Source organism: Crotalus tigris, unplaced genomic scaffold (genome assembly GCF_016545835.1).
Source record: "Crotalus tigris isolate CLP2741 ecotype Arizona unplaced genomic scaffold, ASM1654583v1 scf7180000017569.284425, whole genome shotgun sequence".
Classification (NCBI taxonomy): domain Eukaryota; kingdom Metazoa; phylum Chordata; class Lepidosauria; order Squamata; family Viperidae; genus Crotalus; species Crotalus tigris.
Window position 1 is genome coordinate 1 of NW_024096480.1, and position 257,500 is coordinate 257,500.

Sequence of the window (257,500 nt, forward strand, 5' to 3'; positions counted from 1 at the left end):
CTAGGGTGGTTGTAGTCGGGACTTGGGTCCTCGACTAGCTCTGTGTATGTTTGACCCCCTGTAGGATTTGGGGTAAGGTCAGGCCAACTTTGGGGATTGTGTGCCAGCTCTCTTGCGGGGAATGATTTGTTGGGATGCCCCCGGGTATCCTCCGTTGCTGGAGTGCTGTGTGATGTGTGTGGAAAGTGAGTATGCCCCCGGGGTGACTCCCTGGCTGGAGTAGGCGTGAGTGCCTGTTGTGTGGTAAGCTCCATGACTTTCTTTTCGGAGCAATTGCCGACTTGGGAGAGCCGTTTGTGGCTCCCTCCATGGCGATGGGCAGTAGCTCTTGCCCCTTTCCCTTGTGCTCCAAAGGGTCCCCTCCCCCCCTGGAAAGACCCAGGAGTTTCAGCAGAAAAGTCCCCCTAGAGCGGAGTTGGTCGATGTGCCGACGCAGACACGACCGTTGTCCGGGCAACATCGTAGAGAGCGGACCTGTGATCCTGGACACAGAAAGCGGGACCCCTGTATGACCGGCCCGTATTTCGAGGCCCCCCCAAAAACCGGGGCACCCACAATTAGTTGTCTAGGTGCCCTAGGATGTGAGGTAGATGAAGGCAGTCTGTCCGGATGCAACCGGTCAAGTTTAGTAGTAAGTTGACGCCCCCAGCGAAGTTCAGCTGGGCTTCTCCCTGTAGAAGTGGACGGTGTGGTGCGATAAGAAAGGAGAAAGTCAGCCAACCGGTGATGCCAGTCCCCGTAGGTGAGTCTTTTCAAGGCGTCCTTTGTGATGCGCACCATACGTTCAGCCATACCGTTGGTGGACGGGTGGAAGGGTGCAGACATGGCATGACGAATCATGTTAGCCTGTAAGAAAGCTTGGAATTTGGAGGAAGTAAATTGAGGGCCGTTGTCAGACACGATGACATCTGGGAGCCCGTGTGCAGCAAAAATCCCCCTCAGTACCTGAATAGTCTTTGCAGTGGTGGTGGATGAGACAGGTACAACCTCAAGCCATTTTGAATGGCTGTCACCAAGGACCAAGAAGAACTGGCCCTGAAAGGGCCCAGCGTAGTCAATGTGCACCCTAGACCATGGGGACTGTGTTTCCTCCCATCTATGCACAGGAGCTTGGGGCATCTCTGGGCGAGATCGTTGGCACAGGTGGCATGCGTGTACCTTAGCTTGAATATCTTTATCTAAACCAGGCCACCACAAGTGGCTTCGTGCAAGAGCCTTCATACGAACAATGCCAGGATGACCCTCGTGGAGGGATTCTAAGACCCTAGTCCTCATTGAGGTGGGACTGACAACTCTGTTTCCCCCAAAGGCGACAACCGCTGAGAAGGACAGTTTCGTTTTTTTGGAACCAGAAACTCTGAAACTCAGGACTGAGGGCAGTGCTCATGCCACCCCTGACAGGACCCAGAGCGGCACGTTAAAGTGTGTGATCTGTCCCGGGGTTTCAGCGGTAAAACATCCCTGCACTAAGAGGGAGCTCGGGCAAGCTTGGCTGATAGAATGTTGACAGCTGGCGCTGGGTTCAGCTTCTACTACTACTGGCAGAGGCAACCTACTGGGCCATCAGCATGGCCCATTTCTTTCCCAGGCTTGTGAGTAATGAAAAATCTTGCGCCAAGAAAATAGACCACCTAAGTACATATAAAACCTTCTAGGGGAAATGATGTGGGGAGTCTGCTTACGTGTGGTAAACAGTCCCAGCAGAGGCTTATGATCAGTGAAGACCGTGAAATGCCTGCCATATAGAAAATTGTGGAATTTTTTAATTCCAGCAACAACAGCCAGAGCCTCCCTGTCTATCTGAGCGTAGTTGCGCTCAGCAGAAGACAGTGTTCTGGAGTAGTATGCAATAGGAACCTGAGTTCCATCAGACCTGAGGTGACTCAGGACAGCTCCAACCCCGTAGGGGGATGCATCACAAGCGATGCACACAGGAAGAGACTCGTTGAAATGTGCAAGAACACGGTTAGAAGTGAGCAAGGCCTTGACTTCTTTAAAGCAAGCCTCATGTGCTTGTGACCACAGCCCCACAGCTTGTTTGTCTAGTAGCCTGTGAAGAGGCTCAGCTACACTAGCTTTATGTGGAAGAAAAGAATTGTAGAAATTCAGGAGGCCTAGGAAGGCCTGAAGTTCGGCCTTAGACTTTGGCCTGGGTGCTTCTAAAATAGCAGTTAGTTTGGATTCAGCAGGATGAATCCCAGCAGCATCAATTTTGAATCCCAGAAATTCAGTAGAAGGCACCCCAATCTGGCATTTGTCTTTTCTGAGCTTGAGGCCTGATTTCCTGAAGCTTAACAGGACAGCCCTAAGCCTTTCAGCTAGAATGTGTGTGGAGTCTCCTGCAATCAAGACATCGTCCAAAGTAGGGGCAGAACCCCTGCGTATAACTCGTAGTGTGTTTTCCATTACGCTTTGGAAAATCCCAGGAGCGACATTACTCCAAACTGTAGCCTTTTTACTTTAAAGGTCCCTGTGGGTCACAATGGTGAGTAGGCAGCATCTCATCAACAGGCCAGCAGCTGTTGATATGCTTGAGCTAGGTCAAGCTTTGCAAAAACACGCCCCCCTCTTGAGAGAGGCCAGGATGTGACTGACCACAGGACCAGGATAGGCATGTTGCTGCAATGCCTTATTGAGTGTGCATTTGTAATCAGCACAAATGCGAATTTCCCCATTTGCCTTTAGAGGCGTGACAATGGGGGTCTCCCACGGGCTGGAATCAACAGGTTCTAGGATTCCTTGTTGGATTAGTTTGTCTAATTCAGTGTCAATCTTACTTTTTAAAGCAAAAGGGACCCTTCTTGCTTTATTCCTAATGGGAGTGACAGTGGGGTCTAGCTTTAAGGACACAGGTGGTCCTTTGAATGTGCCCAGCTGGGGGCTGAAAACATCTGCAAATTCTTTGCAGACTTCCTGTAGGTCGAGTGTTTGTAAGCTGTTGAGTCCTGTGACGTGTATCCCCAGGGCCTCAAACCAATCGAGTCCTATGAGACTCGTTCGTTCACCCCCTACTACTAATAAGTCTAGTGGACCTTCAAAACTCTTGTATTGCACGTTAAGGGTGGCCTCCCCCTTAACACACACTCTTGAGTTCTGAAAATCTGTTAATACAATATCAGAAGGCCTTAACTTGGCCTTAGACCCACTTCTGGAACAAATCTTCCTAAATGTATGCAATGAAATGATGGACAGGGCAGACCCTGTGTCTAGTTCCATAGATAATGGAACCCCTTGTAGCTTCACGTTGAGTGACAGCTTTTTCTTCATGGGCTTGTGTGTGCCTGTTCTACAGATGCTTCTTCGCGAAGCGCAAAAACCTACCCTATTCTGGCTGGGGAATCTGGTACCTTTCAGGCGTTCTTCTTGGGGTTGTGCCTTTCGTCGGCTCAGACACACAGCTGCAATGTGCCCTTGTTTGCCGCATGCCCGGCAGGTAGCGGAGCGGAACTTGCAGTCGGTTCTTCTGTGGCGACCTCCACAGCCGATGCACTTGAGCGGAGCCGAAGAGCTTCCCTTCTGGTTTTCTTCCTTCGCGGGGTGTAGACGGTCGACTTCCTCGTCCGGATCCTCCTCGGAGTTTCGTCGGACGTCTTCCTGGTGCACGGACGCACCCTCTGCACTGTTTCTGATCGGCCGCATGTTTTTGATGGCGCCGCCTGCTGCTTCTTCTGCGGTGACTTCCCTTAAGGCGTCTTGGAAGGATAATTCTTCCTTTGCGAAAAGTCTCTGTTGTAGCTCGCGATGCCTTAACCCGCACACGAATCGGTCCCTCAGTCGTTCCTTGAGGTCCTTGAACTCGCAGGGCTTGGCGGCCTTCCGTAGCGCGGCGATGTATTCCTTGGCTGTTTCACCGGACCGTTGATCCCTCTGCTCGAAGGTGTGGCGCCATGAGATAACGGACACCTTGGGGTGGAAGTGCTCTTTCATCAGCTTCTTCAGGTCTGCGTAGCTTACAGACTCTACTGGAACAGGTGCTGCAAGGTTTTCTGCGATTTCGAAGGCGTCTTGGCCGCAAACGCAAAGCAGGGTGGCGGCCTTCAAGCTATCTTCCCTCACTTGGTTTGCCTTGAAGTAGTTCTCCATTCTGGATACGTAGGACTCCCACCGCTCTGGATGTGAGACGTCGAATTCCGAAAGCCTTCCGATTTTCGCCATCTTCGGATCTTCAGGAGACGGGTCTATCAGCCAGCCTACCCCCGAATGCGCACCGGATTGGCGGGCAGCTGCCGAGTCGACGCCGTTCCTCTTCCGCCGCTCAGGACTCCTTGGGTAAGCTTACACTTCTTCCTTTCCAGGTAGTGCAAGGCATCCCATCCTCGTCGCCAGTGTTGCGTCCTTGGCGGGAAAGCAGACACGAGAAGCAGCTGGAGTTCTCAGTTTCTTTTATTCAGCGTTCAGCTTACAGGAAGATGGCTTCAGCCTCGCCCAAACGCCTCGCAGCCTCTTATATAGGCAACTCCCGGGTAAAAGGGTTACTTTTCCCGCGCCAGCACCCGCGCATCCGCACGGCGCTGGCGACAGCCTGTCTGGTCCCGGACAGCTTTGCACCTGCCCGGGACTGCCTGCAAACGCCCGAGCCGTTTGCAAAGGCTCGGGACATAACAACAAGGATACAAGATTGTTTCTTTAATAAAAGGCTTAGGCCTATGGAAAGTTGGGGGTAGATATCTAGGTAGTCAGCTGAATGCCAGAATAAGCACCTGACATATCCACAAAAAAGACTTTTGTAATAGTCTTTTGTAATAGTCCAGATACCTTCAAAGAGTCATCAATATGCTGGAAAATTTGCATAAAAATACGACTCCTGGCCATGTCTATGGTACGAATAAAATACGAACACCAGGAGAATATAAATATAAAAATATACTTTACTAAAAGCTCCCAAGCTTTCGTTTGGAAACTCCAAACATCATCAGGGCTAAGGAGCCAGTAAACAATGATGACTTAAATGGGTTTGGTTGACATTTGCACCCGGCTCATGGACCGCGTCACCGGTCCCGGCCGGTTAATTGGTGTTCCAGATGTTTCTTTATTACTCTCCTTGCACTTCCTTCTATGGTTCTTCCGGATCATTCCTCCCACCATTCCATTACTAACATTCATCTCCTCCATCACCCCTTTATCCTTATTTCCTTCCATAGTACTGACCCTCATTTCCTTTTTGTTTTCATTTTCTACCCTGGGTGCATCCGTTTCTCCTCTATCAGTATTACAAGCCTCTCTGGGATCACAGACGCTCCCCCCACCCCACGTTTATTCCATCCAGGAATAAAATCAACAAACTGCTTAATAACCTTAAACGCAGTAAGAAAATCGAAGATGATACTCTAAAGAAGATACGCCCCCGCAACACGGCGCTCACAAGATTTTATGGGCTTCCAAAAATCCACAAGGAAGGCATCCCACTTCGCCCTATTGTATCATTTATAGGTACCCCTACATCGGGATTAGTGAAGTGGCTTAGCACTCATCTGGGCCACCTTGTGGAAGGCAGCCCCACAACAATCAATTCTGCAGAAGAATTCCTCAACAGAATTAAGACCCTTAGGGTGGAGGATGATGAGAGGATGGTACAGTTCGACGTTACCTCCCTCTTCACTTCCATCCCCCAGGACTTAGCCATTTCAGCCCTGGGAGAGCGCTTGAGGAACACAGAAGGGAGCCACCACCAGGACTCCCTTCAGACAGATGACCTCCTGCAATTAGTGGAAATATGTCTCACCACTTATTTCACCTTCCAGGGTACCATCTTCGAACAAGTTAAAGGGACACCTATGGGCTCCCCCATTTCTAGCACTATAGTGGAAATAGTACTCCAACAGCTAGAACACAGGGCTATAGCCTTATACCAACCCAAATTTTGGGTTCGGTACGTGGATGACATGTTTGCAATTGTTAAAAAACAACATGTAGCTACCTTTATGAGAACACTAAACTCGATCTGCTCCGACATCCAGTTTACAGTGGAGGAAGAAAAACAAGGTCACCTAGCCTTCCTGGATGTGTCAATATACTGCCAGCTGGATGGGATGTTACTTACAGGGGTGTTTCGTAAACCCACCCACACGGACAGAATACTCCACTATAGGAGCAACCACCCCATGTCTCATAAAGCTAGCTGCATTAAAGCATTGTTTAAGCGCGTGGATTCCCACTGCAGCACTGAGGAGTTTAAGAGGAAAGAAAGGCAATACCTTTTCTGGATTTGTCAATGCAATGGGTATCCTTTGAGGTTTATCAAACAGTACGGTCTTACACCCCAGTCCCGGAACAACCAAAAGAGAGAGGAACCATCATTGCAAAAAATGCGTGTCTCTTTACCATATATTAATAACGTCTCGGAAGCAACAGCCAGACTGCTGGCCCCCCATGGAATAGAAGTGGCCACAGACCCAATCAGACATTACGGTCCAAAGTCATTCGCCCCAAGGACCCACTCCTTGCCATGGATAGATCAGCAGTAATCTACAAAATCAATTGCAAGAACTGCAATGGCAATTATGTGGGTGAAACAGCTAAGTGTTTAAGATCTCGCCTGCATGAACATCAGTTAGCTATAAGAAGGGGCGAACAGCATTCTCAATTGTGGATGCATATGGCACAACATGGCCACCAGTTTGACTTTGTGAATATTCATGTTATGTCTGAGGATGCCACTAAGGGAGGCCAGCTACTGAAAGAGGCGTGGTATTCCAACAAATCGTCACATTGACTTACATCCAGCGCAACAAGCATTGAGGAAATGGGATTTTAAACACCATGCCAATCGTTATAAGCGGTCTGAACAATGCTTGTATAGCTGTAAATGTGATGGGATACCTGGCCTCCATCCTGAACAGATAGATGGAACTTTGGCTAACCCTTGACACTCCAGGGGCACCCCCGTTTCGCCCAATCAACACCAATACCATTCTAATGAACGTCTGGGGAGGCCACCACTGCTAAACACAAGTAATCATCCACCGATGGAAGACCTCCCCCTTCCCCAATATCACCACGATAAACCCCCACCCCTGGAACTTAACAACAACTATGGAGAGTGTAGAAGTTCCAGCATGAGGAGTTTACAGCCCAAAACTGTGAAGAACATCGACAAAGATCAAAAGAAAAAAGGGGGGGAGGAGAAGAACGAAAGCATAGCTCGATTGCGCAGGCATACGGTGAAAGGGAGAGACACGGTGTTCTGCCTAGACCCTCCGCAGACAAGAAATACCCCCACCAACGATCCAGCCCCCCCGGGATGAAAACTTTGAAATCCCCCCAAAAATGAGCACAAGAGAGGAGAGCGAGAACGCAGGGAATCAGAATGCAGAGATCCGGAAACCTGGCATCCGCCTGAATGCCGCTCTTACTAGCAATGGGGAAGAGCGTGTGATAGGGAGGAGGGGGGATGATGAATTGAGAGGCAGAGTAAGCACCCGATCATGCAGCAAACAAATGGAACGGTGGAGAACTGTCAACACGAAGATTGCCAGGATGGAGGAGGAGGGCATAGACCCCCAAACATGCAACACCTGTATGAAGTTTACTCATGACAGTGGAGGGGCGAGAAGAGAGGGTGTGGAGCAGGGATTGAGAAAAACATGGGGTGGGGGGAGCGTCTGTGATCCCAGAGAGGCTTGTAATACTGATAGAGGAGAAACGGATGCCCCCAGGGTGGAAAATGAAAACAAAAAGGAGATGAGGGTCAGTACTATGGAAGGAAATAAGGATAAAGGGGTGGTGGAGGAGATGAATGTTAGTAATGGAATGGTGGGAGGAATGATCCGGAAGAACCATAGAAGGAAGTGCAAGGAGAGTAATAAAGAAACATCTGGAACACCAATTAACCGGCCGGGACCGGTGACGCAGTCCATGAGCCAGGTGCAAATGTCAACCAAACCCATTTAAGTCATCATTGTTTACTGGCTCCTTAGCCCTGATGATGTTTGGAGTTTCCAAACGAAAGCTTGGGAGCTTTTAGTAAAGTATATTTTTATATTTATATTCTCCTGGTGTTCGTATTTTATTCGTACCATATATATATATATATATATATATATATATATATATATATATATATATATATATATATATATATATATGTTTTTCTGAGGTTTTCGCGGGTATTTGTATGTAGGTCTTTGGTTGTTCGGGTTTTCTCCCGCGTAAAATTGGAAGTGTCTTGGCGACGTTTCGACGAAGTCCCATTCGTCATCTTCAGGCTGGTGCTTTCAGCTTCGTGCCTCGAGGCACGAAGCTGAAAGCACCAGCCTGAAGATGACGAATGGGACTTCGTCGAAACGTCGCCAAGACACTTCCAATTTTACGTGGGAGAAAACCCGAACAACCAAAGACCTACATATATATATATATATATATATATATAATGATGGGCTGAATGGCCCCATATATATATAAGCCTTCAAATGTGTTTCAGACCTCTGCTTAGGGCCTTGAGAGCCATTTATGTTTGGAGGATATATATATAATCATATATATATAATATATATATATATATATATATATATATATATATATATATATATATATATATATACAAGAAGCCTTCAATGTGTTTCAGACCTCTGCTTGGCCTTGGAGAGCCATTTAGGAGACATAAAAAAAGCAATTTGGAGGTTGCGAGGAGGAATACAAATCCATAGCTAGGTTATAGCCTTTATTAGGACCAAGCAAAACATGACAACAAAAAAAGAGTTCCCTGGACCTTTTCTTCAGGCAATATACTTTTTAAAAAGTGGGGAGGAGTGGAGTAGAAGCAGGTAAATATATTTTCAAATGTATTTTTAAATAATGAAATGTATTTTTAAATAATTAAAATGACGCCAGAATTTTACTCATGAACTCAATGTACTGTTGTTGTCATTCAGATAAATGTAACTTGTGGGGACGAGAGAGACAGGCCAAAACATCTATATATGTTTCAGAAGGCTGAACATACTTTGGGGTAATTCCCTTTCTGTTTAGTATTGGATTGTTGTATCTGAATGTTCAGGAAAACCTAACTCTGATATCATGTTAGTAACCAAGCATTCAGTGCTCTATAGCCTACACTTATAATAACTTAAGCTAGCTGGGTGAGTATTGCCTACACGTTGATTTAGTTCATTTTCTATGCAATGACTGAGTCAAATAAAAGCATGCTTAACTTTAGAGGTCAAGCATTTTCAACATGAAAAGCCAGCTCTTGCATTCAGCTACATTACCAAGGCTACACAAATTGCCCCACTTTAGAATTGCCTGACTTTCTGTAATACTGTAATACCTTATTCTGGCGTTTGATCTCCATAAAGAAGCATGTTTTTGGTTTATATATACTGATATGATAACCTTGGTTTTTTAAATAACAATGTATTTTTTAAATTATCATTACTCTTTTACAAACCACTGTGAATAAATAATGCAAATATCGCATGTGATTTACTAAATATAACTATTACTGTACAATTTGTTTGTTTGTTTGTTTGTTTATATCTTCAAGTCAGTGTTTACTCCTGGGACATTCCTGGAGAAGTCCCTGTAGATTTCTTGTCAAGGTTTTTCAGAAGTGGCTTGCTATTGATTGCTTCTTGGAGCTGAAAGAAAGGGACTGGTCCAAAGTCACCCAGTTAACTTTCATGCCTAAGGTAGAATTAAAATTCACAGTTACCTGGTTTCTAGCTTTGTGCTTTAACCACTACACCACATTGGCTCTTAGGAGGTCAATCCATCAGAATAGAGCTGGAAGGGACCTTGAAGATCTTCTAGTCCAACCCTCTACTGAAGCAGGAAATCTTATACCCTTTCAAAGAGGTGGCTGTCCAGTTTTTTCTTAAAAACCTCCAATGATGAAGGACCCACAACTTCTGAAGGCAAGCTATTCCACCGGTTAATTCTCCTCACTGTTAGAAAGTCTCTCCTTAATTCCAGGTTGTTTCTCTCCTTAATTAGTTTCCATCCATTGTTTCTTGTCTTGCCTTCTGCTACTTTGGAAAATAGATTGTCCCCCTCTTCTTTGTGATAGCCCCTCAAATACTAGAATACTGCTGTTGTGTCCTGAGCCTGCAAAGGCAGGCTTGGGACATTGCAATGGTCCCGGGCAGTTGCAAGCTGCCCGGGACCAGACTGGCTGGTGCCTTTTTGCCCGGGGATGCTATTAAAGGATTCAGAGAGGCCTGCAAGCCTCAGAGCTGTGATGGAGAGAGAACTACTTAAAATAAAAGGGCTGTTGGAATTACAGAATGTGCTGTATTCATTTGCCGTTGTTTTGAGGACTCATCAACTGCTATCATGTCACCCCTAGTTCTTCTTTTCTCTAGACTAGCCCTGGTCATTCTTTTCTCTAGATTGGCCATACCCAATTCCTGCAACAATAAAAAAGGAATTTTGAATACTATTACCCAGATAACAAATTGCATTAAAAATATTTTTGCCTACTTTTTGGTTTTAGTCCAGGAAAACTCAGGATGTGAATTACTTTTTAAAGAAATTAACGAATTAATTATATAACCCAGTGTTATTTTAACATTGGCAGCTTGAAGACATATGGATTTCAAATCCCTGAATTCCCAAGTTAGCTTCTAGGGTAATGTAAGAACCAAACCAAAATCCTTCTTTTCACTATTGTGTTATGGGCCTAAATCATACACAGTTTGGTACTGTTGTTTTCCACTAAATGAAACACTTTCAGTAGATCTTGGGATCATGGTTTTCTCTCTTTCCATTCCTCACATTTCATATTTGTGTAGCTTTTGTACTAGCTAGTCTTGAGTTAAGAAGCTGATTCCTCAGGGGATCTTCCAGTAGGATTCTTTTAGCTTCTCTCTAAATCTCTGTAAACAAACCTGCTGCCTACTGTCCAACCAGTTAGGGGAGAATTAATAGATGACTTCTGTCACATTCTCCCATGAAGAAAAATATGTCTGTAGTCATGAGTGGACAAGAACAGTTTGCATTAAGAAAGAAATAATCGCCATGCATACATGCACCCATGCATATTGCGTAGACACAAGAAGACCTTTAAACAGCAGTAGCTACTGAATTCAATGAAAATTAATCCCTCAGTGAATCCTCTCAAAGATTTCTCCCTCTTTCCCTCTTTCTTCCCCCATTTTCCTTGGTAAAGAAGATTGCAGCCATGCTACCTCCATAGGTTTCATGCAGCACTGTGTCTTATTCTTTCTTTAGCTGGTTCATTCTTCGACTTCTTCTATCCTGGCCTGCCTGAATACAGTCAGCTTCTCTTCCTCTTGGTCATGATCATCCCACAGCTGAAACTCAAGGGCTTTTCAAACTGTATCCATATTGCCAACCAATCCAAATTTTTGAACTTCCAAAATTATTTATTCCTTCTCTTTTTCCTGCTTCTCTGTTCAGGCAAAATTCCACTACTCTTTTTTTCCCCCTGCTTATTTGTCTGGGTGTACCTATGTTGTTGTTCATCCATCGATTTCGATGAAGACCTTGACATCTTGTGGGTTATGGGCCATCAACGATGTGTCCGTAGGTGGCTAATAAGACTGATGTTAGCGCGGAATGTTCTGCCACATACTGAACAAAGAAATGTAGACACTGTTAATTCAGCATTTGCAGCTCTGGCTTTGCAGAGTGCTCGCTTTTCTTTTGCCAAGATTGTCCTTCTGTGTTCATATGTCTGGCAACCCCGGTACACCAAGGTGCGCCATGTCGGTCGATCATGTGCCAGAAGTTCCCAAGAGATGGTGTTAATATCCAGGGACTTAAGAGAAGCTTTTAACGTGTCTTTGTATCGCTTATTTTGTCTCCCGTGTGATCGCTTTCCTTGAGACAGCTCACCATAGAAGAGCTGTTTAGGGATGCGGTGATCTGGCATCCTTACAACATGGCCTGCCCAGCGCATCTGGGCTTTCATCAACAGAGTGTAAACTGATGATAGACCTGCTCTGGAGAGGACATCTGTGTCTGGTATCTTATCCTGCCACCGGATCCTCAGAATTCTACAAAGGCGAGTCATGTGGAAGTAGCTCAGTTGCCTAAAATGCCTCCTGTACACTGTCCAGGTCTCACTAGCATACAACAGGGTAGTTAGCACTGCTGCCTGGAAAACTTTAAGCTTGGTAGCAAGACTTATTCCACAGTGGTCCCATACATTAGTCCGCAATCTGCCAAATGCAGAACTTGCCTTGGCAATTCTACAGTTGACCTCGATGTCAATTGTCACTGCACGGGAGAGGGTACTACCAAGCTACGTAAATTGGTCCACTGCTTGCAGCTTTTGTCCCTTTACTGTGATGGTAGGCTCTTGATATTGGGCTTTTGAGCTGGCTGGTACGTCACTTCAGTTTTCTTTGTGTTGATGAAGAGGCCAAAGTTGTCACAAGTGGCTGTAAATTTGTCCATGCTGGCTTGCATTTCCTGCTCTGATCCTGCAGTAAGGGCACAGTCATCAGCAAAGAGGAGATCTGGTAGCACAGTCTCCTTTACCTTGGTGACAGCCTGAAGTCTTCTCAGGTTGAACAGTTTCCCATCAGTTCTGTACCTCAGATTAACTCCCACTGAGCTGTTCTGAAAGGCGTCTGACAGTATGGCTGAGAACATCACGCTGAACAGGGTTGGTGCCAGCATGCAGCCTTGCTTAATGCCATTAGTAACAGGGAAGGCCTCTGAGGCTCCACCATTACTCAGAACACGAGCCACCATGCCATCATGGAACTGTCGTACCATTAGAATAAACCTGTCAGGGCACCCAAACTTCGACGTAATGCACAATAGTCCTTCACGACTAACTGTGTCAAAAACCTTGGTGAGATCCACAAAGGTGGTGTATAGTTCACGATTCTGCTCCTGACATTTCTCCTGGAGCTGCCGAGCTGCAAATATCATGTCCACTGTGCCACGCTCTTTGCGGAAACCACACTGTGTCTCAGGTAGTATACCCTGTTCCAAATGGTCAATCAGGCAATTTAGCAACACTCGTGCAAAGATCTTGCCTGCAATGGAGAGAAGTGATATTCCTCTATAATTATCGCAGACTTGTCGATTTCATTTCCTCTTGTAGAGGTGCACAATGGATGCATCTTTCAGTTCCTGAGGAATGGAACCTTGTTTCCAGAAAGATCGAAACAACTGGGTAAGTTTTTCAACAAGTACAGCACCACCAGCCTTATAGACTTCCGCTGAGATTGCGTCAGATCCTGGCGCCTTACCACTGGAACATTGATTGATGGCCTGTGAGGTTTCAGCCTCTGATGGTAGGGCATCCAGGCTATAGTTCATATCTACCTGGGGTATCCTGTTAATTATCTCATTATTGATGGTGGATGGGCGGTTCAGCACAGAGTGGAAATGCTCGGCCCAACGCTGTAAAATCAGGGTCTTCTCAGTGATAAGACTTGCACCACTCGAATCCAGTAAAGGATGTGAAGTGACTTGCACCCAGATTCCTCTAGGTATATCTTTCCCAAATTCTGAGTTTTATTTCTTCCCTCTCTAATCTTTTGTACAACCTTCTCTCTCCTGGAGATCCTTGTGGACTCCATTGTATCTGCCAATGGTCCCTGAACTTTTCCCACAATTGATTAACATTCCATCCTGTTCCTTTGTTTCTGATTACTTTATCAATTGCAGATGAATACAGTCACACCCTTAGCACTTCAGTTAACTTATTTCTTTCTCCAAGTAAATCTCTTGATACTTTGCATCAGACTTACTTATTTCCCAGTGCTATTGCAACTTTCTGGATTACTTTTGTAGCAAAGTTTTCTTTTGTAATTTTCACAATCAGTTTCTAGACAGCCAAAGGAACAGCTGTATGTTGAAAAGATAATAACAATATGAATAATTCAAGCTTTGTTTCTACAAAACACTGTTCTCCAGTTCTGGGTGTCATGGGAAACTGTGTGGAGACATTTTTTTATGGAAGCACATATCTGTCACCTCATTCTTTAAAAATAAACAAGTACTATATATAAATCTTTGCAGCCAAGGATACTAGGAATGCTATACTTAACTTAGTCAATGAATCTCCAGAAAGATAGATCATTCTTTCCTCTCTGGCATTTTATTGAATTAGATGTAGGAATATAAAAATCTGCAGGAAATACACCTAAGTAACTTAGTGATCTGTATCATTTTCACAGCCTGTATTATTTGGCAAGTAACTAAGAGCATAGCTAAGGAAAGTTAGACTCTCCTGTCTAACTGTTCTTTGCAATAATACTTTCTGCTACAAACACAGTACTTTCATAGAGACAATTTTCCATTCTTTGCAAACTTCTGGCTCCAATACTTAGCATCTCTCTAATATGTTGAAATGATGACTAATAATAAAATGTAAAATAGGAGTCTACATAAGAATTAAAGTGCATAGTTCAATTATTTGTCATGCTCCACCCCCTCACAAAATCTTGGTTTCTTACATATATCCAAAGGATAAATGCTGACAACCTTCCCTTAAGCTCTCAGAACAAAGAAATATGTATATGTTACTTATGTCATGTTCCCATGCATATGTTACTTATGTAATGTTCACCATCCTTCTGGGAATTTTATAGTCATTATTTAGTATGCAGGACAAAGATTCCTGGCTTGATCTAAATCTTTTGGCCTTTAAAATGCATATATGGATTTGTTTGATTAATAGTGTGTGAATCATAAGTTTATATTTGTTATGTGGGTGTATTATTTGCAAAATTAATGTTCACCATAGAAAGAACTCCATAGATAGCAGCCACCTTAACTTAGATGTGAACTTGACTGACAGGTATGTTCAAATGCTTTTAAATGTTATTAAAAAGGCTTATGTTCATGTTAGTTGAACCAAAATTATTTGCTACACATATAAGTGTGCATGAGGACTCATTTAAAAGAACTGGTTTCATTCATAAAGCAAACAGGACATTCAGTTAGATTTAATACTTTCCTGAGATTTCTAAATTTTTGGACGGCATGAAAAAAACTAAAAACATACCCCTTCCTACTACTCCCTATCAGATTAAGCAATGCTATGCATAGTATAGAAAATGAGTAAGAAATGGTACCATTCACTATTTGATTTTGAATGTGTATTTATTCTATACACATGGAATAAATACGAAATAAGTACTGCTCCCATTCAGCCATCTAGAGGCTGACTAATATGTAATAGTCCACTGAATGGCAATACACTGGCAAAAATGAGTTGTTGTTTTTTATAAGATAATTATCTTCTTGGGATTTTTCAAGTAAAGAGCTATTTTTCCCCTTGTGGTGGAAGTTAGGTGAGAAGAGGGGAGGGAAGAGCAGAGGAGAGGAGTATGTTATCTGTATGGGTATCTGAAGTAGCAGAAACATAAGATTTTAAAAAAGCAAACCTAGATCTATGGTATCATAGGGAACTGAAAAATATCAAGGAGAGCCATTTGACAAAAGATAAAGCATGTGTCTCTCCCATAACTTAAACTAAACTGAAACTTTTCTATAGGCAATCTAAATAAATGCTGTTTTGAGAATTATTGTGAGAGACTGTCACAGTAGAGAAGAATCCAAGCGCTCAAGCATAATTGTAGTATTTTTAGTATATTCAGCTTACACTGTGCTACATGTCAAGATTAGGATACACAGCAATGTGCTGAGCAGAGCCCAGAGCTTCTAAAAATAAACCTCGCTTTATGCAATTGAAATTAAAACACAAGAGAAAGCTAGGTAAAGGGGGTGGTGGATTGCATAAGACTCTGATTCTTTCTTTACAGGTTTGGTCAGGGGAAAAAAGTTAACACTAAGAAAAGTTTCTCGTGCTTTGCAAGGCTAAAATAAAGGAGAAACCTAGAGCAGTCTTGAAGTAAAAATAGCATCTACATTTGTTGCAGAAATGATTGGCTTTAGCTTTCCAAATGCAAAACATGCCAGTCCCCTGTGTTTGGCACAGAGGCACGATAGTATGTGGGGAGGCTTTCATGCAAAACACATGTGTTTTCAATTGCTATCTGGAGCCAGACCAGTAGCTGTAACTTGGCCTGACAAAGCTTCATTGAAGTAAAAGACAGAGTGTGGTTTCAAAGCAGCTAGAGAAAGAAGGGGAATCTGTTCAGGAAATTCTTCGGGCTGGGCAGGGACTTGGCCACGGTTCTGCTGCTGGAAAATCTGACAGGGGCAGCTTCTGAACCCAGGGTAGGCCTGGCGCTCCTCTGAAAGCAACAGGGCACCTTCCCCTCTTGCCTTCTCTTTGGCATATCCCGGATTTTGTTTTGGGCTTTGGGCTTCCTGCCAGAAGAGGTAAGAGGCTTTTTGTTCTTTCTTAATACAGCTTTACTCGGCATTACTGCTCTTTTGTTTCACAAGATGAGGGACCCATCGGGGTGCTCACTTAATGGAGAAAGAAGTTGGAGCTCTACCACTACATTTGGAGAGGGATTGTCTGATTATCTTTCCAACTTCTACTGAAGTTCTTGCAGAGAGGGCGGGTGGGGGGGTGGCATTCTTTTTAAGTCGGCATGCATATTTGTCAAACCTTTCCCCCAGCAGTACATAATGCTGTTTTTAAAGTTTACACAGTGGTGTGTATGGATGAGCTAGAGAAAGTTGGACAGTTCTGCTTATTATATAGAATACGGGATCAGCTAGTATGTTTCAGAAATTGCTATCAGTGCAGCTACAATATTCAAATATAGCTACTTTACAAAGAGACCGTGAGGCAAAAGCTGAGTAGTTTGGAGCATTTTTAACTAAGCAGTACATTTGTAAATCAAAGACAATAATGCTACAATCCTATTTATTTTTCTGTGGTTACCCAGAATTGGGGCAAAATAATACAATTATTTATAATAGTATTGCAAGAAAGTTTCAGAGAAACTTTTTTTCCTCCAAGCCACTCCATTCAACACCACTGCTACTTTTCATTTCATGAGATGTTTTGCTAAATAAATATTTCCTGAACATATTAGTTTAAAAGTCGGGCTTCTCTCCTGCAAATAAAAAGGGAATATGTGTCTTGTTACCCCATGCTCTGGTTTTGGAGCATTAAAGTTTATTGCCTTTCCTCACCAGTGACCATTAAACCTTAGCTGCTATTTCTTTAAAAGTGGTTGCACAGCATGAAACAACTCTTTCATTTTTTGTTTGTCTAGGCTTAGACTACAGTAGCAGAAAAGTTTATTTTTCTTCTGCCCTGAGCATATCCCTTGCTCTAACTTGTCTTAAGAGGCAAAGCTGTATTAAAATAAAAAAAGCTGAATTAATAATATGTGGGCAGCAGAAGCCATATTTATGAATTAATTGGCAGCAGTTAAGTTGGGCTGTAGAACTATGTAACCTGTGCTGATATTAATACTGTAAGATATATGAGCAGAATGAAAATCCAGAATAGAGAGGTATAGGATAAGGGGTTTACAGTCAACTTTTAGACAGAATAGCAAAAATTACCATGGTACTAGATGAAGTTAAGAAATAAGTGGTCACTCTGGAATATAGTTTAAATCCTATTAAGCAATTATTATTAAGAAGTAGGTTAAAGGGAAATAATGTCTGTAGTAGATATAAATAAAGGCAGAATGTAGGTATATCTGATGGATTAATTTTAAATGAGAGGCATAGGGTCTAGATAATCAGACTATAAAATATATGGTGCTAGAGAAGACTCCTGAGAGTCCCCTGGACTGCGAGGCATTCAAACTGGTCAGTCCTACAAGAGATCAACCCCAACTGCTCTTTACAAGGCCAGATCCTGAAGTTGAAACTCAAGTACTTTGGCCACCTGATGAGAAGGAAGGACTCACTGGAGAAGAGTCTAATGCTGGGAAAGATTGAGGGCAATAGAAGAAGGGGACGACAGAGAATGAGGTGGCTGGATGGAGTCACTGAAGCAGTAGGAGTGAACTTAAATGGACTCCAGAAGATGGTAGAGGACAGGAAGGCCTGGAGGAACATTGTCCATGGGGCCATGATGGGTTGGACACGAGTTAGCAACTAACAACAAAATAAAATAAACTAAGCAAAATACATCAATCAAATCAAATGGAGGCAAAAGAATATCTATAGATTATGTAGAATTTATTTTTTTTCATGGTAAAGAAATTCAGATTTCAAGAAACCTGGCTGCTTTGATGGCTGGGCTGGATATTAAACAGGCCAAGAAATAACCCAAAATATAAGAAAAGAAAGCAATTTCAGGACAATGACTCTATATCTTTCTAGAAGGGTTTGCTAGTCCTAAATTTAATTCTATCATGCCAGATTAGACTTGTCCTGACTCTGCTGGTATGATTTTGCCTGGAGCCCTGGTTGTAGTATGTATGAGCCTGTTTCTTAGTCATAGTCATATTGAAGATGTGGTGTCATGAGTATTCTGCTACTGTTTAATGTTATTTATGTTGTTTCAAATTTTTGTTGGGTTTTTTATTACTCCTTTTTATTCCATTTTAATTATAGGTAGTCCTTAACTTACAACCACAATCGAGCCCCAAATTTATGTCACTAAGCGAGACAGTTGTTAAGTGAGTTTTGCCCCATTTTGTGACCAATCTTGCTATAGTTGTTAAATGAAACAGTGCAGTTGTTAAATTAGTAACACAGTTGTTAAGTGAATCTGGCTTTCCCATTGACTTTGCTTGTTAGAAGGTTGCAGAAGGGATCACATGACTGTAAGACACTGCAACCATTATAAATATGACCCAATGTCCAAATTTTGATCACGTGACCATGGGGATTCTGCAACGGTCCTAAGTGGGAAAAACGGTCATAAGTCACTTTTTTCAATTCCATTATACCTTTGAACGGTCACTAAATGAACTGTTGTAAGTTGAGGACTACTTGTATTAGTCACCCAAAATCATGTATATGAGATAGGCAGCCTTATAAATGTATTAAGCAGTTAAATAAATAAATATTTTCCCTTGGTTGTCTTTTCTGTAGGCTAAACTTATCCAGACTCTTATAGGATTTACTTTCCAGATTCCTTGCCATCTTGATAGTCCTCCGAACTCACTCTGGTTTGTCCTTTTTCAATTGTGGTGCCTCCCTCAAGTGGGATCTGAATAGAGAAGAGTAGAGTGGAACAAAAGCTTTCCAACATCTGGACTCTGTTCCACTTCCAACCTTATGAGTCTATGTGTGCAGAGCAAGGGGAGATGGCCATGGCTGAGATGAGAATTAATGTTCTGCTGGCCTCATTCCTAAAGAGGTATCTGGTGCCGTTTGGAGTCTTCCTAGCATTATATTACAGAACAGCGAACAACGTTTGTCACTGTATACATGGCAGAAAATCATACCCAGATCCATATCTATGATGTCACACTTACACTTGTCATAAACACGTTGGAGTGCACATTTGTGTTTACATATAAGAATGTAAAACATGAAAATACTTTTGTAGTGCATCAAATTCAAACATGCACATTTCTGTAGTGCACGTTAAAAACCAAAGGGGCAGAATCAAATTTAGTTTAATAACCTTAATTTTCTCTGTGAACAGACAGATCTCATGAATCAGAGGTATTGAACTACCCACAGTCAGTTTAACAATCAGTACACCCCATCTCACCCTATTTCTTTTTGGTGACCTCTGAAATGGTTTGTCACCAAACCTATTTTTATAGAACAATTTATAATGCTTTAAAGTCACTAAAAAGGTTGGGATTTTCTTTCTTTCTTTCTTTCTTTCTTTCTTTCTTTCTTTCTTTCTTTCTTTCTTTCTTTCTTTCTTTCTTTCTTTCTCTCCCCTCCTCCTCCTCCTGCTGCTTAAACAATAGATATACAGTATTTTGGATGTGACTCCACATGATATATACATATGAACTCTCCAGCACTTCCTTCTGAAAAACATCCTTCTATGGTTTGACTTCTTAATCCCTCCTCACTCCCTCGCTCCCTCTCTCCCTCTTTAGAGACATGCAAGGATATTCAGCAAATTTGGTGATAACTACAGTATTTCCAAAAGCAAATTGTATATTTTGTAGTTGTTTTTTTTGTTACTGTTGTTTTTAGCTTAAGAATCCCAGTTCTATCTACAGTAAGGAAAAAAATGATTTCAATATTATGGAACAGGAAATCAAAAAGAAAATAGAAGGTGATAAAAGAAGACCCAGAGAAATACTTTTTGAATTAAAAATAATAATTCTGAACTATAGAATCTGATGTTTCTTTCATTTCTGATATTTTTCAAATGTATTTAAATTATGGCAGAGATGAAATACAAACGTGAATATAAAGGTGAATACATTTGACTGTAGTCTGACTGTATATGTATTTTTTAAAATCAAAACTAAACAGTGCAGGGATGTCAAAATGTGTTATGAATTATGAAGTAGATAAAACTTCACTGACAATTAAGGTTATTTTTAGTACTGTATTTCAAATAATTAAACTGTTATGGAAACCTATACATACTTGGTGGTTGCTATTTGATACCAGAGGGACCTTCTTTAAATTCAGCAGAGCAGTTTTAAAACACCATGTGTTTTACTCCAAAATATCTTTCCAGAATAAAAAAAAAATACGAAGTGTAAATAAAATGCCCGTGAATAATTTTTAAACCAAGTGCCTTTTCATACAATATACCCAGAAGAGAAATCAAAACCAGTCAGAATATATGTTGTTTTCTTGCTGATTTCATTACAATCTGTCTTTTCAGGCAGCAAAAATACATAAAATTTGGAGCAACCCACTTAATATTATAATACAACTTTTAAAGGCATATTTTTAAACTTCACATTGCACTGTACTTTCCTGCAGTAAAATATTTCTGCATATGATCAAGAATGATGGGAAAACTCTTCTATATAGCACAACACATTTCTTTTATGATTTGGAATCTGCCTTATTATGTTGTAAAGGGTCTTATGTCTGCCTATAGCCGTTTTCATGAGAGGCTTTCCCATTAGAGGAAAAACAGAGTTTACTTATCTAGTCAAGATGGCCCATAAGCTGAATTTCACTCCCTTTGGAATTCAAGAATCTTATTTATGAAGCCTTATGTGCAGTTTAAAATATCTGTACGGTTAACTTCTTAAAATGAGAGAGGGAATTTTTCCAGTCCATTTGTTCTTGTCACATTTTTATCATTTTCATTTTGCATTAGCTTTTCATGCCCTACATCCCATCAAATTGTCATGTGATATTTCTGTAGGAGTAAACAAGATTCTTTCTGTGCCTATCACATTCTGATTACAACTCTAGGAGGAAAGTGGGAATCTCAACAACAACAAAAAATCTTGGTTTCCTTCCCACCCCCCAAATAATATAGATTCGGGTTTTTATTTGCTAAATAGTGGGGTATTATATTCTTTTTATTCTGTTTTTGTGTTTTCTCTTGTACATGTTCATATATTTTCTCCAATGAAGAAAACATTAAAAAAATAGGTATGTAAATAACATTCTGCCCATGCCTTTCATGAGAAAAATCTGTCTTACATTCTTTCCAGCTTTCTAATAGTGCCCTTGCACAAGTCAGGCAATTAGCACAACTCTTCCTAATCAAATAACCACCAATATTCCTTTTCACACCCCCAGGATCAGAAGACAGAACCCTACCAATTACGTTATATACAATTCGCCATCAGAATAAATCTTACCACTGTGGCCTTAGATGTTATAATAAGCTAGAAACAGTGAGATTTACTGCTAAAAGGTTAGAAGTAAAGTAACTGAGCAGAATAGACTTATTCCCAGTTAAGTGGGTAAAAGATTACAGCTTCAATCAGCCTCTCTGTGGCATCTTGCCATTTTCTTTCCTATTGCTTGGAGCAGACCTGAAGAAGCTGTCGTCCTGGCATTGGGCTGATTATAAATAAAGTTAGTGTTGCAGATTCTTTGCCTAAGTTGGTCATGGTATTTTCTTCTCTGTCTGGACTGTAGAAGAGGCAACAGAATTCAGACTGTTAATTTACTACCAACTATTTGAAACTTTCATTGTTCAGTTGTGACTGTATTGTTAGTATAGAACATGGGGATTGTACTTATTTACAATCTTAAGAACTAATTGCCTTCTGAAATCAGAGATAAAAAACAAACATAAGCTGTTCTATTTCATTTACATTTTGATTAAGTTAACTGATAGCCTAGGTGCTCATTAAGCATCTACAGACTGCTGCTTTTTGCTTAGAGTTCTGCTAATGAGCATTTGCCAGAGATATTTTCAGTTCAGTCTTCCACTTCTAGCACTCATGTAAGCAGCCTAATATTGTTCAGTAGAAGATCTGTCACCTCTCCCTGACACTACAGGTCCATAAACATTGTTATCTATATTTCCACATGTCATATTTCAAAAGAATAGAATGGGTGCTGTTTTAGATATTGGGGTTGATATGTTATGTTTAATTATCAGATGTTTCTGCAGTATTTTAATTTTACTTCTACCTCACTACAGCAGCCGAATGGATTCATTATTCTATTAAATGTTGCAGAACTGATATTTACTCACACAATAGGGTGTTCTTTATTCTCTTTGAAGTTCCTCATTCACTTTTCATCTGGAGCAAACTTTGAAGGTGTAAGGGGATTGCAGTCAGAAAAAAAAATAGGCTAAACACCATTAAGAAGATAGCAACATTGGGATCCATCCATTGCTTCCTGATGTGCAGCATGTTTCAGGCAGCAGCAGCAGTTACTTAAAGACAATATAGTGATGATGGCCCTATTGTCTTATGGGATTATTTCTTTCAATCGTAACATGTATTACTTTATTTAGTTTAACACTGGTAAATGATCTCTGCTGTGATAGGGAGAGCTAGCAGGTGAAATGCATGACATGTTCAAGTCTCAGTCAGAATTCAAGCAATTGCAATAGATGGTCCACTAAATTTTTGGTTAGGACTTTTCTATATGTGAAGTCCTTCGTTTTCTCTGAACTTGGTTGTTTTCTTGCAGACAGTTCATTATCAAACTAGGTAACATGATTAGTGCTAGAAAGGAGTCAGGTTTGCTCTCATTTTATATACTAGTGGCCTGCCTTCTCAGTGTTGGTGAGAGTGGTCTTGATAGTTCCTTGATTAGGATGTTATTTGTTATTAACTTATTTGTCAGAGTTTGGTAGTTCCTTGATTGGGATATTGTTTATTTTTTTGATTGATCTAGTGTAAATCTTGGTGTTAATTTCTATCCATGTGTTGTGAAATTAAGGAGTTTTCATCATGTCTTCTGATTGCTGGTTTGTGTTCATGGATGCCTGCTTGTCCCATAGAGTGGCTGTTATAGTCCTTACACTGTATGTTGTAGTAGATGATCCCTGTATTTTCTTCTGGGTCTGCTGGGTCTTTTGATTTACTTAGGATGTTTTGCAGGGCTTTAGTTGGTTTGAGTGGTGCAGTGATGCCATGTAGTTGTAATTGTTGCTAGTTTCTGAGATGTTTTTGATGTATAGCAGTATTATACTTTTCGCAGCTTGGCTTGTGCTTCATTGGGTTGAGTGAGCAAAGTTGCATGGGCATCCATTTTGTTGGAAGATGTTGTATAGATGATTTGTTTCCTTTTTATGATGTTCAGGGTTGCTGCAGTGTGTTTGTACTTGTCTAAGTAGTGTTCTTACACAGCTTATCTTGTGGGAGGTTGGATTGTTACTTTGATAATGTAGCACTTAGTTAGTGTGGATAGTTTTAAGACAGACTTGTGTTTCTAATTTACCATCATTGTCTTTGCTGATGAGAATATCCAGAAAGGGTATATCCAGGAAAGGGGAGCATGTTGTTGTTTTCTTTTTCTATTATGAACTGTATTCCTTTGAAGAAATTTTGTGTGTGTTCTACAGTTAGTTCTTGTTTTATGATGAAGGTATCATCTACATATCAGATCCATACTCTGGTTATGTGAGAGTGTTATAGATTCTAAGCAATGCATTTTGACTCCTGAAAGCAGTGATCCATTGGGGGTTCCTTTGATTTCTTGATATATTTGTCCATCAAACTGAAAGTATGTGGTTAGGCAAAAGCTGATGAGAACCACGATTCTGGTTCATTTCAACCTTAGTATATTTGGTTCCCTGAGGATGGGCTCCAGCACCAATCCAAAAGCTTGGAAAAATAAACCTCTGGTCCCGGTAACCAACTCAGATTGGATCCTGTTTGGTCGATTTTAGGACTAAGGATGTAAAGAGTGCTGTGACATTAAATAAGATCACAGTTTTATCTTCATTTATTGTCACATCTTTGATTTTTTGGAGGCACTATAGTGGGGAGTTGATGGAGGTTGATGGATGAGGGGATAGATGGGGAACTCATCAAATTTGCAGACGACACCAAGCTGGCAGGAATAGCCAACACTCCAGAAGACAGGCTTAGGATACAGGAGGATCTGGACAGACTTGAACACTGGGTGCTATCTAACAAAATGAAATTCAATGGTGAAAAAAGTAAGGTTCTACATTTAGGCAAGAAAAACCAAATGTATAGGTACAGTATAGGGGATACCTTGCTTAATAGTAGCAACTGTGAGAGGGACCTCAGAGTCCTAGTGAACAATCACCTAAATATGAGCCAGCAGTGTGCTGCAGCTGCCAAAAAAAGCCAACACAGTGCTAGGCTGCATTAACAGAGGGATAGAATCAAGATCACGCGAAGTATTAATACCACTCTACAATGCCTTGGTAAGGCCACACTTGGAATACTGCATCCAGTTTTGATCACCATGATGTAAAAAAGATGTTGAGACTCTAGAAAGAGTACAGAGAAGAGCAACAAAGATGATTAGGGGACTGGAGGTTAAAACATATAAGGAAAGGTTGATGGATTGGGTATGTCTAGTTTAATGAAGAGAAGGATGAGAGGGGATATGATAGCAATGTTCTAGTATCTCAGGGACTGCCACAGAGAAGAGGGAGTCAAGCTATTTTCCAAGGCGCCTGAAGGCAGGACAAGAAGCAATGGATGGAAACTAATCAAGAAGAGAAGCAACCTAGAACGAAGGAGAAACTTCCTGACAGAACAATTAACCAGTAGAACAACCTGCCTCCAGAAGTGGTGAATGCTCCAGCACTGGACGTTTTCAAGAAGAGACTGGACAACCATTTGTTTGAAATGGTATAGGGTTACCTGCCTGAGCAGGGGGTTGGACTTGATGACCTCCAACTTTATTATTATTATGGATCATCGCACAGTCAGCCAGATGTTCTATTATTATTATTATTATGGATCATCGCACAGTCAGCCAGATGTTCAGACTGGATTTGGCATTTTGTCTACCTATCGAGTCCTTACCCAGGACCTGGGTTAGGCAGATGTGGATGTTTGATGGTATTACAGATATCGTCGCAGGATGGAAGCAGTTCCTAATAAGGCCGACTTTTGCAATTGACTAATAGCGAATTTGTCAATGCCAATGGTGTTCAAGTGGTGCTCCAGTTGTTTTGGGATTGCACCCAAGGAGCCTATTACTATTGGTACTACCCTTGCTTGCTTTTGCCACAGTCTTTCTATTTCTATTTGTAGGTCTTTGTATTTGTTATCTTCTCCAGTTCTTTCTCGTCTATTCTGCTGTCTCCAGGCACTGCCACGTCCACTATCCAGACTTTTTTGTCTTTCTTATCGACAATTGTTAAGTCTGGGGTGTTATGTTGCAGGTGTTTGTCTGTTTGAATTCTGAAGTCCCAGAGCAGTTTAATTTTATCATTTTCTATGACTTTCTCTATTTTATGATTCCACCAGTTTTTGTTTACAGGCAAATGATATTTTTTGCAGATCTTCCAATGCACCATTGTTGCTACTTTGTCATGCCGCTGCTTGTAATCAGTTTGTGCAATCTTCTTGCAACAGCTTACCAAGTGGTCCACTGTTTCTTCAGCTTCTTTGCATAGGCGGCACTTACTGTCTGTTGCTGTCTTCTCAATTTTGACTTTGTATGCATTTGTCCTTAAGGCTTGGTCTTGTGCAGCCAGAATTAGTCCCTCGGTCTCTTTCTTCAATTTTCCTGCTCTTAGCCATTGCCAGGTTTTATTATTATCTGCTTTCACAGCTATTTTTTTCATGTATTGGCCATGTAGTGCTTTGTCTTCCCATGCCTCTATTCTGTTCTTCATTTGGTCTTTCTTGTAGGCCAGTTTGGTCTCTCCAGTAGTTAGTAAGCTTTCCTGATATACTAATTTCAGTGCATCTTCATCATTGTTCTCCAGATATTCTTCCAAAGCCATTTTTTCTTCTTCAACCATCTGATGTACTTGTAGCATTCCACGCCCACTATTTGCCTTGGTAGATAAAGTCTATCAATGTCACTGCGTGGATGAAGGGCATGATTCATTGTCATTATTTTTCTGGTCTGCCTATCCATTGCTTTAGTTCTGCTTGAGTCCAGTCCACTATTCCAGCTGTGTACCTAATGACTGGGATTGCCCAGGTGTTGATTGCCTTTATGGTATTTCCTCCATTGAGTTTGGATTTTAAGATCTTCTTCACTCTCTTCATGTATTCACCTCTAATCTTTTTCTTGACTTCAGTGTGCTTGACGTTGTCAGCTTGAAGGATACCCAAGTATTTGTAGTACTCTTCCTCATTCAGACTCTTAATGTTATTTTCGTGGGGCATCTTGATTCCTTCAGTTTTCACGACTTTTCCTTGTTTGATAGTAAGTGTGAGACATTTGTCCAAGCCAAACTCCATAACTATATCTTGGCTATATATACAGACAGTGTTGAGCAGCGATTCTATTTCAGATGATGTTTTTCCATACAGCTTCAGGTCATCCATATAAAGGAGATGGGATAGTCTGGCAGATGTTTTTGATGTTTGATAGCCATGTCCTGAGTTATTCAGTATTGTTGACAGAGGAAACAATGCAATAACAAATAGTAATGGTGATAATGAATCTCCTTGAAATATTCCTCTCTTGATATTAACCTCTCCCAGCCTCTCACCATTGATCTGCAACTGTGTCTTCCATTGTGCCATCGATCTTTGCACAAATTTTCTGATGTTTCTACTGACTCCTGTTATTTCTAGGCACTTTATTATCCAATCATGTGGCAGAGAGTCAAATGCCTTTTTGTAGTCAATCCATGCCACATTCAGGTTGGTCTTCCTTCTCTTGCAGTTTTCCAAGATCATTTTGTCTATTAGGAGTTGATCTTTTGTTCCTCTGCTATTGGGGCGGTTTCCTTTCTGCTCAGGTGGAAAGAGATTGTTTTCAACTAGATGCTGTTGCACTGCATCAGCTACTACACCAGTTAGTAATTTGAAAGTTGTTGGTAAGCAGGTAATTGGCCTGTAGTTACCTGGTGTTGCCCCTTTTGCTGGATTTTTCATTATTAGGTAGGTTTTCCCAGTTGTTAGCCACTTTTCAATTTCTCCTCCTTGTAGTATATTGTTGAACTGCTTGGCAATGAGTGGGTGTATAACAGTTAGATGTTTCAACCAAAACCCATGCAGTTCATCTTCACCTGGTGCTGACCAATTTTTGATTTTCTTTGCTCTTTTTTCTACCATTTTTGTTGTTATTACTAGTTCTTTCATTTCAACTTCTGTTTTATTTGCATCCACCTCTTTTAACCAAGCCGCATCCTTGTTGTATTTCTTTGGGTTATCCCATATCTGCTTCCAGAACTGCACTGTTTCTTCCTTGTCAGGTACTGACTGATTCCTTGCAGTTTCTCCATTGATGGATTGGTAGAAACGTTTCTGATTGGATTGAAATTGGAGGTTCTGCCTATAGTTTGCAATTCGAGCTTCATATCTACTGATTTTCCTGGCTATAGCTGTTATTTGTTGCTTTATTATTTCCAGTGCTTCCTTGATCTTCCTTGTTTCTAAGTGGTATTTCTTGATTAGGTATTCTTTGGTCTTCTTGTTCTTCAGCTTCTTTTCTTTCATCTGTTCTAGCTTGCTTGCATGTGATCTTAACTTGCTGATCTTATTTTCTAGTCTAACCTTCCATTTTTCTGGTGCACTGTTTGTTTGTTTTTCTTTTTGTTGATTTTGCATCCCAGGTATTCTGTTATAACTGCAGCTGTGCTGTACATTAGTTGGTTTGTTTCTTGCAGTGAATTGGTGCTTATACTTGATATTGCAGTATTTGCATCTTTTAATGCTTGTGCTAGCTGTTTCTTTGGAACAAGCTTCAATGCAGGTAGCCTTATTCTGTTGTTTTTGTGTTGTTCTAGATGCTCAGTTATTCTTTGTTTCAATTCTTTTATTTCTTTAGTTAGAGTGTTTTGTTCTTCCTGAGGTAGAGGTGCCTGGTTTCCAAATGAGAACAGTTGTATATTTCTATTGGATTCCTTCACTGCCAACTCCCCCTGGTTTGCCTCTACATTCTGAATTACTTCTGGTAAGGCTTTGATTTCTTTGCCCTGGGTAAACCTTTGCAGTTCATCCAATTCTGTTTCTGTGAATACTTTATTTCGTGTTATAAATCGGCGTTGATCTGCTAGTCTCTGTTCTGTTATTTCTGATTCTGGATGCTGTTCTTTCCAGAACTGGTGCATTCGTTTTAGATATCCTCTTCTTGTTGGACTTGATCTGTAGTAACAGATCATTATTTCTTTGTTTTCAATCACTGTGTATCTGCGACGGGTAAACATCTTTTCTTCCAGTAGTTCTGCAGCTGCTGGCCCTGGTTGCTCAGCCAACAGTCCTGAATCCTGTAACTCATTTTTCACCAGATATCCAGGAACTCCAATATCTAGTGCGGACCTTGTTAACCCAGGCGACGTCCGAGCCGGTATGGCATTCTGCAATTTACGTCTCACCATATTTTTTATGGGAGAGACACTCTTTGTCTGACTCCTCTGATGAGACCTGTCCAGTATGGTTGAACCTCTGGCATAGCTCTCATCTTCCTCAGAGTACACAAGCCCCACAACCATGTCAAGGTATTATTATTATTATTATTATTATTATTATTATTATTATTATTATTATTTTCCCTCTATGAGGTGTCCAAGTTTTTTTGCCAACTCTTTGAAGGTTGGGGTCTCGGATATCAATACAGTTGGACAGAGAGGCATGTATAGATTGTGTGTTTTGGGTGTCCATAAAAGCATGGGAGGACTGGTCCACCCTTGCTTTTCATTCTCCACTGATTATTCTTCTTAGTGATTTTCTCTTTCTTGGTAAGGTCACTGAGAGCTCTCTTGACCTGTCCTCCCACACTTCTAGGAACATAGTGAAAACACACAAACCAGACATACTCTCCATCCAACTGTGTCATTGCCAGTTGAGGGAACCTCAGCCAGTTACTCTCTCTCTCAGCCAGCCTTCAAAAGAAGCAGGCAATGCCAAACCACTTCCTCCCCAAAAAAACCCAACCCTTGCCAAGAAAACTTGAAAGTCCAGGCAGTTCAGATCAGTCCAGGCCATCACTGGAGGTCAACACCAAATTAAAGGCACACACATGCATTTAGGATTTCTGCCTATATGGCAGTTAAGGCAACTGAAAATATTTTAAAAAACCTTTAAAATCCCAAATTGAAGAGGCCTAGCCAGTAAAGAAGAAAGTGAATTCGTCCCCAAAGGAGGAAAGAGTAAAGACTGAGCATCATTCTATGTGAACTTAATAGCTTGGGAGCAATCTAGAAGGGGAAAAATAAGCAAACATATCATAAAATTTCTAGCTGTTTAAACATTTTGATATTTTTCTGTTTTGTTTCTTTTTAAGTAATGATTGTTCACTTTGTCAGTTATAATACAGCCATATATAGTAAAGTTATTGAAACAAATGACTTAATAGGGAATTTCTAGGGGAACTAGAAATAGCATCTGCAGTGCATCTTCATAAAGCTATCATAGAGAAGTTTCATATTTGTTTGCTTTGCTTCCCAGTCTATTGCAAAGCCCTGGTCGAACTTCCTAGTTATAGATTCAGCTATAAATCTTGACTGCCCAGACTAGATTATGCTTTATTATAGGCTCAGAGTGTTCATGATCTAAATGCTGTATTTGCACAGAAATTGTACCCCCTCACACACACACATACATACACACACAGAACTCAGAAATCAAGCTCTTTATATATGTCTACTCCAAACTTTAAAGCCTAGGCCTTCTTGCCTTTGTGAGTCGATGGATGTATGGCTGTTTTCTTTCTGATCTCAGGATAGGGGTCCATCTGCTCAATTTTCACATAAAGATTTCAACTAGCTTGAGCCCTTACTATAGTCCTTGTGTTTCCCGGTTGCTTCTGACCCAAATACAACTAGATCAAGCCTTTTTTTCATTGATCGGGATCAATCTCACATATATTTATTTATAAATCCATTCTCTTCTTTTTCTAGGTCAATACCTAAATTAAAAACTAAAAACTGTCAAACAACTGATAGGTAACATTTCCATGTTATTTTCCATAACATATTCTTTAACATATATTTTTCTTTAAAAAATAATTTTTCTTTTGCAAAAATATAATTACAAAATCCAGTGAGTAATGAAATCTGAGTAATGATTGCATACAAGCCCATTTTTAAAAAATTCTGGCAAGCGTGAATTGGGTCGATTCATTTTATCAATATGGACCAAATTAAATTGTACCCCATCTCCTCTTTAGATTTGTACTTTTTACATTTTAGCAAAAAGGAATAAGCAAGAAAGAACATGCCCACACCATTAATAATACCATTTTGACAATATATGTTTTTTTATCCTACATTTTTAAAAATTAGACTTCTGCAGCTCAGTAATGAAGAATCTGTACTTGCATTATAGTCACAAAGCCAAAAAGGGTATCTTATCTATGCAGGTATTTCCAAAATGCTTTATTTTATATTCAGTTGTAAGAAGCTATTTGTAGGACTTACATTGTTTCTCTCACCAGATCTTGGAGAGGACATATGCCAGGCACCATCTTGTTGGACTTACAAATTGGGTCTGCACTTAGAAAAGCATCTGGATGGTCCTGACCTTGTTAGCCTTTCACCCCTGTGATTAAGGTTATAGTATTAATCTTGGTCACTTAGAGATTTGTGGTGTGCTTATTGTTTTATCCTGGTATACTGCCAGTTGTGAGATCAGTAGCCATTTAAATCATTTAAATAAAGGAATACATAGTCTCAACATGTCCCACAGTTTATGCCTATGATATCTGGTTATATATTTTTTTCCAGATGCCTCAGGAACAGTATGCCCAGAGAAGCACCATGCAGAGCTCAGAAGGACCACATGTATACAAAGTGGGAATTTATGGTTGGAGGAAGAGGTGCCTCTATTTCTTTGTGCTACTTCTAATGATTTTAATCCTGGTGAATCTTGCTATGACCATCTGGATTCTCAAAGTTATGAATTTCACAATTGTAAGTAGATGATATTTTGCTTGAAAAGACTTGTACATAACAAATTTTCTTCAGGCTTTAATATTAGGGTATAACAGCTGTAATAGTAATTAACAATTTGGATCTCAAGAATGGTTAAAATGAGCTCAAGCATTAGACATAGGCTAGACTTGAGGTGGATCTACTTTCTCTCTTCTTAATTCACACAATGATCTGTACTTTAATTTTGGAGTTCTCCCTATAGCCAGTTTGGTCTAATGAAAGGATAGGCAACCTTGGCTCTTTTATGACTCGTGGACTTCAACTCCCAGAACATGGCTGGCTCAGGAGTTCTGGGAGTTGAAGTCCACGAGTCATAAAAGAGCCAAGGTTGCCTACCTCTGGTCTAGTGGTTAAGAGATCAGGGTAGAAACCAGGAAACTGCAACTTCTAGTTCTGCCTTAGGCATGAAAACTGGCTGTTGATTGTGGCCCAATCACTCACTCTCTCAGCCCTCACAGGGTTATGGTTATGGGGAAAATTGGAGGAAGAAGGAGAATTATGTTTGCCATCATGAGTTATTTATAAAAATAATAAAGGCAGGATTTAAAAAATCTAAAATAAAAACAGATAAAATAAATCTTAAGAGTTCCATTCAACACCTTGGACCACTACCTAAATGTTCCCTTGTGGGTCTGTCCTGTTCCATTGAACACTTTGAAGTTTAGGAGTTCCACACAATGCCTTGGAATGTTTTGGCTTTCTTAATTAGTAGCTTGGAGGCATAAATTTCCCTTCTCTTTCTTCCAAGGCAGCTCTTAGAGAATTTAACCAGAGAAATGGGGAATACCTCAAGCTTATAGGGCTCTCCTGAATTTATTCTGTTTCCCACTCTTTCACTCATTTGCATACATTCAGACTATACTCCTCCTTCTCACTTTAAAGTCGGTTGTGTGCAGAGATTAAAGAACCAGGTGAGGGTTAGGGTTTTGTTTTTATATTCTGAAAGTTGTATAAAGTTAGACATTACATTATTCTGCTTAAAATTCAGCAGTTGGTTATAACATGTTATAGCAATAGCACTTAGACTTATACACCACTTCAGAATGCTTTACAACCCTGTTTAAGCAATTTACAGAGTTAGCATATTGCCCCCAATAATCTGGGTCCTCATTTTACTGATTTCAGAAAAATGGAAAGCTGAGTCAACCTTGAGTCAGTCAGGATCGATTTCTTAGCAGTGGGCAGAGTTAGCCTGCAATATTGCATTCTAACTATTATGCCACCATGGCTCTTATAATTTCTTATACCAAGCCCTTTTGAAAGTTCTTTTAAAATCTTCTCCCTTTTATCTAAAGCAGTGATTCTCAACCTGTGGGTCAGGACCCCATTTGGGGTCAAATGACCATTTCACGGGGGTCGCCAAACAACGCAGTCTGCCATTTTTTTCCCCTTTTCCTTAGCTGTGCTACTCCCTTGTATTCTATTGGCTTTTGAAAGCCAATAGAATAGACTCTCTTGAATAGAGTCTAATTCTATTGGCTTTCAAAAGCCAATAGGAATTGTCCAGGCTGTCTCTGCCCTGCTGAGCCCACCAAAAGTCCCATTCTGCGAATGGTGCTGCACCAGTTGAGTAGTCCTCGACTTACGACCGGTTGAGTAGTCCTCGACTTACGACTGGTTGGGGGTCGCAGCATTAAAAAGGTTGAGAACCACTGATCTAAAGAATGAGCCGCTTCTCCCAGTTTTTGTCATGTGCCAACTTTATAAATGCCCCCTCAAATCATTAATGATGAAAATATTGTACAGCACAGGATGCAGAACGGAGTCCTGTGGAATTCTACCCAGTATTTCTCTCCATGTGAAGTTGGGGTGATTGGTGAGCACTCTTGCAGTGCAACAATTCAGCCAAATTTGAGTCCATCTAATGTTGAGATCATCTAGTCATATTTTGATGTTTGAGTAAGATAATATCATGAGGCACTCTGTCAAAGATTTTGTTGAGGTACAAGCCCAGCTTAGGAAATAAACATTTCCCCTAGATAGTTGATGACCTTTGAAAATTCTTGTTTATAAAAAATGAGACAGAACAAACAAACAAAAAACAATGCTAAGTTTTCATAGTTTACATTATTTTCAGTCCTAGTTGTCAGTATAATAAAAGGTACAGTTATCTATCTTCCTTGCTGGAGAGGAAAATTGCCAAATTTGTCTGTATAACAAAGCTTATCACAGAGAAAGAAGTTATCATTCATAAAAACGAACACTATCCTACACTGTTATTACGCAAGTGACCTAAAAGTTGGTGGATACATAATGAAAGAGAATACCACTGGGGCAGTGTGATTTCCTTTGTTATGTATTTAAGATTGAAAAACAGTCTTCACTATTCACTGTTCCTTGAGGAGAAAAGGAAAATAATAATAGTAATAGTAATAATAATAATAAAATTATTATTAAATTATTAAACTGCTCTGGGACTTCAGAATTCAAACAGACAAGCACCTGCAACATAACACCCCAGACTTAACAATTGTCGATAAGAAAGACAAAAAAGTCTGGATAGTGGACGTGGCAGTGCCTGGAGACAGCATAATAGAAGAGAAAGAACTGGAGAAGATAACAAAATACAAAGACCTACAAATAGAAATAGAAAGACTGTGGCAAAAGCAAGCAAGGGTAGTACCAATAGTAATAGGCTCCTTGGGTGCAATCCCAAAACAACTGGAGCACCACTTGAACACCATTGGCATTGACAAATTTGCCATCAGTCAATTGCAAAAGGCAGCCTTCCTAGGAACTGCTTCCATCCTATGACGATATCTGTAATACCATCAAACATCCACATCTGCCTATCCCAGGTCCTGGGTAAGGACTCGATAGGTAGAGAAAATGCCAAATCCAGTCTGAACATCTGGCTGACTGTGCGATGATTGATAATGATAATAATAATAATAAAAACTCTCAAGGAAAATTTCATGGATGGTGGGATGACTGAAAAACAAATTGTATGACAAATCTGTAAAGAAAGTTTTCATTGACTGTCTTATGAGACTAAAATGCAAGTGTGTGGTTTTTTTAATTTTATAGAAAACCTTCATGGGAATAGTTATATTAACATCTCCTTTTTCTTTCCATTTTCCATCCGAGTTCTAGTGAAAGCCATATCACTTTACTATATATGGTTGTATTATAAATGACAAAATGAACAATCATTACTTAAAAAGAAACAAAACAGAAAAATATCAAAATCTGTAAACAGCTAGAAATTTTATAATATGTTTGCTTATTTTCCCCTTCTAGACTTCACATATAGAAAAGTCCTAACCAAAAATTTAGTGGACCATTTACACCATTTCTGACAGATGGTAGTCCAATCTCTTCTTGAAAGCTTCCAGTGATGAAGCTTCTGAGGGCAATCTGTTCTGTTGGTTGATTGTTCTCACTGTCAGAATTTTTTTTATTTTTAGACTGAATCTCTTCTTGATCAGTTTCCATCCATTATTCCTTGTCTGGCCTTCAGGTGCTCTGGAAAATAGGTCGACCCCTCCTCTCTGTGACAGCTCTTCAAATATTGGAACACTGCTATCCTATCTCCCCTGGTCCTTCTCTTCACTAGACTAGCCATGCCCAGTTCCTGTAATTATTCTTCATATGTTTTAACTTCCAATCCTCTAATCATCTTTGTTGTTCTTCTCTGCACTTTTTCTAAAGTCTCAACATCTATCTTATAGTGTGGTGACCAAAACTGGTTGCAGTAAGGTGTGGCCTTACTAAGGCTTTATAGAGTGCTATTAGTATCTCATGTGAGGGGGGGAAATGAGATACCTAAGTAAGGACCAAAAGTTTTAAAAAAATGCCTCCAGTATATGCACACAACTGTTACATAGTCTGATGAAATGAGTGACTGACTTAAAAATAGTGGTCTGGGTATGGTCAATATTGAGTAGAATTTCAGAGTTTTGTGCTAATAGGTCTATAGTTGCTTTGGCTGCTTTAAACATATATATCCTTAACCAGTTTGGCGTGGTAGCACTATAAGTTGCTGATTCAGATAATAACCCACAAATCTGTATCATCTAGTTCTGCATTTTTTAGATCTCCTCAAACTTGACAAAACTCATTTACAACTGTGATTGTATAGACAATGTTTTTTTTCTAAAAAAAAAAAAAGGGTGCCAGAATTCACACACGTCATACAACCTGCCTTGCCTACCCTACAAGGATCCATCCAAAAAAGGTGCCGGAACTCCATTCTGGGCATTCTATGAGAAAAAAAGCCCTGTGTATAGAGATGTTCATTTGGCATATGTCAGTTTCATCTATCTAGGCTAACATTTGCCAAGTCAGATAGAATGCTGTCTAAGAACCTTTTAATTGGGAACTGAAACTTTCTATTGACAAACACAATTTGCAGCTGAGTTATACTACTCTTGCATGAGACCCCTGTGAAATCTGGGTCTTTTTTGACCAGTGAGCTCTGAAAACTCTAGTATCATGGGCACTACTATGGGTAGGTCCCAGAGATATTTGTCTCGTAATTGTAAAATGCATCAAATTGTAATGTTGTAGCCTATGCTTTTTTTCAGATATTTTTTTTTTTAAAAATGAGATATCCCAAAACCCAAGAGAGAGATTACATGAAGTTCAAAGTAAAATAAGTAGACCTTATGTGTTTGTGTGACATATACTTTCTTCTCATTTTGGATGCTTGGTTCAAAATTTGCAGTATGTAAAATTGAAAGTACTTGCCATAAGTTTCCTTTTTCAAATAACTTCTTGTGTATTATTCTTGTGTATTACTATTATAAGCTTTTGTTGCACCCTTGAGCTTTTCCCAGCAGAATGTTTGTTGTACTCATTAAAATACCATGAGCATTTACTGGGTATAATGAGCACTCATTGTAATTTAATGAGTGGCCCTGCTAGCCTGTGGTGCTGAACTCATACAGGTTTTGGGCGGGTAGCCTTAGGGATAGCACAAGAAAGCTAGGGTGGCTACATTCACAAGCATGTGCAACCTCACCTTCATCTAGAGTAGTTCCCACCCATTAATGGCTTCACCCCTCAGCTGGACATTCAAGAACATTTTTCAAGTTTGATCTATTCCTTGGACAAAGCTGCTGACATTACTCCCTGGCCATACAATGTTTGTGTACATTTTTGGAATAGGAGAGGGCTTGAATTTATGAATTATTGAATGTGCATCTTTTACTAGTAGATGGCACAATTTACAGAACAGTGTTCAGACCAGTATATAGGGGTGTCTATGGTCTTTGGGGTGGTAAAGTATATTACTTCATTGCTTCTTGGAATGCAGTTTTCTGCTCCTAAACATTTATTTTGATTAGTTTTTGTTTTTCAAGCTTTTCATGGTGACTATAGAATAAAATTAATAAAGGAGAATATTTGTAGCTCAGGATTGAAATGAGGGGTCCTTGGTGCTTTCTGAGCTTGCTTGTTTTCTTGCAGACATTTCATTACTCAAACTGGGTAACATGATCAGTGCTAATAATGAGTGGGGTTTGCTCCCAGTTTATATTCTAGTGGCTTTCCCTGGGGTGGTCTTTGATTAGGCTCTTTATTGTTGACTTGTTTGGCAGTTGCTTGATTAGATTATTGTTCACTTGATTGTTGGACTAATGTTAATCTATGCTCATTTGAGCGTTGATCGCTGGTGGGGTGGTGCTTGGGGTTTTTTGTTCCCTTTTCGGTTTGTTGATTGTCTCTTTTTCACAGTATCTAGATATTCTTTATGTCTATGTGTCTATTGATGGCTAATTTGTCATATATATGTGTGTTTGTGTGTGCGCCCACCCCATTGCCGGCAATGGCAAAAAAGTCACAATACGTTGCAACACGCCACGTGACGTTGCAAGTTTGACACCCCTGTTCTACATGAACTAATTCTCACACTTTCTTTGGCAATGTACTCTCCTCTAGTGAAAGGAAAGTATTCAGGAAATACGAAGAGTAACAGATGGCAGAGAATACGAAAGTGAGCAATGCAAGCATGCATCCAGTATTATGCATGTGTTGCTTGCACCAAGGAGAAAAATTGCAGAGTCTTTCCCTCAACTGTTCTTTACCATCTTTAACAAAGTGATAATTCCTCATCCCCATAGAAAAGAGGTGTTAAGGGAAGTAAATGGCTGAAATAAAGATTCAGTTATTGGCTAAGGCTTAACTTTCCATGACAAGGTTTGGCTTCTCAAAGTCTGGTCAATAGCTGCAATATCAATCTTCCTGAAAAGAGACAATGTTGGCAAACTGCTGCACTGTGGATAGTTCCTGAAGTGTTTTGGCTGTATCTTAACAACAGATCATGACCAAAAATTTTCTGAACATGGAACTCCAAATTCAGAGTTGAGTTTGAGATGTCATAAGAATCATTTAAAACCCTATTACTTAGATGCTTTGAGCATCTCACCGGTCCAAAATTTGACAGGGCTTTTATGCTAATACAACTTGATATCTTGCCATCAGCAGTTCTTGAGGGTAGATTCAGAAAACTCATTTGCAGGGGAAAAAAAAATCTCCTTTTGCAGTATGGGTCTTGTTAGCATTGGCCCACACCCTATTTTACTGTGACTGATAGATAAGTTCTATGAGCATCACCCGATATTGGACACAGACCGAATAACAATGATTATTGTAGTCACATTTGTGCTGATATGCCGTAGGTTGTTATCATTATTAACAGCAGACTAAGCCATTGGAATACATTTTACTGATAAGGTGTAATAGGTTCAGTGTAACATGTTTGGCACTTTGTATTACTATTCAGTATCTCTCCATAGACACTGATATGTGCAATTATATACTTTATTATTTCAGCAATGTTAGTGACCCCAATAAAAGGTGGATAATTTCTGTATAAAAATCCAGATATAGGATTACATGCTTTATAAAATGAATGCTAATTTGCACTATTTAAATGCCAACTATTATCATTACCTTGCTTTATTTTAGAGATAATTTTTAATTGGTTAGGAAAAGTTATTTTTAATATACTTATTCTCTCTTATGAAAAAGCTACCTGTTTCATTATAGTTTTGTAAGGACAATCATGGGATAATGTAGTAGGAAAGATGTGTTGGACATTAAATATTTAAAGTAATGAATTTTGTTTTAATTACTTTTTCATTAAAATTCTTCCTGAATAAAATCTAATCACCTAGGAGTATTTCTTCTTAATTGTATTTCCCTGGCCATCTTAAGCATAAACCAGTTTTTGTTCTAAATAGCAAATAATAGTAAAGTCTAGTCAAAGGGGAACCTAGCTGAGACTGGAAGTTCCACTTCCTTTTTTTAATAGGCAGAATGAATTGGCCTATCATTGTTTATTAACTTATTAACACGCACTGAAATATGAACCACCATACCTGCATCACTTTGTAATCAAATGTTCAGGCATTTTCCTTCTTTCTTTGAGAAACAATTTTGTAGGTTACTACTGGTAGAAATAGAGACTGTCAGCTGAACTTGTCATGCAAAAGCAACTAGATCCACTTGTGAAAAGTCTCAAGAGAAATTTTATTGCTAATCAACTATGTCACAAAAATCTTGCCAGACTGACTGCATTCTCTTGGGAACAGCGAGATAAGGTATCAAGGATTCTGGGGGAGATCAGATCTGTGCTACTTCCTGCAGGGCAAAGAGTCTAGATTGGGCCTCTCTTGACACCTCCTTTGAATGGATGAATGGATAGACAGACAGACAAAGAAAAGTTATGCAAAGCTCAGAAAGAAAGTAAGATATAGTAAGCCAAAGAAATTAAAGATAGGGGATAAGAAAAGTAAAGCAACTGTTACACTCAACTGTTCCCTATATCTCTATCTTTCTATTGTTATACACATTCATGTAACAATGCATACATTGGATATGCTTTACACTGGAAGAAGAGAACTCTTCCTAGAGATCTAACAGCTGTTTTATAACTGAAGGGTTGTTGTGTGAAGATGAGGCTAGTTGTTCAGAAATATTCTGAAATGTATGATAAGAACCAATGGGCTAAAACTTGCAAAAAGTAGATTTCAGTTGAAGATTGGACAAACTTATTCAATAATGGGATAGACTTCATAGGCAGATGGAGGGGCTTCCTCCAAGAAGTGTTTAAACAGAGGCTAGTGGCTATCTGTCAGATGTCCTACAGCAGCAAATTCCTATGCTACTTTTTCCAACTTTTCAGCCTAAGGTGCTTTTGTGCTTCTTCTAACATATCCAAGTGTAATTTCCATGTAACAAAGCCAGCAAAAGCATGCTCTTATTTATGTATTTTTTATATATATATTTTCAACAATCATTTATACCATATACTACTCACTCCCTTTCTGCCAGCATTTTTATCTCTTAGTATTCCTCAATTCTCACCTCTAGAAAACATTCTATCAAGATATATATTACAATTGTTTCATCCATTTTCTTTGCCAGTACATTCATTTTTAGATCTGTACTTTTTGTTGCATTGTACAAGCTATCTGACATTTACTGCAAATCATTTTAATTCTTATCAACTACACTTAAAAGAAAATATCCTTAACCAACAAACCTCTACCATAACCACATATTTTCTTTGTACACGTATCCATAAAAGTATTAAACAACAAAGAGGCATCACATGTTGATATTTTTCTCCCTGCTCTGTATTAAACCATTTATTTATATTTCTATCTTATACCTTTCTTAGTATTCTCAACAATCAACCTTCAACTCTGCACCCCTGTAAAATGTTCAGAAATTTAAGGCTATTTGCTTTATTATACATCTTCCACTTTTTCATAATTGAACCTACACTTTTATTTGCCATGTATATGAACTCCACTATCCAAAATTTCCCAAATATACAAAATAATAGTTCCTCTACATTTTTCAGATTCCCACTTTGAGTATTAAGGCCAGCTTTTAGAAACATCTTGGCAAACTGGAAGAGACTGGGAAAATAACAATGAGAATATTCAAGAGGCTAGGTTCTATAACAAGAGAGTGAAGAATCAGGAAAGATTTAGCCTTAAAAAAGAAAAGATTGAGATGGGAAATGAATTAGAGCAATCTTAGAAGGGAACTGATTCCCAGACAGATAATTGGCTTCTCTTCGCTAGATATTCTCAGGAATACATCAGGCAACCATCTATCAAGGTTGGCTTGATTTGGATTTCAATGCAAATGGACTTGTGAAATTGACTACTTCCAAGTAAATTGTTCTGTGAATTTAAGGTGATCAAGTGATCCAGAAAAGGCATTCCACTTTTATTTATTGTACTCAATAGTATCCCAGTAACCATTCATTCATTCATTCATTCATTCATTCATTCATTTTGTTTGTTTGTTTGTTTATTCTGCACTAGAACATTCTGTTTATTTGACAATGTTCCTCATTCCATTCTATACTAATAAGGACTTAAAGTAAAAGATAATCTTAATATTAGATTGCTGATATTGTACAGCATTTTAACATGTAAAATTAGTATGTTAATGTATACTAATTTTACATATTCAAATGCTGTACAATATCAGCAATGTGATATTAAGGTTATCTTTTACTTTAAGTCCTTATTAGTACAAGAGTCTACAATTAAATGTTTATTAAACATTGTATCCTTAAAAATTTTTTGCAGTTCTTAATTATATATCATATTGAACTTTTCCTTTTCTTTTTTGTCTTTTGCTCTTTATTGTATCTCTTAGTAATTTAAAATAATAGAAATTTCCATATTAACTAATTACTGCTTTTCCCAAATTAATTTCCACTCAAAGGCTACTCTGATAAAATTTTCAAATAATCACCAATAATCCTTTGCGTGTTTTATCCTGCCTCATAATAATATTAATCTTCTGAATATTATAACTAAAGAAAATTTCCTCTAAACCTCAGAAGCATGCCTTTTGGATATATAAGTTATTTCAGTATACATATACCATATATGCAAAGAATATTAGATTGAGTTATGCGTATTTAAATCTAAACATGAATTAAGTTATACTTTAAGATAATCTGAACCAGCACATGGCCTTTTGTATACATATATACACATACACACACAAATATGTCTGTTTGTGTGTGTAGAAAAATTAGATTTTCTTTAATGTATGTATAGCATACCAACCTATCAATAGAAGAAATGAATAGAATAAAAATAGAATAAATAGAATAAAAAATTAAAAGACAAAAGATAAAACTGTAGCCTTCTGTTCTACAATATGGAATGGAAGAGAGACAAGTATTAGTCAGAGTCAGACTTTATTTTTTATTTTTATTTTTATTTTTAAAATTTATAAGCCGCCCCACTCCCGAAGGACTCTGGGCGGCTAACAATAAAAAACACATAAAACATAACAAAACAACAATACAAAAACAATCATCCAGGGGTAAGGTTTTATAAACTCCAGGCCTGCCGGAAAAGCCAGGTCTTAAGTAGCTTACGGAAGACCAACAGGGTGGGAGCGGTTCTAATCTCCGGGGGGAGCTGATTCCAAAGCATGGGCGCCATCACAGAGAAGGCCCTCCTCCATGGCCCCGCCAAATGGCACTGCTTGGCCGACGGGGCCTGAAGGAGGCCCAGCCTGTGGGATCTAACCGGACGTAGGGAACTATGAGGTAGTAGACGGTCTCGCAAATAGCCTGGCCCTGAGCCATATAGGGCTTTAAAGGTAATGACCAACACCTTGAATTGGACCCAGAGACCAATAGGCAACCAGTGCAGCTCACGGAAGATAGGTATAACGTGGATGTATCGAGGAGCACCCACTATCACTCACGCGGCTGCATTCTGGACCAACTGTAGTCTCCGAATACTTTTCAAGGGTAGCCCCATGTAGAGCGCGTTGCAGTAGTCCAAATGTGAAGTGACAAGGGCGTGAGTGACAGTAAGGAGAGCCTCCCGTCCAGGTAGGGTCGCAACTGGTGCAACAGGCAAACTTGTGCAAAGGTCCTCCCAGCCACAGCCGTCAATTGATGTTCCAAATTCAGCTGTGGATCAAGGAGGACACCCAAGTTGTGAACCCGCTCTGAAGGGGGTATATTTTCCCCCGCAAGAGTCAACACTGGACAGTCGACATGAACCTTGGTAGGCAACATCCAAAGCCACTCGGTCTTGTCAGGATTGAGCCTAAGTCTGTTAACCCCCATCCAGACCCTCACGGCTCCCCATCACATCGGCCGCTTCACTGAGAGAGCTCGGGGAGGAGATATATAACTGGATATCATCAGCATACTGATGAAACCTCACCCCGTGCTGTCTGATGATCTCACCCAGCGGCTTCATATAAATGTTAAATAGGAAGGGAGAGAGGACCGACCCCTGTGGCACGCCGCATTCAAGGGGCCTTGGGGTTGACCTCTGCCCTCCCACCATTACCGATTGTGACCGGCCAGAGAGGTAGGAGGAGAACCACCATAAAACGGTGCCTCCCACTCCCACCCCTTTAAGTCGTCGCAAAAGGATACCATGATCGATGGTATCAAAAGCCACTGAGAGGTCAAGTAGCACCAAGACAGAGGAATAACCTCTGTCTCGGGCCCGCCAGAGATCATCCATCAGCGTGACCAAAGCGGTTTCTGTGATGAAGCCAGGCCTGAAGCCAGATTGAAAAGGGTCTAGATAATCTGCTTCATCCTATGACCGTCGGAGCTGGAGCGCCACCACTCTCTCTACAACCTTCCCCACAAAGGGGAGATTGGAGACTGGACAGAAGTTATTTAAATCAGCCGGGTCCAGGGTAGGCTTCTTGAGCAGGGGCCTCACAACCGCCTCCTTCAGGGATTGTGGAAAAGACCCCTCCCTCAACAAAGCGTTGATGAACACCTGGAGTCAGCTTCATGTCACCTCCTTGGCAGCCGAGACCAACCAGGAAGGACACGGGTCCAATAAACAAGTGGAGGCGCTCATTGCTCCCACCGCTCTGTCACATCCTCAGCGGTCACAGACTCAAATTCATCCCATAAAACTGAGCTAAGACCTGCCCCAGTCATCTCAAAAGGCCCTGCCCAATCGGAGTCTTGGTCTGTCCGAATCCGAGTGATTTTGTCTGATAAGAATTGCACAAATTCCTCCGCTCTACCCTGTATGGGCTCCCCAGCTTCCCGAACATTAAGTAGGGAACGGGTCACCCTAAACAGGGTGGCGGGGTGAGATTCTGCAGACTCAATAAGTGCGGAAAAATGCGAACATTTTGCCGCTCGTATCGCCACTAAATAAGTCCTAATATAGGCTCTTAGAAGTGTCCGGTCAGATTCGGAGTTACTAGCCCTCCAGCATCGCTCTAGACGTCTCTTATGATGCTTCATCTCCCGTAGCTCCTCGGTAAACCAAGGTGTCCTCCAGGATCCACAATCATGGAGAGGTCGCAAAGGCGCGATCCGGTCTAACGCCCCTGATGCCGCCTTATTCCAAGCAGCGACCAAGGACTCAGCCAGTTCGTGGAGGAGGGAATCAGGAAAACCCCCAAGCGCTATTTGGAACCCTTCCGGGTCCATTAAACGCCTGGGGCAGAACCACCTAATCGGTTCCACCTCCCTGCGGTGGGGGAGTAGGACCGAGAAATCTAACCTCAACAGGAAGTGATCCGACCATGACAAGGGAGAAGTGACTATACCCCTTAAATCGAAATCACGTCTCCACTGCCCCGAGAGGAATACCAAGTCGAGCGTGTGTCCTCCCTATGGGTCGGACCCTGAATTATCTGGGTCAGGTCCATGGTTGTCATGGAAGCCATGAACTCCTGAGCCACACCAGAGGATTCGCCAAGTGACGGCAAATTGAAATCCCCCAGCACCATAAGCCTGGGGAATTCCACCGCCAACCCGGCTACCCCCTCCAGCAGCTCAGGCAGGGCTGTTGTCACATAGCTGGGAGGCAGGTATGTCAACAACAAACCCGACTGAACCCTTGAATCCAACCTCAAGAGAAGGGACTCACACCCAACAACCTCTGGGGCTGGGATCCTGCGAGGTCTCAGGGATTCTCGGACAAGAATCGCCACTCCCCCACCCCTTCCCTGGAGTCGCGGTTGGTGCATTATCTGAAACCCGTCTGGGCACATCTCTGAGAGAGGAACACCTCCCTCTTGGCCCAGCCAGGTCTCAGTAATACATGCCAGGTCGGCCTCCTCATCCAGTATCAAATCCCGGATGAGGGGGGCTTTATTAATAACTGACCTGGCATTAAGAAGCAGCAACCTGAGGCCAAGGTCCTGAACATCCCCCTCTCCAGGTATTGGAGAAGAGTCCAAAGGGTCGGAACAGGTAATCACTCTAATGCAGCGAGTCCTTGTTCCCCAAAGATGGCCCACCCCTTGGCTCCCGCCATATCTACCTCTCCCTATGATAACCAGGATGTTCCAGCCCACCTCCACCCCCGAAAACTCCTCACCCACCCTGCAGGTCTCCCTCCCACCATCCCCCCCTCCCGACAGGCCACAGCTCACATTCAAATCGAGCTGGGAAGTACATCCACCCCCCCCCACTTCTGTTTACACACTCAGCAGAGGGGGCACCAGTTCTTGTTCCCAGCTCCATCACTCACACCCATACACACCCTAATACAATAAACTAAAAAAGGTTAAAAAACAATCATACAATCAGCATACACTAGCTAAAAGATTCTGAGAATCAAGGTCAAGAGTCACAAAGGGCCACCACCCCCCCCCTCGCAGCAGAAGCAGCAATGACAACGGGATGGTGCCAGCCAGGCCCCCCGTGGTGCGTGGCGGCCCCATTGGTCTTGCAAGGCCGGACCGACAAACATGGCCACACGATGAAAGGATATAGCCCGCCAGAGGCCACGAGGAGAGAAGGGCCTAGTGTTTCTCCTCCTCCCTCTACAGTCGTCCTCTGGCAGTGGCGGTCCTCCCGCAAGGTTCCAGCTGGGCGGTGCCAATGCGGCAATGGCGACTGGCTGGCTCATTTTACTCTGTAAAATGAGAAATAAACATTTGAGTACCTAGTCCCAAAATTATTTATTTGTTTGTTGTTTATTTTTTTATGAGACTTTATATGGCCACCCACTTACTGTCATTGACCACATAACCACTTTATATGGTTTTATTGTTTTTTGGTTTGCTGATTTATATTGTTTTTAATAATTTGTGAGCTGCCCAGAGTCTTCCGTGGAGATTAGCAGATATATAAATTTGATTAATACATTAAAATATATATATTACATGACTAGAACTTGGGTTTGGATAGTTATTTTTGATCTAAAATTCAGTTGTATTGCTCATACAACCAAATGAAAAGCATCCTAAAATGAATTACTCTCAACATAAAGGAAATTTCCCACACTCCTTTTGACTTATGGAATATGTAATGTTCTTGCAAGAAATTGTGTGTGTGTGTGTGTGTGTGTGTGTGTGTAAATATATAAATAAAATAAATATATCAAACAATGAGTGCTACTTTGTTTGTGTACATGTGTGTGTGTGTATGTATGTATGTGTAAGTATACACACACACACACACACACACACACACACACACACACACACCATAATGCTGATAGTTGCTAGAAGGAGAAGTAGGAGTAGAAGAAACAGCACTTCAGTTTTCATTTTCTACATTCTATCGTGTCACTTGAAACTTTTCTTAAGCAAACCACCATTGCTATGTAAATATGACAAAAGTGCTTATGTTGCAGCTGACAAAATGAATTTTGAAAAATGCCCTATGTAAATTCTCTTTATTCCTAGCTATAGCAACTTGTAGGAGTTGTTCTGAGAAGCTGAGAAAAAGTCTGTCTTTTAAGAGAAAAAATGTACAGTATCCCATGGCAACCATTGTCCAGTAAATCTTAGAAAGAACAGAAATGGCCACTGTAGGTAGAGCAAAATGTTACAATAGGCAAAAACAAATGATCACCGTAGGCAGCTCTTGTATCTCCCCATCTTCTCTTGAAAGACCTTTAAAGTACCCATACAAGGAACTATTGTACATAAAAGTAAAGGTGTCTTTGAGTCAAACTTTCCAACATCCATATGATGTTCCAGCAGCATGATAAAAATGGCTTGCTAGTGCCTTCTTCTCAGAAAATTCTTCCACTTTAGCCAACAACCTAGATTCCTGAGGTCATCCCAATTACCCATGCACAGTCAAGGCTCCAAAAAGGGATGGTTCTGCTTAGTATCTAAGATCAGCTAAGGTTGGCTATCTGCTGAGGCATTACAGTTACAAACCATTAGACTAAGAATTTGGTAGAAAATGTGAGACCAGGCCAAAAATACTCAGCTGATGCAGAAATACGAAGAGGGGTCAGGCAGGGATATATTCTGTCTCCACTGTTGTTCAATATCTACTCTGAGTCAATCTTCAACGAGGCATTGGAGAACATCGATGCTGACATCAAAGTAAATGGGATTTGGATCAACAATTTAAGATATGCTGATGATACAGTTCTGTTTGCCATGAAGACCTTCAGCTCCTCATCAATAGTCACAGAAATATCTGAAAAATACGGCTTGAAGCTTAACACCTCAAAAACCAGATCATGATCATCAGAAAACAACCTGTTAATTTACCACCAATAAATTCAGAAGGAATACCATTAGAAAAAGTTGAAAGGATCATGCACCTGGTTCTTATTTACATGAAAGCTGGGACATGACCACTGAAGTAAAAACAAAGATAGAGAAAGCTCGAACAGCATTCTTCAAAATGAAAAAGGTCTTCTGCAGTCACAACATAAACCTAAGATTGAAAATCAGGCTTGTCAGATGTTATATTTTTTCTATCCTGCTCTTTGGAGTAGAGAGTTGGTCTCTGACAGAAGGCTACTTGAAGAGACTAGAAGCATTTGAAATGTGGATTTACAGGTAGCTGTTACGTATAAACTGGGTTAACAAGATCAGAAATGAGGTGGTGATAAGCTGCCTGGGAAAGCCAAGAGAAATCATCAAAACAATTAAAAAACAAAAGTTAGAATATTTCGGACATGTGATGCGACACCCAAAAAAATATGGCATACTCCATTTAATCCTCCAATGAAAGATTGAAGGCAAATGAGGTCCAGGCAGAAGAAGAACATTATGGCTTCAAAATCTAAGGGACTGGTTTGGGCAAAACTCAGCAGCACTTTTTCATGCGGCTGCTGATAAAAACAAGATCGCCAACGTGATTGCCAACGTCTGATAACGGATATGGTACAAGAAAAAGAAGAATAATCTGGGTCTTTATAATGCTTTTCATGGCCTATTGTATACAATAATTTTCAGGTCCCTTAAAAAAGGTTGCTAAACATTTTTTTAAACAAAGCTATTTAAATCATTATTTTTTCAGAGAGGCATTTATCATTCCAGGAGTTAGACTTGCTATATGCAGGAATGCAGGAATTTAGAATACTAGCGAGTAGATTTCGTTGTCAAGGAGATATAGAATATGGGATTATACTACACTATGGGTATTTATATAGTATCTCCTTAGGGCATCCTGCATTGTGTAGAGCCTTCTATTTAACATGCAGCTATTTTCTCAGCTGGATTTTTTCCCCCTGTAATCTATAGTGATAGCCAAAGGCAAAAAATAGAATTTGGGATGTCATTCTTTCTGAATAAGATGGTTCTTTTGATCATTTCCCATTCCCTGCTATGCTATGCCATGCTTCTTTGGAGGAGAATATTATGGTAGAAGTAGAAAAAGCCAAAACCCTGACAAGGATGGACAGAAATTGATAAGAGAAATAATAGAGGAGATATACATTATAGAAAAATCACATTTCATGTCTTTGTGGTCTCTGTACAGATTTCCTTGTAAGAATTATACTATGAAGACACCTGTGTTAGTTTATATTTCTTACCATCTACAGTTATCAGTTTGAGGAAGATTCTTTTAGAGTAGCACAGGAAATCACAGCTTGATCCCTTTCCTTTCAAGATAGAGTTTCACACAAGTTCAAATCTCTTGAAAACCATTCTTGGCACTCTTTTGTTTCATCTGATTGCCAGATTAGCAGCATCTGGGGAAACAGCATTGTCACAACTCATTTCTAAAAAGAGAAAATCTTGTTATTCTCTACTTGTTTTTTCTGCATTTTTTTCAGTATATCTGTGGTACCTAGACCTTGCAAATGGTTTTGTCTTTCTGAAAAAAATCCCCAATGATGTTGGCCATAATTACTTTCCTTGTGTCTTCAAATACATAAAGGGTATCAGATGGAAGAGGCTGTAGATTTATTCTCCCAAGCTCCCAAGAGTAGGAGAAGAACCAATGAATGTAAGCTTTACAGAGGGCGATAACACAGGATAACAACAAGATAACGATAGCAATATGGTGACAATTAGGAATGTGCTGGTATTTGGATCTACAGTTGGAAAAGTTTGGGTCAGGCATGGCTGCACTTGCTTTGTCTTTTAATGAACTCCTTGAAGAAAGGACAGCCTTCCTGGATTTGCACTAGAGCTACACAGTTCTTAGAAAATAAATGAGAAAAAAAACTTCAGTGCCCTTTGACTACATTACAAAAGGTCAGTAGCTATGATACTATCCAGATTTCTAAGGGATGGTTGATGCTGGGGATTGGTACCTTGCAATTTCTCCCTCTCCCCTAATCACATACAGGGGAGAAACTATCAGCATTCCTACCCAGGATGTGAATACTGGATGGATGGAATGAACCTGAAGCAAAGAATGAAGGATTCTGGTTAAAATTAAAATTGTTTGTTTATGTATTTGTTCTTTTCTTTGTTTATCATACATGTAGATCCCCATATCATTCAAGTAACCCCTCCCAAATAAAACTAGAGCCCAAGGATAAACTATTAAAAACTAATCTCCAATAGTAGCAGTAGTATTTCTCCCATGATTCAAATACTTGGGGGAATAGTCAAATATTCAGTGTCTTGTTGTCAGAAATAAGTCTTCATCCTGGTTCATCCAAGCCGGGAATAAATAAACAACATGGCGACTGCTTTGGGAAGATGGTTACAGTTTATTGAAGAAACAGAAAGATGGTTCTTCAGGAAAGACCAGAGGAGAGAAGGGCTGAGCACATGGGCAAGGGGTTTTTATACCCTCTCTAGCCTTTTGTTTGGAAGTTTCCTGTTCCTGTGGCATGAACTTTGAGGCTATTTCCTGTGTCACGTATTCTGACCTGAGCTTAGGTGTGCCTCTCTGGTATACTTGATGGTAATGGGTTAGTCCTATTATGTCTCAAAAATCATATCCTGCTTCCCTGGGACTGGGCTAATGACTCCTAGAGTTTGGATGGGGTATGCAGATTTTAAGTCTCTTTGTCTACTTAGTTCTCTGGCTCCAACTTTCTGATGGTTTTACATTTGCATTTGTATAGGGCTGGCTGCTGCTTGGGGGCAAAGAGATTTGGAGCCAGGTTTGGTTTCTGCGTTTAAAAATCCTTTTGACGAAAAATATTTTTCTGCCTTTTTAGTATTTCCTTCTCTGGGCTAACTTCCCTCATTGTGAAAGGCTAACAGGGTTGGGACCATTAAGTCTGTTCCACAGTAGTGTTCTCCAACTCTCTTTGTCATTGGTACTTTTAATTTCACTGAGATATATTCTGTCTATACCATTTTTTTCAATTAAGAAATGATCTGATCATTTTTATTTATTTATTTATTTATTTATGAGACTTATATACCGCTTTAAGTGCAAGCACTCTCTAAGCGGTGTACACCAGTAAGCAATGTATGTATCTTTTACATTGCCCCCAACAATCTGGGTCCTCATTTTACCTACCCTAATATTAATACATCAACAATACATCAACCTTTCCCAGCTATGTGGTGTCCAAATTTGATGGATCAAGTATAGATGGGAAAATGTGTACCAATATGTGTATTAATGAAAAATGCCACAACAAACAAATTGTACAGTTTTACATGCAGTATATTATGAAAATTGCTTTCAAATATATATAGCAAAAGGGTATACAGTAATATATGTAGTCAGCAAAGTGTGCATAAAAATTCATTTCTATTTCGATGCAGACTTTTTTTTTAAAGGAAATTACAAAGTGAAGCAGGAAAAGATTTAACCAAGCATAAGCTTGAAAAAATTCAAAGACATTCAAACTGACAATTTCATCTATGCCAATTTAATTTGTATTTTAAATTTAAGATTTGTTTACACATTTAAGGAACTAAGTAAATATTTAGAATAAATAAGACTCTGCAGTTCAGTCTGAAGATAGTCATCTCAAGAGTACATAAAAAAGTAAGGACTGACAAAATTTCATGAATGTTGTCAAAAATTAATTAATCCAATCCCATGCCAGACAGAAGGAGAGATGTATAAGCTTATGCAGTGATTCAGCTTACAGTGATAAATGCTAAATTGGCAATCTTAATATAAACATAGCCTAGTAGGAAAAGAGACACCAGAATAATTTTTGCTTTATTTCCGAAAAAAAAACTTAAATTCCTGATTGTGCCAATGTGTTAAAATATCTGTTTTGGGACTCAAAGATTATATAGCAATGTGAAAGATGAATAGTACAAATAAATGTAAAAGTCAGTTTTCCCAATTCTGTCCATTAATAGATACTGTACATAATTGACTATGACAGAAACTAAATTATTAGGTTTCCAAGAAACATATCTGTTTATTTTTCATTTTTCCATTCTGTGCACTATATATGTCAGCATATACAGAAAAGAAGTTTATAAAGTTTGTAACATCCCATGATAATCTTCCCACATAATTTCACATTTCCACATGCACCAGAGCACCAAAGGTGAAATATGAACCAATTTCAGAATAAGACTGAGAGTTACCTTAATTCAAAGCAAATTCTCCTGATGAGCATGAAGAATAACTATAGAATCACAGCCTCAAAATGATTCAGATCTAATTATTAAGAATGGTGAGTATTATAAAGGAATATCTACATTGCAAAGAAACTAATAAGAGAATCATTTTATTACAGTAAAATGTGAATCGTACAATTGTACTCCAGTGTCTTCCCTACTAGCAACAATAGCATTTAATGAATTGCTTTTAATGTTTATATTTAAAAAGCTGTAGCCCATACACGAGACTGTCTGAATATGCTCGTCAGTATCAGGGATCACCTTCTGAACAGAGCCAATTTTTTAAAAAGTAGGATGGCCTTGTTTGCACTTGATGCTCACTCATCATGATAAGGTCTGCACATCACAGCATACCAAACCAACTGCATGATATCCTATTACTATATGTGAAGTAGTTCTGTACCCAAAGGACTCTTTTCTAAACCTTTATTTATTTATTTAAAAGATTTGTATGGCCTCCCATTTTAAACCCAACTCTGAGAAGCTGACGCAAACAGTGTGTACCGTGTTTCTAGGTCTAGATGGACAGACATCTCTTGCAGTATAAGGTAGAAGCCGTTATGCAGTAATACAGTCTTGCATCATGATGTTTGGGGCTTGCAGAATACAATCTTAATGAAGAAGCACTTCTAGAAAGCTGCCATCATGCTCATTAGAGTCAGTATGCACATTAGCCAGGGACAATAAATATAAAAGTTCCAGCTGTTGGAAGAGATTTCAAACCACAAAGGTAGCATGAACATGACAGCCATGAGCTAAACAGAATATCTATAGTCATCTTCAGTACACTGAAATGGATGATTACTTCCCAGAGCTGAAGAATATATTTCCTCATATACATTTAGGTTAGATCATGTAATAAAACTATTATGTCTGGATTGCAAAACTCTGACTGTCCATTAAATGGCAACCAAGAAATACAGAGAACTCTCTGCTTTCATCCAGCGTAGGTCAAACATGATAGCCCTATTATTTGGCTGAAACCATCAGATTTCAATAAATTTGATAACCTTCTCCTTCCACCATTAGTTAGGTAAACATACAAACATATGTTCATATGAACACATGAATTCAGATTTGCAGAAAAAAGATTATACTGAGGGAGAAGGCTTTGCAGTGTTTTTGTTTTAAATCTCTTAGCTGCTAGGAATATTTGCCCAAGCAGAAATGTGGAATATAGTGTAATCAATAAAATAAATAAATAATAGTTTACTCCCCCCCTTTTTTTTTGCTGTTGACTTAATCTTAATTCAAAGAAACCTGAAGAGTGTAGGAAAAGAATATAGAAACCCAGCCTCGTTACTTAGAACGGTAGCACTTGTAAAGTGAATTCAATTTTGTAGACAAATTGATAAGAAAGCAATTTTTGTGGAGTACCATACCATTAAGTCTCTTAGCTAGGGTTCTAATTAAGGGACCAGGTAATTATCAAATGTTAGTATAGAAACTGCCCCTTTATTGTGATTGAAGCCATTCTTGCATTGCAATTGCCACTTGAAATTTGGAATAAATTTCAACTTTCCCATTGTCATCTTTTTAGCTCACCTAAGAAGTGGAATTATATTTTAGCTTATGAAGTTTAAGTAGGTTTGCCTGAAATACTTTATTTTAAAAACTAATTATGACTTAAAATATTACCTCATATTTCAAAAGCAGATGCTTCTCTATTACATAATAGGCATTTCTTTATTTTTGTTTTTTTTTTAAAAATGCTGTTTCACAAAATGCAGTAGATTTTCTTTAATTCAAATGGTGCCACTCTATAGCAGAGGATAAGCACAGCCTTATTTCATTGTGTGTCAGAAAACTTTTGTTATATGAGCTAGGGAAATTAGATAAGACTTTATTTAAAAATCATTGCAAATTCAAAATAAGTCAATGTCATCTTTAAGGGGTTAGTGATTATGCTTATGCTGTAATAAGCCATTGAAGTCATTTGGTCATCTGCATATTATTTAAATTCTGAGCCCAGAATAACTGTTAAAAGCTACCATTGTTGCAGGATTACAGTGATTAAGATAAAACTTGTTACTAAGTTTGTAATAACTTGACATAATTAAAAGACTTATAATTAAATCAATGAAGTCAGAGGTGCTCCTAGTGACAAACTACAAGAAGGCAGATTCAGAATCCTGTATTGTAGTTGAAGAGACCTCAAATGTCGCCCTTATCTAAATATAGATAATGCCACACCAGTCATTCTTTTGAAGTTTCAGCCATACCCAGTTTTATTTTTTTCCCCTTATCATTGTAATAAGTGATAAGCTGACACAGCCTTATGGGTACAGGGCCAGTGTCAAATACTGGAAAACATTTTACATCTATTTTACATCCCATAGCCTGTTATGTATATGTCCTTCAATGTCCTAGCTTAAGCTGCTGCCTATAGAGGCTAGCTAGAACAATACTCTCCTTTCTGAAAGAGAAGGTAAAGAAGAGAATGGAAGATGAACACCAAAGTGGCAAAAAAGGGTCCCAAAGAGGGCAGGACAATGGCAGGAAAGCAGTGACGGTGGGATCAATGGTGTAGAAAAATGAGCAGGAAGCAGGGAGAGGAGCATCTGCAGAGAGAGAATCATTGGCTACAAAGGGTGGGCGTGACCAGCTGAATGATATAAGATATTAGATTAGATATTAGATAACCTTTATTGTCATTTTGCTTGCTCTCACAGTGTACACATACATAACACACATTTAAACATACTATATACAACATATGTATAGACCTACATCCATACATATAAGTAACTTATAACTATTAATCAACTATTAATGATAACTTGCCCCTTTGTGCATTCATGGAATGCTAACAAAAAGGGTCAGGGCCTTGATCGTTCAATTCTAGTCACCATGTTGAAGTCCATAATGATCGCTGCAAACATCCTTAGAAGGATGTAGGCCACATCCCATAAGGCACTTCACCCAGGATTCTTCAAAGGTCATTGGTTTTATCCCATCTTTGGTAATTATATTTAAATGAGGCCTTTAGAACCATGATCATAAAACCAAGTAAAAATATTTTTAAAGCTGAGAAATCAGATTGGTTTCACTATCTGTGATTTAGCTAAAGAGTACATTATGCAGTATAAGAATGAGTCAAGACTCTCTATGAAATTATCTTGAAAATACTTTAATAAACACTTGCAAAAATAGGAACTCTGTAAATGTAATTAAACATAATTTAGTCTTCAATTACCATGTTTCCTTACAAATCCTTTTTTAGCTGCACTGCTAGGTTTTCCAAGCTGTACTATTTATTTCCCAACTTGGAATGCCTTGATATTAACTTTGTTTTCATAGTTTATTTCAACTAAACATATTGGTGGTATGACACTTATTATATATAAAAATATGTATCCATGTAGGTAATTCCATATGAATTGCATTACAAATGTTTGTTTAGCCAGAAGCATGGGCTTTTTTGTTGAACTGATGCCAACTCTGCCTGGATGTTTCCTATCTCTCCATTACAAGTCCTGCCTGAGACTCATGAAAGCATTGAAAAATACATTTAAAAAGAAGCTGACATTCCTGGGAATGTTTAAACCCTTATTTTAGTAGGCTTGTGGTGCAAATTGACCACCAATATTTACTGTCTATTGCTTTAGGGTTGTCATCATTACCTTTATTTTACTCCTCTGAGGGCTGAGATAAAAAGAATTTACACTCCTTCTTGGTTTCCTTTCCATACCTTAAGAGATGTTAACTGAACTGGCAGTCAGACAGTTGAGGCAACTGTTCTGTCATCTCCCTAGACTTTGTACCCCTGCCATCTTTTCCTCCTCCCCTGCCAGATGTTTCAAAGGAATATGCTGTGATCTCTTCCCATGTACTGGAAAAAAAGGCTTAGATGATGGCTATGATGTATGAAAAACTTTAGAATTTTCTCAGAAATTCTGTGCCTGTAACCCTCGGCTGATGCACGTTAAGATGCACCTGACAAACACTATGAATCTATATCCTATTGCACTGCTAACTCAACCTTCACTTTCCCAAATAGCAAGTCGTCAGAAACACAGTGTGCCAAAATTATATTTTCCATTGAGAAGATTTGTGAGCATCTAGAATTCTGCAGGAAAGCAGACAACAAAAAGATGTTATCAACACTATACACATACGCATAGATGAACAGTAAGCTATATGTATCAGTAATCATCTACTGTTTCAAGGTGAAGAGGCCACAAGTGACTCATATCTGGAAAAATTGTTTGAAACTGGCGATGAAAGAAATTGGTGGTATTTTAAGCTTCTGCTTTTAAAAAGATGCTTTTGAATGCACAGTGAAATACTGTAGGTTTTATATTCACTTTCATTAGTACCTTTCATTTTAAAAAAGATAATATAAACTTTTAAATTTATTTTTTATTAAAATTTTATCAGTGTGTACTGTTCTTTATATCAGATGGGATTCTGACAGTGATATGTCTTATTGTAGACAAACTAATTAACTTTGCAAGTTTCAGACAATGTATACATTGTCATCTGTCACTCTACACACACAATGTATCTGCTGAAATGACAGCAGAGTAGTTATGTTTTCCTCCCACGGACCTGTTGCCACTGGACATGAGAGGCAATGGATCTTTTGCAGCTCAGTACACTGTACTTGCAGTCCCAGAAATATAGTCAACAGTGAACAGTGAACAGTGTTTTGCATACAGTGAGACAATATTAAGTGCCAGATTAAAGGAGAATATTGTTATGAAATGGAGTTAAAAGAGGTTAGGGTAGAACATCTAGTTTTCCAATTGTTCTGTCTTTCCCTTTCAAACAGATATAGCACATTGTAAGAACAGAACCCTACTGCCTAGAAATTAATCTTCAAAGCACAGTAGCTCAGCTATATGGAATCCACAGCTGTTTTGTCATCTTCTACGGCTCAAAATCCTAATAGCTAAACTTAAATATTGTAACATGCTTTATGTTTCATGCATGTATGTACAGATAATTTTAAACTCAGCAATATTTTAGGTAATATTGCTGTGACCAGGTTCATTTCAGTTTCTGCTATAGCATAATTTTATGGGAATATCCACATATACATATATTTCAGTATGACAGAATCATAGATCTTACTTTGGAAAAATATAAAAATCTTATGCCCTGGCTGCAATGAAAAGTTTATTCTGCTCAATGTTTCAGAATAAGATAGATGTCTAACACTGACTTTTCCAGGGTGTAAGTAAAATTGCTATTTATATATGCAATTTTAAGAAACATCAAATACATCCATGCAAACACAATAAATAATATCAATGTGTGACACTGTTACAGGTAATTGGGACCCTTTCCTTTAAAAAAAAAAAAAGGCATGGTGCAGAAGATGCATAGGCGGATCAGGTGGGAGACTCCACCTAGAAAAGGAACAGGCGCATGAGACTAGCCAAATCCTTTCCACAGGTTTTTTTTCTTTTGGAAATACAATTCTGAAATGTATGGGAGCCACAGCATTCCTATTAGGAATGGAATAAAGTGTCCCTTTCAATAGTGAAAGTTGTTGAAACCAGAAGAGAGTATTCTATTCTTCAGAATAGTGTTTCTCAACCGTGGCAACTTTAAGATGCTTGGACTTCAACTTTTTGAATTCCCCTTCTGAGTCTTCTGCTCCAGAAGATCCTGTGTCTAGCCTACAGCCATTCAGCATAGTGCCATTGTTAACAATGAAGTTAAATTAAACTACCTTTCTTTATTTTGCATTGAGTGAATGTTCTGATCCTTCAATTGAAAGAACAAAAAATACTGTTTTTTTCCACTCCGTCCTTCTTTAATCTGATTCAGTTTTTCATGCAGTTGGTTTGATATTACTGCAGAATAGTTGGGTTGTTGTTTCAGTTTCGTCCTTTTAATTTTCAGATCTATGACATTTTATCTAGTAGTTTTGTATCTCGGTGGTAGCCAAATATTTATGCACTTTCATGGAATCTTGTTAACTTTTAGATTTCACTAATAAATATGTATTAATGGTACATCGTCTTCATACATTTACATGACTAAAGTTTATGATAAATAAGCTTGTGATGATGGACAGTTCAGAAGCCAATAGTAATTTTAAAAAAAATCTTTATTAAAATATAAGTTGCCTGTGTTGTTCTCCGGTCTACATTTACTTTTGGAGACATTAAGTTTGAGGGATTTGGTCCTTTAGGACAATGAGATATGATTATCTGGGAGGTATCTGTCATTCATAACCTCAGGCTATTTTGGATTATTGAAAATGTGATTCCCCTTCACACAGATACATAAAAAGGAGAAGAAAGCTGAAACATTTGTTTGCTTTTTAGGTTAGTTCCATTCAGAATGAGAAATTGTGCTTCAGTCATATCAAAATGTTCACATTGCCTCTAGTCAAAGACCAATTATAAGTTGCCTAACTAGGCTAAATTTCTTTTGGTTTTAGATTCTTAATCATAAAATATTTTATAGTTAAAGCAGTATGTATGTATATAAAGGACATTTTGCTTGAAGGTTAATCAAATTTTAAATTTCTGAGTGCAAGAAAGCTGACTCCCATGGGTGATGTTTTGTTTCTTAAAAAAACAGGTGTCCTTTGTGAATAACTATATGTCAGGAAGAAAATATCAATTTGCCTGGTAAAAATGAATTTATTTATATCCTGCTTTCATTCTGAAGTTCAAAGCAGAATACATAACACTCCCTTCTTTATTTTCCCCATAACAATGATCCTGTAAGGTAGGTTGGGTTGAGAGAAAGTGATTTCTAGCTTGTTTTCTATTCCATTCCTTTTGGCTTGCCAAATGTAATTGTGCAATCTATTAATAAAAACCCTTAGGATTAATTATCTGGAATTACTTTAATGGCAGCTCCATATTTTATGTTAAAGATTATTTCATGTTTCTATGACTATTTCTGAACTTCTAGACTCTCATCTATTCATACTAATTCATTTTAATACTTTCTAGCTGACTTTATTTCTATAGATACAGGATTAGCTACATTATAAGTAATAGCCCATAAACCATAACTTCTTCCAAATGTATAAAGTCTGAATATGCTACTACTCAGTGTTTTAATAATATTTTCTCAGAAACAGTGAGTGTCTTTGTGTCATTTTGAATGAATGGTTTTGAATGAATACGAAAATAGTGGGACAATCTAAAATTAACTGTATAGCCAAAGGCATGAAGAACAAATCTGAAAATAAAGCCATTAATGCTAAAGCCATTAATCCTACTTTTTTTTTTTTCAAGGGAAAGGCTTCTTTCAAGGGTAGCTGTTACATCTGGATCATATCTCATGGGCTCATTTTATTACTGCTTTTATATGGGAAAAAAGTAATTCAATACACAACGCATTCAACAATGGTTTTCCTCAAGAAAACCTCAACTTCTTGGGTTTGAGTCAACTCCTTGGGACTTCATGGCCTTCCACTTTTGGGCTCAGTTGTGGTTATATGTCGAGGACTACCCATATAATAGTAGTAGAGGTAGTAGTATATAAATTTATTATAATCACCCTCTCCCTTGGACTCCAGACAACTAACAAAAGCAACCACTAAAACAAAGCATGACAAGGCTCCACAAATGCATTAAACCCAAAGTCAGGTTTTAAGGGCTTTTTTGAATCCCATGAAAGAGTTCACCAGATATACTTCTTGGAGGGGGCCATGACAGAGAAGGAGGGCTTCTTGTTAAGATATTTAAAATTTAATAGTTGGAGCAGTGAACAATGAGTAAGAACACCCAATTATAGCTTATTGGTTGAAGAGAGCTGGCCACTGCCTGCGGCAACGTAAGCTTTGTTTGGTTGCTGCTGGGAGTTTCCTTGTTTCCCACCCTTTTTGTGTGTGTACCTTGTGTGTGCTCTCTATGATTTACCTCATGATGTTCCTGCTGAGTTGATTTACCTGACAATGCTCCTGTTTGCCTATCTTAATTACTGTAAATATATTTAATTATATAAAACTGCCAGTTTGTTTCAGCATTTCTGACTCCATTTGGACACTGGCTGCTCTATTCCCTGACATTTCTTACATCCCAAAAGGTGGTAGCTTTTAGCAGAAGGTACCTGGAGCATACAGAATGTAATTGTAAATAAAAGCAGTTCAACTCAAGATTAATATCAACAACTTTTCTAGACACCATTAGCTTTGGCTTCACATTGTAGATCTGTAGCAAGAATGATGTATGGCTTCCATCTTAAATAGGATTATATTGATCATTTGATCAGTCTTTCTTTGCTATGGTTCTTTTGTATTAGAGTTAGAGACCTTATATTTTTCATTTGAATACTTTAATCAAGTGATACATATTCACTGAGTAAAACTTGCTAGCAATAGCTTTGGAACACCCTAAAGCAAACTTGTGAATATAATAGCAGGAATCAGCTGCAGGTTTTAATAAGTCCCCAGGTTCACAGGCATGATACATCTGAATATTAATTCCTGGGAGGACCTTTCTTAGGGACTGGTCACTGTAACAAGCCAAATATTTGACAGAATGAACTATGTGTATAATCCAGCAAGGAGACCCTTAATGTTTTTATATGTATATATGACTTTAAAAACTACTTTCCCTTGTAGTTATTAAATATTGTCCTAATGACAACAGGTCCAATGCTTTGAAAAAAATGTGACTGTAGTACTATGGAAAGCCTAAAGGCATATCAATAAATATTAAATTGTGTTCACTTGGCTAACAATACATATTTCATGATAATGACTATATGCTATCATGTTGGTGATAACTCTTAGTGACACGTGGATTTTCTCCAGGATAATCTGTTTCTGATCTGGTTCTTCAGGTCTTCTGAAAGGGAACCCTTGTTGCTGATCATCATCTTCTCTTTTCTTCCACCTTTGCCAGTATTTGAGCCTTCTCCAGAGAGCTGGGTCTTTGCATAATGAGTCCAATGCAGGATGATTTGAGCCTGGTCATTAGTGCATTGATTGAGAACTCTGGCTTGATTTATTTGATGATCCATTTGTTTGGTTTCCTGGTTGATGCAGAAAATGCATCAGAGTTTATTCATCTACAGCTGTAATTATCTTGTTTTGTTTAAAAACAATGGTTAGGGTAGAAAAATCTGGATCAGACAGTCATATTCATTTTCAGAATATAAATGAGACTTCTTATTTCATTTGGTTTTCCATTCTAAGGCACCCATGGCTATTAACACATGAAAACACAAACTAATATAAAACAATTAAAAGCAATTTTTAAAATGCATAAATAATACCTACAATCATAAGCAACCAACTCAAAATACCCAACTGAATAAGATGGTAAGAATCATGAATAAATGAATTCCATGGCTTGAAATTGTGGATACACAGGATACATGCAGTTTGTACATAATATAACAATCTTCACCAAATATTGATGGGAAATAAAAATATTGTATATCTGGAAGGAACCAGGTGGGAAAAGCTGTACCATTTTGACCCTATTTAGGCATCTGCCTGAAAGTGGGGAAGATATTTCTGGGGAGGAGAAAAGATCATGAAATTCTGTCCTGTCTCTCTCCAAATTATACATGGTCCCCATAGGAAATCTAAAAGAAAGCAGTACCCACAATCAGTTGAACCTATGCATAGTTCTCCAAAAGAGTTAGGACTTGAATAATGCAGTAGAAGCTGGGTTCAGTTCTCTCCCACTTTCACTTTTCCTACAGATTCTTTAAAATTATACAAGTTTATTAAGGATAGCAGCACAAAAGCACTGTCTTAATCTTAGCAGATCTGTACATCAAAACCCAAAGCTTGCTCTTCAAATTCCAGATTAATTTTATATATATATATATATATATATATATATATATATATATATATATATATATATATATCTTTGGTTGTTCGGGTTTTCTCCCGCGTAAAATTGGAAGTGTCTTGGCGACGTTTCGACGAAGTCCCATTCGTCATCTTCAGGCTGGTGTTTTCAGCTTCGTGCTTCAGCAAAAGCACGAAGCTGAAAAAAACCAGCCTGAAGATGACGAATGGGACTTCGTCGAAACGTCACCAAGACACTTCCAATTTTACGCGGGAGAAAACCCGAATACCCGCGAAAACCTCAGAAAATATATATATATATATATATATATATATATATATATATATATATATATATATAATTAATCTGGAATTTGAAGAGCAAGCTTTGGGCTTTGATGTACAGATCTGCTAAGATTAACATATATATATGTTTTCTGAGGTTTTCGCGGGTATTTGTATGTAGGTCTTTGTTCGGGTTTTCTCCCGTGTAAAATTGGAAGTGTCTTGAGAACGCCAGAAACAAACCCCTCCTCCCTCACATCCACACATGAAACAAACAGTGCATAACATCTTAGATAGGATCCTCACCAAAGCCGAAACCAATGTCCTTTCCAAAGGATTCAACTTTGCAGTCGCTTCCAAACACATCCCCACTGAAACCATTATATGTGGAGTTGAAACCAGCCTGACCAAAATCAACCCTGACGACGCTAACAGAATGAGATTTGAAATCACCAACATCCTCTGCACCACCAAGCCACCCAAAAGCAACTTACCCAAAGAGGAACAGACAGCACTATGTAACCTGAAAGAAGACACCAGCATAATAATCCTACCAGCAGACAAGGGCAACGCCACGGTGGTTATGAAGACATCTGACTACCAAACCAAATTAACCAACCTACTCCAAGACTCCACATACAAACCCCTAAACACAGATCCCACCACCTACCTGGAAAAAACCACCAGATCCAAAATAAAAGCCTCCCCCATTAGCAAAGAGATCCAGCAAAGAATCATTCCCAGAGAGAAATCACCCAGATGCTCCAAACTCTATGGTCTCCCCAAGATACACAAAGAAGGAACCCCACTCAGACCTATAGTCAGCTCCATAGGCTCACCCCTACAAAACCTAGCCAAATTTCTCACCAAACAACTACAGCCCTATGCAGAATCCATCACCTCACATGTAAAAAATTCATTCCAGTTTATAGAGATCATAAAGAAACAAAACTTACAGCCCAGCGACCTACTCGTGAGCTTCGATGTCATATCCCTCTTCACCCAAGTGCCTATCAAAGGAGCTTTGACAGCTATCCAAAAAAATATAACCCCCCCCCAAACACATCTTAGATCTGACCAACCACTGCCTATCCAACACATACTTCATCTATAATGGACAAAAATACAAACAAACAGAAGGAGCACCCATGGGATCACCCCTCTCACCTGTCATTGCCAACCTCTACATGGAACACTTTGAAACCCAAGCTCTAGAAAAATCGGATCACAAACCCAAACTCTGGCTCAGATACGTAGACGACACCTTCATAATCTGGCCACATGGGAAAGAAAAACTGGACAACTTCCTCACACACCTCAACAGCCTACACCCCAAAATACAGTTCACCATGGAAACAGAAGCTAACAACCAACTTCCCTTCCTGGATGTCTTAGTCTACAATAAATCCAATGGCTCCCTAGGACACACCATCTACCAGAAGAAAACACACACAAACCGCTATCTGCACGCTCTCTCACACCACCACCCAGCACAGATCAACTCCGTAGCCAAGACACTCATCTCCAGAACAAAATGCTTAGCTGACGAACAACACCTAAAAACCGAACTACACACTCTCACCAATGTACTAACATCCAATGGATTCCAAAGAAATAAGATTACAAACCTAATCAAAAAAGAAACCCCCACTAAAATCCAAGACAGAGAACAAGAAAATGGCAAAGCCCTCCTCCCATACATAAAAGGCACCACAGACAGAATCAGATTATTTCCATGGTGAACTGTATTTTGGGGTGTAGGCTGTTGAGGTGTGTGAGGAAGTTGTCCAGTTTTTCTTTCCCATGTGGCCAGATTATGAAGGTGTCGTCTATGTATCTGAGCCAGAGTTTGGGTTTGTGATCTGATTTTTCTAGAGGTTGATTTTGGTCAGGCTGGTTTCAACTCCACATATAATGGTTTCAGTGGGGATGTGTTTGGGAGCGACTGCAAAGTTAAATCCTATGGAAAGGACATTGGTTTCGGCTTTGGTGAGGATCCTATCTGAGATGTTATGCACTCTGCAGCCACCAAACGGATCCTGAAAAGAACAGAATTGGCCCTAATCAGAAATGAACTTCACACAAAAAGATTCCTCCTAGACCGAATTAACAAAGATCTCCTCACACTCCACCTCAAACTCAGTAACAAGATCCACCCCGCACTTTGGGACAAATCCAAACAACTCGCCGTCTGGAGAGCCGAAACACAGACCACCCTCAAGACAGATACACATACCAACAAACTTCAAAGACTGCAAGAACGCCAGAAACAAATCCCTCCTCCCTCACAGCCACACATGAAACAAACAGTGCATAACATCTCAGATAGGATCCTCACCAAAGCCAAAACCAATGTCCTTTCCAAGGGCACAACAAACCAGAAGCTTGATATGTCTTCTGCTTAAGTGGAATTCTTCTATTCACGATTCTTTAAGCCATTTATTCTCCCATTTTGGAAACATCTGTCAACAAAATAAAAAATAAGGGCGTAAAGAAGGAATAAGAGTTAGCATAAATGATAGATTCCTTGGTAGTCTCTGATCTTGGTGTTTACTTGCCACCCTGAGATACATATATTCTCTTGTATTGAAAAATAAGTTGCATTTTTCACATATCCAATGTTGTTTTCGTTGTCAATCATATATGAAATAATTGCTGGATTTGATGCAGTATTTGCCAAATTGCATACAAATCCCACTCTGAAGAGTAGGAAAAATTCATACAGAGAAAGCAGTTGTAGATCTTCACTAGTTCTCAACACAGTGGTTGAGACTGACATTATTTAAATAAATTACACATCTTGATTAAAGGAAAGGCATTATGGCCTTCTGTAATGTAGTTCAATAGCAATTTTCCTTTGAAGTAGCATTTTCCTAAGTTAAAAGCTGTTTTAGCTGTTGATTCATTTTTTTTTTAATTTCAGGACAAAATGCAGACACTGACAATATGTATATTATCATAGGAGGCTTTACTTTAGCAATCAGTGTCAACGTGATACGTCATACTGTTTTTAATTACACATAGTACAGACCAGTATGTGATTAGGAACTTAAAATGTTCTCTTAAAAATGGAATTGTTTCAACATTTAATAAATGTGAGGATTTGTCATGGAATGACAAATAAGTTGGCCAAGGTTTGGTTTTCATATTCTAAACAAAGCCCACAATCATGCATCCCACAAAAGCTAAATTATAGAAAATTGTCATATTCTCATTTGATATAAAGTACAGTTAAGTGGAAGATAGTATTAGTTGGTCAATTTGATAGATAGGTTTGAAAGTTCTGCAACTGTTCCATACCACTTTTTTATTTTACTTTTTACTCCCTTCTGCACTCCTTCTCCGTGTTATTATATGATATATTTTATATGTTATTATATGATTCATATTTTTAGGTAAGAAATAGGGAAGAGAAACAACAGGGACTATTGATACTGTAGCATAAGGATAGGAACTGAAAGTACTAAGTGTATCAGCGTCCCTATAATTTGTGAAAATTTTGAAATTTTAAAATATACATTGATTGGGGTTGGTTGGAGTTTAATTAATTGGGGTTTGATTGATTGGGGTTTCCACAAAGAAGAGGGAGACAATTTAATTCCAAAGAATCAGAGGTCAAGACAAGAAACAATGGATGGAAACTAATCAAGGAGAGAAGCAACCTGGAATTAAAAAGAAATTTCCTAATAGTGAGAACAATTAACCAGTGGAACACCTTGCCTTCAGAAGTTGTAGGTGCTTCATCACTGGGGTTTTTTAAAAAGAGATTGGACAGCCACTTGTCTGAAATGATAAAGTGTCTCTTGCTTGAGCAGGGGGGCTGGACTAGAAGACCTCCAGTGTCCCTTCAACTCTATTCTGAATTTGAATTTGAAAAATGTGTATTGAAAAGGTTCAACATAAGTCTTCACCATCCAGGACTGGAGCTATATCTCATATGTTTATTGAAAAGAGCTTTAAAGGCTCAATCTTCTTCATTATTTCATATTTTTACTACTGTATTATTGAATATTACTGTCAGTAGAATGTTCATTCACCCATACTTCCCACTAGAAGTTATCTATCTTGCTTTGAAACTACTGTAGCCTGATAGCTTTGTGTCTGTAAGACAGAAGATGATATGATTTATCACATCTACTGTCCATTAATTTAGCTGCCTAGAGTCACATTGATGAGATGAGTGGCCTATAAGCTTGGTACATAAATAAATTTAAAATAATGTGTAATGGTTCAAATAAGGGAGATGAAGCTGATGTTTAGGGAGCAACATTATGTATCTAGGCCTGCAAATTGTCTATATTCTTAGTCCTATTTTCTCAAGTTTTCTAATGTCTTTTGAAAATATTTTAAAGATGAGCTATGGTGTTGCAAAGTAGACTTCATGTAGCAACTGTAATTCTTCCAAAGAAATGCACATCCTTGTGATAGTAGTGACACCCATCTTCAGGAGATTGCATGAGTCAAACTTATCACTATAGAGGAACTGAAATATAAGGTATATCATGAAAATTAGTCCCACCATATATGAAGTTCCTATAATCCAAACTAGATTACTGGTACATCCAGCGTGTTATTATCTATAGCAGGTGTCCCCAACCCCCAGGCTGCAGCCCACTACTAGGCCTTGAGCCCTTCAGAACCGGGCTGCAAAAGTGGTGGACAAGCTTGCATGGATCCCCACTTATGAATAGTGGGCAAGCAGGGGCCTGCATGCTCTATTTACATGAGCAACGGGAGTGCTTGCCCATCAGTCGTGCAAATGGAGCTTTGTGCACACAGGTGCTTGCCTGCCACTCCCGCAGAGCCATTCCCTCTTCCATCTCTCCCGACCTGTCTGCAAGGCCAGAAAGATTGGGGAACTCTGACCTATAGATTTCAAACAAACAGGATTGTTTTTTAGTTATTTCTAAAAATAACAGAAATTAAATTCAAGAATGTTTGCATGCCAAGCTTATGCTACTTCCTTTTGTTATAAATAGTAGCAGAAATATGGATCAATATTTTCAGGAGTTTTTGTTTGAAGCAAACGTGATTATACATTTTCTTTGTTTGTACCGAATACTACTGTAAATGTTTTGAATTTAAGCCTAAATTTAAGCTTAATGTTATAAGCTATTCCACCAACTGTTCTGATCCTGCTCTAATTAAACTTTTACTTCAGTATTGCATTATCTGAAATTTAGAATTACGTCTGAACCCTGACTAAGCCTTCTTGAAACATACAATGGGATTGCCTCTGAGTAGCTATGCATAATGGAGCAATGTTCAGAGGATTGAAAAAATACTTTCCAACTGCTCATCTCTTTTGAATACTAAATTCAATTGATTTCAAAATTTAAAAAATCTGAAAAAATAACTTTAGTGTATGTTTTCTTGAAACTTTCAGTTGCCATCTTTCTTCAAAACACTAAATAAGATGTGAAATATGACCATACACACAGAAAATGGAAAAGTCCAAATCTGTACCATTCAGCCAATATCTATAAAAACGATATATTTTTCTTGACACCTGTGCTGTAAAAGGATTATCTCATTCAAACATGAAAGGGATGCTGTGTAATGCAATAAGCCTTCTACCGTACCAATTTTTTTCTTTGGTTTGATTTAATAATGATTATACTGTCTCTCCAAAAGGTACATGTAAAGGAAATGACTTATGAAAACTATATTTCTATGTAATTGACAATTGTTGTGATGATTTTGCAGTGATTAATCCAATTAATTTATTGTGCTTCTAGATGTGTTTTATACCACTACTATTGAATAATCAATAGGATTCGGACATCAGCGAATAAAAGTTCTCTGGGCAGAGAACAATATAAAAAAAGTCTAATAATTTCATTAAATAATCAAGTCAGCAATTAATAACCAATAATTTTAAATATCAGAGATAAAGAAAAATGAGAAATATTATGGAGGTACTATTATTTATGAAATGGCAGCATAAAAAGCAACAGAATAAGGCTTGGTACTATAAATCCAACCATGATAGGGAACATACAGAACATGGTTTCTGAAATTCTTTTTAACCTAAATATGGGCAGATGCAACATGTGCAGGAAGACATGGAAAGGCTGCACATATGCTTTCCCTGAGTATTAGCAGGGAGGGAAGCTAAGGCTGGAGCTGTCTAAAGGATGCATAGGAAGAATATTTTAGGATCTTTTTTCAATACCAGCCCCAGACCAATCTGAACTATTTTGGAATGATATCTCTGTTTTTTCTAGCTTCTCCACTATCTGGGAGACCACTATACATGGTCATTGAGAGAAACAGTCACATGGACATCTTTTTTTTAATTAATAATTTTTTATTTTTCCAAACTCTCCCCCGTACATATACCGTAATACTTATCAGATGTTAACATACATTCCCTCCACACTCACATACAAGATACTTTTAACAAAATGAAATAAATACGTACACATGACTTTTGGTGTTGGTCGCCCATTTCCCCTTTCACCGTATCCACACTCCTTCTTCACTACCTTCTTTCTCCCTTTCTTCTCTTCCCTACTTCCCTCTTCTTCCTCTCCTCTCCTTCACCACTCTCCTCCCCTTTCCTCTTCCTCCAACCTTCCTACTTCCTTCTCCCCTCCTTTATTCTTTTCTCTCTCCTCTCCTTTCTTCCCTCTCATCTTGAGATACAATTCAGGGGTAATGAGTCACATGGACATCTTGATTAACAATTAACAATGACTGATATTCTGGATCCAATTGTGATTAGAAGTTGAGGATTACCTGTAATATGTAAGAAAATGGTTGGTTCTCAGTTGTTTTCAGATCCTGACAACATACTTACTATGAAGCTAAGTGCATTTTTCAAAAATTGGAGAGCACAGTAGTATTTGCTTTCAAATAAACATGCTTAATATTGTATTAAATTTCACTTTTGGGAAACATATATCTCCTTCTGGGGTAAACTTAATTATTGAAATGAGTGACTTGTTTTGCAGAAATATATATTATAAAAACTCTATAAGGGATGTTTCACTCAAACATAGTAAAATGTAATCAAATATTGCAACTAAATATAATTTGCTTAGAAACAGTCCACTGAACAAAACAAGATAATTATGCAGAAATGAACAGGAGAGGGATGCATACTTTATTTCATTTATGTTATTTCTAAATTTTGCTCGCTGCCCATCTCTCCACATCTTACCTTTTAAATAATATTGCTGAAGTGTATCTCACTTCACTTTAGAAATCACAATTGCGGTTCACAATGAACAACTGTATTTTGTCATTTGAAACAGTATTGTTTTTCTTTAAAAAAAGTTTTTACAGCATTAACTTAAATCTTAAAGAACTGAACATTTTTATTATGCAGTTCCATGATATTAGAAGATTAATTCACTTTTAGATAAAATAACTGGGAGAAATAGTGCCTGAGGGAATACTTAACATTTTAATTGTGACATAAATATGCCATTGCCTTCCTAATTTAAGTAATGCATGTGAGCTTACATAATGTTGAAAGAATTGCATTCATAACATATTGCACCTGTTAGTAGTTTGAACTACAGGAACAGCACAGCTTGAATTACGATCTCTGTTGATAATGGTATATGCATTTGGATTAGAAAGTTGAACAGGCAGAAATGCGTGATCATTTGAAACATCATAAATAATACAAGAGACCAGTTTGGTGTAGTGGCTAAGGCATCAGGCTAGAAACCGGAAGACCGTGAGTTCTAGTCCCATCTTGGGTACAAAGGCGGCTGTAATTTTATGTTCTGCATTCCGTGTCTGTTTGGAGGGGATGTTTCAACCTGAATGAAAGTCAGGTTTTTGGACTGCTCAAACGATGTAATCTATACAAACTGGAAGAGGACTACAGGTTGGAGGATGGCAGCACTTGCTGTCTTATGACACTGGCCATACTGACTGTGCTGATCATGTTTATGAATTTTGTGGCATTTTTTTTATTGACTTTGGTCCTTTTCAAGGATCTATTGCTATTACTTGGGCTGCTCTGGAGAACCATTCAGCTTGCTTCTTGGAGGAATGGGCTGAGGAGTGGGCCAGACAATGGCTCACACTGGAAGATGGGCTGTTGTCATTCTTTTGCTGCACTTGGCATACCAACCATATTTTTAAACTCAGTAGTACTATAGAAATAGTCCATCTTTTGTTACATACACTTTCTTGTTAGATGTTGGCCTTTGGAGATAAAGGCAGTGGCTGGGTGGAGGAATTGCAGTAGAGTAGCAGATGACTGTACCTCTTCACTCCCCCATGGAATTTTTTTTTTCCTTCTCTCCTGTAACCTGAAGAGGAACAAACACTATCACTTTCATCTAATTGGTGAAGGACTGGCATGCTGGAAAGTTAGTTTCCCACAATTGCCTGGGGGAAACTCCTTTCTCTGGGAGAAACAGGGAGACAGCCCTCCACCAGCTGGTGGGATCAACAAGGGACATTTGTCTTTAGATGCTTGTGTGTATGTGTGTGTGTGTGTGTGACTGGGAGTGTCTTGATTCGTTCCTCTGAGTGAGAATAAAAGGATAAATAGGTAAGGTGAATTGGAGGGGAGCCCTCTGTCTGCTGGTGAGAAAAGCAGGAGAGGGATATCTGTGAATGCTTGGATATGAGAGTTTATTGTAATGGTGGTGATCTGGGGAGGAGGTTGGTGGATACTCTGGTGAGCTTGAGAGATGGTGAAACTACAGTGCCTTGGGGTGCCCAGCTTCTCCTAGTGATGGCTGGTGAAGAAAGTGGAAAGTTCAAAGTTTTGGGATATGAGGGGCCTAGATATGGGAATGGGGCTTTCATTGAATGGATGGGACAAGCCTTATGGTGGTGATGGGCATGGGGAGATGTGGTGGGAGACAAGACACAGGCCATTGGTTACCAGTTTCAGCTGGGTCCAGTTCAATCCAACATGTTGATTTTAACTTTAAAGCCCTTAATGGCATATTGCCCAGTTATCTGAATAATCCCCTCTTCCCAATTATAGCTGCCCATACAACCAGGTTTAGCAGAGATGGCATGGTGCAGGTCCCGTTTTTCAGAGAACTGTATTTAACCAGTCCCAGGGGATCAACCTTCTCTATCATGGTGCCCACCTTGGGGAATTTTTTCCCCCCAGAAGTCCTTTTAACATTTGCAAGTCCCTCAACAACTGATCAGACCATCAGACCTGGGAGTCCCAAGGACTGAACAGATCTTGCAATGGTTCACTTACTGTGATTAATATCACCCTGTCTTGCTTTTTATTGTTTTGATAGTTTTTAATAAGGAATGCTTTTATATATTTATTGCTTTTTGAAATACATGCTGTACACCACCCAGTGTCATTTGTTTGTGAAATGGGCAGCCATACAAAGTTGATAAATAAGTAAATGGTAATACAGGGAAGTGAACCACTAATTTGATAATATTTTACTTTCCATTGTTTCCAAAATCAGTCCCAATTAGTGCTAATGTAATCTTTTCTAATTTAAAGTTGATGGAATATCTGATTAATGAATTTATTTTTTATCTTCAAGAGATAAAAATACTGGTTGCATGGGAGACAGATATTGTTAGAGGATCATAATGTACTAAAGACAACATTGTAAACTCCATTTTAATGCATATGAATTTTCAACAAAATGATATAGACCAGCGGTTCTCAACCTGTGGGTCGGGACCCTATTTGGGGTCAAACGACCATTTCATGGGGGTCGCCAAACAATGCAGTCCGCCATTTTTTCCCCTTTTCCTTAGCTGTGCTACTCCCTTTTATTCTATTGGCTTTTGAAAGCCAATATAATAGACTCTCTTGAATACAGTCTAATTCTATTGGCTTTCAAAAGCCAATAGGAATTGTCCAGGCTGTCTCTGCCCTGCTGAGCCCGCCAAAAGCCCCAGTCTGCAAACAGTGCTGCAAGTTGTCTGCAGTGAAGGCGAACTGTCTGGAAGCTTCCACCCCTCCCTGCAGAGCAACTACTAAAAATGTAAGGGCCAGGGGTGGGAGGTGGGAGGCCGGTGGGCACAGGGAGGGTTGCTGGCGTGCGTGGGGCCCGGCGGGTGCCTTACCTCCCTTGGGCTGGGCCAGCTGGTGGCCCAGCTGGTGGTCGGCCTGCACCGTCTCTGCCGCTTGCCAGCTACGCCTCGGCTGGCGCAGGAGGCAGCACCACGCATGCGCGGTGCTCCCGGGCCGGAAAAGTCCTCAACTTACGACTGGTTGGGTAGTCCTCGACTTATGACCGGTTGGGTAGTCCTCGACTTATGACCGGTTGGGGGTCGCAGCATTAAAAAGGTTGAGAACCACTAATATAGACCCAGATTCCTGTTGCCATCCCAGCTAACCAGGTGTCATGAGACTATACAAGAGAATATTGCTGCTCTTCCTCTCTAACCAGCAATTCTTGGTAGTTTGCAATTCCCATGTTGAAGGAAATTATCATCCTCTCCCTGTTCATTTGTTTCCACCACTCCTGGGAATTATCTTTAGAAGCATTTTCAGCACAACACTGCAAATAAAAAGAGAAAACACATTAAGGCTACACTTCTTAGTGCTTATTGGCAAGGCTAGTTTTGTTTAGACATGCCCCAAGATCAACAAACTTTGTGTTTTTATCCTTAGAAGAAACTTGACAATTATTGCTTTATTTTAAATGTATTTCATGCAGTATTTCTTACTTCGTATAGTGCTTAGTTCATACAGTGCTATAGAGTCAAATTGAAGCTTTTAGTCCATTTCATCAATAAGTACATGTTCTATTTTGAACTTGAATCTGCTTGACTGAATAGCTACTTCTGAAGGTGAATAATAATGTTTCCATTCTTCAGCAAGCAAGAGATGATATTTATACTTGACATCTACAAGTTCCATTGACTTAAGGGGCTTTCTCTAATCATCTGTGCTCTGAATTATAAGAGTTTTTGCTATGGCTTGCTTTTAGTGACAAAAAATCTATTCAGCTGGTTCATTCTCTGGCTTGACTTTATTAGCTGATCATTCAAGTATTAAGGTACTTATGCTTCCGTAACTTCCTGGTACTAGTACTTAAGAATGCACCCAAGTATAAGTAAACATACTTTTATTTATAATTCTGATCAGACATTACCTAAGAACATTGGTAAAAAAAAAAAGAATGAACTAAAATGTAATAAGAGTCTACTTCATCAGCTTCAGTTTTATATTCCTATCCCACAAACCTGGCAAGTAGAACGATGGAAGCTAATGAATTCATCAGTAAGATTAAAGCATCTGTCTCTATCCTAAAGGGTCAATTCAAGGACTTAATTGGTTTAATGATTGGCAAGGAAAGCCAAATTAACCAACCTTAATGTTTTCCTGACCATTAGTCTATTGAGTTGATAGTGATGGGGAGCTAACATGCACTAGTGAACAGTAATGAAGCTGCTTGGATCAGTTCAGCATAGGGTTTTTTTTCAGGCTAATTAGATAGACAAAAATGTTAATTTAATCAGAGGAACATGTATTCATTAAAGAAGGTGTGTAAGACAGCTGATTGTAGAAGGAGAAAATTAGCTCAGTCAAGGGATAAAATACAGCTCTCTGAAAGAACTAAGTAGCACTCTTAGTTACATATGTATCTCGCACTTAATAAACTCATGCCTATATACACTAGTCCAAAATAATTGTATGGTGTTGTTTTTTCTTCAGTTCATGTAATTGGTTAATCTTGTGCATAAACCAGAAGTAAACTATTGAAGAAGCTGGTACTTTACTACCAAGGAAACATTGATACGGATGATGGCTAAATTCCAAATCGGGTTTTAATAACTTTTTTCCAGTATTATAGACTTCACATAATGGTTTAAAATATGATAATTGCTATCATGATAATTGCTATTGTGAGTGAAAACTGGATTTATTTGTTCTCTGATTCATTTATTTGTCATCTTGGCTGTCCTTGGTATTCCCAAGAACCTTCTGCAATAATAAATTTCAAAGGCATCAAAGGTCTTTCTATCCTACTTTTTCAAAATTAAACTTTAGCTTCTGTAGAGTGTCACAGGAAAGAACATTTTGTGCATGGTATTATATTTTTGCAGATGTAGACACGGAATGGCATATAAATATGGTTTTTCCAAAGCTTTAATTGCTACCCTAATAAATACTACTGTACAGCACATTCTTTGACTGCTGGTTAGTAATCTCTTAAAGAAGAACGTTTGAGTGGCGTCTCAAGATAAGGGAATTTGATCAAAAATAAGTACCTACCCAAATAAACTCTTAAAATGAGTTATCTGAAAAGGGCTGGTGGGCATCTGTACAAACATAGTCATAAACACACTCATTTTATTTATACTGACATCAAAATATGCACCATAAAGCAACACTTGAAAAACTTAAAAGAAGTTTGTGCTTGTACCGTGCACTTTGGTTTAGAAATAAGAAATGCTACCTAGATCTTTATTATAACAGGTGTGTGTGTGCAGGGCTGCATGACCATTTCTTTTCACTTTTTCTTTTCAATTAAAGTTGTTTTTATTTATCAGTAAAGCTACTTCTTGCTCATTTTGTTAGCAAGGAAGTAGAAAAGCTATCAATACTCTTTGATTGAGCATTAATATAAATAGGGAATAATTATTCATTTTTAATATCTTGGACAACCTTTTGTCAATAGACAGAGGAATAACATCTGATGTTTCTTGTCTACTTTAATATCATTGATCCAGAATTTAATAGGAAAAATATCTTTGTATTTTATATGTTTGTTTGTGATCTCTTTTTGGTATTCAGAAATCCCCAAATAATCCTTTTTTATAAGGGACATGATTCTGATATTAGTAGACAATGTTGTTATAGGAAATAATGGTTTTATACTATTTTGCCTCCATTTATGGAATTTGGGACAAGTTTATTTATAGCATTAAATAATTTATAAATAATGCAGGAATTGAATAGAGAGGAGGTAACTTGTTATGTTGTTGCTTAAGCCCTATCAAATTAGTAGGCATTACATATATTCAGTTCATAGCCCTATTAGCTTAGTGAATTAATTTAGTGAATAAAATCTTACTATCAGTACTGGGGAATATGGCAATGATACAGACAGGATTCATTTTAATAATGAATAATTTTACAGAACGAAATACTGCATTAGAATAGATTGCTCCATTATAAATAAAAAAATTCATTTGGGACGATCATAAGACCCTAGTAGCATGGAAAATATAGAATTCTTTATATTCATTTTATATTTATTAAATATAGAAATATAAAGTATTAACTATATAACTACAGTTTAATGCTATTTCCTAAAAACTTTTTGTTGCTAATTACCATGAATATTTTACTAGCTGTTGGGGACAATTTTCAAAGTGGGAAGCTAATGTGAAATTGATTAGAATTAATCATTTCAATTTTTTATTCTATCTTGATATATGCCAGTAGTTAAATGCTTTTACATATGTGTAAAGTGGTAATATATTTAACAGTCACAGTAATTTTGTCTAGTATATCGCATAGCACTGTGGTCTGACGTAGGAACAGTTTAAGATAGAATCCCGGTATCCATAATAATAATTAAAGAATAATATAAGAAATGTAATATAATATTTATACAGAAAGCAAAAGGGAAAGGATTATCTGAGCCATAAAATAAACTGCTTTATTTGTAGAGGTTCTGTTATAGATTGCCATTACAAATATATTTACTAGCTCTAAGTTAATTGCAAAATTAACTAGGAAGCATAATTTACACTTTCTTTTCTTCGTTTAAGAAATCGGTCTGCTGGATTTTGCACTAAAGCAAACAGTATAATGACCAAGGTTTCAAATAAAAGTTGAATCCAGCAGTGAGCTAAATATTCCAGCAAGGAGAGAAAAATATTAGCTGATTTTAAATCCACCTTAGGAAACAAAATTATGACAATAGTCTACAAACTAAAATGGAATTTATCCAAATCCTGTTGACTTTTATTCAAACACTAAAGATGAACATTGACTAGGAATATCCCAAAACTAATGAGTTTGTGAAAATAAGATTCTCCAAGTTGAAAATGGGTTTGGCCAGTTTAGCATTCTAATGTACTCATTGAATAAAGCAAAAGTTGACATGCAATTACTGCAAACATTACCAAGCATATGTTTATTGTCCTTATCCTCAAATACATTTTGAGCATACCATAATGCATTATTGTATACTCAAAATGTATTTGAGGATAAGGATTTTTTTAATATTTTGGTATTCTTTCAGCTGCATTAAAAACTATTTCCCTCTGTTTTCTTTTAAATCCTGGATATGACAATATTCAGTTAGTAATTTTACCCTCTAGATTAATTTTTGTCATCTGGTTCAGTGAGTAAGCAACAGGAACCAAAAATAAAACAATCAAAGCAAATATGTAAAAAAGAAGATAAACAGTTTCTGCTGAATCTGGTTCTTTCACAGAGACAAAAAGATAGATTTCATCTATACTTGATTATGATTTATGGCTCCATCTGCAAAAATTATTCAAATATGTCTTTGTATGAAGTCTAAACAGCTTCTGAAAATGCTATCTGGTAGTGTTTTTTTTTAAAAAAAATACTTGTAGATTTAGAAGTAGTGCATTACATGTAGTGTATTGTATTCTAAATATATTATAATGTACTTTAATTAAATGATGGATGTTTAAATGTAAAATAGGACTGAGTCAAAATAGGTTTTTTCATTACAAGAATACAACTTTCAGGTGGCTTGAAGAAACAAAAGTCTTGCAGACCAGCAGGTACATGTTCAGTTATATTTGACCAACAGCTATGTGGTCACGTTGTAAAAAAAATGACCCTGAAAATCATTATTGCTAATTATTCTCATGGAGAGAAAATAGAGGACAATAGAAGAATTCAAATTTCACAAAAAATCCAAATGATTGCACACAAGGAGCACCATCATGTGGGAGTACTCATAATTTTCCATTCATAAGCATACCATATTTTATTTTATTTCATTTTTCCCTTACTCCTGAAAGTCTATTATGAAGGGGAAAATGGAAAAGGCCTACAGTACTTTTCATAAGTACTCTCCAATTAGAAACATCCTGGTAAACATGGGTAATAATGGAACGAAAAAGATTTTCTTATCTAATATCTATCATCTAAGTTGGAAAAGTATATCTGATAATGCTGATTCTGTCAAAAGGCTACTATAGATATTATTGTCCTGCCTGAACAGGTTCAAGGTTAACAAATGAAACCATTAACTTTCCCTTTTATAATATTATACCATCAGAAATGGCATTCCAGTGTGTGTAACCTTTGCCATTTTTCTCACACTGTATATATTTCACACAACAGCAGAATGAATAAATTAGCTCCCTATGTCTTCTTTAATCACAGAGCAGTTACTTGGGTTTATAGAGTATGTTATGGCTCTAATTACTGTTTTAATGTAGTGCATACAAATGGCAAGGAAAGAATTATAATTCTAACACATTGTGTTTGCTTTCCATATTAATTGAAGTTTTATTCCATGTTGAAAATATAGTTGAATCATCTCTAGTAGAAGTAGTCTTATTTTTGTCTTCTCCAATGACTTGGATTCAACTTTTTCTATTTGTTGGAAAGTATTTTTTCCATAGAATTTTAGGAATTAATTGCACAATTTTAGGAATTAACCTAGCTTAAGTTCCCATAGCTGAGAAGTTAAAACAATGCTAGACGGAGAAGATTGTAAGATAATCATGATGGTTAAGAATATAAAATAATATGCAATCTCTACTATAGTCCTGAAATCAGTCCCTGTTTTCCCAAAAAATCCAAAGCAGGGTATCTTTCAATTCTTTTTCTCTTCATGTCTGCTACTAAATTTTGTGCAATACTGTGGGGGTGAGGATGGGGGGGCATCAAATAAGGAAAAGAATTTCACACACCTCTTATTGTGAACCTTTAACAGCATTTACTTGTATCATTATAAACTGTGTACAGAAGCATTAATAGTATGTACTTAATACACAGGTAAAATCGAAACTTTAAACTATGTTGAATAATTGAATGAACAATTAACCAAAGCAGATTTCTTCCACCCTTCCAAAATGTATTTATTCTCTATGTCTCTGCCAAGAGAGAGGGGGAGAAGAAACACACTGAAAGTCAGACCTTTTTCCTGTCATCTTCCTTCTCTTTCTTAGACCTACAAAGTGCTTCTCCTTCCATGTAAAACTTCTCAATCCTCATACTGCACCCTGACGTGGCTACCCACTGTTGTTCTGATACTTTCTCCAAAGCTTATTACTTTCTCCATCCTTTGTTCACAAATAGCCCTCCTGTAAGCAGAGGAGCAGATCCCTACCCTGCTATTTTCAAATGCACTTTCTTTTTCTTTCCCTTGCTTTCTTTTCTCCTCTGCCACACCAACTTTCATGATTTTATGTAAGTTTTGCAACAGCCTCTTTCTCTTCATCCTCCCAGTCTAGCTTCCTGTTCTTCATACTGTTCTCCCTCCTTTGCATGAATTCCAGGGATAATTCACCTGTAAGCTGAAGAAAGTCACCTGTCTCTTCCCAAAAGCTGCCTCCTATTTATCTACTGTCCATGTGTCTCTGAGACTCCTAAAATTAACAGTGTTTTTTTTTTCCTCCTGCACCTCAAAACCCCCTGGTTTCAATTAAAAAGAAGGAGACAAAATATACTAGTAACTTAAGATCTGATCAGTGGAAATATAAAAGCAATATTTATGAAGGGAGAACAAAAGCTTCCTGTTATCATAAGGCAAATATGAGGACTACCTGTATAATAAATCAAAATAAGAACTACACTATTAAAAATAGGGAAATTATGCTTCTCTTGATGTGGTTTAAAATGTATTTATCTTGTTTGCTGTATTATACTGCTGGGTCATATTCATTCGATACCACGAAAAGGTAAAATGTGCAAAGGGAAAATGGGTTATTAGAGGCTATATGCAATGCATGCTTGTAGACTGTCCATCTGTACATAAATTTAGAGTGCATAGCCTTAGGGTAGATGACACATGAGTAAGTAAGACATAAAGATGTAATGGAACTGGTAAAAGCTATCAGGATTCCTGAACTGCTTTCATCTCTTTCTCTTTTTGATCACAGATAGCAAACAACACTTGATTTATTTTTCAAAAAAACTTGAAGAATTATGGATCTACTACATTTCTTTAAACCCATATTATTTCTTTATTAAATAGGCAAGCATTTTCATCTGTATGTTAAAATTCCTTTTTATGCATGATATAAATATGCTCAGTAAAAATCCATATTTTCCATAATATATCCGGGACAGACAGACAAAGTAAACTTGGAGCTTTTAATTCCCCAAAGAGATTTCTTTCTTTAAAATGAGATCTTCATTTCGTCCTTGTTATTAATATATGCATTCTTGTTTCTATGGTGAGCATGGATGAAATGAATTAATGCTGTATTTTCCCTTTTCTGTGTTTGGCAAGAGAAAATGTTTTATTATTGGTTTACTGGTTTTCTTTCCCTTGTTTCATTTTTTTTACCTTTCTTTTATTAGAATGAAGTAATGTGATTTCTGGATCATTTCAAAGTAGTCTAACTATCTTAAACAAAGTTATGAGTGAATTTGACATATTTGGCATATAAGATGAAACAAAACAAAAACAAAGAATGAATCATCTAAACTGCATGGAATTGCATTGAATGTCTTCCCTAGATCAGTATTGCTCAGTCTTAGTGAGTGGGATATAACAGGATGTCGGGATTTCAACTCCAAAAATTCCCCAGCTTAAGAAGAGGAAAAGAAGAGTAAACCTCTTGCCAGTTAGCTTTCAGCAATCCTAGCTTATGCACAATACTATAAGCGTGCTTGGAGTTAAAATATCTTTGGGTTGTTCTAATGGTGCACTGATCAGACTCCTCAAACTCTTCAATGTTAAGAGAGAGAGAGCTGATGCATTACCTTGGATCAGTGTTTCTCAACCTTGACCGTTTTAAGGCATGTGGACTTCAACTCCCAGAATTCCACAGCCAGCATTGCTGGCTGTGGAATTCTGGGAGTTGAAGTCCACATGCCTTAAAACGGTCAAGGTTGAGAAACACTGCCTTGGATAGATTTCTACATCCCAACTCTGAGTTTACCTTTTCTCATATCAGTGCTTGCTGTTTGTGCCCATTGATCATTTTTTTTCTCTTCCACGTGTTTGATTTTGGATCACAGTAAATACATCAAATATTATATACACTTTTATGCTACTACTGTAAAAGCTTAGTTTATTATACCAAATATTCTACATTGTTTAGCTAACTGCTTTAAATGTTTTATTTTATTCATGTTATGCTACTGTGTTATAATGCATTGCCCTGATAGTCTTAACAGTTAATACTGTCAGTAAATACCATTCATACAATTAAACCTTAGTGTTAAAGTTTCACAGTTTTGCAGCTGTAAGGTTGATATTATTTTGTCTCTTAAATGTTAATTCCCATGACTTCATATAGCCTGCTAATGAATTTAAACTAAATTTCTTATGTCATAAAATCTCTGAGAAGTCGACTATATCATTTTGTCTGATATTTCTACTCTATTTTGTTTTGTTATTCTGCTTTGTTTTTCATATTGTATTACCGTATCTTGGTCTTTCTGATTTTAACATGCATTCTCAGGCCAATTCACCTCACAGGTTGTTATTTTGGAATGTTCTGGAAGAAGGAATATTAGCTATGTCTGCCACCTTGAATTATTTATGAAAATAATAAAGGTGGGATATAAATAATTTCAATAGCAAGTACAACTGTTATAATTTAATTTATAATTTAAAGTTACGGTTTTGCTGTTCTCTGTTAGTAATCCCTATAACTTTGTAATTAATATCTAATTTCATATATTAAATCCTTATTCTATGGATAGTTGTAATTCTATATATTTTATACCCATCTGCAACCAAAATAAAGATTGACTGATGGACCTAGCATCCCCTGATACTTCACCATTCTTTCCAACACCAAGAACCTTTAAACCAGTTCATACACAAACAATTAAACTGAAGGAGATGCAATACTACTTCTTACTGTTTTAGTCCTGCCTGTCAGTTTTATTTGTTTGTTTGTTTGCTTGTTTATCAAATTTATATAGCCACCCATCTCATCCAAGGTGATTTTTGGCGGTGCACAACAATAGATAAAAACCATGAATATAAAAATAGCAAATATAAATATAAAAGATCATCATAATAAATATCATGAAAAAATAGAAATCCCATACTTGAAGGAAATAAAAATGGCTTCCTCAACAATGGAGCACTCTAGATCAGTCTCCAGTTCCATGGGAGCGCCAGGACTGGACATATTTTAGAATATCAAAAGCCATGGAGCAAATCTAATTTCAGGGGGAGGGGGGAATATTCCATAAGGTGGGTTCCACAGCAGAGATGGAACATCTCCTAGAACCCAACAAATGTTGATTCCTAGCCAAAGATAACTGCAGCCTGCCTTATATGTGAGATCTGATGGTCCAAGATGACATAAACAGGAAAAAGCAGTCCCGCAAATAGCTCAGTCCCATGCCACAAACCAGCACATTGAATTGGATCTAGAAGCACACAGACAAGTCATCCAGTTCACAAAGCAGAGGCCTAACATGCATTGTTCTATGTGTGCATATAACTCTCCATGCCCTGTATTCTGAAGCTTCTGGAGTTGTTGGCAAGATCCTTAGAAATAGAACCTCAAGGGAGTAGGAACCACCAGTTAAACCATAAGAATTGTTTTAACCAGTGCTTGGTGTGACAGATGACAAGTTTTTTGATAATCTGCTTTACTGTCAAATTTAATGGCTAGAGAAAGGATTAGTCCTCAGCTTAACTTCAAAACTTTCTGTAGACTATCAGTTCAAATCTTTGTCAACAGCAATTCATTCTAATCTAGTTCACGTGAAAGGACATAAAAGAAGAAGGATGCAAAAGAAAAAACAATAATGGCCTTAGCATTCATTTACATGTAATCATCTATAGATTTCTAAGGAGATGTAGCCATCCACCAAAGAATGATGCTCAGCCTTGTGCTAAATTTTGCAAAGTAAAATAAAAAGCTATAGATTAAAGGGGGGCATAAAAGCATTCATTCTGGTCAATTGTTTTTCAGCACTTGAACATTATTTTTATTTCTATTTTTATTGTAGAATTCTGATGAGCATTTTAACTATATAGGATATTTGTAAGGTTGTTTGGGCAAAATGAGGTTATTAATAAGCAAAAAAAAGTGAGCCTTGCAGACAGAAAGAGAGTCATTCAGTGTGCAGAATACTTCATTTTTATAGCTTCTCTCCCAGATGACATCATTTACCTGATTTAAAGACATGAATTTAAGCTTGCTTGAAACAGTTTTCTCACAAAACCTAAGCCAAAAGATTGAATAGCAAAGCTTATGTAGTGTTTTCCCTAAGATTTTGTTTTTCTTTTTGCAATCTTGATTTTATGAAATCATAGTAATGATTTTCTATATTTCAGGATGGAATGGGAAACCTAAGGATTACAGAAAAAGGTTTAAAGCTAGAAGGAGATTCAGAATTCTTGAAACCTCTCTACGCCAAAGAAATCCGGTCCAGGACAGTAAGTCAGCCAGAATTTCTAAAAATATTTATTTCTTGATACCACTGAAAATATGTCACTACTATATCATGACTAATGCAGCTGCAATTTTGAACTCTAACCTGAAAATTTAGAATTTGCAGGTTGGATTTCAAAAAAGGTGAACACAAGAAAAGATGTCAGTATAATTACAATTAATTAGGGCTTATTAATGAAAATGCAGTATTTACAGCATCATGGATTATCCACCACAAGCCAAATTGGCAAGCAGGAAACTTCATGGCATCTACTTACAATGAGTTGCCTTTAGGGATCAGATTTTAGAGCCCCCTCCCCATTCTTCCTTCTATCCCTTGGACTGCTCACCCTGCTCTAGGGAAGAGTAACCAGAAGGAAACCTAGAAGCAAGGAGAAATTTCCTGGCAGTTAGAACAACTAATCAGTGAGATGGGACTTGCCTCCAGAAGTTGTGGGTGTTCCAAAACTGGAAGTTTTTAAATATAGATTTGCCAGCCATTTGTCAGACATGGTATAGGTTTAGCAGGGGGTTAGACTAGAAGACCTCCAAGGTCCCTTCCAACCCTGTAATTCTGTTAAATTCTGTTAAATCTTTTAAATACTGAAACTGGATGCTCTATTACTTAGCTTCTAAAGGAGAAGAAAGGACATTTAGGTGAACAATGGGGAAAGCCCGTAGAAAGGTACACAGTAGCACAAGTAATTTCCCTTATTATGTCATTTGGTAGTGAGGCATGAACCACATGGGAGGAGAAAGGAAATATCTATCAACTGATTAAGGTCAGAAAGAGGAGCTTGTTAGTTCACATCTCCTGCTTGGTAAGCAAGCAGCACACTGCTCAGGAAAGCAGCTTAAGAATAGCTAGCTTGTTGAAGCAATCTCTCTTCCCCTGTTAACTGAAAAAGTAGATCAATCACAGGACAACTAGCTTATAGTTAAGGTGACCAACTTTTTTACAATGAAAAGGAGGACACAAATAAATTGAAGAAAAAAATATCGTAGATAAAAGAAACATTTTATTCATTGCAACAATAATACAGAATACACTATAATATGATAAATGCATAATAAAAACATTTGTAACAATAACATTTTATATTGTAATTATGCTTACATGCTGTGCCCCCGATTGCAGCCGCCCCGCCAAGCATTACTGCCCCGCCATGTAGAGCAGATGCTGTGGCTCCCAAAGCACCAGCTGTGCTGGCTCCAGTCCCGGGGGGCAGCCCGCCATCAACACACCCCGCCTACAGCCGCCCTGCCAGCACCACTGCCCACCCTGAGCAGTCCCGTGTAGAGCAGGCCCTGCGGTTCCCAGAACATGGGGGGCAGCCAGCAACCGCCAGCCCTCACACCCTTGCCCACAGCAGCCTCGCCGTCCTTGCCTCTTGCACCCGCAGCCATTATTGTCCTATCAGGGCCGAAGAACAAGAGAAAGTTACCATGGCATTGCCGCTCCTGTCTCCTCCAGGTATCTTCGGGACTAACTAGGAGATAGTGTAGTTGGGTAGCAGGGAGGGATGCAAAGTTCCTGCCAATTCACCTTTGCTGCAGACAACTTACATGTGCAAAGTTTGCCGGCCGGGGGTTTGGCATGCTCAGCAGCAATTCCTATTGGCTTTTGAAAGCCAATAGGGGGAGTAGCACAGCTTATGCAAAGGTTGAAAAAAAACTATCAAAAAAAGGTGCTGGAGGACATGTAGGAGGACACTTTTCGAGGAAGGCCAGAACTCACAAAAGGAGGACTGTCCTCCCTAAAGGAGGACGGTTGGTCACCTTATTATAGTCAAATGTGAACTGAACATTAAGACCACTGCTGTAAAAGCAAGAAGTTATGAGAGTTATTATTTCATGTGGAAGAATTCCTCTGAGAGAAAGGGAGGGGGGGTTGGAACAGAAATGCTGATTATTCCATTTACGACAACTTTCCACGGCCAACGTGCCATGTTCAATTTGCCACAGGACAAGAGTTATACTAATATTGAAGAAATAGACAAACGGAATCATTAAAGAAAGGATATCAAAGAAGGGACAAAATGAAATGTGAATGACAAAAATTAAAATATTTTTTAACTATTTTATATAATTACATTGAATTGTCGAACTGTCCCATAGCAAGTTGTCCTGTAGCTAGTTGGCTGGGGCAAGTTGTCCCATTCTGTGCCAATGGTCCACTGGCCTTTTGCCCCAAGGCCCAGAAGCCAAAGCAGACTGTTCTGTTAATATGAAAAAAAAAACCTCCACCAGATTTAAACTGCTGCAGGAATGAACATTACACTGTTATATTGATAGCCAATGGCTAAAGCGACTCTGTTTGAATATACAGTCTCACTGTGTTCTAGGAAGCCTTTACTGAGTTCAAGTTAGATTCTGCAGGAGAAGGAAGAATGTGCAACATTATATATTAACAAATGGAACAGCCTTCATGGTTTACACCAGATTCCACAAGTCCAATGCCCCCTTCTATAATGCCAATTACATGCTGTGGCAGATTCAGAAGCAAGGGATATAATTATTTTGATTTGTCTTTTGTCTCTGGTAATAAATTGTTATACTCTCTCTAATCTTAGAGATTCTGTGTTGGCTAACATTAGAGAGGGAGATAAAAACCAGGCTGAGGAATTTCATATACTGTACGCTCCTTTTTGGTCATAGTTCATCAGATCTTAAGAAGTGAGAATCCCCTTCCTGGACATGCAATTGAGGGGATTTCTAAGGGGATGAATTTTGAAAAAAAATCCATATAAAGAATTACTTATTTGGTCAGGTACTGACTGGCAATTAAAATCTTTAGATGCATTAAGGCAAGAAAATATTTTACAGTCATGGTTCCAGTATTTACAAATAGAGGATAGGTGGACTTTAGATAAAAAAGTAGGAATAACATTAGGAGATGAAAATTTGGTAATTCAGATTAAAGATCAGAGTAAGGCTCACATAAAAAGAATTTATATTGCGTTAATAGAATTGGATTCGGAAACGGAATTGGTTAAAGATTGTATGGTTAAATGGGCTCAGAATCTCCAGGAACCGATTCCATTGGATTTATGGGAGATAATTTGGATTAGAAATGTTAAATTTACACAGGCTCAAAATTTAAGGGAAAATTTTTACAAAATGTTTTATAGTTGGCATTTGGATCCTAAAAAGTTGTCTTGTATGTATTCTAATTTACAGTCTAAATGTTGGAGATACGGTAGTTCTGATGCAACTTATTTTCATGTTTGGTGGACTTGTAAAAATATTAAGGCTTTTTGGATTATGATTTGGTGGAACATTCAAAAGATTTTTAAAAGGAAGATAAAGTTTACTCCTCAACTATTCTTACTAGGGATTTTTGAGGATCTTGATGTCAAAGAAACTATTTTAATGTTGAATCTAGTACCAGCAGCAAGGCTGTTGATAGGTCAAAATTGGAAGAGAAATTCGTTGCCTACTATAGAAGAATGGACACTTAAGGTTTCTAATTTAGCAGAAATGGCTAAAATTTCTGCTTATTTAAAGGATCATACACAAGAAAGACATATTATGGTATGGAGAAGATGGATAGATTATATTCAGATTAAATATGGAACTAAAAAGTTCCATTTGTTTTATGATTAAATTTTAAATAATAATTATTATTAATAGTATTTTATAATGGAAATTATTTAGTTTATTTACTGTTGTTATGATTCTTTATAATAATTGTTTTAAAATGGATTTGTTTATAATATTATGATATTAAGGTTTAAAGGGAGTTAAGGGTTAAGTATGAATTTAGTTATTGTATAATTTGTTAAATTTAATTAGATTTTGTTTAATATGTTTGTAATAACCCTGTAGTCGGCTCTGGGAAGTGGGGGGGTAGGGGGGTGGGGGTGGGGGGTTTTGTGGGTTTAAATTTTTTTGTTAATTGTCAATAAAACTTTTTCAATAAAAAAAAGAAGTGAGAATCCCCTTTAAAAAAAAAATCTTGTAAATATTTGCGTCATGCATCCTTTGGAAACTAGTTGCAGTTCCCTGAGAAAGTCTGCTTTCTCATTCCTCAAAAGGCAAAAGTATTGAGTATTGATTTTGTACAACTTTCAGAATTTTGATTCGACTTTGCTCCCCACAAGCCAACAACATTCCTTTTGATTATGAAGCTGCAGAGTTTCACGGAAAAAATTATTTGGAAATGCGTTATTATCCCTCACACATACAGACCCATTTCCAGCAAATCAGAGATGTTGTGGCATTTTGAGCTCAAACATTTTATATTTGAAAGGCTTTCATGTCAATATCTCAAGCTGTCGTGCTTAGGAGTAGTAGTTTGATATTAAGGACAACTCTAAGCAACTGCTTATTTAATTTATCATATTATATATGTTTAAATATATTTCCTTATTTGAGAAACAGTAAACATGGGTTTTTCTTGGTTCTTGTTAGCTGAGAGAGATGGACAATGGCTGCTCAGAATATCCTGAAAAATCATTAGTAAATAAGAATAAACTTTGAAGGACAGAGAATAAGGATTATATATAAAAATATTTAATTTCCAAACATTTGTAAAAAAAAGTGAAAATCTATTTAAACATAATAGATTGAATATTAATGACAGCTTTTAATATAATTTGTGCACCCCAAAACATCTAAGATGGTCTCATTTAACAATAGCCTTAACATGAATAGATTTTGATTTTCAAATGATACAAAGTGAGGTCATATTTCATACTTAATTTGGAGTATATTAATTTGCCTCCTATATTACATTGTGTTTGATTTAGTTACAAATAACTAATGAAAAATCCCTAATATGATTTGTTTAATATGTTCTGTGGGATATTCAATGTGATGTCTAATATAAATTTATTTCATAAGTGCAACATTTGCAAATTGGGTGTAAATTAACCCAAGTAACGGCAAACAATTAAAAAGAACAGTTAATAAAGAAATCTTCATATCTTATTATTTTTATGAATAAGAGAAAATCTTTGACCCATATAAATGATTTCACTTTAAAAAATTCAAAAGAAGTAACAATGGCTTTCATAGTTTTATAAATATATTTCTAAAGTTGTTAAATTGTACATTAATTGCAGTTAGTAAAAGAAACATTTCTTCTATGTTTTAATGTACATTTGATGCTTTGAAGGCTGTTTTTATCCTAGCTATAATCCCACTGGTTCTTTTAGCAAAAATCATTTATGTATCACTTCCAATATTTGATAACATAGTTTAATATTCCAAGCAGATAATAAAAACAAATTAGGGAGAAGCCACAATGTCTTTATTACATGGGGATTAAATGTGTTTTAGCCATGTTTTAAAGGGAAATGATAAATGAGTCAGGGTTTAGAGAAGCAAGCAAAGTATCCAAAACCCCCAGCTGAATATCTAGCACACTAAACATTCTTTTCAATGCCATTTGTGTGCATCTTGATGTCTTTAATTAAGAAATGAACTGGACCATGAAGCATTGCCTGAGTAAATGGAAGTGATTTGTGCTTCATCAAGAAACCACATTAGACATCTGTGTATTTTTTTTTGCCTGTACATCAATTACAGAGATTATTAAAAATCAGAAGGGTCATCTGTAGCCTGGATTCTTTGCAATTCCTGGTACATAACTGTCTTTATAAGTGTTATAATTTATTGTGGTCTAATGCACAAACCATCTGCTAGTTTTTAAAAATTGCATGAACAAAGTCTGAGTGAAAATTAATCTTAACATAATTTGTTAATTGTATGTTCCATGAAATTTTTATAATCTTGCATTTCCTCATATATATATGAACTGCCATGTGTAATAATGTTAGAATATATCCTTTTTAAGAAATAAGTTTCCATATTTGTTACAAAAATGTAAATATGTTCTGTCTTGAAACAGATCTATTTATGTTCTGATAAACTGCTGCAGTATCTTGCAAGATCCTTGATGTCTATTAATGAATTTTTAGTTGTTGTTTTTTCCTTTCTGCAGCATGCTAAATATTATTCAGTAATTTGGATCAGATAAATATCTAGATACACAAATTACATGATTAGAATCTGTAATAGGTGCTATCCTTTGTCAAATGAATAAATTATTATAGATGAGAACTTTGTGGCTTACATTTCTTTCTGATATAACTAAATAAGTCTACCAAGGTTTAGTTGCTAAGCACCCAACCACAGCAGGAATTTCCACTCTAATTTACTATGAGCGACTAGCTAGTACCCTTAGCTTTGCTTAACATATATTTACACAGTGAACATAACATTTCGGTCAAGCTAAAAGAAACAGGTAAACATCATAATCTAAAAAATCAGTCACCTTTCCAAGACTACATAAAGTGAAGACAGTTGTTTTCACAAACTCTGAGAGTGATTAAAAAATGTCAGAAGTAAATCCTTGCTTCCAGTGTTATGCAGGTCAGTAAACACTAGACCAAAATAAGTTCAGGTTTATCCTAGCATGTAGTAGATTTACTTGGAGGCTTCTTTCAAGAAAATGCATCACTACTTCTGAACAAATCTCCTGTATCAAAAATTGTTCAGGTGGACCATTTGTATTTATTTATTTATTTATCGTATTTCTATACTACCCATCTCACCTGAATGCCTTGGAACCTTCTTCCTGTATTTTGAGTTATCAAAACAAAAGCAAACAATATGTGTACAGTTCAGAGTAAATACAGTAGCAGCTGTATTATGTTCCTTTGGTTGCACACTAAGTTACAAATTTAGAAATTCAGCATGCAATCCTAATCCAGGTTGCAGTTATGTTAATACTGTTTTAATAGCATGGCTATCGTGTCTTATGATGCTCACACTGGCACAGTGGAAAGGAACTGATCACCATTTCTTCTTTGGAATCCCCCAAATTATACAAACCTGAGTCAGTTGTAAAGATGCCATGTGATAGGTATGCAAATTTTTGAAAGAGATGCTTTGGAAGTGTTTTACAAATCATCTCTTTGGGAGTCATTAAGGCAGCTTTTCAAGACTGACCAAAAGTGCTTCTGAAAGTGTTCCTGGCTTCCAAAGTTATGCATGGATATTGAGCAATTTCTGAAAATGGAAAAGAAATGCTTCTTATATGTTCCCACACATTCCAAATACTTTTCAAAGGATTTATTAATAGACCGGCAGTGTGGCTCCTGAATGGGCTACCCAACCTCATTTTGCCCCATGGCAACCCACATAATAAAGGCATTTCTATCATCTATATTGTCAGAAATGTACAAATACGGTTTGCCTAAAGTAAAGCATGGATAGTTCCTACAAAAGAAGTTGCATTCTGTTTCAATATAATTCCAAGGGAAAAAATCACAGAGACAGACAGACAGATAGTTGGATGCTGAGTTTTGTAAAATTGTGGAACATTTTATACTTTTCTTGCTAACTGGCAGATTTCATTCTACTCTGTGGATACATAATAAGAATCCATAGATATTTGTGTTTTCCCCACACCAGACTAAAGAAAAGTGGAACTTCATTTTCTTACCGTTCTGCATCTAGAGGACTGAGAAGTTGAGGAAGAGATAATTGTCTTCCTCTGAATAGGCTCAGTTCCATCCCATGAAGGATTTCAGAGAAAATCAGTCAATTTAATTTTGGAAAATGAATGCTTCTAAATCTGTTCAAATAATTTAGATGCACTTGTGGTATGCTTTTGCCAAACTGGTTTTGGAAATCTGAATTGAATTAATCCAGTTCAACAGTTTTATTAGAATATGCAAACATAACAATATTATTTTTCCAAATTGAATAAAAAATCTGAATCAATCAATGCCTGATTCTCACAGGCCTATTATTCACTTAATTAAGGTTAATCTCCTATTCTATGTTTCTCTTCATAACAATTCCTGCTTTTATTATTTCTTACACGCTTTACAAAAAATATAAAATAAAGCATTATTTCTAGGAAATAATTTTGCAAACTCACTTGTATAATGTTAAAATACATGTCAATGAAAAATCTTAATGTTGAATAGGTTTCATTATTCAGGTTATTATACTGCTTTATTTGTTCTTAGAGCAACACTCTCTTGAAATAAAAGAAAAGTATGCTTATTACTGAGCATTAAAATACTAATTTGAATAACAATGATATCCAGCAAGTCTAACTCTAAGATGTAGGATTGTAACTTTCTTAATAGAATAGAAATGAAGTTCAGTATTGTTTCTTCTATTTATTATTATTTCTAATAATATTAATATAGAATTCTCATTTGTTGAGGCCCATAGAAAAGATTTCAAAGCATTATAAATCTTCTGAATTCTGAATTCTTCTTCCCCCCCCCCACCGTAATTTTCTACAATTGTAATTTTCCAATCTGGGAGGAGGGAATCAAGCATGGAGATTGGTACAAAAAGGCAGACAGATAATTTGATATTTTATTGCTTTCTTTCAGTATTAGGACCCTTTCTCCATATGTAACAGTATATTGGCCAATCCTCTTATGGATTTATGATGACCCACATTCAGCACAGAAATTGATCCTGTTTCATTTAATGTAAAAGCAATACTAAATATTTACCTATACTGCCATATCAACTTTCTTTCCAAAATGCGTCCCCAACCTGGACATTAGATAGCTGTTTTCCTTGTGCTATCCCAAAGGTGCTTTTTCAAGAGGCAATTGGTCTTTTTTGTTTTACCTTGAAGATGTTTCACTTCTTATCCAAGAAGTCTCTTCAGCTCTGTCTGGATGATGGGGAATGGAAGGATTTATACTGGGGAAGCCAGCAGATAGGATTGCAAATGGGGATTAAATGATCATGGAGCACTTGGTAACCATTTGTACATGCAAACGCGATCACCCAGACTGTGATCATGTGACTGCAGGGGGTGGTACAATGTTTTATGATAGCCAGAAGTGCTTTATGGGCAGCAAAGCACACTCTCAGAGGCCATTGTAACTTCAGATGGTCATTAAACAACTGGTTATATATTGACAATAATTTTTTTAGCATTGGATTGCAGAGTGAAGTCTGCTGAGAAGATACTGAGTACTTAAAGCCATACTCTTTCTGAAATGTAAAACAGTTCAGTCAATGTGGGGCAAGGCAGTGGCTTGAAGTCACATTTATTATTTGTTGCTTTTTGGTTTTAGTGCACAAGATATTTGTATTTTAAAATGCTAGTAAATTCATAAAACATTCTACTCAGCTGCTAGTAATAAATGAATATTTTGCACAGCAATATTTAGCTACTTACTACTGAAACTTTATGAGGTGAGATATATCTCTGTTTCAAGGCAATAGTGTTAGTTCTCTTGCATTGTGGGAAGTTTTGAGATGCTTCTTTTAATATTTTTTTTGCCTCTGGCCAAATGTAAACAGCAAGATAAGGAATAGACAACCAGAAGAATAAACCAAGCAGAGACCATTAATGTGGCAGCTGTTTCTATTGCAGGAACTGTCAACTAAATACAACCATCAAAAATTGATACAAAATCCTTATTGACATTTGTATAGCGTAAGTGAAAGTTTTCAAGCAGAAACTACTAAATTTGATGCACATGTATATGCTTTCCAACTTTTTTTAATTTTAAAAATGCTAGCATGTACAAATATTGAAACTTAGTTCTGCTCCTCTGTTTGCAGTTTGCGGAAGTAAAAGCATTTTTATAGCAGGAGAATTTGTTCGGGTTTTTTAATTGTAATTTAATTAAAAATTACAACTAAAAAGAAAAAAAAACTTATACAAACAAAAGTTAAAGAATTAAAAAAAATAGAAAGGGCAAAAATAGGAAAAAATAGAAAAGAAAGAAAAAATAACAATACAGTAAAGAAAAAGAAAATAAATATCTAAATAAATGACTTTCCCCTTTATCACAAATATGACTTTTCTTAAGATACAACAAATGATCTCTTCTCCTCATATTCTTCATCATTCAGTCCTGATCAGCAAAACACCATTAAGGATGATCAGAGATAACATATCTATTATTAATTATTTTGGTCTTTTCCAAATAAACCCACAATGCTTACTTCTTTTATTTTTAATAATCTTGATTGTTAAACCCCTTTAAATAATGTCTCAGAACTCGATTCCTTTTAATTTCTTTTAATTTTTTTATTTTTTTCAGTGTCACAGAATGTGTGGGTGACCTTGGGGAACAGAGGGGAAAAGATGCTTCCAAGCAAACAATCAGGCAAGAGAATCAGGATCCTTCAAGGGCTTCACAAAGAAAGTTAGAAAGGACTCACCCTAATGCAGGCATGTCAAACTGCCGGCCTGCGGGCCAGATGCATCCTACTGAAACTGTGCCCAGCCCATTGCGGCAATGGGGAAAAAGTCGTGATATGTCACGTGAGGTCACATGACGTCACAAGTTTGACATGCCTGCCCTAATGGGACAAGCAATTAAAAGTGGCAGTGGGAAGCTTGTATTTTCAGATTAGCAAGGTTCTTTAAATGTAAGCTTGCAATAAAGTAAAATTGTCATGTTCCCTATCTGCTTTACCTGGGAGGGCTGACATACTTTCTCCCAAAATTCTTCAAAACTTTAACATGTTTCTTTTGTAAATCCAATATAGGAACAATATCCAGGTCACTCTTTTGGTTTGTTATTTGTATATTCCTTTTAATTATTGAGACATTAGCTGATTTCACTTGTATGTCCAGTGTAGCATCTTTTTCCATATTATTCTTGTAGCCTGCCATTTTTAAATCTATGTTCAGAGCAGTCTCTGTCTTCTTGGATAAAATTTATTCTTCTTTCCTAACATTTTTAGACATTATCTATTGAACATATAATTAACTTATGCATTCATTGTTCACAAATATCCTTTAATACATCTGATGTATTTTGCTCCATTCGGTATTAGTAAGTCAAATTTAAGTGTTCTTCTCCTTTAATTGTAATCTTTAGTTCCTTCTGGTTCCCTGTAGTGTCCAACCTTCAGATTCCTGATCATTTTTTAAAGAGAATTCAAAACAAAAATATTTTTCCATGGGAAGAATTCTGTGGCCAGGGGGACCTTTGCCCAGGTTCGCCTGGTGCACCAGTTGCGGCCTTATTTGGACCGGGAAGCTCTACTCATAGTCACTCATGCCCTTGTTACCTCAAGACTGGATTACTGTATTGCGCTCTACATTGGGCTACCCTTGAAGAGCATTCGGAGGCTGCAGTTGGTTCAGAATGCAGCCGCGAGAGCGATTGTGGGTGCACCAAGGTACACCCACGTGTCACCTATCCTCCGTGAGCTGCACTGGCTTCCTGTGGGTCTCTGGACGCAATTCAAGGTGTTGGTTATCACCTTTAAAGCCCTTCATGGCTTAGGACCAGGTTACTTACAGGACCGCATACTGCCGCATAGTTCCCATAGACCGGTGAGGTCCCACAGATTGGGCCTCCTTCAGGTCCCATCAGCCAGACAATGTCGGCTGGCGGGCCCTCGGGGAAGGGCTTTTTCTGTGATGGCTCTGACCTGGTGGAATCAACTTCCCCCCAAAATTCGAACTACTCCCACCTTGCCGGCCTTTAAGAAAGCCATTAAAACTCTCCTGTTCCGGCAGGCCTGGGGTTGATGTCCCCGGGGGGGGGGCGGGATACGATAGGACATGCTATATGAATGTACTTATTTATTGTTTTATTGTTATATTGTTTTAATTTTGTACGCCGCCCTGAGTCCCTAGGGATTGGGCGGCATATAAATTTTATTAATAAATAAATAATAAATAAATAATAATTAATTTTAAATCTTATTTCAAATCCATCTCAATCCTTAGTCCATTTGTAATTTTCCAAAATCAAGATTCTAAATACCATTTTGCTGTTTATTCCAAAATATATTTAAGTCCTTAAACTTTTATTTAAAACCTCTCTTGCTAAAGTTTGAAAGAAAAATCCATTGCTGTCAAACTATTGATCCAAAGATTCCTAATAGCTGAAAAGCAGCTAACAAGCAATTTCCAAAAATGATTAGAAAAGATGTTTCTGAAAGTGTCCTTTTGAAAGATGGTTTTAGCAAATTGATGGCTTTTCCATCAAACCTACCGAAGACTTAACAGTTTCCTTCAGAAAGGCAACTGTGTGGAGCACTTGTGGGTAATCTCAAGTCCACTCTTTGTCCAGAAAAATTACTTAGAGCCTATCTACTCACCAGCTATTCATTCTGCTCATCTTCAATTTATTATTTTTTCCTCAGAAGTCCAGAATTTGTTCAGTTTTTTTGTGTGTTTGGTTTGTTTTTGAAAGTCTAAACAATTACACCAAAACTGCTCTTTCATTCCTGTGTTCAAAATAAGCTCCCTCTTTTTCCACCACTAAATTTAATGAGAAATTTAATTTTCTCATTCTTAAAGATAAAGATATTACAGAAGAAGCATTTCAATCAGACTTTATTGTGCTTTAGATTAAGATAAGAAATTAACAAAACCCTTGGTAACTGTATTTTATTTTATTTATTAGTCTTTGGGAAGGACCTCTCCTTAAAAAGCTTACAAAAGGATAGAAAACATGCTGGTGATTAACATGCTGTTTAAAGTATGAGTTTGATGGAGAAAATATATATTTTTATATTAGTAATGGTAAACCTAATTAAATAGGTAAACTGCAATATCATTGAGGCTACCCATAGCATAATGAAAATAATTTCATTAAATCCTCCTAACATGTTGTAGGTTTCTTCAAATGGAAGGGTAATGGTTCATGACATTTGTAAGCTTTTTAATTTCATGCAATATGAGCAGCATAATCAGTACCTATTAATGTCCATCAACTGGTCCAAGTGGACTACCTGCCTTAGATTTGCCTATACATTCCCACTGGGTTCACCTGATTCTAAAATACAACATTTGTACCATTTCAAGGGTAAATACCTGTTAAACTATTGCAGAGCTATTTGGATGCAAATACATGCTTAAATGCCTAAAATCTGAAAGTTTGATGATAGGCCTTGCAATTTGTCATAGATTCTCTTTTAAGCAATATATTAATCTTCAATTCACCAAGTTCCTCAAAATTAAATATGAGAGGAAAGGAATTAAAAAGATAAATGATCATGTTTTCTGTCATTGGATTTTGATAGAATCAGCACTGTTAAAGTTCATCACCAACTAAGATGCATGGATGGAGAGGGCTAGCTTTTATGTCTGTGCAATGCATCATAGATTCATTCTGACAAAGTGATTCATGCTGTGAAGGCTGCATGATCCACTTCATCAAAGTGAAGACACTATCTGATTTGCTTCAATGATGTGTGTGTCCTTGAATTACTTAAACTAGTGTTGTGGAAGTAACTCCTCTCAGTCTTCTCCACCAGCACAGGACAAAGTATGTTCAGATTCAGTGGTTGTGAGCTTATTTATGTGGCATCTAAAGTGGCCTAACATGGAAGACCTTTACCATGTTCGCTAAAACGTGTGATACTGGAATAAGTGCCTCTGTCCTGTATCAGTGAGGATGGAAAGATTCCCCTTTTTGCAATTGTGGTGATGATGTGAAAGCTGTTAGCGACAGCAGTAGCACTTAGACTTACATACTGCCCCATAATGTTTTGCAATACTTTCTGGATGGTTTACAACGCAGCATATTGTTCCCAACAATCTAGGTCCTCATTTTACCAACCTCAGAAGGATGGAAGGCTGAGTCAACCTTGAGTCCCATCAGGTTCTGGGCAGAATTTGCCTGCAATACTGCATTTTAACCATTGTGTTACAGTGTTAAGCATATTGTGCAATATTGCCCACAACGTGCATTCTTTGGTTCTCTAGAACATCTTCATGAAGAAACACCAGAACCGATCACCTGGATAGCTGAATTGAACATCCAGTTATGAGGCCATTGCCATACCCCCTTAGAAGTTTTGTGTAGAATTACGTGGATTGTGTTTATATGTTTACTTCTCTTCTGTTATGTTCTAATCAAACACTAAATATAAGTGAAGATCCCATAAGAGACTTTATCTTTACCACATTCAGTAGACATACAGATGTCCCAAAGCATTTGCCAATATTGCCTACCTGCAAACACTTTGGCAGAAGTAGGAGGAGGGTCCTCTCAGTTCTCAGAGGCTTCCTTTGGACTGATCATCTTGAGAAGAGGTTATATCACTACAAAACAGAGTGAAGCACTTGTAAACAAGAAGACCACATTGTTTCACAATGAGACATTAAGTAGGTGCTTCTTTGGCAAAGTGAAGCCTGTCTTTGAAGCTTTTACACACCCCTACAAAGTCTGTGGGCAAAATACAAAATTGGGAGTTTAAAGGTTGCTGTAATCTGATTTACAAGAAGATTATAGCTGACCTGATGCATCCAAATATTCTTCTACTGAAGTTGCGGTAGATAACTTCCAGATTATTATATGCAGGAGCAATTTCCACTGCAGTTGTAAACGTATTTTATATACCATAATACGTTATCTAATGAAACCTATGAACCATAAACAGTAGTCTGACTTACTTGCTCTTATACTTTACATTTTGTTACAATTAGAAGCTTCTGCTGCAGTATCTGAAAGTCAGTGCGCTAAATTATTACATATTTTCTTTGCATACCAATTGAAATAACTGAACTTTTTTCACATTATCATAGAGCTAGAACGGGGGTGTCAGACTGTTGGTCCGCAGGCCAGATGCATCATGGCAAAACCACGCCCATCCCATTGCCGGCAATGGAAAAAAAGTCACAATGAATCGTAATACGTCACGTGACATTGCAAGTTTGACACCCCTGGTCTAATTCCTTGCTCACTTCAAATTTGAATAGTAGCATGTTGACTATAGATATTTGAATAGTAGCATGTTGACTATAGATATTTCCATTCTTTTATTTTTCCAGATATACTAACATTTAATATGTATAATTCTCCAAGCACACACCTGGAAATTCCCCAGTCAGGAAAATCATTGGAAACTCAGCCTCCACTGTATGGATCTACTAATGAATTGCTCAGAAACCCTTAGGTCAATTTTCCTAGAGTTGATCACCATTCACTATTTGGAAGTTTGTTTTATTGATATCAGTTGCTGACATATTGCTATCTTCTGTAAAAGAATCTTCTGTGTATCTTCCCCATGACAATCTTTGAAAGAGAATATAAAGAAAGATGGAAAAAGCTGAGGAGTTGTCAAAATGACCTGCTAAAATAGTAATGCTTTTGTTTTTCATTAAGTGTATTTGTTTTGGCTGAAGATTAAAAATATAATAAAGATTTATAAGCTTACATATACTAAATTATTTTGTTTTGCATATTATTTCTCATCTGATGTTGCACTGATTGGATTGAAAGAGGTCATTTAGGCCACTGAGTTCAATGTGCATTCAGTGCAAATATCCAAAACCATCCATGAAATGCCAGCTTCCTCTTGTATATAGCCACAAGGATAATCAATTACTTTGACAAATTGCTCTTACATCCTTCCACATTCTTTTCAAGGTGATGCATTCCAAGATCCTTGTTTGAAGTGCCCTGAAGTTGCAGAAAGATGCTCTAACTTACTATCAAAAATAACTTAATTTCTGAAAAAGGGCTTGTGACTAAAGCATTATCAGTAACTACTTTGTATCAGTAACTAATTCATTGATATATTAGTTAATACTCAAGTGAACATATGTTATCTCACTTATATCTCACATTGAAAATAAATACAACATACAAAAATGTCAGTAGGTCTTCCTCCCCATCCTCCTCTACTGTTAGCAAGAGGAAAAGTAAGAGTAGAATAACAACAGCCATCATGATGCAAGTCCTTTCTCTTTTCTGTGCAAATTGGGAGTTTTGATTTAATTGGGAAAGACTAATCAGGTGGAGTCTCCTTAGCAGATGACACCTGGGTAGATCATCACCAAGATTATGCAAAACATTCTAACAATAAAAATACCAAAGGAGACTTGTGAATAATGAATCAGAAAATTGTAGCCATTAAATCAACAATGGTATCAAAAATGGATTTTGCAACTGACAGGCCAAGAGAGTGATTGAAAAAAGGATGCTTCACTGGATCCACAAACGAAATTGTCTTGAGATTTTAAAATTTGAAAGGGAAATACAAATGACAACTAAGAAAGTGACCTGGACAATTTTTTTTCTATTGGATTTGTAAAAGAGGCTTGTTAAAGCTTTGATAGGATAAAAAAGAAATGAAATCAATTCCTACAGCCATAATTGAAAGAACTGTGAGAAGTAAAAGGAAGGAATATAAATATAATATTGGCTTATTTGATCAACATTAAAGAAGATATGTTGATATTTTTGGCAAATCTTTATGGACTTTCTGATGACACCAAGACTGAAAAGGGATGTTTTATGGATTTGTTGATAGATAAGAGAAGGGATATGGGATGAAGAGATGAATATTTGTAACTGGCTATTATACAATATTTAAAACCCTACATTGCATAGGATCAAATTATCTGTGAGATTGCCTTCTCCCAAGAATTTCTGACTGCCATATATGCTCCCATATGGAGGACCTACTCCAGATTCCATGTTTTAAATATTAACATTTCATGGGACCCAGAAAGGATTCCTTTCTGCTCTATTTCCCCAATACATAACAGGCCCAACTCTGTTCGCCTCTAGAAAAGACAATAACACCTAGCTTTTTTCCCAGGAATTTGTTTCTAGTTAAGTGGTGTCCTCTTTTAACTATTTTTATTGTTGTGTTTTGTTACCATTTTATATTTTATATAGATATAATATTACATGGTTTTTTGGATTAGTTTGTTTGTCTGTTGTATGCCTCTCAGAGCCATATTTGAGTTGGTGGCCCTATAAATCAATTATATAAATCAATCATAGCAATCTACTTTCATCTGTTGAGAATACAAGCATACAATACAGAACCTTCAGACCTTCAAATATTGTTTAATTATACTACAATTCCCAACAGTTCTCTTTATTGGCTATGTTAATCAAGGCTGTAGAACTGATCAGTAATTATCCAATAAAATATATTCCCTGAACAATTATTTCGTAAGTTTAGGTGGGATGTCTTCTATATTTTTGTTCTACAGTTATCATGGAGCATGCTGGCTTGGGTAGATGCAAGTTATACTAAAAATAGGGAGAGTGATGAACGAAACTGAAGTTCCAAAGAAAACTATAATCTTGACACATTGAATATTATGTTTGTATTCTTTTTGCAGAGATTTCTCTGAAACTTTTAAGCACTTGTTTATATTAAACTACTGATCTATGATTCCTTCTCTTTTTGGTAATAATCCGTTATGATTTTATTTCAGATTAGGACACCTAATATTGAATGGCCTCAAAACAAATGTTCTTTCCTAACTCACTTGCTCCCAGATATGTTTGCTGCATTGTCCATATCTTCAGAAATCAAAGAACAGGAATTTGGCACCATACAATGCAAAATTAAACAATTCTGTATGTATACAGGTTGCAAAGAAAGTCCCAGGTTCCTGCATGTGAATTTAGCCAATATTTTCTCATTTGTTTATCAAGTACCATCTGACTTGAATCTGACTGAAGCTTATTCTCATTGCTGTTCTAATCAAGCCAGTGTCTTCTGGATGAGTTAGGTGACCAATCTCAGTATTACAATCAGCAACTAGATCAAACTGGCTATTAGTGCTGGGAGGTATAAGACAACCCATGAGGAATGCACAAACTTCAGGAAGACTATTCTGTTACTGTTAGGCTAAATAATCTCCCTGCAAACTGCAGTTCCCTTCTTTCCAGTCTCAGCATCTTTTTCTTAAAAATTGTTCATGTGTGGTGGAAAATCTCTCTCACTGCCTGGAGTGATAAATAATGGTTGGAAACTGATAAAAGAGAGAAGCAACCTGGAATTAAGGAGAAACTTCCTGACAATGAGGACAATCAACCAGTGGAACAGCTTGCCCCCAGAAATCATGGTGCTCCATCACTGGAGATTTTTAAGAAGAGACTGGACAATCACCTGTCTGAGATGGTATAGTTTCTCCTGCTTGAGCAGGGGGCTGGACTAGAAGACCTCCAAGGTCCTTTCCAGCTCTATTTCTACTTCTACTTCTACTTCTATTCTATTCTATATACTGCAGGCTCCGTGGTTGTGTTCCACTTTCATAATTGGTTTGCTAGTTCTTTAACTGTTAATTTCATTGAGATTAGAAGTTAGAAATGGGCCTAAATTACTCCTGTTTAGGCTGATTGAAGTATTTCAATTGATTGGGTGAAAAACCTTGGAGACTTTCTTAAGTATTCAATGGACCACTCAAATCAACCTGAGGAAAATTGTCTTGAATAGGCAGTGTCCTTCATGCTTGCCTTTTAATATAAACTCAATGATCCCTGGCTAAAAATAACAGTCTGTTCAGCTGACAAGATCCTACAGTACCCCCTTTTAGCTATGCAGAATATCAATTACAGCTAGAGATTGGGGAACATGTTTTATGCACAAATGATAGCAGTAAGATACAAAACCTAATTAGATCTGGATAAAATTTGGAGACATGAGCTTGCATATAAATACCACTCTTCACAAATCCCTTTTGAAAATACATTTATGTGAGTTCATTCTGTTGTAGATTTCTACAGCCTATAGGAGTCAGGCTATCTCCACTTCTGTTCACATCGTTTGATCCAAATAATTCATCATCAGTTTATTTCTCTTTGTGGTAACTGTTTACTTGATTTTTTTTTTGGGGGGGGGGAGTGGATAATTTTCAGGATGCTGAATGAATGTAATGCATGTGCATCTTTTTCAAACAGCATAATTCCATAACAGCATTACTGGCTTCTTAAAAATGGGGATTTTCAAAACTGAAAAAGTTAAATACATGCCATATTTAGATAGTCTGCATACAGTGACTTCTGAGCAATTTGTATTGGTTGAGAATAGAACAGAATAGAACAGAATAGAATTCTTTATTGGCTATGAATGATTGGACACACTTTGAGAGTGGGCAACTAAATTTCATCTTTGATGTATGCCATTGTGCCCACAGTAAAAAAAATGACAATAAATCTTATCTTATCTTATCTTATCTTATCTTATCTTATCTTATCATCTTATCTACAAGGAATTTGTCTCCAGTGCATAAACTCACAGTGTACAAATAGAAGGAAGTTCTGTCTGCTTTTAATTTACTCACAAGTCCCTTTAAGATGCAGATGTGGAAGCGGCATCTTGCTTTGCTCCTGAAATTCAGGGCAAAGGCGTCCTGGAGTGCGGAGAAAGCCTCGGGTTCCGAGGGAACTCTCACCCTCCGACCTCCAAATAATTAAGGAGGTCTAGGGGAGCTCTATCTCTACCCGTGGAAAACTCTCCTCCCCCTCTTCTCCCGAGGGGGGAGGTTTTCAAGCCGCGGGACAGCTGATTTTCACCGTCTCTGCGCGCTTTTACACAATCACAGGACTGGCAGCCAGAAAAAAGCCGCCATCAGCGCAGCGTCACCACCAGAAGTGATTCTATGACTGATTATTATATCATTTGATATATTAGTTTGATGTTCTTTATATTTGATCTTAATCCTATTCTTTCACTGTACTTCTTGACTTCCTTTATTAGAACTTGCAGATCAATTGCATTTCCAACTACCAGAATGGTGACATCAAGCTCAAGGAGAGGTTATTAATGTTTCTTCCTCCAGTTTTAGATCATGTATATCTTCTTCCAGTCCAGCTTCCCTCAATATATAAGTAGGATACAGACTGAATAAATAAGGAAAGAGTGTACAACCTTGTCACATTCCTTTGCCAGTCTGGAGCCATCTATTTTGCCATGTTCTGTTCAGACTATAGCTTCCTGACCTGAGTACAAGCTTCATGGGAAGACACCAAATATTCTGGGATGTTCTCTAAGCATATTCTACAGCATGATCAGCACAATCAAAGGCCTTTCTATAATCAGTGAAACATATACTAACTACTTTTTGGTGTTCTTTTCTTTCCTCCTTCCCTTCCCTTCCCTTCCCTTTTCTTTTTCCTTTTCCTTTTCCTTTTCCTTTCCCAATTATCCAGCATGTAACAGCAATTATGACTCTTGCTCCTCAGCCTTTTCTAAAGCCAGCTTGAACATCTGTCACTTCCCTTTCCACACAGGGTTCTAATCTGTATTAGATGATCCCAAACATTATTTTGCTAGCATGTAAAAATGTAAAAAATGTAGATAAATGTAGATAAATGTAAGTTTCTTGTTAATTACAAGAAAAATAGCCACTCAATATTTTTCCTGTGTTCAAGGGATAAAATGACAAAATGAAGGCAAAGGATACTCTGTTTACTGTATGTAATGGAGTGTGTGGATGTCCTTGAGGGAGAAGGGGAAGAGATACTGCTTAGGAAACAATCAGACAAGAGGAGCAGGAGAAAGGAGCTTAGGAAGGACCCACCTAATTGTTCAGATGATTAAAAGTGACAGAGGGAGATTTGTACCTTCAGACGTGCAAGATTCTGTTAACATAGCCTTATAATAAAGTAAAATTAACTCCTTTAGCTGTGTTTCCTGTCTGGTTTACCTGGAAGGGCTGACAGTTCAGGCCAACAGATTTTTGGATTGGTGGGAGAGGTAAACAACTTGCTATACAAATATTGTTGGATCTTTCTGTTACCATTTGAGCCACATGCTGCTATCCTTAACCGAACCTGCAGGTAAAGTTTCAGAGTTTGCTCCCTGCAAGTAACTTTTTCTGAATGATGAACAGTCAATTCTTCATTCTTGGGAAATGAGGAATACCACTGGGATGATGTGTTCATTGCCTGTTGATCTGCAAGCTGAAGCCTTAAACTGCTGATTTGATTGTTATCTAAGTGAAGAGTTATTTGAGGCATTTTAAAAAAATTGGAGGCATTTGAAACTAATGATAGTACAGCATGTAAGATGGAGTAGTGCATTACAGACAGCTTTGAAAAATGTCACCGGAATTTAGATATTGCAAATCAAAACTGTTACCACATCTTTCTAGATCACTACTGAACCAGTGAAGAAAAATTCTGGATAACATTTTAACTCTGTCTTTAAGAAAGAGACAGTGGTTTTTAACAAAATCTTTAAAAATGGATGTGGGATATAATGGTCTCGTTTTAGTATGTTTCCATTATCTCTTCCATCCTATTCATAGGCTGTGATTCTTCTTCTTTTTTAAAGCATATTTATTTTAACAACACCCCCATGGTTTAGTTACATGAATATCATGCTAAAAGCTTCAAAATGTAGTCAAAACCTAATAAATATATGAGTAACTAAAAACAAATATATTCAAAATAACACTACTGTAATGTGTTCGTGATTGCATTAAGTTTAATTTAAACTTAGTACTCTGTATTGACTATCACATTGTTTTCTGTTAAAATTCTGATTTCTTTGCATTGCACTCATCATTGGTTAAATCTAAAACATTGTTCTAGCAGTGTGGCACAAGTTAAAGCAATTTTCATTACCATATTTCAATTGCTCTAAAAGTCTAGGAGGCCACTATATGATAGGGAAAAAGAGTTTTCTATTATTTCTTTGCTGTTATCTAATGGCTTTCCAGAATTCCATAGCTCAAACCTACCAACTTTAGTTTCCTTCTATTTGATTGATATTCTCTTGAATTCATATTCTTTTCAAATGTATTATTTTCTTTAATGAAACCAAACCAAACCAAACTAATAGATTTTCTTCATTGTTAATTAATATACTTTTTGATTAATTTTGTAACAGACCAGTACATTTTAAAAGCCACCTTTATTACTTCTTTCAAATTCAGAATAATTTGTACTCACTTAGCCTTTGAATTACATTTAAATTACTCCATCATAGACTTTAACCAGCTTTTTAAAAATAAAATAAAAAGGAAGATTGAATTAGTATTAAGTTGTAGGTAAACATACAACATAACAAAAATTGCTTTCCTCTTTTTTGTATTTTTTCTATAAATTACATCAAAGAAATATGCACAGCATAAAATATCTAATAAATGTTAAGAAGGATGAGCCTTGGTTACCTAGCTTACCATTTCTAACCATTTCTTACAGTGAAGCAAAAGACACTAAGTGGTACTTACTATATTGAGCCTAATAACCATCAATCAATTCTTTTTCTTTCTATTTGCAAAAATTAGCCTGTTTGGTTGAGTGGCTCATCCATTGTTAAGGAACAGCCCACATTCTACTGCTAGATTTGCTCCACCTTTCAAATATTGTTTTCTTCAATGTATCTCATGTGTTTTAATGAACTGAGTCTCTGGAACAGCTAATACGGGTACATGCCCAACCACACAATGTTACAATGAAACCATAGTGGAAAGCCTTAGTGAGAGGCTGGTACAAAAGCTAAAGAGGAATGTGATTTTTTAGAATTGTATTACAAGATTCCAGGTTCCAGTGAAGAAGTCAGTTTTATGAAAACGTCTGCTGAATACAGAGCAGAATGAGCAACAAAATGAGTGGATTTCTTTTACTAGAAACCTGGGGCAAAAGATGAAGAGAAAGAACCTGGCTGGATATAGGTGGGGGGAAAAAACATACATTGCATTCTGTTTCTAGGTAAGAAAGTTGTGGATGTTCTTTCAGAAATGGGTGTTTTGTGTGAGAGTGTGTTTATGTGTTTGGTAGGTGATGGAGTTTTTCTTCAATGGAATGAGTGAAGCCTCTTTCACAAAGAAAGCAAAATTACCATGTGTAAAAAGGATGTTTTGTTTGGTCAAGATGAAATTTGCCTTAGTGAAATAAATGTTCTCTTGGAACAGAAAATGATGGATTAAATAATTCTTCAGTGTTTTGGAGATCTGCTTTTTGTTTCTCGTTTGTTTATTTTGTTTTGCATTCAGTTTCTTCAGCAAGTTTTTATGTAGGCTCATTAGTTGATCTGATTTACTATTAATGTGGAAGGCAAAATTGTCAACAGTAAAGCAGTATTTCAATTTACACTCCAATAAATTAAAGGATATAAACAATCTATTATCATTACAACAAGATTCCTTCAATATAAAAAAAAGAAAATACAATTGTAGAGACTATCTGTAGCTTAGGGTTGAATTGCAGAGTCTTGGTGTTCTCTGAGTTTGGTTGTTTGCTTTCAAACATTTAATTATCTGACTAGGTAATATCATCAGTGCTAGTAAATGTGGAGTTTTCTCCCTATTTATATACAGTACCTTGCCCTGCCAGTGTTTATGAGGTAGTGGTTTTTCCTTGGTAGTTCCTTGATTAGGTTATTGTTTTCTGCAAATTACCAGATTATTAGTTATATATTTAAAACGATTCAATACCTCCATCAACCCAAAGACCAAAGAAGGTATAAAAGTCCATCATTCCCAGCTCCATTTTGTCAGCTTTCCCAGAACTGCATGCTGTTGCTGTTCTTCGATAAACTGAACCTTCTTTCCTAAGAAGCCTCCATTTTGTTTTTTCCTGGCTTGAACTGGGCCCTGAAGATTTTTCTTTCAACACAACCAAGCTCAGAAAATATCAAGGACTCTACAGGAATTATTTTTCCTAATTTAAATGTATAAAACATTCTGTTTCTGAGTCTGATGCAAATGTATTTGCCTTCTAAGAAATTGTAATTTAGGCTGTCCATATCTATCCCAGTCATCATATTGTGAGTACATTGCAGCCCTTTTGTGAAAGTATGAACAGTTAAAATCAATGAACAAGGTTAGAGCCTGTTGTTACACTCCAGTACAAGCATCCTTGTACTGGATGTACAATGTATCATGTGCCACTTGTACCGTGTGCCACTTCATCTTGCTCAAAGGCCTGCTGTGTTTGTGTTTCTCTGTTACTATACCTTTACTAGCAGAATGTGTGTGTTTGTTAAGTGTTCTGTAAAACATCCAGGTACAGGAAATCCTGTAGTTTTTCAGATGCTGGATTTCAAGCATACAATTATATCTGAATCACTCTGCAATTAATATTGTGTTTTGTAGCCATGCACTCCTTGTTCTGAAGTCCAAAACAATTTCCAAAAGCTAGAATGGTAAGGAATTTTCTAGCTGTTTCTAATTTGAAGAAAAAATGTTTTCTGCTTTTACTCTTGATATAAGTATGGGACCTATTTCATGTTCAAACTACATCATTAATTGTTCCATACTTTTTCACCTGAATTTCAGGAAAGCCATAGTCTTTTCTTGCCCATCTGAGAGAAAGTTCAGTTCTCTGATATGGCTAGTTTTGCTCATAGCTCTCCATGCTTGTATTTGTTTATCAGAAGAAAAAAGAACTAGCAAAAATTCATATAGTGTTTGCAAACAGTCAGCTGTTGCTGGTTGCTAAAAACAAATGTTGCACTCCTATGATGTGTCAACAATATCTTTACCCTTTAAAGTTAAAAGACTACAAAAATATTGTAGGGATCATAATTCAATCATACTTTTATTTGATATAAACATACTAGGATAATTGATTGTGATGTCATGCTGAGACAAAGTTCTGGTTCACACACTTCTTGAATGCTATGTAATTCACCCGTGAAAATACCAGTTGAATGAGCCAGATATACTACCAGCTGTTGATTCTCAATCATCATTATTATTGTACAAATAGTCAATCTTCCAAATACAGCAGGGCTTCATACAGTGAGAACATGCAGTATCCGTCCTGTTATGAACAACCATTTTTGCAGTCAGTTGCAGTCAATGTTGGGGGAGAAATCTCATTACTTTTTTTAAAAAAACCTGGGTGCTACAAATAAATACGAAAAACTCACTATCGCAAGATAAAAATATCCATAAGGTTTAGCACAAAGCACTGGATGTTAATGTCTTGTTACAAAGTATCAGCCTTGTTTGTTAGCTTGTTTTATAGCCTTTAATCATGTGAATTATGGAAATTAAGAGGCAGCATGAAAAATCTCTTTTCAGACAGTTGCAACTATTGCTCTTTCATCAGACAAACTGAGACTTCTGAAAATCACAAGAAGCAAAGGTCTGAATATATAAACTAAGCATCTCTAAAGGGGAAAGAATTAAGTGTTTCAAAATGTACTTTGGCTCCTCTATGGAATAGTTATTTTTAAACAGCATGATCCTATTTTTTGTTATAAATCAGTAATAAAAACTTCTTGTTAATAACCGAGATTGAAAGTCCACTGACTTTTTCAAAACAGCTCATCTAATTAAAGCAGAGAAGCAGAACGGGTCAGAATGGTTTCCAAATAGAATTTTTTCAAAGAGGAAAGCAGAACAAAAAACAAAAGTAAAAGAAAGTTACAGAATTCTCTCAGTATCAGAGGGTTTAAAATCAAAAGTTACTATGAGAAAAGATTTTTTTTTCATTGAGAAGACAGTTATGAGATACCAGAATTGTCAGAGTTTTTCTATGTTTATACATCACTCTAAATGGGGACATGTGGGAACAAATACCAATTCTGTTTGTAAAGGGCTGCCATATCTGGATTGTGAAGATTCAAGTGGTCACTGGACGATAGAAAAGAGATATATGGTTGCCTGAAGTTTTATAGCAGCAGATTGGGTAGCCCAAATTTGTCTAGCAATTGTTTTCAAATTCTCAGTTTGCAACTTCATTTTTGTTGAGGACCAAATGTGACTAATTATGGTTTAAAATGCCACAATCTGCCTGAATCACATCCTGGTTCATTCACACTATATGGAAGTGTCAAGAGCACCACTATAAAATGATGGTAATGAAACTGAGATTAGTCACCAATGACTATAGCACCAATTTAAAAGAAACTTAGGCAACTCATGACATTGAGACATTGTTTCAGAGATATTTCCTCACCAGATTCCTCAGTGCCTTCAACAATGGTAGAGCTTCTAATGTACTTGGAAAGTTCTTAAAAATTCATGGAGATGTTCAGAGATGTATCTGCCTTGAAAGTAGTCAAGCTTGAACTGTATAGCATAGTAGCACAGTCAAACATCAGCAATTGGCTGCAGAAAATGTTTTATAATATTTTGTATTATGTCATAAAATGCTTCATGATAATTTTATGTCACAAAATGTTTTATAAAATTCGCCAAATTTCAATTCCATGGGAGTCATGATGGCTCCCAGATTTTGGATGCATTCTGTAAGATGACTTATTTGAGGTACCTTGGTTGAAAAATATTTGCTCTTATCATTTTGCTCAGTTAAAGGTTACAGATAAAAGAATTTTAGTAGTACATAGATTCAGATACACTATTAATACACTACATTCCTTGGGTTGGAAGCTACTTTGCCATAGTAGCAACAATACAGAGTGTCAAAGAGGCTAGTTCAAACAACAATTATCTTAAACCATGATGAAATTAAAAATAACTTTGAAAACATAATCTATCTCCAAGTTAACTTCACAACAAAAAAACCTCTCTGAAAACAATAATAGAGAGGGAGGAGATAAAGCACACAATTTAACATAAATTAGAGGAAATAGATTTAAAGATGGAACTTAACACAAGGAAGTATGACTTAACTCAAGTGGGAAAAAATTGACAAGAAATATTGGACATGAAAAAGATAATTTATACTCTAAGATTAAAAAATAAATCTGAGAACAAGAAAAAAGATCTGACAAAGTGGATTGCATAGCTATCAAGAGTACCACAAGAATCAGAGAGACAAGAGAAACTAAGAGAGAAAGTAAGGAAAAGATCTTCAATGAATACAAAGGGGGGGGGATCTTTCCACAAAGACATTTTGCTTGATTTGCCTCTTATATCTACAACAACATCTAGAAGACTATGGGAAAACTGTTTGATTCAATGGAATATATTGATTAGGAAATATGTTTGGCAAAAGAAAAAGGCTAAAGTGCGAATTAAGAAATTAGATGATGGGATGTATCAGAGGAAATATTTACAAATTAAACATCTGTTTGAATATGGTTAAAGAAATAGAAAGATTTTGGATATAAATGAATTTTAGTTTAGAGGGATGAACTCCACAAGTAATATAGTATTTTTTTTTCTTTTTTTTAACTTTTTTTTTGATATGAGAAACATAAAAATGTTTGGGATGGTTAATATAAAGGACATCTAAAGATTAAACATATGTTTAATCAATGGTGGGATTCAGCCAGTTTGTACCAGTTCAGCAGAACCGGTAGCTAATTTTTTGTTGCCCAGGCCCAGAATGGACTTCCGGAAGTGGCATCCACATAGAGAACTGGTTGTTCACATATTTGAATCCCACCATTGTGTTTAATTATAGTTAAAAAGAATAGAAAAATCTTTATACTTAATTGTTACTTATCAAAATAATAAGAATTGTATTAATTCAAGATTGGTAAAGAGAATATTATTGGAAGAAGAGAAAATCAAGCAAAGCTACTATGTGGATTATAGGTTATAGAAACTAATCGTTAGTGATTGTTTTGCAAATATAAACCCAGACAATACGCTGTTTACCACATATTAAGGTGATTATGTTAAAAATCAGTAATATATATATATATATATATTTAAAAATAGAATGTTATTTATGAATCTTTACTTTTTTTCCCTTCAAGTTTATTTTGACTGAACAAGTTCATACCATTTTCTGGGCAACATGTTTAGGAGTGGTTTGCTATTGCCTTTCTTCCTTGGGCTTTTAAAAGTCACCAAGCTAGCTTTATGCTAAGGGAGGGCTAGAACACATGGTCTCCAGTTTCTAGCTTTAATCACTGTCCCAAACCCTCTTTTATCTGTTCTTCATCAACACTTTTCTTATAATTATACTAAAGGCTGATTATTATTTTTTTGCCATTACAATTGGCACTTGGCATTTCCTATTGTATCATCCTAGGTGTCTAAACAGTTTGGACTCGGCTTAATTACCTGTGCATTAAAGAAGTGAGCAGCCCACTAAGTCTTTTATATGGAGCCTTTCAGCCTCCAGAATCAGCTGTGAACTCCTGTAAATCTTTGTCATGTTCAGCAGCTGAGCTGTATCTGAATCTTACGAATTGTGATCTTTCTGTTTGAAATGTGGGTGGGCTGTTTTTTAATTGTCTTATTCAAATCCTAGTTTTTTAGGGCAAGCTAGCTCCACTCCATCTCTTTGACTATAGACTTTGTGCCAAAATAATATAATTTCACAGGTTTTGAATGCAACAAACAGTAGCTGCTTTGAAATGTGGATGGAATAGGCATAGAAAAATGTGTATTTTTTTAATGTGATGACAGTAGTAATGAATAATTTTGGGTCAAGTGATGACGGTATTTTTTTACATTTTTCTATTGGTTAGTCAGTTCAGCAATTGTGGATGATGATCTTATAAATCCACAAGCATCTGGAGATGATGCACTGCCCATCCCAGTATACTGTGCCCTAGGAATGATTGAAGATTAAAATATATGGCCCAGAGTTTAGCTTTAGTGGACGCTGCTCTGAAGTGAATCTCCCATAAGAAACTCTTTTGTTTATGTTGCATTGCCCTTGAAATGTACCTAAAAATACAGTTCTATACATAAGTGATAGAGAAGATTTTGAACATACCCTGATTTCATTTGCATGTAATTTTGATTTATTATTTTTTTTCAAAGTCTGGGCTTATTAATGTCAGCTATATATCTGAATTGTTTCATTGTCTTTATATCAAATGGTAATTGCAAACTGGTAATGTATCAGCCTTATGAACTATACCGTGATTCTTTGCTCACAGAAAATACTTCAAATTAATCCCTTAATAACAGTAATTAGGACCAGAATTTCCATTGCTAAGCGATGCAGTTGTCAGGACAGTAATTCCCGCAGTCAACATTGTTGTCCTTAAGTGAGGATTATGGATTGTTAAGTGAGGACCTCCTTGAAACTTTCTGCTCTTCTTCCAAGAACAACCAGCCAGATGTGCACAGCTGAATGCGGGAAGAGGGTGCTGCAGGTAGGCATGCACATTGAAGTATGAGGCCAGGCTTCTCAGGAAAAAAAGTGATAGGAGTGGGGATGACTTAAAGGACCGACTTCTGACTTCTCTTGCTGGTTTCTATGTTGACTTTGCTTCTGAAAAGACAGCAGGGAAGGTTGGGGAATCACATGACCATAGTCCCTGGAACTGTCATAAGTGTGAACCAGTTGCCAAGTGCCCAGATCATGATCACATGACCACAGGGGTACTGAAACAGCTGAACTTTGAGAATCATAAGTAACACTTGCTCAGAGCCACTGTCACTTCAAACCATCATTAACCAAGGACTATCTGTAATTCATAGCCCAGAATAAATTCAACCAGAAGGATAACAAGTGAAGTAAAGTTACCTCCCCCCAAATAAAACATGATGTTTATATTCTGAACTTTGTCTTTTTATTTGGTTTGAAAAGCAAAAGCAAAAGCTAGTTGCATGTAGCAGAACAAATATGCACCTAAACATGTCTCATTCAGAAAGCAAGTACTGCTTGTACAGAAGAACCATAGAAATTCAAATTCATTAATTCAGAGATACTCACTTGCTTCAATGCATGCATCATTTTTCATTATAAGAGGGTATTGCTACCAAACAGTTTATGTTGTGAACTGTAATGGTACTGATCGCTAATTGAACAATTCCTGGATTTAGTCATCCATCCTGCAAACCAAGAGCAGGAAAGATCCTGGCCTATTTATTTGAAAAGATATAAGATACTGGCATTAGATTTTTGATCGGGAACATGTAAAGTTGCTGCTAATTTCAACAGATGTGAGATATTGAGGGGAAGCTGGAAAAAAATTGGAAGAGCAGACATAAACAATCAGTAAATCAATTGCCAACCTCCCACCACTATCTAGAAACCTAAATCTTTAACTTCCCCCATCCCATCTTCAGCCACTGACTTTCCAAAACATTAGAAATTTTGACCCTCTAGAACCAGGGTGTCAAACTGTCGGTGTCAACGCTGCTAACATTGGATGTTCCCACTCTGACAACTGATGAAAATGCAGCCATTTTCTCTTCTCCTTTAACATGCTTTCTTGCTTTTAGGAATTAGGTGCAGCGGGGGGGGGGGGGGTTGAAAACTCAGCTAGCCATAATAATAATGCTGCCGTGGGAACCCAAGGACAAGCTGATAACATTTTGGCAGGCTGAGAAATTGAGGAAAAAGCCTGCACTTTAAGCTAATTGCAGAATGTGCTTTGTGACAGTTTATTGGGGGTGGGAATTGCACTTTGCTACTTTGTATCTGGGGGAAGAGAATTTAGTTTTTGGGTTCAACTATGTAGTGCCAATACTTTGTTTCCCGAATAAAATGTTCTTTAAGGAAGAATCTTGCCTCAAAGTTCTTTGATGGGTTTCATCTATCAGAACCATGACAGCTGGCCCATGGGCCGGATGTGTCATGGTGAAACCATGCCCACCACATTGCCAGTAATGGAAAAAAAGTCGTGATATGTCATGACACGTCACGTGACATTGCGAGTTTGACATCCCTGCTTTAGAGAATTTGAGACTACAGCAACAATAGTATCCATATGTCTAGACTGGGTTGAGGAGACATAGTTCTTTGCTCTTTTCTACAATATTCATATATTGTAGACATATTAATGTGTCACTTTTCTAAGACCAAGATACAACCCTGTCCATTTTTTATTTAATGATTTCTGGTGGCCTCACATGCAGATGGATTCTTAGGGCTGTATTTCTTTTTATCATGCCTATTGTCAAGGCATTGTGGTAAAACAGATTGAGCCCCTTCCATCTTAGGCTGGACCTTGAGATAAAATCTTATGGGATTTTATTACTCATCTGTCTGACTTGATCTCTTTACTAAGATGGATCAATTACTACCTATATGTGACTACTCTCTGCACGAGAAGCTGTCAAGCTCTTTTTAGTCAATGTCTTTCATTATAGGTATCTGATCAATCATATGATCTTGGATCATTGAGCCCAATTTATATTCCTTTTCTGGAAATCTTTCTTCTAGTTTTTTCATATGCAAATTCATTTATCATCCACAATCCCCTGAAGACATAGAGGGAGACAGAGAAAACCAACACAACCCTTTACCAATATTTATACTGCTGTGTCTTGTATCAACAGGTCAATTGGCTGGACTTTGTGCCCAGAATTTGCTTATAACTACCCTTTGCATGCCACAACTTATCCAGATGTTTTATAGCTGTTATTCATACCATTGATCTTCCAGATCCACCTTCCTAGAGGAACAGCAAGCAGCACAACTTCCTCTCAAGGAACAGCTGGACCTTGCCACAATGGCTCATAGATATATGACAGATGGCCATAGAAAAGAGTGCTTAAGTATTGCTATGTCGCTTCAACTAAGTTTTTTGCCATCTTCTTGCCCTTCAAGGAAGTTAGATTCAAAATTTATCAACCTGTTATCTTTATCCACACCAATTAGATGTCACCTTTTGTTTACGAGTGCCAACTTCAGTGAAGATCAATTTGGCCTTCCATTGATTTCTATTCTTTATTAACTATAGTTTATTAAAATAATGTTGCTCTGTAATACCACCCTCATTCCTTCCCCTTTTTTCCTGGCAGGAAGAATTTAAAGTAGAGTGTAATTTAGATTTTAAATAATGATGGGCCAATTTGGAATACTTAATTCAGTAGATTTATCCTGATAGATCTTGGGAAATTGCAACTAATATTCATGCATCCCGACCTGTGCATCTGTAGTAACCCTGTAAATGGAAACCCTTCAAACTGTCTTCATCTGGTTAATGGTTATTGATTCAGACTGAAATATAGTCCTTGTTCTTGTCCCTACTTCCATCTTAGTCTTCTTTCTTAGGCTAAAACATGGCTTTACAAGAGTCAGGCAGTCATGCCTGCTTTTTCTGTATCTTCCCAGTGGAATTTGGATTGAAAAGTCATCTACCTCCTCTCTGGATAAGAAATAGTTGACAGAATCTTCTTTTTCATCCCCTAGTTAACAGGGGTGGGGAACAAGAGAAGGGAGTTGTGTGAGAGTTTCTGGACAAGCCAGGACAGGAATGGAAGAGAAACTACACTTAAGCAATCTAAAGAAAATGGACAAATCAAATGACAGGTTACCTCAACGTAACTTAGCCCACATGGAGATAAACTTGTGAAGCAGTGTTACAGATTATTTAGAAACTCTGCTTTATGAATTTACTATTAATGAGGGCTTATGGATTTATTGTAAACGGGGATGGGAAATCCCTCTCACAGTTTCTAGGATTCTGTATTTGCTCCTAACTAGTTTAAAGAGATCATTCTGATAGTTTTTGCTTCCTTGATCTTAATCAGCTGTGTAAAGATTGAGAAGGCTAGGCTATCTTGGTAATGCCAAAATCAGGCAGTGGAAGCAGTCTCCATTTTTCACTATAAAATGTCCAGTAGGATAGTTTATATGCCGGTGAATCATGGCCCTACTTTTTCAATCAGTATGTCATTATTTCCTCATTTAAAGAAGTTATTACATAGTTATATACTTATTTGCAATAAATATGTGTCAGCATCATACTACATTTTGAACACAAGCATTTTAAAGATACATTAAAGAAAAAAGATATTAGGATTTAAAACAAATATTTTGGCTAACCCATATGAATTTTTTCCTTCAGTTTTGATGATTTTCATTTTGTTTCCAATGGAGAGTCAATCTGCAAGTAGCAGGGAAATTCTCTTGGACTATGACATAATGGAGTAACATTTGGTAACCATGTCCATGCCACAATTATATCTCTTAGGTTTGAATATCACTTTGTGTTTTTAAAGATGCACTTAAAAATTGCCAATCTGAGGCAAATCTCTTATATCCTGATAGCAGTTAGCAATTTATGTTGGCAAGTAGTCTAATTGACTTCATTTTTTAAGAAAAAAAAAGTGAAAAAAGGTGGTATAGGAAAAAAAGTAACTCGAAATGTACATGAAATGACAACAAAACAATGTAGTAGTAACCTTCAACATTCAATTAAATCTCTTTTATCCTTCTATCTGTTTAGATTTTCTTACCAATACCGGGCAAATCACTATAGACTATGCCTCAGACCAAACTTCAAAATGTAATTTGCCATCACATGGAAGCAAATCTATCCCTTAAAAGGAGTTGGTCATATTGTATAGTGCTGTACTTTTCCAGGCATTTTGTTGAGCAGCTGAAAAGAAGCCATGGAAAATTTTACCAAATAGTTATAAAACTGATCTAGGCATTTCCTCCCTGCTGGGTTAGGAAGAGGGTCAGAAAGTGCATTTTCTTATGGGAAGTGATGCCCACCTTATTAATTTATTTTTCTTGTGCTCCTATTGTAGGGCAACCCTCTGTACTTCCAGTCTGCTCAAAATGTTACAGTGAACATTCTCAATGAGGAGAGTAAAGTTCTTACACGTCTGGTAACAGGTAAGGCAAGGGAAATATCTGAGGAAGAGAAAAGGGGAACCAAAAGAGCATGATGATGTGGGCATTAGCCCTTGGAATAATCATCAGTAACATACCTCTATCAATACAAGCCATGACCCCAGCTTGCCCTTGCATTACTGAAGAAAGAAAAACCCTGCATGTGAACTAAAGAAGCAGGCATGTTCAGGACACAGAGAATTCCCAGATCTAGAAACTAATGCTCCCTTATTCGAGCAGGACTTCAGAATAGAATTCTCATTTCTGATTCCATTATAAATATTAATTAGTGAAGTGCCAGCTGTCTCAAGGATTTGAAACAGGCAGAAGACGATCCCTGAGTACTTTACATGTACCTGAAACAACTGGAACTTTCCTGATTAATATTCATAGCACAGAAGTCCTCCCGTGTTTAAACGATTTCTAAAAATCTTTTAAAATCCCTCGTGCGGATGAGTACCATTTAGGTTCACAAAATGCTACACTCAGTGTTTGACAGGGAAGTGGATGCTTCTGAAATTTCCCAGCAGACCTGTCACTTCTAAGCATGGCTAAGCTTTTATAGTAGAAGCAACAGCACTAAAGAATACAGCCCAGGATTGGGGGATGAGAACCATGCAACCACATATCATTCATTCTAGGTGAAATTGTTTTGTCTTCCAGAAAGCAGGTAAGTAATTCAATAAAGAGCCTTGGTCAGCACTTGCTTTGGTTATATGGTTGGTGACTCATCTGCTGTTGGCAGGCAAAACATGAAGAATTGCAGCAACAGCTGAATAATAGAAAATAATAAAAGGAATCACAAACACCACGGAAATATTGCTAATAGAAGACTTGTGCCATCTGCCAAAACTTCTGGAGTGTGAGATGTTCTCAAAAACGCAACTTTGCCTTTGAGAGTCATGAAAGGACATATTTAATCAAGAAAGGCAAAACAGGAAGCCACATCCAGTGTATTTGCATGCATATTTTGTAGCTATGCAATCATTCTTCAGCATAGTTGTTTTTAAAAATAAATGCATTCCAGTTTTGTAAATAAGAAAAAAAAATGTAAATAATGTAAGCATCCCCAATAGGAAGAAATTTGTATTTTGTTACTCTTTGTTTCTATCTCCTCAAAGATGGATGAGTTTGGTGGGGTCACACAGGGGACTTTGCCCAGTGTTTTCATAGCCAGACTCTTCTATTGTACTGGAGGACCCCCTCCCCGAAACACAATAGCTTTGTTTTGAGCTTTAGAAGCAGAAGTTCTCATTTTTCCATGCAACAGCTTCAAAGAAGAATTTCATCTGAAGTACTGACAAAACTCATTATCTTTTTCCAGCTTGGTACAGCCCTGTAACTATGTGCTCTGTGGGTTTTGTTAGATTTCAGTAGTTTGCTTTAAATGTTCCAATTTGAGATTCTGCATCTTGAAAAAAATAGAGATTGACGGGAATCAATAGTGTAGATATTTTATAAATCTGAAAACTTCAGGTATTTTCTGTTACATGGGGGAAAGGGTTTTGTTATAATTCCTTTAGATAAATTATAGACTGATATGAAAAAACATATATTTGAGTTTGTTAAACAGAATCAAGAATATTTATTTTAAGACAATTCTATGCCTGCCCATTAAAAACAATGCTAACTTAGAACTAAGTACAGCAATTTAAGTAAGACTAAAATTAAAGAGCTTTGCGGAGTAGTCATAGGAAAATAATTATATAATGGTGTCCATCTCTGTGGAGTGTAACGTTGGTTTGCACTGGGCTGTAAGTGGAAATTTTAAAAAGGATCATTTCTGAATTGACTCATTTCATTCTGTACCCTTCCTTTCTACCCATAGGATTTTCAAAGTAGCTAACAAGAAACAAGAAAATATAACCTAAAACTATTAGTATACCATTTTTAAAAATTACATGACTAATACTTTAAAAAGTTATCAACCAAAGCTAAAAGGCCAAGATAATTAAAAGATCAGAGATTTCTTTGGCAAAGGGTCAGGGTTAGAAGTGACACCATCACAAATAAAGAAAGCAGGAAGAACACCAAATGTATCCATGAGATTAGTCAATCCTATCATTTTTTTAACCCTTCTAATCAGTGTAATTATTTAGTTAACACTAATTAGTGTTAACCCTTTTAATCAAGCTAACCTAACAAGTGCATGAAAATATACAGAGTCCCTCCTCCTTCAGGCCACCAATTCTATTTAATGGAATACCAAATCTACAATATCCTTCTTTCGTTGATACACTTGAGATTTTTTGAGACAGATCCTTGCTTGCCAAAGTGGATGTGTGACCATCTTTCTCAGGAAAGAAGCTTAGTGCAGTCCAGTGTTGATATCAAGTTCATTTTAGATTGTCAACTAAGGCAGCAGTCCCTTTTTGGCATCAAGGAGGGGTTTCATGGAAGATAATTTTTCCATGGACTAGAGAGAGATGGTTCCAGTTTTGCTCTCTCACCCACTGCTCATCTCCAGCTTTGCAGCCCAGTTCCTAACAGAGTCCATGGCCCGGGAGGAGGGGGAAGCCCTGGACTAAGGGATCTGCAAGGGAAGGCTTGTTCAGAATCTCTACCTTTGTACCATTCAACTACTATAACCTGCCATGAAAGTGAGCAAACTATTAGCTAGTGCTTTGAACCATTAGGCCAGTCTGTCCTCACCTTTTAGACTTAGCTGCCTATTGTAAGAGATTTGATACAGTAGATGCTGTTGTGAAAGGACATACCAAAATATAAGCAGACAAAAATACGCACATGCAACACACACTCAGTGTTCTTAATATAATGCATAGCCAAGTTATTGCTGCTTGCTAGCAAATACTCATTTTATTTGAAGTAAAAGCTAGATTTATTAAGAAATAGACAGGATTGGAAAGCCCTGCTTCTGTCTAAGTTATATCTTGAAGAGAAAGATAAGAGGGAAGAAATTATCTTTATTTCTTAAACGTATAGACTCACTTAACTATAGGACAGGTAAAAGATGGGCACAGGGACAGTGTAAAAAATCTTCCCCTTATCAATAGACAAAGGCTCATACATGCAAAAAGACAAATATAGTCTTCAATAACTCTAGCACAGAGTAACCTAGCAGAAATTAATTCCTATCTCTTCCCTGAGAAGGATGGTCACATCCACTCTGAGAAGCAAGGATTTTTTTAAAAAAAATTCAAGTGTATCAATGAAAGAAGCATCTCTTCCATCAGAAAAGAAGTGATTAGTCTACTTATTTACATGTGCCTATGCAAATTTAAACATTCATTTAACAAAGTTTTCATAATAATATCTTTAGCTCTTAATTCTTGTTGCCTTTGTGAAAGGCAGTTACCTTTCAACCCTGTCACATTTGATTTGAATAGTATGTAATAATATTCAGCATTGTGGTACTATAGTACAGTACTATATAATCATATTAAGATTTTGAATGTGAGTTATTTAATTATTTCCTAGCCTTGATCTTTGACTTTAACTTGTAAAAATCAGTTCACAAATTATCCTGCAAGTGATGAACCACACAGAGTCTGTGATTACAGATTACTTTAAAAATTATAATAATAACGGTAATATAATATACTATAATAATGTCCTAACCTTGCTCTTTTGGGAAATAATGGGATAGCAATGTTAACTGGAATATGTGTCAGTGAGGTATATTTGCAACAATAGTTCAGTACATACTGTGGATTCCATTTTATTGAAGTAATGCCAAAATTAATCTAATTTCACTGTGGTAATCCAACACAAAATATATTAAAAGGATAAAAATACATTCATCTTTGGAAGTGCAAAATGCTAACCAAGTAATTATCAATGTTAATATAATTCAACTGTACTAAAAGAATTTAATTGAAAACTATATTTAGAATAGAAGTAACTTTTCCCTCACTCCTAAATCTGTGTAGGTGGACCATGTTGTTGTGCTTGAATGAATTTGTTTCCTAATTTATTCCTTGAACTACACAGCTATGTTTTGTGTCAAATACCTTGTACTCCTTATGTACTTCATTCATACTTCATTATAACTCAGCCTCCTTACATATTAATTGTTGACCAGAATTGTTGATATAAAGCCAGTGGTAGGATTCAGCCAGTTTGCACCAGTATGGCAGAACCGGTAGCTAATTTTTTGTTGCCCAGGCCCAGAATGGACTTCCAGAAGCAGCATCCACACAGAGAACCGGATGTTCACATATTTGAATCCCACCACTGTATAGGGCATATCTGTAGAAGGAGAAGCCTAACTTATGATCTGGATATTGTTACAGATCAATTTTTGCAAAATGTATTCAAAGAAAGGCATGCATTATAGCATGTTTAAATATGATTTTCCTCCTGATTAAAGGGCAGCAGTAGAACCTTAACAGGTATAGAAGTGATGCCCAACCTTATGTTGAATGAAGAGCAGCCTATGTTTTTTAGAAAATGGGAGCAGTCAGAAATTGTGTCAAAGAAATGGAGATTTGTGGAGAAGGGGTTTATTCAAAATAGATTTATTAGAAATATAGGAGGCTTTTTTGAGGCTTAGTTTTCTGTTAGGAGAAAAAAATAAACTGCTGTTGAAAATCATCCTTTTTGCTGTATTTCAAACCTTTATAGGACATATTTTTCTTTTCTTCAATATAAATTGAGCTCAGGCTAAATGACATTTTCTATAATGTTGAAAGAAAAATGAAAATATTTAAAATGTTCTGGTCAATTAAGTTTGGCTAAAATTTATTTGGCTAAAATGGTTGATGTTGAGAGAACTAGATGATAGATAGATAGATAGATAGATAGATAGATAGATAGATAGATAGATAGATAGATAGATAAACTTTCTTAAATAGAGCTCTGTTCAATATTTTCTCTTACTCAGAAATAAGGAAAAGAAATTACTTTAGCCAATTCCCACTGGAGCAACTCACACTCACTGAATGTGTTCTGTCACTGATTGATAAATTCATCAAATATGTTATGGAAGGTAATTCTGGGGATTGCAAAATGAATCTTCCTACCAATGGCATTCAGTAACAAGAGAATTTGTGCCTCTTATTAAATATTTACTTTAGTTAAGTGCATGAAATAGTTTACCTAAATCCAGTGAGAGAGGTACAGACAAGACATTTAAAATATCAGTGATAAATTCAGTTTTCTATATGGTAAGCCCTTGTTATGAAATGTATCGCAAGCTTCCTCTTTATAACCGAGTATGAATAGACTAAAACCATGTTTATTTATTCAACTTATTTTTTATTTCTTGTTTTTATTTATCTACGATTGTTTTCATGTTTTTGTAAGTCTCCTAGAGATGTGCAGGGGTGGATGGCATACGAGTATTGTAATAATTACACATATACTTTTCACCCTGAGTTTCTAAATGAGAATTTTATGCAAAGGAGATACAAGTTCTAGTCTTAATGGTATTGTCAGAGGTGAGCCATGTTACTCTATGGCATCTATAATATGCTGCAAAAATACAATACAAAAATAGATTCCAGGGTACTCAGTCAGTCTTTTTCAGATTATCTCTACGAGACATTTTTTCTTTTATGAGATACAGGGGAACCAGTGCTTCATTTACCAGAAATGTTGAAGCTCCTGATTTATAATTTCATGGATTTTTAGTTTGTAATGACAACTTGATAACATTTTTTGACAGTGTTCAAGTCAGTAACAAACAACAAAGTACTGATTTTTTTAAAGAATACAAATGCAAAATACATGCTTAACTAATTTAAAGTAACATACTGTAAATATAATAGAATATAGGTAGGCATGTTTATCAGTATTTCAAGGAACATAATTTATTCAGGTTTATTAGCATAACTTATTCAATGAAGCTCTGTTCATTATTCTCAATAAAGATTAGTTATGTATAATTTCCAGGTTTAGTTTAGTCATATAGACACTAAATTCTTTCTTTTCTTTAGGTCCCAAAGCAGTGGAAGCCTACAGCCAAAAATTTCAAGTGCTAACCACTTCAGGGAAATTATTATTTTCTGCAGATGATAATGAAGTGGTCGTTGGAGCAGAAAGGCTGAAAGTTTTAGGTAAACAATATTCATTTAAGCTTCTCTTATTATCAGCATATTGATTACTTTCAAAATAGTTTATGTATATGTTCTCTTTTACAGTGATTATGAAAGAATTTTCTCTCATGGCTTCGATAAAAATTGATCAGATGATTTTGCGATTTCGTGACATGTTCAGCTTTCTTTATTAAAGACTTTTAGGATAAGGATATGGGGAAATCAGTCAGGGTGATCATAATCTTGTTCATGGCATATATTCCGAAACAGTATTATGAAAGACAAACGTCTTTGCTTCTGATCTTTTCGCAAGCTGATGTGTGCAAGTAAGCCATGCCATTCCATCTAAACCCATTTCTAAATGTTTTTTATCCTTAAAGCTTAAAAATGAAATGGCATTCTGTCTTCAGTAATGGAAGTAGCAATGCTGCACATTCCAATCCAATATTCTGTATTAAAGCCAGTTGGTTTTGCCAGCATGTAAATTGCTTTAGAAGCTTGCAATTTATTTCATCTAGGTACACATCTAAGACTATTTAAATCACTTAAAATAATTTGGTTGTTCTGCTAAATCTTGGGGCAAAATGGTAGTTAAGCCCCTGTAGGCTGTTTTATTATTATTTAGAGTCTGTTTCTTAAATGCTTATGTTAAGCCCATTTCCATTTGTGATCCCCAAACCATAGTACTTTCTCACTTAGGCAGTAGAAAATAGCATCAACGGTTGCCATTAGGTGATAAAATAGAATTCTGTTTTATATAAATAGATGTCTGGTTATGAAATGGAATTTCCATTGTTTTTCTTCTTATCTATGTCTGCACATTCTTAAAATCCACTCTGGAGAATTGGAAGCCTTCTGGGCGATATTTAAAAGTATGAAGTCAGCTGCAGAATTCCACTTTCATTCAATTCGATTTCCACTTCCCACTCACAAAGTAATATTTTCAGTTTCTTCCCCTAATGTTTATAATGCAGGTATATTAGCAATCATATTTTTATGCTTTCAAATACCTTTCACAAAAAAGCCCAATTATGCATACTTTTGAAACTTCCAGAATCTCTTGTGAAATAATACAAATTGACAACAGCAACAAATACTTGTTTATTCTACTTTTGGTAAAGATTTTAACAATATTTGCATCAGCTGGTTTCACTCATGCCCCATAAACCAATAATTAGTTCCAGAGGGGGAATTATTATTTTAAGTATCTTTTCTAAGAGTTTTGTATAGATGTATATTTATTATTAAAAAGATTTATATTTTATAAACTTCAAAAAGCCAATAATCCAGGTTTTTTTAATCTATAGTTTCAGTGATGTGGTACTTGGGTTTGCAGCAAAATGTCCTCAACTTTTCTTTTTCTCTCTTAAAAGAGAGATCAAAGGAAAATGAGACAATGACATCAAAGCTGAGTTTATAACAGTTTTAATGCCCCCCTTGATATGTGTTATACTTATTTCTTACGTTGATTATAATCTAATTAGCTTAGAGTGGCATATGTCTACTAATAAGTTATTTCAGCATTGACAAATTCCAGGTTCCTCTAGTATCTCTTTTCTGCATGATCAGTCTTCAGATACTCTTGTTATTCCCTCACATGTCCTTGTTACAAAAATAAATAAATAAAAAACTATAATCTGGCAGGAAAGTTGTTTTGGAGAGGTCAAAGCAGCAATGATTGGGTACATATTCTATTTTTAATCTGGCTAATGATAATTATTTCTTTTCCTTTGTACTTGTTCAAAGCTTGATCTGAAATTTACTCTTTAAAGCAGTTCTGGGGCCTTCAAGTAATAAAAGTAATAAGTCTCTTTTTTTATTTGAATTCTTCACATCTTTTCCAGCATTAAAACTGATAGTTAGATTTTTTTTAAAAAAAGAAGGCATTAACTTATATTTTGTTTTGCAAACTACAGCCATGGTGAGCATAGAATATATTACAGTCTGTCCTTTTCATGAAGAAGAGGAGTGAGAGAAACATTTAAAGAGTAATTTATTTTTATTGGCATACTTTAAGACACTTGTCAGGCTCAAATTATCCTACCGTGAATATATTACATGAAGATCCAACTCTGGGTAGAAAGTTCTAGGAAGGAAATAGAAGAAGAGGATGACCTGAAAGTTGGATGGACTTAGTTGTAGTAGCACTGTGTGCATCATTGGAAGAACTGAAGGACCAGATTAGGGACTGATCATCATGAAGAAAATCTATACATGACAATGACTTGGTGGTACATAATCATCATTATAATCATTGAAGCATTTGTACATATGTAGATTGGAAGCCTTTTCTTACTGTCAACCACTTAGGTAATTATGTACATGTAATCCAGCATCAGCAACTTTTTCAGGACTCAGATATTGTCATGCTCAGCCCCATGATGAAAATCTTGTGAGCTGAAAGGCATTTGTATTGATGTTTAAATTTTTCAAGACCTCATGTAGGAAATCAGAAATTTCATAAGATCTGCAGTTCTTGAAATATTCTTCTTTTACTATGTTTAATTTGTAACTAACTTTGATGTGATTCTGGCAATGTTTAAGATAAAGATGAATGTTCTGGTACTACAAGGACCAGCACATTATAAGCTAGCTTAATAGTTCTTGATTGTAGTTCCCAAAATTTTCAGCTGTTAAATTCCTCATTACCTATTTTAATTTTGGTGCTTTAGGCAAAGCATGTATTTTATGACCAAGTTATAGACCAGGGGTCTTCAAACTTGGCCCTTTTATGACTTGTGGACTTCAACTCCCAGAATTCCTCAGCCAGCATGCTATAGACTTTCCCAAACTGTTGTTGGTAATGGTGGGGCAGCTCCTTTATGAAAATAGATGTCTTTGAATATTTGCCAGCATTGCATAGAATTTGGACAGTGGACCAAAAGGCAAGATTTTGAAGAGATCTTATGCCCTTCTCAGGCCAGACTTCATCTGTTACATATCCATTAAGTTTATTGAAATATCTAATTAAAATAAAAATTTTGATCCAAAATTTTAACTTGCTATATATTTATAAAAAGGTAGTAGAAGTTGATTAATTGATCACATACTTTAAAAGGATTTTTATTTTAAATTCTTTAATAAATGTTTACTATAAATTATTTTGTCTCAATGCAAATTTAGTTGCGTTTTAGACATGTTTGGAGATTCAGCCACTGTGGTTTAAATCACTTTTATATCAATAAATCATTGGTCTCAAGGTAGAGAAATAAATGTCTGTTTAAGAAAGTAATTATTGATCTGTCATTTTCTCAAAGAAAGAGAGATAAATTTACAAAATTAAATCTTTTATTGAATTGTACAGAGAGGGTTTTTCAAATACATGCCTGAAATGTTTAGGAATATATTGCTTAACTGTTGATGTGTCATCAAGTCAGTATCAACTCATAGTAACCACATAGATGTTTAAGGATATAGATATTGTGCTGGTGTTTTCTGCCCCATTGGTTAAGGGTGCAATGGCAACTCTAAGCTGTAGAAAAGTTTTCATAACTCTGTGCAGGTATTCCTGAGCAAGTATGTAAAATGAAACCCAGAGTTTTTAGTGGTCACTTAATTATACTTGTAAATCATTTTGTTGGTGATGTTGTTTTAGGATTATCCACTTATTTCTTTAAAAAAGAAACTGATTTATTTCTTCTATTGAAGCAACAACAGTTGTAGCTAAGTTATATTTTAATAAGAAAACACTGAAAATTAGTTTTGATGTTCATTAATTTGTTACTTTAATGAAAATTAAATATTAGAGCACTTATAAATAAAGGGTAATCATAAAACATTATTCTGTTAATTAGTCCTTTTTATACTACAGATTTAAATATGCCTTCTACATGCCACTTGGTCACTCATTACTAGTGTCATATTATTATCACTGCACAAAAGCATTTTAATGAAAGATAAAAAAAACTCCTTCTAATTTAAATTACTTTAAGAAAAGAAACTGCAATCAAATTAGCCTATAGGACAACAATAACAACAACTGACATGCAGTAATCATTGATTTCAAGCATAATGACATTGGAACCCTGATGAGAAGAATAAATATGCACATTGAGAAAGGTTGAAGTTTGATTATTGTGATGTTTGTCCAATCTGGCGTAATAAATCTCATAGCTGAAGAATCTGGTGTTGCTTCTTACTGAACATCAATTCTATATTAAGCAAATCTCACTTCAAACAGTGAGACTTTATCTAGAACTAGTGCAGTAAAACCAAAATTTATTTGTTCCATCAATTATTTTCTGATCCATTGATCCTGAATGATTAATGCCTTGGAACTTTATAATGCCTTGATACGACCATACCTGGAATACTGCATCCAGTTTTGGTTGCCATGATGTAACAAAGATGTTGAGATACTAGAAAAAGTGCAGAGAAGACCAGCAAAGATGATTAGGGAACTAGAGGCTAAAACATATAAACAATGGTTGCTGGAATTGGATATGTCTAGTTTAATGAAAAGAAGGACTAGGGGTGACATGATAGCAGTGTTCCAATATCTCAGAGGTTGCCACAAAGAAGAGGAAGTCAAGCTATTCTCCAAAGCACCTGAAGGCAGGACATAAAGCAATGGATGGAAACTAGTCATGGAAAGAAACAACCTGGAACTGAGGAGAAATTTCCTGACAGTTAGAATAATTCATCAATGAAACAACCTGCCTCCAGAAGTTGTGAATGCTCCAATACTAGAAGTTTTTAAGAAGAGATTGGAAAATCATTTGTCTGAAATGGTAGAGGGTTTCCTGCCTGAGCAGGACTAGAAGACCACCAAGGTCACTTCCAAGTCTTTATTCTGTTATTTGTTTGTTGGTAGAAAGAAAAGTGGGATTCTGATATTTTTAAAGAGCTACACAATATCCAAACTGTTGTGAAATATGTTATTGACAGGCCATTGCCACTATGGTAAGCCCCAGGCCAAAAGGGCTATTAGCATTTTGGAAGTGAACTTGTAGTAGTTAGATTTTACATTGCCCTATTTAATATTCTATGGCAATAGAAGATTGTCCATCTTCCTAACCTTTTAATTCTTTTGCAGAAAGATTAACCTGTGCTGTTTTGCAGATTCACTACAGCTTTTTTATATGCATGTCAAATGTATAGAGATAAAATGGATTAGGGCTAGTTAGCAATACACACCTGGAATTATTGCTTTTCTTCTCAGAAGCTAGGGAGAAAATACTTTTTTTGAAGAGAGCAACTGTTTTTTTCCCCTGTCATGGAGAAAATGGGATATTTGAATAACTTGCACAATTGGATACTTGCAGTTGCTAATGAGTTTGATTGCCAAAGGAGATATCTCATGTTATCTTATAGGAGGAATCTACTTCCTAATAATTCCTGGAAAAGAAGTGAAATATTGTTCTCCCACTTTTAAGATTCTGGTAAACTCAAAAGAAAGGGGAAAAAATCACTTTCCTGTCATTGGACTCCTTACAGCATTCCTTGTGTCTAATTCATGCTGAACAATAGTGGTCAAGTCCTGGGAGGGGGGCTAGAAGAGGAATAAACTGTTCTCAGAGATGTTACAGAATCAATACATTTTTTTATATATATTCTAGCCTTCCAACTTTCACATCATCTACTGGACAGGATTGTGCATTATATCAAAACCTACACCTACATAATAAGGAGATGGAAATACAAATTGGCTTTGAGTTGCTTGTATAGTGCAACTAACTAATACATTTAATGAAAGATGATTAAAAATAATTATACTCCACTAAAAAGACAAAATACTAGTTGGAATCAAATCAGTGTGGACAATTTTTAGAAATTGCAGGCTGATTTGGAATAAATACAATTTTCAGCACTTATTTGAGGCTCTAATGTTGCACCATTATACCCTGAATAATAAAATTTATTGAAATTATCTTGCCCATCCTTGTCTTTGAGATGACTGATGTTCTGTCTTATGGATTAAGAGAAGACTATTATGCACTGGGTAAAAGAGATTGTTAAAATGTGGTAAATATATCTTATGTCAACAGTGAAACTTTTTATTCACTATCAATCCATATTTGAGAATCCATACATATCTCAGCCATCATGAGATACAAATTAATAAGATGACAGTAGCTGCTGGTATTCTACATAGGAAACAATGGAATTGTTTCTACTAATAGTTTCTAGCTACTATGAGACTAGAAGTCTAGTAGTTAGAGGTTTGAATGTCAAAAGCAGGAGATACATGTTGGTGCCAAACATAACTGATTTTAGAATATTTCCCTGTTTATTAGCAAATAGCCTATAGATTTAAAAATATAACTCATGTTTTATACAAAAACATTGGATTAGTGTGTGTGTGTGTGTGTGTGTGTGTGTGTGTGTGTGTGTGTGTGTTTATTGGGCATTTGGACATACATAAAATAGCCTGCACCATTTAATTATACATAAACATCCATTTCAAACCTCATCTGAACAGATTTTGTTTTTCTGGAGTTAGGTAAAAATTGGTTTCTTTCAAACCAATGATAAAAATTTAAGTCAAAAGAGGTATATGGAGAGTATCCAAGGATAGTCATCATATTCGGATAATATTTTTAGCCAGGTATTAACCAGACTGAATCTTCTTATTAACAGTGCAGTCACACTAAATGTATCAGAACTCTTAATTTAGTAAGTATTCTCTCATTTTCTCCAAAACTTCCACTAGTTCTTTTATAAAAAATAGTAATAGAAAAATGTGGTTCTGCCTTTAGTGTTTTCTTATTGGTCAGGAAAACAAATCAAACTTATCGTCTATGTTCCCACCATTGATCTCCAACACCCCGATAAACCTGTTAAATACATAATTGAAAAATGACCAGTGTGATATTTGCATTTCTTTTTTCTGTGTTTGAAGAAAGATAAAATTGACCTTAGGATAGGACCAAACTGTTAATGGAAGACTTTCAGAAGTACCGAGTTCTGGGAAAGAAAGAGGCATAAATTTAATAATAAATAAAAATAAAAAATAAGAAGAAAAAAACCCATTTTGCTTTACTTGCAACAAAGAGAAAGTGGGACAGGCCTTCAAAATTCTCCGTTCCTACAATAAAGTACATTTCTGGAATTGCTGCTGTTTCTTTTTCTTGAACTTATCTTCAAGGGCTGATATCACCTAAATCAGGAAAGAAATCAAGAAAAGAAGTAGGTGGGATAGAAAAAAATGTTGATGTAGATGTCGGTGATCTTCAGAGAAATGGTCAATGAATCTATAGACTTATAACAAATATATAAAAAGGTTTCTATTCATGCTTCTTTCTATTCCGAAAGAAATTGAATGGAATCTCACTTCAGTTCTGCCCATACTGCATCTCCTGCCATTGCTAGTTCTAGCTGTGAGGCCGGGAGGAGATAAATTATGAATGCCACAATAGAAAGAGCTTAGAGAGCCTCTTCTAGAAGAATGTATAAAGTAATCTTGAGCCAGTCCCTGATTGTTGAACCATGGTATCTGGAAATTAATAGAAATTAGGCCAGATTAAATAATTTAGTGAGTTTTATGCATGTATATGAAAAATTATATGTATGTGTGGGCATATTTACATGAATGGATATATGTTTACAAAATGATGAGGAAAAAATAGAGAATTCTCTCCCATTATTGATTTCTTCATTATACTTTATACTAGTCAATAAAAGGTATTCTCTGGGTAATATGTACAATAAAGAACAGATAAAAACGAAGAGCAACTGAAATGTCATCAATGAAATTCTTATTAGATTCATGACAGAGAAGAATCACTATTTCTTTTAATTCACCTTGAATTAATATTTTTGCTATTATCAGTTGTAATGTGTGCTACTGGTTTTAGTTTAAATAAGTTAATGGTATATTATTTATCAATACCTCATAATCAGTTGTCATATACAGCAGCACTTTCAGGGGAGATAACCCCAAATTCTGCTTTTTAGCTGGAATAATAACTAGAAAAAGCATCTACCATCTTCATAAAGGCATTTGGCTCTCTTCAGGGTATCCTAGTCCCTCCCAGGTGGAATCATACCTCCAGAACTTCTTGGGTGGAAACACCTGCAGGACTACTATAAGGACTATTCTAGATATTTGTCAGATTAAGTAATTTAGATTCACCTGGAGTTTGAACACACCAAGTCCTAAAACACAGTGTAGGAGTCCTTGGAACTGTGAGTTTGGCCAACTGCATTTTGGACCCCTATCCCAAAGGCTGTTTTAAGTGTTTCTCATTATGCTCATATAACACCATTGCTCTGTGAGCTACAATTCACATTTGTATTCTAGCTGTGATTCAAGATACTGGTCATCCCCTATAAAGCCCTACATGGCATAGGCCAATGCTACTTATAGGACCACATCCCCGCTTCCATTATTTCTGCTCAGCCTATCAGAATTGCAGAGAAAGGATGCTTTGGGCTCCCCTTATCAAATAGTATAATCTTGCTGAAACCAGGGGTCATGGCTTCTCTGGCAAATCTGTTTTCTGGATGAACATCCCTCTGGAGAACTGCACAGCTCCATCTCACTTTCACAAGGTTTTGGACACTTTGCTGGTCCCCAAGGCATTTAGGCCAGAAAATTAGACAAGCTCTGCTATTAAGGTTGAATTTGGAGTTAGCAATTTGGAGTTTTAACCTTGACCATCATGGGTTTTATGATGTAATTGTTTTAAGTTGTGTACATCACCCAGAGCCAGGGTTATGAGATAGGCAGCCATATAATCATTTTAATTAAATTAATTATATATTGGTCAGCTAACTTAGTTTAAAGTGAAATTGGTTATTTTGAGTTTAATCAAGCACTTTATGTTTACAATATAGTAAAAATAAAAATAAAATACACTTGTGGATAATTATGATTTATAATTAAAATTTTACTTATAGCCTACCTTTCTGTCTAGAGGAAGGTAGAGATTAGACAAACTTCCAAAGGAATCAGCTCAAGGCAGATTTCAACCAAAAAAGAAAAAGAATAAGTAAAAGAAAGATCAGTAAACAGGTTTACAACCAGCTAGTGAAGGAAATGAGATCTTAGCACTCCTGGCACTATAGTCTTCCTTAAGTTTCCTTCTTCCTACCTCACTTGCTTACCTCTTTTATCAACAATTGTTTATTAAGTTAGGTTTCCTTCTGTCTTTTGGTTATCCACTCTACTATTGTAGTAAGGAAATTGTCAAGGAAATTAAATACTTTCATGGAATTCAGTGGCAAGGATTGGTTAGATCTGGGTGTCATTAACATGCTGATGGTATCTAACTCTGGAATTTATATAGATTCATGCAGATATTGAAGCTTCAAAAGTACTAAAATGGCTATGCTCCCTTTCATTGCATCCAGTTCCCATCACAGAAAATCCATGAAGCAGCCACAATCCTATATCCCATGTAACAGCTTAATTAAATTGGGTTCGGATAATCAACAGCTTCCATAGGGCAAGGCCCCCACCCAACTCTTTCACATGAAGGAAAGGTTTACTTAATAAAGATTTCACCACCTTTAGGCAAAGGGAAGCTTACTCCTCCAACAAGGAAATCCTAATTATCTCTTACAACTGTGAGCTCAGCATCCTCCTGCCTGATTAAATCAGCAGGGGGGCTGAAGATTCAGCAAAGAGATGGTAACTCTCCCCTCGCCTGACAACTTGGGTAAAAACTCGTATTTGATATTTTTCAAAATGTGATAGTTAAGTACATCAAGAACCACAGACATGCAGGTTCATAATTTGTGCAGTTAACCTTACCATTCTTATTTGTAAAATGTCTTTATCAATATATTTACAGGATTTATTTAAAAATGTAGTGACCAGAATATCTCATATGTAATATAATTCTGTAGGGCTTGTTTCTTATAAGTGTTCATAGAATTAAAGCTGATGGCTTTTAAGCTAATAGCATTCTTTCCGCTGATTTCCAAAAGCTGCTTCTTTGTGCAGCCTTACATCCCCAGGAGCTGGCATTCTTTCTAGAAGGTGAAGAAGAAATAATCTGCCTTGCCTTTTGGTGCTTTTTGGCTTAGTTTGGAAGGTGAATATGATGGTTTAATAATTCCATCTTTGTATAAATTTTCCTTATTGTCTCAGGGCTTTGCATCTCAGGGATTCTCACCAAGGTTTTGTAATGCATACTTAGGTGAGAGAAAAGGTATGTGTGTGTGGGGGGGGGTAGCAACACATCTCCATGGATATTTATCATGCACATCAAGCAACTAATAACTACCCTGTGCATTTGTTATTTATATAAAAGTATAGTCAGGATTTAATGTAAGTTTTATTGTTCAAGATCAAGAAATCTACTTACTTGGTTTCCTGTTTGAAGTGAAAAGCCGTACCTAAAGAATGCTTGTTTTCTATGCTTATGCTATTTACATTTTTGCTCATCTCAGTTATGAAAATCCATCTGCAAAAAGGAAACATAGTCACAATTTTGAAATATCTTGTATAAACCAATCTCCATGCTACATACAAACAAAAAGAACAAGTGCAAGAAGGGTACAAGGTAGATTCGTACACTATTTCAAGGTGGTGCACTTCTGAACACAATTGTTTTGGATAAAACTGAAAAAATGAAGTATCTCAACCAAGCTGAATGTTGAATGTTATTTCATTATCCCATCTTGCAAATAGATCATCTTACAATATGGAATTGGACAGAATAAGCATAGTTTCAGGACAATTGGTATGCTACCAACAAGTAGCAGCAGAGTCCAATTTTTTAAAACAATCAACAGATATAATAACTAAAAATTCTTCTGAATGTCATAGATATGTTGCCTTTGTGTCCCTTAGCTCTTAATTGTGCTTCCATTTACTTCTCCCTTCCCTATTTGCCTTATAAGGAAATAATAATAATAAAAAGTTGGAAGGGACCTTGGAGGTCATTTAGTCCAACCCCATGCTCAGGCAGAAAACCCTATACCATTTCAGGACAAATGGCTGTCCAGTTTCTTCTTAAAAACTTCCAGTGATGGGGCATTCACAACTTCTGGAGACAAGTCATACCAGTGATTAATTGTTCTAACTGTCAGAAAATTTCTCCTTAGTTCTAGGTTGGTTTTCTCCTTGATTAGTTTCCATCCATTGCTTCTTTTCCTGCCTTTCAGGTGCTTTGGAAAATAACTTGACTCCCTCTTCTTTGTGGCAGCCCCTGAAATATTGGAACACTGCTATCATGTACCCACTCGTCCTTCTCTTCATTAGACTAGACATACCCAGTTCCAGCAACCGTTCCTTATATGTTTTAGCCTCCAGTCCCCTAATCATCTTTGTTGCTCTTCTCTGTACTGTTTCTAGAGTCTCAACATCTTTTTTACATCGTAGTGACCAAAACTGGATGCAGTATTCCAAGTGTGGCCTTACCAAGGCATTGTAAAGTGGTATTAATACTTCACGGATCTTGATTTTATCCCTCTGTTAATGCAGCCTAGTACTGTGTTGGCTTTTCTTGGCAGCTGCAACACACTGCTGGCTCATATTTAAATGATTGTCCACTAGGACTCCAAGATCCCTCTCACAGTTACTACTATTGAGCAAGGTACCCCCTATACTACACCTGTACATTTGGTTTTTCTTGCCTAAATGTAGAACCTTACTTTTTTCACCATTGAATTTCATTTTGTTAGATAGCGCCCAGTGTTCAAGTCTGTCCAGATCCTCCTGTATCCTAAGCCTGTCTTCTGGAGTGTTGGCTATTCCTGCCAGCTTGGTGTCGTCTGCAAATTTGATGAGTTCCCCATCTATGCCCTCATCCAGATCGTTGATGAAGATGTTGAAGAGCACTGGGCCCAGAACAGAGCCCTGGGGCACCCCACTACATACTTCCCTCCATGTAGATGCGGCTCCATTGAGGACCACGTGCTGAGTACGGTCGGTCAGCCAGCTACGGATCCATCTGGTGGTGATGCTGTCTAACCTGCATTTTTCTATCTTCTCAAGTAGTAGGTTGTGATCTACTTTGTCAAATGCCTTACTGAAGTCCAAATAAATTATATCCACAGAATTCCTCTGGTCCACTAATTTTGTCACTTGGTCAAAGAATGCAATAAGATTTGTCTGGCATGATCTGTTTTTGACAAACCCATGTTGGCTTTTAGTAATGACTTTGTTTGCCTGTAGGTGTTCGCTGATTCGTTGTTTGATTATCTTTTCCAGAATCTTCCCAGGTATTGAGGTCAGGCTGATAGGTCTGTAATTTTCTGGGTCCTTTTTTTTCCTTTTTTGAAGATGGGAACTACATCAGCTCTTTTCCAGTCCTCTGGTAGTTCCCCAGTGCTCCAGGATCTTTGAAAAATATAGTTCAGTGGTTCTGAGATCACTTCTGCCAGTTCTGTAAGAATCCATCTGATCCTGGTGATTTGAACTCGTCTAGGCTGGACAGGTGTTCACTTACCATTTTCTTGCCTATGTTTACTTGTATTTCTATTTTGTTTTTTATGGCACTATTTTTGATAGGTTGGTCTGTTTTTTCCCTTTGTGTAAAGACAGATGCGAAAAACGAGTTAAATAGTTCTGCTTTCTCCCTGTTGCTTGTCACCTTCTTGCCACTTTCACCTACTAATGGACCAATCGTTTCCTTCACTTTTTTCTTGTTTTTTACATGTTGAAAGAAGCTTTTTTTGTTATTTTTGACTTTGGTTGCAAACCTTAGTTCATTTTGAGCCTTGGCTTTCCTCACTTCATCTTTGCAGGTTCAGGCTATTTGCTGATATTCTGACTTAGTTATGTGTCCCTCTCTCCACTTTCTATACTTGTCCTTTTTATCTTTTAATTGATCAGATAATTCTTTATGCAGTCATGCTGGTTTCTTTTGAGAGCTGTTATTTTTCCTCTTTGTTGGTATTGTGCTAGACTGGGTCTTTATTATCTCATTTTTCAAAATTTCCCAAGCCTCTTGAGTTGTTTTCCCCTGGAGGATTCTCATCCATGGAATCCTTCCCAAACCCTCTCTAAGTTTATTGAAATTAGCTCTCTTGAAGTCCAAGACTCTAGTTTGACTGTGTTCTATTGCTTGTGCTTTCATAATGTTGAATTCCAATATTGCATGATCACTTCCTCCCAAGGTTCCTATGGCTTCAACACCTTCTATCATTTCATCTCAGTTAGTGAGAATTAGATCCAAAATGGCTAATCCCCTAGTTCCCTTCTCTACTTTTTGGGAGACAAAGTTGTCTGCTAGGTTTGTCAGGAATCTGTTTGATCTTCCACTTGGTGCAGAGTTTGTCTCCCAGTTGATGTCAGGGTAGTTAAAGTCCCCCATTACTATTGTGATGTGCTTCCTACATACCTCAGTTAGCTGACTAGCAAAAAGTTCATCTATTTCCTGTGTTTGGTTGGGTGGCCTATAGTATACACCTATGGCAATGTCATTCCCCCCCCTTTTTTTATATTGACCCATATGCATTCAGGACAGTTTTCATCATTGTTGTGCTCTATTTCTGTAGAGATGTAGTTATTTCTTATATAGAGAGCAACTCTACCTCCTCTTTTATTTGGTCTGTTTGGCAGAAGATGAAGTGGTAGAAGATGATGTAGCTCCTAGAGAAAGCGATAAATTGGCAGTACGAGAGCAAATCATGCATTTATCTATACAAACACTTCTCATTTAACAACTACCTTGGTTAACAGCCATTTACAAATACAGGCAATCCCTGAGTTACTTCACACTCATTCGAAGTTACGTAATGAACACCCCCTATTACTTAGGAGCAAGTCCTGAAATTACAAATATTGCAGCACCATGGTAGTTGTTTGCCTTTATGAGTGACTGCAGTGGCTCTGCAACATTTACCCTGGTTATTGTCTCTCTCCCCACCCCCACCCTGGGTCTCCCTAGTCCTTCAATACTCACCCTGCAAAGATCAAGATCCTCCACTTTCTTGGCTGCTCCAGGCCTTCGGTGCATTCACAGAGAATGGAGAACTAAAGTAATGCAAGATTACACAAGATCTATGGGGCGAGATGTCATACTACTGATCTCATGTGATCTCATGGTACTTTAGGCCCTGTTCTCTGCAATAGAGAATAGAAGCGAAGCTGGGGGATGCTTCCACATGCCTCTTGAGGCTAGATCCAGGCTCTGGAGGCCTTTTCCAGGCCACTGCCACTTGGATCTGAGGCCACAGAATGCTTCTATGCCCCCCCTGTGGCCCAATCCAGGCTCTGGAGGCTTTTTTCAGGCCACTGGTGCCTGGATCTGAGGAAACTTACATAGCCCTTTGGTAGCCCGTTTTGGGTGGCAGCAGCCTGGAACAGGCCTCCGGAGCCCATATCAGGATACGGGAGGGTGCAAGCATTTTCTGGCCTCAGATCTGGGTAGCAACAGCTTGGAAAAGGCCTGCATTGGACCGCAGAAGCATCTACCAAGCTCAGATCCAGACAGCAGCAGGAACCACAGCAAGAGAGGAGGCAGATCTTTTCCAGGTGAATCCGGCACAGCAGGAAGGGAGGGGGAAACATGAGGTATCTTAGTGGGTCGGGGAGGCCTTGGGAGCTTGTTCCACCCCAGGCCCTCTATGGCCTTCCCCACCCTGAGATACCTCATGTGCAGTTAATGAGCCATGTGCAAGCAAGCAAGGGAGTGATCTCATTTGAGGTACAAGATTCACTCTACAAGTTTTCGAGTTATGAGTTGAATGGGCAGGCTTCATTACACTTGTAACTCGAGGGCTCCCTGTACAACAATAATAAATAATTTAAAAAATCATTCCAGCACTAGTATATGCATTTACAACCCAATTTCATGCACTTGACAACAAAAGCAATCAGTGTGAAACTGATTGAGGCCCAGTCAATTTCAGGAAGCAATGCAAACAGATTGAAGAGTTCTAATCAACTACCATATATTCCAGCGTATAAGACGACTTTTGAGAGCATCGAAACAGCCTCCAAACTCGGAGGTCGTCTTATACGCCGAGTCATCTTATACGCCGGAAATAAGGTAGGCATGCAACTCGGCATCGATCATCTTATACACCGGAAATACCAATAGTTTCTGGTGTATAAGACGACTTTCTAGGCATGCGACTCGGCATCGATCGTCTTGCGACTCGGCATCGATCGTCTTGCGACCTGGCATCGAACTCGGTGGTCGTCTTATACACTGGGTCACCCTATACGCCGGAATATACAGTAATTAAGTTCATAGAGGTGAGGTTGTTAACTTACAGTTAGCACTTTTTATGAAAGGGCTGTGCTATGGAGAACAGTAGCTCAGGAGAAGAAGGCTTATTTAAGCAATATTGTCTGCCCTGGAAGGGGACAAAAAAGGGGGGAAATGGGTCAGAAACAGGACATTGAATAAGATAACTTCATCTGAGATGACAGCAGCCAGTGATCTTCACAACATGCCTCTCTCTGTGTCACATGTTCACTTAACTATTTCACTTAACAACAAAGTCATGGGAACAGAATTCAGTCACTAAACTAGAAGAGGTTGTAATAAGAACTATCCACAGCAGCAGTTATTTTTTTTAGTATTTTTCTTGTCAGTTTCTAGGTTTATGTGGAAGAAGCCTCCCTGAAGACTGTAGGATTCCTATACTCAGGAGTCCCCATGGCAGTGACATTTATTTCTGTGTACTTTGAAAAACAGTGATTGTCCAATATTCCAGTAGTTTAGATTTTTGAGATTTTTTTCATAAAAGTAAACATTGCAAAGGAATCTTCAAAACAGATCCAATATAATGAATCTGAAAGTATCCTCACTGCTCAGTGCACTGGGTGGAACTTCTCATTGGGCAACACATACCATTAAAATGGAATTAAAAGAATTGGATCCAGTCTAAGTGAAATCATTAACTTAATTCCCATTGATTTCATTGAGCTTATCACATGACTAAATGCATCGGGATCAATTCAAAAGCAGATATTTATAAGAATTGCACTGCATAATTGCAAATAATATGTTTTTAAACTTATTAAGGCGGGTGGTAGGAGAAGTTTTGACATTAATTTCAAAGGCTCTGCTTTGTCTTCCAGTCTGTTTCTCATTTAATCAGTACCACAGTAGGACAAGCAGTAGCTGAATGAATAAATTTGTCCTCAGGCACCAAAAGCAGGACAAAGTGTGAAAAAAAAATAGTCCAAAGCAACTTCAAAAACAGGATGTCTTTATCTCTTTGCCTCTTCACAAGCACTTCCACATATAGATTTACAATAATAAGTAAATGGTGTTCATAATCATAACCTGCCTGCTCTGTAGCTTGCTAATATTGCAACAGAGACAGTGATCCTTGCCCTGACTTGCTTCAATATTATTAGTTTTCTGACAAATGTATCTCAACAAATGAAGGACAGTCAATGTTCTAGCAGTAATTGAATGGGCAATCCAATAAGGAACATACAGAATATTAAAAGTAGTCTCAGCTAACACCACTTTTGATTTATATTCCTTTGATCAAAACAAACTTCCAAATTACTTTTCAGTATAAGCCTCCCAGCTAATTTCTATCCAAATGAAATTAGTCCAGTCCAGTCCCTTCTCTCTTAAACACTGTTACAATGAAAACTGAGAGCTAGTGCTTAGTTTCTCACTGTTAAATTTAATTTTGCAGGGAACTGGCTTATCTTGATATGTCAGATTATAATTCCTGTCATTCTAAAAGTTGTAAAGCAATACATCTGGAAGCCGCCAGGTTTTATCAAATCACAAAGAGCAGATAAGTCACAAAATGGCTGTTGTCATGGTTGCTGTGGACAGTATAAAATACCCACTTAGCAGAAGTCAAAAAGCCACGATCAACCCACCTTTCCTTTAAATTGTTTTTAAAGGCAAACTTTAGAATACTAGCTATTATCTTCTAAAATTGCTTATGTGTCCATGATAAGACTCGAGATCATTCTTCTCATTGGGCAACACATAACTGCCAGAGGGATCTTAGAGTCCTACTGGTCAATCACTTAAATATGAAACAGCAATGGGTTGCAGCTGCCAAAAAAAACAACACAGTCCTAGGCTGCATTAACAAAGGAATCATGGGAAGTGTTAATACTACTTTATAGTGCCTTGGTAAGACCACACTTGGAATATTGCATCCAGTTTTGGTTTTCATGAAATTAAAAAAAAATGTTGAGAGTCTAGAAAGAGTACAGAGAAGAGCAGCAAAGATGATTAAGGGACTGCAGGCTAAAACATATAAAGAATGGTTGCAGGAATTGGGTATGTCTAGTCTAATGAAGAGAAGGATGAGGGGAGACATGATAGCTGTATTCCAATATCTCAGGGGTTGCCACAAAGAAGAGGGAATCAAGCTATTCTCCAAAGCACCTGAAAGGCAGGAAAAGAAGCAATGGATGGAAACTAATCAAGGAGAAAACCAACCTAGAACTAAGGAGAAATTTTCTGACAGTTAGAACAATTAATCACTGGTATGACTTGTCTCCAGAAGTTGTGAATGCCCCATCACTGGAAGTTTTTAAGAAGAAATTGAACAACCATTTGTCTGAAGACTTCCAAGGTCATTCCAACTCTGTTATTCTGTTATTTTTTATAAATAAAAGAAAAATATCATAATATATCTTGGAAATGCAAGTTGATTAAAGTGTGCTTCTTGGTAGAATATTACTAATAACTAAGGAAATGGGAGAAGAAATTTTAAAATGTGACAATGCTGATAAAAGGGTAATAAGTTGACTTAATATGTTATCTGTTCCAAGGAATGAATGTTTTTCGAAGGAAGTGAAAATGACTGCACGATGATACTTTGGTCCAGTTTGTTACAGGAAAATGATATTCGGGTAAATCAGAAGAAACAAAAGTCAGACACAATGGGAATGGAACATTTACATTATATGTATGGTAAAAGCATAAAAATAGGATCAGTGATGGATAGGTTCTTAATGATGTGGATTGAATTAGTTTTTTAAACTACTTCAAAAATTGTATTTCCTTAACAATGAATTTATTTCATTCCAAGATGGTACATGGTGAAGTAGCTTCATAAAGCAGGGAGTGAGATGGAGGCAGCCTCAGTAAAGATTTCTAAATATACATACAGAGATACAGTACAAGATCTTAGGGTAGATATTCCCATAGATATTTCTTTATCTTCTGAACATTTAACATCAAATATTGCAAGTAGGAGAAAAAAAAACTAGACTGCGGGATAAAAGACAGTTTAAATCTGCATGTAACCAATGAGCTTCGTCAAAAGAAACAGACGCCTGACATTTGCAAATCAGCTTTTAGAAGTGAAATGGCAGATCCAGATATAATGATATGTGAGATAGGAGGAAGACAGGAGGAAGAGCCACCCATCAGGCAACAAGTAAGAGGCAGCTGAGCCTGCAGAAAGAACAATGGCATGGCAAATTAGGACCTTCCTGGTTCCCTGGAAAGTAAAGGCAATGGAAGGAAACATGTACTTTCAGAATCTTGCAAGATTCTGTTAATGTGGCTTTACAGTGAAGGTATGCTTCTTATCTGATCTTATCTGACCTCACAAGGCTGACAGAAAGTTATACAATAGTTATGGTATTTAGTAGCATAACTATTAACTAACATGTTATATGAAGTTTTCTCTTCATATAACATGTGCCTTTCACAGAAGCAATTTGCTCATTGTAACTATAGTAACTAAGTTTATATGAGAATGGGCTGGGAGGAGTCGTTGTTTGTTTTGCAGATTAGCTTTCCCATTACACACCAATATAGGACTGGGGGGGGGAGCATTGGCCAAATCATTACAGTAACTCAAAACCCTTTAGACAGATAGTAGTGTCACATGCTTTATAAATTCCTGACTGAGTGTGTGGAATTAGGCTGTTGGGCAGAAAGCCAGCAGATGGACTCATCATTGATGCAATCATTTTAGAGAAGCATTAAATGGAACTTAAAATAAAGGTGAAATAGCTTTATGGATTTCCCACTCAAAGTATTTATGAACATTTGTTGCTGATATATAATATAGCATTAAAAGAAAGATTTAGTATAGTGAGGTTGTAATAAAATTCTTTTATAAATAATAAAAGAATAATTTATTGCCATTTAGAATAAGGATAAAATACACAGGTTGGTTGCTACTTGCTTTCTATATTTTACTGGGAACATAGAATTGTGAACCACAAAATCAATTGCTTAGCTTAAAGCAATACTTTAAAAACAAACGATAGGGTTACTTTTCCCCCTTGTTCACAATATAGTGAAAAATGTTTCTAATAGCAAAAGAAATAAGAGATATTGATTTATCAACAATCTGACGGTGTTTGCTTTGTGCTCGGTAAAGATGGAAGAGTGATAATGAAATGTTTTCTTGTTTTCTTTTATAGTTTACAGATATCTAGCTAAAAAATAAAATCTATATTGAATATCTTATGGCCTGCATAGCTGCTAAAGAATCCCTGAGTCATGGAACCTTATTTCTCATTCTCTCTGCCCATCCGCTTTGGCCCAGCAGAACAAGTGTGTCCCAAGCCCCTTTTATTAAAGACTCTCATACTGTGGGACCCAGGAAGCCCTCCTATTGTGTGGCATGATCCCCCTCTCCCCAGGACCAGGGTGATTGTGGGGGCCAGTGCTTTGCTCTGCTCAGTTTTATTTTACTGGCCTAAAAATGACATGACATGACAAAACAAGATAACATAAATAATCCTGATCTTCTTAAGATACTTAAATAAAGTTTCTCTGATGTGGGTGCTGCTTATTCCTGCAGAATCAGTTTCAGAAAATTTAATTTATGAATTTGCAGTTCAACCACTTAGGATGTGGTTGATAGAATTCCCTCAAGATTTTATCTTACTACGTATGTTTATGAATAAGAACATTTAACATGTATGTGTTCTTCAGTTCTTCAATCAGTTTTGCTCTTTGATGCCATCCTGGGCACGCACGCACAGTCCCTTTCTGTCCGTTTTCCTTCTACTGCCATAATTTCTTTTTAGACACTTTATTCTGATCTCCTCAATCTCTTTGTGAACTTTTTATTTCCCAATATAGTCTTCATTTCTTTGATTCTTCTGCTTTTCAAATATATTCATTCTTTTTTAGAGCTGGTTCCTCTTCTTCAGAAACCTCTAGAGGTGCTACCGTAACTTCAGTTTTCCATTTGATCACAGCTGAAGTTAAATTTCCTGAAGGCTCTATCCATCATGAAGATTCTTAGATTGCATTTAATTGTGAACGATAAAGCAGTTGGAATTGTAATAATTAGTTTGCCTTTTTACACAATATGTTTTATTTCTGGGTATTTATGAAATTTTTTTTAAACATGTTGTGACATTTGAGGTAGCTTCTATTCCTTTACTGGGAAATAAGCTCTATTTGGATTTGGTAGGTATTGCAATTGAATAGACGTAATCAGGTTGAAAGTGCAATTTTGAGACTGGAATTTCAATGTTATGCTATTAACACATGCTATTTGTGTTAATTATACAGATGGAGTAATTTAAAAAACAATAAACATTGGATTACTTGAAATAAATAAATACAATAGGCTCTGGTAATTAAATTATCAGATCTTACAAAGCTCTGTCCTGTCTCCTATTATCTTTAAATTGCATAGCATGATACCAATTGATACAAGATTTGGATAAGCCTACTGTTTGGGGGCTGAGATTCTCCAGATAATACTAAATGACAATTATACAGAAAACAATTTGCGGTCTCTAGAGGTCACACTAACTTTTACAGGCCTTTTGTGATAAAATGGAAGTTTGGAGCAAAAAACGTCAGTTGTATTGGCATCAGTGCAATTGGATCACAGTCTAGATGATTTAATGAACTGATGAACAGTAATGGTAGAGAATCACAGACATGACTTTAGAAGAGTATGTGATGGTTAGCAAAACAAAATTTAAGGCCAGGGAAAGAGAATATTAATAAAGTTTAAACTTAAACTGTTCCACTTTAACTTCCTTTGATACAAGAGAAGGGAGAAAGGGAATACAGCATCAGGCTTTCAAGATTCAGATTCTATGACTCATATCTATCAAGTATTTCTTGTGGAGTCTGTTTCCTGATTTGGTGTAGCTCTAAGAGCTGACATCAGTCTTGAAAAGCTAACTTTTTCTTATGTTCCCCAGTTTTCCTGGCCTTAAATCAGGAATCTGCAACCTGGACAACTTTAAGACTTGTGGACTTCAGCTCCCAGAATTCCTCAGACAGCCTTAAATTATGTTTTAGAATTATCACATTTCTTTTTTAAGGTCAACTCTGTGATTCTCCACAATAATAAAAGCAGCATGAGCAGAGACAGTGTTGTGTTTTTTGTTCCAGGAAATCAGTTTTCAACTTTTTTAAACCTATGATGTCATTCATCTAGTCCCATTGTGGCGAAACTATGGCATGCGTGCCACAGGTGGCACGCAGAGCCCTCTCTGTGGGCATGCACACCATCGCCCCAGTCCTACGCCTTCAGCATGGTTTTATAAAACCTTTTCACTTTAGGCTCTGCCACCTTGTGCAAAAAAAAAAAAAAAAAAGGTTCAATCAATCAATCAATTTCAACTTCAAGATCCCAAAGGTTGGAATTGATTGAAGTTTTTAGTCCCACCCAGTCTGCTGTTACCACTGCAGCCAGGCCCACCCAATAGGCCACACCCACCAAATGGGCCATGCCCACCCAGCACCTGATGATACATAAGTGGGTTTTGGGTTGCAGTTTGGGCACTCGGTCTCTAAAAGGTTCGCCATCACTGATCTAGCCATTGCAGCTAAGATGGTTTTGTTAATAGATAATACCTTGTACTACCTTCAACTAGTTCACCAACAGCAGCTGTTTCCAAACACAGATATCTTGGCTGCAATTATTCATGCACCAGTAATCTTTTTGATATATTATTATTGCATAGAGTTGCTCTTGAATGACTCTATTCAAATTCATTAGCAGGAATTCTGACTTGGGTTTCTTCTAAAATACCTTAAAATATTTCATACAAAAGAGAAGACCTTTTCTATGTGTTATCTGACTCTAGAATATCTAAGGAAATTCCATTGATGCAAATACTATGAATTTTTCACAATATTGCAATATTGCTGGCAAGGTAGGGCTGGCTGGTGAGACCTGTTCCTCACTAGAGGGAGGGGGCCCTTGGGGACATGTCAAAATGGAGCGTGTGGGTACAGTTTTCCTCATGCTCTGCAACTCCCTTTGTTTTCTCTCTACCCACAACACAGTGACAGAAAGTTCCAAGGGTCATCTAAGAAGGAGGAGGGAGAAGAAGGAGGAGGAGGCTCCAATGGTGTTCTCCTGAAGATCATGAGGGGAGGGAAAATGGCCCGAGCCTATATTGTATGTGGGAAGAAGAACACAATGGAGTGACTGGAATACCTGCTGGTGGGAAGGAGATTGGGGAGAAATTTTGATCTGTACTATTTCTTTCACAAATAAACCCACTGTGAATTTGGGTGTGGGTTATTAATAGCAGTTGGAGTAATTTTAGGTAAAAAAAGAGATTGGAAAAGGAAATATATTTTGTTTATACAATTTTTAAAAACAGATTGTGTACATGCACATGTCTATCAAAAATAAAACTCCTTCATTAGTGAATGAATTCCAAATCCCAAACCAAATTAGGCACATTTTGACAGATTTAGGAATTGTCCAGATCAAAGCAGAATATTTCCAAAGCATTCCAAGTCTAATGTTAACTCTTCATTAGTGATTCAGAATTTGGAAGGATACCAAGATACAAATACTGTCTGCAAAAGTGGATATTTCTCTTTCCCCAGTCATTCCCCACCTCTTATTCTTCAGAGTAAGGTAAACATCAGGGTGAGAATTGTACTTTCAAGATACTTAAAATATATATGTTTAAAAAAATTGCAAACCTGAGAGCAAATTTAAGATGAAAAAAATTAAAAACTGAAAGAAATTGAAGACTCATGTCCTCTTTTCCTCCCTAGTACTGTAAAAAGGAAATTATTTTTTATATTATATAGGACTGCAAAAATATTCATTATCCTGGTTCTGGATTTTTGGGGATTGTAGTATGTATGTTCTGGAAGGGAGTTATGACAACTGTAAAATATGTGTGTATGATTTGAATACCCTTCCTCTGCTAACAGTTTATAACAGCTATGCCTTGTGTTCTGTTTTGTGGTTTCAGGAGCAGAAGGCACAGTGTTCCCCAAATCTATAGAAACTCCTAATGTCAGGGCAGACCCCTTCAAGGAATTAAGGTAAATTCTGACATTTAGTTCTAATGTAAACTCAGAGGTACCTTGCTTGAATTGTGCATTCTGGCTGGTGATATTTCAAATCCTGAAGTAATTAAGAACTATGCAGTTGCATAGATGTCACTGAATAGCAGAAAACAGTTATACTTCAAGTAAATCTGAATTTTTAGAAGAGCATTGGCTCATGGAATTAAAACTCTTATTTTTGTGACTGGGTTTTTTTTTGGGGGGGGGGAGTTAGAAAGGTCTTTTTTTTTTTTTTGGTCAGTAATGATTGAGTATGGCCTCCAGATATCACAGAATGTCAACAAGGAGAAAAGTGGTACAGTGGTCAAATTACTTTCTATACAGATAAAATAACTTGGTACCTCTATATAGCCATGACAGCTATCAATAATCTGATTTATGTACTACTGGAAAAACATATACTGTATAAAAGATGAATAGGCAGGTCACAATCCACAAACCATTACATTTCTTTTTATTCAATTTTGCCTGCTTCCAAACTCTTAATGCAGCTGTGATAAGGATACCTGGCAATCACCTACCCAGCACTTTTAAGAAACAGGACTCTCAAATACAGAAGCTAAATTTATTCCCAGCAGCTGAAGCAGCTGAATTCCAACTATAGTAAATGACTGATCCAGAATTAATTCATGCCAGTCATTTGTTTCATCTCCCTTCCCCAAGCACAGGTTTTTTAAAAAAAAAAAAATAGGATGAATGTCCCTGAATGAAATAGATGAATAAAAGGTCAAGCATTGTTGATATAGGCTCACAACTATATTAAAGTGGTAGCTAGATGGTGACCTAGTGGTGAAGATCTCACCTGTGACTCGGAAGGTTGAGAGTTCAATCTTAGGTAGCAGCAGATGTTTCTCTCTCCTAAGGCACAAAGAAAAATGTTATGAACTTCTTGTGTGGTGTCAGGAAGGGCATCTGGCCAGCAAACGTTCAACTCCATCCAGTTGCCCCGATTCTACACCAAATTAAGGGATTATGGGGTTGTAAAAAGGGAGTTTTAACTAGATCAGTGCTTCTAAACCTCAGCAACTTGAAGATGTGTGGACTTCAGTTCCCAAGTCCACATGTCTTCAAGTTGGCAAGGTTGAGAAAGACTAAACAGTGACAGTAAGGCACAGAGTATTCATTACTATATCACTCCTTATATGAAGATTTTATTTAACAAAGAGACTCACAATATAACCAGGTGATATGCAAACCCTCTCCATCAATCTTCTCCAACCTGATACCTCCAATACACTGTATGTTGTACCAGTTCCCAGAAACCCAGCTGGAGCATCTGGAGATGAACCATACAAAACATTATAACTTCTTTACAAGGACTTGTGAATTACCTAAAAGCTGGCCGTTTTCAGACTTTATATAAACTGATAACACCAATAGCAAAATTCACGTGTGCACTATCATGTCTCACTGAACACTAATTCTCCCTTTGCATTGCACTCTTGTACCTTCACTGGATCAATGCTTGAAGCTCTTGTAATTCTTTGATTTGTATTGCTTGAGTCCTGAAATGCACATATATCAATATTTTTGGTTTCTTTCATCTTCTCCATCTTTGTTGCCTTTATTGATGCCTTGTGTATCATGCAGAAGAATAAGTTCCAGGTGATTACCTCACCATCACTCTCCACAGAAATTCTATAATCCCTGGATCATTGTTCTTTGCAAATGGGGGTCGCTTTTTAAAAAAATACAGACATTGTACTGTTCTTGCCTCTTAGCTATCATCAGAGATGCTGAAGGCACTGAATTAGAATTAGAATGAATGTGGAGCATTGTTTGTTATAAACCTTCAGAGTGAGTGTCATGGTTGTCATTTAACATAAAGGAAAAATAGCAGGTCTTATCCTGCTTTTCAGCTTATTTGACATGACTAACCATTGTCCTTTTCTTACTCCAACAAAATTGCTGCGCAGCATATGTTTATTGCTTGACTATTGAGAGGGAGAATAAAAGGATTGTGTCTAATTTGTCTCAATCAAGAAAGGAAGTAGAATAAAAAGATCACAAAGATTTCTAGCACCATAACATCATCAGAGTTTTTGCCAGTATATACTGAAAGGCAGCATGTATGCAACGAAGCACATAAGTTATTCGTTCCAATGAAGCTGGTGCCATCATTGCCTACTAATCATAATGGCTATATATTATCTCCAATATCAAAGGCAGTACGCCTCTCAATGCCAGCTGCTAGGGAATATGAGGAGAAGAATAATATGGAGGCATTTGTCTTACCATCTGTTAGTACAAGTATGTATAGATTCAGTTCAATAACCTCTGTGATCTGTGCTGAATTAAAGAAGAAACTAGGAGATGGAAAGTTATTCACAGACCCGCCTTTTTCACAGTAATTGTATCTAGTATGGTTACATGTTTATTATCCTGTTCCCATGATCAGTCCTTTTTAGATTTGGTCATATTACTTGGCATATATGAGCTAATCAGATTATTTTAAAAAAAACCCACCCAAATCTTTTTAGTTCATTTGTTATTATACCAAGTGCTGCTAATTCATATATTACAGGTACTCCCCAAATTTCAATTGCTAAGCAAGGCAGTTGTTAAGTGAATTTTGCCACATTTCGCAACGTTTTTTGCCAGACTTGTTAAGCAAATGACTGCAGTTGTTAAGTGAATCTGGCTCTCCCCCCCCTCAATAGACTTTGCTTATCGGAAGTCAGCTGGGAAGGTTACAAATGGTGATTACGTGACCCCGGGACAATGTAATTTAGAAACATTATATATAAATATAAATAAATAAATACATTCCAGTTGCCAAGCACCTGACTGTTGTTCATGGGACTGTGGGGAATGTTGCAACGGTCGTTAAATGTGAAAACCAGTCAAAGTTCACTTTTTCAGTGCTGTTGTAACTTCTAATAAACAAATGTGCTTGGCATATATTCCCAACAGTTAAAAAAAAAAACCTTCCTAAGCCCCAAACAGTGGTGGGATTCAGCCAGTTCGCACCAGTTCGGCAGAACTGGTAGCTAATTTTTTGTTGCCCAAGCCCAGAATGGACTTCCGGAAGTGGCATCCACACAGAGAACCGGTTGTTCACATATTTGAATCCCATCACTGGCCCCAAATACTGTTTTCAGTACCTTCTGTTCATTCACGTAAGTCAGGACAATAGTTATTATATTTCAGGATGACATGAATAAGTGGGGGGGGGATTCATGCCCATTCAAAAAGACCAGAAATTTTTTCACAACTGCTGTGAATAGCAGCAAAAGACTGTGTGTTGTAGGTTGAAAATGAATGCATCTGAAGTGCATCCTGCTTCTTAGCAGGAGACAGAAGCATAAAATAAAGGCAAGAAGAACAAAAATCATTTGATTCTAAGAGAGCTTTAAGTGAATAATTTCAGGTACAAGGGGAACTGGGAAAACTGAGATTTATTCACAGATAAACCTATTTCTGGAAAGGGAATCGCTACAACAGTTTTAAATCCATAGAGCTAAAAGAGAATTACTAAAAAGAAATCTCATCTTTAATGAAAGACTGTCACCTAACAAGAAACATTGCAAACCATCTCTGGCCTTTTTTGCTGCTTGTGACATTAGATTGTGGCTTTTGTGAGATAATTTATTTATTAATAGACTTATCAGTAATAGATATTAAAGACTCTAATATAACATTGCTGTCCCGGTGATTAATGCTGTTAATATTGGGTTTGGGGGATTATTTTGCCTTTCTGGGCAACAGTGCTACGAATGTGTTTTTAGGCAAGCAAGTAAATGAATGCATTCTCCTCCATCAGAGAGCCCAAAGCAAGTTAATATAGCAGACCTTCTATTCCTGTCATAGCAACTGATTGAAAAGCCTCTTTGCATCAGCCATGTAGCTACTTGCTAAAAGTAGGGATTCAAGTCAATGTTTAGTAAGAGTTCATGAAATTAATGTCCTGCCAATCGCCTCCTTACCACAACTACAACATTTTTATGCGTATCCTACAGTGTAGTGGTCTTTCTATGCTTCTATGATATTCAAAGAAAGACAAATAGGTTGGGAGAAGGGTAAGGCCCTCGAACTCTCACTGCTTCCATTTACATTTGTCATAATGTGGTTTCCTATACAGGTAGTTTTCAACTTATGATGACAATTGAGCCCAAAGTTTCTGTTGCTAAGTGAGGCAGTTATTAAGTGAATTTTGCTCCATTTTGTGATTTTTCTTGTCACGGTTGTTAAGTGAATCACTGCAATTGATAAGATAGTAACACGGGCGTTAAGTGAATCTGCCTTCCCTGTTGACTTTGCTTGGCAGAAAGTCACAAAAGGTGATCACGTGACCCTAGGACACTGCAATCATCATAAATATAAGTCAGTTGCCAAGTGTCTGATTTTGATCACATGACCATGGAGATGCTGTAAGTGTGAAAAATGATCATAAGTCACTCTTTTCAGTACTGTTATAACTTTGAACAGTAACTAAGTAAACTGTTGTAAGTCAAGGACTACCTGTAATGTGAAAAAGGAGATCCCCTTCTATACCATTGTGACACTGCTGTGTAGTCATCTATGAGTTTTCATCCCCAAGATTTTTGTTTTACATCCTGCTTAGCTAATCCTATATCTTTTCTTATGATAGAAATAGTCCAACCATTCTGTTAACTGTTCTACATCTGAAAATGTTATGTTCTTATGAGAGAGTCATAATTTAATCCTGAAGAATTAGAGATAATTTCATTTGCAGTCATTTCTATTCACATAATAATATCTAAATGTGTGTAAATACTTGGGATGGGGGTGGGGAATGAGAAACATTTCCAACTATTTTAACTGTCCTCTACAAACTTTGTCCAGGAAAAAGGGGGCTAGTAAATGCATTCCATTAAAATAATAAGAGCCAGTTCATATACCATGGCAGGCAAGTTCAGACTAGCGAAAATATTTAATACTTAATTACAAACTCATCTTTCCCTCAAGTGCACATGACCTTCTGGGGATGTAATTTTACAGGGACATCTGTGGGGAAAATAAGTGGGAAAGGTTCTCAGTTATTCATTGAGAACTCAGCATTCCAATAGGAAATTGTGGCATTTGTACATGAGAAACTTTTGTCACTCTACGACATGCTCCAAAATTCTTAAAGATATGGGTACAAGCTCTGTAGTGAGAATATTTAGAATGTAGTAAAACTTATGTGGCATAAAGATTTCACTTCCTTTGGGATGAACTCTTTTTTTCTTCCCTTCTTTTCTTTCTCTTTAACTCACAACTTACTTTAATTCCCATCTTTAATGTATATTTTAGATATTTTATGTATGTGTACACATGTTGGTCAAAAACCATAATAATAAAGGTTTACCTACCTATCTCTATGATAAAGAGTGGTCAGATACAGGAAATAACAAAAATATGTATGGATTCTGTCTCTTAAAAGATCTGGAGGCAGCACAGCCTATTAATATGATGCCCTAATTATTTAGGAATAAAGGAACAATTTCTCTAAAATATTACTGTATTGCACTCTATCTGGGGCTGGCCTTCAGAGCTACAGCTGATATAAAATGGGGTGGCCTAGACAGTGATAAATATGTCCCAATATACTCAGGTTCTATTTCTTTAGGAGCTCCAATTATTGCTGGCTTCCAGATGTGGTTCAAGGCACTTATTTTCACCTCAAGCCACTCAAAGGCTCTGGATCCATGAGAACACTTTCTTTGTATTCATCTGCTCACCAGTCAGGTTGAATAGGGTTAACTTTCTCCAGATCCCATTCTTATAAGAATGTCCATATGAATTAGTAGTGAATGCAGTTGATATAAATCCTGTTAAATGATCTCTGGAAGCAATTAGGTCAGTGATGGCGAACCTTTTAGAGACCGAGTGCAACCCAAAACCCATTTATGCATCGTCAGGTGCTGAGTGGGCGTGGCCCATTGGGTGGGCATGGCCCACTGGGTGGGCGTGGCTGCAGTGGTAACGACAGACTGGGTGGGACTAAAAAGTTCAATCAATCAATTCCAACTTTGCAAGATCTTTTTTTTTCCTGCAAGAAGTTGAAATTGACTGATTGATTCAACCTTTTTTTTTTTTGCTCATGGCGGTAGAGGCCTAAAGTGAAAAGGTTTTATAAAACCCAGCTGAAGCCCTAGGACTGGGGCAACGGCGCATGTGCCCACAGAGAGGGCTCTGAGTGCCACCTCTGGCACCCGTGCCATAGGTTCGCCACCACTGAATTAGGTAGTACCCACTGCCTAAAATTTCCAAACTAAGTTTATCTATGTGTTTCCCATCTTTATTATTTTTACAAATAACTCAATGCAGTGAGCATACCTAATACTCCTTTCTCCTCACATTTTCCCCACAATAACAGCCCTATAAGATGAGTTGGGCTGACAGAGAGTGACTGGCCAACTTGTCACCCACTTGGATTTCATGGCTAAGGCATGGTCTCTTGACTTTTTAGCCTGGCGTGTTAACCACTAGACCAGGGGTAGGCAACCTTGGCTCTTTTAGCTATGCTCACTCAGGAATTCTGGGAGTTGAAATCCATGAGTCATAAAAGAGCCATGGTTGCCTACCCTTGCACTAGACCAAGCTGGCTAGCAAAGGTATAGAGCAGTTTGTAACAGAAACATAGAACCTTCAAGTTGAAAAGCACCATTTAAGTCATTCTGCTCAGATCTCTAGATATAATTAGGATGAATGTAATCAGAGGCGTTACACTATTTTTAATCAAGGTGAAGTGCAAGATCTGTTTTCTTTAGATAAAGTTGTACTTTATGAACTACTGAGCTGATAAATGGCGTTGTTAGCTACTCCATTAATATAAGGTTCAATCTCAGTATAGGAGATTTTCTTAAGAAGGTAATGCTTCCAAGTATTTCAGAAGGACTATATATCCTCACATGCTTCTGGAATTCAACATTAGAGGGGCCTGAAGTTTTAACTTCCAAATAGGTTTGAAGTTCATCAGCATTACTCTTTTTTTTATTCACTACTGTCCTTTCTGTGTTTAGAAATCAAGTTTTGTCTGCCATGAAATGAGGAAAACCAATCGTTTCCTTTTTGCAATAAAATATTTCTAGCACAACATACATTGTTAGCTGAGAAATAATGTGCAATAGATGTGTTTTTGTGTTATAGTATTGTGTAGTATTTTTAATAAATATCTAAATTTCCAGTCACTATTGTAATCACACTTTCCTCTGAAGTATAGCAAGTTGTTGCAGCTAATAATGTTTCTAACAAAGCTGTAAAATAAATTATTACTCTTGTTCACATCAAATATATAACAGCCTACATTATGTCTGTATGTCTATCTATCTACTTCTATCATCTTTTTATGTCATAATTCAGAATTTTATCAGCTAATGCCAAGTAAAGATGATAAGATTGCATAGTCTAATTTCTCTTCAGATCATGTAAACCTCTTGCCTCTTTTAACTATAGGATTACAGATTCAAAGGAAAGTGTATTATGAAACTTGTTTGCTATTTGTATCACCTCTTGCAGAATATTGTTGTTGTTATTAATTGCGAAGTCGTGTCCGACCATCGCGACCCCATGGACAACGTTCCTCCAGGTCTTCCTGTCCTCTACCATCTTCTGGAGTCCATTTAAATTCACACCTACTGCTTCAGTGACTCGATCCAGCCATCTCATTCTCTGTCGTCCCCTTCTTCTATTGCCCTCAATCTTTACCAGCGTTAGGCCCTTCTCCAGTGAGTCCTTCCTTCTCATTAGGTGGCCAAAGTATTTGAGTTTCAACTTCAGGATCTGGCCTTCTAAAGAGCAGTCAGGGTTGATCTCTTCTAGGACTGACCGGTTTGAACGCCTTGCAGTCCAAGGGACTCGCAGGAGTCTTCTCCAGCACCATAGTTCAAAGGCCTCAATTCTTTTGTGCTCAGCCTTTCTTATGGTCCAACTTTCACAGCCATACATTGCAACTGGGAAAACCATGGCCTGGACTATACGCACTTTTGTTGGCAGGGTGATGTCTCTGCTTTTTAGAATGCTGTCTAGATTTGCCATAGCTTTCCTCCCCAGGAGCAAGCGTCTTTTAATTTCTTGGCTGCAGTCCCCATCTGAGGTGATCTTGGAGCCCAGAAAAATAAAATCTGTCACTACCTCCATTTCTTCCCCATCTATTTGCCAGGAATTGAGAGGGCCGGATGCCATGATTTTGGTTTTCTTAATGTTGAGTTTCAAGCCAACTTTTGTACTCTCCTTCTTCACCCACATCAAGAGGCTCTTTAGTTCCTCTTGCAGAATATTATGCAGTCCTTTTCTCTGAATTAGCCTATATTGGATACATGTTTATTCTAGGGGGCAAAATTTGATGTGTTCTTTCTACTTACAAATTTAGATATGACTCTAATGATTGATGATAAAGAATGAAAAAGGAATCAGTCTTGGAATATAACTTAGAAACATTTCATTAATAACTATTAGTTATGCTAGATCTGCATTTTCTGTTTGCCCCATCATTCTTATGGGCCACCCACCTTTTCCTGAGTACAGTTATGGATGACACTGACTTCAATCCATTCCCCACCCTTCATAAATGTAAACCCACCCAAGTTTTGAAATGTATCTCCAGTACTATTTTCTACCCTACCCTCTTAAGTCATAATCTTTTTTTATAACAAATTTTATTAAATGTACATTTTAAAAACAAAAATGGACATGATTCAACTTCCCTGGCTTCAACAGTGCTATTAGTATTACCTTATGTTACAGAAAGAAAAACAGAAACTTAAAATACCTTCTATAACAGGACAGAGTGTAACAGACTGTGTACAACATCTGTAAATTTTTTGATAAACCATCTTTCAATCATCAACGTTGTATTTACATATCATTCAGTTGTGTCCTAATATAGGTACTAATAAGAAGTCCTTATAATATCAACTAGTCAATCGATAATCATCTCAGCAATCCTCCTTATCTCTAACCAATGGTACAAATTTTTCCAAATTTCATAATACTCTGTTTCAGTTTTATTTTTAATCTCTAGAGTTAACCTGTCCATTTCAGCACAGGATAAAATTTTATTTATTATTTCTTCCAGTGGGGGTTTCCTTTCCTTTCCATTTTTGGGCATATGCCAATCTTGCTGTGGTTAAAATATGCAATAGTAAGTAAAAAGATGCTTTGCTGACTTTATCATTAATAATCCCTAATAAGAAGATTTCTGGTTTTAAATCAATTTTTTGTAATAATATTTCTTCCAGCCAATTTTTTATCTGATTCCAAAAATTTTGCACCTTTGAACATTCCCACCACATATGATAGTAAGTCCTTGGAAGCCTTCTACACTTCCAGCATGTCAGTGAGGTTTTTTTATCTATTTTTGCTAGCCTTGTAGGGGGAAGGTGCCATCTATAAAACATCTTGTATAAATTTTCTTTGTAGGAGGTGGCTAGTGTTAACCTCCTGTTTCTGTCCCATAATGATTGCCAATTATCTAGGTCACAGGTCGGCAACCTGCGGCTCCGGAGCCGCATGCGGCTCTTTGAGCCTTCCCCTGTGGCTCCCAGCCTCCTCTGCCTTTGCAGAGAGAGACAGAGACAGAGAGAGTCAATTGCGCTTCCCTGCTTCTCTCTCTCTCTCTCTCTCTCTCTCTCTCTCTCCCTGTGTGTGTGTGTGTGTGTGTGTGTGTGTGTGTGTGTGTGTGTGTATGCATAAAAGAGAGTGCACTCACATTGTTCTCTGAGGAGCTGAAAAGCTTTCTGGGCGGAGCTCCTCCCTTTGCTGCGTCTCTGCAGGAAACAGGAAGGGCAGGAGAGAGCTAGCTAGCCCAGCTAGGCTGACTCAGGAATTCTGGGAGTTGAAGTCCATGAGTCATAAAAGACACGAGGTTGCCTACCCCTGAGATTGTTGGAGAACAACTTGAAGCTTGCCAGGTGAGCAGCAGATGGGGGGGGGGAGAAAGAGAGAGAGAGAAAGAGAGAGAGAGAGAGAGGGAGGGGGAAAGAGAGAGAGGAAAGAGAGAGAAAGAAAGAGAGTAGGGGAAGAGGAGTGGCAGACCAAGGGCAGAGAGGGAGGGAGGGAGAGAGACACAGAGAGAGAGAGACCCTTTTGACATCTAAAATGAAGATAACACTGCATATATCCTTTTTTTACCTGTGTGTGTATGTAATTTTATCTCTTAAAGCATTCTCTCGGTGATCATTGTTTTAATAGTATGGATATTCCCAAGAGTCATATTTTTACTTTTATTTTTAATGTGTGTGTGTGTGTGTGTGTGTGTGTATACACACACACACATACACAAACACACTCTCTCTCTCTCTCTCTCTCTCTCTCACACACACACACACACACACACACACACCTATAATAAAGATAAAAAAGGATATATGCAGTGTTATCTTCATTTTAGATATCAAAAGGGTTTTGCGGCTCCCGGTGTTTTGTTTTTGGTGGGAAACGGGTTCAAGTGGCTCTTTGAGTGTTTTGGGTTGCCTACCCCTGATCTAGGTCAATACTATAACCAAAATTTTTACTTCAGATTAACATTGTTTCTTTTACCTGTTCGTCTAACAAATCTTGTTCTAATAGATATTGATATATCTTTTTTATCATTTGATCTTCTGTTCCTAGAAGGATTTTATCTAATTGTGTATGCTCTAATTTTATCCCTGGTTTTTTTTTTTTTTGTCTTTTCTGTATCGCAACTGTATTTGTAAGTATTTGTAAGTCATAATCTTGAGAAGAACCTTAAAAATCATTTCACCAATATTCTACCAATGCTTGAAATCATCTATTACAACATTCTATGAATCTTTATGCACATGCACTCTAGATCAGACATGTCACACTCGCTACGCCACATGACGTCGTGCAACGTATCGGAGCTTTTTCCCCATTACCAGCAATGGGGGGGTGGGCGCAGTTTCCTGGTGACGTGTCCATCCCACAGGCCGGCAGTTTGACACCCCTGCTCTAGATGGATAGATAGTTGAGAGAGAGGTTTTGATTTTGTCTTCAGCACTATTTTCTATCCTATTCTCTTAGGTCATAACCTATAATCATGATATAGATATTTTTATATATAAATGCTATATTGTGTGTTCCATACTAAGTCATCTAAATACTCTGGGAAAATATTCAGAAAATTTAGAAAATAACATATTAAACAAGCATAAAGTATAATGTAGTGTAATATATAGCTACTTTGCATTGCACCATGACCTTTGTAACTTAGTAGTCAAATAACTGTAGGTTGCATTATGTAGCATTTGCAGAATCATTAAATTAAATTATTTGGCTGATAATCCACTGTTGTTATGACAACAAATATCCAGCTCTAAATATTCCATCTGTTGACTGTAGCAGCAATCAATAGCTATTTCCTAACAGTGTGAAAACCTGCAAGAACTAAGTGTTATGTTGTAATACAGTGGGATTTTTCAACATTTCCAAGGACAGTGTTTTGCAAACTTAACAGTGTGAAATCCAAATCTTGCAACTGTGTCTACAGACTCTTTATCTTAGTATGAATTGTAGCTGTTTTGTCTGAGTCCTAAGTAGAGAGAGCCCTGTTCCTCTTGTCCCCACCCTACAGCTTAAAGTGATTTTATCTTTTAATAGCAGGTTGTGTTTTTCATATGTGCAAACCCATGCAGATTTAAACAATTGGCCCTTGAGCTAATTAGGTTTCTGTTAAAGAGAGCATTGTATTTCAGTAGAAGATAATATATGTAGCTCAGAGTTGAACTGTGGAGCCCTTGGTACTCTCTGAGCTTGGTTGCTTGCTTGCAGCCATTTCATTGCCAGACTAGATAATATCACTGGTGCTACTGAATGTAAGATTTACTCCCTGTTTATATACATTAGCTTGCTCTGCCAGTGTCTCTATTGTTATCAGGGCTACTCTTGTTTTGTCAAACTTTGAAGAGTATTGCAGATTTTTACTTCCAGAGCAGACAGAGAAGTTAGAAAAGATTAATTTTACAATATAACTCAGATTTAAAATCAATACCCATGAAATTATGACACAGCACTTTTTTTTAAAAAAATGTCCTTTTTAAAGTTCCTCTTTGATGTTTAGTGTCAGAAATGATTGAAATGTTCTTTTCGATTCTCTTGTCAATAACCTGGGAGAAGGACTTGAAATGTGAACTTTGTTCTGTGTATGGATATGTCTGCACACTAGAGTTCAGTTTTATTAAATTCTCAAATGTAAATTTCTTCGGGTGAGAAAATAATCTACATCAGAGTATCAAAAAGGTTAATATTGGGCAAGAAGATCAACTCCAATCAATCATACCACATTAACTGTACATAACAATCCTGAAAATAAAATGTACCATTGGTATCAGGCTTCATACTATGTTTGATTGTAAATTTTGACTCTGCACACAGTTATTTGGGAAGTGATATTACTCAGCATAATGCTGTCAGATGCTATTTGTTTAGATTAATCTTTTAATTTCAGACAAGAATGAAATCATATTTACCCTGAAGATTTGCCTACTATAGGATGAAGAAATCAGAACTTATGTAGTATCTTACTAAAGATAGATATCCTCTGTAGCAGACTTTACCTGCAGCAATTTCATGAACAAGTTAAAGCAAATTTAAGGGCTTTAAAGGGGTTTCAGGGTATGGCTGCCTCCCTTGAATTTTATTTGCTTTCCACATGTTCTGATTGAATTATATATTATTACATGACATGGAGTTCCTTGTCATGTAATAAAGAGTGGTTGCTGGAATTGGGTATGTCTAGTTTAATGAAGATAAAGACTAGGGGTGACATGGTAGCAGGATTCCAATATCTCAGGGGTTGCCACAAAGAAGAGGGAGTCAAGCTATTCTCCAAAGCACCTGAAGGCAGGACAAGAAGCAATGGATGGAAACTAATCAAAGATAGAAGCAACCTAGAACTAAGGAGAAATTTCCTGACAGTTAGAACAGTTAATCAGTGGAACAACTTGCCTCCAGAAGTTGTGAATGCTCCAACACTGGAGGTTTTTAAGAAGAGACTGGACAGCCATTTGTCTGAAATGGTATAGGGTTTCCTGCCTGAGCAGAAGGTTGGAGTAGAAGACCTCCAAGGTCCCTTCCATCTCTGTTATTCTATTCTATTCCTTTTTTTGTTTGTTGTTTGTTGTTATATACGATCTAAAGTCCTTAGATTTATATTCTAAGCATTTTCTTCCCATCTGCCTGAGTCAATGATTACTTGACTGTTCTGTTGATATTCTTGGAAGGCATGTTTCCATGTCTGACCTATTAGTTCTCTCTAGCTTCTAAGCTTTCCAAGAATATCAAAATAAAAAAAAATCAACCCACAAATTAAGCAAATAAAATACAAGAGAGGTACCCACAGTCTGAACGCTCTTTAAAATAAAACTACTGTAACTTGTTCATGAAATTGAGCACAGTGAGGTCTGGAGATGCTTCTGAAGAGAAGGTATGCCAGGGACCTAATTGGTCTCTCTCGACTAGGGATTGCTGGTTCCTACCTTGCCGGTTCTTTCCCTACAGTTAGCATATTCAAAAGTTAACTTCTAAATTATTTAATCACAATTTTTGTCACATTTCCAGGGGCTCAGCTGATTTCAGAAATCTCCAATTTGACAGACTGTGCTTTGCATTACCCAAGAAGAAACTTGTTTGCCACAACCTTGCAAAGACAGCCTTTTAAATTACGTATATCACCTAGGGATCCATGCAGCATATAAGGATGTCCACTGCTTTAAAAAATGTTCTTTATAGTACCAATAGTTAAATGAATATAGTTCTGACTTTGCCACATGTCTTATGCCAAAAGTAATAGTGAATAATATAGCATAACACTAGGTATTACTTTAATCTTGTTGGGAACAGACAGACAGACACACACACACATACACACACACACACACACACACACACAGAGAGAGAGAGAGAGAGAGAGAGAGAGAGAGAGAGAGAGATTTTATACATATTTGGGCAACAGGGTGTAACATACAGCATTCTAGATAACTCCTCCCCTGTTTCTTCCCTCCCTAACACAGCTGGCAAAAGTGAGACAGAGCCTGTGGCCTACAGGTTAATACAGCTGCCTAACATGCAGACAGCCCAGGTTCGAATCTCAGAAGGGTATGTCTGGTTGAAAAGAGCTAAAGAGTTCGAAATAGCTATTCCAGTTCTCCCTTAATTCTTTGCTAGCAATCCAAATTTTAGAAATGTATATAATGTCACAGTTGTGACTGCTGCCTGTGGATGGCTCTAGTTTGAGCTGATACAAGGCAAAAGATTTCTCTCCCCCATATTTGGGCAACAGGGTGTAACATAAAGCATTCTAGATAACTCTTCCCCTGTTTCTTCCCTCCGTAACACAGCTGGCAAAAGTGAGACAGAGCCTGTGGCCTAGAGGTTAATACAGCTGCCTAACATGCAGACAGCCCAGGTTCGAATCTCAGAAGGGTATGTCTGGTTGAAAAGAGCTAAAGAGTTCGAAATAGCTATTCCAGTTCTCCCTTAATTCTTTGCTATATTATCCTGAGCACCAGGATAATATTAAAACAAAAACTGTTTAATACAAAAGCTAAAGCTAAGCTTTCATCGGCCAACACTACCGACATCATCAGAGCACAATACAAGATTACTGGGAGTCCTTTTTATATTGCCGGATGGCTCTAAGCCTGGCTTCTCAATCTAGTCATCGGTCCGTCCATTCTCTCTACTTGGTTTGTTCTTAAAGGGCACGCGTCTCTTGCTGTGTTGGTATCTTCCGAGGTTACTATTTTCTTTTTCCTGGGCTCAGGAAATTACTATAACTCTGTTTTAAACAATTAATTAAATCTTGACCATGTCGAATCAAATTGTTATCTTTCCTTTATGTACCTATATTAAAAAAACATTTCAAGCAAATTCAACTTCAAACAAGTGTTTTTCCCAAAACTCATAATTTTTGGGAAATCAGTAATTCAAACATGATAAATCAAAAATTATTCATAGTTAGACCAATTTCAAATCTAGGGAAGATGGGGTTATATTCTAGAAAAAGATATTTTAATATCAGAGCATTTAACCTTAGATTTTAGTAAACTTCTGTATGTGATTGATATAGTTCCAACACAAATGTTTTGAATACTATATCAACTAATGTAATATAATTTCCCAGAAGTTTAAGTACAAGAACACATATTTAACCTAAAGCCACACTCAGTCTTTTATTAGGAAGATTAGGACAGCTCCCTGCTATTAGCATATGGAAATGCTGACATTGCAATACATTCGAAGGGCAGGAGAAACCATCTTGATTGAGTCTGTAAAAGCAGCAGTTGACAGCTGCATTTTACTTGTTGCTCCATCAACCAAACTAGCTGTTTGAAATACATGTAAAATATATCTGTGAGAGGTTTTGCTGGCACATAAAATAGTAAATTGATTTTCATTCCAACCATACAAAGACAGTGTGCCCTTGGATAAATAACTCCTACAGAAACACATTTCATGCAGTATCACAGGACTGAAGGGTAAAGTAGAAAATGCAGAGACAGAAATTTGATTATCATACTTGCTTGCTGAATGCAGTTGACTGGCTTGAAGAAAACCAAACCAAATAAATGCTGCAAATGAAACAAATTCATCTGAGGACAGAAAAAGAAGATGTTTTTTTTCAACATGATGAGGCATAAACTGGAGCGAGCATCTGTCAGAAGCACTAAATCATTTTTTCTAATTAAGGCCTCTCATAGGCAATTATCCTAATTTATTTGTTGAACCCAGCTCCTTGTTGAATCAAAATTAATAGACCAAAGAAAAACAAAACTTCAACCTTCTCTCCTGAAAAACTCTACCCTGCATATATGTAGGGGTTTTCTCATCTAAAATGTACACTGGAATCCTATAAGAGCTGTAAGTCTGCAGATAGTCAGGTTCCTGTCTGCAAACTGAAGTGATCCATGCCAGCAAAAGATATTTTACATGGAACTATGAATTATCTGCAGCAGGTTTTAATCATTTCTTCAATTAATTTTTATGCCAAAAAAATGGACATTTGTATGTCTTTCACAAGTGTCATCTATGAACATATCAAATCTTTTTATTAATGGGATTATCAGAATAGATTCAGAAATTGCTTCAAGGACTCACCAACAGATAGCAATAATCAACATGACATAAGCAGAAGAATCAGCAATATTTTATTCTAATTATATGTATCTTTATGTAGACAGAAATGGAAAGTGAATTCATTGTGTGGTCATTCATACCCTATGAATGATCACACAATCACACCTATTTTTAACTTATATTTTAATATAATGTAAAATTAATCTGGTGGTGAAAGGAAAGTCCGATTCTGTAAAGATTTTGTCTCCATAGGAACCTGGAATGTAAGATCCATGAATCAAGGCAAGCTAGACGTAATCAAAAAAGAGATGACAAGACTGAACATCGACATCTTAGGAATCAGCGAATTAAAATGGACAGGAATGGGTGAATTTAACTCAGATGACCATCAGATATACTACTGTGGGCAAGAATCCCTCAGAAGAAATGGAGCAGCTTTCATAGTCAATAAAAGAATAGGAAAAGCAATACTGGGATATAATCCCCAGAATGACAGAATGATCTCAGTTTGAATCCAAGGCAAACCATTCAATATCACAACAGTCCAAATCTATGCCCTACCACTGGTGCTGAAGAGGATGAAATTGACCGGTTCTATGAAGCCCTACAGCACCTTATAGAATTAACACCAAAAAATGATGTCCTTATCATCATGGGGGATTGGAATGCTAAGGTAGGAAACCAAAAGATAACCGGAATAACAGGCAAGTTTGGCCTTGGAGTACAAAATGAAGCAGGGCACAGGCTGATAGAATTTTGTCAAGAGAATACGATGGTCATAACAAACACTCTTTTCCAACAACTCAAGAGACGGCTCTACACATGGACATCACCAGACGATCAACATAGAAATCAGATTGACTATGTGCTCTGCAGCCAAAGATGGAGAAGCTCTATACAGTCAGTAAAAACAAGACCAGGAGCTGACTGTGGCTCAGATCATGAGCTTCTCGTTGCAAAATTTAGGCTTAAATTGAAAAAAGTAGGGAAAAGCACTAGGCCACTCAGGTATGAACTAAATCATATTCCTGGTGAATATACAGTAGAGGTGACAAATAGATTTAAGGAATTAGATCTGATAGACAGAGTGCCTGAAGAACTATGGATGGAAGTTCGCAACATTGTACAAGAGGTAGCAACTAAAACCATCCCAAAGAAAAAGAAATGCAAGAAAGCAAAATGGCTGTCTGAGGAAGCTTTGCAAATAGCTGAGGAAAGAAGGGAAGCGAAAGGCAAAGGAGAAAGAGAAAGATACACCCAATTGAATGCAGAATTCCAGAGAGTAGCTAGAAGAAATAAGAATGCCTTCTTAAATGAACAGTGCAAAGAAATAGAAGAAAACAACAGAATAGAGAGGACCAGAGATCTCTTCAAGAAAATTGGAGATATGAAGGGAACGTTTCATGCAAAGATGGGCATGATAAAGGACCAAAATGGCAGAGACCTAACAGAGGCAGAAGAGATTAAGAAGAGATGGCAAAACTACACAGAAGAACTATACAAGAATGAGCTTAACGTCCCAGATAATCACAATGAGATGGTCACTGACCTCGAACCAGACATCCTAGAATGTGAAGTGAAATGGGCCTTAGAAAATCTGAGCAACAACAAAGCTAGTGGAGGTGACAGTATTCCAGCTGAGCTATTCAAAATCTTAAAAGACGATGCAGTAAAAGTGCTACACTCAATTTGCCAGCAAATTTGGAAAACTCAACAGTGGCCACAGGATTGGAAAAGGTAAGTTTACATTCCAATTCCAAAGAAAGGCAATGCCAAAGAATGTTCAAACTATCGCACCATTGCACTCATTTCACATGCTAGTAAAGTTATGCTTAAAATCCTACAAGCTAGACTCCAGCAGTATGTGGATCGAGAACTACCAGAAGTACAGGCAGGATTTTGAAGAGGCAGAGGAACTAGAGATCAAATTGCCAACATACGCTGGATCATGGAGAAAGCTAGGGAGTTCCAGAAAAACATCTACTTCTGCTTCATTGACTATGCAAAAGCCTTTGATTGTGTGGATCACAACAAATTGTGGCAAGTTCTTAAAGAGATGGGAGTACCAGACCATCTCATTTGTCTCTTGAGAAACCTATATGCGGGTCAAGAAGCAACAGTGAGAACTGGACACGGAACCACTGATTGGTTCAAAATTGGGAAAGAAGTCCGTGTATACTGTCGCCCTGCCTATTTAACTTATATGCAGAGCACATCATGAGAAAGGCAGGGCTAGATGAAACAAAAGTTGGAATTAAGATTGCCGGGAGAAATATCAACAACCTAAGATATGCAGATGATACCACTCTAATGGCAGAAAGTGAAGAGGAACTAAAGAGCCTCTTGATGCGGGTGAAGAAGGAGAGTGCAAAAGTTGGCTTGAAACTCAACATTAAGAAAACCAAAATCATGGCATCCGGCCCTCTCAATTCCTGGCAAATAGATGGGGAAGAAATGGAGGTAGTGACAGATTTTATTTTTCTGGGCTCCAAGATCACCTCAGATGGGGACTGCAGCCAAGAAATTAAAAGACGCTTGCTCCTGGGGAGGAAAGCTATGGCAAATCTAGACAGCATACTAAAAAGCAGAGACATCACCCTGCCAACAAAAGTGCGTATAGTCCAGGCCATGGTTTTCCCAGTTGCAATGTATGGCTGTGAAAGTTGGACCATAAGAAAGGCTGAGCGCCAAAGAATTGAGGCCTTTGAACTATGGTGCTGGAGAAGACTCCTGCGAGTCCCTTGGACTGCAAGGCGTTCAAACCGGTCAGTCCTAGAAGAGATCAACCCTGACTGCTCTTTAGAAGGCCAGATCCTGAAGTTGAAACTCAAATACTTTGGCTACCTAATGAGAAGGAAGGACTCACTGGAGAAGGGCCTAATGCTGGGAAAGATTGAGGGCAATAGAAGAAAGGGACGACAGAGAATGCGATCGCTGGATGGAGTCACTGAAGCAGTAGGTGTGAACTTAAATGGACTCCAGAAGATGGTGGAGGACAGGAAGACCTGGAGGAACGTTGTCCATGAGGTTGCGATGGGTCAGACATGACTTCGTAATTAACAACAACAAAATTAATTACCTTTACAATGTTTTTCAGAAACTGAAAAGAGGGATAATTTGATCGTTCATAATGAAACATTTGTTTATTCTTTCAAATATACACTACATTCTTCCTATTTCAGCATTTTTTCATAAAGTTAAAAATAAAATTAAAAAATGCAGACCAGGGACTGAGTTAAAATGTGAAGAAAGGAAAATCCTTAAGTAATGAGATGCAATATTGCATGCAGCCATAGACGAGAGGCGGCTGTAAGCTGCCTTCTGTATTCAGAAAAGTCAAGGGAATTTGAAATAAAATCCACTAGTCTAGTTCTCTCCCATGAACCTCACAAGCATCCACTTATGCTCAAAATATTGAGGACAGAAAACAAAACATAACATTTTACAACACAGAGGATGAATTTTTCTTGTTATAGACATGAACCACTGCTTGCATTTAGAAACACTTGACTTAGTAAAAGTCAAGTCACACATAATGCCAAACTGAGAATATTTTTTCCATTATGGTTTAATTGTCCTACCTTTAATATAAGATTATTTTTTCTGAATAGAATGTGATCATCTAATATTTTTATGTATGATCTCAGAGTTTAAAGATTATCATTTCTTTATAAAGCTCTGTGACAGTCTCTGTAATATTTGTTCTATATTTTTTAACTTATGTCTTCTTAATAGTAAATAGTGTCACAATAGTTCCATTGGTTTGTTAATATATCTTATTCTATTTTACTTATTTTCTAGAAATAACTTTTTGAGTAGCTCCTAGCATATAGAGGGACAATCAGGCTTTTACTGATTTAATAACCATCCTCACAAAGATATTTCATAGCAAAAATTATGTTTCTTAAAAACAAGGCACTTAGCATAATAAACTGTCTCACAAAGCATGCAAATAATTAACAATAAATATTGAACTTATATAAAGCTGACTTGTAATGATTGTCTTATTATAAGCAAGAGAGATTCTCAACACATTTTCCTCTTATAAGAAGATATAATTTTTCTGTATAGCAGGATAACAAACAAAATCAGGATAATAAAGCCTCCTTTATAAAAAAAATTACATTTTGATAAATACATTTTGGGTTACCTTGTTTTCTTAGACATAATGTTTACTTGCACATATGGTTTCCTAATGTCATATCTGGCATGGCAGATTTGATTCAGTCTTGTTCATTTTGCAAATTAGTTGTTTTGTAACCAGCATTTTTACATTACCATTGACAGAATACAATCTATAAATTCCAGCAGTAAGAAACAATTACTGATTCACAATTATCCTATGAACATATACTGATGACTTCAGTAAATGACTTAAATCTGGTTTTATTGATTAACACCAGCATCCTAAATTGAACTCAGTAACATATTGGTAATCAATACAGCACCTGTAACATAGGTGCAATATTGCAAAGCTCTTAGTTGCTTGGATATGGGCGTTGTATTTTTGCATCACTCTAAAAAGGACCGCAATGGACTGAAGCTGGGCCAAACCTTTGCTGTCCACTGAATCAATTGTAATTGCAAGAGGAGCCATAGATCCAGGACAATCACAGATCTCATCCAGAGGGAAAATACAGATCAGCAGCAAAGATTTCTAGATAAATAACAACCCCAACTTGTTGTTGCAGGGAATTTAGCTTCATCTTTTTCATTGCTGTTAAAGGAAATTTAGCTTCACCTTTTTTCATTGCATTCAATCCATTATTATCCTCTGTACATCAGGACACTACATTCACTACAACTCCTGTTTTGCGCAGTATAAAGATATCCATATTTGGATATAACCTTTATATTGATGACACCTCACCATGACATTACCCAGAAGTTCCATACAGATGTTAAATAGTGTGTTGGAAAGAGCCAAATCTTTTTGGCTTATGCACTACCCCGTATAGGAGCTGTCTTGTTTTAGATTTCAGCCAGTGGTGGGATTCAGCCGGTTTGCACCACTTCAGCAGAACCAGTAGTAATTTTTTGTTGCCCAGGCACAGAATGGACTTCCAGAAACAGCATGCACACAGAGAACCAGTTGTTCACGTATTTGAATCCCACCATTGATTTCAGCCACACATACACATACAGTTTTTCAGGAGATTACTCTTTAGCTTTGAAGTAAAACTAATAAACAATGAGGCAAGAAAATGTAAACAAAACAAAGACTTGCTTACATAGTTTGTTTTAAGAAAGGAGCGTGCAAAATCAGTCCACGTTTCAAAGAGATAGGTCAAGGGTGTCATCCAGTTGAAAGATCAAAGGTTCTAGAGTAAAATCCACACACCAGTGTCATGCAAATACTGGTGGACAGACAGCCACAAGACATTCTCTTGTTTCTAGTCCAAGCTATTTTATTTATTTTTAATTAAATTTATATTTCTTATATAAACTTCAGTCTGCTGTCCCTAATCAGAAGACTTTACTTCTTTGTTTGGCAAGGAGCCTAATAGACCTTCATTGTTCTGCTCTCATCTCTACTCATTAGGCTGTTATTCTCCTTTGACTTTTCCAGCTGCTCAGATGATGCCTTTGTTTGATCACCTCGTGTGATTTTGGACTTTCTGAAATTGACAATTTCCACAGGCTCAGGTGGAACAACTTCTTCTGCACCAGATCCAGGGCCAGTGTGTCCTCAGCCTGGGCCATGACAGAAGCATGTTAACTGTTCAAACGAACACCCACCCATCTCTGTTGTTCGGAATTTCCCACTTAGAAAGGAGTAGAACAAATGTAGCAAAGTGACTTTCATAGGCAGTCCAGAAGGATACCATGGTCTGTGAATGGTGAATAATCTAACAGGACCAGGAGGGATCAAATGTCATGCATCCAAACTTTGCCATTCCTTTGAGATAGCTTAGGTCAGGAAACAACTCCACAATTCTGATTACAACTAAACTTTAATGATATAGAATATTATAACATAATCTTGAAAGCCTGATTGAATCTTCCCCTCGCTCATATTTTTTTTAACAAATTTTATTAATTTTTCCAATTTTAACAACCAAGTAATTAGGAAGTAGCGTGGTGATAGGGTAATCAATAATCCAATAACAGAATGATACATAGATATCTCAATTTACAACAATAAAAGTATTATATCACATTCATATTAGTACATTTCTAGCTAAAGTTCAGTCAATCTATACATTTATCAATAACATTTTAGTTATACATATCCAAATCCTGTTTTTAGGTTTTATTTAATTCCAATTATCATATTCTAATTTAGCCTTTTATAACCAATATTTATAATTCGGATAGATTTAGTTTCCCTCATTTAATTTAAACTAGTTCTCGTGACTAAAATACAAATATTATTCCAAGATTTAAATTCTTTCTTTATTCACCAATATATTCTATTTCCCATCCTAATAACTCCTCATATACTAACAACATATCTTTTATTATTACAAATCCATTTCCCTATAACCATTAAAACTATAATCTAATGGATTATTTTAATTTCCATTATAAATCTGAATCCTAGGTATTAAATCAATCAATATCTCTAAGATCAGTCAAAATCTCTCAAAGAAAAGCTGCTTAACCATCAAATGAGTTTTTAAATCTAACTCTAACTTTCTTTTTATGCCAGGCCGGTTTCCATACCAGTGCCCTTAAATCCTCCAATGTATCTCCCTTCATTCCCCCACATATTGTTTGAATCAAGGGAGAATATCCAATTATCAATTTTTCAAAGAAACTGGGCCCTTTGTAGTTATTAGGTTGTTGCCCTAATAGTTCAAATCTCCATATTTGGTTTAGAATGTTCAATTCAGTCTGGTCTTCTTCTTCTTTCTGAGTGAAGTAAAGAGTCATATCCAGTGTTGTAGTTGTTGTTTGGTCATCCAAGTTGTCTAAGTTCTCAATATGATATCTCTGTAGATCAGTTCCTGTTGCTTTTGGAGTTACAGGTGTTTTAGTTGAGATCAGTATCTGTTTGTCAAAGTTCTCCGTAAATTGTACTTGCTGTTGAGTAGAATTCTCTTTGATGTTAAGTTGTTCCTCTTCTATTGTTTTTGGGCTTGTAAATTGAACAGTTGGGGTCTGGGATTCAATCTGTAGTTTTGTGAAAACATCTTCAGCTTTCACTCAAGATTTTATTAGCTTGGTGGCTTCAAGGATTTTTTGAAGTATAAGTTTATAATTAAATTGTGGGTAGATTCCCTCCATTTCCATGGTGATTAGCGATAATCTTTTAGTGGAGGCTATGTTTAGTAAAGATCAGCCAATGTTCACCTCCATGCTTCCTAAAGCTATTTTCATCACCCAGCTGTTTCCAAATCTTATCTTTTTTGATGGTATGAAGGGCAAATCAAGAGAGTCAGCAGGCCTCACAAATGAGAAAAAAGAAAGAGAAGGAAAAAAATCAATTTTTGTGCCAGTTTTCACCACAAGATATCCCCCTTCGACCACAAAATCTTTTCCCAGACACCAGATAGTCTTTTATTTGATTTAAAAAGCAGAAAAAAGAGAATGTTTTCCAAAGTTAATAGTCAGAGAAATAATAAGTCTCAATAGTTAAATCTTTTAAAATCCCAAAAATATTCAAAGATCAAAAATCCAGTTATTTAGTTATTAAAATTACATTCTTTTCTTTCCTTCAACGTTTAAATTCCCAACTGTAGAAACGCCACTGCATTGAAAGTGGGCAAGAGATTTGAAAAGGCTTTCACAGGAAGGTAATTAGGGTAACAAAGAGGAAAGGAAGGGTCTCACCCGAATCCTCCACGATGCTTTGTTGTGTTTAGATGTTGGCTTTCGGCTGGTGCAACTCAATGAGCGGCCATGTTGATGGCTGCTCTTTTCTTCGGTCCTGAGGAGCTGCCTTGGATCAAACGGAGGGGCTGCCACCCCTCCGTGATCTAGCAAGGGTCCTCCCCAATGGTAGTTGCCCCTCCAGGGTGACTTTCGACCCTTTCCAGGGTCTCCTGAAGAAGGGAAACTGGACGGTGGGGAAAGCAGTCTCTCCATGCGTCTGCTGGCACCGCAATCCAGAACTGGAAGCCCCCTCTCTCTTATTGTAGGGATTTAGGGAGGAGTCAATCAGAGCTTCTTCTATGCTTTTGCTGTTTTCCAAGCTAAATATTCTTCTGTTATATAACAAACCATGCAAATTGCATCAACAATCAAATGAACCAAATTTGAAAAAGGTATAGTTTAGTTCTCAAAGATGTTATTCACAACTTGGAAAATAAAAGTTTCAAGCCCAAATACTTTGCAGCAGCAGAAGAACTAATGAGAGAATAAAGCAATTTCAATTTAGCAAGATTGCATGATAAGGTGCCAAATATCTGTCCAGCAAGTGTTGGAATTGTATCTTGTGGCTATGCTTATAATGATCTCCTTGCTAAATTACAGCCATTCAAATTGATCTGTTTGTGAAGATACCTGCTATACAGGTTCTTCATTGCATAATGGCAATTACAAGACAACTTAAGTTTTATCTAATTAAAATGGAGGAAAGGAGTAAAAGGATTCAGGAAGCATGGCTGTGAAATAAAGAAAAAAGAAAAGAAAACCTGTCCATCTGGCAACAGATTTTGTTTTTTTATCTAACACCTTGTCTAAACTACAAATAATGGACATTATAATAATATGTTGCTGTCCCAACTTTGAACCAAATAGATCTGGATCATACTAGAACTTATTTTATTAAAATGATATTGTCTTAATGGGTGGCAGCACTGAGGCTAAAAGGCTAAGCAGAATTGGACCTAGTTGATGCTTGGATGGGAGAAATTCTTTGAACTTGTAAGATAATTGGCAGATAAAAAAAACACAAATAGAAGAAGGCAGTTGTAAACCACTTCTATATTTCTACCAAGAAAAGTATATGAAGATAGCAGAAATGGAATTTCACTTAAAGAAAACTAATTTTTATTGTTATGGCAATGTAATGCTTTCTTGGGTAATTTTGCATCCATTTAGATATGCCATTTTCCAATAACACTGAAAATAATCATATTAATCTAACCAAGGAGTTAGTTTGATTGAATCATTTCCCACCAACCCTTACCAAAGCAAAGTATTGTATAATCATTAAAACTTCATTAGTTGGGTTTTTTCTATAATATCAGTCATACCGATTTAATGAATGACTTAAGTGAGCAAGTGTTTTTGCAGTATTTCATTCAAGTCCAAGTACTTCTTGTGAAGGCTGTGTTAACTATAACATGCCTTTCATGTGACCAATTGGCTTAAAATGACAAGGGGTTCCCTCATAATAGAATATTTTCCTACATTGAGCTGTTTTTAATTTGCATGTGATTGGTTCATTACTTTTACACCAAAGCAAATGTCCTCTGAAGGTTAGTCCAAAACTAAGAAACCATTTTACAGGATTAACATTAAAAGAAACAAAATTACAAAAGATTAATCCTAAAAAACACATTTGGACTTTGGAAATCAGAAATTGCAAAGTCACTTGATCAATTAAATAATTCATAAACTGGTATGACTGATGTTATAGTTTTTTTTCCTGGATGATAGACATAACAAGATTATTTTAGGGTATTTGATTCTATTTTTTCTCATGTAAACCATCCCATAACTTTTACCTTACTTAAGGAATAAATGAGACTAAAAAAAGAGAAAAAAAAAGAACAAGAGTAAAGAGGGATAAAAAGATAGTATACTACTGAAAGTCCATTTTTCCCCTAAGTTAATACATTTTATTTCCAAAATTTTTCATTCTTTTTGACCATAATTAAGAATATATTTAATCTTTAAATATTCCATTTAATAAATTTAGTCATCTGGTGTCTTATCTCTTATTCAAAACAGTTTTTTCAATCCATTGTAATTTTCTTAAAATCAATCACATTTAAATATCTAAAATATGTCCTTATATATAAGCCATTCCAATTATTTTATATTATATCAAGAAATAAGAGAAGAAAAGAGAAGAAAGAGGGAGTACTATGTTATTTGAGGGACTCCTCCCTCTTAAAGTAAAATTCATATCCAAAATCTTTCTATTACTTTAACCATATTCAAACAGGTGTTTCTTTTTTAGATATTCTCTCTGATAAGTCCCATCATCTATTTTCTTAATTTTCACTTTGGCCTTTTTCTTTTGCCCAATATCTTTAATCAATATATTCTGCTGAATCAAAGAATCTTTCCATATTCTTGTAGGTGTCACTGTAGATATAAAAAATAAGTCAAGTACAATATCTTTGTAAGAGGCATTTGCTCTTTCACGTTTGTTGAAAATATTTTTCTTTCTTTTTCTCTCTGTATCTCTTATCATTTTTTTGTCTCTCCAGTTATAGTGGTGTTCCTGACGTCTCTGCAATCCATTTTGACCAGTCTTTTTTCTTATCCTCAAATTTGTCTTGTGGTCTTAAAGTATAAGTTGCCTTTTCCAAAACCAATATTTCTTCTAATTTTTTTTCCACTTGGGTGAAATCATACTTCTTTGTTGTGTTAAGTTCCATCTTTGAGTCTCTATCCTCGAATTTGTGTTCAGTTATCTGTTTTATCTGCTCCTTCTCTATTGTTATTTACTGGGATATTTTTTGTTGTAAAGTTAAATTGGAGATGAATTGGTTTATGTTTTCAAAGTTATTCTGGATTTCTTTGTGATTTGAAGTCATTGTTGTTTGAATTAGTTGCAGCATCTCATATGTCACCTCTTGAAAGGTATTTATTTTTTCTTGATAAGTTCTTTCTGCAAGTCTCTGGTTTTCTATAGTGATCAAGAATCGAGGTTTTCTTTTCTCTGCAAATAGCTTTAGAATCACACGTTTTTTTGCTTCTTGGGAATTTTTTTTCCAGGAAAGTTAATAAGTAGGATAGAGAAAATCGATGATCTTATCCAGATTCAAACGTGCTGTTTATAATCAGCTTAAAATAGTGCTTTTTGACTTCAGTTGCTTGTAGCTTGGGCTAGAGTCTGAAGTTAGGCTAGCCTTTCTCCTGTTGGTTTCTAGAAGGCTTCTCCTGGACCGATCGGGTTGACCACCATCTCTCCGTCATCCGCAGGACTTTCTTCCTTCTTTGCCACCTCTTTGTGGTGGCTTCTGGCCCATTTAGGGTCCCCTAACAGGAAGAAATTCAGCCAAAGGGCATGGAGCCCTGAAATCCTTGGCTGCTGTACTACTTCGCAAAACCAGAAGTCCCTGCACAAGACCGGAAGTCCCCCAATGTAATTAACTTTGAGAAAATATTATTCAGTAAGAATGTCTTGAATATTGTGGGAAAAACAAATGTAAACAAGAACAGGATCTATGATGAGGCAACCAGAATGACTAGATAGAAAAGAAATATTATATTGATGTGATTATTATTTGTGGAAATATTAGAAAAAATTGTATATACAATTGTTATCTATCAAAACAATAAGAATTGTATTAACTTAAGGTTGGTAAAAGAGAACATTATGGGAAGAAGAGGAAATCAAGTAAAGCTATTATGTGGATTATAGATCATAGAAACCAATTGTTTTTTAAATGTAAACCCAGACAACACACTGTATACCAAACATTAAGGTGACCATGTTAAAAAATAATAAAATATATTATTTTTTAAAAAGAATACTTTAGGGGATTTTGGACAAAACAAGTCTTCTTAAAACTCTCCTTGATGATATCACAGAATTAAGATCTACAGCTGCTTTTCCTTTTTATACATTATGTATTACTGACACAGAAAGTAGGCTTAGTTAAGTCAATGAGACTTATATCCAGATAAATGGAACTGGATCTCAGTCATGGCATTTATTTTGATTTTACCATCTGCTGCAGAAAGGAACTTATTCATTTTTGTTTAAAATATTTAAGATGTTTTTAATAAAATAAAAAAAAAATCAAATACAACAGACATTAAATAATCACCAGTGAAGGAAGGGTAAAGATGAGAAAAACTGTACATTTTTAAAATGGTTTTTTTTAAAACCTGGGAGAAGAAAATTACCTTATTCCAGGAAGAGGAGACTCTATAATTAAATTGCTTCTTAGAGTTCCAAAGGACGGCTGTTTCTCTCAACATCACATTATTTTGTAACACAACAAAAAGGACATGATAATAGGATTGGAATAAATTTGAACTCATCTTGTTCAATACCCATCCTCATAAACAATACTTTTCTTTTCTCAAGGTCATCCAAACAAGAGTAGACATGGAAGACAGGGCCAGAAACAAGTGGAAGGGTGGCTGGAACACTTGACTATGAACTAAAATCTTTTTTTGGAATTCACCCAAAATCAAATGCTCATAACTTTCATTTCATTCCCTCCTCACAATGTTATATTCCTGTTATGCCTCCAAGAATACCAGAGCTTAAGATGATTTACAGAACCAGTGTATAAGCACTCATAATGGATTTACACTCATCTCTTTTGTAATGCATTCTTATCTACAAATATTGGATGTGGTGATCTCATTTCCTCAGGTTTGAAATGGCCATATGGGAATCATCTTATCTATGAGAGACGGTTGAATGAATATTCTCAGATGGGGAAAAGGTTTATATACTCTTCTTTATGTTATTTACATATTTTATTATTATGTAGATTGAGATATTTTCTAATTGAGCCTTTGACAGCTTTAAAGTCATGAAAACCATAAGTTACATATCTGTACCACAGAGCTTAGGCAAAAAAGATTAAGTATCACTTCAAGTGATGTTATCAGTTGAAATCTATTTTGGTGACTCCCAAGAAGTTCATCTCTAATTCTTCTCTCCAACCCAATATTTTTTTAGAGACAAAATGAGATACAATATTCTGTCCAATCTATAAAGTGTCTAAACTTTAAGTATTTAAATTTCTACTTTGCCCTGAATCAACAATCTCAGAAAATGTCCATCTTGAAAAAATAGAAATGTTGATTTAAAAAAAAAAGAAGAATGAATTTGGGAGATATCAAGCTGAGGGTTCATTTATCAAATAACTAGAAATAGATTTGAATCTTCATCTGTTTCAAGGATAAATGTGAATCTCTATTAAGCCATACTTGCAGTACTGGGTTAGGATTTTCTGCCAGGATTCTCATCATTCACCACTACACAGCCGGCAGATACACCACATCCCTTTTTCTTCACCTTCTGAATGGATACATTTGAATGAGAATGTTGTTTGTTATTTTATATATTAAAACTTTCCAAAATTCACACATTTCTTCTTAAACAGGATGGAAAAAAATGGACATTTAAAAAGAAATGAATGTGGAAAAACACAATTTACAAATGCATCCATCTATAAAGCAGTATAATCACCAACATGTTTCCACTGGTTCAAATAGTCACTCAGGAAGTTTATAGAATATTATAGCATGTTGAACACTGAATGTGGATACAATCTTATTTTACTACAACAACAAAGCTTTTCTCTTGTTCATTGACTACAGAACTGGACTTATTGAGTCAATATCTGCAATGCAAATAGGGGAAGATAGCAGGGATATGTACAAACCTCCTTCCCTTCCTTCCTTCCTTCCTTCCTTCCTTCCTTCCTTCCTTCCTTACTTACTTACTTACTTACTTACTTACTTACATACTTCATTTTAATCCACACCAAACAAAATGAAGTTAACAGTTATTAAATTATGTTTTATTTAAACACTTCACCTCTAAAATAAAAGGTATGATAACTGATTTGCCGAGAAGGTTTTTTTTTTAATAAGTCTTCTTGCAACAGATCAAATTTGTAAACTATTTTTAGCTTATTGGTAGCACTGCATCGCTGAAATGATTCAAATTGGTGATAGGATATTAAATTTCTTTATATAGCCACTAAAGGGGGGGCACAGTCAGAGATGGGTTAAATGCCATGTAGAAAATGAATTAATACAGCTTGTTTGAATAAGCTGTATTGGGAACAGTAGTCATAGGAAAATAGGACTGTGTCAAAGTCTGATGAATTAGTTCCTTTAGGAGGAATTACATATGGGATATAGGGGATTCAGAAGCATTTAGGGTGGAGTGCAAATAGGCAACATGCCAGAAGTAGCATCATACTCTTAAGTTCTTTTGTTTGTGGATGTGGCACACATACAAAAGGGACAGTTTTTTATTGCATTTGACACACAATCTCACTTCTGAAAACCACTGGAGATTTCTTACTATCCTATTTACTCCAGTGTCTGAAACCTAAACATCATTTTGTGGAGAAAAATGTATGAGTGCTAAGATTGCATTTGTGATATTTAACTTGTGGGCCTGGTTATCTTAATCATCTTTTTCTCTTTCCAGTGGATATATATATATTAGCCTTGTAATCCATGCAATTATAATGGTTGACAATATTATAAAAGCTCCTCATTCACAGGCAGTTGTATTAGACTTTACTGAGTAAAGTCCCAGAGCATTTTAACCTTTTCATTTTCTCTTACTTTTTCTATTTTGTGTCCCACCAGTTCTTGCTTGCAGGCAAATGGTATTTCTTACAGATATTCCAATGCACCATTGTTGCTACTTAGTCATGCCATCTGTAGTCAATCTGTGCAATCTTTTTAGAGCAGCTAACTAGGTGGTCCACTGTTTCTTCAGTTTCTTTGCAGAAGTGGTATTGCTTTCTATGACTCTCTTCTCAATTCTGGCTTTGTATGCACTATTATTAATATTACCATAATTTGTGTTATATTAACTCATAAATTTTATTGTAGTAATATTAACATCAATGTGATTCATCGCTCAGTCAGTCAGATGTTTAGACATTGGCATTTTTATCCACTTACCAAATCCTTCCCAAGGCTGATATTGCTGTTTGATACTGTTAAAGGTATCATCTTAGAATGTTAGCTGTTATTGTTTTGTTGTTATTATTATTATTCTATGATTCTAGTTCTGCTGAGTTATTTGTCTGGAATGATATAGGGATTCCTGCAAGAAAGGAATTGGGTTAGATGACCTCCAAGGTCCCTTCCAATTCTGTTATTCTATATTCTGTATTCAGATGAAATTTATGAAATTACTATAGTATCAGTATTTTTCAATTTTTCTTCAATAGTCTATTATTTCCGTATGGTTCCTGACATGTTCTTAGCCTCTATGGTAATTGTTAGATGCTCAGGATACTTTTAATTTGCAGAATCAGCGATGTTGTATAGTTTTGATCAGAATTCGGTTATTGTTGACACCAAAGATTGGTTACTTAAATTTTAAGAGTGTCTTAAAGAGACATATTCTGGCTCCATTTGTAGAGAGGTTAATTCTGTATACCATATCTCTTAGCTACTTCATAAACAAAAATCAAAAGTTTTTGCAGCCACATATATACATAGAGAAAAATATTAGAATTAATTTTAGTAAGTATATTCAAAATTATGCCCTAAATGCCAATTTCTCTTCTGGATTTGAGGAATCAAATCTTCAAAACTCAATCAATTTTGTTAAATAATGTATAACTTGATCTTTTTTAAATGTCTTATTAATGTCATTTTCTTCCATTAAAACAACAGTGTGCATTTCTGATTTTTTTTTTAAAAAAAAAATAAGGTACTGTCCTACCAAATAACATTTGCTGAGAGCCACAAAAAAAAGTTAACCACAGTGCGAAAACAGACATTTCAGTTAATTTCCATCTGTTTTTCACAAGTCTGTTATCCGAAATAATCTATGGATTTCAAATAAAACATTTGCCGTGGTGAGGTATTGGATATTTTTGTCGTATTATTAAAGTTAATTAAAAGAGAAGTCAAAGCCCCCAAAAAATCAAATGGTTAATGAAGACTTAAGTTAGTGGGATCATTATCAATTGATTCTACATAAATGAGCATGTCACAGTTGTCATTACCAAGTCAAGTCTTTAAAGTGCTCTTTGGAAATTGCTGTCAGGTTACAGGCAATTCATCACCCGAAGAGAGCTCTTCAGATTGAGTTAACATTTGCACACAACATAAACTCACTTCAGGAGGTACAGCATACAGGGATCTAGATTTAAATTCACTATAAATTAGCGTACTAGCCAGAAAATCTAATGTTATACGTTGCTGATGTATTATCCCAAAGGTGCATTTGCCAAAAGGCAGCTGGACTTTCTTGGTTTTTTTCTTTGAAAACATTTCACTTTTCATCCAAGAAGTTTCTTCAGTACAGCAGAACTGATGAAGCTTCTTGGATGAGAAGTGAAATGTTTTCAAAGGAAAAAAACCCAAGAAATTCCAGCTGCCTTTTAGAAAAGCACCTTTGGGACAATCATGACCTAGATGATTGAGAATCTCCATAGACATTTTGCCTTTTTGCTACAATCAGTATCTACATATTACCATAAATAACTAACATCACTTGGGTAATTGTGCTAGTTTACTTTGTGGCTTTTTGAATTACCAGTGCATTCTCCTTCCTTACAGAAAAACAGAAACATTTCAGAACTAGTCAAATGTCTGGTTCCTCTGTAGATTCTCTTGAACCAAAAGCTGCCTTTTCTGTCACAGGCATCTTCATTCTTTACATCAAGTATTATTTGTAAAATAAATAGGACACCCATTTTTAAACTGCAGAGCAATACTGTGTTCAGTGCCACTGTATTTTAATGTCAGTGCATTTGTTGATTCCATGTTGTCAATTATTTTGAAAAAAAGAGTTCTGTTTGAAATTGGTGTGTGTCTTGTTCACCATTTTCCATTTTAACATACTGTATGATGTAAATTTCAAGGAATCAGACAAACCCAGAAATAATTGTCTGAGGTAAATTGACATCATTTCTTCTATAGTTTTTCTTCAGCTATCTTTAAATATAACAAGCTGACCTTTTTTTCTAAAAGTACATACAATAAATTAGTATGGGGAATAATTTTAATCTCATTGGGTGAATGAAAGATTTTAAACATACAAAATGTACAAAACATCACAGGATTGCTAGAACTAACCCAGGAAGATTAAACTTTTTTTCTGTAAGTCATCATTTCTAGATGTGTTTGTTTTGCTTATTTTTTTCTAAAGCAGACCCAGATCCTCAGAAGAGAAGGGGAAAGAGAGACAAAACAAAGCATGTGTGTTACCGAAGATCTGGGTCACATAAAGTAGGGGTCCTCAACCCCCAGGCTGCAGCTGTTTACCGAGCCATGGCCTATTTGCAGCCAGGCCACAAGAATAGGTCAAGTTGTACGAGCAGCAGGCCAGCATGCATGCATACATGAGCAGCAGCCCATCCTTTGCCCAAATTAAGCTGCACATACGTGCACCCTGACCACTATTCACACAGCCCATTTGCCCTATCTCCCCTGCAGGGCTGCCAAGCCACAAAGGCCTAAAGCAACCAAATCATTCTGAAGATACAACAGTTTTATTAGGCATGCAAACAACGAAAGAAGTGTATATCAAGTTCCCACCAAAACATTGGTAGTTAGCAGAATCATGGCTTACATATCTTTGGGCTACAGTAATACATTTCAAAAACAAGACAAAAGCTCCCTGATTTACTGTTCAGGGAGCAGTTTGTGTAGTATGAGTGTAATCCATTTTCATCAGCAATTGTACATGTGGCAATTTAGGTTTCACCGTTCTAAGGATTTTTCCATATTCTTTAAAGCCATTATATTTTGCGGTTGGAGAAAACCTTGTAGGTCAGTTTGGGCAATCTCTGATTGGTGCAAAAAACCTGAAGCAAGAAGAAAGGAGACAGAACACCTCACTATTCAGAGATATTTCTTCCAAATGGTCTCCTAAAACCTGAGTCTGTTGGGTATGGTCCAGTTCTACAGGGCTATTCCTTCATGTGCAACCCTTCAGATATTGAGGTTTTCTGGGATCTACATGACTCAAATACCAGTTTAGTTTATTTCTGCAGGTTTTTCAATCTGAAGACTTGTTAGTTGTTTCTGAGTTATTTATCGTAGTATTACATATTATGATTTTGCTTATATATTATTGCTGGGTTTTCTCTTAGATTTTAAGTTTACAGTTGCTGACTGTTATGTTTTTAAGGTTATGGCTCCAATTAGTTAGGAATCAATGACTCTAAGAGCTCATTCTGAAGATATGCAGAAAGGGAAAGCAGAACCGAAGCAAACATTGTCAGATTATATTCTGAAAAACATACTGTGAAGGGCTTGAAGCCTTGGCAGGATGAGTTCATGAGGTAGGAGCTGAGCAGCTAAAGAGTAACCACAGACCATAAGAATAATGTCATACATTGTTCCAGCAGTGAAGGCTTTAATGCTTCTGTATTCAAGTCACAGTTGTTAATCTTTTAGTGCCAGTAAGAAATGCTTCTTACTAATAGAGGTGTGCAAATCTCCAGGTCATTTTGGAAATATTCCAAGCTTTGTTTTGTATTATGACTTTGAGATAACTTAAGCCCTTTCCCATTTCAAACATTTTAATCACTCCTTCACTGCTGTAGAAACCTAATTAGTCATAAGAAATTTTTCTCTTCAAGGGACCATTCTTATGCTTGGCAATCTTTTCTGATTTTGCATTTCCAGGCATCTGCACCTCGAAGTGTAGGGAGGTCTCTGCATCAAGCTTTGAAACATATCTCCACTCCCCAGCTATGGATCCCCAGTAGTTCTTCCCTTCAAAGATCCTCAAAAGCCTCACAAATACTATTCCTATCAGATTTGTGAGGCTTTCCCAAGAGGAAGAGTGCTGATATGGGCTCATGACATTGAAATTTATACCATGTTTAAGAAAACCATAAGTCTTTACAACTGTTGTGATTCTGTGCCGGCCTGTGCTCACAACAACTGAGTCTGAGGAATCTGAGGAGGAGGTGGAGGAGGCATTTGAAGTGCCATCAGGAACAGAGGGAGGCTCTGATGAATTACAGGACTCATAGTTTGATGCAGAACCTGGGCCCTCCAGTCGTGTTTCTGATGAAGCTCAGCTGTGTGAGGAGAATGAGTCAGACTCAGAAGAATCACATCTGATGGACTTGCTAATTGATGCACGCTCCCATCGTCAATTAGCAAGAGTAAATCAGCAGCAGTCAATGCAACTACTCCAGGGAAAAAGGAGAAGGCACTGAGAGGCAACGCCTTGGGACTGCTGTATAAAGAGAGGAGGTGTAGGCGGTGCTGGTTGCTGAAGGCAACTGTTTGCAAAGTGCTTCTTGGAATCCTGCTCTGTTCGTCTTGCTTATGACTTCTCATCTGTTTGCATCGTGTTTCCTTTGGACTTGAGTTTTGCTGTTTGTGTTTTGGACTATTTGACAGGTTTGTCAACCATATTAAAAGAGTTTTGTTTTGTTGCAAAGTCTCCAGCCTATTGCATCAGCAGGGGTTTGGTCCTTGTGCCTTTAACAAGGATGGCAATAGGCTGAGATAGAACAACAACATGCCAATTCCATCTTGAAATAAATAAGCAGGAAGCATGTTGCTGGAGATGTACTTAAAATATAACTACTTTATTATCTTTCAATAGGGAATTTCCAACTCACATCCTTTTTATCATCTTCTGTGATTCAGTTTTGATTGTTGAAGGCATTTCTCTACTGCTATTCACTATCAGGATCCCCAGAGCAACATTTATTGGATAATACAAAAAGCCACTGTTAAGATGCATTTATGTAGAATGCTTTTTCACTTCTGTATTCCTTCCCAGTCACTTTCTTCCAAACATATCTTATCTGTAAAACTCTCAGTTTCTACTATCTGCAGCCTTTGACTGTCCAAAAATGTTTCATAGGTACATACCAATCATATTATTCTTTTTCAGGACAAGCAGTGCAATGTAGAGTGTACATACTGTATAAATACTCTCTTTTATACATACTGTATAAAAGAGAGTATTTGGACATGGAAAGAGTTTTAATATCTGGTTTATACCAGCACCTTCTCTATGCATCTCCATGTCTTTGTGTACTTGCTTCCATCATGCCCATACATTGATTTGTGCACTGGCTTTTGTTTTTAATTTTTTTATCTTATTTTTCACATTTAACTTTCAAATCAAAATATTTATTAAAGTCATAGACCAGCACAAAAAAATTAAAATGCAAGCAATAACAAATAATGGATATGTAATGATTAACTAGAAGTATTTGAAATGTGGATTTACAGGCGGCTGTTACATATAATCTGGGTTGACAAGATCAGAAATCAGGAGGTGATAAGCCACCTGGGAAAGCCAATGGAAATCATCAAAACAATTAAAAAACAAAAATTAGAATATTTTAGACATGTGATGCGACACCCAGGAAAATATGGCATACTCCATTTAATCCTCCAGGGAAAGATTGGAGGCAAAAAAGGTCCAGGCAGAAAAAGAATATTGTGGCTTCAAAATCTAAGGGATTGGTTTGGACAAAACTCAGCAGCACTTTTTCGTGTGGCTGCTGATAAAAACAGGATCACCAACATGATCGCCAACATCCGATAATGGATATGGCACAAGAAGAAGAAGAAGAATGATTAACTTCTTCAACATACTGTACTATTTTTGCACCAGCCAAGTTATTCTTGACCTTCTCTCTTTCTTTTAATACATTCACTTCTGAAGCAACCCATTTCCACTGCATTCAACTTACTGTCATTTACTTCCTAATATGCCAAATTATTTTCATATAAGAAGTGGGGAGATGGATACTATTATCTACAGATGTTTTCATTTATTTCAACAAATATTTATTTCTTGCAGCAGAACATACTCTATCCACTAGCTCTTTGCCAGCATTTGCACACCATCTTTACTGATATAGCAAAGTGCAAAATTTGCTGTTTCTATACTTTTATTGCATCTTCCAGCAAAACAACTGGGCTGTGTTTATTATTGGTATAGAGATTGTAGAGAAACCAATTTAGAGTGTCAGGTAAAAAAATAAATATATAGTAATCACACTGCAGATCACCTTTGCAGAACTTTTACTGTTCTACACCTTTATTATTATTGATGTTCTAAAGTCAAGACTGATTTTTTTCCTTGTTTTCAAATGTTTTTCAAAAGTTGCTAATATACCTGCGACGTATTGCTTTTGAGGAGATAGTTTGCCATGCAACATTTGGTGCTTTTCTTGTGGTTGTTGTAAAAAAAATTGTTTATATTATATGCTGATTTCTCACCTTTTTCTCCAAGGTTGATGGGAGGACATGCAGATATCTCAAACCTTTTTTTCTGCAAAATCCTAGATTTTTCTACACTTGCAAATATCACATTCTTGTTTATGTGAGATGCCACTGGAAATTTGTGTCACACAAGGACCTAAATTCCAAAATAAAATGAATTCACAGAAAATATTCCAAGTCCTAGCTTTGTCCTAAAATCATACAGAGAGAGAAAAAGACAAAAACAATTCAAATTCTGTTTTTAATTCCATTGCTCCAGTATAATTTGAGGATGAATAGCAGTCAAGAAGAAGTCAACTCAGAAAACCTGATAGAGGTAATCCTTGTCTTACAACCATTCATTAAGTGACTGTTCAAAATTACAATGACACTGAAAAAGTGACTTATGACTATTTTTCACACTTATGACCATTGTAGCATCCCCATGGTCACCTGTAGTTAAAATTCAGGCACTTGGCAACTGGCAGGCATTTGCACTATCCTGGAGTTATATGTTCACCATTTGTAATCTTCCCAGGTGGTTTCCAATAAGCAAAGTCAATGGGGGAAGCTAGATTCACTTAAAAACTGCATGATTCACTTAACAACTACCGCGGTTTGCTTAATAACTGGGCATAAAATGTTGTAAAATGGGGCATAACTCATTTAACAACTATCTTGTTTAGCAATGGAATTGTATTCACAAGTCAAGGATTATCTACGTAGATCAATGGGTGTCCTTTCCCAAGGATATTCAGTCTATTTAGGTTTTGGTAGAAACAATCTGCCTCAAATTCTTATCCCTGTCAAGAACTTGCTTACTTTCCATGTGCTGAGTGAAAGCTACCCCCAATGAATGATGTTGGACTATATCACGGTTGTCAAACTCGATCGTGTCATGTGATGTATCATGACTTTTTTGCCTTTGTGGAGCTGGGGTGGATGTGGCCTGCACATGATGCATCTGGCCGGCAGGCTGCCAGTTTGACATCCCTGGCATATATAATATAAATAGCTATGTATATACTGTAGGTTACACTGCACATACCTTTTATATCCAAACACTCCCAGGCTGTTGCTCTTTTATACATTAATTTCAGTATATTAAACCCACTTACATGTTTCTGGTCTACATTTTAACAATGTACAGGGAGGCTTAAAATAATTTTTGATCCAAAATATCTAACTCATCATCAAGGGAGTTTACTTGATTCATCTGATTTTTTTGAGTTTTAATATCATCAAGATTCAGTGCTATAGTTTTAATTAAGCCATGTTTGCAATTATTGATCTCAGTGACTATCAGTGATGGAATTTTCATCCTTTCTATATCAGAAAGCCTAAGCCTTGAGCATTAAACCTGAGGTTTTTAAGGAGTTTAAATAGTATAAAAGATAGCATCTTTTCTTACCTGCATGTAAAAGGAGTTGTAGATCATTTCAAATAATAGGTCACAGGAACAGGTTCAGAATCTACTGCCTCAAACCTTGGATTTTGTTATGAATGTGCAGCATAATTGTTGGAAACTGCTTGGTGATTAAGGTTGTCATACAGAAGAACATGTCATACTAAATCCCTGGATTTATTGCAGAATACCAAGATAATAATGCATCTTTGTTTATATTTGTAATTAATACTGGGGAAGAAAGTAGACTGAAAAGCTTGTTTGAGCAAGATTTATCTGTTGAATGAGCTTACAATTGTATGTCACCATTCAAACAGTAATTGGTGCATTTCATTAGAACATAATTGAAAACAAGATTGATGTTAGTGCCACGCAATAAATGATCTTGATAAATATTTTATTGTGTGCCATGATATTGAGGGCATGTTTACAAAGAGGCTGATTATCTTGGTATTTTTATAAGGGTATATGCAGTTCATGAGCTGCAATGATTAAGAAAGGTCTGCTATCGTAATTAATATTTATTTCTTTTTATTAGCATCTCAAAAACTCTAAGCTCCAAGTCATCTTCATACTAAATAGGTCATTTTTCCTAAGTTGAGAAATAGATTATAATTATATTCCTTTCATGGTAGCTTGAGACAGCCAAACTGATTGATTGATTATTGGCCACCAAATCAGTGGCATCTCTTAGCAACTGCATGGATGTTCTCCATGTTGATCTGTAACTAACCTGATCTTTCAACACTCATATTCTTCCAGTTCTGCTTTCCTTAATATATATTCATAATATAGGTAAAATAAAATAAGGGAAAAACATATAGCCTTGTCTCATTTCTTTGCCAACTTGGAGCCAGTTTATTTCACCATGTTTTGCATCTAGATATTGCATTCTAGATGTGTATATAATCGTGATACAGATAATGAGTTGTTCTGGAATTCCCATTTCCTAAGTGTGTCTCCCAGTTTGACATGATTGACACAATCAGAGGTATTTCTATAATCAATAAAACATATACTAACTTATTTCAGTTATTCTTTAAGCTCCTCAATTATCCTTTGTGTATCACAATATTGTCTCATGCTCCTTGGCCTTTTCTAAAGCCAGTTTGAACATCAGGCATCTCTTTTTCCATGTAGAGTTCTATATAGATGGCCCTTACACCTGGGCTGTTCCCCCCCACTGCAAGTTTCTCCTACTGCCTTTGTGTGAAATATCAAGAGGAGAAGAAAATGGAAAACTTAACTCAAGTCAATTCATAGTGATGGGGTATTGTAATGTGTGAAATCTAATGCTATAATTTTGCTAATATAGAGACTTTTGATCTAGAGCAATGTTTCTCAACCTTGACAATTTTAAGGCATGTGGACTTCAACTCCCAGAATTCCACAGCCAGCAATGCTGGCAGACCTTCTTCTATTTTGAAATATCCTCTCTGGCAGCATCTGCACTTCGTTATACTTTGAAAACAGTTAAAATCAATATAGTTCTGCTGTGCCTTCAATCTTGGATAATTTGGGTAACTATCACAGGTAAAACTGATCATCTTTGTCTCTTTTGATTTCTCCCATTATTGAGTTTATACAGTGTTTAACTTTATATTTTGTTGTTAGCAGTTCAGAATCATTTAAAATTGGGACAGATTATAAATCCAGTCATATTAACTAATTAAAACTGATGGATTTTTTAAAGAATTATTACTAAGTTCATCATTAGCTGATCTATCATCAGTACAATTAGAAGCATGACCCAAATGCAGAAAGATTCAAATCATCTACATGCTTGTAATCCATCCAACTCCTATAAGTGGAATTACAAAATGTAGCTGTGGCGATAACCACAGTGATGCTAGCACTATTGCCTGCTTTTGTTGATCAATGCTGACCTACAAATATTGTTTATAAGGTGATTTTGGAATGCCCAGCCTCTTCAGCATTGTTTGACTTTTGCTATTTTTATCACTCTTTTTTCCAACTTTAAGGTGATGTCTACTTATGTTTCTATGGTCTTTCTGAAGGATATGGTTTCATGAGTACATACAGGCATTAGAATACAGATGAACCAAAATTAACTGTTTAAAAGTTGTGCTTTTTTAAAAAAAAAAACAGATTTCCTTGCAATTGTGCTCCAACATTTCCTTCCAAATTCAATGAATTCCTGAGTTATTACTTTAAGAACACACCAAGCCATAGAATATCTCTTTAGGTTGTTCCATATAGTTAGAATCCTCTTTAATGTAAGTTACAAAAATCCTTCATTGGTTTCACTGTTTTATCTGCCTTTGTGAGAAGAAGGTCAGCAGAATAAAGGGAAAATTTCATTTTGAATCTTAGCTGTATCGCTTGGCAACATCTTTCCCAACAATCTATCTATGCACTTTTGTCATAGGAAAATTTTATTGAATCCTCATAATCAAAACATGATGTTCAAGTATTAGAATGAAACTGTAATTATAGATGCATTTTTTAAATAAAAAGTATGTTGGTTAATTAACTTCTGATCAATGGTATTATTATTACCTTTGTTCTTGACTCCTCCTGGAGGGAAATAATTGTTTTTGGGACGATGAGACTTAAATATCAGAATTACAGAGTTATGGCAGTCTCGCCTAAAAGATCATTGATTTTAATAAAATAAAGATTGCATTCTGGAAGAAGTTGCTTAAACAAGGATTTGACTCTAGGCATTTGGATATAATTAGTTACCACTTAAGGAAAACCTGGTTGATAATAATTGCTAATGTTATGCTCAGTACAGAACGTTATAATGATTTAAAAAAAAACAAGAAAAAAATTATATCCATAAGAAATAGTTGCAGCCATGCATAGTGTAGATTCAGCTTAGGAAATAAATCATTGTAGGCAATATAGAAATAATCCTTCTTCCTTTGTTCAATGAATCAAAATAGTTTTGTGGGCTAAATAATATCAGGAAGGAAGGAAGGAAGGAAGGAAGGAAGGAAGGAAGGAAGGAAGGAAGGAAGGAAGGAAGGAAGGAAGGAAGGAAGGAATATTTAGAAGGGTTAACACAAAATTATCAATTATTTGGATGCACAAAATAGTTTACAAGAAAAGTTAAAACAAAAATACTACAAAAATTCATAATTCATAGCAGAAAACAGCATAACAATATTAATAGTTCTGTAGAAGTGCAGTTAAAAATCAGTGGAAACATGAAATTTTGGCTTTGAATTTCTATTTAAGTAGAAACAGAAACTCAGAAAAGTTTCAGAACTGGTAAATACGTTTTAATTAATCAGTTCCAATCAATACTAATTCCTATATTTTTAAATTAATCTCAGTTCCCAACTAATCTTAAAGGACACATTACATACACCAAAATAATCAACACATTGGCAATAATATTATAAACTACATTTTTGTTTTTAATTTTCTAGAATTAGCAGTGGCTATAGTGTAATGCTTAAGTATTTGACAAAATTGGAAGGCCCCCTCAGCCATACAAATTCAGTGGATGACTTTGGGCCAGTCACTTTCTCTCAATTCAATCTATCTCACAAAATTATTATTATGGAGATAAAGTAGAGAGAGATTCCCACATAAACTGTCTTAAGCTTCTAGAGGTTAGGCAGGACCAAAGTCTAATGAAGGCTTCTATGGGCGTGTTGGGACAAAGCTCCTACAGGTATGCCTCATTAGTTTGCAAATTTCTTAGCTGATAAAGTTATTCATATCAACTCAACTCTAGAGGCCAAATGAATAGTGATAAGTAAATGTGTGATAATCTGGTATTCTTTTGAGCCTGTTGAGCTGGAGGAAGTACATAGCAATAGCACTTAGACTTATATACCACTTCACAGTGCTTTACAGCGCACTCTCAGCAGTTTACAGAGTCAACATATTGCCCCAACAATCTGGGTCCTTATTTTACCGGCCTCGAAAGGATGGAAGGCTGAAGTCAACCTTGAGCCGGTGAGACTCAGACTGGCGAAATGCAAGCAGTCAGCAGTCAGCAGAAGTAGACTGCAATACTGCATCCTAACTACTGTGCCACCATGGCTCATAAGGTCATTAGTAGTTAGAATGCTACTATTTGAACACAGGCAAAGCATTAGCACTTGATATGAGAGATTAACAATTCATTAGAAGAGGACATAGTGCTATTAACCTTTAAAGAAGTAGTAGTATGCCTGAAGCCACCTTCCTAAATCCAGCTGTGTTTGATAAGTTATGCCCAGTTTCCAACTTCCCTTTTCTATGAATTAGTCATGACTACAGGGTTTGATCTCATAGCTGACCCTAATGATTTAAGAATGAGTTCTACAGAAATTCTTGGGTACTGCAAAATTCTTGAGAAGTTTCCAACATTTCAGAGATGATCCTTTGAAAACCTAACAACAAGAATAATAAGCAACATTTAGCATTTGACAGACATATAATAGGATTTGAAAATATTTGATACATTGCTATTATGACAGAAAATTAGTATTTTGAAATAAAAGCTGTCTAATTAAAACACATACTATAACTAAAATGTACATTACTTGTTGGGTAATTGAAGTAGAATTCACAATAATATGCAAATTCAATTTTTCTTGCAAAGGTTATTGTTTAAAATTATACATACTTGTGAAGATTCATTTCAGGTCTATGGTACTTAAGGAAGAACAAAAGCACCACTGTGTGTACCATTTAAAAATGGGAATATTGCAAAAATGATGATCTCAACTGTGTCCTCCTTTTGAAATGATTAATGAGGCTCCCTGTGATGCAGGAAATGAAAACTAGAAATCTGGATAAGTAATGATTGCTTCAAGAGAATGAATATCTCTGAAAGCACAGAACAACCTGATAGGTTGACCTCCAATAAATTACTCTAGGAATTTTCAAATTGAAAAAAGGAAAGTTTTGCTCTTTGTGGATGTGAGACTCTAGAGCTTAGTGACAATGCCAAGATATTTCTTTAGAATGTACTGTTTGCCATCTGACTATTTAAGATTATAATTTTTTAGAAACAAACATGAAAGAAAAGAGTATTTAAGCAAAGTATTTAGTATCACTCACGAAAACAGTCAAGAAAGAGTATAGCAAGGAAAATATCCAGTATGTTGATTTCCATAACTGAGTTCTGTACCAGCTCAAGCTTGCTGGCCTATGTTAACTGTTCTTCCTACTTTTTTTCTTCTCTTTTATTGAAATATATTTTAAGAAAACAAGAAAGTAAAAGGGGAAAAAACAGAGATTAGAATGTTAGGAAAAAGCAGAACGTATAAACAGGAAAACAATATGAGTAAAATATAGGTTGGAGCTAAATTTCGAGTGAGCTGTCAAATAGTTGGAAAGAGACTATTTTCCCAGTCTGACGATCTCAAAATTATCTTTTGGGGAAGTGTGTGTGTACAAACAATTGTCATTTTTTATATTTTAACTGTATGCCTCCCAGAGAAGTTGGGAGTTGAGAATCCCATAAATTCTATTAGTACTACTACGAATAGTAGTAATATCTCTTTCTAATAATAACTTATTATAGTTATTATTAGAATAACTATAAAGAAATTCTTGCCTTCCAATATAATCACAATAATTCATCTCTCTCACCTTGACAAATGCCCTTTATTTCTGGATATTTGTTAAGAGATACAGTAATAATTTGTGTGTATATGTATTATTGTGTAGTCTGTACAAGGTGGCATTCATCTGATTTTTTTCGATAGCATTAACAATCTACTGTTGGAAGAGAATATTTGCAGCTCATGGTTGAAGTCTCAGGTCCTTGTGCTCTCCGAGCTTGTTTTCTTGCAGACATTCCTGTACAGGAATTGTGGAATCTTACAAAAGTTTCACTGGCTTGTGTATTTATTATACTTAAGGCTCTTAAGGGAGGTTTATACCGTTTAGATGTTATATTAACTCGTGACCAATAGAGATATTGCACAATCAGTTCATCCTTACTGGGACTCTTCAGGGATAAGTAACCTCCATACTAAATATTTTATGTTCAGCACTTTAATGGGTTGGAGACTGGCATGGAGGATTCCTATGCCTGAAGAATCCTAATAAGGATGAAACGCAATTGTGTAGTGCCTCCCAGTGATCAGGAGTTAACCTATTATCAAAATAAAACCTTACTACACATCTACTATGGCATAAACTTTGAGTAGTTTGGAGCCCATTTCATCAGATGCTGTGAAGTATTATTTGATGAAAAGCAAGTTAGTTGACTTGTCACATGCTTGTATTTCCTGATAATTATTTTTAGCACTGTTGCTAATCCAGCAACTTTCCTTCGAGTCTGACCGGAAGAAAATTGTGTGTTAAAGGCCACAGTGAAAGCTTCAATATCCTTTCTAAGTGGATTTGATAAAAATAAAAAAGATCTAAAGATTTTTAAAGCACTGCTTTTAAATATTAACAGAAGGCGGCAAGTGTGGCTTGAAAATAGGCACATCAGTGCTTGCCACTATCTAATGTAAATCAGGGCTATAAATAACTATCTGTGGGTTTCATAGAACAGATGGTGCCATTCCTGACCTAGAGATATAGACGTTTTGTGCTAGTATCTTAATAAAGGCCAAATATTCTACATGATGTCAGCCTACATTCAAGACCGCTTTTGGTTTGCAGAAATAATTAAAAAAAAAACAAGAATAAAATGCAGGTACTTTTCATTCCTTTTGGAATGAAAACAAATCAAATCATTACCCAGTTAATAGCAGACCATCATTAGTGGGATCATATCTTATTTTCCCCTTTGGAGCCCTCCCTCAAAAAAAAAAAACTTTGGGAGAAAGCTAATGGCCCAGGACCTTTTTGAGAGTTCATTGACTTAAAGTATTTTTTTTCCCACTATAATATCTATCAGTGTAATTTTTATATTGTTTTTGTCCATTGAATTCAATGGCCAGTAAACATGTGTGGGAAAATGCAAAATACTGAAATCATTCCATATCAGTTATATATCAACTAATTAGCTAGTAGGATTATTGGATAACAGTAGCCACCATCGTATACTTCGTACAAACAAAAATTAAGACTAGTAGATTGAGCCCTAAAAATCCAGATGACTAGTAGTAGTTTTCTGTATCTTTTTGCTACCGATAAGTGGCCATTTTGATTTTTGTTACCAGATCTGGTAGATTTAGTTCTTATTCTTGAATGAAAAGTATTGATCTATCTGAACAAAGCCTGGATACTCTGTTCTACCCCCTCCTCTTAAAATTCAGCCCTGTAGGGGCTCTATTTCTGCTTTTCCAGTTTTGATTCAAGAGATTAAAGATAAAATAACATATTGAAAAAAGAACTTCTTAATTGCTTTTGTACCAGTAGGGAGAATACAAGGAGGCTATCATATGCATATAGAAGAGAGCTACATTGTTGGGGATTGTTACAAGTTCTGTGACCTATAATAGCAAAAAAAAAAAAAAGATATTTTATTTATTAAGAAAATCTATATGGCCACCCAATTCACATAAAAATATATTCATGTTTTTTATGCATGTGTAAAATTCACGATGTAGTATCTACATTACCAAGTTAAAGCAGTATATATTTGGAACACTTCATTCCTGGGTTGATTTTTTTCTTAAAAACCTTTCTCACACACTTTTTAGGTTCTTCCTTCTTGGCCTACATCTCCTACAAAAAAAAATAATAAGTGTCATGAATGCTTGCTATAGAAAGGTTTAGCTTGAATGGATGAAGAAAATATAACATCATCTCATTGAAATGCTACTAGTATGTCAAGAGCCGTGGTGGCGCAGTGGTTAGAATGAAGTATTACAGGCTAATTCTGCTGACTGCCAAGAGTTTGATCCTAACCGGCTCAAGGTTGATTCAGCCTCATAGCCTTCTGGGGTTGGTAAAATGAGGACCCAGATTGTTTGCGGCAATATGCTGACTCTGTAAAGCACTGTGAAGCAGTCTAAGTGCTAAGTGCTATTTCCAAACGAATGCATTTTCTTAGATTCAGCATCAATTCAGAGGAAACCTTTTCAAGTTGCAAACAAGTCTCCTCCTCCTCCTCAAAAACATAGATACTTATGTGAGCCCTTTTTGATATTACAGACTTGAGTCTCCGACACGCTCTTTGGTGATGGAGGCTCCCAAGGGAGTTTTGATCAATGCTGAGGCTGGCAACCTGGAAGCGACGTGCAGGACGGAGCTTAAGCTGCAATCCAAAGATGGTGAGGTACGGAGAAAGTTCAGTACACCTCAGAGCTGAGATCAGGACTCTGCTTTTGGTCTATTGTCAAGGCTGTCTAATTTGCAATGAGTACAGAACAGAGAGCTTGGCACATTTAGGCAATTTTCAGATTTAAAAAATAGGATGGTAATTCCATTTAGCACTGGAAATTCTCTTGGCAATTCCATTTAGCACTGCTTCTAAAAAGCAATATGGATAGCTAATGTATTAAAGTTCCTCATCAAGATGATGGAACTCATTGTACGCAAACTGTGCTTCTCCCATACAAAGTGGCAAGTTGATTAATTAGTGTTAACAGGCTGGGATAATAGCAATGATTATGGGAAACAGATTATGTAGCTGTAAAAATGAGTAGTACCACTAAATTCCCATTTTGTTTGACAGTTTAAAGTGAGTTTTTCTTGACCAGCATAATTACTCCTTTTGTATCATTTATGTTGTGGTGAGATAGGATTAACTCACCCTATTGATCTGTGAAGATTGGCAGTGTTTTTTTAATGGGTTAAACAAACTCTTTAGATCTTTGAAAATATTTAGGAATTTGCAGTGATAGTTCACAAATTGAATAACCCAGGCATTACCCAAAAATCGAAGTGTAGTAAGCCAAGGTAAATTTGTGGTTGCTTGGGTCTACCTCTCATTTTGCTCCATCAGTAACATGTAACCATGGAGATGGTGACCTATTCTCCTAAATTTGGTTTTCCACACTGATGATGGTAACAAAGACATTCCAATCTTCAGATCAAGAAAGAAGAACGATTAAGTCATTTCCACTTTTTGAAACAGCCTTTTTATAACCTGGAGGAACAGTGAAACAATTTTCAGGTCTCAGGGGAATGTTGAATGAATACTATATCTACAACTCACAGTACATTAGTGTGATCAGTAAGCAGTAGATGTACTCCTAGAAGAATTGGCAGTGCTGTGGTCAAAGCAATAATATCCTATATTAAGTTCATTGAAGTGTTTCATTAGCCGGAACCATGACATCTGTTTTGAATGAACATGTGTACAGGTTAAAAGTATCATACAGATGGAAGAATAAGCAAAAGTGCTGAATTCCCTTTTATCTCATAGACAAACAAGCAATTAACCTTGCTCAAAAATGCACAAGCTCCAAGTTGTTCTTTTTCCAGTGTTACTCATGAAAAAGCTGAATTGCACATTTGTTGTAATGGCACTGTTGTAATTGCACTGTTTTAAAACTGTCCACTTGCATGGTCCAAACAATTTCAACACTCCTCCTACCTCTTCAGTCTCTACAATCACTATTTGCCCAAAACTGTCAGCTCTCCCCCCCCCTCTTCTCCCCCCACTCTCTCTCTCTCCCTAATTAGCAACATATTTTTCTTTAATTGTTTTCCATTGGCCAACTTATTGCCAGCTGAAATACTTGCTCCTTTGCAATTTCAGATTCTCTTCTCTCTTTCTTGAGGAGGAGGAGGAGCACAATGCTACAAAACCAAAATCCTTTTGCTTTTTTTCTTCTTCCTTTCAACTTATTTTCAAATCAGCTTTATTTCAGTTTTTTTTTTTTTCAGAGAAAAGAAACTTCCCATGTTCCCTCTGACCATTTTTTCCTCTATAGGCTATTTTCTTGCCTTAGGACCATTTGCCTCACCAGGACCTTCATACGTACTGCTTACCTGTGGCTCTAACCCTCCAGATCTGAGTTTCCCTAACCTTCATCTCAGGCACACTGACTATAACAACAGTAGCATAACTTTGCTCTTTATCTGTATCTATTTATTAGAGCATATGCAAAGGGTCTGTTTCTCATAACAATAGGCGCAATAGCCTTCTAACATCTAGTTACAGACCCAGACCCCTAGCAGACAGATTTAATGTAGTCACAACTTTCTGGTAAACTCCAAACAGCTTCCATAAAGCTGTTACTTGCCATTCAAATAATAATTACTCCTAAAGATTATTGCAACTATCAAGTTGCACTTAATTTGTGAAATAAACATTGAAAGAATTCAAGCAAACCTAGAAACAGCCCCTTCTGATCTAGATGCCTTGGTCCGAGGAGCTGGAAATAGCTATAAATACAGTGGCCAAGAGAGCACCTGAAAACACTATACATTTTTAGAATCTCACTGAGCCCTAACACTGAAAATAGATACAAAACGTGAGTCTCAATAAAACCCAGTTCAAGGTAAATCCTATTTGCACTTATCATTTCGCCTGAATTCCCTCTTGTCTTCCCTTTCCGTTGCTTCTCTGTACACATTTTGAAAATGCATCATCAAAGCAGACACTCTTTAACTGGGAAATGATTGAGAGTGGTGTGTGCCAAATAGGATATCCTTAAAAAATTAAATATTAAAAGTTAATTTTGGTGAACTGCAACTGTAACTTTTCTTAAGAAGGCAATTAGTTTTAGGAATTCAAATAGTAGCTAATTTTTGCTATGATTGATTATTCTTAAAGGGCATTATATACCAGCACAATCATCTTCGATCCCAGTAACTGCACATTTTGTTGGTCACTTGTAATCTAATAATATTGCATTTTTCTAGCACTGAATATCTGCTTATGGAAAATTTAATTCACATATTTTATATATTTCAAATAATGGATTCCTGTGCATCATTAAACTGTCATAGAAAGAATAATAAAAAGATATCCAAGACCATAAATAATAATGTAGAAAGAGCAGAAAACTGTACATTGTTATAGCAATTATTAAGGGTTTCTAGCAGTGAAGATTTTTTTTATGTAAACAATTAAGTTACACTTTCACCATTTATAGAGAACAATATAGCCTGCATTTTCATTTAGACTTTCCAAACTAATATACAGACTGACATATTGAAATTTGTCCATTCTTACTTAACACACAGTGCATGAAAAGGCATAATCATGTTCCTGATCATGTGTCTGTGTTTATATTAGCCTAAATACCAATTCTTCACTTAATACATATGTATACTACAGAATGAAAAGCATAGTTAATTTACATCATGGGTTTTAAATCAAGAACCTGACCAAAAATAAAATTCCTGTTTTTTCTTCCTCCTTCCTCTCCTCCTCCTTCTCTTTCAGATAAAGTTGGAGGCTTCAAAAATCAAACTACCTAGATTGCCTCAGGGATCCTACTCCCCTTCTGGATCCAGTCAAAAAATCTATGAGCTCTGCGTATGCTCCAATGGGAAGCTGTTTCTGTCCCAGGCTGGATCTAGCTCCACCTGCCAGATAAATCCAAGTATCTGCCTTTGAAAGAGACTGTTTGCAGCAGGTTTCATGGCAAGACAGTTCAGCTACCACTTATTTTTGCTAGAACACAGAAAGCCTATCAAAGACTTGTGTGTATGTTTGGGGGGAGGGGACGTGTGCGTGCATGTGTGTGTGTGTGAATATATAAATATATAGATATATATAGATATAAGTATATATAGATATATATATCCTTTCCATAAAATGAGGTTTCAATACAAGAAATTCCAGGGTGACCCTCTTGGTGTAACATTTATCATTCCTGCATCAAAACGTAAGAACTTTGAGTGAATTGGATGCAGATCCTTTTCGGAATATTCAGATTGTTGAATGTATGTCTCCATTTGTCAAGGTTTTCAAGCCTCTCCAAATTTAATGGCTAGTTCACATGTAACAATTAATCCTCATAACTCTAAGGATAAATTCTATCATGACACAAGAGACTGTACCCATGTTTAATCTGCCATGTGTAAAGGCACTAAACTGCAATTGTGGCTTCCCCAGGTATCTGTGAAAGGGAGATAGAGAGATTACATTTATATGAAGCTGAACACAATTCCTATGTTGTTGGTTCTTCTATGGCCATTTAGATATCTGCATCTGTGGAGAAAGAATATTGTGTATAAAGACAACCTAAACATGAAACCAAAAAACAAAACTGAACTTATAGCAGCCCTCCTCTGATGACTCATGAAGGTAAGAAACCAAAAAGGAAGGTAGAATATATCCAAATTACAAGTAAAGGCTTTCAGTAAACAGAAGAACAGAACTAGTTTAAAACATATATAAAACAAACCAGTCTCGGAGCAGTTTACATAGTCAGCATATTGCCACCAACAATCTGGCGGAAGGATGGAAGGCTGAGTCAACCTTGAGCCAGTCAGGATCAAACTCCAGGCTGTGAGCAGAGTTAGCCTGCAATGCTGCATTCTAACCACTGCTCCACCACATATCATATCATCAGAAGAGGCTTCAAGATGGGCCTGGGAGTGGTGTCTTGGAGGCAAACCATCTGATCATTACAAACATTCCCTGCAAAAAAAAATTCCTAAAAATAACTCTAAAAAATAATGATTAAGGAACAATGGCAGCAGCAAAAAGAAAAACCTCTTTAATTGTACTGTTAAAACCAAAAGCCTAAAATGAATTACACTTCAGAAAGGGTGATAGGAAGCAGGTGAGTTGTGTTCTATCCACCACTACTCTGCACCTTCTATCATGGGAAAGGCACGTGATTCATGAAATTGATTCCTTAGCTGATCCCCAAATGCATTTTAATAATCTAGGAAACAGAACTGGTCTATACTTTCTGAGATTTAGGGGAACACATGAGTTATTGGTTACTTTTCTAACAAGCTTCAAACTTCAAGCCAGCTTTCAGGCTTTCTGATCTGGAGCACAACAAGAACGTCCTAGCAAGTCAGTTGAATTTAGTTTAGGTAACATTCTCACTGGTTTCAATAGTTTGGATTAAGCCATTTCTAAATATAATTAGGTGCTTCAAGTCATTGGTTAAAAAGACTTGAAGACACCAGTAAAGTGCACTTTTCATGGACAGTAAAACGTGTAGTTACAGATTACATTTGCAGTGCAATCCTAGACATTCTTACTCAGAAGTAAGGTCAAATATGCTCTATGAGGTTTACCTCCTCATAAAATATATTTAAGGGTGCAGCCTTAATTATGATATTAAGTCTTTAATGCATTGGCTAACTCAGTGGTTGTTGCAAAGTACATTTTGAGCTACTTAAATGCAAGGGGGTCACCCAGGATAATAATTGTATTGGGACACAACTATATACCATCTCTGTTAAAAGAGGGAGACTTGTGCCTATGCCTTAAGTCAATGCACTCAGCAAGGAGAAGCACATCAATATTTATCTTATTATTAAAACCATTTTATCTGATATTTTAGACTAAATGTTGGAAAGAATGGTGACTGCAGTGTTTGGAAGATGAATGCGGACTTATGAGGTAGACTTACTAAAACTGCCAAGGCTCAGAGGCACTGGTAACCTCAATCTTATTTTTGTCTGAGTAATGAACATCTAAATTTATACTGAAGGTACAACTTCAAATCATCAAATTGTGAACTGTGTTTTTGCTTTTGTTGTTCATTTCATACTGAATAATGATTCACTGTAAGACCCATTTCATTAAGGAACATTTGTCAAGATGCACAAGATGGTAAATGAGCTTAGTGCTGAAAAGGAAAATAGTCATATTGCAATGTGACGAGGTTTTATCTTTTCTTCTACCATCAATTTTACTGATAAGGAAAGAAACAATGAAATGAACTGCAGGTGTCTGGATATTTGCTTCTTTATTTCTGAAGGGCTTAACTTTCTGCTAGTTTAGTCTGTATGTTAATTTGGTTCCTGATCTTTAGTTTAGCTGTTAACTAAACTGACAGTAATGAAGAATGTTTATAGTGAGAGAAGAAATACAATAGCAAAAGGCAAACAAGTCATTCACAACAGCTATCAAATAGTCTTTAGCAGTGCTTTTTAAAAAAAAAATAATAAAAGGTGCCGGAACTCACACACGTCATACAACCCGACTTGCTTACCCTACAACGTTCCATCCAAAAAAGGTGCTGGAACTCTGTTCTGGGCGTTAGATTAGATGCCGAATTTAGTTAGTAATTTAAATTAGACTCCCCATAAACAAATGCTAATCACATAAACTAGACTGTAAAGTCCCTTAATTCAACCAACATAGCCATTAATGAACATTGGGTTAGAGAAGGCTGTCTTAAAATATGGGAGAAGTTTGCCATCCCAAAGCAACAAAAGCTCTCACTGAAAAAGATGGTTATTTGCTTCCTTTGCTAAACACTACTAGGCTTTAAGTTATTGTTCTTTTAAAATCATATGTAAGAAGGTGTGTTGATATTTGTAAAATTACATATAGTCATAGAAAACATTTCCTCTTTCTTTGCTCTTTCCCAGTCTAAGTTGTAGGAAGCTTAAATCTTCAAAGTATGATTTACGCAGTGTATAATTGTACATAAAATCCCAACAATAGTATGACTGTCATTTTTTTTAACAGCAATAGTGGTTGTAACAACACACCATGCTTTTACAATTAGCTTTCTTAAAGATGGCTCAGATACTTGCCTGCGTTGCTGGTAAATTTATCAAATCAGTCATCAGAAAGATGCCATACTCCAAACTATTCCAATTGTTGAAAAGTTAAATCAATAACTTTTCCCCATTGCACTCTATATTGTTTTTTTTTCAAAAGAAACAATTTCCAATAACAAACAAAATATGTTCGAAGTGTTAGGATTCAGTATTAAAATAAGTAATTGGTAATTTTTAGATATATAGGGATCAATTGTAATTATTGATCTATTTGTATACTCAGATTTTAATCAGTCACAAATACCTTCCATATAAAGTTAAGATTTGTACCAATGTCAGTGTTTTTAAATAAGGCATTATATATCAACAGTTTGGACACATACACAGTATGTTTTATGAATACTTTAAAAAACTGATATGTCTAACAAATGTTTATTATTTTAATACTGTATAACATTAGTTTCTAGATATTCCTCTATCTCTCCAATTCTAATTTTAAAAGATATTGCTACAGGCTTCTGTGGAAAGTAATTGCAAGAAGAAGAAAAAACCTCTTACTCTAAAGGGATTGTTGCTGACATATTACTTATATTATTATGTATTTATTACTTGTAATAATTACATATTATTACACCTCAAATTTTATTAATGATTGCTCCAGGAAAAAATGCCCAGTTTTACCATTTAATAACCATGGAGTTTGATGAACTCTACAGAAGTCTTGGTGGATTTATTTTACTTTATTGGCTTTATCTGATTATTTCAGTCCAAGAAAGGTTGGTATGCTATCTTCACTAGCATTTTTGTCCATTTTTCTCTCAATGGCCACTAGTATTCATTTTTGATTGACAGGATGAAGAAATATGAATGGTGGATTTCCACTGAAGTCAGGCTAAGAGAAGAATAGGCTGAAATGCTAGCTATGGGTATCCAAAGGCTTTTCTCAGTAAGGATTTAGTATCAGCAACTTTAGTTGATATTCTTCCATCCACATTAGTTAAATGTAAATGATTTCAAGCAGTTGCAATGTTATTCATTTTACATTACAGCTATTTCTTTTTGATATACTTAAAATTTCTTCTTGTTATATTTAGTATACCTGAACCAACCATAAACTCCATGGTTAAAGAAGATAGGCCTGCAGTATTTTCAGGGACAATTTAAAACAATTTCACGTCTGGGAAGTATGGTAAACATGGTTAATATCAATGGCCTGTACAGTAGTAACCTAATCCTATTAACTGGAAACAGTTTGCATTATTTTCTGATTTGGTTTGATTCAACAATCATTGTAATCTTGAAGTTGAAATGAAAAGTTATCATTTAGAAAATGGTCACAATGAAATAATATTCTTAAAAATAGAATACTATTTGGATGATGGTTATTTATAATTAAACTAATTATAAATTAAACCAATTATAAATTAATTAAATTAAATTAATTAAACCAAAGCTGCCACTTAATGAAAGATTTGCTATGAAAAGCTCCCAAAATATCAAGCATACACAAATTGCATACAGATACAGTTGCTAGTGATCATGTTGTTGGGTACAGTACAGTCATTGTTAATCTCATATAACATGTCAACTATCTATAAAATCATGGAACAACTTATCTTACAATAGTATATCCATACCTACATAAGCATAGGACTGGATACATGTAGCCTACATAAGATGACATTGAAATAAGATACTGTATGATAACAGTACAGAGGAAAGTGTGGACTTGTTCTGTGTCATCCCAGAGGTTAGGGCCAGTACCAGTGGACTGAGACTACAAGGAAAAAGATTCAGTTTAATAATGAGGAAGACTTTCCTGAGAGTAAGAGGCTGTCAACCAATGCAATAGATTGCCCATGCAGTGTTAAATTTCCCTTTGCCAGGAGTTTTTTAAAAAAAGAATGGCTAGTCACTGTCTAAAAAGTTTTAGCAGATCTTGTAACAAGCAGGATAGTTTTGCTCTGCCTGCTATTTGAAATCCCTCTAATTTGATAGTTACAAAGCAAGGATCAATAGTACCCATGGATACCCCAGTAAAGGGTGCTGAGAGTCCTTTCCTTCCATGAACACATTTTAAAGCATTTTGGTTTTTTTAAAAGTAATGAATAAAAATTGAGAAAAATCATGAGATAGCCAACTCTTCCAACATGTGTTCAACACACTGGTGCCCACCACGTGGGAAAGTTTTGAATTCTTGTCTAGAATTTTAAAATTCATGCATTCTCATGCACAAACTTTGGCTTCATATAAAGTTATTATTTCCTATTATTGCTTATTGTAGTACATTTCTGTTTGATCGATTACGTTATAAATGAGCACTAAAATCAAAATTAAGCAAGAGGCTTAATTTTGTATTATAGTATTATAGTTCCAATTGTTCTTTAATGCTGATGCTTCCCTAGTAGTAGAATTTAAAGACTCTGTGTATTTGGAGTCATTCTCTGGCAGACAAGTAGCCTATTAGGCCTATAACATCTCTCTTCAAGTCTTGGTTGCTTTCTAGAAATTTGCATAACTTGAAGCTTGCTCAGTTGGATGTATTTATTGAAGTTGGTCTTTGTGCTAATTACATAAAAAGCTGAATTACAGAATGGCAAATCAATTTTAGACTTACCTGTGGTTGAATATTTATATACAGTACCTTAATAGTTTCTACTTGTGGTTTTAATTCCTAAGATAAGGATTAAACTTCAGGTATAGCATTGGCATGTCTGACACTGAGTTGGAAGTAGCTTCAGTGTGACATGGAAACCCTAATTACAAAGCTCATAGACTTGCAAAATGTAAGAGTGCAACCCATTCTTGAACAGCCGGTAACAAAATCTATTTGGAATTTAAATCCATGTTTTTTTAATCCTACTTTCTGCATCAAATTGGAACAATCTACTCTGTCTTGCATTATAGCCGATCAAAAAATATCTATCACGTCTTCTCGCAATCTTCTCTTCTGCAGGCTAAACATACCAATCATTCCTCATCCTAGCCATTTTTTTCCTTTTTTTAAAAAAAAAATCTGCTCTTCCTGACAGTTCAAATCTTTTTTCACATATGTTGCGGTAAAACAAGTTGAAAAAGCTGTAGCTTGTATTCCTAATTAATATCATTTAAAAGGTAAATAACATACATAGATTTAAGGGGATTTTGAAATATTTCTGATGTGGAAGAAATTGAATGCTGTCAGCAAGCTTATAGTTTCACTTTGATAAAGTATATGTAAACCTCCAAAACGTCCCAAAAGTTGCCATTAATAGAAAATCACCAAAGGCATTGAAAGGCAGAGACAATAAAAGGACAAATTTAGGCTATATTCCTACATACGTTCATCTGTTGTCAAACTCACTAAAATAAATGGAATTTAGATCTAGGTAATTATTTATTAAGACTGCAGTGTTAAGCATATAGCTCTACTTGGTATGTCACATAGCTGCTTTTCCCCACCACCACCACCACAGAGAGCAAAGGCTATAGCACATCCATGCATATCCCCAATTCTAAATAGAATGCTGTGGAAAAATAGATTATGCTTCAAAGATCAAAGGCGCTATCAAATAACTCTTTCTCTGGTATGAATGGTATTCTTGGTAATTGTCTCTGCCTTTGGAATAGACATCAAAATGCTTGCATTTATTTTCAAACTGCAGAGTATCTGAACAAGGACCGTAGGTTGCTAAAAAAAAAAAATCTGCTAAGAAAAAAGAAAAACTACTTGCTCATTTAGGTTATTATGTTCATCTAATTACACTTCTTGTTTGATTCATGATGCAGTTATGCAGAAGTGCTTACAGGTAGCAGCATCTGGTGGTCTTGTCTGGCTCTCACATGTATTTGGTTAGTATATGGCTGGGGAATCCCCGGCATATATTCTAGATAAGGAAATTGAAAATTTTCTGGAAGAAGGCAGTGGCAAACTAGTGATATACAGTGGGGCAAAAAATAAGTATTTGGTCAATATCAAAAGTTCATCTCAATACTTTGTTATATATCCTTTGTTGGCAATGACAGAGGTCAAACGTTTTCTGTAAGTCTTCACAAGGTTGGCACACACTGTTGCTGGTATGTTGGCCCATTCCTCCATGCAGATCTCCTTTAGAGCAGTGATGTTTTGGGGCTGTCGCTGGGCAACACGGACTTTCAACTCCCTCCAAAGGTTTTCTATGGGCTTGAGATCTGGAGACTGGCTAGGCCACTCCAGGACCTTGAAATGCTTCTTACGAAGCCATTCCTTCATTGCCCGGGTGGTGTGTTTGGGATCATTGTCATGCTGAAAGACCCAGCCATGTTTCATCTTCAATGCCCTTACTGATGGAAGGAGGTTTGCACTCCAAATCTCACGATACATAGCCCCATTCATTCTTTCCTGTACACGGATCAGTCGTCCTGGTCCCTTTGCAGAGAAACAGCCCCAAAGCATGATGTTGCCACCCCCATGCTTCACAGTAGCTATGGTGTTCTTTGGATGCAACTTAGCATTCTCTCTCCTCCAAACATGATGAGTTGTGTTTCTACCAAACAGTTCTACTTTGGTTTCATCTGACCATATGATCCTCTTCTGGATCATCCAAATGCTCTCTAGCAAACTTCAGACGGGCCCGGACATGTACTGGCTTAAGCAGGGGGACACATCTGGCACTGCAGGATCTGAGTCCCTGGCACTGCAGGATCTGAGTGTGTTACTGATGGTTGCCTTTGTTACGTTGGTCCCAGCTCTCTGCAGGTCATTCACTAGATTCCCTTGTGTGGTTCTGGGATTTTTGCTTACCATTCTTGTGATCATGTTGACCCCACGGGGTGAGATCTTGCCCCAGATCAAGGGAGATTATCAGTGGTCTTGTATGTCTTCCATTTTCTAATTATTGCTCCCACAGTTGATTTCTTCACACCAAGCTGCTTGCCTATTGCAGATTCAGTCTTCCCAGCCTGGTGCAGGTCTACAATTTTGTTTCTGGTGTCCTTTGACAGCTCTTTGGTCTTCACCATAGTGGAGTTTGAAGTGTGACTGTTTGAGGTTGTGGACAGGTGTCTTTTATACTGATAACAAGTTCAAACAGGTGCCATTAATACAGATAATGACTGGAGGACAGAGGAGCCTCTTAAAGAAGAAGTTATAGGTCTGTGAGAGCCAGAAATCTTGCTTGTTTGTAGGTGACCAAATACTTATTTTCCACCATAATTTGCAAATAAATTCTTTCCAAATCAGACAATGTGATTGTCTGGATTTGTTTTCTCATTTTGTCTCTCATAGTTGAGGCCTACCTATGATGACAATTACAGGCCTCTCTCATCTTTTTAAGTGGAAGAACTTGCACAATTGGTGGCTGACTAAATACTTTTTTGCCCCACTGTACTTCTGCCAAGTAGCGTTGATGTATGTGCCTATGAAGTCATTCAATCCTGCCTTGAATAAGATTTTATCTATAAGTCAGCCAAATCAAGGTACTTCCACACCCCTGCCATTTCTTCTCCCCACTATCTCAAAAGAAGTTGGCAAATGTCCTATTATCATATTCTGTGAACTCAGAAATGCTGAAAACAAGCATTACTGTTCCAACAGAAGCTGCCATAAGTCCTGCACCACAAATTTAACTTATTCCTACTCCATCAAAAAAGAAATAAATTTAAAAATAAAGCAGCCTTTGCTTTGCAAATGGCTCATCCCTTGCCAGCAAACCCTTTTATAGAACCTGCTAGATGGAGGTCTGAGCCAAGAATTCCTTCTATGGAGAAACCATTGTCCTTCAAATCTCATAGAGGTCTAAAATTTCCTTCTAAAAATAATTTTCAACAAGTAAATTGGTTCAAGGTTCATAGGTTCATAGATATAGAGCCAATATGGAAGCATCTTGTACAGAAGTACTCTCAAGTATAACTTATGAAGCTTCCAATGCTATCTTTCTGAATGAAAATATTGCAGAATTGTTTATGGAGTACCTTGCTTTCTCCATAAGCTAAAGCTGCATTTAGCTAGACAAAATGGAAAAATGACTTTTAGCTAAGACATGTTTTCTGGACTTTAGCTTATAGGCTGCCCAGCATCATTCGGGAACCAGGTGGTACTTAAATCAAATGACTTACATTCATCATCATCACCATCATCACCACCATCATTTTAGCCATTGTCTATCCACTGCAGGATGAAGGCCTCTTTCAAATGTTTCCAACCTATATGGTCCTGAGATTTCTTTTGCCAATTGGGCCCGCAATATTTGCCTGCGGTTATGTATCAGTTAATTCCTCTTTATTTCTTTGCAGGGACATCCACGGTATGCGTGTTGCTGTTTGTGTGTGAACAAAAGTCATGATGGGGAACAATCAAAGCCCCACCTCTCTTCTATAAGCAATGAAATCACTCAATACACATCTTTGTGAATATCCCTACACTACCAAATACTTGAAATAAAGTTGGGCTACTTTAGGAAAAATCCATCCAATTTCTTTTTTAAAAAAAAAAAAAAATCATGCTGAAGCCCTACAAAAAGTTTCTTTATGGTGAATTGTAAGAATAAGTTTGCTGACTGCAATATGTCAGATCCCTTTTTATGTTATTACAGAAATTGTGTCTATATTCATGTTTGCATCTGCTTTCATTTTATACTAAAGACCTAATCATGGATAAGACCAAAAAAAAACCCAGACTTGTACTGGTAAATGCATTACTGCTGTCTAAAGCAGTGTTATTCCTGTAAGCTTTTACAAGATTTTTCTCTAGCAAAGCAGCACCGATAAGCAGTTTTCAATCTGAAAACAACAATGATACATATCATAAATAATTGTGTGGGACTTTTTTCATACAAGTCCACTGGTTTAAAAAGGGAGCACTGTCCTTGTGTCTCCTATTGTTTACACCACCATAATAAGTTTCAGAAAGACTTGAAGAACTGGGAAAAGCTGCAATTATCCCTCATGGGAAGAATTGCAGTGATAAAAATGAATATTCTACCCAAGTTTCTTTTTTTGTTTCAAATGTTACCAATTTTGAAAAATGAGATTAATTTAAATGAGTGGCAGAAGGGTCTCAATAAATTTATTTGGGCAGGGAAAAAACCAAGGGTTAAGTTCAAAATTATGCAAGACTTCCGTGAGAGGGGTGGACTCAAGGTACCAAATTTGAAATTATATTATGATGCGGTGGTTTTAACATTAATTAGTGACTGGGTAAATTTGACAAATTCTGAGATACTTTATCTAGAGGGATGGGATTTACTTTATGGGTGGCATGCCTATTTAATATTTAATAAAAAAATAGATTGGGCTTTTAAATCTCATATTTTAAGAATTTCTTTACTTAGGATTTGGAGAAAATATTATAAAAGTGATTTTAAAGTACCATTATGGGCTATACCTTGGCATGCGATAGAAGGAATAAAAAGAGGGGTTAAAATGGATATGGTGTCTTATAGACAGTTACTTAAATGGGATGGACAAAACTGGCAATTAAAATCACGGGAAGAATTAGTACAAGAAAATTTTACTTATTCTTGGTTCCAATATAGGCAACTACTAGATAGATGGAAGATGGATTGTAAGGTGGGTTTTCTTAGAGAAGATGAAAATCTTATTAAGCAACTGAAGGATCAAAGACAAACCCACATTAAGAGAATTTATGGGGTTTTAGTTGAATTGGACTCAGAAACGGAACTAATTAAAGATTGTATGATTAGATGGGCGCAGAACTTTGGTGAGCCAGTTTCATTGGACACTTGGGAAACTATTTGGGTGAGAAATGTCAAATTTACTCAAGCACAGAATTTAAGGGAGAATTTTTATAAAATGTTTTATAGATGGCACCTTGATCCACAAAAAATGTCTTATATGTACCCTGACGTGCAACCTAAATGCTGGAGATGTGGTTACAAGGAGGCTTCTTATTATCATATTTGGTGGTCATGCAGAGAGATAAAAGCATTTTGGATCAAAATATGGTGGAATATCCAGAGAATTTTTAGAAGGAGGGTAAAATTCACTCCGCAATTATTTTTGTTAGGTATTGGTACAGATTGTGATACAAAGGAGGTTGTATTGATGTTAAACTTGATCACAGCCGCGAGGCTGTTGGTTGGACAATATTGGAAGAAGGAATCTTTGCCTACATTGCAGGAATGTTTTTTTAAAGTAGCTTATTTGGCGGAAATGGCAAAGATTTCGGCTTTCTTAAAGCAACAAACGCAAGAGAAGTTTTTTGCTATCTGGGACAAATGGATAAAATTTATACAATTTAGATTGGGTATACAAAAATATTATATAGCCTTTTCATAAGTTTTATTTTTATATATATTATAGATATCTTTTTTATATATATAAATATAGAGTTTTTAATTTAATTTTTATTTTTTTTTTTATTATTTCTTAAGCCTATATTCTGCTCTGGGAAGCTCAGGGGGGGGGGGAAGGGAGGGTTTTTGGGAGGGGTGTGGGGTGGGGTTTTTTTTTTTTATATGTATTGTTTAATTTTTTTTTCTCTTTTGTATATGTTGTTTTTTGTTCTGTATTGTTCTTGTTTTTTTTGTAAAATTTATAAAACTTTTAATAAAAAAAAAAAAAAAAAAAAAAAAATAAGTTTCAGTTGAAGACTTCTTTGGTTCATTTTTATGTATGCTGATAATAAAATTAGTATTTGTGTTTTTGAGAGTAGACCCTTTATTTTGAACTGGATAATTATAGTTACCCATATTGATATAATAAATAATTAATGCTTAATGAGATAGCTATTAATGATATACCCAATTTTAGTCACAGACATCCAACTATTACCACAAACAGTATATTTTGCTTTGTACAGTTTCTTCCAGCCATGTTACAACAATCAAGCTAACATCAACATCAATGCAGCAGCAAGCTATTAATATGAGCACTGATATGTGGCAAAAAAGGGCAAAAAAGTGAGTTTTGAACAAAGGAATGATCCTATTTTTAGACAACTTTAATATAATCTTTGTATAAAACATAAGTTACTTTCTGCAACTGGATCTAAATTGTGGCTATGGATCGTGCTATAGAGTTTATGAGCACCATTTTTAGAAGAAAGAAAATATGATGCTGTAGTTACAAAAATATTGACAATGTTGCATATTATTTTATATGTTATTGTGAACAAAATGGAATGGTTTCCACTTCTTCCTGTTCTTCTGCATAACTGTACCAAGAAGGGGCAATCTGCATACCTTGAAGCCTTTACAGCAGCCCCAGGCCCAACTGTCTTGTCAAAACACAGGAAAGCTATAGCGTAAATTTTAAAATACCGGTAATATTAATGCAGCTCATCCAAAAATGTCCTGGCTCTATCCATGTAGATGGCTTACTCTATTTTGTATTAATTATACAATCTAAAAGCCTTTACCACATAAAATCTGAAATAAAAATCAGCCCTCCAGCCACCCTAAGATTGCCTGACCCTGATGTAAACCATAACTTGTTAACAAACTGTCAATATGGGTTTATAATTGAAAAGTATCAAAAATTATGATCGGCTCCTCTAACATTTTATTTTTCACCTCTGAACATTCATTATAATCACCATATCAATGACTAATCAGTTATATATATAGAAGGGAGTCTGCTTTGAAGGGAGCATCAACATTGAGCAATAAAGCTAACTTTTGCTCCTGCCCCATTCTTCCAACCAGTTTGCAGGGATGATGCAAAAACCTGGGCATGAGAATCAGTCCACTGATGGACTAAGAGAAATTAGGTGGCAAAATGTAAACCAACAAGCCAGCAGGAGATAAAGTTCAATTACTTCCATGTTTATTCATTCCAGCATAGCACCGCTGCTGTAATCAAAATTAAAATGCCCCCAGCTGCTACTGGGTGAGAAAAATGATTCCACCCCAAATATTCTATCATATCTATTTGAGTTCTAAGATTTGATAACTATCTTTTTTCTTACTGAGACAAAGAATATATAAAAGCCCATCACACTAAACCACCAAACTACAATGTGGCTGTGGCTGGTCACAAAAGGTGACATTTTGCTGTTGTTTACTTTTTAAGAAAACTAATGGGATTTGTCTGGTGTCCAGAATCATTCTTTTAAATAAGAATAGTGCTAAAGATTGGCCCTTTGCTTTGCCTCATCATAGTTTCAAGGGAGGGAGGGAGGAAGGACTGAGCTGGTGATCACCAAAGCAGGCATCCAAGGGCATATTGGTGTTTAGATTTGGCACAAGCCAACATAAAGCAAAAATGTGCTCATTTTTATTGCAATAAGTGAGCTAAACCTGTATTGAATCATGTATAGCCTACTTCTACATGCTAAATGCTAAAAGATAACTATAATAAAATCTAAATGCTCCAGTTCATTCTAAAAGAAACAAGTATGATTCTCTATTACCCTTAGTGGTAATAGTGGTCCTGAAAGAAAATCTAACTCTGTATACTCACTAATATTCAGCCTGATAATTTCAGTTCCAGTCAGGTTTATTCTTGATATCCATCCATGACAAAGATTAAGTATTAATACTAAAGAGGAATTCAATTGAACTCTTTAATGCTTTCCATGATTTATTTAAAAAGCAAATATAGACATATAGCGAGACAGACATAGACAGACAGGCTGACTGATTGACTGACTGACTGCAGAACATCTCTGTAAGACCTGTTGGTGCCTTTGTCAAGGCCTTTAATGAGCAGAGTGTTGAATCATTCTACCCTAGTATTGATTTGTCCATCACTGTGGGAAATAGCTGAGTAGCTTACAGCGCAACAATAGCTGCATTAGAATGATAGTGGGATGGGGAAAGAATATAAGCATTGTGTTATGCTTTATATGGAATTCTCTCTTATTTGCACGGCTTTTCATTTGTGTTCCTTACAACCACTACAATTGTGTTTAGCAGCATGTCATTTATTCGCATTGGCATATAATTTATATTTAAATTAAACAGCTTACTTGTTTTTTTTCTCCTTCAGTAATACTGCTTTTCATACATTCATGTGACTAATCTAAAATATTATAAACTCTTTAAAATTATATTGTACACATTTCATTTCAAAAAGTTGCCCTCAACTTCCTCCATTATGATTTCATATGGTTTCATCTTTACAATCCTCAACTTTGAGTTGAGGTTTTAGGATTTAAAACCGATCTGATGTTCAGCTTAATTTGATTGAAAGGACAAATTGTTCATTAGCTACATAATATTATTTGTGGTTTTTTTGCTTCAACCTTTCACATCTACAGAACCAATAGAAATTTCCCATTGGTTTGCGTGAATCATTCATTTAGTATTGACTTTTTATTCACAATTTTGCACTGATACCATTCATATGCAAACTACTATGATGGGAGAGGCTCAAATGTTCTTTTGAAGTGATATTTGAAATACTTTCAGACTCTTGGTTTAAATCCTAAAATTAGATCTGGTTCATATGTGGTTAACAAAGAACTTGGCTGAATCAAACCAAAGATCTATCTAGTTTAGCAACCTGTTTCCAATAGCAACTGGACCTTAGTGTTCTAGAAATTTTACAAGGCATAAAAGCACTCACAGATTGCCAGTCCCTAGTTGAACTTTGAGCTTTGTAACCTGTGGACAAAGGGATGTAGCATTAAGCTGAGATGTGTTTGTTTGTAAGTGTTTAAAAATAAATTGAATCCAGATTTAGTCATGCTTGGAATAGACACAATGAAATCACTAAACTGACTGATTCAGTTGAAATCAATGTAATTTAAATTACCCTACACTTACTTTTCTCTTTGATTCAGTTGTTTTGTTTTAAGCATGATTAAATCTGGATCAAACATCTTATTATTAGCTCGGATTGATTTATAGAGTTCACAGTTCATAATCCTATTGGGATTAGTAAATTACATAACATTAACTAGGGATTACAGATCAGTCATTTTCCTAATCATAAGTTACCCCTTATTTTATAGCTTGCCTTGTCTGGATAGCAGTGCTTAATGTATCACATAATTACTAGTGTTAAGAACAACTAAAACACTGTCTATTGAGCACTGAGAGCAGAATACATTCTCTGCTGGTTTAAGCAATGAAACTGTCAAAATCCTAACTGTTTATGAATGTAGCATTAAAACACCATCCCTATGCCATCAGAGTTTTTCATTTGTTATACTAAAATGTATTGTCTGACATCAAGGCCTTCATTATGTAAACCCAACAATTCTATATTATGTTTTGTTAATTGAGATGTTCACATTTTGTTTGGATTTTTATTTTTTATTCTTAATTTATGTATGTGTGTGATTGCGTGAGAAAAAAAATAAAGCTTTTTTATCAAGTAACATCAATCCTTGCACACTCTATGCAAAATTTTGTAAGCATTGCAATAATGCTATGATTACACAAGGAACTATTTTAACTTTATTACACTTTCTGTATAAAAGATTTGTATTTAAAATGGTTTCAACCTACAATCTTGTAAAATATATTAATAAAATAATAATTATTAAGAAAATGTGGCTCCATTTTTAATCATAATAAAAACAAATTGACATCAATATGTGATTATGGGATATGATATTTTCTCAGCTGCTGTGTATTTTAATTTTTGTATTGTTGCCATTGTTTTTACTTTATTTTAAATCTGTTTGCTGCCCAGAATCAGTGTTGAGATGAGCAGCCATACAAATTGAATAAATAAATAAATATATAAAATATTTTATGAAGAAGAATTGCTATAAATGGTCAATCTTTTCAAAAACATTTGCCCTGATCCAGAAGTTTTCCATGTTCACAAATGTACCAACATATTTGGGAAAGGGTAAATAACTATTCACTTCTATGTTTAAAAAACACTATGTATACAAACAAAATTATGGAGAAGTAAGTTAGCAGATGAGTCTCAATGCATTCTTAATGTTTCTATATATAAGATAAATTACTTATATATTAAAATGGTAAACAACCTCAATTCAACCCATTCTTTTTACTGCTTTGGATCTATGAATCCATGCTAATGAAGTTTTACATTAGCTTAAGATGCTAATGTGTCTGTCTTACCCAATCAGCAGTAAACATTCTACAGCTTTAAAAAAAAATAAAAAAAAGAATTGGCAACGGCTATGCTACAGAATTTCTTTCCAACATCAATTCTAGAGTCTGAACAGAGCTCTAGTATCTTCTACAGATAAAGTAGAAGGATGGTCTGATGTACTCCATATGTCAGGGATGAACAGTTGACTTCTTTTTCCACAAAATGATCAAAGTTAAGAGATTCCATTTCAATCAAGACTTGAGCATCCAAAAAGTAAGCTAATACGTTCAAACACCAAAAGGCAATGCTGCTTCTATGCCAGAAAGAAAGCTGTTGTGCTTGTTGAAATAATTCCTGTAGAAATGTTATACATACTCAAGCTGAATTCTAACTTTTCTGAAAATGATTGCATATGCTACTCTAATTCTCATTACAACAGGCCTAAACACATAATGAAGCAATGTTATACTGTCTTTCCCACTGTATTTTAACTGAGAACATCTTATGTACATAATATTATTTAAATGTCTATGCTGCGTTAATCCCGCCATCAGTTTATATATTTACACATATCACTATATGTAAAGTATAAAATGTTAAAATAAATAAAACAGAACCTTAACATTGTTCCCAAATCAGAAGGCAAAAGGGGTGTATAGGGCTATAAAATGTTTACCTTGAATTCTGAAATGAATAGTAAATTACTAAAACATGTTCTTAGCAACTACTGTACATCAATTTTGCATCTGACATTTCAGGAAGTGAGCTCCTGATGTATATCTGTTGAAATTATACCACATCAAGGCTGTGGCATAAAACCCAAAGTTCTTTGTTACTAGTTAAGCAGCTCTGTATTCCTTGGGTCCAAATCATTAAAAATATAATGCACAAAATAACCCTTATTGCGAACTGACACAAGCTGGGACTAACTAGTAACTTTGAACGATGTGTTTCCCAAAGTTAAAATGTTAATTTCTTATATATAAGTGCTGAATTTCCCAACACAGTAGAGATGGGAACAATTAAAGTGACAATGGTGTAATATCCAGGCCAGGGGTTGGAGAGAATTGCAGGCAGGCCCTCTTATTCTTGCTGACCAAGTCTTTGTATACTTCAGTATAGATTTTGGCAGCTTCAGCCACTGAAAGGGGCTTTTTTCCTTCCCTCTTTATTAATTAAAATATGAGTTTATAAACCAAACATGAAGACAAAAACAAAAACTGAATTGTAAGTTGCCTGTTTGTTACATTAAAATACAAGGAAGCTCTATTTTCCTTCTTTTCCAAAAAGAACTGTCCTGTCTTAATAGGACTATATTATGTTTACATTTGCAAATCAACAATTGTCAGCAATTGCCTGGTTCTTCCACCCCCAGAAACAGTTTTCATTCCTCCTTGCAAGGGCTTTGTTTTTATCTCACCAATACACACACTGGTGTAATTGCAAAATGCCAACTGCCTTGTGAAGCTGGAATGTGTTGGCACCATCTGCTCTTTCTCAGAAAAAGATGGTAGGGGTGAAATTTTCAAACATTCCTCAGATACATAATTTAGAAAACTATCATCTGGTGCAGTGATTTATCTGGCAAAAGCAAAATCTCGCTGATACTAAGATTAATGTCTTGAGGTTTGGCTGAGAAGCTGCAAATGTTTCCAGCCATCAACTATTTTCCCAGTGTTTGAACATTAACAGCTATCACTGACAGCCATGAGCATTGTCACATGACTTTTTTTTCCCACTCTGTAATCCCTGCAAATTGTCTTGAATCTGCCTTCATCACTACAGCTTTCAGAACTGGCAAGAGATACATGAACCAGTCAGCACTTATCTCTAGATTCTGCAAGGCTAGAAACAGCAAAAATCCTTTGCATCTTATACTCCATTCCAAAAGGAAAAAATATTTGTGCTCTGCTCCAAGCATACTTTCAAAACATACTAAACAAGCCACTTTAAAAAACAATATGTACAGATGGCGTACATGTTGCATGGAAAAGCCTATTGCTAGCTAATGATGTAATAACAGACTGGTAATTTTGCAACCAGTTCCCAAAGGTGCTTTTTCAAGACTTTCTTGTTTTTCTTTGAAGATGTTTCAATTCTTATCCAAAAACCTTCTTCAGCTCTGACTGGATGGGAGGATTTATATTCCTTGCAGACAGCTGGTCATTTGCCTTCTTTTAGAGAGTCATTGAGGCCACCTGGAGGCTTATCTGTGTCATCAGGGTCACCTGAGTAATGCAAATGGGTGTGGAGTCTTCTTGGAACTGCTGAAAGGACTGTGTTGTGGACTGGAGATAGATGATGTCTACCACACAATCCCTTTCAGAAGTTCCAATAAGACTTCACCCACTCAGGTGACATCGAGGACATAGGTAAATTCCATTCCCCACCATCTAGTCAGACCTGAAGAAGCTTCTTAGATGAGAAGCAAAACATCTTCAAAGGAAGTCCAATTGCCTCCTGAAAAACATCTTTGGGACAACCATGACTTAAATGACAGAAAATCTTCAGAGACATTTACAACCAGGTATTTGTATTTGTATTTATTCAACTACAATTGGACAATAATGGACCAAAGGAGGGGGACTGAATGGGGGAAATTAACCTGGGGGAGCAGCTCTGACACACTTTTCCCAGTCATTATGTCTATGGCTGTATGTTACCACAGTGACTGGAATTATGGGAGAGATGGGAGAGATACATTCTTAACAATGACTACAGATGGGCATTAAGGACATTAAAAGTTCCCTTAGTAGTAGAAGTATCAAAAGCTACTCACTTAACACCACCAATAAAAGAAGTGCCTTACCTTCCCTCTCAAGAAGTAGTCTCTTGTTTTATAATGCCTCGCTGCTTTATAATCAACTGCAGCAAAATCAAGAAGAAGAAGTATCTATAAAGGTTAAATCATGGCAACTGGACCAAAATTTGTTAATCTGAGAAGTTTCGTTACTCATCCAAGTAACTTCATCAGTCAATTTTTTAAAAAAAAAAATAGGCAGAGAGTTGTTTGAATGTGCTAACTCTTGTCACATCAACTGCAGGATTTCATAACATATTTCAATATGTTAATGAAGACTCAATTATTTAAGATGCCATGATTTAACCTTTTTAGATACTTTTGACCTGGATGATTGAGTCTCCATTCACATACAAGAAGAAGAAGGGGAGAATAGTCTTATTAATTTCATTCCAGGACCATTGCCTAAAGCAAGCATATTTGCAGGGGTGAAAGAAGAATCAGAAAGGTCAGACTAATACTGGCTGCATGAAAGGGATAATAGAAGGGAGTCTCACTGTATGCCGAATCTGAGGGTTTTGAGGTGGCCCCTTAAAGGACCAGCAACTAGAATGCCATGTTACCTGCAGCTCAGGGTAAAGCTATACTGTTTACCCTTTCAGAAAGCAGACTGGTCACAAACTCTGCAAAGTTGCTCTGGAGTGGGATGGCCATAGAAACTTGTTTTAGAAATAAATAAAACTAAACATATAGTTTATATGTTAGAGCAGAAGAATAGAATAGAATAGAATAGAATAGAATAGAATAGAATAGAATAGAATAGAATAGAATAGAATAAGAACCTTAGAGGTCCTCTAGTCCAGCCCCCTGCTCAAGCAGGAGAACCTATACCATTTCAGGCAAGTGATTGTCCAGCCTCTTCTTAAAAACCTCCAGTGATGGAGCGCCCACGATTTCTGAAGGCAAACAGTTCCACTGGTTAATTGTCCTCCCTGTTAGGAAGTTTCTCCTTAATTCTGGGTTGCTGGAATGATCCTGGTTCTGCAACTCATATACACTTAGGTTTTATAACTGAGGCAGACCTATATTTCAATTTTTTCTCCATACTCTATGTTCAACTGATCCCGGCAGAAACATAATCTGGAAGAGTACATAAGAACAGCAAGGAAATACAGATTTTCAAGAGCAAGAATATAGTTGCTATTTTCTAGTATACTTTTTTGGCATTCTGGCTTATATTCTAAGGCACGGGTCGGCAACCCGCGGCTCCGGAGCCGCATGCGGCTCTTTGAGCCACCTCCTGCGGCTCCGGAGCCTTCTCCGCCATTTTCATAGAGAGAGAGACAGACAGAGACAGAGAGGCACTTGTGCTTCCCTTCTCTCTATCTCTCTCTCTCTCACACACATGCAGATTTGCCCCTTGCTCCCGATTGGCCCTGCAGCCGGATGCCCTGCCCCCTGGTGGCCAGGAAGGGCCTTTCCGGGGCTGGCCCAGTCCGAGGTGCATGTGGCCAGAGAGCCGCGCGGGGAAGCCCCAGGATCGATGCTGGGAGCGGCCCAGCAGAGCCTCCGTTGAAAGGGCCAGCCCTCCCGCAAGCTGCGGCCCTAGTGGGCCAAGCAGGAGCAGACCCAGAGATGGAGGGTGAGTGGGGAGGAGGGAGGGGGCTTACCTGCACCAGGCGGAGGGGCAGCCGAGCCGGCCTCGTGTCTCCCTGGGCTGGGCAGCAGGCCTGGCGGGGCCAGCGGCCGGCAGGGGCATTGGTTCCTGCCCTTCCCCGGGCCAGGCGGTAGGCCCAGCGGGGGCAGCAGCCGGCGGGGGCATCGGTTCCTGCCCCTCCCCGGGCCGCTGAGCCAGCCTCGTGTCTTCCCGGGCTGGGCGGCAGTGGCGGCCGGCAGAGGCATTGGTTTTTGGCCATCCCCGGGCCGCTGAGCTGACCTCGCATTTTCCCGAGCTGGGCGGCAGGGGCATTGGTTTGTAGCCGTCCCCGGGGCGCTGAGCCTGCCTCGCGTCTCCCCGGGCTGGGTGGCAGTGGCGGCCGGCAGGGGCATTGGGTTTTGGCCGTCCCCGGGCCACTGAGCCAGCCTTGCATCTTCCCGGGCCGTGCGGCAGGCAGCGGGGGCATTGGTTTGTAGCCGTCCCCGGGCCGCTGAGCCAGCCTTGTTTTTTCCCGGGCCAGGCAGCAAGTGGCGGGGACATTTGTTTGTAGCCGTCCCCGGGGCACTGAGCCTGCCTCGCGTCTCCCCGGGCTGGGCGGCAGTGGCGGCCGGCAGGGGCATTGGATTTTGGCCGTCCCCGGGGCGCTGAGCCTGCCTCACGTCTCCCCGGGCTGGGCGGCAGTGCGGCCGACAGGGGCATTAGGTTTTGGCCGTCCCCGGGGCGCTGAGCCTGCCTTGTGTTTCCCCAGGCCAGGCAGCAAGCCCGGCGGGCAGTGGGGGCATCGGTTCCTGCTCGTCCCCGGGCCGCTGAGCTGGTCAAATCAACGGACGTGGAGGTACTGCAGCTGGCTTTTTGATTCGCCGCAGACCTCCATTGACTTCCATGGGGATTCTTGGCAATGAATGGGGCTGATTGAAATCGCTTCAAGAAGCAAGCTGCAGAGACACAGAGAGCTGCAAATGATCTCCACAGGAGATGCAGCAAGGGCAGGAGACGAGAAAGAGTCCGCTATGTCTGTGCACAAGCCCTGAAAGCTTTCTTCCTCCCCCTGCCTTTCTTGCTGGCCCTCTGATGTAAGCATCTGCTGGGTTTCCTCAACCTCCCCCCCCCATTTTATTTTAATCCCACCATCGCCTCCCTCTTTCGCAAAGTTGACATTCCTAGGACTCGTAGCTCGCTTCGCTCCTGGAGTCACTTGGCAAAGTTTGAAGGAGAGGCTGCCTGCTCCCACCTCCCACGGAGCAGAACTGCTGCTTCCTCACCTCCCAGCGAAAGAACCCCAGAGAGCTGGAAGGCGTCCTTTCTCCCACTTTCCGCTTCCCATCCTCCCTTTTCCAAGCACCCCTCCCAGAGCAAACCAGAAGCCTCAACTCCAGCCTCCTGCAGCAGGCTGAGATAGGCGAGCCCGAGCGACCGTCTTCTGCTGCCTCAGAACATTCACTGCAGCAGCTCTTTCTCTCCGTCGGCTTCCTCCTCCGCTCCCTGGAAACCTTCGCGCCAAAAGGCAGCAAGAAGAAAGTCCCAGAGAGGGAGAGCGCGCGGTGAGGGGAGAGCAGTCTTTTCCGAAGGGAAGAGAAGCCAGGACTGCAGAGCCGTTCATACCAGAGCTGGATGGGGGGCAGGGCAGGCGCACGTTTCGCCTTAAGCTCCTCTCTTCAATCAAGCCCTGTGTTCTGTGCGCATGCGCGTGCGCGCGCGCACATTTTGCGGCTCCCAGGATTTTTTTTTTGTGAGGGAAATGGATCCAAGTGGCTCTTTCACTGTTGCAGGTTGCTGACCCCTGTTCTAAGGTAACAGTTTATACTTCTTTTCTTTTTTTAAGCTAGAAGTTTCACTCAAGGATAGAAATTAAAAGATTTAAAGTTTTTGAAATCCCCATAAGCTTCATGAACATGACTCAAGTAACCACAGATGTTGCTATTACCTCATCAGTCGGTTCCCATTGTGTTCCCAGATTTTTAACAGTTGGTGAGCTGGTCCCCTCTTAGGGTAAATAATAAAGTGTAAGAGCCTGGTAGTTCACTCTTCCTCAGGCAGAATAGAAAAACAGTTGCTACCAAATCCTGGTAAAACTCAAACAGCTAGATTTTCCATTAACTTAAACGGTCCCACTGGGGAAGCTCACAGACAGGCACAATGTCTCTAACAGAGAACAATCTTGAAGCATAGCTTTTATGCTTAGGAATTATTGATTGAGCTCCCCCATGTATCTATTTAAAGAGTTATAAAGAGATCTATGATACTGTTTTTCCACTGTATGTTGTTTCCAAGGAACACTAACATTTAGTATTTACATTTTTTGGGTCACATGAAACAAGGAAAACTAAAATATCTAATAGCCATTATTAAACAGTAGTATTTTAACTACAGTTTCTTTCGTAGCGTCATATGATTATCTGGATTGGTTCCAAGGCAATATCAAGACATATGGCTTTGAATGAATGTTTTATGTGTCTCACCAAGCAAGGATAGATGCTAAGAGGTGTAGATGTTGGAGACATGGGTGAATTCATCACAGTCGATGGCATTGGTTATTACCTATTAGGTTTCTAATTTCTCCAACATGAATGTTCCTCTGCTGAAATGACATATCACTGAAAGGTAAGAAACATTCCTCCATTATATATGTACATTATGCAGGAAACATACTTTATTGCTACTTTAAAGGAAAGAAGTGACAACTCATATTTTATATCCATTGTTTCATCAGATGCCTCTAACCCAGTGAGGCAACTACTGTATTAAGCCAGACCTCTCCCTGTCCAATAGACACCAACCAGTAATTAAGGAAACATGCCTCATTGCCACACCTTTCCTTGATAGTAAATTAAACCTCTCCATTCACTGAATAGGAATTCTCCCCCTATTAAAAAGGCTTATTGTTTGGGATAAATGTAACTAAAGCAACTGAAGACAATGGGAGATTTGTACATTTTTTCACCTGGAAAAATTAAGATAATATTCACTGAGGAAGTAACTTGTGAGACATATTACTTTCAGTCGTGAGAACACTTTAAAAAAATATAGGACATTGAATTTCAGCCCTGGTTAACAAACTTCTCTCAGCAAATACAGATCTCCTTGACTTCTAACCAATATTTTTATTTTATTCTATTTTATTTTATTTTATAGCCATTTTCTGTTGCTTCAAGCCACAGTTTGTTTTGTAAAGTTGTGACACACACACACACACACACACAGAGAGAGAGAGAGAGAGAGAAAGTTGATTTTGCTAGACACCCAATAGTTAATAAGTTATATCATGGGACATTCATAAAATATTATCTTTCTGTTCATAGTGCTTCACCCCATTCCACTGGTTCTTCATCATACTTTAGTTACTCTTTCATTCATGCCAGTTGTTGTAAGTATGTTTTGATTGTCTATTTGTAAATAGATATGCCTATCTCTTTTTTTTAAGGCACTAAAATGGAGATTCACAATATCAGCATCCAAACAGCTTCTGCTCCTCCATACTGTTTTTAATCAAACATGCACCTTACAGTTGCTCCAGAGCTCCAGTTCAATAAACTGCCTCCCAGCCTAGTCTTTTTCTAAATTTCTCCAAGGTGTAACTAGCTCAAACTGTTTCTTTCAGACCTATCAGATTTGTGCTTAATGATATATAACAGCTAGACTAGATAAACTTTTCCTTGTCACACTCCAAATATAAGGTGAAGAAGGGCCTGTTATGCAGAATGAGACAATCTATAGGATTCCAAGATTACCAATGTTTGGGAATATTAATGGGAAGGTGAATCATTTAAGGAAGGAAGGCATTCTCACCTTTAAACATTGACCCAAATCCTAAAAGACAACAGAAATGGACCATAGTGGAGTTTGGATGGAACTAATAATGAGAGTGGGAGTTGGCAGGTCTTTAACTGTTACCCTCCATTCTGACAAAAAAAAAAGGGCTTGAAATATCATCCTTGCCAATTCAATAGTAAAGCTCTCAAAATCAGGAATCTGAGTTCTAATCTATTTCAGCTGTGCCCTATCCCTAATCTAGATCAGTGGTTCTCAACCTTTTTAATGCTGCGACCCCCAACTGGTCGTAAGTCGAGGACTACTCAACCAGTCGTAAGTCGAGGACTACTCAACTGGTACAGCACTGTTTGCAGAATGGGACTTTTGGCGGGCTCAGCAGGGCAGAGACAGCCTGGACAATTCCTATTGGCTTTTGAAAGCCAATAGAATTAGACTCTATTCAAGAGAGTCTATTCTATTGGCTTTCAAAAGCCAATAGAATAAAAGGGAGTAGCACAGCTAAGGAAAAGGGGGGGAAATGGCAGACTGCATTGTTTGGCAACCCCCGTGAAATGGTCGTTTGACCCCAAATGGGGTCCCGACCCACAGGTTGAGAACCACTGATCTAGATCATCCAGTCCAAAGCCAAATCTCACCACTGTAGCATAAAATTACATGCTTAAACCACTTTAGTCTATTCTTTAACATCTTCCTTTGCAAATTCAGCAATAATCATGGTATTTCTGCAATGAAACTATCAATGTATGGATTAATTGAGCAATCTTGAGCTTTCTTTAGTGCCCACCTTCCTTTATTGTTCCATTATAGTAAGATGGGTCAAATATTGCATATTAAATGAACTGCATAGAAATAAGAGTATAATAACTTTTGTTATTAATTAACAATCCCTTCAATTAAATCTTAATGGCACAGTGTACATATAATCTGAATTTTGAAACTAGTGTACCAGAAAATTAGATAAAGAACATATCTTTTCAACATCAGTATGTTTAAAAAGACAAAGAGTATGAAAGTCCAAATCCTGTTGTTGATTTGATTGTTGATAGGCATTAATTTCTGTCTTTAGCATTGACTGCAGCTTCTACAAGGCTGGTGCAATATCCCTTCACCATTCACAGTTTTCTTTTTTGCATGTTTATTGTTTCATCTGTCTGTACAAATAACTTCACAAACTCAGCAGGGAGAATTTCACTTTATTGGCGTTTAAAGCGTGGTTGGTAATATTAACCTTCCTGTCCTAGTGCTGCTTTCATCCTCTTTTCGTTTGGAATTCTGGGAGCAGAAAATCGTCCAGGTAGGGAAGGCAGAGTGAAGCCAATCAGGCATTCTGAATGTTTAAACATACCAATGAATCTTTATTTTTTTTTTTTTTTTTTTTTTTTTTTTTTTTATTGAAATTTTTCAAAAGTTTTACAAATAAAAATCCACCCCCCCCTCCCCAACCACCCCACCCCCCCCCCGACTTCCCAGAACTGAATATAGGATTATTTAACAAATATTTTAAAAATAACATTTGCAATTTATAAAATAATTAATAATAATAATAAAAATCACAATAATAATATATATAATAATAATATAGATAACATAAACTTTAAAATGAATAATATATACTAAAAAAGAAAAAAAAAATAAAATAAAAAGAGAAAAGAGAGAGAGAAAGAAGAAAGAAGAAAGTAGACGAAGAATAAAGCATATATATATATATATAAAAAAAAATATATGAATAATAATACATAAAAAATGTATATATATAAAAAAGAAAAAGAAGAAAGAAAGAAAGAAAAAACAATCATTACAAATTATAAAAAGGCTAAATAATATTTTTCCATATCCAAATTATGTTGTATAAAAGTTATCCATTTTTCCCATACCGCAAAAAATTTTTCTTGAGATTGCTCCTTTAAGAAAGCCGAAATCTTTGCCATTTCTGCCAAATACGAAACTTTATGAAACCATTCTTGTAAAGTAGGCAAAGATTCCTTCTTCCAATATTGTCCTATTAACAACCTAGCGGCTGTAAGCAAATTTAACATCAATATAACCTCCTTAGCATCACAGTCAATAACAATACCTAGTAAAAATAATTGCGGAGTAAATTTTACCCTTCTTTTAAAAATTCTTTGAATATTCCACCATATCTTAATCCAAAAAGCTTTTATATGCTTACACATCCACCAAATATGGTAATAGGTAGCATCCAAATATCCACATCTCCAGCATTTCGGCTGTAGATTAGGGTACATAATGGACATTGTCTTTGGGTCAAGGTGCCATCTATAAAACATCTTATAAAAATTCTCTCTTAAATTTTGCGCTTGTGTGAATTTAACATTTCTTATCCAAATAAGTTCCCAAGTATCCATTGAAATCGTTTCACCAATATTCTGTGCCCATTTAATAATACAATCTTTAACTAGTTCAAGTTCTGAATCTAATTCCACTAAAACCCCATAAACTCTCTTAATATGGGTTGGCCTTTTATCTCTTACTTGTTTTAAAAAAATTTCATCTTCTCTAAGCCAGCCCATTTTACAATCCATCTTCCATCTATCCACTATTTGTCTATATTGGAACCATGAATAAGTTAAGTTTTCATGTGTTAATTCTTCCAAAGATTTTAACTGCCAGTCTTGGCCATCCCATCTTAGTAACTGTACGTAAGAGACCTTGTCCATATTTAACCCTTTCCTTATACCTTCTATGGCATGCCGAGGTATAGCCCATAATGGTATTTTGAAGTCACTTTTATAATACTTTCTCCACACTCTTAGCAAAGAGTTTCTTATAATATGAGACTTAAAAACCCAATCCACTTTGTTATTAAATATTAAATAGGCATGCCATCCAAAAAATAGGTCCCAGCCTTCCAAATGAAGTATTTCTGTATTTGTTAAATTCACCCAGTCGCTAATCAATGTCAATACTACAGCATCATAATACAATATATACCAATGAATCTTGAAATCTTTTGTGGGGGGATGCAAGGCAGCCTTAAATATAAACAGTCAAAGGGAACTAGCTACGAGGAAGGCAAGGTTAGACTCTTAAAAGATTTCCACATAAGTTATGGTGAATTATTTGCAATTAAGTCACATTTATGATCTGTTAAATGCCGTTAACGTTGCAGAGCCTTATAAAGTAAGCCCCCATTGCACATTAAAGGACTGCCTTGCTATTTTTCCCCTCAGCATAAAAACTAATTAGCTGAAGAGCACATTGCTCAAGCTGGACAGCCATTTGGGCAGTAGGCAGTGAGCTGAAAAAAATTAGGATATGCACATTATAGAGCCTTTGGTTTCACCATTGTAGTAACTAAGGCTCACTTCTTAACAATGTAGCTGTCATTTCCTTAGATCCAAACTATGATTTCATGTTCATAGCTTCACCTCATTTTTCCTTCTCTTCTCTCGCTGCCTTTATAAAAATCATTTGAGTGGAAACTGGAGATTACCTAACTTTACCACCTATTCAGTGAAGGGGAGTGAAGAGCAAAACTGATAATGCCAGTCTGGATTCAGGATTAGATGTACCTCCACACAGCTATGCAGTTAAAATGCACAGTGTTTTCTACCAGCGCAACAAGATACCAATCTGGAATCAGGATTAGATGTACCTCAAAGCATCCAGGCAGATAAAATACTTGGTGTTTTCTACCAACCAACAAGATAGCAAGCTGCCTGCCACAGTCCAGTGATATGCAGACTCAGGCAGAACTTTTAGATTTGTTTTTTCCCTATATCTAAAGACAGCAAGTGTAATATAATCAAAGGCTTGGCACAGGTCAAGACCATGAACCCAATAAGCAAGTGACAAATCCAAGGGACAAGACAAGAGAAACAGTGAGGTGGAATTCAGAGTTTAAAACACAACAAGGTAAACCCAACAGAGCTGAAGCTTGAAAAGATGTTCTTGGCATTTTCCCTCAGAGAGGAAAACCAATGAATAAACAAGCTGAGCCACCATCTGAATGCAAAGCTGAGGCACCTTACTTGTTAGAGTCCACTCCTTTGCTGGTCTGCTTTTGAGCCAGACTATCCAAACTGTGGAATCAGCTTTCTGAATAGGGAGTCCTGGAAGGTTGGTAGGTCAGCCTCAACCAGAACGCAGTCATTTATTTCAATATTACTACGATTGAATCACCTCTTCTCCCTAGGTTCTCCCTGGCTCTACTTCATCCCCTGCTCTTCCTCCTCCTCAGAAGACCAGTCCAGCAAGGCCATAATAGAATGAAAGTAATTCAACATGACACTCTTTGTAAGTAAAGCAAATGCAACCAGTCTCTGTTCTACTGGACAATTTGGACTGAGGGAGAGCAAAGAAAAAGCATATGTCTTTGGAATATACTGGGGAACAAATAGGGTGAACTTGAAGTACTAATATATGAGGTGGATATAATATAGTTGCCATTACCAAAACTTTGTAGGATGATACTCATGATTGGAATGTACTGCTAGAAGGATCCCAAAGATGCTTTTTCATGAGGCAATGGGCTTTCTTGTTCTTCTTTGAAGATGTTTCGCTTCTCATCCAAGAAGCTTCTTCAGTTCCGAGCTGAAAATGAAAAGCAAAACATCTTCAAAGAAAAACAAGAAAGTCCAGTTGCCTCGTGAAAAAGCATCTTTGGGACAACTATGACCTGGATGATTGAGAATCTCCATAGATACTTGCTGAAAGGATATAAACTGTTCAAAAGAAAGGGATCTAACAAAAGAGGAGGTGGAGTTACATTACATGTAAAAAAAACCGTTATATTGCTACAGAAATGCATAAACCAAGGATGAAAGCCTCCTTGAAGGCATATGGGTTAATATAAAAAGGAAAAAGATCATATTGTCATAGGTGTATACTAGAAGCCACACAACCTTTTGTTAATCAGTTAACTAATGTTTGTAAGAAACACACCACAGTAGTAATGGTGGCATTTAAGTACCTTGACATCAACTGGGAAGCCAATTCTGCATCAAGTGGGAGATCAGACAGGTTCCTTATGAGCCTAGCTGACAACTTTGTCATCCAAAAGGTTAAAGAGAGAACTAGAGGGTCGGCTGCACTGGACTTAATTCTTTTTTGTATATATAAAGATTTTATTGGGTTTTTTTTCACAAACATATGTTAATTTTTCCAATCAACGAGTTCTCTGGAGTTTGCTACGCTAATACATGTTCAATTCCTAATCCTTCATTCTTTCCTCTAGCCAACAATAAAATAAGTCCCAAATTTGATAATAGTCTGTATCTTCTTTATCTTTCAACCTCATAGTTAAACTGACTGGACTTAATTCTTACAAACAGAGATGAAATGATAGAGGAGGTTGAAGTTGCAGGAATTTTCGGGCATATTAAATTCAATATAATGCAGACACAAGGAATAGAACAAAGACAAACTTAGACTTTAAAAGAGCTGATTTCAGTTCTTAAAGGAATTATAACTACATGGAGGGAAGTAAGCAGTAGGGTACCCCAAGTACTCTTCAATATCTTCATAAAGGATTTAGATGAGGAAACAGAAGGAGAATTCATCAAATTTGCCAACTACACCAAGCTGGCAGGAATAGCCAACATCCCAGAAAATATTCTCAGGATCCAGAAGTATCTCCCCAAACTTGGTAATGCCTTGGTAAGACCTCACTTGGAATATTGCATCCAGTTTTGGTTGCCACAATATAAAAAAGATGTTGAGACTCTGGGAAGACTGCAACAAAGATGATCACAGAGCTGGAGGCTAAAACATATGAAGAATGGTTGCAGGAATTGGATATGTCTAGTTTAGCAAAAAGAAGGACATAATAGCAGTGTTCCAATATTTGAGGGACTGGGGTGATATGATAGCAGTGTTTCAATATTTGAGGGACTGCCACAAAGAAGAGGGGTCAACCTATTTTCCAAAGCGCCAGAAAACAAGACAATAGATGGACAATAGATGGAAACTACTCAAGGAGAGAAGCAACCTAGAACTAAGGAGAAATTTCCTGACAGTGAAAACAATTAACCTGTGGAACAGCTTGCCTTCAGAAGTTGTGGGTGTTCCATCACTGGAGGTTTTTAAGAAGAGAACAGTATAGTGTAGACTACAGTCTTCTGCTTCTCCAGAATGGTATAGGGCAGTGTTTCTCAACCTTGGCCACTTGAAGAGGTATGGACTTCAACTCCCAGAATTCCCCAGCCAGCATAGAAACACTGGTATAGGGTCTACTGCTTGTGCAGGGGGTTGGACTAGAAGAGCTCCAAGGTCCTTTCCACTTCTGTTATCCTGTTATTCTGAAAACGGGTGCTTTCTGGAATATTTGTTATCCTGTTATTCTGAAAAAGGGTGCTTTCTGGAATATTTGTCAGAATATGCCTGAGTTATATAGAGTGAAAAGCTCATTCCATACACAAATTTAGCAAATTTAGCACAATTTTAAAAAATAGATCCAGGGCTCTTTTGTGGCTAACCATTATGTAAGCTTTGTCAAATACATAAATATGTTTTTGATTCACTTTCTAGTACAGTGTTTAGAAAACTGAAGGAAAAAAAACAAAGCCCAAATCACACCTCGTTGGGATACCAGTGTGATGGGATGTCTTGACTGTATGTCATACCTTTGTGTTTGAAGCTTCTCACACAGGGCTCTTCATTCAAAGCATACTAACACTAACCAAACTGGTATCCTGGTTCTCCAGTAATGTTTTCTCCACTTGAATAGTACACAAAGAAGCCTTAGTTTTAGGATCTTTCCAATGAAAAGCTTTAAGCCAATATCTAGTTAAATCAATACTGAAAGCCAGTCCCTCCCTCCCTTTTCTTTCTCCTGAATGCTACTTAGCACAGAAGCTACAGCTGGCAGAAATGTATTTTGTAAAGTTTTTGTCAGAGTGTAGACCTAGCTCTATCCACATGCCCAGCTTTTCAGATCTTTCCTATACCTATCAAATTCTTCTTCTTCTTCTTCTTCTTCTTCTTCTTCTTCTTCTTCTTCTTCTTCTTCTTCTTCTTCTTCTTCTTCTTCTTCTTCTTCTTCTTCTTCTTCTTCTTCTTCTTCTTCTTCTTCTTTCTTCTTCTTCTTCTTCTTCTTCTTCTTCTTCTTCTTCTTCTTCTTCTTCTTCTTCTTCTTCTTCTTCTTCTTCTTCTTCTTCTTCTTCTTTTTTTTTCTTTTTTTGCCAGGCGGTCATTGGGCCAATGAATACTGTTAACTCCAATCCTTCTTGGTTCTTCTTTATGTCGATATTCTGCAAAATCATATGCCTCTGACATTTATCATGCTTCCTAAAAATCTGTTTAAACAAACAATACTCAGAAGTACTAAACCTGGCTCTACTGCTTCCCTTTCAAAGATGCTACATTAACCCCTTTGTTATTTGAGATGTTGGATGTGTCATACTAATCCATGGTATCATTACCAGAAATGATACCTGAATCAGGTCTACTTCCACACACAAAAAAAGCAAAATAGCAGCATTTTCAGTCTCTTCCTCAAAGCACTGCATCTGTTCCAGTAACATTGTTTTTCAGCTGCAAATAGCTTAAAAATTCACATATGCATTTATACAAGTGAATCTATTTTTTTGCTAAGATAATTTGTTAGTTCGCTGCAGTGTTAGTTCGCTGATTTTGTTGTTCCTGTCTGCTTATGGTGCACTAAGTGATAAGCAACATTAAGCCCTTTTGTAAAATGTCCAGTTTAGATTTATGATACTAAAAATTATTCAGAGGCTATAGATAGTTACGCTGCGTGACTCCTATGCAGAAACACACGTTGAGCTTGATTAAGCACAAAAAAGCACCATATTACTTTAATATCCTGCAGTATTCCACTGTAATCCTTGATATCATTGGTATATTTCAGTGCTTATAGTTAAATATAATCTTACATACCTGCTCTGACATTTCAAAGCTTTACAAAATTATTGACTGAACACTTAATAGAAAAGTATATTTGCTTTTCTGTCTGTTGGCATTACTTTATGCCTACTTACATAGGAGTAAGGCCTACTGAACTCAGAAGAACTTTCCCTCTGAAATAGATATGTATAGAATTGCACTATGAATTGGCAATAAGAAAACTGAGTCAATTTTTGCTCAGGCTCAAAATAGTGCACTATTTTTCCTCCTCCATAATACTAATTCTTTGTAGTGGACTGGGCTGAGAAACAATGACTGAGGGTGGAAATTCATCTTGCAAAGTTATTAATATGGGTAAGAAGCACTGATATATTTTTTTTAGTGTGGCTAGCAATGATCTGCAAGTAAAAACACCCACAAAGGTGTTACAGGTGTCTGGTTGCTGGTAGATTATAAAAGAAGTAGATTACAAAAGTACATAAGTAGATTAGTGAACCAGAGGAATGCTGTGGATATAATTTATTTGGATTTCAGTAAGGCATTTGATAAAGTAGATCACAACCTACTACTTGATAAGATAGAAAAATGTGGGTTAGACAGCATCACCACCAGATGGATTTGTAGCTGGCTGACCATCCGTACTCAGCGTGTGGTCCTCAATGAAACTGCATCTACATGGAAGGAAGTATGTAGTGGGGTGCCCCAGGGCTCTGTTCTGGGCCCAGTATTCTTCAACATCTTCATCAATGATTTGGACGAGGGGATAGATGGGGAAATCATCAAATTTGCAGACAACACCAAGCTGGCAGGAATAGCCAACACTCCAGAAGACAGGCTTAAAATACAGGAGGATATGGACAGACTTGAACACTGAGTGCTATCTAACAAAATAAAATTCAAGGGTGAAAAAAGGAAGGTTCTACATTTAGGCAAGAAAAACCAAACATACAGATATAGTATAGGTGGTAACTTACTCAATAATAGTATCTTGAAGTTCTGGTGGACAATCACTTAAATATGAGCCAGCAGTGTACTGGAGCTGCCAAAAAAACCAGCACAGTGCTAGGCTACATTAACAGAAGGATAGAATCAAGATCATATGAAGTATCAATACCACTTTACAATACCTTGGTAAGGCCACACTTGGAATATTGCATCCAGTTTTGGTCACCACGATGTAAAAAAGATGTTGAGACTCTAGAAAGAGTACAGAGAAGAGCAACAAAGATGATTAGGGGACTGGAGGCTAAAGTATATAAGGAACGGCTGCTGGAATTGAGTATGTCTAGTTTAATGAAGAGAAGGACGAGGGGGGACATGATAGCAGTGTTCCAATATCTCAGGGGTTGCCACAAAGAAGAGGGAGTCAAGCTATTCTCCAAAGCACCTGAAGGCAGGACAAGAAGCAACAGATGGAAACTAATCAAGGAGAGAAGCAACCTAGAACTAAGCAGAAATTTCCTGACAATTAGAACAACCAGTGGAACAACCTGCCTCCAGAAGCAGTGAATGCTCCAACACTGGAAGTTTTTAAGAAGAGACTCGACAGCCATTTGTCTGAAATAATATAGGGTTTCCTGCCTGAGCAGGGAGTTGGACTAGATGACCTCCAAGATCCCTTCCAATTTTATTATTATTATAGAATAAGATAATTTCAAAGAGAGAATGTGCTAATTGAAGGAAATGTTAAATAATTTGATTGCTATGTATATCTTGCAATTTGTTGGTAGAAAGACCCTGAGGGTCACTTACACTGGGAATAAACTCCAGTAGAGATGGCTAGAGGTGGGTAATTTTGTGATTCCTATTAACTTCAGATCTGTTGGTTCAATCAGTGGGAGAAGAACAGTTGTCTCTGTTTTCCATGAAAATTTATTTTAATGTATTCTTTTTTTAAAAAAATCAGTTCTAACATTCACCCATTTCTCTAAAAAGATGATTGGGGGACTGGAGGCTAAAAACGTATGAAAATTGGTTGCAGGAATTGGATATGTCTAGTTTAAGGGGTGACATGATAGCAGTGTTCCAATATTTGAGGGGCTGCCACAAGGAAGGGGGCATCAGTCTATTCTCCAAAGCACCTGTAGGTAGGAGAAGTAAGGGATGGAAGGGAAACTAGTCAAGGAGAAATTTCCTGACAGTTAGAACAATTAATCAGTTGAACAACTTGCCCCCAGTAGTTATGGATGCTCCAGTATTGGAGGTTTATAAGCAGAGATTAGACAGCCATTTGTCTGAAATGGTATAGGAGTTTCCTGCTTGAGCAGGGGGTTGGACTAGAAGACCTCCAAGGTCCCTTCCAACTCTGTCAATCTGTTAAAATCATTCTGAAATTTTAGTGGTAAGTAGCATTCGGAATGTTACACGAATATGCTTACTGTTTTATTTTAAGCTCAAACATAACATATTTTCAGTTTGGGACACATTGCTCATGTCACCATATGTAATATTTAGTAATAGTAGTATCTGTCATTACACTTGATTCTAAATAGGCAAATTAAGTGTGGCCAGTACAAATTATATGTAACATAACAATCTTTCCCAGACGTGTTGAATTTGCCACATACTTATGGGCCCAAAGTGCTAAAATACAACAAATAAATTATCTATAATACTGATGTCCCACTGAAATCTGGGAAAGTATAAATTTTAGTGATTTTTTTTTCTTGCTAGACAGCTCAATAAAATCTTTGAGATGAAGGCAGTTCATCTTATGAAAAACAGTGACTGACAAGGATGCTAACAAAGGAAAACAAAGCACTGGAAACTCAACATTTTGCTTTCAAATATTCTACCAAATATTTGCTTAGCAAATACTGTGCATCTGTATGTGAAAAGGAAAAGGCAGATGCATTCTGCAGTCCATTGTTTTGGTACATTGCAAAGTCATCTGACAGGCCTGGGGTACTGTGAACCCTATGTTCTTCCTTACCCACCTACCTCCCCAAAAAGAGCAATGGTCACCAAGGCATTATTAATAATCTCATGGTCAGCAGCTGTTCCTGGGTGCAATTCAGACATGCTAAAAGTGGGATCACAGTTTGATTGCTCTATTGTGTTTCAAGGACAAAAGAGAAAGAACACAAAGGGTCCTGATTGCAGCACATACTGTAGCTTTATCCAGAGGTCTTGCAGGCATGTCTCACAGAGGTTCAGAGATTCCACACCTCCTGCTACTCAATTTACAGACAAAGCATTCATTACTTCCATTCTTATTTGGTCTCTCAGGTAATGCATTCCTTTTTCATTAACTATGCATGTATAATTTGCAGAAAATAATTACTGTCTGGCTAGTGGTTATTTTTTTCTCAAGACTGAAAGCAATGAAAGGTTAAAATATTAGAATAGCCCAAGCCATTATAAGCAAAAATTAAAAAATTGTCTGGTCATGTGTATTTTTGTTTCCTGGAAACTAGCTTTGAAAGCATGACTTGGATGCTGCTTGTGAATGTTTGTGGTTGCCTACTAATATTAAGATGTCATCCAGGCATACCTTTTTTCCATGAATCCATCAAAATTAATGTATATATTTGTTAGAGCTATGGAACACAAGTTTCTTACGGCTTGGCTTATAAACCAGTTAAGTGACCATATCCATTTTTCCACTGTTATCCGGGCTTAAAACAATGTTCCTCGACTGAATGTATTTGTTAGCATTAGGTGCAACAAGGATCCAATTTCACCTAATATTCCAAGACTACTGTACCTTGTGAATTACTGAATCCATGTAATGGGGCATATGAAGCCTCTTTCTGGGTGTTTTACTTCATTCAAATAGCATGAATTCTGCAGTACAATACCAATCAATGGTTCTGGAAATTGTAAAATTGGTCCCTTTTTTTCTGATATCTTAGGGTATCCTAGAAAGATATTGGCTAAATTTTGATTGATTTTTTTTCTGCCTTACAGCTCAACATGGCTACTGTTGCTTTTTATGAGCCAAGTATGTTCCCTATAAGATCTTTCAGCTTTCCAAAGAGATGCAGAACTAGAACATCAGGAACCAAGGAAGAGTTGCAAATGAGCACAGCCCAAAGGATCACACAGGAAGGGATGCAAATCAGGACTGAAAATTAAGATGCCACTATTGAGCTATTGGATCAAACATTCTTTCCATATTAGTCTGCTTCAAATTGAAAGCCTCTTTGGGGGAAAAAAAAAAAAGAATGTACTCATGAAACGTTAGTTGAATGAATTGGTTGGGGGAGCAGCTGTGTATTAAATTTAAAAACACATAATCTATGAGAACATCATTACACAAATGATAGAAAGTGACACAAATTGATGAATTTATTTATTTGTATCCCTTTATTATTTTTACAAATAAGAATATAAACATATCCAATACACCTTCTCCTCCTATTTACTCCACAACAGTAACCTTGTGAGGTAGTTGAGCTAAGAAAGAGTGACTGGGCGCTGGTCACCCAGCTGGCTTTCATGGCTAAGATCAACTAAAAGTCATGATCTCCCAAAAATCAATTTTGCTGCACACAATTGTATAACAATGACAATCCAATGGAATTGCATCCAAAATTGATTGCTTCAGAGTCTGCTAAAAGTCTCCATATTTCCAAATTGATAAAATACTTCCAAAGAAAACTTCCCTTGCAGCTGTCTCATTGACTTTGAATCTCCATGTGTCACAACTGAGTCTAGGTGGTGCTACAAGCCCATCCTTTAACTCAACTCATCTTCAGTCACATTAGCCATCTCAATCCACTAATATATCAATAATATATCAGATTATCCCAGTTACAGTACAAGCCTTATCACCCGTAATATTACTGGAGATAAAGTTGGGATACCCAGAAAATATAAAATATTTAAAATATAAAATGCTTCTCAACATGTACTCCCCAATGGAACTAAATTTACATGGGGGGAAGCATGCACTGGGGTGCCCAAAGTTTTATTTTGGGGCAGTGCTCTTCAGCATCTTCACAGATGATTTAGATGAGGGGATAGAAGGAGAGCTCATCAGATTTTCAGATGGCACCAAGTTGGGGGCAATTGCTAGCACTTTGGATGATAACTAAAGATTCAGAAGGATCTTGAAGTCTTGAGCATAGGGCCCTAGCCAGCAAGATGCAGTTCAGTGATAAGAAAAGTAAGTTCCTGTACTTAGGCAAGACAAACCAAATGCACAAGTATAGTACCTGGCTAAACAGTAGTAACTGTGAGAGGGATCTAGGTTTCCTGGTTGGTCACCACTTAAGTTTGAGCCAGCAGTGTGCTGGAGCTGCCAAAAAAACAATGCACTCCTAGGCTGCATCAGCAGAGGGATAGCATCAAAATCACAAGAAGTAATAATGCCACTTTATAAGGCACAGGTGAGACCATACTTGGAATACTAAGTCCACATCTGGTCACCACAATACAAAAAGATACTGAGACCCTAGAAAGAGTGCAGAGAAGAGCACCTAAGATAATAAGAGGTCTGCAGGATAAATTGTATGAGGAACAATTAAGGGAATTAGTTATGTTAGCCTAACAAGACAAAGAATTAGGGGTAACATGATAGCTGTCTTCTGATACATGAGGGCTGCCACAAAGAGGTGGGGCTGGATTTATTTTCCAAATCTCCTGGTAGGACAAGAAGCAATGGGTGGAAGTTCATTAAAAAAAGATCCAATATGGAACTAAGGAGAAAATTCCTGACAGTAAGAACAATTAACCAATAGAAAACCTTGCTTTTCAGGAGTTGTGGGTGCACCACTGGAAGTTGTCAAGAAAGGATTGAACAACTATTTGTTGGGGATGATATAAGATACCTTGCCATTGCAGGGGGTTGAACATTCTATAATTCTCTCTTCATTATAGCTCATTTTTTCCCCAGCCTATTTGGAAAAGATCTGACTGTGAAGGATTTGAAGAAGGAATCATTTTCAGACCTAGCAAGATCTGCCAGAAATTTATTCTGGCACCTCATACATGCTAACAATGTACCTGTGAACTAAGAAAAAGTCTGTATATATTTAACAAGTCATTACAGCAGAATTATCAGTAGCAAAGTGTTCCCAGGGTAAATATGCAAATCATACATCACCAAATCATAAACTCAGCCACCTATAATTTATGAAGCAAAAACTAAATCTCACGTGGCATCTTCTCCTTGTCCCATTCTGAATGTGCTACCTTTATTAGTTCTGAAGCTGGCAATTAGTCCCCATTCCATCCATTCTTGCAAATAAATGTGGGAGAAGAAAGGGACATTGTTAATGAATGTAGTGGTTACTGTGAATGAGCAAGACTTGGCCCATATCTGACCTCAATACTACAAATTTTCTTAGGACTGTCCTATCTAGGCTGATATCATTATTGAATAATGACAACAAGTTGTTTACAACTATTTTGGCTGATGGGTTGAAAATAATTTTGCAAGAATTTATTCACATGTATCGATGTGAGTTTTACCTAAAAAAAACCAGTTAAAGGACAATATTAGAAATGTGTTGAACATTTTGGAATACTTGAAGCAACATAATGAAAAAAAAAGCTGCATTGATTTTCTTAGACATGTAGAAGGCCTTTGACAATTCGAACTGGGATTTCTTGCTCAAAGTTTTGGAAGATATAACTTTAGAGAGAACTTTATAAAATGGATCATTATCGATTTATATTTTGCAGAAACCACAAAAATTATTAATGAAGATCTAGCAAAGCCTTTTGAGATACAAAAAGGAACAAGACAGAGATGCCCACTGTCTCATCTCTTGTTTATTTTAGTCCTTGAAATATTGAGTAGGGATATAATACAAGATGAGAGGATTGTGCGAGTAAAGAGTAAAAAAGAAACTTAAGGCTTTTACAGATGACTTGGTGTTGATTTTGAAAGACCCTTTAAAGGGAATTGAAACGTTAATGGGAAACTAAAAGAATTTGTTACATTAGTAGTTTTAAGATTAACAAACAGAAAATTAAAATGTTAACAAAAAAAATCATGAAAATAAAGGAGCAAACAGAAATGATAAATAAAATGGGTTTTATGATTAAGAAGAAAATGAAATATATGGCTATCACCATTACAAACATAAATTGTATATTAGTTTTTAAAAACTGTGTTAAAATATGGAATGAAGTTTAAAAAAGACATGTTAAGATGAGAAAAACTACACCTGTCATTGCTAGGGAGAATTTCTGTGATAAAAATGAATGTCTTGCCTAGAATGATGTTTTTGTTTCAGACTATACCTGTTTTGACAACTGATGTGCTATTTAAACAGTGACAAAAGGATATACTGCATCTAAGCTTGTGTAGTAAGAAAAAAAACATGGAGTTAAATATAAGGTACTTCAAATGTAAAGGAAAGAGCAAGATTGAGTAGACCTGATTTGCTGTTTGGTTGGAAAGACAGAGTGGCTGTTGCTGAGAAACAGAAGGCTTTCAGAGTTAGAAAGGACACAATCAGAGATTTGGGCAGTGGTGGGATTCAGCCAGTTTGCACCACTTCAGCAGAACCAGTAGCTAATTGTTTGTTGCCCAAGCCCAGAATGGACTTCCAAAAGTGGCATCCACACAGAGAACTGGTTGTTCACATATTTGAATCCCACCACTGGATTTGGGTGGATATTTGCAGGATGATAAAGTCAAGGTTAATGTGGATTTTGAAAATCATTATGTTAAACATGCCACATTGAGAATATGGAGTAAATAGAAATCTAGGTTGTATCTAAAAACAATTTTGTGGTTCTTAGTTCAAGAAGCATTTTATAGACAAGAAATAATCGGCAAAAAACAAATGGCTAACTTATTCTAAGATACTAGTGTGGGAGATGAAAATATAGCCCCCTTCTCGTATAATAAGATAGAAGTAGAACAAACCTGAAATAGGCCCCACAGAAGTGATTTGAAGCTTTAACTTGAACTTTATGCTGTTTCTCAATAAGGACGTAGTATCTGTAATCTGCTGAGTTTTGTGCAATATGAAATTGCAAAGTAGGTAATTCTGTGTATATTTAGAACATAAGGACTGGAACAGTAAGAAATAGGGAACTGAAAGTAGCTGATGGATGCAGGTTCCAAAGTATACGGGTATCTATGGAAAGTTATGTTCAGCAGAAGGTCAGCAGGAAATCAGCAGACTATCTGACTACAGTTTTAGAACGAGAAAAGGTATGCAGGGTTGGGACTGGACCTCTTTGATTTGCCATTGGCCTATAGCTGTCCTTTTGGAATCTGCTATACCATATAGTCCTCATTGCAATGGGTTATTAATGTAAGTGATGTTGTGTTATTATGCTTGCTATGTTCCAAATTATTAGCAAAATAAACCTCTGAATCTTAAAGTAAGAATTATTGTTTTGTGTTGCTGTCTCTTGTCTTTTCCATTGGGTTTTTCCACAACACTAGAATTTTGTCAAGAGGAATACAAAATAAAATCAAGAGAACAATTGGTGGCAGATATAGTTGCTAATGGTTTTTTAATTTACCATTATCAGAAAGATTTAAAGGACAAAAACTTTTTATAGTATTGAACATTGTAAAGCTGATTTTGAAATAGAATTGTATACAAATAATGAACATATAATTGCTAAAATGTATAAACTTTTATTGAAATTTGAAACAGAACAAGAATAACTGAAAGAATATACAATAAAATGGGCTAAAAGTTTTGGTTAGAATATATATATATTTGAATGGGAAAGGATTGGAATTTTCACTATTATAATTTTAAAGAAAACTTTTATAAAATGATGTACTGTTGGTATACGCCACTAGAGAAACTGTCTAGAATGTATAAAGGGACTTCAAATACATGTTGGAAATGTGACAAGAAAGGCCATTTTATTATGCTATAAAATTCAGTAACATGTTGTTGTTGTTATTAATTGCGAAGGTGTGTCCGACCCATCGCGACCCCATGGACAACATTCCTCCAGGTCTTCCTGTCCTCTACCATCTTCTGGAGTCCATTTAAGTTCACACCTACTGCTTCAGTGATTCCATCCAGCCATCTCATTCTCTGTCGTCCCCTTCTTCTATTGCCCTCAATCTTTCCCAGCATTAGGCCCTTCTCCAGTGAATCCTTCCTTCTCATTAGGTGGCCAAAGTATTTGAGTTTCAACTTCAGGATCTGGCCTTCTAAAGAACAGTAACATACATGGATTCAAATGATTCAAATGATTTTAAAAATTAGGAAACCAAAGAAACTAAAATTATAGAAAAATGAGAGTTATGATGTAACTTTAGAGAAAGAGGTAAATTTAGAATGATACTTAGAACGGGCATAGAGAAGACTGGAGGCTGCTTCTTTGCATCTTTTTTTCTTTCTTTTCTATTTTTTCTTTTACTTGTTTTCTTGCATGTTTAACTTTCTCTTTAATTTCTTTCTTCTTTTTTATATTAGTTTCCATTAGTTTTTAATCTTTGTTAAAAGTTTGTCATTTTTCCTAAATCTGAGAGAAAATGACTACCTAAACTCAACCCAGCTGGCTTTGTGACTGACAGAATTAGGACTCACAAACTCCTTGAATTGTTCTGCCTGTTGGGATACATACCAGTAGACAGCCTTTATAGCTGTGAGAGCTGGAATGTTTGGTCTAAAGCTACAGAGGATCACCTAAAAACATACAGTTTAAAAAAAAAAATTCTCCAGAATGTCATTGCAGCTGAAAAAACAACAGAGGAAACGTTAAAGCCATCCTTGATATTGCTGCTCAGGCTAGGTTTTTCTTTTAGTTTTGAGACGAGAAAACTGCACAGCCTTCTCAGAGCAGAAGCTTAAGCTGCAGATGCTGTAGCTGTGATAATGAGACTGCTCTGTGCTCATAAGGCTTTGCAGGAAGATTACAACTTCCTAAAAGTCATCACAAACCTGCTAAGTACAGAAGGCCGGATACTGAGGCCATATCAAAACAAGTCAGCATTGGTAAGAAAGAAGAGAAAGAAAAGTGATTCTGTTGGCATTGGGAATAGGCCACTCTAACAGGCTTTCAGATTTGTTTATCCATCCATCCATCACATTTCTTCCCCCACATCTCACGTAAGTCTGGGTAGCTTACAATAAAGATTCCTTACCTCTAAGCTCCATTATAAAAAAAGCTAGGTATAGAAAAGAAATACTGCCAGTACTAGTAATAATTGCTTAATGAACATAAATAAGAAAGACTAGGGAAAAAACAAAATACAGAATTATATATTGGAAAACTGTACTCCAATCTGGCACTTTCCACACATACTATCAGAAATTGTTTCCAAGATTGATTTGCTCCATTTATCTCCTTCCTCATTTAGTTGTGAGTTGCAACAATCTGGAACCACTTGATGGTAGGTAAGAAATGCTAAAAGTATTAACTCTCTACTCCACCTAGTAGTATGCAATGGCACATTGTCAAGAATGGTCTAGTTTGATCCATTCATCTCCTTTTTAATTCAGCAGCTGCAAAAATCTGGACAAGCATTTGAGGACAGCAAGAATATATTAAAAACCCTCTTCAACAATATAGGGGTGATCTGGATTTTTGCATTTTAGAACTGGTAATTCTATCTCCCACAGCTCCATCTGACTCTTCCCCAAATACTGTAGGTAGCTGCCAGCCACTTCCGAGGTTGCCAGAAGCCCCAATCAGCTGCAGCCACATGCACCAATCCTGAGGCCTCAGTAGAGCCCTAGCAAACCTGCAGCTTCAGCTGACCCTCCCTGAGGCCTCTCTGGCACTGCCAACCCCTTCAGTTCAACCCCCCCACTACATACTCAATCACCTGCTACATACTCAAACACATCACAAGCCAGATCTTGAGTTTGATATGTCTGCTTTAAAGTTTTGCTCAGATCAGCCACTTGCTGATTCACATCATTGGTCAATGAGCAACTTATCCCAAATCCCAACATCCAAATATATAACTAATATATATATAGGCAAAAGATTTCTCTCTCCCAACATACAGCATTATATATATATATATATATATATATATATATATATATATATATATATATATATATATATATATATATATGTAGGTCTTTGGTTGTTCGGGTTTTCTCCCACGTAAAATTGGAAGTGTCTTGGCGACGTTTCGACGAAGTCCCATTCGTCATCTTCAGGCTGGTGCTTTCAGCTTCGTGCCTCGAGCAGCTGCTTCGAGCAGCTGCATTGCTATTTTTTGGTTTCGCGTAGCAATGCAGCTCACCATTTTAAACCCCCCTGCAACTCAGACTAACCTGAGCACAACAAAGCCCCCACCCAAACAGAACACTCCCCCAGCCAATCAGAGCACAGCCAACCCCCCAGCCAATCAGAGCACAACCAACCCCCCAGCCAATTAGAGCACAGCTAAGCTCCTAACCAATCAGAACACACCTCCATCCAATCAGAACACAGCCAAGTTTTCATCCAATCAGTTCATACCCCCACTGGCAGTTAAAAGGAGGAAACAGCTACAATCACACATTGCTCCTAGAAGCACGAAGCCGAAAGTACCAGCCTGAAGATGATGAATGAGACTTCGTCGAAACGTCGCCAAGACACTTCCAATTTTACGTGGGAGAAAACCCGAATAACCAAAGACCTACATACAAACACCCGCGAAGCTCTTTGCCTTCACAATAACTCATTTAATGACCTTCATGTCATTGAAATATTTTTTAAACAGATTTGGGATTTGCAAAGTGCAACACAGGCTTTCTTTATCAGTATTTAATGGTGATGAAGAGTCTTTCTTTCTTTCCACATCTGGATGCCTAGATTCTGTTTTTTTTAACAGAGCTGTTGAAATTTTGGATCAAAAGATGGCAGTCTTAAAGATGCTAAGTCTCCTAGCTTGTTATCTGGGTCTGGATGTGTGTCTTTGTGTCTGCAGGGAGATGGGTGTTAAATTGTGCAAGATGGCAGATGGTGTAATTGAAACCTGCTCCTTTTGTTCATGTGTGAGACATTGTATCTGCTATCTTGCACATTTTGACACCCATCTGCCAGACACCACTAGATGTTGAGTATTATGTTCTATGTGCAAGAAAATTGTGAGTGTGTATGTGTGTGGATTTAAGAGGGAGAGCCACTACTTCATTAGAGCAAATATATTAGGAAGATCTATATTTTCCCATCTGCTAAACTTGCTTCTGCATTTTCTATCTGAAGAATATTGATATGACCACAAAAAGAATCAACTCAGAAAATAGCCAAGATTAATCACCATTTAGTCTGGATAAAGGCATAAAGTATGTTCATCACCACTCCAGATTCCTGGTAAGACTTCAGATGGGTAAAGCAGTTTTTCCCATTTAAGGAGGAAAATAAAAATCAGTGTTAAGAAGTTTTATAAAAGAAAAAGGCAAACAGAAAGGTTAGTCCCCGGAGGCCATATTCATACTTACTGGATGATCCCAGGGGAACTCAGATGTACACCACTAGATAGGTGTGTGTGTGTGTGTGTGTGTGTGTGTGTGTGTGTGTGTGTGTGTGTGTGTGCTCTTCTAAGTAAGTGTGGATTCTTGACCACTGCCTGGACAAATCCCTGCAATTTACTTAGAAAAGTTTTTCTGCAATGGATCTAAAAGTAGTGTCTTTTCTACTGGAATGTAGTTCAGATATACCAAGTACTGTTGTTATAGATGTGAATGGAACAGATGTGCAAAAGAGTCACATTAAAAAAAATAGCCATGCTGAATTTGATTCCAGCACAGAAAAACTTGGCAATGAACCACTTGTTGACCCAACAAAAGATTGTTTTGCCTCCATTTCCTTGGATTGATAAAAAAAGGAAGGTAAAGGTTTTTGCTAATGAAGACAGATGCTTCAAAGAGTAACTGAAGTCAAGATTAAGGAAGACATTTTTGTTGGTCCATCGATCAGATGTCTCATCAATGAGAAGCAGTTCAAAAAATTGCCTGAAAAGCATTTAAGGATGTCGTTGAGAATTTTATTCACAACTACAGAGCACCAAATTATATTCAGCTGGTTGACAAACTTCTTACAACATACAAGACCATGAAGTGCAATGTGTCACTGAAGATTCATTTTCTGAATTCACACTTGGACTTCTTTCCTGAAAATCTAGGTACAGTGAGTGACAGTATGATAAAAGATTTCACCAGGACTTTGCGTCAATGGAAAAATGGTATCAGGGCAACTGGAATTCATCAATGTTGGTTGACCATTGTTGGATATTGCAGTGAGATACATCAGATACTGAATACAAATAAAAATCACCAGCAAAATACTTTCAGCCTTGTTGAGCTCACACAGTGTGTCAAAAAAGAGATGTTACTAACGTTAATTTCAATTTTTTCAAGATTCCTACATGATACTGTCGTTCTGAAATTATAGTTGTGTGTTCAGTTTGAAGGAATCTATCATAATCACCAAAAGTTTTTCAGGAAGCAAAACTTTTGAAAAAATTGTTGCCCAGTTCAGTCACTGATTTTCTATTCTCTAGCCACTCCGCATCTCAAACATCAGTATAATAAATTGCAGTAGTTTATGACAGTACTGTTAATGTTTGGGAAAAGATAGCAGTGACAAGTCATATCCAAGAATTTCACTGAGACAGTTCTATTACACAATAAGTCATATTGTCTTAAAATAGACTTTCCTTGCCTGAGGTCCCTCAAATGTGTTGGACTTTAATTTCTACATTTCCTACCTAAGATGATCTTACGATAGCTGAAATCAAACATACCAGAATAGGAATTGTCTATCTTAGAGTCTGCCACAATATTAGCAAAATTTTAGTTGTTCATTATATAATGAGGACACCCTTCTACACACTTGATGAATTTTCTAAATACCACTCTTTCCTGAGATAAATATATCTGATGCAAAAATATTATTTTCTAGAGTTTCTCCCCTTTTCTTGTCCCAATTTGTTTTTCAGCCAGTGAACATTTAAAAAATAAAGTCATTGGCTGCTTCCCAACACATCTGCAATGCAGTGTCCTTTTCCATCACTTATTTCTAAAAGCTCAGCCCCCGCCTGATTGCATGAATAAACTAATATCCCTTGAAGATATGAAATCTCTAGATATGTGAGAAGTAACTGAAAAATGAACATACCACAACTGAGAAATTCAATCATACAGTTATACAAAATTACAAGAAAAAGGAGAATGTAAACAGAGCTGACAGGATTGTAAAACATTTATCATTCTTTACTATATTGCTGTATAGACCACGTTCATATTCACCAGGAGAAAAGAATTTAACCTCTAAGCACTTATTTTCCTAGAAATTCAATATACACATATCAGGTTCAGTTCCTTGGGAGAAAACTGCATGAAAATTACAACCTGAAGACAAAGAGAAAAGAGACTTTATTTTCCTTCCATGCTCTGTATTTAGATTATAGATGTGTTATGCTTACTTCATCTGCAAAGTGTTTATTACTGATAAAATCCAAATATTTTTGCATGACTACATGCCTATTAACATTTCCCGTGCTTATGGCAATGCGTCTAATTTAGCAAAGTGAATTAATTTATTTTCCTAATGATTCATCAGTAAGCTGTATAACAAGCAGAATGCTTCCAATTGTGGTTACCATAATGACACTCTGCTAAAGAATTAGCAATGCAAAAATGTAATTCTTGCATTTACTGTATTAAAAGAAAAAAAACCCAGCTTAAAAAAAATAATTAGGCAAATATCCATGTTCTTTGTCTCTAGACACATTCCAGCTGTTCACAATACATGTTTCAAACAGCACATCTTTTAAAATTTTCTTGGAAAAGAAGGGTTTAGTACTTTAAAAGCAGTGGTGTAATTGGTATTCAGATTATAATTAATAAGAAATAATTATAGAATTATTGCTAAAAAGACACCTAGTGCATATCTAAACTGTAATTTGAATTTTTTTTATCATGTAGCAGGGCAAATTGCAAAGATCTTCAGAATAAAGCCACTTTTCTCTCAAAACAGAAGAAAAGTGAACATGAATATCACCTTCATTGAGATGGTAGATAGAAAATCTAATGGGACAAGCCACTCTGATATGCAAAGATTGGTAGTCCTTTCCCACAGAAGGTACTGGGGATCAACTTATACCGGTAAATAAATAATTTAATAATCACTTTCATGTTTTGTTCAACATCCCTTACATTCCCTGTGATGTGTATATCAAGGCATTAAATGTTGCATGGAGAATTGTATTAATGTGTTACCTATGTCTAAAATCTGGTGCCATCATTCACTCAGCCTTTCATGGCAGTTCCCATACAGGAAATTGGAACACGTTCCAGGAAAGAATTAAACTATCAGTTTTGGTTTTACTTGGTTTCTCATATTTAGCAGAATAGCAGAGTTGAAAGAGACCTTGGAGGTCTTCTAGTTCAACTTCCTGCTCAAGCAGGAGACCCTATACCATTCCAGATAAGTAGCTGTCCAGTCTCTTCTTAAAAGCCTCTGGCGGTGAAGCACCCACAACTTTTGAAGGCGAGCCGTTCCACTGGTTAATTGTTCTAATTGTCAGGAAATTTCTCCTTAGTTCTAGGTTGCTTCTCTCTTTGATTTGTTTCTTGTTTTGCTTTCTGGTGCTTTGAAAAATAGGTTGACCTTCTTTGTTGTAGCCCCTCAACTATGAAACACTTCTAGTTTTTCTTTTCACTAGACTAGACATACTCCATTCCTGCAACTATTTTTCATATGTTTTAGCCTCCAGTCCCCTAATCATCTTTGTGGCTCTTCTCTGCACTCTTTCCAGAGTCTCAGTATCTTTTGTTATAACATGGTGACTGAAATTGGAAGGGGTATTCTAAGTTTGGTCTTACCAAAGCTTTATAAAGTGGTACTAGTACTTCAGCTGATCTTGATTCTATCCCTCTGCTTATATGTATTTCAGTATATTATTCATATATATTCAGATTTACTGTTTCCTCATTCTGTGAATAGAAAGGCAACAGACAGAGAGGTGGAGGCACAGTGTCCAGAGTCTGGGTGTGGACTATAAGAAAAGATAATGCTCATTCAACTTTCTACTTCAGAATAATAAATGATTATTACCTTCACACATACAGAAATTCAAAATAAGAACCATCAACATTAACGTCCAGTGTGTTATATTTTCCACAAAAGCTGTCATAGTTTTGCTTAGCACCCTGTGACCCCCTCTGCTGGAGATGCAATCATACAAAAATGTATGTTACAATCTTACAATGAAATGACAAGCAGTTGCTACAAATGTGCAACGCTTGCTGAACTCAGAAAAGCATGGAAGAAAAAATCATAATCCATTGTGAACAAATAGCCAGGGCAGCAGAACTCAGTTGGATGGTATTTTAAATAACTGATAATATAACAGTCCTCTTAAAAAAAAAAATACTGTAGTGATTAGTAGATATAGATATCTACCCAACTAATCAAGAATACATTGTGAAACTCACAGTTATAGTTTGAATATCTTCACATTTCTACATCCCCATACTTATTATAGGCTATAATTTGGCTATAATTATTGAGAATAAGCAAGCATAAATGGAGAATATTACTCACATACCAAATAAGTGCATCTGTGTCTGTGTCTGTGTTTCTGCATCTCAAACCTTTTTATACCTGGTCAATACAGTTAAATATGGTTTTATGTCTGCCCTCTGAACTATGATAATTAATTCACAGCCTGAAGCCATACATGATTTATATAAATGTTGCCACCTTCAGGTGGTTTTTATAAACATTAATTTAGGGGTTTTTTTGGTTTGTATGTAGTATGTGGAAAACACTGATGCCCAGTGTTCTTGGAGGAAATGTTTTCCTATAAAATAAAAAATACATATTTTTATGTATTTATTTATTAAATGTTTATACCCCCCATCTCTCTATCAAGGTGACTCTGGGCAGCTTTTTTAGCATGTGAAAAAAGAAAAATGAAAAATTACTGGAAAGGGTTAATTAAAAGGAGCTTCTCTTTACCTATACTTCTTTTAGTCAAATACAATTTTCCAATCTATGTTTCGAGATTTTTAAGAGGAGGGAGGGTAAAAATACTGGACAAGAAACTGATTAACAAGTTAAGAGTTAAAAATGCCTTAATACCCTGGAACCAGAGCAAGTCCTTAGCTGAAGGAATCCATTTTGCTTCAGATTGCAACTAATTGATCAACTGATAAAATCAGACAGTCAGGAAGCAGATATAAAGGTAGTAAAATACTTGCAATATAACCACTGGGTGTCCAAAAACAACATTAAAGTTCACTTTTGATTTCTTTTTCTTTCTTTAGTCTAGTTTGTTGATTTAAAATAAGCCTATATAATTTTACACAGAGAAAGCAATGAGTACCCAAAATGTTATTCTCATTTTAATGAACTGCAAGTTTCCTCATTAGTTCTCTAAAATTTCTCTGTTGCAGTTCTGCCACGTTAGCCCACAGTAAGAAGTGTATGAGTACACAAAGTTAACCCAACAATAGTATTAGTATTCAAACTCACTTTTAAAATAAGAAAGGAATAACAGGCAATCCCAGCGGAAATCAAATTTATGTCCATCACCTCTGTCAAGCTTAATTATCTTTATGCTATTTAAAAGAAAACCCCATTGGGGTACCATCAAGGTGTCTCTATTGTGAGCCTATTGCTAGTTTAGCCATTGTTCAGTTCTTGCTGAGTGCAAATTACAGGAAAAACAATAATACACTCCCACCTGCTGGACCCCTGACTCAAGGAACATGGCTCGGAGTTCCACACTTCAGCAGTTTGCAATTGATTAAAGCATCGAAGATCGGCTGCTTTCCAAACTAATTAAAAAGAGGTTCCAGAGAATGTTTGCGTAGTATTCAAGGTAATGAATGCATTCCATAATATATGCATGAATAAATAAAATGTATTCAGATATGTACTGTATCCTTGGGACAAAACAGTAGTTATCAGAGTACCTATTCAGCTCCCCTCTAAAACTGAAAGATATATCACAAATGAAGGCAAATATACATGTCCCAGAATCTACAGGATCCAGTCTGGGTCAGTCACCAGGACCAGAGGTTTAGTCTTCCAAGTTTTTGGACTCATGCTGGAATCCATCCTCAGGGAACTTCTCTCTAGCAGAGTGTGTGCTTTGGGCTATTCTGTGTGTAGTATTTATATGGTGCCTGGTTATGTGGTGGCTTTTTAGTTGCTTATTGAGGTGTCGATGGCTGGCTATTAAGTCATTGGCTGTTGTTTCCATGTGCTGCCAAGCCCTTGCCTCCTAAGTAATTGATAAGCTGGTGGTAAATCAGCACTCCTGTGAACTGACATGGGGCCCATTTTCCAGGCTTCAATCACTTCCCTGGCTGTTTTAACACCTGCTCATCCAACAAAACTGCAAAACTGAATGTATGTCCTTGTTCATTGCAATGTGAGGCTACCAATGAGTTCAGGTCTCCCTGTCTGACTGCTCACTTGTGTTTTTGCAATCTGGTAGTTAGGGTTAGCTTCCTCCCCACCTGTCCTCCATAGTTGCAGGGGCAATCCATGGAGGGGATCCAGTAGAATAGTAGCATCTCCCACCTCCAAGCCATCTGTACAATGCATAATTTATCCTCGTATGGTTGCCTCTGGGCAGTGTGTGATGCCCACTTGCAGATCTCAGAAACTGCATTCTACTGCTTCTGAAATGCTTTGGTACATGGCAGGATGTGCCATGTAGAATGAGATAGAATGAGATCTTTTACTCTGGTAGGAAATATAAAGACATTTATATGATGTTGTAGTAGTAGTAGGAGTAGTAGTAGTGGTGGTGGTGGTGGTGGTGGTGGTGGTAAGTTTATCATGGAGTTGTAACTAAGTATAGTATAGTACAGACATAGGACTAAATTATAACCAAGACTAATAATTGTCAACATTACAGTATAAAAGAAGAAGAAAAGTCTTGATGAAAAGACCTGTGACCTATAACACAATCAGCATCTATACAATCAAATTAACCCTTTTTTGTTTTAAAGTTTAAAAGCTCAAGAAAAAGCCATGACATTTCTGCTTTTCAAAATTCGAGAGAACTGCTGCCCAAAATAATTCTGGTGGGAACTGATTTCAAAGCAACAGAGGCAGATGAGAAAAGGCTCACATTGGTGACATTGCCCTTGGAGTTCTTGAAAGAACCCAGAAATCTGCCTTGGTACCAATGAGCCACCAGCAGATCTTTCTGGGCAATTCCATGCACAAGCAGGAAATCTCCACACTAGAAATATATGCTGGCAACTTTCACAAATCCCCAGCCAACGAAGAGCAATAAAAAGAGGAAGAAAAAGGACATAAGGAAAATCCAGAATTGTATGACCAATACCATTCTGAATATGAATCAGAAGGTAGATTCAGATTGTGAGTAATCCAGCAAATCCTGCTTTAAATCAGATGCTTAGCTCTTTCCTTCTATTATGGAGTATACATTCTCTACAATCTTTATGTTATTTTCTATCTCTACAAATTTGCAGGTGGGTTTTCCTGCTTCCCATTACCCAGAGTGACCAGATACATATAAATCTGTTGTTTATTTTTGTTTAATTTCTCAATTTCCCAAACATAAACTGCTTCTGTCCCATTTCTATGTTAACCTGCACTTGAAAAACTTCTCATATAGGTCTTTTTCTATCACATTTCTTAATGTCTAACTTCAGTAAGAACAGTTTTACCTATTTTAGGTATGTTGGAAGCAATGGTGGGTTCAAATAATTTAATAACCAGTTATCTGCCCAGAGAGCAACTTAAGAACACATAAGGGCTTCCCTGAATGCTAAAAATAAAGGGGGGGCAGAGTAAGCCGCTTGAGGAAGAGACAGAGGTGGAAAACTGCTACAGGGTGGTTGGTTTCACCCACCACCACCCAGGAACAAAATTTCTCAAGCCTCCCTGAAGAGCCTCGGTCACCAGGCTCACACCTGCTTCCACAAAGCAGCAGCCTATGTGGGTTGCCTCCATCCCAGCCGGGAAAGGGAGAAAGGCAGTCTACGGTAACTTCCTTCACCTCTCCAGGTGTCCTTAAGTCTTTTTTCCTTCTTTCCTTCCTTCCATTGAAGAAGGGGAGCCTGGCCTTCCTCACCCAGTTCCAGCTGGCAGAATTTTCCCAGAAAAGGGAAACGCGGGCCAGTGCAGGGTGGCAAGAAAGTGAACAAGAAAGTCTGGTGGCAGCAACAGATGGCTGACAGAAGGATACCAGGGCTGGCAGAGAGAGGCTTGTGCCCCCTGGTCATGCTGCAAGCCACGGAAGAGTTGGCAGAGAAAGAGGCCATGGGCATGACTGCCCCTGGGCAGGTAATCTGCAGGTCGAAGCAGGGATGGCGGGAACTGAAGAAAGCCCTTCCAACAGCAGACATGGTTGTTGTACGGCAGCAGCAGAGCCTTTCACTGTCACTCCCCCCTGGCTCCAAAACAACAGAGGGGGACAAGATAAGGCCCATCCTCCATAGCAGGGCAGTCCATCTCAGGAAGGGAATGAAAAGGAAGAGGCGGGCGGGCAGCTGACATGATCGAAGGTGCCACATCTCCGTTTGGTTTCTGTCACTCCTCTTTTGGACTTTTGGGGAGCGTGTTTTTTTCTCACCTGGAAGGAAATTGAATGAAAACCAGATTTGTTCCAGAAAACACAGATTTATCATAACCGGTTTGCCGAACTCAACAAAAAATTAGGTATCAGTTCTGCCGATCCAGTGTGAATCAGCTGAATCCCACCACTGGCTGGAAGACATTTTCTCTGTGTACATTTTCTCTTCTTTTTTAGGGATACATGGAAAACTGTATTGCAAAATATGAATATGCAAATACCCTTTTTATGTATTTATAATGGCAAGTTAGGTATATTAATTTACCCATGCCATCTATTTGCTTCCAGATTTGCATGACATAGATTCTTTCAGCAGAGTTCATTTTCTGTCTTGTTCTTTCTTCTTTATTATGTGATTTATATCCTGCTTTTATTATTTGTTTGGTTGTTTTGTAAAACTCCAGGTAGCATACTTAATGGTCTCACTTCCCACAATAACTTTGTGTGATGGGTTGGACTGAGTGTGATTGATCTAAAGTCACCAAACTGACTTTCATGCCTAAAATAAGATGAGAACTCAGTGGCCTGTTTGTAATCTCTCACCCTAACCACTATATTACGTCAAACTTGGTCTTCCAAAATTATATTTTATTGTTTGTTAGTGTTTGTTGATTGAATTCTGTCCTTCTCTGAGTCATTTTGGAATTGTCTGCAATTTATGAGAGTGGTGTCCTCTATTTTATATAAAGTGAAACTACGGGGAAGAAATTATACAGATGACTTTCAGAAAATTAAGCGAGCTTTTTTTTTACTTGTGATATTTTCAAGGTGCAGTCTTATGATGAGTGTCGTTGTTCTTGTTCTCACTTATATGACAGTAAAATGGCAATAAACAAAATTATAAACATGCTACTTTTAAACTTGAATTGTAGTTCTGAATTGAACTATAGGAAAATAGTGGCACCCGCTGGTCAAATTATAAAACATTTCTTAGGCAGATAATGGTCTTTTCCTTTGGACAAACAATGTATTATTTCTTAAACATTTAACAATTTGCTGCACTGTTGTAGAGACAGTACACAGATTTGAACAAAACTGAATTAATTCTAAAGAAAAATGCACATAAATAATAAACATATATTTCTTTTGAATTACCATAGCTCTAATTGATACCCTATAGAACAAAGTAAGTGTGTTTTGTTTTATTTTTGCATAGGATTTAAACATCAGAGAAAGAAAGGGTCTCACCTGTTTGTAATTGCATTTTAGGGCAAGAACTAAAATACTTCTGATTATCTGCAGCTGCAATAAACCTCATCATATCAATTTTGCATTGTTTCATGCCCATTTTGCAGACTCAATGCTGATCTTGCCTTTGTTTCTTCAAGAAAGAGAAATTATAAAGATGCAGCCATCCAAAAATGTTAGGGTCCATTTCATAAACATACAAACTGAACAGAACACTAGTTAGATTATTAGTCCCACATCAGATCCTTAAATCCAATATGTCTCCCCATTTCACTTCAGTTCTCTTGGCTGCCCTTGGTCTATTTTTCATTCTCAGACTTGAATTGATCTTCTGCTTTTTCTCATAAACACGCAGAAATGTCACCAGGAATAAGAAGTTCATTTTGCTCAGACCACTATTGCCTTTTTTTATACAGAACATTGCAGGCAGATCAAGAAGCTTTCTTTTTAGAAATACCATTAAAAAAGCAGTTTCTTCATTATTTACAAACAGCTAATCATTCTCTCCTGTAATGTTCTTTTGTTTAAAACTTCAAAGCAAATTCACTGTAATAGATCTGGGCACATTAATTAATCATAATTCATTAATCTTTTTTACAAGAGGAACTAGAAACTTGCTACTTTAAAAGAATAATAAATTACATACACTCTGGTAAAACACAAAGAATTCTGTTTCCTGAACCATACATGCAGATTTGTGGCATAATCCCCCAAAGCTTTAAAAAACTTGGCTGTTCCTACTAATACTTGGTTAGAATTTTGACTGCATTGTATAAATGCTATCACAGTGACTATTTTAAAAAATAGTTATGTTTTTAATGTATTGCTAGTTGCCCCAAATCACAGAAACGAGATGGATGGCTATCTCTTGAATTTCCTTAATTTAGATGAAATTTGACTGAGAAGCATACTTAGTACATGTAAAGATGGTGAGCCGATGTTCTTCAACATTGCTTTGCTATAATTAGAGATTATGTCCCAGATTATGACAATGATTCTATTAATGTCTAAGCAACCATGAGAAAATTAGAGGATGAGGTAGACTCTCCTGGGGATGGCCTTGACTCTCACATAAAAAAAGCTATCCACATCCAATTGTTACAAGGAAACACAATTGTTGTTCAGTTCTTTGAAATGCTACTTTTGCTTAAAGTTGGTTTCAGATCATTCTTCTTTCATCTGCATCCCACATCCCCTTATCAACAACTCTCCTATTAATCTGGGGAGAATATTATAGGCTGATTTATTCTCCCCCTGTAGGAATTGAGGCTATAATCAGCTTTACCCTGCAGTCAGCCTCAAAGAATATTCATTTCTGAATTGATATTTGCTGCAGACCACTTTTAAGTAAGCAATTCATGCACAGAAATCCCCTACACAGCTTCCAAAAGGTCGATGCAATGTCCTTTTGGAAGCTGCATATGTCCTACTGCATCAGAAAAACAAATGACTAACTGCAGAGAAATAAGCATTAAGATGTCATGAAGAAAACTAGATTCCTGTCTAAGAAATGTCTATGTCCAAATTCTATAAGCATCCAAAAAGAAAGCTAGGTAAGGCCAAAGGAGGCAATACAGCACCAGCAATTTCTTATTCATCTACCAGACTGCATATTTGAACCTATCAGACCCCCCTTTCACTTTTTCCTTCTTCTCTAACCCCTGGAGGTAATAGCAAATGCTACCAGCAAGGAAGCTGATATCAGCTGACATCTGTCTCCTTTTATAACCTTATATCAGGCTAAATTAGCCCCATCTGTCCTTAAAACAATATGAATTCATCCAATATAAACTTCCTTATCTTAGACCACCCATATGACCACATAAGGCCACTATTTCTGCTACTGTGGGGGAAAAAGTGCCAAAAGCTTATCTGATGTGTGTTAATTACTAATAACGTATTAAGAGCATAATAAAAAAAATGGATAGAAACAATAATAGAGGGGAAACTAATTATATCCCTTTGCTCATGCAAATCTTGCCCTGCAAGATTTGTTAAAAGCCATAACTATTTGTTATTCATAGTGGCACCTGTACCTCAGTTGCTTAAAAACCACAGCTGAAGAACATTTTGTTTGTTCTTTGCTTTTGAGACATATCTCTCAGCTCAATTATCATTTCATTAATGTGCCATGCATTTGAGATGGTGTATATAAAATTAACCCCAGTAGGCCGTTCAGGGGTGGAGAGAGAGGAACTCAAGAGTTCTCTTTTCTAATAGCCTTTAAAGCATACATTTGGTGGGGCTTCCTTTTATCCATTAAAATAATGTGCTGTTCTGAAACCTTAATAATTATATTTGTACAGCAGATCAATTTTTTTGTAAAATATCATGTTTAATGTTCACCTGTTTTCCCATGACTGAGATGAATGAAACAGGCTCTGATTAATATTTCCATTTGTTTCCAGTTAATTTGAATCAAGATGGCAAGTGAGGGAGGAAATATATTTGATGACCCACCCAAGAAGAGAAATTGCTTTTTAAGTCTCCCACACCTTTTTTCCAATTAGAAATGTATTTGCCATCTGTATTGAAACCATCAGAACTGGAAATATCAAAGCTGATTGCTTCATTCATTCATTCATTCATTCATTCACACAGTCACAGTTACAGTCACAAAGATTTTTAAGTAAATCAGTGCCTTGAGATAGAATTCTGTTCTTCAACATTCATCCAAACTAAACAAGCTTAAGGACTTACATACATAGAACAACTTTTTCAGTATTCAATATTTCAATATTCAATACAGAAGCTTGTGTCAGCTCTACAAGCAGCAATATCCATAGAGAAGGGAGCATGGGATGGGGGTGGGGGGTGGGGAATAATGAAATGCCATCATGACACAAACTCCATCATGACATTGCACAGATGCACAAAGGGGGTCAAAGCTTGTGGCCTTATGCTACTAATTCAATCATTCTGATGAAATTACTAGGTCCTGTGAATGCCTCTGCTTGAAAAAAGACACTGGCTTTAATGGACTACAGGACTTCATTCCATGTGTTACGAAGTGCCTTTTTCAAATGTTAGACAATGTAAAGTTCCAGAAGGTATCCATGCTGTCAATGACTACTGAATACCTTGAATAAGAAAGAAGAAACAAAGAAGAATTTTGATGGCATTATTTCCCTATCAAAGTGTTTCTTTTTAAAGTGGGGCCTCATTGTAATTCTTGTGTTGTAACTTTAATCTTATAATTAAATGCCAGTTATCAGAGCTCTTTTCTTTGATTAGATTTTCCAATTTAGAAAAAAAGGAAAGAACTCTGTCGGCATTAACAATAATATTTTTTTAAAAAAAAATCTAAATATATAATCAGATATGTGCAAATTTTGTCCACAAAAGTTACAGAAATGTGGAGAGAAAGAGAAGGAACTGAACACAGAGGCAAAGGCAATCATAATGATAAGAGGTGGTCACAGAACCTCCTGTCAGTGGATGGCTGACAGAAGACTCTGAAGCCTGGGACAGCTGGGAGCAAGGAAACATTAAAGGTCACATTTCCCATCCTTCTAGTTGAAAGTGCAAAAGGAACATAGCATTTACATACATATGACTTTTAGGACTCTCCTTTTAAAACATTTGGTGTATTCCCTATATACACAAAGCAGCTAAATACAAATCAGAAGACAAATCACCTGACTATAAAGAAAGGAGTTCAGACAGTCCCTGTATCTACTAACCGTGGTCTACATATTAGGCCAGCTTCCTCTGAAGATGCCAGCCACAGTTGTGGTGTAATCATTCAGGAAATACACAATCTAGACCACTATTATGAAAGGGAAGGGAAGGGAAGGGAAGGGAAGAGAAGAGAAGAGAAGAGAAGAGAAGAGAAGAGAAGAGAAGAGAAGAGAAGAGAAGAGAAGAGAAGAGAAGAGAAGAGAAGAGAAGAGAAGAGAAGAGATTTCAGAGGCACCCTGGCAGCTTCTCACAAGGAAACTCAATGAGGAAGCTAGCAGGAAGTTGGAAATCACCTCCACTCCCACTGCTTTTTGCCCACTCATGGCCATTCTGTTTCTCTGTTTAAGTAAGGAAATATCTCTGAAACAGTGACCCAGCAGGTCACAGGTTGCCTGGTACTTGCTATGAGGCTATGAGAATCTAACTTTTGTATTCCCCATACCTATGAGCAAAGATTAGAACAGAGATTGTACAGAGAGCTAGTTTAAATGTCTGTTGACATAGTACATATAAATACATGAACAACCAGCAAGAGACAATAGCTGACAGCATACTCCTTCTCCCCCCCCCCCCAGCCCTGAATTCATCACATACATTTGAACAAGGTGCATAATACACAATTTAAAAGAGAATCCAGCACCAAAATGTCACTGGTAACTAGTAACTATGACTTGTCTCAGGTTTGTATTTTTTTTTTACAAACAAATAATTTGCCCATCAATCATTCTAGAACAGTGCAAGATGTTCAGCTCTGCTGACTAGTTTAACATTTCTTTTCCACTCATGCAGGCAAACATAGGCTTTCAGAAAGTACCACAGCTAAAAGCCTATATTTGCAAGTAAAGAGAAATATCTAAATTAGACCCACACGTCAAAGAAGTATCTCAGAAGCCAGAAACCTGTGCTCTGAACAATTAAATTCTCAGGGTGCTTCTGTGGTAGCTCTATCTTTCTTGAGATTCACAGAGATGTTATGAGAGGAAAGGCAGAATCAATAAGAGTCATATATTGTACTAAGCAAATATCCATTGCTGTGCATTCAGAGATTATCATGGATTATCATAGATATGTTTGCTCTCTTCCATAGGGCCAATTTAACTTGGAAAAATTGTTTGCTAAATTCTATATATCATTTTAGCCTTTTTACCTGTTAGTGGTCCTTATCAGCAAACATAAATCTCCTCTGACAGATCAGTGGAATGATGGGGAAAACTATAAACACAGAAAGGAGAGTTAAACCAAGCTTAAATGCCTGTTTGTTGCCAAAGCCCTTTGTAAATACAGAGGCCTAACAGGTTTATTATCCTCCTTGTGATTGTATGTCATAACTGCTCTGCTTTCAAAAACAACAATTCTTTTTCTAGTGCATAGTTTGCAATAAAATATACTGTTCTGGGTTGTTTTAAAAGATTAATGGACAAAGCTCTCTAAAAAATGTAAACTATATACTGCTTGACAAATTCAGAATATACAACTAGAAGGGTATCTCTATTGTTCAGTATTCATACTTATGGGAAGAGAAAAAAGGGATGGATCACAGCAAGGTACAATTTTAAATTACCATCCTGTTGCAATCAAGCCCCTGACTAATCATAAATATTAAGTCTAAAGGTAACCTTAGAGGCAACCTTTGACTTACGATGATAATTGAGCATGGAATTATAGTTGTAAGTCATGTTAGCTGTTAAGAGAGTCATCACGTGACCATGACTAATTTTACAATATTTTTGCAGGGATAGACCATGGGTGATTCACAACATTAAAACAAATAAAAATATATGATGATAGTGTTATCCATTCAGTTGCATCCAATTCTTGGTGATTCTATAGACCAGGTTTCTCCACATATTTCGATCTTGCACTGCTTGAGTTTTTCTTATGCTCTGGCTGGTGTCAACACAACCATTGTTGATACCCTTTTACCACTAATTCTTCCCGACATAATTGCTTTCTCCAGTGAATTCCCCACATGACATGGCCAAAATAATTTAGATTCACATACACACACATTTGTGTGTATGTATACATGGATAGATAGATAGATAGATAGATAGATAGATAGATAGATAGATAGATAGACAGACAGAGAGATAGATAGATGATAGACAGACAGACAGAATATATATTTATAAATATATACAAATGCAAAATAATACACACAGCAGCTAGAGAATTATAAAAAACCCTCAGCATAGCCAGGTAATAGTCACATACCTGGGGCCACAGGTTTGAGCGAGGCCAAGGCCAGCAGGATTGGAGTCAACTTTATCCCCAGAGGGATGAGGTTCCAAAGGTCAGTGCCACAACAATAATAGTGTTCCTACTGAACTCCCACCAGTCAACACTCCTTGACTGACAGGATCTACAACATGGCCTTCCTGCCAAATCAGAAAAAAAACATTGCTCCTTAATAAACTCCCACTCACTGTCAAAGTGACTTAAGAGTGTGTATTTCTGTTCCACTGCCAAATAATACTTTTCCATGCTATATTGCCTGGAAAACTCCTGTCCATTTGAGATGGCACCTTACAATTTATTACTGAGATTGATTGATTGATTGATTGATTGATTACTATCCTCAGCAATTTACTGGCTACTTTCCAGAGGTAGGGATGCCAATTCATCTGAGTTAATGCTTATCATAGTCTCTCATGCCTTTTAGAGCTAACTTTACTAGGAATGCTCTAGTAGCAGAAGGTTATGGCACTTGTTTTGCAAATATATGATGGCTGGTCTGAAGCTCAACAGAAATCTTTTTTTTTAATTGTTATTATTATTTTTATTTTCCGGGGATTCCTATTATTTTCTGTTCCTTTTCAAAATTTCAAAAATGTACTGCTTCAGAATATGTCCAGTCACTTGACACAGAAGGATTTCACCTACAGGTCCCAATTAACCCAAAGATATTTAGGCTATTTGGGAAATCAGAGTGAAGCATATCTTAGGCATTCTGCTTAGATGATCAGTGCTTCTTCTAGCTGGATTATGTGAGGGTGCAAATATCAGCACTTAACCAGTGGCTACCCACCTTGCATCTCCAGTATAGCAGCAAATCTATTTTTGCAACATTTCTTTCTATATCATGGCTGAGGTGGCAGTTAGTTAGCTCAGCTGCAGAAGGGAAACTAATAGTATATGATTGCAAAGGTATGGTGATATTAATTGTAGAGCAGTAACATTTTGGGGGGCACGATATTGGACTAGATGATAGCAAAGAATTATTGTTTTCAGTATTTGTTTACTGCTTTGTAGTGATTGTCTGGATTTCTGCTACATAGCTCTTTACTTTTTCCCAATTGCCCTGCACATCAGAGTTGAACAATACAACTTCTCTTGGGGGGGGGGGGGGAATAACCAAACTATATTCTCCAATGTTCTGTGTTTTTCCTCTCTTTCCCAAAAATAATTAAATGACAAATTGCTCCTATGTCTACTTTTCAGAGTTGCACCATAAAATAATACTTTTTAAAAACAATATTTCTGCTTTTCATCTTGGGATTCTGTTGGAATGAGAGGAATTCTTTTTAGTAAAATGTTCTGAATAAATTTTAATTAAATGATCTTCCTACCTCGGTTTGCCTTACTGGGATCTGTGCATACCAGGGCATAAGACCAGGACCAGATTGACTATCACTGTCTATCCAACAAGAATGCCCATGGGCCTGACCCATATAATTTTCCTGCCTGATTCCCTGCGTGCTTCACTTTTCCATCCATCCACTGCTCTTCCTCCATCTCTACTGTTTTTTCATGGGCAAAAATGAGTTCTGTTCACTCCTGCATTTATAAAGGGGGAAAAAATCTTGTAGCCTCTGAGACCTTGTAACTTAGTTCTACAAAAACAAAATGGAGACACTAAAGAGTATTTTTAACCAGGATTCTTAATTTGTGTATACTGTATTTCTTTGCACTGGATATATTATATCTTCTGTCCGCTTGACTTCTTTCTTATTTATGAAGCACTTGCATCTTTTTCAAAGAGGTGTGGGTGTAATTTATTATTATTTAAAAATTAATAGCTTAACTTAAAAATATGTTACATTTCTCCTCTTATCTTTTGATTATCAGCATGATAAATTAGGCACTGAGTCTATCATGCGCATGTACTATTAGGTTAATGTATTCATTAAAGAGCTGTCAATACGACTCAAGGATGTTTTATATTTATGTCATATTTAATGAGCATATTAAAAAAAGGTTTTACTGTATAATTCTAACTAATGCTTTGCTAAAGTGAGTTGAATTATTCAGTATTAATACAGAATGCATACTGCCTAGAAAGATAGTGTTTTTAACAATACTGTATCTCAAAATAGATAATTAACTTGTTGATTTAGGGTTTTTTTAAATATTAGATTTATAGATATTTTAATTATTTTAAAATAGTTAACTGTTTAATAACTATTTTAAAATGGTTAAGTTTAAAAAGCAGCATATCTATATACTTTTTTCAAAAATATAATATCAAAACAGATATTAAAATCAAACAGTTCAATTTATTGCTAGGTAAGTCATTAGCTAAGAGTAATCAAGTGGGCCTGTAATGTAAATCAAGTCAAAGAGAGGCTTGCATTGGGCAGAGACTTCATATTATAAGTGACTCATTTTGGTATTAAGTGCTTTGGATTTTACCATAGACATATTTGATGGCCACACAACAAAACTTAATGCATATATTATTTAAATTACAAGTGTTCAGGAAAAAAATATTTTAAAAAAATAATGGCAAGGGATTTTGTTGCTAATGTCCTTTTAGAAGGGCAAAATAAAGCCCTACTTACTTCTCAGTCTATTCAGTTCTTTAATTTAGAAAAGTCCTTTATGTCATCTTCTGTCACTGCTATGTGACTTTAAAAAAAAATCTGCTAAATAGAACAGACTATACTTAGTTGCATTTGATCAACATGTGTCCGTTTTCACTGTTGTGTATCTTCTCTTTTAGATTTTTTTTCAAATTGTAAACCCGTTCAGTGGGTAGTTTTTTAATTTGCTATTTTCATTCTAAAAAAAATTATAATCCCAGCCCTATTAAATCCTCCAAATGCTCTTGCTTTTGCTTGCTTCAAGAATCCTTTTAAAAAGCCTTAGGGGAACTAATGAAACAAGAAGGAACAGGATGGAATAAAATATCTGCTACAGTGAGGCTTATTAACAAAGTCATTGCAACCTTCCATTAATTGTGAAATAATCTTTTAATACCTTCCTCTTAAAGGACTTGTCTTCCTGTCTCACCTTCTTTCTGGTTTTGCTGCAGCTTTCTTTTGTGTTTCCTCATTATCCAATTCTTCTTCCAAAACAGTTATATCTTTATATTTAATGACTTTCCTCCAGCTTGCTTATATTAATCAAGGTGCTAAGATAATTATCTTTTCTCTTCAGGCTTTTCTGAGTCACTCTGTTTGTTAGTTTAGCCTACACATTTTTCACTAAGCAGCAGATATAGCTTCATATGAAATTATTTTGCAGAGAAAAGCAAAATACTTTTGATTGAATTGAATTATCCTGTATTTAATACCATATAAGTAAATGAAGGTGGCGAACATAGCCAACACTCCAGAAGATAGGCTTAGGATACAGGTGGATCTGGACAGACTTGAACACTGGGCGCTGTCTAACAAAATGAAATTCAATGATGAAAAAGTAAGGTTCTACATTTAGGCAAGAAAAAACAAATGTACAGGTATAGTATAGGGGGTACCTTGCTCAATAGTAGTAACTGTGAGAGGGACCTCGGAGTCCTAGTGGACAATCACTTAAATATGAGCCAGCAATGTGCTGCAGGTGCCAAAAAGGCCAACTCAGTGCTAGGCTGCATTAACAGAGGGATAGAATCAAGATCATGTGAAGTATTAATACCACTTTACAATGCTTTGGTAAGGCTATACTTGGAATACTGCATCCAGTTTTGGTCATCATGATATAAAAAAGATGCTGAGACTCTAGAAAGAGTACAGAGAAGAGCAACAAAGATGATTAGGGGACTGGAGGCTAAAGCATATAAGGAAAGGCTGCTGGAATTGGATATGTCTAGCTTAATGAAGAGAAGGACGAGGGGGGATATGATAGCAGTGTTCCAATATCTCAGGGGCTGCCACAAAGAAGACGGAGCCAAGCTATTTTCCAAGGTGCCTTAAGGCAGGACAAGAAGCAATGGATGGAAACTAATCAAAGAGAGAAGCAACCTAGAACTAAATAGAAACTTCCTGACAGTTAGAACAATTAACCAGTGGCACAACGTGCCTCCAGAAGTGGTGAATGCTCCAACACTGGAAGTTTTTAAGAAGAAACTGGACAGCCATTTTTCCAAAATGGTATAGGGTTTCCTACCTGAGCAGGGGTTGGACTAGATGACCTTCAAGGTCCCTTCCAACTTTATTATTATTATGGATCATCGCACAGTCAGACAGATGTTCAGACTGGATTTGGCATTTTGTCTACCTATCGAGTCCTTACCCAGGACCTGGGATAGGTAGATGTGGATGTTTGATGGTATTACAGATATCGTCGCAGGATGGAAGCAGTTCCTAGTAAGGCCGCCTTTTGCAATTGACTAATAGTGAATTTGTCAATGCCAATGGTGTTCAAGTGGTGTTCCAGTTGTTTTGAGATTGCACCCAGGGCGCCTATGACTATTGGTACTACCCTTGCTTGCTTTTGCCACAGTCTTTCTATTTCTATTTGTAGGTCTTTGTATTTTGTTATCTTCTCCAGTTCTTGTCTATTCTGCTGTCTCCAGGCACTGCCACATCCACTATCCAGACTTTTTTGTCTTTCTTATCGACAATTGTTAAGTCTGGGGTGTTATGTTGCAGGTGCTTGTCTGTTTGAATTCTGAAGTCCCAGAGCAGTTTAATTTATCATTTTCTATGACTTTCTCTATTTTATGATCCCA

General features: G+C 37.0%; 1 protein-coding gene across 4 annotated transcripts; it reads left to right on the plus strand.

Moving 5' to 3' along the window:
• The first annotated feature begins 15,854 nt into the window (after positions 1-15,854).
• Positions 15,855-208,996, plus strand: SGCD (sarcoglycan delta). Of its 4 annotated transcripts, none has more exons than XM_039355067.1 (8): positions 15,856-16,209; positions 30,944-31,129; positions 81,236-81,337; positions 114,313-114,400; positions 120,295-120,414; positions 143,387-143,459; positions 189,922-190,040; positions 205,145-208,996. In XM_039355067.1, exons 2-8 carry the CDS (start codon positions 30,944-30,946, stop codon positions 205,246-205,248), a joined length of 792 nt encoding a protein of 263 aa, XP_039211001.1. In that variant the 5' UTR covers positions 15,856-16,209; the 3' UTR covers positions 205,249-208,996. The 4 variants fall into 4 exon arrangements, with proteins under 4 accessions (XP_039211020.1, XP_039211001.1, XP_039211009.1 ...); XM_039355075.1 differs by having other exon boundaries at positions 15,857-16,209; positions 189,922-190,045; XM_039355057.1 differs by lacking the exon at positions 205,145-208,996 and adding an exon at positions 193,109-200,070 and having other exon boundaries at positions 15,859-16,209; positions 189,922-190,045.
• The last annotated feature ends 48,504 nt before the right edge of the window (positions 208,997-257,500 follow it).

What these genes read in the sequence shown, in the direction of transcription:
- SGCD (XM_039355057.1), top strand. Translation starts at nt 30,944, where the DNA reads ATGCCTCAGGAACAGTATGCCCAGAGAAGCACCATGCAGAGCTCAGAA. An exon ending in GACCCCTTCAAGGAATTAAG is followed by an intron (nt 143,460 to 189,921) that starts GTAAATTCTGAC and finishes TTGATATTACAG; the next exon opens with ACTTGAGTCTCCGACACGCT. An exon ending in TGCAATCCAAAGATGGTGAG is followed by an intron (nt 190,046 to 193,108) that starts GTACGGAGAAAG and finishes CTTCTCTTTCAG; the next exon opens with ATAAAGTTGGAGGCTTCAAA.